The sequence below is a fragment of the Medicago sativa genome, chromosome 1 (assembly GCF_051527215.1).
Source record: "Medicago sativa cultivar Bolivia chromosome 1, Bolivia_mono, whole genome shotgun sequence".
In the NCBI taxonomy this organism is placed as follows: domain Eukaryota; kingdom Viridiplantae; phylum Streptophyta; class Magnoliopsida; order Fabales; family Fabaceae; genus Medicago; species Medicago sativa.
Window position 1 is genome coordinate 10175775 of NC_140749.1, and position 266495 is coordinate 10442269.

General features: G+C 32.3%; 16 protein-coding genes, 3 long non-coding RNA genes, 1 other non-coding gene and 8 pseudogenes across 32 annotated transcripts; 14 read left to right on the forward strand and 14 right to left on the reverse strand.

Moving 5' to 3' along the window:
- Positions 1-865: 865 nt before the first annotated feature.
- ALF4 (aberrant root formation protein) lies at positions 866-8198 on the reverse strand. Of its 2 annotated transcripts, none has more exons than XM_085702731.1 (14): positions 7871-8198; positions 6971-7147; positions 6202-6351; positions 5153-5225; positions 3679-3848; positions 3517-3579; positions 3236-3386; positions 3084-3143; positions 2722-2993; positions 2541-2612; positions 2299-2376; positions 1775-1978; positions 1605-1656; positions 866-1340 (listed from the first exon to the last, which is right to left on the reverse strand). In XM_085702731.1, the coding sequence occupies exons 1-14, from the start codon at positions 7958-7960 to the stop codon at positions 1120-1122; spliced, it is 1833 nt and encodes a 610-aa protein (XP_085558857.1). In that variant the 5' UTR covers positions 7961-8198; the 3' UTR covers positions 866-1119. The 2 variants fall into 2 exon arrangements, with proteins under 2 accessions (XP_085558857.1, XP_085558864.1); XM_085702738.1 differs by having other exon boundaries at positions 6971-7170.
- Positions 8199-15695: 7497 nt separating this feature from the next.
- On the forward strand, positions 15696-17950 carry LOC146952510 (mediator of RNA polymerase II transcription subunit 25 pseudogene; annotated as a pseudogene). Its single transcript, XR_015024974.1, has one exon. The product of XR_015024974.1 is annotated as a mediator of RNA polymerase II transcription subunit 25 pseudogene (transcript).
- A 2728-nt stretch (positions 17951-20678) lies between these two features.
- LOC146952511 (ribosome biogenesis protein BRX1 homolog 2-like) lies at positions 20679-23056 on the reverse strand (annotated as a pseudogene). Its single transcript, XR_015006628.1, has 4 exons — positions 22982-23056; positions 22677-22801; positions 22088-22189; positions 20679-21238 (listed from the first exon to the last, which is right to left on the reverse strand). The product of XR_015006628.1 is annotated as a ribosome biogenesis protein BRX1 homolog 2-like (transcript).
- Positions 23047-24384, reverse strand: LOC146952512 (ribosome biogenesis protein BRX1 homolog 2 pseudogene; annotated as a pseudogene).
- A 4503-nt stretch (positions 24385-28887) lies between these two features.
- Positions 28888-37475, forward strand: LOC146952513 (trafficking protein particle complex II-specific subunit 120 homolog). 2 transcript variants are annotated; one of them, XM_085702758.1, is made up of 10 exons: positions 28888-29362; positions 30191-30397; positions 30837-31019; positions 32965-33068; positions 33232-33291; positions 33788-34076; positions 34307-34602; positions 34759-35606; positions 36036-36977; positions 37073-37475. In XM_085702758.1, exons 1-10 carry the CDS (start codon positions 28952-28954, stop codon positions 37291-37293), a joined length of 3561 nt encoding a protein of 1186 aa, XP_085558884.1. In that variant the 5' UTR covers positions 28888-28951; the 3' UTR covers positions 37294-37475. The 2 variants fall into 2 exon arrangements, with proteins under 2 accessions (XP_085558884.1, XP_085558893.1); XM_085702767.1 differs by having other exon boundaries at positions 34310-34602.
- A 23676-nt stretch (positions 37476-61151) lies between these two features.
- Positions 61152-65040, forward strand: LOC146952514 (homeobox protein knotted-1-like 3). 3 transcript variants are annotated; one of them, XM_085702782.1, is made up of 6 exons: positions 61152-62040; positions 62924-63044; positions 63639-63835; positions 63927-64058; positions 64257-64393; positions 64521-65040. In XM_085702782.1, exons 1-6 carry the CDS (start codon positions 61330-61332, stop codon positions 64528-64530), a joined length of 1308 nt encoding a protein of 435 aa, XP_085558908.1. In that variant the 5' UTR covers positions 61152-61329; the 3' UTR covers positions 64531-65040. The 3 variants fall into 3 exon arrangements, with proteins under 3 accessions (XP_085558908.1, XP_085558917.1, XP_085558902.1); XM_085702791.1 differs by having other exon boundaries at positions 64927-65040; XM_085702776.1 differs by lacking the exon at positions 64521-65040 and having other exon boundaries at positions 64257-64496.
- Positions 65041-70636: 5596 nt separating this feature from the next.
- LOC146952515 (uncharacterized) lies at positions 70637-71480 on the reverse strand. The gene has a single exon (XM_085702563.1). It carries the CDS (start codon positions 71343-71345, stop codon positions 70863-70865), a length of 483 nt encoding a protein of 160 aa, XP_085558689.1. The 5' UTR covers positions 71346-71480; the 3' UTR covers positions 70637-70862.
- A 2297-nt stretch (positions 71481-73777) lies between these two features.
- Positions 73778-73858, reverse strand: TRNAL-AAG (transfer RNA leucine (anticodon AAG)). Its single transcript has one exon. It is a non-coding gene; the product is annotated as a tRNA-Leu (tRNA).
- Positions 73859-80544: 6686 nt separating this feature from the next.
- Positions 80545-85733, forward strand: LOC146952517 (hydroxyproline O-arabinosyltransferase 1-like). The gene is made up of 8 exons (XM_085702799.1): positions 80545-81025; positions 82009-82076; positions 82164-82365; positions 82603-82700; positions 82788-82857; positions 84117-84188; positions 84294-84404; positions 85336-85733. The coding sequence occupies exons 1-8, from the start codon at positions 80624-80626 to the stop codon at positions 85393-85395; spliced, it is 1083 nt and encodes a 360-aa protein (XP_085558925.1). The 5' UTR covers positions 80545-80623; the 3' UTR covers positions 85396-85733.
- Positions 85632-87814, reverse strand: LOC146952518 (histone-lysine N-methyltransferase, H3 lysine-4 specific-like; annotated as a pseudogene). Its single transcript, XR_015006639.1, has 5 exons — positions 87679-87814; positions 87476-87589; positions 87217-87399; positions 86845-86889; positions 85632-85957 (listed from the first exon to the last, which is right to left on the reverse strand). The product of XR_015006639.1 is annotated as a histone-lysine N-methyltransferase, H3 lysine-4 specific-like (transcript).
- Positions 87815-91658: 3844 nt separating this feature from the next.
- LOC146952519 (glutathione S-transferase T2-like) lies at positions 91659-92665 on the forward strand (annotated as a pseudogene).
- A 415-nt stretch (positions 92666-93080) lies between these two features.
- On the forward strand, positions 93081-93545 carry LOC146952520 (uncharacterized). The gene has a single exon (XM_085739772.1). It carries the CDS (start codon positions 93081-93083, stop codon positions 93543-93545), a length of 465 nt encoding a protein of 154 aa, XP_085595898.1.
- A 583-nt stretch (positions 93546-94128) lies between these two features.
- LOC146952521 (uncharacterized) lies at positions 94129-94636 on the forward strand. Its single transcript, XM_085702818.1, has one exon. It carries the CDS (start codon positions 94168-94170, stop codon positions 94633-94635), a length of 468 nt encoding a protein of 155 aa, XP_085558944.1. The 5' UTR covers positions 94129-94167; the 3' UTR covers position 94636.
- A 14611-nt stretch (positions 94637-109247) lies between these two features.
- Positions 109248-112669, reverse strand: LOC146952522 (uncharacterized). Its single transcript, XR_015006669.1, has 2 exons — positions 111114-112669; positions 109248-109645 (listed from the first exon to the last, which is right to left on the reverse strand). It is a non-coding gene; the product is annotated as an uncharacterized LOC146952522 (long non-coding RNA).
- A 3945-nt stretch (positions 112670-116614) lies between these two features.
- On the forward strand, positions 116615-122628 carry LOC146952523 (calcium-binding EF hand family protein). The gene is made up of 7 exons (XM_085702570.1): positions 116615-116960; positions 117096-117163; positions 119033-119256; positions 119529-119612; positions 120253-120466; positions 121531-121827; positions 121985-122628. Exons 1-7 carry the CDS (start codon positions 116651-116653, stop codon positions 122192-122194), a joined length of 1407 nt encoding a protein of 468 aa, XP_085558696.1. The 5' UTR covers positions 116615-116650; the 3' UTR covers positions 122195-122628.
- Positions 122629-123910: 1282 nt separating this feature from the next.
- On the forward strand, positions 123911-128270 carry LOC146952524 (protein PHOX1-like). 2 transcript variants are annotated; one of them, XM_085702837.1, is made up of 3 exons: positions 123911-126153; positions 126255-126484; positions 128005-128270. In XM_085702837.1, exons 1-2 carry the CDS (start codon positions 124173-124175, stop codon positions 126389-126391), a joined length of 2118 nt encoding a protein of 705 aa, XP_085558963.1. In that variant the 5' UTR covers positions 123911-124172; the 3' UTR covers positions 126392-126484; positions 128005-128270. The 2 variants fall into 2 exon arrangements, with proteins under 2 accessions (XP_085558963.1, XP_085558971.1); XM_085702845.1 differs by having other exon boundaries at positions 126255-126480.
- An 8763-nt stretch (positions 128271-137033) lies between these two features.
- On the forward strand, positions 137034-140691 carry LOC146952525 (AmmeMemoRadiSam system protein B). Its single transcript, XM_085702854.1, has 8 exons — positions 137034-137242; positions 137952-138036; positions 138234-138302; positions 138407-138519; positions 138842-138953; positions 139026-139169; positions 139557-139731; positions 140269-140691. The coding sequence occupies exons 1-8, from the start codon at positions 137188-137190 to the stop codon at positions 140404-140406; spliced, it is 891 nt and encodes a 296-aa protein (XP_085558980.1). The 5' UTR covers positions 137034-137187; the 3' UTR covers positions 140407-140691.
- Positions 140692-147835: 7144 nt separating this feature from the next.
- On the reverse strand, positions 147836-153480 carry LOC146952526 (topless-related protein 1-like). The gene is made up of 13 exons (XM_085739792.1): positions 153398-153480; positions 152570-152749; positions 152301-152414; positions 152059-152217; positions 151768-151871; positions 151608-151642; positions 150282-150416; positions 149762-149872; positions 149461-149637; positions 149194-149325; positions 149011-149103; positions 148429-148784; positions 147836-148007 (listed from the first exon to the last, which is right to left on the reverse strand). Exons 1-13 carry the CDS (start codon positions 153478-153480, stop codon positions 147836-147838), a joined length of 1851 nt encoding a protein of 616 aa, XP_085595918.1.
- A 3246-nt stretch (positions 153481-156726) lies between these two features.
- Positions 156727-157633, reverse strand: LOC146952527 (uncharacterized). The gene is made up of 2 exons (XR_015006597.1): positions 157493-157633; positions 156727-157102 (listed from the first exon to the last, which is right to left on the reverse strand). It is a non-coding gene; the product is annotated as an uncharacterized LOC146952527 (long non-coding RNA).
- A 6039-nt stretch (positions 157634-163672) lies between these two features.
- LOC146952528 (topless-related protein 1-like) lies at positions 163673-169301 on the reverse strand. The gene is made up of 13 exons (XM_085739800.1): positions 169219-169301; positions 168390-168569; positions 168143-168256; positions 167901-168059; positions 167610-167713; positions 167450-167484; positions 166120-166254; positions 165599-165709; positions 165298-165474; positions 165031-165162; positions 164848-164940; positions 164266-164621; positions 163673-163844 (listed from the first exon to the last, which is right to left on the reverse strand). Exons 1-13 carry the CDS (start codon positions 169299-169301, stop codon positions 163673-163675), a joined length of 1851 nt encoding a protein of 616 aa, XP_085595926.1.
- Positions 169302-172573: 3272 nt separating this feature from the next.
- On the reverse strand, positions 172574-181127 carry LOC146952529 (Galactosyltransferase family protein). The gene is made up of 12 exons (XM_085702584.1): positions 180880-181127; positions 180696-180759; positions 180141-180190; positions 179478-179665; positions 178216-178276; positions 178026-178098; positions 177474-177597; positions 177283-177370; positions 176654-176704; positions 174782-174853; positions 173340-173452; positions 172574-172949 (listed from the first exon to the last, which is right to left on the reverse strand). Exons 1-12 carry the CDS (start codon positions 181005-181007, stop codon positions 172927-172929), a joined length of 1035 nt encoding a protein of 344 aa, XP_085558710.1. The 5' UTR covers positions 181008-181127; the 3' UTR covers positions 172574-172926.
- Positions 181128-184171: 3044 nt separating this feature from the next.
- LOC146952530 (EamA-like transporter family) lies at positions 184172-188998 on the reverse strand. 2 transcript variants are annotated; one of them, XM_085702601.1, is made up of 9 exons: positions 188648-188998; positions 187333-187392; positions 187036-187247; positions 186712-186926; positions 185949-186019; positions 185756-185857; positions 185389-185506; positions 185167-185302; positions 184172-184574 (listed from the first exon to the last, which is right to left on the reverse strand). In XM_085702601.1, the coding sequence occupies exons 3-9, from the start codon at positions 187231-187233 to the stop codon at positions 184512-184514; spliced, it is 903 nt and encodes a 300-aa protein (XP_085558727.1). In that variant the 5' UTR covers positions 187234-187247; positions 187333-187392; positions 188648-188998; the 3' UTR covers positions 184172-184511. The 2 variants fall into 2 exon arrangements, with proteins under 2 accessions (XP_085558727.1, XP_085558719.1); XM_085702593.1 differs by having other exon boundaries at positions 187036-187392.
- Positions 188999-202828: 13830 nt separating this feature from the next.
- Positions 202829-206371, forward strand: LOC146952531 (uncharacterized). The gene is made up of 3 exons (XM_085702612.1): positions 202829-203035; positions 205271-205914; positions 206020-206371. Exons 1-3 carry the CDS (start codon positions 202993-202995, stop codon positions 206170-206172), a joined length of 840 nt encoding a protein of 279 aa, XP_085558738.1. The 5' UTR covers positions 202829-202992; the 3' UTR covers positions 206173-206371.
- Positions 206372-208358: 1987 nt separating this feature from the next.
- On the reverse strand, positions 208359-212398 carry LOC146952532 (uncharacterized). Its single transcript, XR_015006606.1, has 2 exons — positions 212106-212398; positions 208359-210185 (listed from the first exon to the last, which is right to left on the reverse strand). It is a non-coding gene; the product is annotated as an uncharacterized LOC146952532 (long non-coding RNA).
- Positions 212399-212530: 132 nt separating this feature from the next.
- LOC146952533 (ACT domain-containing protein ACR2-like) lies at positions 212531-213512 on the reverse strand. Its single transcript, XM_085702620.1, has 4 exons — positions 213182-213512; positions 213019-213070; positions 212813-212927; positions 212531-212753 (listed from the first exon to the last, which is right to left on the reverse strand). The coding sequence occupies exons 1-4, from the start codon at positions 213253-213255 to the stop codon at positions 212710-212712; spliced, it is 285 nt and encodes a 94-aa protein (XP_085558746.1). The 5' UTR covers positions 213256-213512; the 3' UTR covers positions 212531-212709.
- A 10400-nt stretch (positions 213513-223912) lies between these two features.
- Positions 223913-224777, forward strand: LOC146952534 (putative lipid-binding protein AIR1B pseudogene; annotated as a pseudogene). Its single transcript, XR_015006723.1, has one exon. The product of XR_015006723.1 is annotated as a putative lipid-binding protein AIR1B pseudogene (transcript).
- A 29674-nt stretch (positions 224778-254451) lies between these two features.
- LOC146952535 (putative lipid-binding protein AIR1 pseudogene) lies at positions 254452-255386 on the forward strand (annotated as a pseudogene). The gene has a single exon (XR_015006737.1). The product of XR_015006737.1 is annotated as a putative lipid-binding protein AIR1 pseudogene (transcript).
- A 7632-nt stretch (positions 255387-263018) lies between these two features.
- LOC146952536 (putative lipid-binding protein AIR1 pseudogene) lies at positions 263019-263887 on the forward strand (annotated as a pseudogene). The gene has a single exon (XR_015006738.1). The product of XR_015006738.1 is annotated as a putative lipid-binding protein AIR1 pseudogene (transcript).
- Positions 263888-266495: the final 2608 nt, after the last annotated feature.

The window sequence follows — 266495 nt, forward strand, 5'->3', positions numbered from 1 at the left end:
AAGTCTACATACAATTTGCTCTATTAGGCTTTGAATACTAGTTTATCCTATTAAAAAAGTAAGCATAGTCTAAATAATGTTGCTATAATCCACTGTCACAGTTGGTGCCGCTACAGTCCAAATCAGTGTTTTAATCAGTGTTTTTTTCAATGGAATAAAGATTAAAGTGCAAACTATCAAAGAGTTTATTTAAATGTATTATATTATATGATTGATTTGTAGCAATGGGATTCATAGTTGTAGCACACAACACCACTAGAAGATATATGCTGAAGTGTTCCAACATATGCTTGTGATTTCTGATCAAATAAATGATAAAATTCTTGTCGTGCAACATGCACGAAAAATCATGTCGTGTTTTGTATCATTATCCTTTAATTTATGAGTGACAGCCTTAAATGACTTATAACTAAATAACATCATATCATGCATTAAAATCATGTACATGTTTGTTGCTCTCAAACGAAACAGGTAACTATCAGATGCAGATTGATATTTGACACAAAAAAACCAACGAGACACATGCACATCATGTATGGTCCCCGATACCCCTGCGTAGCATAAATTCACTATAGATAAGTGAGTACGTGAACCATTCCAATTCACAAACTATGTAAGTTAAGACTCTACATCCTTGGGACAACATTTCGGGACAACAAGGAAGTGAAAAGCTTAGCAAACTGTGGCATGTTGGCTTGCTTAAGACCATACAAGCTTCTGGTGAACTTGCAAACTTGATTGGGATAGGCAATACTCAATAGTGACACCTTGAAGAATAACAACATAAAATTGTATGATCTCCTTAAACTAAGCAACTCTTCATTACTAATCCACACTCTATAGCCTTTTCAGGTACTTTTATCAATTTTCAAGTAAAAAAGGAAGGTATTTATGTATTAGTGTCTTTTGCTATTCGCTACTTTACACAAAGACTGACCCCTAAAAAACACTCTAAATTCAAAGCACAACCCAAAATGATATGTGCTCAATTTTACTGTATCTGCAATGAGAGTTACTATTGAAACTTAATGTCTATACTTGAGATGATTAATAATTTCACATTTCAAAACTGACAGGTACCAAAAAATATTTCAAAGATACTTTGGCGAAGAAGACAGGTTATGTGACTTGCTTTAGCTTCTCTTCTACAAGCTCAATGCACCGATACAACACCAACTCGAGTGGATTAAGAGTGCATAGAGTGTCGATTGCAAGCTCATCATAATCACTCTTGTTCTCTGCCATAATACCTGTCACTAGCGTACGCAAAGGAAGCAGCCATTCATTGTAGACCTTGTTTAAACTGCTCCTCGACAAGACTCCAGTGTAGTTTGTCTTTCCTGTTACAAAGCGTAATTGTGAAACTTTAATTATACTTTAATTTAGATCGTCTCGCAACTAATGATTATTAAACCAAAACCCAGGAAAAATTACTTCTGTTTAGGAACAATTAACAATTAAGAGCCCCATTAACTTAAAAAAATAAAATACTTGTTTCTCACAAGAACTCTTTCAAATTAAATACATTTTTATCAAGAACTCTCGAAATGTAGTTTTCACCAACTTTTGATTGCTGTAGTTGATAATTTGTTGATGTTGCGTACCTGTAGATTCTGTCATTATTACAAATCTGTATAGGTTGAGAGCTGACAGCACCTGCAGGTTGTAAACAGAATGCTATTACCCACAACCTTTTCAAAACAGTGCATAACCGAAAAAGGAAACCAGAATAACGCAGAGTGCTTCTTCAAATACTATGAAACAGGAAGAATACCGCATCACTCTGCTCTGGAAGGGAAGGAGGTCCTCCCTGTGGAGGTCTTAGAATTGACTCCACCAACTCAAGGACGCTGGGAGTCCAAAACGATATATCTGGATGTGCTTTGTTATTAATCTGTTGGACATCTTTTACTACTGACGTACTACTGGAAATTTCTGTGTGCATTTCCCTCCGAACAAGATCGACCAAAATGGCAATCTACACATAGATGCAAGATAGCCATTAGATAATTTAACACTTCCAGCTAGTTAAATAAACAATGTAGTTAAACGAATTGTGATTAAGAGAAGAGACATATTAGAAACACTCTTTAAACACTATTTTTCCAATACTATTCTATTGACTAGAATTATATATGGGTCACACCAAATTTGCGAGACTCAAAGATTTAGTAAGATCGATTTCCAAAATAGTGAGACTCCATGAATTTCAATCAATAGAAAGTGTGTTAGAAAAAGAGTGTTAGATGGTGTGTTGCTAACATTCCTCAAGAAGATAATTGCTAGCAAGAGAATTACCATGGAGGAAGAGTCGGTATTTGTAATCAATGCTATCAAGATGTCAAGCCTTTGAGAAATTGGAATATCAGCAAGTACCTTTGAGTAACATGAACACATAACATTACAGCTATTAAGAAAAGTACGCAGAAGACATTAACATATATCTCAATTTCATAAAATGCAGATTAAATATTATACGCAAACTAAAAAAAAAAAAAAACTTCCAACTTAAAAGGCATTTTATAGCATAAGAAACTCACTCCTTTTAACACAGCAAATGAGTTTTTTCTATGTTCTGGGTCTGGAGTATACATGATAACCATTTTAACAGCCTGAAAGGTTATAGTGCAATCAAAAGTGAGGAACGTGTCAGCATCTGCCTCGTAGAAAAAGTAAATGATCGAGCAATGAGAAACAAACTGAAGTCAGGAATTGCAGTACCTGTAGAGTGGAAAAAAGATTTGGCATATAAGACGACCACTGGGACTGTTCATCATCGCAGTTTCCACGGATATCTCCATCTGTGATGCAAAGCAAGAAGTTGATAGTATGTTTCTTTAACTCCCACGGCAGACTTACAAAGGAAAGTACATGTTTTAATGTTCCTATTGCTTGCCACCTTTTGATCTGGTTATTACGAAGCTCATCCTTGACCACAATCATATCTTCTTTAGCAGCATGAGCAACTTCCTCTGAGACATTCCCCCAAATCACTGGAAAAAATGGAATTTGATGGGCTAGTGAAAAAGAAATCATAACACAAAAGGCAAGGATTTAATAACGGTAATTGTCCTATCACAGACCTGAAAGAGCGCAACCATGCTTGATATGAGATAAACAATCCATATAATCATCTTTATTTTCTGCGTAATTGACATGGATTAAAAAATTGTGTAATAAAACAGTGCCTGAGTAAACGTTGAAATAAATTAACAGCTTAACCTAAGAGTAATACCTCCAAAAACGGCGCTAGCCACAACCTCAACATCATAAGTTGTTACTAGACTGAGATAAGATAAACCACAATATGATGAAATTCGAGACAGTTGTAGTACTAACGAATGAAAACTTGAAGCTGTATAGCTTACACTAGCCGAAACAAGAGCCTGAAAAGTGCATGGCAACATATTAAATCACATTACTGGATAAAACAGATTCTAATGAATTTTACTAAAGTGGATGGGAACTTGGGAAGGAAAATAATTATAAAATTGAAATGCAGTACAAAGCAATTACCAAGCACTGCAGGACATATAGACCAAGGAGAGATCGGAACTTCTCCCTTGCAGCATCATCATCCTGTTAAGTGAAAAAATGTCGGCAAAAAAATTGAAAATAAATAAAAAATTTATGTTCTCCTAACAGAGGAAAAGATGAAATGTTTTATAATAGACAGACCACCAACTTATTGCAAACTTCATATATAGAATTTGCAATCTCAACAGCTCTGTCAAAGACATTATCGAGTTCTTCATCTGACTTCAAAGATACAGCCTTCAATACATTAAGAATTATAGGAATGGTTTCTTTTACTTGCTGAAACTGACGCCTCCGGATGGATATAAGGACTGAAAAGGAAAAATAGGTATGAATGAAAACATCCAAGGAATGTGGCATCAAATCATTGAAAGAGCGAAACACTGATGCTCGACCAAAAACTGGCATTAAGGATTTGCATTTCATCAACAAAGATGCCTAGAAAATGAACATGATAAAGTGATTGGACAAATTCTCCATTGGAGACAACCCCAAACAAAATGTTATGTACAATATGCAGCTAACAAGACTGTCAGTGATTTGATATCAAGCTCAAGCTAAGGACCTTAAAATTAATTATTATTGTTGTTTTTGTTATTATTATTTGGTGATTTGACATAAAATTCCAAATTCAAAATAAGATTTGTTTATTCCTCTCTGTATTGGAAGGTTGACATTCATATTTCATATACACTCTCTCATCTCAGATATCCAAATATCAACTTGAATATCATCCAAAAGCAATATTGAACATTTTCACACAAAACAAACAAAATACATTTCTTTCTCACCCATGACATACCACTTTACTCAAATAAATACTTTGCTGGGATTTGTTTGGTATGAATCCAGTTAAACTCAAGATTCAAACAACTACTCCAATCCAAAACACTTCTCCTCAAAAGGATAGTTCAAAATGCTGAAGCAAAACCACACTATCTTGTAAAAAATTACTCTGGTTTCATTATTTCACTTAGACATGTGACCAAACTTTAGTAGACATCACCTAAAAGGGCAACCCGGTGCACTGAAGCTCCCGCATATGCAGGGTCCGGGAAGGGGTCCCACCATTTGGTGTATTGTACGCAGCCTTACCCTGATTTTACACAAGAGGCTGTTTCCAGGACTTGAACCCGTGACCTTACGGTCACATGACAACAACTTTAGTAGACATCACCTATCCTTCTTAATACATATCTTTCAAATTGATCTTATCGTTTGCTTAGCTAGTGTGGGTGAAAAAATAATCACAAATACATTCGATGAATCTTACCAAACCAAGTGAACACAAAAATTATATTGTATTTAATTTTATCAATATTAATATTTATATTAATGAAACTCAGGCCATGAAAACGAAAAATGGGCCTGGCTTGTAGGGGTCAAAAACGTGGGTTGAGCAACTAAGATTCAAGATAACCAAAAGTGTGTTCATAAAATTAATCCAATCAGATCGGGAGTTTCAAATTCTAAAAGAAACAAGACAATAAACATGATCCTTCAAGCCCTACTTTAGCAACAAATTCACAACGTGATTGCTGCCATCTTTATTTATTGAACAGAGGTTAAAGTTGTACATTTTATCTAGTAATAAAAAAGTTCACTGCAAAATTACCCTTTGAGATCCCTGATAAAGGAGGAACAATGTAACTCGCAGCGTTGGTCACCTTACTTGAGTAACCTAATGTCTGTTTCAATTAAATTAACAGAAGCATAGGATCAAAACATGAACTGAAACTGAACAAATAAAATGTCAAAGTGCATTTTTGCATGTTAACTATGATATGACTATAAGCAAAAAAAATAAAAAAAATGTCTCCTTTTTTTAATACATGGCCATGGAATAGAATGTAAACATTTGATTTCGGAGTTAGCAAGAATAGTAAGAAGTAAAATATTGGTGACTAGGTGTCATGTCAAGGTTATGTGATGGGCTAGTTAAAAGAAACTGATCGTAAAAGAATTTGCTCTAGGCCTAACTCAATCTCAAAAGAAAAATAACTCAAGAGGTTAGGATAACCGAGCCTTGGTAGAAAAACTTTGATATCTCTAGTAGGATCTTAGGACGGTCCTCTTCACCAAATTAGAATTTCGCTAGGTTTACTTAATACAAAAGCTAGCTTGACGGATAAAGGATTGCCTGAGTCTTAAAAGAATTACTTTGTCTTTGTCTCTACCTGATGAGGGATCACAGTAGATCCCAGGGCGTTAGTGCAGTGGTGACTGCTTAGCCTTGTAATTCCAACTTTCCAAGGGACTGAAATTAAATCCCCTCAGAGATAGTTTGTATTGCATAAGTGCCTCCTCATCCCTTATTAACAAAAATCCCTCCCCTGCTCCCTCCCGTATGTTTTGAAAAAAATGTGGGATTGCTATAGATCTCAAGCCAAGGGTATGTAATGAAGAATACGGTGTCAGTGGATGTAGAAATACACTCTTATTGACTATCTAGGCATATAAGGCCCTAAAACAGTAAGTATCATAACTGTCATTGTAAGAATACACTCTTATTTTGTACGTTGCTGTACTTCTGGTACGCAACAATTTAATTATCAGTAAAGGATCAATTTGATATCTCTAACTAATGGAGGAATAATGGGATTTCACATATATCTTCTAAGCACTGAAGTATACAATTAATCATAAATAAAGATATAGACTCACATCACAGAGAATTGAAAGCATATCCCTTGGACCACATTTTGCTATGAACTGATCAATGATGCTAATTGCCATGTCCGAAAATTTGCTTGAAATGCCAGCAAACTTTGAAATAGCCTTTGGCACTTCAAAGGAAAGAGCATCAACAATTTCCTGTCAAATCACTAAACAATCAATAACTTTTCAATATAACTTACATGATACTGTGGAATGGAAAGAAGACATGCTCTGAATGATAATGACATGTCTCTATGATGTTTGATTTCTATTCTATAAGTCTATAGGGGCGTTTGAAATACTTTATTTGGGCTTATTACACAATCACCTGTGTAGATCATCATAAGAGCTGATAGAAATAGATGACACGCTAAGAAGCTGCTTTGAATTATTTTTTAAGCTCTCCAAAATAGCTTATACAAACAATCTATACAGAGTTTACACCCATAAACTATGTAAATGGATTCGGTGCAGTAACTGTGTGACTCAATTACTCACCTCGACCATCCGATTTAACATTGATGGATGAGATGATTTTTAATGAATCTGTAATTTAAACCATCTGATCTCAAATCAATGGCCGAGATTAAGTACAGCGCGTAACTGTATGGTTTCTATACCGTAATGGATCCAAATCCATAAACTCTTCGATTGTACAAAAAACTTAAACATAAGCTCTTATATAATAACTACTTATTGAATAAGTGTCCAAACACCTTCTACATTATGAAACAGTGAAATGATTATGAAAAAATGACTGAAATAGTTAACTCGCCTGGTCAAGAGACGGGGAACAAATGTATCGATGAATCTCGGACAGAGCTTCAAATGCATTGTTCTCCTTATGTTCATTGTCTGGATCAGAAAGAGCAGCATCCAATAAAGAATCAAGGAAACTAACAAGCTCTGATAACGTGTTTTCATACTCATGTGAGTCTCCAACTTCATCCAACTACCAAGCATATAAAATCATCACTATCAGCAGCAAGTTAATAACCTTTTAGTTAACTAACAAGACAAACAAACAATCACCCATTTTTATCCTTCCAACTTTTTTTCTTGATACATTACACAGTAAGGATCTATTTGAACTGACTTTTATGAGTTTACCTACTTAGAAGAACTTATGGAAACAACTTATGACATGTCGATAAGCTGTTAGCTTATTTCCATAAAATCTCATGGATATGTGTTTGTTTGATGCTGCAGTGACATAAATTGATTTTGAGTGACTCAATTACTTATGTAAAATTGATTCCGGCTAAAAGTGAGTTGAAGGTAAAGTGATTTATGTTTTGGATACATTGATGTAAAAGTGAGTGGAACAATAAATTTGAATATTTGATTGTAAAAATCAATTCTAGAATCAAATGCTCCGATTTCATACTTCAAGTCACAAACTAGAATCATTTTTGGTCCCTCCAAAAGTGAAACCAAACATACACTATAGCTTATATGAAAACTATTCGACTTTATTTTATCTTTTGTTATAAGAATAGCTTTACACACAAGCACTTGAATGATAAGCGCTTATGCTAATAAGCACTTAATTAAGTTGTTTATCCAAACAGAGCCATAATCATCAGCGATCAAAGTTGTTTGCATATTACTTCAAGATTATTTACGGTAAGCAAAATAAAAAAATAAATAAATTAGAGAAAAAAATAGTTGGTACTTTAGGGCATGATTGGAGAATTCTTTGAAGATTATTGTGAGCTTCAGAACCCAGAAACGGAGCTGCTTCGCCCTCTACGGAAATCGACATGAAAGTGATAGTAAATCAATCCAGTTTCAGAATGAATGCATCGCGGTTTGTGGGGGCTCCAGCCTTTGTTTTTTAGGTGCTTCCTGGGCCTGTTCTGTTTTCGGTTCCTGCAGCTGTTTTTGCGGATTGTTGAGCTGATGTTCCTCTGGTGGTCTCTGGTATCTGTTTCCTTTATTCCTGCTGGAAGCCGCTGGTGTGCTTTGTGCTGCTGGCTGCTTAACCCCTATTCGGTTTGATTAGGGGATTAGGGTGTTTTTAATTGAGTTTATATTTTCTATTGTGGGTCGTTTGTTACAAGGCCACTTATACTCTTTTCCTGGAAGTTTTACCATGCACCCGTGCAATTATACCTTCACCCCTACATTTTTTGTAAACTGTCCATTTTACCCTCATATTAGGAAAACATTTGCGGGGGTTTTCACTATCAATTCTCTTTTTGGGCTTCACCCTTACATCTGCTCCTTCTTCTTCTCTCTACGTCTGGACAAAAGTACAAGTAGTAAAAAGACCCTTTCATAATTCAGTCCTGTTATTCCAATAAAATACTCATGTTTTATGGCTAATTCATCTCAAAGGGGGTGCCTATCAATTCATACCAACACCATCAAATTACTATTCATGCCAATTTAATAAATTTCATATTCTAATATCCCACCTCAATCAAATTCCAATACCTGCTACACCACCACTACAATGAACCATTCGAGGTTGCATTTGTGGGTCATATTGCCGATGTCTTTGAATAATTGTGAAATTGAGTAAATTCAAAAAACCATCACTATTGCAACCTCTCATAAAAAAGACGATAAAAAAAATAGCTTTATGAAAAAACCAATTCTTTTTTTGAAGAAATGAAAAATCAATTCTTAATTATTCTTTATGTGATTCGTTTTTGTGTACAATTGGGAAGGATTGGAATCAATCGATACTGGAACTGGATGTCAAATCCAGAAAACTTCTTTACGCGTTAGCAAATTCTGGAAAATTTGGAACCATTTCTGGGAAAATACTTGGGTGACATAATGTCACCGTGACATTAAATCTGGGCCACACAAAGGTGTTGTGTTGTGTGGCTCAGATGTGTTGTATGTGTTGTGTGGCCCAGATGTTGTGTGGAAATGTGTGTTGTGTGGCCCAGATTTAATGTCACGGTGACATTATGTAGCTTCCCTTTCCCATGTTCTGAGGGGTGAATGGGTGTAATTTTTTAAAGGGTTAAAATTGGCATTTTCTTATTATTTGTAGGGTGAGAGTATAATTGTTGGGGTATATGGTAAAATTTCCTCTTTTCCTCCTTTGCAGGCTTTGTACATCTTGTGCTAGCCTTGCTAATAAATTTTGTTGATTCAAAAAACAAAAAAAGAATGAATGAACAAGACTAGGGTAAAACTGTCATTTAACTTTGATTATTTATGATGTATAGATACGGGTATAATACCCGATACGAAATACGGCATACTTTAGTCCCTGTGAGCATAACTCAGTTAATAGGGACATGTATTATTAGTCCCTAAAAAAAAAGGGACATGTATTATTATATGCAAGGGTCGGAGATTCGAATCTCACACCCCATTTATTCACCTTGAAAAAGTGTGAATTCTAATCACTAGACTACTTGACAAAAAAAAAAATTAAGGTACAGGTATATCGATACAAAAGGAAAAGTTGTCACAGTATCAAAATTTTAAAATAGTTTTTCTTAAACTAATTTTTTAAAAATAGTTTTGATTATGCGTTATTAAAATAGTCTCTATAAATACTTATTTATTATCATATCAGTTCTTATAAAAAAAAGAATTGTTGTCAACATTGAAAAACTATTTTAACGTACTATCTTAATTAATGGATAACAAAATCAAAGACTATTTTAAAATTTTAATACATTAAAATACTATTTGGCTACTTGTTACACATTAAGAGATAAAAAAATACTTTTGTTTTTTGTTTTATGAGAGATACAAGGTTGATGCATTTCATTAAGAGATATGATATTTTGACAACCACTTTTTGACAACTTTTGGACAACTTTCTCTCTCATACTCACATGATGTTGTTATTCTCTCTCTTCCTTTTTCTCTCTCCATTGTTTTTGACTAATAAGAAGTGAGAAAAACAAGGTTGTCAACAAAGTTGTCATCAAATGGATGTCAAAATATCATTACTCTTTCATTAATAATCAAATCAAGATTCAATACATGATGGGATGTTAGAATAAATATGAAAACTAGCTTCCGACGGAGCCGTCTTAGCTAAGAGCAACTCCGTTTACTTGTCTCCTAATCAGGGCCGTCCCGAAGAATTCGGAGGCTCGGCTCTGGGAATGAAAAGAGGCCAGTGATAAAATCAAAACGTATTTTTTTTTAAAAGAGCAATGTTCTATTATATTTTTTTAAAAGATAATTATAAGGTGTCGTATATATGCGGTACACCCAAAGATGAAAATGACTACCGTATACATGAGGAACCCCCACCTAACACCAAAAGCAAGAGGACCTAATTCTAATAGGTCTAAAAGGCTAAAACAAGAGGACAGAAAATGGCTGGGGGTACTAAAAAAGATTGGAGGGCAGTAGTATCAGTGGATATTAAAAAAAAGAATTGAGGCCTATGGCTGAGGGAGGCCCAGCTCTGTTGAGCTGTTTGCACCCCCTCAGGGCCGGGCCTGCTTCTAATGAACTTCACATGAGAATTCGTAAGATCTGTGTCTATCAGGTGTACACGCTTACTAATTATCACACTAAATTCCGATACACAAATATGCGTTCCGTAAATGTTGTCCACTGCCGTCTTGAAGTTTACTTCAAAATCCATATTCAACACTTACCCATTCCATAGCAAGTGCTTCCCAGTATCAACATCAACGATGGGGGAGAGCCATTCGGTATGAGCTAGCACAAAAGCCTCGCTTTTGTCTCTGATGCAAATGCCTGTTCCCACTTTGTCCATAATTTTCAAGAAAGAGGCGTTGACATTACATTTGTACCTACCTTGAGACGGTTTACCCATGTTTCAATCTGGTTGCTTGTGTTACCTATAGGAGTCGCAGTCTTCACCTCTTGGACATACCTTATTCCAATTTCCACTCATTCCGTGCTGCTTAACAGTTTGGTTTCTATCAACAATGCTCATGTGTACAAAAATACGAGTAAATAGGCAATTACCCCCTGAAATTGTAAGTTTCGTCAATTACCCCCTGAAATTAACAAAACTTCAATTACCCCCTGAAATTGCACAACGTTAATCAATTTACCCCCTCCGTCAAATTCTTCTGTTAGTCAACATGACATTTTGCAAATACCCCTCCTGAAGTTTTTCACTTATGTGCAAAATGCCCCCCGAACTTGAAAATTTATATTTTTTTTTCTTATCTTTTACTTAAAAGATATTAAAGGCAAACCATTTATATATTTTTTTTATATGGATTAAAAATATATTTCACTCTAAATATTCAACCTAATTTTACGATAGTTAATAAGTGGGAAAATGTGCAAAATGTCCCTTGAACTTGAAAATTTATATTTTTTTTCTTTCTTATACTTGACTCAAAAGATATTAAAGACAAACAATTAACAGTTATTCCATAAAGTCACTTGTAACGTAATAATATTAACAAAATTTTCAGCCGGAAAATTTTGAGTCACCGAATTCGGTGGCATTATATTTTTATAATGCCACCGAATTTGTTTATCCATTGGGAGTGTTGGAGTAGTGGTGTGAGGAATAAAAAAGTCCGGAAAGGATTGAGAATGATTTGGCAAGCGGCGATTTGGGGGATTTGGAAAGCTAGGAATGAGTGTATTTTTAATAATGCGGTGATGAGATGGGAGGAGGTGGTGGATGATATCAAGGTGTTGTCTTGGAAGTGGGCGTTGGGAAGACTCAATTTTCAGCCGTGTCTTTTGTATGAGTGGTTGTGGAGTCCACGTGAATGCTTGATGCGCTGATTTGTTTTTGGGTAACTGTTGTCCTTCATGTGCGGTGCTGTTCAGGTTCTGGTGTCTTGCTACTACCGTGTTTTATTTGAGTTTTGGAGGCCTTTCTCTGTCGTCTGGTTTTCTGGAGGTTGTTGTGGCTGTTACGGGCTTTCTGGAGGTTTTTTAGGCAGCTTGGCAGCTAGTGGTGTTCACGCGGGGGGTAGCAGCTTCTTTGCTTTGGCTGTTTCAGTTTATGTTGTAGCATGCCTGCAGCATGTTTGTTTTGGCTATTTCATTCTGTAGGCTCATGAGGCAGTTTCAATCCGTATGGGAGGTTTTTGGGAGGTATAGCGCCAGTGTTTATCTGCAGAGGATCAACTAGTTTTGTTTTGTTTGGGTGGTTTTTTGGTGCTGACGCAGGGTATGCATGTGTTTCGTCAAATGTATATTCTTGCGTCATTACTCTTGGGGTTGATCCTTTTTATTTTTTGGGTGGTTTTTAAAGGGGTTTTTGTTCGAGCCTGGTGATTGTATGGCAACCGATTTCCCCTTATTGTATTTTTTTCTCCACCCGAGTTTATTAGTGCTTCTCGCACGGGCTCGTCGATTAATAAATTTTTGCCGTTTCAAAAAAAAAAAAAATTAACAAAATTTTCAATGTAACAGTATTTCAAATTTCAATAGTTGAATTTAGATTAAAAAGTCTTCTAAGTACAACTTAGTAAGCAAAACACTGTAAACATATTTAATATCATTGGGGCCTTTTTTCTAAATTAATGTAATACGAAAGCATAATTGCACCATTTTATATTAGAAAAAAATTGTACTCTGTATGTGAAGATATTTGGCTAGATTTTAAAACGGGACAGAAGCTTGTTAGTAGAAACTAAGTGGGTGAGAGGCGTTCTAAATTGAGCTGAAGCAACTCTATGCAATGGTTGCTAGCTAGATTTTGAGTCCTCTAAAGCCATTTCTCTGCAAAGGAATCAAATAATATCAATTTTTCTGGTATTTTAAAAAAAAAAATCAATTTTACAAACTACAAAGTGACTTTGATTTCATTTGAGAGTGAGAACCGTTTAAAAATAAAACATAACTCCCTTAAAAAAAACAAAACATATCTATTTTCTAAATAACATTATTAACTATCGTAAAATTAGATTGAATATTTAGAGTGAAATATATTTTCAATCCATATAAAAAATATATAAATTATTTGCCTTTAATATCTTTTAAATCAAGGATAAGAAAAAAAAAATTCAAGTTTGGGGGGCAGTTTGCACATAAGTGCAAAATTTCAGGGGGGGTATTTGCAAAACGTCATGTTGACTAACAGAAGAATTTGACGGAGGGGGTAAATTGATTAACGTTTTGCAATTTCAGGGGGTAATTGAATTTTTGTTGATTTCAGGGGGGTAATTGACAAAACTTACAATTTCAGGGGGATAATTGCTTAATTACTCACAAAAATACTTATTTGTCGTAATATAAAGTATTAAAAAAAGAATTGAGGGAATTATTTGAATTGAGGGAATTACTAGCATAGGGATGATACGAATCGCAACCACCAGTTGTCACTTGAACAACCAATTGAGAATCGCAATGAATAAGCACCTTACCAATTCCCTTGCTCCAACCAATCTCAAGAGCCATGATCAACTACTGTAATTCTGCCATTAAGATTGTTGATGATCCAATGTTAGCATGAAATCCCCTTTTGTCGGTTTCATTTTTTTTGAAAAATGCTAACAAGTGCCATTTGAGCATTTGTTAAGAAGCTTAAAAAGAAAGTTTATTTTGAAAATGGTGTATTCAACACCTTAAAACTTTAAAAATATACTTTTTCTACATCAAATTTATAATTTATTTTTATTTTTGACTTCTTAACTGGTGCCTAGTTAGCATAACCCATTTTTCTTTATTCAAACGTTAGAGTTTAATTATTAATTTTGTAATCTATTCAATGAAGAAAAAAATTAATAATTTTAAAAAGAGTGAATATCCATTTTGGTTTTTAACAAAATGCTTAATAGAGAAATTAGACCTTGACAAATAAAAAGACTCTATTTAGTCGCTTACACGACTAAACCGAAACAATTCAGTCTTTAGAGCAATTTTTATCATTGAACATGTACCGTTAATTTATTTGGTGTTTAACACATAAAGAAATTGAATGAACCAGAAACAAAGAATGAATTGAGTAATCGAAAACCCAAGACATATCCTTCTATTCCGGTTTTCTTCTCCCACGCCCTTCTGTTTCCCATTTTTTGTGAGTATCAACAACGACAGTGGTGGTTTCAACTGGAAGTAGACCGTAAAAAAAAAAGTAACAATTTGGTTTCATAAAATTTAAGAAATTGCATTTTTTGTCGTGATGAAATCGAAAAATAGTCAATAATTTCACTTTTTATTTTTATAGGGACCCAAATTATCCCAAAAAAAAATATAGTAGAGACTTAACTATCTCTTATTTTCGTAAACAATAGACATGACGGCCATTAAGACAATTGTATTATCACATATTCCCAATCACGGTTCAAAAATAGGAAGAGAAATGTCGGTTGAAGAAAAAAATTGACGGAAAGTGATAAAGGACAAAAATAGTGAAGGATAAAGAAATGATAAAGGACAAAAAGGGGTAGTGATTTTAGTTTTGTATTTTTATGAATTTTGGATAAAATATGATAATAAAACAGAATGAAAAAATGGAAATTTGGGCTAAAATGGATAAATGGCAGAATTTTGACCAAAACAGATTTTGTGGATAAAATGGAGAAATGGAATGGAAAGAAAGGGACGCCACACTTTCTAATCCAAGAAAGTGATAAGTCTATGGGATTGAGGATCACCACAAGAAAGGATTCTTGATATGATCAATGCATGGTTCAATCCAGAACCAAAAAGAAGCAAAGCTTCCAAATTCACATAAAGTGACTTTTTTTTAATCAAAATTCTCTATCCTTACATATCATTTTCGTGCTCTATTTATAGGAGCTTATTACATGATGATTTTGACTCTAAAACTCTTAGAAAATGAAAGGAAATGCAGCCACTAATTACAATAATGTTTTGGTGGCTGATTAATGCAAATAAAAGGTTACAAAATGACTTTAAGGTGGGGGTGGCTGCATCAATGCATGGAGATGTTATACATTCATTTGCTTCTTTAATGTGTTGTTTCTTCTCTTACATCAGCCCATTCATCAAAATCACGTCATCCAATTCATGCTCATTTTACACCAAGAAATATTCTGAATTTGCTCTTGAGTCCAACAGACGAAATGTAGAGAATATTCTAAGCTTTCCAACGCATTAAAGATCACCTCAAACGGACATCCAGAGCTCCAGATATAGCCAAAACAAGAGTGACATATCATGACCTGCGAAAATAAAACTTAGAACCCAAAATTAATTTGGTTCTTTTATCCCACAATGACTTTATTATTCTTTTCAAGAGAGATAATTTTAGGATCACATCAGAAAGACTAAATTGTCTCGGTTTAATTTTTTAAGGGACTAAATGTGGTGATTTTTTTTTGGACACTAATTTGGCATATGCACATTTTGTTGGGGACCATAATGAGCCTCCACTCTTTTAAAAATCTTTTATATACATTAAAATCGTGTGTTAAGAATCTTAATTGTAAAAAAATCATTTTAATAAATTCTCTTAAAATCTCTTATTGAGTCAATAAAAACCCACAATTTTTTTAAACAATAGTGTTATATCATGCAAAAGAAATTATAACAAAAAGGATCACATAATAGATATAAACCAATGAAAAAATAGAGTTTGCGGAATTCATGAATTGTTTGTTGAAAAGTGACGGAAGTCAACACTAAAGAGTTGGTGGAATACAGTTGGCGATGTTATCGTTTCAACGGTAAAAAATTGGCGAAATACATGTGGCGATACTATCGTGATATTTTGGTTCGCTATAAGTAGCATTTACCCTTTTTTAAAACTAAAAGATTTTTTTGTCTTACTCAAAAAACAAACAAAAAAAAGATTTTTTTTGTCAAAATAATCTTTTAAAATATCTCAAACCCTAAAAATTGTGTGCACTCACTCTCTTTTGTTGTTGCGTTTTCAAACTTTCAACACCATGGCGGAGAAGAAGGTCATCGTTGTCGCCGAAAGCACCGCTGCCATGGGACCGTACTGGGATACTCTTCAAGTGGATTATCTCAACAAAATCGTCAAGTCCCTTTGTGGGAACGAGGCTGCTGTTTCCAACGCTGAGTTTGCCCTAGTCACCTACCATACTCATGGCATTTATTCTCCTGTTCTCGTGCAACGTTCTGGCTGGACAAGAGATCCAGAAGTTTTCTTAGATTGGTTATCATCGATATCCTTTTCCGGTGGTGGTTTTAATGACCCTGCCGTCGCTGAAGGGCTTGCTGAAGCTTTGATGATGTTCTCGCCATCTCAAAGTGAAAGCCCTAATCAACAGAATGTTGATATGCCAATGCACTGTATTCTTGTGGCAGCCAGTAATCCTTATCCATTGAAGAGACCAATATATGTTCCCAAGAAGAATGAATCCATTGACTCAGAATCAGGTAACCAGTTTTATGATGCTGAAGCTGTTGCTAAAGCATTTCCGCAGTTTTCTATTTCTCTATCTGTCATCTGCCCAAGAAATCTTCTCAAAATCAAAGCCATCTACAACGCGGGGAAACAGAATAATGCAGCTGCTGATCCACCGGTTGATGCTAAACCCCCTCTTGTTTTGATATCAGAAGGTTTCAGGGAAGCCCGCAGTGCCTTGAGTCCTTCTGGAACAACAAACTTGCCTTCAAATCAAATTCATGTTAAAGTTGACGATGTATCTGTCGCACCAGTTACGGGAGCACCCCCATCTTCATTGCCATCAGTGAATGGATCTATTGCTAACCGGCAACCAATACCTGCTGTGAATGTGACTCCTGCTACTGTAAAAGTTGAGCAAGTGCCTGTAAAAGTTGAGACAATGCCGGTAAAAGTTGAGCGTGGCGTAAAAGTTGAGCTTGCCACGACATCTTCTGGACCTACAGGTCAAAATGTATTTTCATCTGGACTGCCAGTGATTACTAGTTCGGGATATCTTACTGCTTCTACACAGGTTGGACAACAGTCAAGTCTTGCTTTACTAAAGTCAGCCACTTCACAACCATTGGCTAATATTCAAGGAGCTGTTAGCATGGGACAACAGGTTCCCAGAATGAACCCAGGAAACCTTTCAGGGGCCCAAATGCTGCACGGTGGAGTTAACGTCAACCAAAATGTAATGAATGGCGTCGGTCAATCAGGTGTCTCTTCTGGAACTGGAGCAATGATGATTCCTACTCCAGGAATGCCTCAACAAGTACAATCAGGCATGCAGCCGCTTGTGAATAACGCAGCTGCTACTAATATGCCCGTATCACAACAGACAACTTCTGCACAACCACCCAAATATATTAAGGCCTGGGAGGGAACCTTAACAGGTTTAAGACAAGGACAGCCGGTATTTATCAGCAAACTCGAAGGTTATAGGAGTTTTTCTGCGTCCGAGACACTTACAGCGGACTGGCCTGCTGGTATGCAAATAGGTCGGCTTATACCTCAGGAACACATGAATAACAAGCAGTATGTAGGAAAGGCAGATTTCCTAGTTTTTCGGGCAATGAACCAGCATGGTTTTCTTGGTCAGCTGAAGGAAAAGAAGCAATGTGCAGTTATTCAATTGCCATCACAGACGTTGCTACTGTCTGTTTCGGACAAACCTTGCCGCTTGATCGGGATGATTTTTCCTAAGGACATGGTTGTAACTAAGCCACCATTGTCCAGTCAGCAGCAGCAGCAAATGCAACAACAGCGCCAGCAGATGCAATCTCAACAGCAGCTTTCTCACATGCAGATGCAGCAGCTATCCCAGCATCAACAGCTTCCTCAGCAGCAACAGATGGTTGGTTCCGGAGTGGGTCAAAACTACGCTCAAGATCCTGGGCGCTCACAAACGGTTTCTCAGGGACAAGTTTCATCACAAGGAGCTACAAACAATGGTCGAGGAAATTTCATGAGTTAGGTCATTCTCTGATACAGGTTCTCCAAGATTGACTCAAAAGTCATGTTTTGGGGATACCATTTATTATAATATTTCAACAGTTTTATGGTTTTTCACCTTACATTACATACCTTGCTATTTGTTATTGGACAATTGTTATCATGTTTATGCTGGTGATGGCAAATTCTCACTATGTTTGAATTATCCAAATCTCCATGCATAGAAAACTGCAGAAAATGATTGTGTTAGCAGTGGCAATGTAAGGAATTTTGGGGTCTTGTTAAAACTTAAAAGCATAATAAAACAGAATGTGTGATAATGAGAATTATGAGATACATATATCCCTCCTCAATGTAGCTTTATAAATGGTTTTCTGTTTATGATTTTTGTTGATAGTTAATTGACTCTGAAACTATGAAGCACGGACACTCCTCAAATTAAGGGTGTCCTAGTGACGGATACATGTTGTGTCTGACATATAATTACACTGAATTATGTGATTTTCTCAAATTTTTAGCGGTGTCCATATCGTGTCAGTATGCGTGCTTCATTGCTCTGAAATAATTATTCACTATTTTCTTTTTTTATAAGGACGGATACAACATAGTGACTAAATGTTAGAAGAATTGGTAACCGACCTCATTTGAGTAGGTGAGAAGGTATAGAGTAATTGTTAAATGCCAAAATTCATATGTTAGTATTAAGTTTAATGTACTTGTTTGTTTTGTTAGTTACCTGTAACCGTTGTCTTTGAGATGTTTGTTAACAATTATGTGCATGGTATGCCAGTATTATTGATGTTTGTTAACCTTAATCTATGTTGCATTTAGATTTAAATATACTTTTTAATCACGGGATTAGTAATAACTTTTTAATCGTCATTCGTTGATGTTATTGAGTATATAGAATCCTTTGTTAACCTCCTATTTTTTTAGTACCAGGCACTTAACCTAGAATTATTGTGTTTTACAATCTATTCGAAAAGAGGCCAAGTCACATTTAACCAGGAACGAACTAATTATTTATCTAGCACCAACACTTCAGATTGAAGGTTTGTGGTATCCAACTTGTGTTGGTATCGAACATTGACACATGTAACTATATTCTATCGCTTTTCTTTTTTTAGTGTCAATGTCGTGTTTAGTAGTGCTTTATTGCTAGGTGTTGCTTCTCTATTTACAAGCTAGGGAATTAATGCCAAGAGTAACAGCAAAACAAACAAATACTTCATAGTTTACTTGTAGTATTATGTGTCTGCAGATTGTTATTCATGTTTTTTTTTTAAAAAAAAAAAAAAAGAGATTGCTATTATGTTGATGAAATTATTTTGTAATTGTTATTTTCAAGAATATTTTCAAACTTGTTTTTTTAATGATAAATGTTAGTAGTTAGTTGTTAGATTAATATTTACTCATTTGTCTAAGTTTAAACTCAGGACCTCCACTCTGTAACTCTTAACTCAAACTAGTTGAGTTACCGAACCCCGTTTTCAAACTTATGTTAATATCTTACAGCTACAAAACTCAGGAGAATTATCTGTTTGATCTTCAAAGGGTTGAGGGTCCCTAGTTTATCTTCTTGGATCTTTGTGTTGCTTCCTTGCGCAGCTTCGTTTTCTCTAGTGCAAAGATCGATAGTACAGTCCCATGAGGGACTTGAGGTTTATTATGTTGCATGTGAATAACCTGTAAATATAAGTTTTCCTTTCGGTATAAGCTGACCTTTGGTTTGTACTTTTTAGCATTACCCCCTATGAGGCAATCTTAAATATGTTCTTCACATCCCTTTTCACAATGAATTGAGTTTTTCAATCCTGTGAAATCTCTGTGCAATTTTTTTTTAAAGTTTATGTTTGGGATGAATTGTTTTACTGGGAAAATTTAATTGTCGTGGTAAAATATTTACATAAACTTTCAATCATATTTTAATATAGTTATTTATGTGTGTATTGATAGAATATGTCTATGATATTGTGAGGTCTGATTAGATGTTTGTATACATTTTTTTGTATGTAATTGACGTAGATGCAGAGATGTTAAACTCTAGAGGTAATGAGCTTGGGAGCTCAACTTATTTGAGTTAAAGGATACGGAGTCTAAATTTTAAGTTCAAATTCAGACGAAGAATATAATATAACATTTGTCATTAAAAAAACCTCTAGAGGTAATGGAAATGAAGGATGAAGTTTGGGACATTTGATATCATGATGGCTCACAGGGCTTGCTTAATTTCTCTAAAAACTGTTAATTTTTCCGAGATATAAATATATGATTGAATAATTCGTCTTCTTCTTGCATATTGTTTAAACTTGAAATGTAGGATTTAAAAACAAAAATTGGAGATGATCTGTAAAACATTATGTGATCATGCACCGAAAAGAAATATGCAAGACCGAGTTAAAGTAATTTTTACTGTTCCTTTGCACAAATCTATTAAGACAGCATATTGAAACATTATCAACAAGTAAAAACAATTTCGCAAACCAAACATGCCCTTAGCCTAGGAACGCACACTTTGTTAAACAAGCTACTAAATGGAAAAAAAGAAGCCAAGTGTTATTTTATATATAGCTTCCCATCCCAAGTATTATAATTCTTACTTCTCTTGAGATTAATAGAAAAAAATAAGCTGGTTATGTTCAAGGGCATAAGCCAAGTCAATCTCAGGCTAAAAACTACAACCTTCTCTGCTAAACACTACTACTTGACAAAAGCACCATATAAGAATATAAATATAGCAAAAATATACAGTATAAGTAAGGCGGTAGGAAACTCACCAGAAAAACAATAATTAAATAAAATAACGTTACAGATCATAGTATAATTAAAGAAAATAACAGTACAGATCATAGTATCATAGTTTGATGGGAACAATCACATAGAAGTACATCCTATATCTCCAATTGAACATATATAAATGAACATATATAAAGCAATTCGCAACATCAAAAAGCCCCTACAAAGAATGGACTGCCAACCAAAAATCACCATTCGTGTCGAATATAAGGTGAAATATCCATTCTTAGTTTTAGTGAAATGAGGCAAGTGAACTTAAGATTAATCTTTCCACATATCTGCAAACTCATCAGGCTCCAGAGGATTGGCCATCTCATGCATTTTCCTCCTTGTCTTTGCTTTGACCTTCTTTGCAAATGTTCCAGCCTTTTTCTTCTTCTGCAAAGCTCGGATCTACAACAACATAAAAAGGTTAAAAACATAACCAATATAGTTATTTTTGGTAGAAAATTACAGAAATTTGCACACCTCAATCAATGTCATTTTATCAAGGCTTCCTCGGGGTAATTTGTCTGACTCATTGTGAGGAACAGAGATCTGCATGAGAATAAAAATGTGGTTTATTATGTAACATTGTTCAGTAAGCATTAATGACAACATAAAGCAGAAAATGAGAAAAACATTGCAAAGCCACATTCACAAAAAATGCAAGTGTACCAGCATAAAATAGCATTGTTTAAATTATTAAGACCTCTATACATTGTAAAATAACCAAAATTAAGTTCACTGGATTAGAATAAAAGTCAACAATGCATGAATAAGTAACCCTGAAGATCCATTTTCTTTGCATGAATAAGTCAACAATCACATGTGGTACCGTCATGGTGTTTAAGATATGCATATCTATGTGAAGAATGCATTTTCTTTGCTCCTAGACAAGTGTAGACGATGTAATTACATAATAATAGTATCATGTGGTTTACAAAAAATCAGTTGAAACTTTCCATGTAACCATAGTAAAACAATCATATTACTTCTTCGTTGATAGTATATAAGGTTTTGGTTTGATTTTACATCAAATCTAGAGTCATCATGATATCATATTTCTATTGGTCTTCAAAGTAATTGTGTTGAAGTATATTTTTATTTCATATACTAATGCTTTAAAAATTTGAAATGCTCACAAACCCAATTTATCCATCAGCAATGTTAGCAAAGAAAGGGGAAATTTAGATTTGTCATCTCAATTTCACTCAATTCAAAAATTATGGCTAACCAAAACAATTGGCATAATTATAACCAAGATACGTGCGCTTATTTTTTTTTAGTAGAGTGATGTTGAAAACAACAAACCAACGGATTTTGAAGTTTAAACTATAAAATAATACAAATTTGAAAACAATGTTATGCCAATTATTTAGATCCTTTGCAAATGAAAACACAAACCTGGTAATTTCGGAACCATATATGGTCATCAACAATTGAGAAAACAAAAACATGGTCATGGAAAGGCTTGGCCTTTCTATGGTCCTTCGGTGTTTCAAATATCTGGATGAAGAAAAGAAAGACTACGTCAGCAATAATCAAAAATGTGTATACTTTGATTATTCTAATAACCAAGAAAGAAAGAAAAAATCACACGAGCACACACACATGCAATCCACACCCCTATTCAAATACATAACTCAGGTACAAGAACCAAAACCAGAGAAAATTGTGAACAGGAATAAATGCTTGGCCCAAATTCTACTCAGTTTAAATTTTAAACTATGACAAGAGCCAAACATAACATTTATAGACTTCTCAAGTCAACGGTGACAGATTAAGAAACTTTTAAGCATATAGATACTGTATGACAATTGTACTATAAGATCACAAATACGTCAGAGAAGTGCACATAAAACAACTTTCAATCATACTAGTAACTCATACAACGCAACATCCCCAAAGCACCACCAAACTAAGATGGTTTTATTGAAATGACCTTAACTTTTGAATCCAAAACAGTGCATAGAAGAGTAATCAAACCAAATACCTGTAACAGCATCTCCTTCAGCAATTTTCAGTATGCATCTTTTTCAAAATTTGATGAAAATGTCAAAAGAGGACGGGAGCCTTTTAGGTGGTTCCCAGTAAGCTTCAATTCCTCCATTGTGTGCACTGGAAAGCAGTGAAGGTAAAAGAGAAACTAGTAAAATGGCCTCGGAGAGAAAGAGAGACGGTCATAATTTAAAAAATAGAATTCAGAACTGGATTACTGATCCTAGAATACTATATAATCATAGCAAGGAAATTGGTTTATGTAGTAACCTTAAGATAACAAACAGATGAGAATATTACCGGCACTAACTAAAAATTTAACAGACGGGCCGTTGGGGCATTTTGTCATCCAGAGATAAAGATCTTTAGCCTTCCTGCACTGAAATTCGCATACACAGAAGGTAGATATAGATAGTTATCCAAATGTCACAAATAGAATAGACTTGCTCGAGATTAAGAACTGGAACTCCAACTCGAGATTAAATGGAAAATGTTGTCTCGGTCGCCAGATTTAAAATAAGTAAACTGTGTAAATACATAGAAAAACCAATTTGGGAGGGGAAACAAAGGAGTGAAAGTGTTCGACACTTTAAAATTTAAAATGGATAAAACAAAAATCTATAAGACACAAGAATCAGATGTGATCCATCACAAAAAAGGAAAGAGGTTATATCAATTTGTAACCAACAATAACATTTTGCATTAGATCTAAATATCAAAATAGACATCAACATTTGTAACAAAATCGAATAATTCTTCACACCATAAACAAACAATGAATTTTCTAACTCAACAACAACATAGCATAGTTCATAAACATAATGCATAGTTGTCATTGAAAAAACCTTGATGTCATAAAAAATAATACCTCAAAAAATAAACACGAAGAATAGTTTTTGAGCTCAACAAGCTCGTTCAAGGTGGCGCCTTTAGTTTCTTTCGATTCAACCTTGTTATCCTTTTTGCAATGAGGCAGAAGCGATACCAAGTTCAACATCAAATGTCGGTACCTGTAATAAGTTTATGATCAATACCATATTCAAAAACTAATAAACCGCAATAAAAGGAAGAAGTTTTTGTGCTTAATATCACAGAGACAAGAGCATTCTGATACAGTTCTTTTACTGCACACAAAGGGCTTGTTTGGATTACATTATTTATATTTATCTACTGGAATAAACACTTGTGAGACTGTTTGGAACAGCTTCTAGAAACAACAAATGACATGTCCATAAACTATTTTCAGTTTCCTCCATAAGTTCTCCAAGATAGTTTATGAATACAACTTATAACTTACATCAAAACCATTTGACATTAATTTAATCTGTTATAGAAATAACTTATAAATAAGCACTTGCATGATAAACCCTTACAACATAACAACTTAACTAAGTTGTTAGGCAAACATAGCCAAAATAAACAAATCCAAACTCAAAACAAGCACAAACTGCGCAAATACAGCAAAATATATTTGGGTTTTGTGGTTTGTACCTGTAAACAATACGCCTAGAGCAAGTAACCAAAACTTTCTCTTTGTTCCTGAATACAGGTGAAGCACCATTCTCCTTTACTTCAACTTCATTCTCATTTTCATTCTTATCCTTCCATCCCAAAAGGGTCCTCACTGGTCTCTCTGGAGCAACATCTTCCTTTTTGGGCACAGCCACAGCTTCAGCCTTTTCGCTTCGTTTTCTCTTCCCCATGTTATTTGGCTACAAATCAATCACATAATATAAATATAAATTAAATCATTTAATTCATACACGCCGTTAGTGTAAAGAGTTATTACACTGTCAATCAATCATAACTGATAGAACATTAAAAAGGTTTGATGTTTATCATAATCACTTCAAAAGTCACACATGATTGGTTGTTTGAGATAGTGACAGTACAAAACAGTGAATAAAAATTAAACTTTGGGTCGTTTGGATTGGCTTATTTTGGCTTATCTACTAGCATAAGTTTCTGTGAGACTGTTTTGGAGAACTTATGAAACCAGCTTCTGATGTATTCATAAGTTGTTTTCACCTTATTTTCATAAGTTCTCAAAGATAGCTTATTAAAACAGCTTATAACTTATACAAAGACAATTTAACTAAATCTTATCTTTTTCCATGGAAATAGCTTACACATAGCTGCAAATAAGCAGTTTACCCAAACAGGGTTTTATCTTATGTTAAAACTAATAACACATGATCCATTTAGCTACAAAAATTTGCCATTTTTGTTCAAAATAACATTTTGAAAATGACCCTTTTGATTTCTTCAGGTAAGATAACAAAAACAGATACATACATACGTACATACATACAGTAACAGCGGTGGAAGCAGAGCAACACAAGCATGCAAGAGGACAATGAAACGAAATAAGAGAGAAAACAGATGTCGAGAGAAGGAAGGTACCTAGGTGATTGCAGAGGAAGGAGGTGAAGGTGGATAATCGCCGGCTATGGAGGTTTTGGTGGCGATGAATGGAAAACGGAATCAAAGAAAGGGTTTTAGACCTACTTCCTATTGACACAACTAAATGACCAAATTACCCCAGCGGTAGTTAACTGCTCTCGCATATGCACCGGCCGTTAATTGTCTCTGGCTTTGAAGCTTTTTATTGTGATTTTACGCGTTTCGGTCGAAAAATCAAAATAAATTGAAACTTATTCAGAATTCAACGAAACTTTAAAGACCCTCTATATATTTTTTTTTAGAGCTGTTTGCAAAAAACAGATCAAAATTCAATTTCTAGGTCGACGTTTTGATGTTTTGGTTTCTTCAGTTATTGGCGAATTAAAAATTCATATTTAATCCATTCGCTGTCGAAAAATTCTAATTTTTTGCGAGAAATGTTTTTTATTTTCTTAATATGTGTACAAAAAATAATGAAAAAATTCAACCTCTATATAACTTTTCCGGACGCGCAGTTGGAAAAATATTGCAATTTTACGCGTTTCAGTAAAAAATTCAAAAAAAATTGAGGATTATTCGAAATAGGATTATTCGAAATACTAAGAAAATTTGCAGATCCTCTATATGTATTTTTATAGAGGTGTCTGCAAAAAAACAGCTCAAAATTCAATTTTTAGGTTGATGTTTTGATGTTTTCGTGTCTTAAATTTTAAACGCGTTAAAAATTCATATTTAATCCGTCCCTTGTCGAAAAATTCAAATTTTTTTGTGCGATGTTATTTTTTTGTTCTAAACATGAGTGCAAAAAAGCGTGAAAATGTTCAACCTCTAGGACACTTTTTCGGACTCGCACTTGAAAAAAATTGTGATTTTGCATGGTTCGGTCGAAAAATCAAAATAAATCGAGACTTAGTCGAAATGCTACGAAACTTTATAGACACCTCTATAAAAATACAAATAGATGATGTGCAAAGTTTCATAACATTCCGAATAAGTGTCGATTTTTTTTATTTTTTCAATTGCGATTTTGCGAATATGGGCTAGTTTTAACTGGGCTTATAAAAGCCCACTTTTAGCTATTTTTTCAGCTATTACTTTTCCCATCCTGCCAATTTCTTGCGCCCCTTAATTTTTCACAAAAATGCTCATATGATTGTCGGAATTTACAACCCGAATTAAGTTTTTCCTTTGTTATGGGGTGAAAAAAATACCAATTTGGATTTTATAATTCGAAAACCTCAAAAAATAGGGAGTGTTCCTTGCTTTTTTAGGATTATAGAATCCGAACATCCCATAAACATCGTTTTTTAAGGGAAAAACAATTCGGATTATATAATATGAATTGTATCAACATAGATTCAGAGTCTGTTTCTAACATGGATAACCACTTTAAGGATCATATTAATCTTCATAACTCTCATCCTTCTGTTTTAAGTTGTTGTTAGTTGTTCTTAGTAAAAAAAAATCCGGTTTTCGGGCTACTTGATCAGATTGCTCATGAACTTTTTCAGAAAATCAATAGAAAAAAAATCAAGGATCAAGACTCCCTTAGAAGAAAATTCTTATGGGACTCCTACCCTCAAAATCCAAAATTCAATCGTTTAGACCTATTTTTCATTTTTTTTAATTTTTCATATTCTCATATTAATCCGGAAAAAAATTCATTAATTTTATTTATTTTTTTTAAAAAAAAATTTGTGCTATTTTTATATTTTTATGATTTATTTGACAAGTTTTTATCATTTTTACTTTGTTTTTTTGTTTTTGTTGTTTTTAAAAGCAAAATTCAAAACTGCTGAAATGAGAGACATTCTTGCTTATTATATATAAGCATGTTTCGGATTATAAAATTCGAACACGGTTTGAATGTTTTCGGATTATAAAATCCAAAATTCCATAGGCATTTTTGTAAAAAAAAATTAGGGCACGTGAGAAGTAGATAAGGTGGGAACAGTAAATCCCATTTTTTCTTCTAGAATTTTATGGTTTAAATATGATTTATTTTTTAATCCATGCAAATATAATACTTTTTAATCCATGCAAATATAATACTTTTTGCTTTTGATCATTTGTGTATTGTTTTAGTTTTCAAAAAATTATTGAAATTTTTCAAACAGGTAACATCTCAAAAAGTATTATAAACGGAGTAGTGACTAAATGCTCTAAATTTGTTGGATAGTTTATCGTAAGCGGGAGTTGGATAGATCAATCGTTTTGAGTTAAAAAAAGGTTCAATGAATAACATTATAATTGTGAAATAAAAAAAATTACTCGTCTATTTCAATGGATTCATGAGCTCGATGTTATTGTATTTTCTCTTAGCCAAAAACTAGTCATTAGGTTTAAAGTCAATTTCCCTTCACAAGAAAAAATGTATAAAGTCAATTTTAGCATGAAGTCTCACATTCAAATAGTTTTTTCTTTGTCCTTTTAAAAAAATGATGCTTATAGTATTTCATTAGATAACAACTCGTTAATACATGACGATACATCAACAAAAGTATGAGGACTAACTAAACATGTCACATCTCTAGCTAATGTATAAGCTACCTCATCGATTATCTCCGACTAAACTCGACATGAGTTTGTTAACAATAAGCTACAACAACATCTACAATAAGCTAATATAGTACTGAATTTCGTAATGTTATGATTTATGTTGTTGAACTAGTCTATAACTATCTTCACATCTAACTCAAAATCCACATTAGAAAGTTGTAGATCATGCACCAAATTGATTGCATGAAGCAATCCTGAGGGATTCACAAATTTTTGTAAAGCAAATAGGTCGTGACCAAAGTGTCTTGGCAAAAACGAATCTTCCTTCAACATCCCTTAAACACATGACAAACACTATATAATTCAACGTGGTGGAGAAAGAAGCGCCAATGTTGCACCCGAGACACCCTACTGCCGGCAGTTGCCAACGAGACAATCATTGTTGCGCGTTATTTGTTGTCACTGTTGTTGTAGGTGGCCGGTACTGTTGTTGTTATGTTTGTTGAGTTGACGATGCTTTGTTGCATTTTTCATTCAACCAATCCCCATCTAAGTGTTTCACGCGCTCTAGGATTTTACTACATGTCTCCGCAACATGTTGCCACACTTTCATGTCCTTGCTCTTCTACAGACTTCAAGTGATAGTCACGAACCTCTTTTGTTGCACCTGCGACACAACCTACAAAAGTGAGAATATAATAGTTTCAACAATATAATTTTGCCGCATCTCCTTTTCTCATCCAGTTAAATAAGTGATTTTCACTTTTTACGAGGGAACATATTTTTACCCTTCTTTTGTATGATTTTCTGATTTCATCATCTTAGTACGATGTTGTTTATTTTTATTTCTTGTCTTTATGCAATGTTTTTTTATCTCATATTTTGATTGAAGTTGAATGATTAACTTTGATCTGGTGTTTATTTAACGAATGAATTTGACGTTGTCCACATTATACATCATAACATAACATTTTAGACACTTGAATATGATATCTACATCCTTCTGTCATTGTTATGCTCATTCAGCAAATGTTGTACTTGGTCTATACACAACTCTTTACTGACCACATACATCATTTATTAAACAAACACGATACTAATAAAAGGGTGTATATGTTTATGTATTTATTATTTTATTTATTTCTAGACCATTTTTTTTGTCGTTGTGAGCTTAACTCTGGGGTTCAAACTCAGCGACCGAAAAAAAAAAAAATCACCATTTTTTATTTTAATTTTATCGAGTTTGAATTTCTGTCCTTTTGGGTCATTTCACCGTTTCCGAGATAAAGTTTGTATATTTGTATATGCCGGTGAGTACAGTGAGAGAAAGAGCAAGAAACTAACCAACCACTCCGGCGATCACACAGAATGGAACCAGAAGTAAGCATAGAAGGCTCTTCCACAATCCAAATCGCCGTAATCCCAATCGGACAAATCCCACCACCACTCCTCCGGGACTACTACTCCCTCCTCCTCCCTCTCCACACCATCCCTCTCTCCGCCATCAGCTCCTTCTACACCGAACACCAGAAATCCCCTTTCACTCATCAACCTTGGGATTCCGGTTCCCTCCGCTTCAAATTCGTACTCGGCGGCGCTACTCCTAGTCCCTGGGAAGATTTTCAATCGCATCGGAAAACTCTTGCTGTTGTTGGCATTGTTCATTGTCCTTCTTCGTTGGATCTTAATGATGTTGTTGATCAGTTTGCAAGTTCGTGTAAATCTTATCCTTCTTCGCTTGTTGATCGGTGCTTTGCGTTTTACCCTAATGATTCTCAGGTACTGACATTTTTTTTGAACTATTTTTGGTAATTAATTTCCCTAAGAAATGGATCCAAAAAAGGAAATGTTTCTTATAATTCTCATTTACTTTTTTATTTTTAGAAATTTCTGTTAGAAATTGTTAAAATTAGAAACATTATTAGGTTCTCTTTGGTAAACAATAGCAAATAAGTGATGACTACCTTATTGATAAGCTAGCTGATTGCCAATAGAAAAGGACGCATTCGCGCAATGAAGGCAGTGTGTCTGGTCTTGATCGGACAGTTTAGAAAAATGCCGATTTAATTTTTATGTTATAAAAATTCCGAACTTGAATCTGGGCCATTTGATCGAGTAGGACAGCTACTGAGCACGCTAACTATGTGAATGCGGCGTTTCCCTGATTGAAGGTAATCTCGGTCCTAGCGAATACAGTAGTTGATTGAATATGTAATGGTAGGTAAAATTAGTGGTTGATCTGACTTATAGATATAAAATGACATAAGAAATATATATTCTTTCAATCAAGGTAACAGAGATAAAGTTGAGCTAAAAATGATAAGCTATAAGCTACTTGAATAAGCTTAACAAAAAAAGCTATAAGATAGTAGTAATAAGCTATAAATTGCTGAGAAGATGACGGTTACCAAATGGGTGTATTTTAGTTATATGAGCTTATAAGCTAGTAAAAATAAGCTATAAGCTCATGAAAAAAAGACGGTTACCAAATGAGTCTTTTTTAGTCATATGAGCTTATAAGCTTTAAATTATAAGCTAGCTTATTGTGCTTGTCAATCAGATATGCTTTTAGGTTTTGTTTATTTATTGTTTTGTTTTTTGTTGTAGCTTGAGGATGGAAGTAAGAGAGGTGGAAATTTGAGGTTGTTTCCACCTGCGGATCGTGCAACATTAGAGTTTCATTTGAATACTATGATGCAAGAAGTAGCTGCTTCGTTGCTAATGGAGTTTGAGAAGTGGGTGCTTCAAGCAGAATCTTCTGGAACTATTCTCAAGACACCTTTGGATTCTCAAGCTAGTCTCAGCTCAGAGGAGGTGTTCATGTTTTAGGTGTCATGAATCATGATTATTATTGTTGTTTTTTATTTTTATATCGTGGTGGTGTTATGAATCATGATGTGGATTTTGATTTCTGGTTTGGTGTTCTTGGCTCTGGTTGGATAAGCAGCTCAATTAATAGCTTATAGTATAATAGCTTATCATCTACGTACTTATGTATAAGCTATTTCCATAACAGAAGATAAAATAATTTCAAACTGTTTTAATATAAGCTGTTTTCATAAGCCATTTTGGAGAGCTTCTAAAAATAAGCTTAAAACAACTTATGGCCATGCCATAAGGTGTTTCTATAAGTTGTTCCAAACAGTCTCTCAAATTCTTATGTTGATATGTTCAGCTCAAATAAGCCAATTCAAACAGGCCTTGTTGCAAAGTTCAATTTGATTGATCTTTTGTGTGTTTGTGTGGAATGCAGGTTATCAAGGCCAAAAAACGGAGACTTGGGCGTGCTCAGAAGACGATTGGTGATTACTGCTTGCTGGCAGGTTCTCCTGTTGATGCTAATGCTCATTATTCTACTGCATTAGAACTTGGCAGGTTGACTGGGGATTACTTCTGGTATGCTGGTGCATTGGAGGGCAGTGTTTGTGCCTTGCTGGTATCTTTTTTTCCTCTTCTTTTCATGCTTTCATTCCGAGTTTGATTTAAAATTGAATAGTGTTCTTTTAAAAAAAACAATACTAGCTAAAGATTGTGGACTGTATGGCTAGGCAATCCACATGCGTTGTTTTTCATTGGAACCGGTGAAGTAATGTGAGGGTACATAAAAACTTCTTTTCATTATGGGTTTTGTGAACCCTGTCTCTGATTGCATCCAAAGTGTGTGTTTGGTTTGGATTCATGGTAGAGAGTTTTTTTTTCCTCTATTGTCAAATGTGGTTTTAGTAAATATCCAGATCTGTGGTGTGGTTACTCACAATCAAGATTGGTCTTGCTTGCAAACTTTGGTCAAACTCATATTTGACTAAATCAGTTTTACAAAATTATGTTCATTCTAAACCACGATTGTAAAATCCTTACCCAAATATAACACTAAACACTGCTTTTGTGTGGTGATTAGTTTTGCATTTTGAAAATGGAGGGGATCGAGACATGCAGCCGTAGTGGTTTTTTATGTGTCTACTGTTAACTCTGCTTTTTCAAGTACTTAATTGTTTTTTTTTTTTTGCAGACAACGTATGAACAATTACTTACTTTGTATATAATTTATTTAGAAAGCATGAATTAGTAGACTAGAGTATCGACAATTTAAGGCTCCAATGTCTAAAATCTTTACCCTCTAATTTGTGCTCCAATTAAGCTAGATTTCGGTTCTTAGAAGGGAAAGATGATATGTTCATACGGCTATCAAATGAATCTTGTTTTCGTTTTTACTCAAGAATTCAAGGGCACGAGGTTTAGGCGGAAATTAGTCGACCTTGGAAATGCTGCATGTCATATATAATTTGGTTATTGACAAGGTAGACAAACTCGAGATCCTAAGTAAGATCGGGTAGGACCCATGAGATCGTGAATCGGAGGATCGTAACACGGATCGTAAGATCCTACCAAATTTAAAAATTCATATATATTGCATATAAACTCATAGATATTCATATGAAGCAACATAATTTAATAGAAAAAAAAAACTTTAAATAACACTCAAATTCATTATCAGTAGCACATTAAATAAATTATAAGGTGTGGTAGAACAGTAAATAAATTATATGGTGTGGCTGAGAACAGAACAAAGGGAAAAGGGTTGAATATAAAATAGAGTGGCTATGAAAGAATGAAGGATTGTAGTATGCAGAGCTAATGGGGGTTTAAGACTGAATAAATAATTAACGTGATAGAGGGAATTGAGTGCTATAAATATGGGAATTGCATTGGTAAGGTTCCATGATTTATGGGTGTATTGGAAAATTTCCCTAATTATCGATAGTGGCTTTTGTTGGAAAGATTTTCAGTAATCAATTGGTTTAATGAGAATTTGAAACCGTTTCAGAGAATTAGAAGAGTGAAACACGTTTTTTTTGCCTTTATGTTCGCAAAAAAACGTTTTGAATGAATCCGGGGTCAAGACCCTACCGGAAAACCCGGTCTTTAGTAAGTGAAACGCAGACCGGGTCGAGAACCGACCCACGAACCCGGATTTCTGGATCTCAAATCTGAATCGCCGGAATCGTATGATACAAACGATTCTGCGTTTTTCAACGGCGATCCAAACCGCGACCACCAATTTCCGATTCCGACGACTTTCCGGCACAGCAAGGGGAGGTGAGATCGCAAACTCGGACGATCCAACTACGATTTGGATCGCGATTTTGTCTACCTTGGTTATTGATTCAATTTATAGACAGTTTTCTGGCATTGCATGGTATTTGCAGTATAAATATTGTATATTTCTATAAATTGAGAGTAGTGGCAGGCAGTGCATGCTACATGGCATAGGAGTATAGATATAAGTCATATGACGACCATGATTGTCCTGTAAAATGAACACGCCCTTGTCTACATTCACATTTAGTGTTATTTATTTCTTTTCATTTTTATGGTTTCAGATTGACCGTATGGGCCAGAAAGATTCAGTCTTGGAGGATGAAGTTAGATATCGTTATAATAGTGTCATCTTGAATTACAAGAAGTCACAAGATAATACTCAGCGGTAAGAAGTTATCCGGTTTGAGCCTTCATTAACCGATTTCTCTGATGCCTATTGCTTAACTGTGCTTTCCCTAGTTATATTACTCAATCTATATTTACGCGTCATGCTGATTATTCCAATTTCTATTTTTTTAATTCTTAGTGTTTTTATTTCTTTTGTGCAGAGTTTCCCCCATAACTTTTGAACTTGAAGCTACTTTGAAATTAGCAAGGTTCCTTTGCAGGTACGTTCTTTGCTGTGCTTTACAATGTGATAAATGTGCTATGTTGATACCCATTATGAATACGTAATTCAGTTAGCTTGAGTATTCTGAGAAGTATCTAAGCACTTGAGTACCCTCCCTAAAAAGCTAGCCATCAAGGGGGAGAACCAAGTCACTTAAATTCTCTACTGAGCGTCCCCACACTACTTATTGTTTGACCTGGGCACCCCATAGTACCCAAATCTCTATCATCTTGAATACATGCACCGTGGCGAGCCATTATGAATTTTGCATTTCACTGTTTAACTTAGACCAGCATTTCAATTGAATGATGCTTCATCAATTTTTAAATTTCATGCTCCTGTTTACTCAAAACAGTTGGTATTTTACATATGAGATTTAGAATATCTATACTAGTTTGTTATCAAGAGGAATTTAGGTGTATCAAGCAATGTGTATTGTGTTTCTCTTTTTATTATTTGAAAACCAATTTTGGCTGAATTCTCCCAATCAACAGGCGAGAGCTGGCCAAGGAGGTGGTGGAGTTGTTAACCACATCTGCAGATGGTGCTAAATCTTTAATTGATGCAAGTGATAGACTCATATTATACATTGAAATAGCTCGTTTGTATGGTAGTCTTGGATACCAGAGGAAAGCCGCTTTCTTTTCGAGGCAGGTTGCTCAGTTATATTTGCAGCAAGAAAATAGGCTGGCTGCAATTAGTGCAATGCAAGTTTTGGCAATGACCACAAAAGCTTATCATGTTCAAAGTAGATCATCGGTTTCCGATCATTCTATTCATAATGTGAGTATACACACATCACCCATCAAAACTCCTTATGTATAACTATTTTATGGATTGGAGAGAAATTTTTGATTGATTTGTCGTACTTTTTTTTAAACTAGAAATTATTACTTGCTATGATAGTAAACTGTTACTGCTTATCTCTTATTTGCTTTTGGAAACATCTCTTATTTTGCTGCTAAAACTTTTCCAGTTATAGAAATGTAATTTAAACCGTTGCTTCTTCACAGAAGGGAATTGGATCAGATAAACCTGATGGTGGGAAAATATATCACCAATCAGTTGTCTCATTGTTTGAGTCTCAATGGAGTACCATCCAGATGGTTGTATTAAGAGAAATTCTGCTCTCTGCAGTTCGTGCCGGAGATCCTCTTACTGCATGGAGTGCAGCGGCACGACTACTTAGGTCCTACTATCCTCTAATAACTCCTGCTGGGCAAAATGGTCTTGCTAATGCACTTTCGAATTCGTCTGAGAGGCTACCACCAGGGACTCGTTGTGCCGATCCCGCCTTACCTTTTATAAGGTATTTACTGGGTTAAAGATTTTTTTTTCACGCAATTCATCATGACCAAGTCATATTCCTTCATCTTCCCTTTCAAGTCAAGTTTTTCAAATGCTAATTTGGTCAATTACATTAATTTTGGAGAGCTAATCCAAGAAACAATTTAATTATTTTCAGGGTGCATTCCTTTCCTGTCCACCCAACACAAATGGACATTGTTAAACGTAATCCTGCTAGAGAAGACTGGTGGGTGGGTTCTGCTCCTTCAGGCCCTTTCATTTACACGCCATTCAGTAAAGGAGATCCAAATAATATCAAGAAGCAAGAGCTTGTTTGGATTGTTGGAGAGCCGATCCAGGTTTTAGTGGAACTGGCAAACCCGTGTGGCTTTGATTTAAGAGTCGATAGCATATATCTGTCTGTGCATTCAGGAAATTTTGATGCTTTTCCTGTGAGCATAAGCCTTCTACCAAATTCTTCAAAAGTGATTACCTTATCTGGCATTCCAACATCAGTGGGGCCAGTTACAATTCCTGGGTGCATCGTTCATTGTTTTGGTGTTATTACTGAACACCTGTTTAAAGAGGTTGACAATCTGCTTCTTGGGGCCGCACAAGGGCTTGTCCTTTCTGACCCTTTCCGGTGTTGTGGATCTCCAAAGTTGAAGAATGTATCTGTTCCAAGTATTTCTGTAGTACCGCCACTTCCATTGCTGATATCACATGTTGTTGGAGGTGATGGGGCCATCATTTTGTACGAAGGCGAAATTCGTGATGTGTGGATAAGTCTGGCTAATGCAGGCACAGTTCCAATTGAGCAGGCACATATTTCACTCTCCGGGAAAAATCAAGATTCTGTAATTACATATTCTTCTGAAACATTAAAATCTCACCTCCCTCTAAAGCCTGGAGCAGAAGTTACATTCCCTGTGACTTTGCGAGCCTGGCAGGTTGGTGTGGCAGATGCTGATAATACGAGGCACTCCAAAGATGCAAGTTGCCCATCACTTTTGATACACTACGCCGGTACTGTCTTCAAGACATCATTATTTTCTTGCTTTCATGATGAATTTAGAAGTTCAGTCTTCAGGCCTTACATTGGAATACATTCAGATCAAAACCTTTTGTGGATCTAAATATTTTATTCATTTAGATTGTGCAGCATTATTTGCCCCCTTTTCAATTTTTCCATGTTTCCTCTCCTCCTTTTGTTAGATCAGTGTCATTGTTCTCTTGCATTTAGTCCTGTCCCATCGTAAATAGTTGAAATATGTTTGACAAGGTTCCTTATGTAGCTCCCATCTTATGGCACACTGGCATTCTCTATATTAGCAATAACATGCATTTATTGATTTGTCATTTGGTGGTTTCATGTGCTGCTGTGCTGAGGACTGTTACTAACTTGTGCTTGTCCTTTTATATCTGGTATTAAGGCTCTTTCCACGTTTATTTCAGGTCCACTGAAAACCTCTGAAGATCCAAACGCTGTATCCCCTGGTAGACGCCTTGTTGTTCCCCTGCAGATTTGTGTTTTGCAGGGTTTGTCTTTTGTGAAGGCTCAGCTGCTTTCAATGGAATTTCCTGCTCATGTTAGTGAAAATCTTCCTAAGTTGGATGATGTGAATGATAGTTCCAATGGAGGACATGTTAACTCAGAGTCAAAAATGGACAGATTGGTGAAAATAGATCCTTTCAGAGGAAGCTGGGGACTGCGTTTTCTTGAACTTGAGCTGTCTAATCCAACTGATGTTGTATTTGAAATCAATGTCTCTGTCAAACTGGAGAACAACAGTAACGAGGACAATCATTTAGCTGATCAGGATGCTACAGAATATGGCTATCCTAAAACAAGAATTGATAGAGATTGCTCAGCAAGGGTTCTTGTGCCTCTTGAGCATTTTAAATTACCTGTTCTTGATGATTCCTTTTTATCGAAGGATACTCATACAGATGGGATTGGTGGAGGAAGAAATTCATCACTCTCTGAAAAGAGCAGCAAAGCCGAACTCAATGCTTGCATCAAGAACCTTGTATCTAGGATTAAGGTTCAATGGCACTCGGGACGCAATAGCTCTGGAGAGTTAAATATCAAGGATGCTATCCAGGCTGCTCTACAGACATCAGTCATGGATGTGTTGCTGCCAGATCCACTGACATTTGGCTTCAAGCTTGTTAGAGATGAATCTGATTCAGATAATCTTGATTCTGTTAAAGAATCTGATTTACCTGAATCCCCTTCTTCCAAAAGTTCCGTGCTTGCACATGAAATGACACCAATGGTAGTTGTGGTCCGTAATAACACAAAGGATACAATCAAAATTAATCTTAACATTACATGCAGAGATGTAGCTGGGGAAAACTGTGTAGATGGTACCAAATCAACTGTTCTGTGGACCGGTAATATTCAATTTTTGTTTGCTCTCTGTAATTGGTATGCATTCATATGGATTTCTAACATTGTACTGTCTTGCCAAAATCAATTCTTTTTTCAGGTGTCCTGAGTGAAATTACCGTTGAAATCCCCCCACTTCAGCAAATCAAACATTCTTTTTGCCTGCATTTCCTTGTCCCAGGAGAGTATACACTACTCGCCGCAGCAGTGATCGATGATGCAAATGACATCCTTCGGGCTCGTGCTAGGGCAACTTCAGCTGCCGAGCCAATTTTTTGCCGTGGACCACCATATCACATTCGTGTCCTTGGGAATACATGAACAAATTTTCTCCTTAAATGTTATGATATCATTGTATGCTAAAATGTGTAGATTTCATTGGATTATTTAGAGCGATGCATTTAAGTTACATGCGGGAATGCTCCTTGGGCTCTTCTAGTTGAACCTCTGAATTGTACTATGATGAGATAGTGCTTTTGAAATTTGTTTATTTTTGGACTGTACTAATGTTTGTTCCTAATACAGTTTTGAAAGTTGCTTTTTTGACATACAAAACTTCATAAAGACACAAGTAAATGACGTTTTTGCCCCCAGCGGTAGTTAACTACCGCTAGATTTATCCGGCGGTAGTTAACAACCGTTGTATACCAACACAGCATAAAAAAAAAATTAAAAAAAAAAAGGCTCCAACGGTAGTTAACTACCGTGGAACATGAAAATTAAAGTATATATTACAGGTTTGTATATTAACGGTAGATATAATAAAATGTTTGTATACATCTTTTACTTCTCTATCATGTCAAGGAAACACTACAGGTTGTGAAGTGAGATATGCAAACAGATTGACAAAAATTGACAAGGGGGTAAGAGATAAACTACACCCTGTATATGACCTACAATAAACAAAATCAAATGATATCTGCACAAATTTGAATACCCCATACATGATATGTTAGTTGAAAATTGTAATATAGTCAGTACAAGTATTTCTTGGTACACAGAGAGCATACACAGCAACATATATGCCCCCCTAAAACTTTGCTGTCAAATACCTTTTGGGTGTATATTGATCAAGCATTGCAATGAGGTGATCTCACAAAACTTATGTATAATTTTCTGATAAAAAATGATAATATATACTTTTATATAATATATATATATATATATATAATAATTATAATAGATGATTATTAAATGATATACTTCATCTGCCACTAATAACTAATTAGTTGATATACTTCATACTCTTTAAAACATTATTAAAATGAAAAATCACAAGTCTTAAATGGTGTGTGCATGTGCTGGTTGTTAGTGGCATTGGATTCAAGGTGAAAATGTGCCACTGTGATAATTGCATGCCATGACACATGGAAGATTGATTTTGAACAAAAAAGATAATTAGATGACATTTAAAGATTTAAAATTTAGGGATTTAGGGATTTGATATTCAATTTGGGGATATTGATTTTTGGTTCAGGGATCAAAGTGACCATTTTCTACTTTCACTTTGGTCCCTGTGACACCTCATATGCGCCACATCATCACTTAACAGATTTTTTTAACGTCAGGGACTAAAGTGATAGCGGAAGCGCAGAGTCAGAGACTTATTTGTATTTAATCCTGAGTCAGAGACCTATGTGACAGCGAGCTGCAGAATCAGGGACTAAAGTGACTACTTGCTCTAAATTTATTTATATTCCACCTCAAGAAAGCACAAGATGTACCAAATTTCTTTCCCTATAAAAAAAATGTACCAAATTTCAGTACAGCAGCTCAACTGTATCTCGAAACAGTTTGTAATGAAAGTGAGATGGACGTGGACCTACTTTCATTGTCTCAAAGATATCAAATTAAACTATTTAAAGCAAGATTTTAAATCACGAGGAATTAAACTCATTTTAAACATGAACACTTCATCTTTTACGAGTTTGAACTGAATTACCGAATAACACAGTTATGATGTTAATATTGTGACAATGCAACATTTTAAGCGTTTAGATACGAAAAATTAAGATTAAGATGCCACTTACTTTTCTTTTCGAGAATTAATTAGTTGTTTTTTCATTACAAGCAATTTTCAAGATATGTAATTATCAGGTTACTATTCGACTTACAAGAGGGTCTTGATTAGGTTGTATAGGTTTAAACACCATTCATAATAAGCTTGAACATGTCGTCTCTTTCATCCTTGTAAAATATGAACATACTTCATTTATTTTTTCAGAGTAGCATCAGTGACAAGCTTTTGTTCGTCATCGCTTTGTCGTTTTCAGTTCTATGTTCTTCATTACTTTAAAATCACAAGTGGAAAGCCGTAGAGTCTGCATCATCATTCACAAAGACCATTTGTAATTTGAAAACAATAAAATTACACACCAACTAGAGAACATTCGTATTTTGTAATAGTGCAAGCAAAGACTTTTTAAGGTTTTGATTTGATTTTACTATCTATTAAGTTGAATTATCAATTGCTTTCTTAGTTGTTGATCATTACTTCGAAGAAGTATAATTATCATTGTGATTTGACCCGGGATGTTCTTAGGTGACACATTTTAAGGTGAGGGAAAAATTTATAACTAAGCGAAATCAAAAGCAAATAATTAGACATGCTTTCCTTCTTTACAAAAAAAAAAAAAAAAAAAATTAGACATGCTTTCCATTTCAATAATGTGACATATATCAGAGACAAGTTTATGTTCTTTGTGACTGAAATTACGAACAAGATTCAGTCTCCATCATAACTCACCAAACAGTTTGAAATTTGTATTTTAAAACACAACCAACACCATTGAAGTTTGTCATAGAAAAAAATTGTTACTTTAATTAGTAATAATATATTCCCTGTTGTATATTCTATTTTTATTCCACTACCAAAAAAAATATTCTATTTTTATTTCTCTCACTCTCATATTGTGCGCTTAATTTTTATTTTTTTTTGACATAATTGTCGCGCTTGGTTAATTCACGTTCTGTGTGCATGTTGATATTTTACGTGTCACTCATTGTTTCAGCCAACTTCGTTAAAAAAATGTTTATAGATCAAAAAATGTTTATAGATCAATTAACATTAAGTTGGTAGGTCCAAAAATGCTTATGACATCAAACATGATTACACATTTTCTTCTACCTGTTCTTGAATTCAAGCCTAATTTTACACATAAATATTTCATCAACAATATTATAAATCAAACAATCAATCACTTTTGTTATAAATCAAGAGTGAATAACACATCTATGAACCTTGTTTTTGAGAGCGGTGAATTTGGACATACAAAGTTAACATTAAATGTCCACATGCCAAGTTTGATGAAAATAGGATAATGATGTAGATACTTTATGACTTAAAAATCAATTTGTAACAAAAAAAAAACTAAAAAGATTAATTTGTTATAAACATCTAACTCAAACAACCGTGGATGTTAAAACTGTTTTTTTAAGAAGCTAAATTAGTCCATTCAAATAAACACTAGAGAGAATAAAATATGAGACTGGAGAAAGAGTACACTCTGATATCTCAAGTCAACACCACTAGACAAATCCAAATGAGTTTTAAAAATAAAAACTATGTTAACATCGTCTATAAAACTATTTTTTTAAGAAGCTAAATTAGTCCATTCAAATAAACACGAGAGAGAATCAAATTTGAGACTGGAGAAAGAGTACACTACGATATCTCAAGTCAACACCACTAGACAAATCCAAATGAGTTTTAAAAATAAAAACTATGTTAACATCGTCTAATCAAAGATACTACTATAAAAATAAAAATATTTTTAAAACTAACATGATAAAGTAAGATTATAATAATAGTCATTTATTTCATAATAAATGAAATGCTAACCAGTATGCCGAAGCATTAAAGACATTAAATAATAAATTTTTATGAAAGTTTATGTAGTCGATGCATTGTAAATTGAAAATTATAACATTTTTAAAGAATAATTACTTAATTTAGAATGCTTAAAGAGTTATATCGGACATTCGTTAACAAAACCCTACATATTTTATGCTTATGGAGTATTTTTTAACATCCGACATGTGAGGTTAAATGTCGTTAGTGAAAGAGAAACCTTTGGTTTGGTCGTAGAGGCAGATGGCATTGGAAATTAGGTCACCAATTCAGAACTCTCTAGATGTTAAGGTTGGGATAAGGGAAACATTGTATTTTTATACCTAAGCAACTGACATAACGAAAGTGACCCAAAAGATTTTGAGGAAATAATATAGTACTACGTATTCATGCAAACAAATTGAAAAATTAATGTATGTCCAATTGACCCAACCTATGCCTGGCTAGTAAATAGTAGTATAGCATAATTCCTCAACTATACAGTGCTTTCCTCAACAATCAATTTCTGCCCTACTCTATTTTCTATCTTCTTCTATATAAAGGTTAAAGTTGTCCCCTTAAATTCACATTGGCGTTTCTCCAAATTTAGCTTAGAGTTATCTCTAATAATGAAATTTAAAAAATTATATATTGTTTTATAAAAAAATAAAAAAAAAACTATGATATTTAAACATCAAAATACATATATTGCCACAAGAATGATTGAAAAGCCATAATGGTTGAAACCAGTTTCACATGTATATCTTATTCATATACACTAATATGTCCATGGATAGTCGTCAAGAATCTTATATATTTTTGTTATTATTTTTCTCTAAATATAATAAGAGACGATCCAATGGCAGTAGTGTAAAAAACAAGAACCAGATTTTATCAACAAGAAAGAAAGATATAGTACAAGAATATGGAAAGTGACATGCAAATGTTTTATTTATTTGATTCATGACACGCCAATGTTCTTTCACGGCATTCAATTGTCAAATTTATGCTTATTCACAATATTTTACCATGCATAATGACCTACCACAAGCCCTTTAGTTTCAATAATTAATGTTAACATTCTTTCATGGAAACAAATGTTAATTTTTTTATTAGTTTTTTGATAAAACATATGACGATTTTTTTTATGAGCATATTACAAGAATTGGAATCAACTCATATAAATCATTTTATATATTTTATTGTAAAAAAAAAAAACTCCATATAAATCAAAGGCAAGAATGCCTACCATAGATTTTGAATAAGTGAATCCGTAGCTCCAAGAAATTGTTGGGTGCTGACAATTTGACTTCATGAATTTGGAATTAAAACATAAACTTAAGAGATGAATGATATGTATGAAGTTGTTCTATCAAAAAAAAATATCTACGAAGTTCTCTTCGACATTGTGTGATATATAATTTCCCTAATCAAAAAATTTATTGATAAATGAAATGAACCATCTAAACTTCATTCAACAACACGTTAGCGATTAGCCGACTGCAGTGAAAGTGTGATTTTTTTATTTCATGAAAGTTAAATCCCCATATTGCCCTTTCAATCCACACAAGACCGTCCTACAACTCAATCTAATTCTTCATTTTAACCTCATCAAATTTTCTCTCAATTCTCAATATTAGCTAGGAGGTATATCTTGTAACGTTCATTGTATTTGATTCTCTGACTTCTAAGTTTTCATAATGAATTATAATCAACAACCAACCAAGCATATATATAAAAAGTGAAGCATATTGGTGTGACAATACATAAAAGAACGCATATAGAACAAGAGAACGTTAAAATGGCCATAGTTTCGTACCAACTAAAACAGTAAAAAGTAAATCTTTTAAATAAAGAAAATAAAACAGAGAACCATATGCACTATACATATCCATGATACCTAAGCATGCATGTTCCTAAAATTTCAAAATAAATGCTGTTTTTCCTCATATATCATGTCACCTACATTGCCTTGGTGGGGGCACATGCACCTTTAACCTATTTGGTTTAATTTGTTTTTGTTTTGTAGCTTCATATCCACGTGTCTTTGCTTTCTCACACCTCCTCTTATTGAAATGTGGGGTGTGCTCGTAATTCCTTATAGTAGTAGAGGAAACTTTGTGAATGTTTCACCAATTTAGTTCATAAAGCGTTTTTCAATTTACTTTGAAAATTTATTTTTTTAAATTGTCCGATTGAGACTAATGTTATTATGAATTTTAAATTTTGTTTTTTTTTGTTGTAATTTCATAAATTAACTTGAAAAAACCATATAGTTTCATAGTTTACTACAACTTTATTCCTATATACGTTCTTCACTTTGGTATAAAAAAGCTTTTGATATCCATCATTTTACATATTACATATGGCAGCACCATATGTGAATAAAGAAGTAGGGGTGAGGTCACAAGATAGTGAGAAACACTTGTGTGGACCAGGACCAAGAATTTTGGTTTTGGTCACACACACAAGTTTTTTCCTTCTCTCTCTTCTCTTCTCTCTTCTCCATTTTCTCTCTCTTCTCTCTTCTCTCTCTTCTTTTTTTTCTCTTTGTGTGACCAAAGACCACTTGTGTGGACCAGGATCACACAGGATTTTCTCCAAGATAGTAGATTTAAGTGGTTAAGTGGTCCAGGGAAGGAAACGAAATAATGCTTGATAATAAGTGCTTTTGTGGTCCTAGAGTTGTGGAGAGCCTAATTTGGAGGCAACTGAAGAAGATTAGATAGGGGCAAAAGTGGTGGGGGGGAGAAAGAAGAAGCAAGAGGAGAGGCGTTTTGTTGATTTTGATTTTTCAGCCTCTAACACCAAACCAAAAAAATTAATTAATTTGTTGACATGAAATGAAATGACATGCTATGACTTTTTTCTCTCTAAAAATAATTAAAATAAACTTAGAATAAATAAATTTTTTAAAATTCTTTGCTATCTTAGAGTTTTGTTGGGGTGCGAGTACTTCGTAGATAAAATCACTTTAAAATTTATGGTTAAATATGTTTTTGATTCCTATAAAATTAGGAATTTTTAAGTTTAGTCCTTACTTAATTTTAATAGTTTTTTTAGTCCATACAAAAAAATTACTTCTAATTTTACTCCCTTCTAAAACAAAGTTTCTTTAATTATCCTTAAACTCTTATACTTTTGAAAGATTTTTTTGAGGTTTAAAATACTATGAAATGTTCATTTATTAAAATTTAGAATTTTTTAACATGAAACGAATTAAATATGAAGTTTTAAAACGACAAAAATTAAAGATAAAAGTAATAAAATCTGGACGTAGAAATCACATTTCGCGATAATTTTTGCGGAAAAACTTTTAGTAATATTCTTAACACATCTGCAAAAAATTGTTCAAATACTTAAGAGTTTAAGCATAGATGAAACAAATTTGAATTGAGTAGGGACTAATACTGAATGCAGAATTTTTTTTAGGGTCTAAAAGAACAATTAAAATTAAGTAAGGACTAAAATTAAAAGATCTCAATTTTATATGGATTAAAAACATATTTATCCCTAAAATTTAAATTCTGATTAAAAGAATTGAATATAAAATAACGATATGATATTAAATGACATGGTAAAGTCTCGAATTTGAATATTTAATTTCGAATTTAATTAGTATACACTGTCAGTGAACAACTATTATGCACATGCATACAATGATGTGTTGTCACGTCAATTAATATGAATTTATTAATTAACATGGCAGCGCATCATTGTATAAGTGTAAAATAATTGTGCACTTGCAATCTATACTAATTAAACTCTTTAATCTATTTTATCATGAATTTTTTAATTAATTTTTTGTTGTGTTAATCCTCTAATTTATAGAGGTAGGAAATCTTAGTAATCTAAAGTGCAACCCATCATATTTTTAACTCGGATGATCCCGAATGATCGGTCATTGAGGAATTTTATTTAAGTCTTTGTGAATGAAAAATATATATATTGAGAAAGTTTTGCCGTCTTAAAATACAAAACAATATAAGAACACCATAAATTCAACCCCAAAACCTTAGTCCTTCTATCTCTTACTTATAAAGTTTAACTTATCTACGTTATACTAAACCTAATTTTTCCCTCCACACTTTTTCATTTAATGTTTATTTAAAGTCAAATTATGTTCCTAATTTTATGCTATTTTTTTGGAAAGGAATTATCCCGCACTATATTACTCTACTGACATATCTTACTTATAAAGCTTAACATATCTCGCAAAACAGATGTTTTATTATGGAATGAACTATGTCATTGCACTCATATTATTTTATATTTCATTGTCAATTATTACTATCGATATGACCCGTGCGTAAGCACGGTCGATGGTCTAGTTATTATAAAAACAAACATATATACATATGATACACATCATTCTTAACCTTCCGTGCCGAATCCTTCGTTCTATAATTGTTCTATGGATAATATACCATTTTGCTTTTGATCTGAACAATCATTTTCAGCGACAACAAAATGAAACTTCGTAAAGCATATTCACCTAAATAAATGGATATAAAAACAAGAACGAGAAAACGTTAAATTAAATTTGGATAGAACCCCCAATTCAAAGAAGTACATTCTAATCTGGATAAGGTAATCATATTGTTTGTGCCATTATCACGCGTAAAAATTTGAATGAGACACTTCCAAAAACTCTATTGTCCAATCTATACACAAGCTTTGGAAAATAAGGGTTCTTTCAAACAGTGTAAGTTTTAAAGTTTGTGATTACAACTGTTAGAATGTCCAAGTCTTTTGCAATCTATGATCTATACACAAACCCTTGACCCTATAATTTAGTGGTAGGAATAAAAAGTAACGCGTGTTGTTTATGGTTGGCTGATACCAACTCTAAATTATTGGTTTGGTGATATTATTGGTTTGGTTTTGACGCAAACATAGAAAAAAATGGATCATTTAATTGTGTTGGTTTCGATTTTCACACTTAACGGTCATTGATTTGGTTCTTACATTTTTAAACGCTATTACGTATATTTTCATGCAATTATGTATGACAATGAACTAAGTTGACTCAAACATAGTTCGAGAGTTGAACTAAGTTGAGGGACAAAGTCAACTTTATAACTTCTTTAATGAACTAAGTTGACTCGAACATATTAATAAGTTCTACAATAGTACTGATATTCATTAATCAGAAAACCCTAAAATAAGTTGATACTAACATTTAGGATTATGGAAAAAAAAGTTCTACAATAGCATTAAAAATAAAAGTACAAAAATCTACAATTTTTAACTTTTGAATTATGTAATTATAGTCAACAAGTAGAATTGAGTTGTTTAAAAACTTAAATTGAGTTGAGTTTAACCAATTCTTATCAAGTTGAGTAAAGTTAAACCAAGTTCGACTAAACTCATTTCTATTCTCATACATAATCGAGTTTGAGCATATTGAAGACAAATATAGATGAGATGGAATCAAGATTGCTACTTGATAAAGAGGGAGAACACCATGGTTCACGGTTACTTGCAGCGCAAGTTATTACTACCTAAGCTAGTTTTTGTTGATAAAATAATTGTAAACTGCTTCCTTTGATTGTAGGAAAGTTAGTTATGATCTTGTAAGGTTGTATACATGATAGCTTAGCATGATCCTTCGTCGTGGTTCTATAAATAATTGTAAATTGTTTCATTCATCAATCAATCAAAAAATTATGATTCATCTTGCAACGATATAGTAAAAACAAATTTTAATGAAAATAAAATGCAGTTTAAGAAATGTAATTAATGTTTTATTACATAAACAAAATCAAACAAAGTTAACAAATGTAAAACTCCTGATTATAAAAGGACACTCATTTTAGTCATTTCAATCTCTCATTCGCCTCAATTAAAGATTAATTTGCATGTACAACACTCTTTCCATGAACTTCATCGTTTCACTTCTACCATTCCAGTCGATCTTCGGAAGAAGAAAAAAAAAGTGTTTGCAGGAACTAAAAATATTAAATTCATAAAAAGTAAAAATAAAAATGAAAAACCTTCAAAGTTTGGTAAAACTTGAAAAGTGTGGGCATTGGGCGTTTGGGGTTATAAGAGTAGCGTCCAAAATGAGAAAGAGAGGACAAAATGTGTGACGATCTATGATTGGGGGACTACTTTATAGATAGTGAATGCTCCACGAAACCCACAACTCTCGTTTTTTCTATGTAAAGAAGAAGTCATAATGAAAATATCATTTTATTTCTTTTGGGAAAAGCTAAATAAGTTTTTTTTTTAAATCAAAATGAATTATATTAATACCGTAGAAATCCTAACCTACACAAAGTACAACGATAGGATTAAAAAACAACGACAATCAAATATTACTTCCATCTCAAATATAAGCAAAAAAAAAAATTAAAAATAAGAATCACTTACATTAACTGTTTTTTTTTTTTTTTAGATCGAAAGGAGTAGTATAATACAACCACCAATAAAAGAGAAAACAACCAAAACACAAGCTAGGTGACAAGACAAAATCACTAGCTTCCTTAAAAAAACAAAATTACTAGTTAAGTGACAAAACTCAAATAGCAAAGAGGGCTAATGTACCAAAAAATAAAGGTCAAAAGCTAAATTATAGTTTTTAATTTTCTAGCACCAAGAAGATAAAGCATCCAAATATAATTATGTGCCGAATCAAATTATGCTTCATTGGTAATCGGTTGCGTAAGAATCGCCAAATAAATAAAGAAACCTCAAAGGGACAACTTTGTTCAAGACAATCTCAGAAGTCAAATTGATCAACCTACTCCATGGTAGACAACATAAGATAGACAACGCTTATTGTGTATACTTTACCTGAATAAAGATTTCAATCTCATATGTCTTACATTTCATATTGCCAAAAAGTGACAACAATTGACAACACTCTTTCACTTGCTCCTCCTTCCAAACTAATAACCTCCTCCGTCACTTTCAGACATTTTTTCCACGACCCTGTCCTAAAAAACACATTTCATCTTACCAAGTGATCTACGATCGAGCTACAACAGTAATGACAAGTTTGAGCAATGCTCAAGAGATAAAACAACAAATTCACCGACCTCCAGTTTTTACAATTGACACATAGTGGAGAGTGCCGCCTCTAGGAGGATATAAATGTAATGTTGATGCTTCCTTCTATAATGCTTTAAATAAGGTAGGGGTTGGATTGTGTATCACAAGTGATCAAGGGGCCTTTGTTTTGACTCGGACAAAGTGGTTTTAATATACTAGAAATTCATTTTTAGTTATAATCAATTTTTGGCTTTGGATTGTGTATCACGATGTTATTTCAGTAGCTTGAATTTTTCCTTCAGCACATTTTTAGTTATAATCAATTTTGTGTCAAATAACACCGTGACTAGAAATTCACATTTTAATATGAATAACTAAAAAACTCGAGGTTGAAACTCGGACTAATGCTGATGTGCATATATAGTGCAATGTTTCTGCAAATTAAACTAATGTGAATTACGGGGAGTGCCCCTTTTTGGAGTTTGAGTGTGAACTGTGAAGTGCCGTTTTTTCCCCCTCCTGCTATACCGTAGTCACTAAATATCAGCCAGATTGCGGCTTAACGGTGACACCATTTCCTTTTTTATTCAAAATGGTTGATGTTTTGAAACAACTTTTTTTTAGAGGAATGTTTTAAAGCAACTTTGTAGAATACAATAAAATAACTTTTTAAATATTAATTTTTTTTATCTAAAAGTCAAAAAGAATGAAATGGCATTGAAATACTCACTTCGCACCATAATAAGTGATGATTTATCTGTTGAAAAATATTGTCTCAAAATAACTATCCTTCAATTTTTAATGAAATGAAATATTCAATGTTTTTTAAAAATTACGTCATCTAGTAAAGTATTGCTTGTATCCTGACCAAAAAAAAAAAAAAGTATTGTTTGTATCACTTTCAAATCAATATTTTTCATTTTTTTTAATAAAAAACCTAATTAACGAAAAAAGAAAAAGAATGCTACCCTCTAATCATTCTGACTTAAAAGACCCAAAATAGGAGATATTGAGTTAACTATTTCCATATTCAAACAAACATTCACTCCAAAGTAGCAATATGGTTAGTATAACAATTTGCCTCACGATAGATATTAGTAAAAATATACTTCATTGTGGAAGTTGAAGCGTAGAATGAATCTCATCAATGAAAGATTTAAAGTATAAAATAGATGCACTCTTGATTGAATTGAACCATGCTAACTGCTATAACTTAATCATAGTCAAGAAAGACATCATGTAGATGAATATCACGATCACATTTGAGACCAAGGAGTATAGCATGAAGTTCATGATGGAGAGGATAACAAACTTTCAAATTCCAGACAAAGACATTGATGAAAATCCCATTAATATTTCTAATATACCACCACAAATAAATATAGTAGTAATTATGTTATGAGTACCATCAACATATCAACATTAACCTTTAAAAAAATTGTGGGAAGACGAGACCGAGCTATGTGAATCATCCTATGTTGATCTTCCATAAAACTAGGGGTTTGAAAAATTTATTTATCAATTTTTTAAAAAAACTCGGTATCCGACCTAAGAACCGACTAATCTGAGGGGGGTCCAATCCCACCTTCTACTTGTGGGAGGTCCATTTAAAGCCAGAGCATAACTTTGTATGGACTTAGCCCACCAAAATTGACAACAAAGATAATCGAACATGAAACATTGAGAAGGGTACGCTCCAAGGTCTCAAACCAACCACTAGACCAACCCCAAATAGGTTAATTTATTTATCAATTATAATTGAATTTGGTGGTAAATTTTGTAAAAAGGTCATCCGATCAATCTGAGTTTCTTTAGCGAAAATGGGAAAATTTTTGTCACACCAAAGAGTATCAATATCTTTTGAAGACTTCCATTTAGTCGACATGTAAGTACAACTCAATTGATAGCTGCAAGAACAATGTAGAGACCGGATTTCAAACCTCAGACTTTTCACTTTAACCCAAAAAAAAATTCCAATTGTGCCGCGCCTCCATTCCAATATGTTGGAGAATTTACTCCAATATTTTTAAAGGTTGATTTGTTTTTTTGTTACATTTTAAAGGTTGATTTTTTCCATCATAGAAAAAACGAAAAATTGACTTTAGAACATCAAGATTATATTATGTAATAAGATGATGGGTATTAAACAAATATAAAATAGGAAACTCGATTAAAATAAAGTATGAATAACATTTTCATATATTAATTTTTCCGGATAACATATTAACTGATCAGATCATTTTTAAGTCACTGATGTAAGAGTGGACCATATTATGGACACATTTATAATTGTCATCTGAGACAGTTGTCCAACTAGGATTTTGGGTCATAAAACCCTAATCATCGTATCATATCATGCTCTTTTAAAACCTACACATTGTTCTAGTCCATGTATAATCCATAACCCTAAAAACTTCCCACTTATGGCTTTTAATTATTTGTTTGTCGAAGTGCTGCAGATACATCACCCTCTATGTGGAGTAGCCAACCAACCATTTTCGTCTTCAACCATTCAATGAACTCTCGGCCTGCATATCTTAAGTCGATAAGGATCACCTTTTTTGTTGTCGTATTATTGATAAGAAAATCTCAACCATGTTTAATACTCCCTCCGATCCTATTTACAAGAGAAAGTTGACTTTTTAGATACATTGAATAACTTATGTATCTAGTCAAGAATCTAAACCAAATATATAAATTATTTAATGTATCTAAAAAATTAATTGTCTCTTGTAAATAGGACCGGAGGAAGTAGTAACTAATCTTCATGTGGAACTTGTGAGGTAGATAAAGTGGGTTCATTCATCCCAGTCAAATGTTTTCCATTCGCAAGAAACAGACATCAAATCCCCTGAGCATATGTCATATTAAATGAAGGATCTTGCTTACTTCCGTCTTGTCAACTGTTGTTTACCCCTCTATAAAAAAAAAACTTTAGATTCCAACTTTATAATTTAAAGATTATTTAATTTTGGTTCTTCATGAAATCAAAATTTAAAGTACTTTTGCAGCCATATTATATCATCTATTTTGTACAGTCAAAATTCACGAAGGTCCAAAATCAAATAATCTTCAAATCACAAGGTTGAAATAAATAAATAAAATCATACTAGAAAGGTAAACCAAAACTTGCCTAAAAGAGAGGGGTAAACACCGTTTAACCGAAAGGAATTGAAGAGAAGTTTAATATAGATGAGATGAATTTTTAAACTTTTAAAATATTTAATACACAAAATAGACACATTAATTACACTAACAACTTTTTTAAAAAAATGTGAAAAAAGCAAAAAGAAATTGCATATAGAGACGAAGGGAGTAAAACTCATATAAAAGGGGAGGCAAATTAATGGGAAATAATGCATAGAGGCATGGGTGGCACTTTGGTGACATTAATGTCACCGTGCCATTGCATCTGGGCCACACATTGTCATTGCCATTGCATCTGGGCCACACAACACATCTAATGTCACCCAATGTGTGGCCCAGATTTAATGTCACCGTGACATTAATGTCACACAAGTATTTCCCTAGAGGCATGGATTGAGCAGGCGGCTGTGAGAGAAGTCAAAAGACATATTGGTCCCCATGACTTCCACTTGTAATGACCCCACAGGCCTAATTTCGACGCGTGCTTCACCTGGTCCCACAAGTGGTCCTTACTCCTATGTTTCGCCACCTGACAAAAACTTATTACTAGTGATGCAATTCGTGGTCCCCCTCAAATTTTAATTGATCATCCTCCCTCCAGTCCTATATATAAGAAAAGATTCTTTTTTTAGATACATTTAATAATCAATGTATCTAGTCTTCATTGTAAACAAGATACATTAATTATTTAATGTATCTAAAAAAAGAATCTTTTCTTATATATAGGACCGGAGGGAGTATATTAAATGATACTCCCTCCGTCCCAATTTATTTGACCCCTTGGCTCATTTCACACAGATTAAGAAAAATGTATAAATAAAAGGGAAAGTGGAATATATTGTATTGGGAATGATGAAAGTTGTATTGAAAATTGAAATGACTCAGTTATTTTGGGACACTTTTTTTTAGAAAATGGGTCAGATATTCCGGGACGGAGGGAGTATAATTGACTCTATCATGTACACCCTCCGATCACTAATATAAGTAAAAATTTGATTCATTAAATGACGTATGTAGCCTAAATAAATACTACATAAATCATTTAATGAATGAATCTAAAAATCAAACTTTTGCTTATATTAGTGACCGGAGGGTGTACATATTAATCAATGATTTAAAACTTGGATCGGTGATGGACCCGGTCAAGATGATGGATCACTGGGTTAGTGGTCAGACCAGTGAATCAGTGGTCGGACCGCATGACTATTAACCCGGTCTAAATTTTTTGGTGGTGGCCCGGACCTTGCATATTTTAACTCGGTCTAAATAAAATAAAATAAAAAATTCATGACTTAAAATTCATATTTATAAAATTTAATAGAAATTTTTCTATAAAAAATATTAATAAAAAATCATATACATAAAAAACAAAATTAACAAGAAACATGAAATTAACAATATTTTTTCAATACATCCTTATTTATTAATTTTGTTACGTCTGCAGCAACTTAACCTAATTTTTTCCCGCTCATTTGCTTTATCAGGTTTGCAATTATTTAACCTAACAAATTCCATCTAAAAAAATGCATTGCACACCAATTTCATTCCTATCCTCTTGCCTTTTTTTTTTGAAGAAAATATTTTCTACCATATCAATGATCATGTATGATCCTTCTATTTTATACTTTTTTTTCAAGAATTTTACACTTTTTTTTTTTGGATTTTTTTTAATTTCGTGCCTTTTGTTTTTGACATCCTTATTTATTAATTTTGTTACGCCTGCAACAACTTAACCTAATTTTTTCCCGCTCATTTGCTTTATTAGGTTTGCAATTATTTAACCTAACAAATTCTATCTAAAAAAATGCATTGCACACCAATTTCATTACTATCCTCTTGCCTTTTTTTTTGAAGAAAATATTTCCTAACATATCAATGATCACGTATGATCCTTCTATTTTATATATTTTTTTTGTCAAGAATTTTACACTTTTTTTTTGGATTTTTTTTTAATTTCATACCTTTTGTTTTTGACATCCTTATTTATTAATTTTGTTACGTCTGCAGCAACTTAACCTAATTTTTTCCCGCTCATTTGCTTTATTAGGTTTGCAATTATTTAACCTAACAAATTCCATTTAAAAAAAATGCATTGCACACCGATTTCATTCCTATCCTCTTGCTTTTTTTTTTGAAGAAAATATTTTCTACCATATCAATGATCTTACGCGTTAAAGATTATTTATTGATCTCTATTATAGTCGAGAAAACTCGGGCGACGCACGGGTCAAAAGTCTAGTGGTTGATAAAAGTTAAAGCAAGATATAAGCGATGGTTAGAAATAAAAAAGGGGTGCAAAGTATATAAAAAGAAAGGGAAACAAAAGACACAAGCTCGTTTATTAAAATTGCATGTATCTTAATGAAAGTATTAAATATAGATTATGCACTATTATCAAACAAGTTGACTTGGCTTAGGGGTTAAGATTAAGAAATTCATGTTTTGGTCAGGTCATGAGTTCGATCCTCTATAATACCAGTATGATAGCACCGGTATGAAATTTTTTATAAAATTTTCATTAAAGCAGCAAACCGGTTCGGTTCGGGTGTGCTGTTCCGGTTCATCGGTTGGACCACCGACCCGTCCAGTTCACATCGGGTTTCTCTTTTTTTTGCCGGGGTTGTTTGCATATCCGGTCCAATGTGCTGACCGAACCGGCCACCCCTCCGGTTCCCGGTCCGGGTTTTAAAACACTGATATCAATGTATAATTGTGATTTTAAATATTTTAAATAATAATAATAAAACTTGGTCAAAAAATAATAATAATAATAATAAAAAAATTAAAAAAATCATGAAAAATTTGATATTTTAAAATTATTCAAACTTTTCTTATTTTTTTACCGAAGTTTAATTGTTAGGGTCTTTTTTCGCTATCAATTAGATGATTAACACTTTTTTAAAAAAAAAATTGCAAATATTTTTATTAACTTAAATATATATTGACTTTCATCTATCCATAATCATCAAATTATTTTGAAAACAATTGTGGCTCTAGGAATTTCAATGTAAAAAGTTTCAGGACACTAAATATGAAAACATAAATACTCCCTCCGTCCCATAATATAAGCAAAAAAAACTCATTTTCTTTGTCCCAAAATATAAGCAAAAGAGACAAACTTTTTTCCTATTTAATCTTGTTTTTTTTTTAAAAATCTCTTTTCCAAGAAAAACTTTTGTTTATTCTCACAAAATTAAATGCAAATTACATTCAATTTTCTCTCTCTTTCATTTTTTTCCATAACCAATAGCCAATGAAAATTGTTTTTACATCTTTCAATAAAACTTTTTACAAAGAAAACACAAAAAACTATACTACAAAGAAAACACAAAAAACTATGTTTTAGTTTTCTTAATAAGCGTGGTTTTTTTTTTTTTTGCTTATAATTTGGGACGGAGGGATTATATAATAACTTGATTTGTCCCTAGATATAGATTGAAATTTGTAGAGCATCTTAGGCAGGGGTGGTCCTGAGCACAGGCTGAGGGGGCGGCAGCTAGGGATGGGAATAGGTCAGGCCGGCCTACAGGGGCCTACGGCCTAGCCTACAACAGGCCAGGCCAAGCTTGACTTTTTTCTTAAGTAGAGAAGGCATAGGCTTTTTTAGAAGTCTATTTAACTTAAAAGGCCAGGCCAAAGACCATTCAAAAAGCCTCTTAGGCCTATTAGGCCGGCCTATTTAAGTAAATTTAATAATATTATTTATTATTATACTTTATTTTATACTTTAAATAAAAATAAAAATTTGTTAACCTTTATAGTAATTTAAGCTTATTAGTATACATTAATTTTTTGCATATTTAAATGTATTATTATAAACTAGAATTGAAATATGATACAATATATAGTTCAAATTCCTTAAAAGCTCATGTTGATTATCAAAAGAGAGTTTAATCTAATTGATCTATTAGTTTGCCAGTATATTTAAACTTCAATCACATTGCTTATTTAAAGATGTTCATATGAAATAGGCTTTTAAACAGGCTAACAGACCGTATCAGGCTTTCAGAAGGCCAGGCTCAGGCCTAAAAAGTAAGCCCGTGATAGGCCGTCGGCTATAAAAAAAATTGGCAGGCCAGGCTTGGGCCTTGCAAAGTCTAGCTCGGCCTAGCCTATTCCCATCCCTAGCAGCAGCTCAGGGCACCATATTTTCAGGGCATCAAAATTTTAGGTAGGTATATGTTGCTAATTTACTCCTTATTGCTTTTAGGAGGGTGTAAAAAATAAAACAATTTCTTGGAGGAGGAAGAGGAGGAAGTCTCTTTACGGTGGTTTATGAATATAGACTTGAAATACGATCCATGTATACTATTGTGTAAAACATGCTCTCTTTAGTTACTAAATTCTCAAGTGTCAAGTGTAGACTATATGGAGCATGGATCTAGTTTAGAGCCACTTGATTGACATTTCAAAATCTATACTTGTTTTCTTTTTGTACAATGTCAAATGAAAATATGCAAATCTTCTCATTCATTTATTTTATCCTTGTGTATTTTTTTTATGAGAAATGATATTTGTACAACAATTTTGCAACAACTTTTGGACAACTTTATCTCTCATACTCACATGACATTCTTATCATCTCTCTTCCTTTTTCTCTCTTCATTGTTTTTGACCAATAAGAAGAGAGAAAAGCAAGGTTGTCACGAAAGTTGTCATAAATTAGATGTACAAATATCATTACTCTTTTTTTATTATAGGGGCACCATCTCATGATTCGTCCAACGCATCATAATTCAAAGGACCGCCTCTGGTCTTATGACAACTTTTTTATATTATTTGCGATATATGTAGTGACCCCTAAGAATGTTAACTTAAATATATTTATTATTATTTTTCAAATATATTCTTTATTAATTTGTCTTGGAATATAAAAATTAACATTGAATGTATATATGATAAAGGATAATTTAATAATAATTACACATATTTGAAATAAATGTACATCATCCGATCACTATTATAAGCAAAAAACAACATTTTAGATTCATTCATTAAATGATGTATATGCTCTATAATAAAGATCATATACATCGTTGATTAAATGAATCTAAAATATAAACTTTTACTTATAATAATGACGAGAGTGTTTATTGCACCGATAATTTTACTTAATATTCATGATTTTTGTTAGCAGGTTCTATTGAAAAGTACATAGGAAGTACATTTTTTATAGTCATGTAAAGTTATATTATCCAAAATTTAAATTTTTAAATTGATTGATTTATTAATTCACTAAGATACTTTGTAGTTTGTATTACTTATTTAAAGATGCTATTAGACCATATTGTAAAGTAGATCATATTAGATTTTTAAAATGGCTATGATACTAAATAAAAATAAGTTTATGACATATAGTATACCAGACCAGGCCCTTGATATTTTGAACGAATTTGTCTTGCGCTTTGCAAAGTCTAAGTCGATCTAATCTTCTTCCACAATAAATTTTTTCAGAGGATTTCCACACTTAACTATGAAATGGCATATTAATATACATATATTAAAATTACTAGTAACATCAAAATTGTTGATAATTATTTAATTGCTTACACTTTGTTTAATCAGGAAAAGAAACTCAAAAGGAAATATAAGGAAAAAAAAATAGTATAAAAGAAAATTATTTTTTAACCGTTTGGTATAAGATAAAGTTAAATAAAAGAATGATAAAATTTAAAGTTATATAAAAGAATGATAAAATTCCTCTTTTCGTATTTGGTTGGTTTTAGAGTGAATAGGAGGACATAACGAACTTATATCATTAAATATACATAAGTACCCCTCAAAAGTTAGTATTATGTTAATGAAAATTTGGTGTTGTTGCAAAAAATAAAAATCTTACTTTCTTTTTCAAGCTTCACTCTATATTGGAGGGAAAACCCTTTTTTGGGTCTATCACTTTTATTTTATTTTTTCAATTTAAGGGTTAATTTCTTCCTTTTTTTGGGTCTATCACTTTTTTTTTCTTTCAATTTAAGGGTAAATTTCTTCTAGTCACTAGACTATTTAACAAAAATATATATTATAGTTTTGAAATCAATGTTGTTTAAATCCTTTTCATATATTTTAAAAATTAATAACATGAATAAATATGTAGTATAATAGTTTTAAAAAGTGAGTTTTCCTAACCATTGCGTATTAATTATTTTTTATACATGTAAAAGTAGAGTATAATAAAGGAGAATAGTGTAGATATTTAAAGTTCAAAAACCAAAATTAAATGCATTTTAAAAACACAAAATTATAGCGAGTTTTTTGTTTTTTATCTTTCTAGTAAAAAATGTGTCCCGTGGAAGACATCATTGCGAAACTTTCAAAACAATGAAAAACGAACAACCAATGGAAGATGTTATCTCTCGAAATGGGGTACTACAAATTGTCATTTGCATCATTGAAGGATTTACGGACAGTTTGGGCATTAGGAACAATTAACTTGAAACCTAGGGTTCCTTTTCTGTTTGTGTGGACTAAGGATTTCAATGCTTCCATGCAGCGTCAAACACATGCTCAAGAATGGATAAGGTTAATGGAGCTGCCCCGAGAATATTGGATGGATCATACTCTGTGAAATTGCTAGTGCAATTGAGACTTTATTGATTATTGATAGCGCTACAAAAAAAAAAAACACGTGTTTGCCCATTATGCACGTCTGTTGGTGGATATGGACCTTTCCCGTAATATTTTTCATGAGATTATGGTGGAGAGAGAAGGTTTTGCTTTTTCGATAGAGGAAGTTTATGAGTGGCTATCTAACTTTTGCTCACACCGTAAAAATATTGGACACAATGTTTCTATTTGTCGCTAGTTGCACCAGCAGCAAAGCAGCGAGGTTGATAAAGAAAAAATTGACAAGGGAAACAAAGACAAAAAAACTAGAGAAGCCTCATCGACAAACCTCCCATGTATGGCTAGCAAAACATAATCCAGTAGGTACAGGTTCTTCGAAAGCATTTGAGACTCCAATTGCTCAAATCGCCCTCCCACCCAAGTCGGAGAAAATAGAGATGTGTAATCTGAATTACCAGTAATAGGTTATGCACAACCACTTACATATGAAGCACAAACATTTATAGAAGATGAGTAGCCAGGCACGAAAGTTGCACAACAAGTGACAGATGAGACACGTACAAATTTTCATACTACACCACCGCCCCTAATCACTAATAAGTCTACCACATCGTTTCATTTAGCGCTACAAAATGTCACTGGTGGGATTGCGAGAACAAGTAACAATGACCAATCTCTTGGCTATTCAGACTCACCTTGATGCTGCTTCACCTATCTCTTGGCTTAAAATAAAATAAAATTGTCCCTTTGTTATTTTTTATTTATTTTAAAGGGTCTCCCTTTGATATTAATGTGGACTATTGGGACGCATTGATGAATTATGTGAGAATTTTTTTAGCCATACCAACAGACAACGAATATTGGCTTTATTCAATTTACTTTCCTCTATTTATTATTCATTTACTATACTATATATAAATAAAATAAATTTAAATATTAAAAAAATGTAACAAATGCGATATATATATATATATATATGTCTGGTTTTTTTCCTTTATCATTTAAAAAACGTAACAAACTAGATGAGTATATTTATACTTACTTTTTCATTATCCCAATTATACTCTTAAACAACTTTTTCTATAATAAAGATTGTTGTTGGTGTCATTAAAAATAGAATTTATATTATATATTTTTGTTATATTGTTGGTACGTGTCATTAAAATAGACAATCATGGTTAGTTTGGTTTGTTATAACTTGAAAGCAACAAACATTTATATTTTTAGTAGTCAAAATCAAAATTTCATAAAAAAACACCGTTCATAATTTTCAAATGTTAGTGCAATAAAAAAAGCAAAAAAACAGGCACGAGAGTGCCTGTTAGGCAGGGCCGTTCTTGAGTAACTAGAGGCTCGGTTCTAATGTAAAAATAGGCCCTTAATAAAATAAAAACATAATTTCTTTTTAAAGAGCAATTATCAATTTAAATTAAAAATAAGATCCGTAAAGATAAAAAAAAAAAGTAATTATTGTAACTAACACATAAAAAAACAATATTCTAATCAATATTATAAAAATACAACTTCAAACGAATATCTTTATCAATTTTCTAGGTTGTTATTTTCCTTAATTTGTACAAAGGCAAAAATAAAAGGTTTATAATGTTTTTTTAAAGAATAATTATAATGTTTGTTCTTTCAAATAAAAAATTATGACATTTGTTGTTAATGCTTTAAAATTATATTGTGCTTTCATTTCTAAATATACAATCCAATATGTTAAGGAGAATATGGTTGAATTGAAAAGAAGATTGAGGAGCCTCAAATCCATAATAAATTATGTCCAAGCCAAAAAGGCCTCTCATATTAAAAAAATAATTAAAGAAAAACGGTTTATGGGTTAATTAGAAGAAAAAAGGAAAAAAAAAGATTAATGAACAAAAAGACTTGAGTTGAGAGTTGAGGGTGTTGAACTGAACCCAGGACCTAGTCAATATCACCTCGCAGTGCTACCACTAGGCCACTTTGGTTTTACTAATAAGTTTGTCACGCCATTCGTATATATAAATATTTTACATGCAATATATATAAAATAAAAAATAAAAAATTGGGCCCCTAAATTTTGGAGGTCCGGTTCAGTAGAGCTGCTTGCACCCCCCTGGGTCCGGCCTTGCCGTTAGAGATGACAAAAAAATATGCACCCGTGGATATCCGCGGATAAAATCTGCCACGGACACGGAGCGGACACCTTAATGGATATCCATGATAAAATAAATGGATATTTTAACTACCTAATCATTAATGGATACAGATGCGGATTTAATGGTATCCGCATTCGCGGATATCCATACTCGCTATTAAACCGAGTAAATTACATAAATAACTTAATAACTTTCAACTTCCTAAGCAAAAACCCTTGGTATTGTGAGTGTTACTAGCTATTACGCTCCTTTAAAAGGAAGTGAAAATGGTTGGAATTGTTGACGCAAGAAGCTTTATTTTTGTTAAATATGATGAGTTTTACTTAAGCTTTTGTTAAATCAAAGAACTTTATTTTTATTAAATGTAAAAGATTTTATTTATGTTTTTGTTAAGTCAATGATCTTTGTTGTTATTGTAATATATGAATATTATGTTTTTGTTAAGTCACCTTCCCCCCACTCCGAATCCAATATACTTATTTATTACCCTACCTGATCCTTAACGAGGATGAGAAATTGAATCTCATCCTCGTCTCTGATAGGTTTGGGTATCTTCGTCTCGTCTCCATCATAACAATGAAATGTTCACGGTGATTAAAAGTTTAAAAATAGGGTAATGTTAATCAGTGCCCCGGGGGCACTGGTTAACATGACCCTTAAAAATATCACATAAGAAGGAAAGGGAGGGAAGAAGGAAATGTAGAGGCTAACATGTTGCATATTAATAATTTTTTTATATTTTGAACGAGTTGAGGACGAGTTCAAGGTTGATATATATAAACCTATTACCCACCTCGTATTTGTATTTTAAAATCAAGAAAAACTCGATCTCCGTTATAGTAGAGAAAAGAAAACCCGTCAAATAGGGGTTTTGTTGCTATTTCTCATATCTGGTTGAAAATTGCTGTTCTGGCATTCAAAATGTCCTAGGAACACAAGTAAAAGACCAAAAAACCCAGCAACAGTTAACTGCTACCGATTTTCTAGTTATAACCCAACGGTAGCTAACTCCCACTGAGGGTATTTTAGTAATTTACATGTGTTATTAAGAACTTTTGAATGTCAAAAAAGCAATTGTCTATCCGGTTTGAGGTTTCTTTCTCCACAACCTGCCCTTTTCAATTAATTAAGTAATTAAAGGAATTTTATTTATATTAATTTGATAATTAAGTAATTAAAGGAATTTTATTTATATTAATTTGATAAAATACAACAATGAATATAATATGCTTTCATTTTTGTTACTTATATTAATCCACTTTATACACATCATCACACATACTTTGTTTGGATTTATTTTCCGATCACAACAACGTCCCTTCTTCCCTCCCTTTCCTTCTTTCTACTCCACATTCTACCCTCCCCTTCTTCTTCATCTTCCATTGTCTTGTCATATTTTCTCTCTCTCTCTCTCCAAAAAAAAAAAAAAAACACACCCCAATATTTTATCTTCATTTCCTAGTCCCACAATAAATAAAAAAACATCACAAACTACTTCACCCAACCAAACCAACAACACAAAACATCACAAACACACACTTTCTCTCATTTGTAACTTCACTTCTTCATAATCTCAAAACACCCTTCAAGTTCAATACCATGGTATAAACCTATAATAGCTACCTAGTACCTTGTTTTCTAACACACACAAACATACACACACTTCTTTTGTTAAGTTTTATGGCTTACCAAAACCAACATCTTTCACAAGAGTTGCCAATCCAACATTTCACAGACCAAACCAACAACAATAACAACAACTCATTTCGTTCCATATTACCAGACTCACCCGACCCTAACTCCAAACCTGATTCCGACCCTAATAACCAACTCCAAACCACACCTAACTGGCTCAACAACGCTATCCTTCGTACCCACTACACCGACAACAACAACAACAATAACAACGACGTTACCAACAACGTTAACAGCGACACTGACGGTAACGGAGCTTCTAATTTTCTAAACCTTCAACAAACTTCCGACACCGTGCAAACCACCGGTCAATGGCTTGCACGGTCGATTCTCCACCGTCAACACGGTGAAGTAATCGACAACGTTACCATGGCCGGAGAAGTAGAACACGAGTTAAGTAATATGAAGGATAACATCGACGGTGACGGACTTGGTGGAAAGAGTGGGGTGGCGGTGGTTGGAGACGGAGGAGGAGCTGGACTGGTGAACTGGCAGATGGGGAGGTGGAAGGCGGAGATAATGGCACATCCGTTGTATGAACAGTTGTTGTCGGCACATGTGGCGTGTTTGAGGATAGCAACGCCGGTGGATCAGTTACCGAGGATTGATGCACAGTTAGCACAGTCTCAGAATGTGGTGGCCAAATACTCTGCCTTTGGTGGTGGAGTAGATGACAAAGAACTTGACCATTTCATGGTATATTCTTTTTCAGCCTCAAATTTCTTTGCCATTTATCTCATTGTTCTTTTTCATATAATTAGCTTAAAATTCCACAAATTTTTGTTACAAGAAAAAAATAACAATTTTTCTGTTTGTGGTTTTAGTCCTTTTGGATTAATTACTAATTTTAATTAATTAATTTTTTTGATAGAATACTTATTATTACAGTTGTTTTTGGATTTTTATGGAATCATGTGATAAATATGGAATTGGTTTGTATTTTATGTTGGAGTTGAACAGAATTAAAATTTGGTAGTTTTGTGGTATGGAATTGTTAGACTTTTTCACTATACTATATAATGCAAAATGAAAATGCAATTTTGAATTGGCTGGTTTTGGGACATTTGTGATTTCAATGTATTTTTGGATGATTGCTCAAGTGGGAATGGATACTTGATGTGCAGGGTTTGAATTTATGAGAAATCATGGGGGTGGGAGGGTATGCAGTGTTTCAGTTCAATTTATTACTATTTATTTACATTTGATAAAAAAATATTTATTTATTTTACAATGAGATTTTTTTTGTACAGAGGGGAAAATAGCACACACACCCTTTCCAGTTTTTGAATAAACACACTCAGTCTTATTTGTCTGAGAAATTGCACATACCTTCTCTTAGTTCTGTTTTAAATGACACAATCTCATGTTTGTTGAAAGTTCTAGATTTTATTTTCAAATAAGGAGCGGTGTACTTTTGATTTAGAATGGTAAAGTATGAAATTATAGTTGTTGATTAAGAATCCAGTGACTAAAATGTAATTAACTTTGTCTTAGTAATTTTGTGAAGAAACTTCAATCATCGGTGAACTATTAAATATGATTCAGCTGCAATCTTGACATTTCCTTCTTGATGTTGCAGTCACACTATGTTTTATTGCTGTGTTCCTTCAAAGAACAATTGCAACAACATGTCCGTGTCCATGCAATGGAAGCTGTAATGGCTTGTTGGGAGATAGAGCAATCCTTACAAAGCCTAACAGGTACAAAAAAATGTCTTCTTTTACTAACTGCTATATGTTAGAATTAAAATAAAGCTTTGTTGCATATGATGGAATGAAAATAACTTGGTCCACATTTTCTGTAATCACTTTTTGCCTATATTATGTTCCCTTGATTATGTTGCTGCTTTTAGTAATTCTGTCTGTTTTGGTCTCTTGTAAGACTATACAAGGCCACATGCATTGCAACTTTGCAACAAATAGAATGATGACAATTTTTTGTGTTTGAAGAAAGTATTAAAGGATTCACAGTGCTTTAGCTTGTTGTTTATATGTTTATCATGTTTTTTGATCCCCAACTGTTCAATTAGCTAACATCGTGTGCGCATATCAAAGTGCAAAAGTAAAACATCTTCCAAGAATACAAGCAGGGGCAGGATTAGACTAGACAAGGCTTTGTGAGGTCTAAGCGTGACCTACTTTGAAAATCTTAGGCCTGAAGCTGGCCTATTATCTCTTATAGGCCCATTTTTTAGGTTTGATTGGACCTTTTTAAAGGTCCGATGAAGGCTGAAGTATATTTCAAAGCCTATTTGACAAGTAAAAATGATAATTTTCTCATCGCTGCATGAACAGGAGTTTCACCTGGAGAAGGTACAGGGGCAACAATGTCTGACGATGAAGATGAACAGGTAGATAGTGACGCAAATCTGTTCGATGGTAGTTTTGATGGCGGTGCGGATAACATGGGATTTGGCCCTCTTATACCTACAGAGAATGAAAGGTCCCTAATGGAGCGCGTACGACAAGAGCTTAAGCATGAATTGAAACATGTAAGGGATATTAGTGATTTTTCATCTACCCTTCTTTTTAACAAATATTCCCACATGATTCATCTCCTTTTATTTTTATCATACGTTATAGGGTTACAAGGAGAAAATTGTGGACATAAGAGAGGAAATTTTACGCAAGAGACGGGCTGGGAAACTTCCTGGTGACACAACTTCTGTCCTTAAGGCTTGGTGGCAATCACATTCCAAGTGGCCATATCCAACAGTACGTTTAACTTTATATCAAATTCAATTATAGAAATAGCTTGTATATACTTTATATGATAAAATCTAATCGAACAAGAGCTTAATTTAGTTATTTATCCCAATGCACATTAGTCCATGTGTTAGCATCACAGAAAGATTACTACACGATTCCGTTATCTATATTTTTGCTTAACTTGATGAATTATGTGCTTTTCAGGAGGAAGATAAAGCAAGGTTGGTGCAGGAAACTGGTTTGCAACTAAAGCAAATTAATAACTGGTTTATCAATCAAAGGAAGAGGAATTGGCACAGCAATCCTTCAACTTCTACTGTCTTGAAGAGCAAACGCAAAAGGTCTCAAAACTAGTATTTTTAAATTTAGGGATAATTGCACCAAACTCCCCTAAGATTAGTGGTTATTACACTGACGCCCTTCTTGTTAAGGATATCAAATTTACCTCTCTTGCTTTCTTATTTTTAGGGAGACTTAATGAAGGTTATATAGTAAAGGGGTGTGTACAATCTATATAGCACCAACACTACAGATTGAAGGCGTGTCTATTATCTAACATGTGTCGGTATTTGACATAGACGCATATAGTCACATTCAATCACTTTTATTTTCGTAAATTATTTACCAGTGTCTACGTATCGGATCAATATCGTGTCTGTGTCAATGCTTCATGGTGTGCAATACTTTAAACAAAGAAGCCTGTTGAGAGGTAAAGAGCAGCATTCAAAGTAAAGGATATTGATGTAATTTTAGTAAAAAAAGGGATGTCAGTGTAATAAACATTCATCTTAAGAGGTCTAGTGTTATTTGTCTTTTTGGTTTTGTATACTTGCAAAAGCTTTAAACCAATATTAATCTGAAGCAAGTACAGCAGGTGATAAAAATGTTGATGTTTACATGTAAATATAATCATAAGGAAAAATGTACAGCTAATATATAACTGTACACCCATACCCCCTCAATATTATACAAACATAAATTTCACAAACATTAAAATGTGTACAAAAATCATAATTACATAGATTTACCCAATTTGTTTTAGCATATAGTAAGTTCCTAATTATGTAGCATTATACTAAAGCAGGCCTTCAGGGATTAGTTTTGACACTTGCTTCTTTAAATTGGTATTTGGAATGTATGTAAAGGTGACCAATTTGTTGTACAAATGGTTTATGCTTTTACTTTTAACAAATTAATTTATGTAAAAAACTTCTTTTTTTGCTGGCTCTTGGATATAATAAGGAGATAAATCTTAGAGTGATGGTTGTTATGATTTGACTTAGAGTTAAATGGATTTATTATGTGATTAGACCCCAAATGGACATGAAAAGAAGCTGATTTTTTCTTTGTTCCACAAGCTGATTTTTTTTTTATAATGAGCCAAATTAGTGATATCTGTCTTTTGTGATATTTGTCTGATATAGAAAATTTGAGGAGTGAAGTTAATGAATACTACAAATATAATATACATATTTGTGCTCAAAATCACAACTACCATGAAACACAATAATTGGATTTGGAACGTGTTTGTGAACTCTTTTTTCAAAATGAAACTACGTGTCTGATTATTGCTTGGAAAGAAATGATGGCTAGCATTGAAATAATGTACATGAAAATACATGAAAATTTGTATAAAGTACATGAAAATTTTTGTTAATTATGCAGTTCTTTTTGGCTGCATGCGACATCCCTCTTTTTTTGTGTGAGGAGGAAATACATACACGTAAGGGTGGTTGCGGTTTAATTTGAATTTGAATTGGTTTTGAGAGAAAATTTTGTATAATTTGAATTAAGTATTAAAATAGCATTCATAATAGCTTTGAACAATTTGAGGGGGCGGTGCAATGTGTGAGAAAATGATATTTTCAGTATGAAAGAAAATATGATGTGACATTTTCAATACTTAGCCCTTAAACTAAACTAAAATATCCTAATTTTTTTTTACAAATGTTTAAAACAAATCCAATAAAAGATTACAATTCTTAAATTTGGAGTTCATCTAGAGCCAAAGGGTTTCATAGATATATAAGCGTAAACAAAATGTTTTATAGGTCTTTCACATTGTTTAATAAGCTATTTTTCAGAAGCTATTTCAAGTAGCGTTTGAGCTTATAGCTTATAGCTTATTGTTTTTTCTTCCATTTCTACCCTTATTATTTTAGTCAAAACCCACTTTTACCCTTTTATTATTTATTTCATTGCCTTCGTGTAACAGTCCTGTTGCGCAAATCTTTTTTCATAAGAGTACATATACATTCCATTTTTTTTTTATCACGACAACTTTTAATAAGTTTTTCATTCCAGTATTTTTTTTTTCAAGAGATATTATTCATTATAAGTATCTATAATTTTTTTTACAAGAGTTGTAAGTATCTATTATTGTTAATAAAACATTTAATAATAATTATTCTAAACAAATGCATATAATAATATATTCTTCTTCCTTCAAATAAAAATAATAATATCTTCCGATAACGGCCTATTGTTACGTTTGATTGTTTTATAAAGTACAGACACCTAATTAAAATAAATATAAAATAAATTTTTAGCCAATAAAATATTAATTTAATAAATATAAATTACTTTTAAAAATTAATTAATTACTAATACTTAAATATTAATGAATGTATATTTTATTATGAATTATAGACGACCTTTTATGTCATTTTACATTTATCACCTAGTTGAACCGCTAGTTTTACCAAACACTTCAATTAGCTTATCAGCTATCAGTCATCAACTATCAGCTACAAGCTATCAGCTAAAAGCTATCCGTCATCAGTCATCAGCTATAAGCTATCAGCTAGCTTATCAGCCATCCACTATTTTTACCAAACAGAGCCTAAAAGTCTATTGAAATTATTGAATCATAACTTCCAATAAACTTATTTTACAGATTGAATAATTTGAAGGACCTACAGAGCAATCACATAAGCATAATAAAAAGGCTTAATAGCAGTTTTCGTCTCTTAACTTTCACGAAGTTGCGATTTTGGTCCCCTAAGAAAAAAACTATAAAACCACCCCCTAAGTTTTGCAACTGTAGCAGTTTTGACCCTCCCAAGGCCAATTTTAAATAAAAAAATAACACGTGGCACCTCAAATTGGCCTTGGGGGCCAAAACGGCCACAGGTGCAAAACTTAGGGACAGTTTTGTAGTTTTTTTTTTAGGGGGCCAAAATCGCAACTTTGGAAAAGTTAAGGGGCTAAAACTGCTATTAAGCCTAATAAAAAATTACACAACTATAATAATTTTGCTTCAAAAAATTACTGTTAGCAATAAAACAAGAGAGAGTGTTAGGTACCACACATTGAAAATAGATCCATATAAAATGGTGAGACTCGCATAGTTTTCATCCAATAGGAGATTGAATGTCGGAGAAAGTGTTGGAAAGAGAATGTTTCTAGCATTTCTCTTACAACAATAGTCTTGAAATTATTTTGAAGTATGAAAATATGTTGAATTGACCCAAGTTTATGATAACTTGTGTTTCTTTTGGATAACTTAGAACTACTTTGTTTCTTTGTTAACTTGTGCCCTTTTAGCGTAAAAAAAAATAAAATTGTGTCCTTTGTTAACTTGTGTCTCACTCTTCCTATTTTCCAATGGACATGGTGGTGCAAATCGAGCAGAGGAATTTCCACCACCATCATCAAAATTTAGTTGATAGTTTTCTACGTCATACTGAAATTGATTTCCAACTTTTTTGTTGGAGACAAATGATGCCTTCAAACCCTCCTTAATTTTGGAGAAGAGCTCCTTTCCCTTCTTATTTGATTTATTTCCTTGCTTTGTTTCTTCCTTTGATTTTGGCAAACTTTCAGCCGTGACAAACTTACTAGATTTTCCTTCCATCAATATTTCACAATCGTTAAAATATATTGATAGAAACATGAAGGTAGATTAATCGTATAAGGTGTATAAGTTTGGCAATAGTCAAGTTGTATGTATTTATACTTGTCTAAGATTATCAATCATTTAAGACATCATGCATATAATAATCATTGTCAATAAATTACACATCATGCTTATTTGATATCATAATTAGCCTCAATCTAAGAGATATTTAATAATCACGCATATAATAATCACGCTTATTGTTCCTCATGCATACTCCAAATTCCCCATGTGGTATCCATCCATATGATAAACTTCATTTTAGCACTCTTTTTATGCCAAACCTTTCTAACTCTTGGACAGGAAAAAACCACACATCAGCATTTTTTTTTTTTTTTTTATCTTCATCAAGCAACTTCATGTCCCTCCACCATTATACTAGCTTCATTTAATAAATAATGTATCTAGTCTATATTAAAAACTAGATACATCATTTGAATTGAATAAAGAGTCATGCCAACCGGTGCCCCCGGAGCATTGATTAAGGATGCCAAAAAAGGAAATTATTATAATAAAAGGAAACATTTTTGATTTTTTAGTATTAACTACACAACTTTCAATACAATAACTACTAGTATATAATTTTCTTTTTTAGCATCCTTAACCAGTTCTCCGAAGCCACTGGTTAACATTTCCCTTAAATAAAATTAAAAAGTAAACTTTCTCTTGAGACCGGAGGGAGTATTGAATATTTTTTCATACTTCTGTTTAACTCCCAATATAATTCCAAGAAACCCTCAAATCCAATAGGTTAAACATTTCAAGGCTGTTGTCCAAGATAGCATTAAGCATCCAGAAGTGGGAAACTTTATGTTACGAGCGTGGGTAGAGGATTAAATTTTTTATTTTAATTGGCTAAACTGCACTTTTCACCCATTAAGTTTTGAAATGTTGGGATTTTAGTCCCCTATTAAAAAATGGCAATTTTAGCCCCTTTTGTCTCAAAATTGCCCAGAAGATGCCACGTGTCCCAAAAAAGGGCCATAATCGCAACTTTTTGTAAAGATGAGGGGTCAAAAGAACATATTTCCCTTATGTTAGAGGGTTAAAAGAGCATATTTCCCTAAACATGGGGGGTCACTTTTGCCTTTTTTTTAACAGGGGGTCAAAATCGCAACATTTTGAAACTTATGGGGCGAAAAGTGCAGTTTAGCCATTTTAATTTGATTTTTATTTTTTATGAGGAGTATGAAATTTGATTACAAAGCATGTGATCAATTTTCAATGGAAGTGTTTCACACAATACTAGCTGCTCATTATTTACTTAAATATGCTCTTCATAATTCAGATTGCATATAGATTGAAAAAATCCTGCTTTGTATTTCTAGAGTCTTGACATTTGATTTATTGCTATACCTTTATTAATGAAATTGTCTTTGACGACAAAAAATAAAATAAATTTCAACGGAAGTGTTTCCCATAACACAAGCATTTTTGTTTGATAAAATACAATACAACCTTAAAAATGATTAATTGCATATTTAGCGAGTTTGGTAAATGATGTCTGGTTAAATATGGGGAAATGCTAACAAGTGTCCCAAGTCTCTTTGGGGCACTTGTTAAGGAATAAAAGGAAATATTATCTTGAAGTAAAAACTTAATTTTTTTGGGATTGGCGAAATTATCTTTTATCTTGCTTATAAGAACATTTTTAATGGGTGCCCCCAAGTGCCCTCACTCACACTTTATGGGAAACTTTTCAGAAGGTCACCCATCTCAAAATTGCTCAAAGTCAAACACACTTAACTATTAAGTTCTTATGAAACGGACTATCAAAAAGAAGATACATTTTGTTGATATATGTAGTACTAAACAATTTTTATAAGTCTTCCTCTAACCATATAGTCTCATACCTGCACAACCCCAGAATTCCTCTCATTTTGATGTGGATTCAATTCACCTAGAAGCTGACAGGAGTCGCTTATTATCATGCCTTATGCATCGGCGATCACTCCCCATCCTCGTCAGCCTCAAACTTTACACACATAATTCCATTCCGAAAGTTAAAATGTGTCAGTATCTTAATGCCCATTTTTGATGAACTTGATGTGGTAAAATGGATAGTATAGAAATTGTTGAAGTATCTTAAGATATGATTGGATAGAACTTAATCAATTCATATTTACATTTAAGAAAACATTGATTAATAAAATAAATAAATAAAGCATGTAACTTAAGAATTACATATTGTTTTACTATAGAAATTTCCCTTCAAAAACCATATTGTTTTACTATAGAAATAAAATGTGTATGGTTGCATAAATACAGTGTGACATTGTGGGACCACTTGCTAGCGTAGTCTATAAATCCCAATGAATTCCTTAAAAAAATAACCATTAGAGATGTTCTAAAGTATATGAGTTTTAATCTTTGTAATGAGTTTGAAGTATATCTTGTACACAATTAATAAATTTTGCTTATCCGAGCCTAAAATTAGTCTCGGATACTTTGAAGGATTAGTCTTCAAGTTGGATGCATAAATACTTCAAGTTGTGTTTCCTTCTCCTACTGTTTTCTATTATGAAAAGGAGGAAATGGAGTTAAAATCCATTTTATATTTTTAAAAATGGCGGTTTGATTATACTTTTCTTTTAGCGATATTGATTCTACTTTTTATTCCTAACTATCATGATTACATTATAATCACCAAACAGTAAATTAAACAATCATCAAATCGTTTGAAAAGTTTACCAAACATCAATATAAAATTTTCATAGAAGAAGATACATTTATGGAGATGGAGATAATGAAGCCAACACAACATTGCAGTTTGCAAGTATTTGAATTGAAAACCCCTATCAAACATATAGAAGCTACCTTGTATACAATAGAAGACATATGCCATAGATTTTTCTCCATTTAATATTCTTGGCATCAAATTGAATGAGAATACATTATCTCTATGGTGTTGTTCAACTATACCCAACAATCTCCTTTGGAAGCTCACCCGAGTAATTGATCGTTTGGGGAGAACGCGGAGGCGACCTAGGCAACCGAGAGCTAAAATTCATAATTGGAATATCTTCTTGGGCAGTTTCATTTTCGAAATTGAGCGCATAACTAGAAGGGTCATAGCTAAAATCAGCGGATTGTGATTGACGATGATGGTGATGTTTGCTGCGACCCACGCGTGACCTTTGGCTTTTTCCCCTAACACGAGAAAAGTCGCTTCCATTACTGGTAGGCGATTTCCTAAACCACGAGGATGGTGAACTTGAAGAGCCTGCCGGAGAAATTGGTGTTTTTGGTATGTGTAACTTGTTGTAGAATCCTTCTCCTCCTAATGGCGAATCATCGCCATGATGATTATGATGATGAAGATTTCCGGTGAAGCAACATATCGAATTTTTCAACTTCTCCTTTATAGATGATTGTCTAGGAATAACATCGTCCATTACTAACGTGCAAACAAACACTAGAATTTGGTTAACAATAAATTAATGAAACTCTTATGTTGTGATGAGGTTGAAGGAGTGTGGATTTTATAATAAGATGAGGGCTTAAGGAGGAAATGAAATTTGAAGGAGAAAAAGGAGTTGAGGATGTTAATGTGTTATTAAGTTGGGAAAAATCCGAAGAAACCGTGGGATGAACGTGTTTGCGAATTTTGTGTTAAAACCACGTTGTGTTGTTTATGTTTAGGTAAAATTTGTGTGCTGACAACCTTAATTATACATGTGACAATTATGGTTTTGTTTTGAATTTTTCTTATATTTGGCTAAATTGTAGCTAAGGTGGGTGAGTAATAATATCCACCGTACAAATACAATATTCTTTTGTTGTTACAATACAAATGCAATTCCAGAATTCTGCTGTGACAAAAAGAAAATGGTGTCAATTAGTTTATTAAACTACTTTACAAGGAGTGAGATTCATGTGCTCCTGAATGATTTGCCTAATTGACAGCAATATATATTAGCATATAGTTTTTTCTTTTTTTAGGGTTCACTAGAAGAACAATCTACTTGTTAGAAATTATCATTTGTTACGTTTTTTTGTTATTGGTCTAATGCAATATTTGCTTTTTATAAAAAAAATATATAAAATATTGAATATCAATTTTAATTTTTATAGAATTTGTAACAAACAGTCTATAAATTGTCAATTTTAGTTTAAGAAGTGCTTGATGAGTAATGAGTCAAACTTTTTTTAGATTGAGTCATGTGTGATTTTAGTTTCTGGAAATTGCTTTAGCAGCCTTCCGATTCAGAATTGCCTAATCTATCAAAACATTTATTTCAAGAGCTTTGCTATATACAGCGAAAGCAATTTCACGAAATCCTAGCGAATGCACTCTCACCGTTGGATGTTTATATGGCACAATACATGAGTGGTTGGTACAATAAATGAGTGGGTGAATAAAAATTAGGAAAGACTTCAATACATGTCGCTATGTAATCGTGAAGAAAGTTTTCGCTATACATAGCTTTTTCCTTATTTCAATAGGGTTATTTTTGCTTACAAAATTTATAGGAAGTATCTTTCAATAGATGTTTAAATTAAATTTTAAGCAATGCAGTGGTCTATGAAGCAAATCTCTTAATTTCCAAGCCTTTTTTTTTGGTCACCACGTTGGGCAAGGAAGGAATATATATTTTTTTCCTAACATGTTATCCATCTAATCCCACTAAGCCATATCCATGTCTTTTCATGTTTTGAGTGACAAACCGTGGGGTTTGATTATATCCTCTAAATAGTTTTTTTTTTTTTTTTTACAAGACTCTAACTAGTGTAATTTATATGTGTAGCATGTGTTAGTGTTAGTGTGTTCATTCAAGACAAAATTTCTTATAATAAATTCCTTGAATAATGGTGTTTTATTAATACTATTGTGTAGTTTTTCTTACAAAAACAAAACTAGACAGATTCATTAATAATCAAACACGTAATAAGCATGGAAACATCATTGGAATCTTAGTAGCAGGCAATATACGTAGTCACCTACCTATGCAAAAGTGTGAGTTTCTACACGAGTTTTCCTTCTTAAAAATTATACCAAAAAGTTGTAAAAATAAGAAGATAAGTTACTCCTAAAATTTGCTCAAAAAAAAAAGTTACTCCTAAAATTTAAAATAGTCGGTTCATATTTTTTTTTTCACAAACAAAAATGAAATATATTAACAACAACGATGCGATTCCCCACACAAGGTGTGCTAAGGAGAAGCACCACTCAAAGTTTACAACAGCAAGGTGTCAAGTGAGGTGAGGCACCACCAAAACAGATAAAATAAATTACAAGCGAACACCCAAACAAGGGAGCGGGTGTTGCCACCAATCATAATAACAAAAATATTAAAGGACGGCCATTTAACTTTTAGTCGGTTCATATTCTGATTGGTCCTCCTAGTTAATTTTTTTTTTTAAGTATAGTTAAATTATTTTGTTATCCATGGGGTTCTTTGTATCCATTTTGAGGCTTAGGACTTCTACTTCAGCCTGTTGGAGTGTGAATATGATGTATTTGATTCTATATTTTTTGTATAAACATAAAAAGGGCTAAATATATTTTTTAAGTACCTATAAAATTATCAAGTTTTCCTTCAAAAAAAAATTATCAAGTTTTGTTACCAGAAAAATTTCTCTTTTTAGACCCTGGAAAATTATCATTTAAAAAGTTTTCGTTACTGTGTAGGCATGCTGAAATTATCAAGTTTTTGAGTGATTTTTGCAGTCATGTTTAACAAAAATTAAAAAGATCTTCCAACAAAATTTATAATTCTTTAACTTGAATGAACTTTGCGTATATGGGTTTCGTAATATTGTATTAATCTTTTAATAAAAAAATACATTATTATATTATTAAGATGAAAAAGAAAAAAAAAAATTTTGTTGAGAGTGGGATTTGAACCCACGCCCTTTCGGACCAGAACCTTAATCTGGCGCCTTAGACCAACTCGGCCATCTCAACTATGTTGCAAATTATTGATATAACAATATAATTATCTAAAATACATTTTTAAAAAGAAAGTTTTGTGTAAAATAATGTGTTTAATGTAATTTCCTCATCTATATATATTTTTTCTTAAAAAATCATCTATATTTACTTTTTTTGTTTGTGAAAGAATCTACATTTACTTGTATTTTCGTGTCTTATACGTTTTTTTTTTTAGATAGATGAAATGATAAAGTCATTATAAATAAACTCACATACATAAGTGGAGGTGTCGAGGTTCAAACCCCGATAAAGACATCCTACCTAACAATAACAATTTCTGCATTTTATCAGTTGAGTTAAAATTTGTAGACTCCCGCGTCCTTTATCTATAGATATTCTATACTTTTAGGGGATATATAGATATTGATTGAAGGAAAAAAATTGATGGGTTATTTCTATTAAAATACTCATAACAAATATAATATTAGAGTGTTATACTTATTTCAAGTAAAAGGATCAATATATTTTTATCATAATACTGAAGTATAATTAATATATATTTGTTTTTGATAAATCATAGTATATTTATATGAATTTTTCTTTTCATTCTTAGAGTTTTCTCCTCTTAATTCTTGGTTCCTACCAACGAGGGTTGAGTTTAACACGAGGAGTTACACTGACAAATTTAAAAAATTAATGTCCAAATCTTAGTTGAAAAATGTATTCATATTTAGTGTTTGACATATTTCAAATAGGATTACCAAAAACAATTCTTGATTTCAAAGAATAATATCTTTTGAATTAAACTTCACAGTTTTTACAAACACATAAAAAAAATTTACAAACACATAAATGCGAGAAAAGAGTCCCTAGATTGCACTCAATTATATTCATCAACCTTCTCGGAAGTGCCAATATTTTTTGTAAAAAGACACGTAGTTCCAATTTTCTTCATTTTTTAGGGTTTGAATAAAAAAAAGTCCGACCCAAGGAGAAAGTCTTGCATAGGCACATACCCAAATCAATATTATTTGGGCACACTCACATGAAATCAACAAAATTAAACAAAAATAATTTAGTCACATCAATTGATATCATTTAATTTTTTTTTTATTTTGTTGAATTTATGTGAGTGTGCCCAAATAATATTGATTTGGGTATGTGTCAATGAAATACTTTCTCCCGACCCAAGTCTCAAGCTAGTGAGGTTGTATAGGCTTAGGGCCTTTGTGGAGCTAGAGAAAACTCATAAAAGAACGAGGTTGCACACTTTGAAGATGAACCCGGCTAAATGTGTATTTGGATTTTTTTTTTTTGGAACTTCCTGGGTTTTCTGGTACATAATAAAGGAATTGAGGTGGACAAGAACAATGCACAAAGAAGGAGTTACAGAGTCTCTTCGGGGAAAACAAGTTTCCTAAGAAGATTCATATCTAATTTGATTGGCAAAATGAAGTCATTTTCACCATTGCTAAGACTAAAGGACTTAGAGGGAATAATACCTTTAAGCAAATCAAGTAGGCCTTTGTGAATCCACTAGTACTCGTGCCACTAGTACCACGTAAACCACTCAAGTTGTACATTATCGCAAAAGATGAGTCAATCGGGTTCTTGCAGCACAAGATGTCGATGATGGAACGGAAAGAGAAGTGTATTACCTTAGCCGAATCTTGAATGATGCTTAGACTAGATATACACCCACTAAGAAATTATTTGTAGAATTTTGCTCTTCACCCAGCACATTTCGCTCGTACCCTGCAGCCATGCCCAAAATGTCCATGCGTGAGTTAAGTAACGCAGCGTGAGTTAACTCACGCAAGTTCAATTCTTGACAGCAGCTATCATGCTTAGTGAGAGGAAAGGGTCGAAGCCAAAATGAACAAAAAATTACCTCCAGCAGCAGCGTTGGAGATTAAATTTTGGCAATTGTTGATTAAAATCACCCTTTTTATTGCAATTTTACAAAGTTAATTAACGAATTGAATTAAATGAAAGGGGTGTAGAAAGAAGATAAAAATGAAAGGTGTGAATTGAATTAAATTTTTGGAGGTTGAATTGAATTGATCTACGAAGGTTAAATTGAATTGATTGGCGAAGAAATCAAGAATTGAACTAGCTGAGGAATGGGAGTTGCTGATAGCATGCATGATAGCTGCACTCAAGAATTGAACCAGCGTGAGTTAACTCATGCAACAATTAACACTTGCGTGACTTAAGTCACGCAGCGTTAGTTAAGTAACGCACAGATTATCACTTGCGTTACTTAACTAACACAAGGGTATTTTCGGCATGACTGCATGGTGCGAGTGAAAAGTGCAGGGCGGCGTTACTTAACTAACGCAAGGGTATTTTCGGCATGACTGCAGGGTGCGAGTGAAAAGTGCAGGGCGGAGAGCAAAATTCTTATTTGTATCACTGCTTTATGCTTGCAACAAACTTAAGTATTATTTGAGTTGTGAATCATGTAGTTGTTAAGTATTTTTCTATACAATTGCAATATAGTATTATTCAGTTATATTTGTGCCTAATGTCTTTTATATATTGACAAATGTATGAACTGATCCCAAATATCAATTGATTATTATCCCTAACTGTTGAATTTGACCTAATATAATTGTTCAACATAACAGATCACTTTAGAGATATTGAATTGTTAGGTTGTGAATTTAGAAATTAACGGTTATAAAACCTTCAATGACTACAAACTCACCTAAGAGATTATGGAGTTGTAATCGGAGAAGAGAGTTCTGAATCAAGAGATTAATCTGAATCATTTTGTTAATTTATTGTAATATTAGGCGCTTAATTGTAAAAATTAGACGCAATTATCAAGCAGCAAGAGACAAAGGATTCGAAAGACCTGATCACTTTAGTCTCTGATATTTTCCTAAGCAATTTATTTTTATTTTTATTTTTAATTAAACTCAAATATTTTTTTTACAGTAATTAAACTCAAATATATGTTCTGCATTATCCCATTTGTTAAATCATTATTATAATTAAATTTCCGAGTTGAGATTGAAACAATCACTGTGGAGACAAACTTATAAATTTTATTACTTCGATGTATTTTTAGCACACTTGCTAAAAGTCTATCATCATTAACCCATAAGTACGGGAGGGCATCGTTCAGTTCATAATAAAAATTGAACCGAACTGTTTGTTAAAATTAAAATAATTGAACCAAACCTAATTATTTGTATTTCTAATTGAACCGAATTGTTATAATGGTTCGGTTTTATGGTTCAGAACCGAACCATAACTAATTTTATGAAAAATCAAAATTTATTATTCCGAACCGAATAATTTTTTCAACTAAATTGTTATTATTAGTACCATTGAAAAAATAAAAAACAAAATGAAATCGAATTTTAGAACTTTTTACAACTTAACCGAACTGTTTCGAACCAAACTGATAAATCATGAACTGAACCAAACCGAACTGTTTCAATTCAGTTTCAAAACTGTTGGTAATAGTTCAGTTTTTTTGATTTGGTTCGGTTTAGTTTTTTGGTTTTTTTACCAATCCCTACCCGTAAGAGATAGTTTGGAAATTCAAATGCCAACTAGATCATAAGTTCTCTAGCAATAAAGTCAAATACAAGGTGATGATCATGGAACTTAAGATATAGGTAATCACGATCTGATGGTCTATGAATAATATCATATTCAAGTCATAAGGGACTCTCGGTTGGTGATTAAACAAATTATCGGGGAATAGAAATGCTTGAATGTTTGTCAATGCAATTGTTTAACATGTGCATCCCGACAATCCTTGGGGTACAAGGAAACACCTCGAGCTTACACATAAGAAAGACTTTTGTTGTTCCACTTCAATTTTTGCAAAAAAAACACACATAGGAATTACATATTTAACTTCAACGGTAGCTAATTACCGTTCAGAACAAACAAAATGAATAAAGTCAACGGTAGTTAGCTACCGTTGAAGGAGCTTACACATAAGAAAGACTTTTGTTGTTCCACTTCAATTTTTGCAAAAAAAACACACATAGGAATTACACATTTAACTTCAACGGTAGCTAATTGCCGTTTAGGAACAACCAAAATGAATAAAGTCAACGGTAGTTAGCTACCGTTGAAGTTAAATGTATAATTTTCATATGTTTTCAAACAAAAACTGAAGTGGAAATAACAGTTTTCCACAAGAAATACCACGTGGAAGGGCCAAGGTTGTCTAAATACTTATTGAGACCTTGGACAAAGCAGAATCTTTGATGTACATTTTAATTTTAATTAGTAGGGACAAAGCAGAATCTTTGATGTACATTTTAATTTTAATTAGTAGCTCAAATCATTTTTTAGAGGTAGTAGATCAAATCATATTGCTCGTTTTTCTGTTATAGTCTATTTAAATTCAAAATATACGTAAAACTTACTAGGATAAACACTCATTTTGACTTTTAAACATTACAAGAATTTAGGTGCTAGCGTAAACAAATTGATATACTAGTAGTATAATTAAATTTTAAGGCCTTTAATTTTAACGTTTTAAGATATGGGGCCTAAGGTAATGGTTTTCTTCGCCAATGACTCTGGGAAGGGTGTATATAAGTGGTCGAATTTTGGATTAAAGAGTTCGTTGATCACTTAACTTGGAATGTAGATTCATTATGAGTTGCTAAACAAAATTAACTTGGACTTGATTAGTATCAACAAGCTATATGGTAATAGAAAGGACACTCTAGATGAATGCCAAATAATAACTTTAACCGAAAATGACAGTTCCAAGAAAAAAATGGCCAAAGCCTACGATAAACAAGTCAAGCTTAAACAAAATTTTGAAGGTAATTGAAAAAGAGCAAGTCTTGCATAAGCACAAACCCAAATAAAATTTAGGGTTAAATATGTTTTTGGTCCTTATAAATATACCAACTTTTCGTTTTAGTCCCTCTAAAATTTTCCTTCAACTTTTAGTCCCTATAAAATTTTCAATCACTACTTTTGGTCCCTATTTTTAAGTTAATTTTTGTATTTTTTTAATGAAATTGTGCAGAAATGTGTAAAATATTGTAAAAAAAAAATAGAATTTTTTAACAAAACATAAATTAATTATGAATTTTTAACCGTCAAACATATAAAAATTCATATTAAATTCATGTTTTGTTAAAAAATTCTAATTTTTTTTGGGAGAGATTCTTATAATATTATGAATTTTTCTGCAAAATTTTATTCCAAAATATGTAATCTATATATGAATTTACTTTAAAAGAGGGACCAAAAGTGAAGATGGAAAATTTTTAAGGGACTAAAAGTTGAAGGAAAATTTTAGAGGGATTAAAACGAAAAGTTGGTATATTTATAGGGACCAAAAACATATTTAACCCTAAAATTTACTTAGACAGACACTCATGATTGATAAATTTTAAAAGAGAAATGATATTAAGTGATGTGACTAAATTATTTCTCTCTTAAATTTTATCATTCATGTGAATGTGTCTAAATACTTTTGATTTGAGGTTGTGCCCAACCAAGTATTTCTCATTGAAAAACTATTGGGTTAAATATGTTTTTGGTCCCTATAAATATGTCAACCTTTCGTTTTAGTCCCTCTAAAATTTTCCTTCAACTTTTAGTCCCTATAAAATTTTCAATCACTACTTTTGGTCCCTATTTTTAATTTAATTTTTGTATTTTTTTAATGAAATTGTGCAGAAATGTGTAAAATATTCTTAAAAAAATTCCTAAAAAAATTAGAATTTTTTAACAAAACACAAATTAAATATGAATTTTTATCCGTAAAAAAATATAAAAATTCATATTAAATTCATGTTTTGTTAAAAAATTCTAAATTTGTTTGAGAGTGATTCTTATAATATTTTGAATTTTTCTGGAAAATTTTATTAAAAAATATGAGTTCTACATATGAGTTTACTTTAAAAAGGGACCAAAAATGAAGATTGAAAATTTTATAGGGACTAAAAGTTGAAGGAAAATTTTAGAGGGACTAAAACGAAAAGTTGATATATTTATAGGGACCAAAAACATATTTAACTCAAAACTATTTTACCACTTGGGATTAAAGATCCAAAATTGGGGAAATGGTTGTCAGATTGGAAAAGACTCTTCATTGTGGTCAAAGAGAGACTCAAACTTGTCTAATTTCTACCAATCCATTATGACTCGCTTGCGCTCTTCCTTTTTCTCTCAAGTACGTTGTTTTCAATACAAAATTATTTTTAATTATCTTAACCTATGTAATATTGCATGACATAGACAAAATTACATTATTATCATCCTAGATAAAAAAAATAAAAAAACAAAATTAATTAGCCAACTCAGTACGTCACATAAACCATTTCAAACTTTTTTTTTACAAGGGGTAAACAAAATTTCGCTCAAATGACATCGATAAACACTATTTTTTTTTGTTGTTACAAACACTATTTAACCATATAAATAATTTTTTTTTCACAATGTTATAGACGTAAAGTTTTCACCATCGTTTAATAGTATAACATAGACAAATGAAAAAATATATTATGACACCTAATCCATCCATCTAATATATAACATAACTTCTACAATCAACATTATATACCAAAATAAAAAATGAATCAAATGTCTTTTTTCAATTGTTTTTATGAACAAATAGCATGTTCTTTAATTATTAATGGAAAAAACAAAGTGAAGAAGACTTTTTGAGAGTTTCCTTTTTCAACACCAACTAGATATAGACAGAACCAACCCTTCATATAGCCGCCTAATAATTCACCAACTTCTTCTTCTTCACATGAATCAAAACTAGAACAAGAAAAAAGAACAAAACAAATTTCAAAAATGGGTTGTGGAAACATGTTTTTCACAATCCTAATAACATTCTCAGTAACATTAATAACATACAACATCATTATCTCAGGAAACGCACCTTTGAGACAAGATTTTCCTGGTCCTTCACGTAAACCATCAATAAAAATCGACCCAATAATCAAGATGCCACTTAATAGAAAAAGTGCTTCTTCTAAGAGATTATTTCATACAGCAGTTACAGCTTCTGATTCTGTTTACAATACATGGCAGTGTAGAGTTATGTATTATTGGTTTAAGAAGATGAAGGAAAGTGGTGATGACAATTCTGGTATGGGTGGATTTACTAGGATTTTGCATTCTGGTAAAACTGATCAGTATATGGATGAGATCCCTACTTTTGTTGCTCAACCTTTGCCTTCTGGAATGGATCAGGTTCTTCATTTTCATTGCTTTGAATCAGTTTTTAATATATATTTATTTTTTCTGGGTTTTGTTGATTTGTATAAATGATTGGGAAAGTGTACTTGATCTTGGTGAAAAATGGTATTTTTGTGTTTATTTTCTGATTAATTTGAGAAATGCTAGTGGTGAATTTTACCATAGTTGATAGTTGAGTTTGAGTGATTTAGGATCTAAACTGTAGTAATTTGAATCTTTGACTAATTTGTATAAATAATGTGTAGTACTATACTTGATTTTGGAGAAAGATGGTATTTTTGTGATTGGGATGAAAATGTTAGTATTGTTTACTTTTTGTTTAAATTGAGAAATGCTAGTGGTGAATTTTACCAAAGATGATAGTTGAGTTTGAATGATTTAGGAACTGAATTGTAATACTAGTTTGAATCGTTGACTAAATTGTGAGTGAGGTTGGTAGATTTTTAGGGATTGAAATCACTACTGTTTTTTGGAAATGGATTCCTTATAGTCAAATAGTGATTGCATTGCAGGAAGATCTTAATAATCTGATTTTGATCCGTAATTTGTAATTTTTTTTGGTTATTTACCAAGCTTCAAATCTTAACCGTTTACAACAACATCCAAGCCTTATCCCACTAAGTGGGGTCGGCTACATGAATCAAATGACGCCATAGTCTGATTTCAATAAAATGGCCTAATATTCTTGGTAGTGAATCAGTAATTTAGTCCCCAAAACAGTGGATATCAGGCAATTTTATTTGTAAAACTAATGAAATTTAAAATGATTTCTGAAACTAAAATTTCTTGATTACATTAGTCCTTTTGGGTCGATCAGTTTATTCTCTGAAATTGGCACGGAGGAACTAACGTGATTGAGGTTTTAATTTCAAAAGTTATCTTGAAAGTTCATTAATTCTGGGGACCAATTTGACCTACCCTACAACTTCGCTTGTTGTTTTTGTGCAATCTTCTTAATGTATGTTCTTTTATGGCAGGGTTACATTGTCCTTAATAGACCATGGGCATTTGTACAGTGGCTTCAACAAGCAGATATCAAAGAAGAGTACGATATGTTTAACTTTAAATTTCATTTTCTATTCTAGGATTTTGGTTTTGACTTTTATTAATGTGTTTTTGTTTTGTATATCAGTTACATATTGATGTCAGAGCCAGATCATATCATTGTGAAACCTATACCCAACTTAGCAAGAGATGGAATGGGAGCTGCATTCCCTTTCTTTTATATTGAGCCTAAGAAATATGAGAAAGTGCTAAGAAAGTACTACCCTGAGGAGAATGGACCTGTAACCAATATAGATCCTATTGGGAATTCACCTGTAATTGTTGGCAAGGTATCTGTCATTTAGTTCTTTCTGGTAATTATGATTTATGGATAGAGTTTAATTTTGTTATACATTGTCCGTGTAAATTTTTTTACACTGTGTCAGCGAATCAAAACCAACCATATGTGTGATTTTAGAAGTAGTTATAATTAAAGTCAAATGACGGTGTATGTGAATTAAATACTTATGGATATTCTTTATTTTTGATAACTTTTTTTTTTTAATTTAATTTTGCAAAAATGATAGGAATCCCTTAAGAAGATTGCTCCAACATGGATGAATGTTTCCTTGGCAATGAAGAAGGATCCTGAAACCGATAAAGCCTTTGGATGGGTGCTTGAAATGTATATTTCTTCACTTCTCTAAGTAGTGCTATCCTTCTTAGCCTCACAACAACTTGATTTTTATGCTATTTTGTATCGTTGATACAGGTATGCTTATGCGGTTTCGTCTGCTCTTCATGGTGTTGGTAACATATTACACAAGGACTTCATGATTCAGGTTGAATAAGGTTCTCTTTTTAGTATATTTTCTACTGTCTTGTGTGTTATCAAGGTTCTCATATGGCAATATGTGGTAGTGAATGAGAACCATTGATTTCTACCTATTGCTTTTTATTGATAAGTTTAGAACACTATGCAATGAAGAATTATATTTAAGGCAATCTAATATCATAATAAGTTCATAAGACACGACTTCAAGTAAAGCACGGTTAGTTTTGTCTTGTGCAGCCATTTAGTCAAGGATTTCAATGTCCTGAATAGGCCTTAAGTGTTAGTATATCAAGTGTGGTGAGCGGTGATTCTGGATGCCTTGTTTAGAAGAGTTCATTAGAACTTATATACCACAATAAGTGTTCAATAGGTGCTAGCTTGTAATATAGTATAAAAAATGAGTCATGCTATATGGCACGACACACCTCACACGAATACTCATGATAGGTGAAACAACAAGCAATTTGCTCAGTAAAAAAAAAAAATCTAACACTTTAAAGGTCTAGATTCAATTCACATAATACTTTAACCACAACAAGCATTGGACAATTGTTACTTATCTTGAACTAAAAGCTAAATCATTACTGGCACTAGTTAATAAGACAAAAAACGAGACAAAGACGAAACAAAACCCAGACATGAGTGATTTGATGTGGCGAGGAATGGGTTGTAATTTGTGATATTTCATAAACAAAGCGATTATGTAGACACTAAATGATCATTTTAAATCATAGAGAAATTAAAAGAAAGGCATTATTCTGTTGTCATAGAATATCTGTACACTTTAGTATTTCCCATACAAAATATCTGGATATTATCATAGAATATCTTGATTTATCTCTTACGACCAGTTTTCAATCTTATCGAATCATATCGTGTAAATAGGGAAAAAATATTTGTAATTATCATATTTATTGCATTTACCCCTATATAAAGAGTCTTCCGCTGTGGAGTTCATAACACAGTTTCACCACATATCTCTCTCGTTTTTTCTCTTTCAACTTAGATACTATTTTATCTTCAAACAAGAAGCTTTTTGGTCCTGTTACTATAGGAATCACGTAGAATAGTGCTTGAACAATGATGTATTCATTTATTTTTTGTATTATTTCAATCTCTAGACTTTAAGCCCATGTTTAATTCTCATTTGCTTTCCATTTCCAACATTGTACTAAAAAACACGGTCTGTACATAAACTGAATTCATCAAAAGCATGCTGCTATCTTCAAATTTACTAAGATTTTCTTTGTTTATTATGTATGTCAGCCACCATGGGACAAAGAACTTGGCAAGACGTTCATAATTCACTACACTTATGGGTGTGACTATTCCATGAAGGTACCGATCTATTATTAAATTCTTAATCAAACAACACTACATGTACACATTAGTTTCTATCTTATTGCTTAAGTCGTTGCTTAATGTATGGTGTGAAATAATCAGGGTGAATTGACATATGGAAAAATTGGAGAATGGAGGTTTGATAAAAGATCTTATGATCTTGTTGCTCCAAAAAATCTGACATTGCCACCGCCTGGTGTTCCGGAAAGTGTGGTATGTTTCATCTTCCTTCGTGTTAGTGTGGTTACTTCGTCAAATTTCCTTCACTTTTTTGTGTGTCGGTTTTGTTTTTTGGGAGGGGGGTGTTCTGGAAAAGTTATCATTCACTGTCTTGATTTAACTCAATCAGTTTAAGGCTTCGTTTGAGAGTTTAGATCAGAAAGGAGGGGGAGTTATGAGGATAAAGACTAGAGGATAGGGAAGGATAATGGAGAGTATTCTCTTATCTTGCATAGGAGTTTATTTTACTTCATTAGAATAAAACTCTGATATGTTGAAAGTTAAAAAAATGTATTGGGGAGGGCTTTAAATAAATTTTCAAATCCTCTCTCTCTCTATAATACGTAGAAAACAATATTCATGAATATTCTCATCTCCTCTCTTCCAAAAACACTCACCTGCAAGTGGATTTTGAGATTGGTCATACAGATTAGTTGGTCCTTGAACCGGATACTGAGTTTTCAAAAAAGAAAAAACAAAAAGGTGAGGGTTTCCTCCCCCTTTTGTTCCTCCTAACACAGACTAGTACACAAACACCCCGCCACCAACCCGAGCCCAACCAATTTGAGTAAAGTCATGGATTGGGTTATATCAATAATAGTCTCCATTGTTATCATATACTCTCTTAAAGAAAAACTGTTCTGGTTAACTCTTAGAAAGACATTCATACTGTTTGGGAGAGTTGCTATGGATCCCTTGATTTTAAGGTCATCTAATGTAATTGTCAACAATTATTTGTTTTTCCTGAATAGGAACAATTGGCTCATAGCCGATTGTTTATAAACAAATCATAATTTTACATAAATGATGTCTTTGAACAAATAACCATCCCACGTTTCCTTCAAGCTCTTCTTTGTTTTGAATGATTGGGAGATTTGGGAATTGAGATTATGTCTAATTTTACAATTTGGTTTTCCTTTTCTAGGTGACTCTAGTGAAAATGGTTAATGAAGCCGCAGCAAATATTCCGAACTGGTCATCATAGGGCTTTCTACAGGTGGTTACAGTGTGATCAGAATGCAGGGACTGCTTGCCATTTGTCACAGATTGGCATCATACAACACCGTGTATCTGTAATTCTTATGTAGATGACTTTACACCTGAGGCAAACATGAATTTTTTCAATGCTTGGTAAAAATGTGTTGTGGCTCAGTCTGTCCAAAACACCATATTGAAATATTTTATTTTATTTTTATTGATTGTTGTAGTTAGGGAGACGAGTTTACGTTCAAATTTGGTACCTCGGTAACTTATTTCATACAACAATTTGACATCATTCAAGTGATGTCGTAAATGAAATCCCAAAAACATGAACTTTTGCCCACATAAAGAGGCAATATGTTTCACACCACAAAATGTTCAACAACATAATATGTAAAATTTAACAACTTCTAGGTTTTTCAAAATGCCAGTCAGTTTAGAGAGCGCCTGCAATTTATTGAATTGCAGGAACATGGGATTTTCTTTTCTTCTTCTTCACATTTAAAGTGGTAATCATAAGTGATTTCTTCACCAGCTAATATGTCCCTCTCTGCAAAGAAGATAACCTGCAAAACCGGTTGACACTTAGTTTTCTCATATGTCAGAATTGAATAGAAGATGAAAGGTGAATGCAGAAATGCAGGTAGTAATTGATCAAGTTTTATCTCAGGTCATGTCTAATATTTTATGGAATTAATTAAAATACACGTTAGTATAAATGTTTTTTGAACTGTCAATCACTCATTTCCATTGTATCATTGAAAATGTTTGAAAAATTAATCTCATATTTTGTTATGATTGAAGTCAATGCATAACAGAAACCGTCAATGCATCTGAAAATTAGTTTATCTCCAAGAAACGAGTATAGCTTAAGCTTGTAATAGTTAGCAACTAAAGCTTCTATTAGACTAAGTGACAGCTGTTAGATTAGTACACCTGACACAATCCTATGCATCTTGTATAACCGTTTTCTGTTTCAAGCCTTCTCAATCACAACAATGGAGATTATCATCTTCTATCAAAACGTTCCTGTAATTTTTATATTCTAATTTAACAAAACATTTGCCAACAAATTCCAAGCTCCTGCACAAGTAGCCTTGTGATAACCATGTGCCTACCCCCGGCTATATCTAATTGAGTGAAAGAGGCATGCATTTTACACTGACAACCATTATTTTTCCACTTCATACAATCGAATTCAAAAAGCAATTTTTAAGAGTGAGATAATGTGGCCAAATAATAAACTCTCATTGGAGGTCCGTCTAAAACTTGTTCACACTACCAATGCATGTTCTTTAAATTTAAACTCTATAATTTGTATCATGACAATCAATTGGTGCTATTTATTCCAATAACAATCCTCCATGTGGCAATAGTCTAACATTCAATACAAATTATGTGGCAATCAATTAGTGCTACTTATTCTAATTGAATCATGTCAACAACAAATTACCTTCTTCTCATGCCTAACAGTAATCACTTCCGACGTGCAATTTGGCTGGCCATGTAAATAAACATAAGTTAGCATGCTGAATTGGTCTACAAATTGAAATAGTTGATATTGTAAAAACAAACGGCATTGATGGAGATTTCTAAAAGTCATTGAATATATTTTTCTTGGGCAAAACCCCAAAAACTTTAAATACTTATTTATGTAGTTTGAGAATACTACCCCAAACTAGTTCTCAACAAGTCAGAAGAAGTCTTAAAAACCAGCAAGCAATAACTATATGCATAAGACATCAATGAATATACATTGAAGTTGACAAAAACTAGAAAAAGAGAAAAATAAACAAATGTAGAGTGGAGCTTCCAGGTGACATACCAGGCATGAGTGGTTAATAAATCGAGCAATCCCCCCCTTCCTTGTGGCATCAATTATATGTTCTTTGTCTATCGTAAAGAAGTAACAGACATTTTTGTACCGAAGTTTCTTTCCAGATATGTATTCTTTCTCTCTTTAATTAGACACACATTGTCCCACAGTTTCGCCGACATACTCTACAACCTATAGAAGCATGAGAAACATATATTTACAATCATAGTGGAGCGGTATTTAAAACAGTTCAAGTTCAGTATTATACCATACTACCCCGAGATATGAGCTGAGAAGTATAAAGACCAAGACCATGTATCCCAGATTTGAATACACCAAGATTTTTCCAGTCCTTCACTTGTTTGTACCGAGCATATTCTTTCTGCAAATAGTAAGGCCATTAGATACTCGGCAAATTATTTAAAGTTTAAACAGATAGTAGGGGACACAAGACAATGGGCTGAAGCTTACCGAAAACATTAGAATACCAAGTTATCCCAAAGCAGCTTCCCCAAAGAATTAGATGTTATTGGGTGAAATTAAATGAGTCGTTTTTATATCTATGAGTGGTTTTTATATCTAAAACTCCCTCATAAGAGCCCTTTGTGCTTATGTAAAGAGAGCACAGGCCCACCCTACATGGTGCTGATTTCTTAAGGTTTTATTTTGAGCCCATCTCATGAATAAGCAATCCCAAAACTTAAGCTATTGGGTGAAATGATGGATGACTGTGAAAAGCTGCCTAAGACTATGTGCAATGCGAGTGTTGAACCTGACATTCAACAAGAAAAACCACTCCAATGGCATGTTGAAGCTGTGTTGAATGATCTGTTGGATGAGAGAGAGAGGATGAACCGGTTCAACACCAATTAATCTGCCATCCGATGCCACGTGGCGGCGTGCAATTGGACCGAACAGGCGCGTGCAGCACACGCGCCGACAGCAGCGTGTGAGCTGCAGACCCGAAGAGAGAGATTGCTTTTTGGATAAGTCTGCAGACGTGTCACGCTCTGATTGGTCACGCAGATTTTATGATTTTAATTTTTTAAATCAATTATTTCGGTGAAAAATAATTTAAAAAAAAAATACCAAAATTCATGATTTTTTTTCCTCTATAAATAGAGACTTGGTTCATTTGATTTGGACACAGAAAAAAAAAACCAAGTTTTTCACTATCTTCATCTTATTATTATCTTTCTATTAGCAAACTAAGTGAAGTTTTAATCTTCTTTTTTTGTGAAATTGATCCCAATAATAACCCTTTCAACAGCCAAAATTATTCTAATTTCCCATTTAACTACGAAAATCCCAACAATCATCCAAATCCAAATCTATTTTTCAACCAACGTCCTCAAAATATACCTCAAAATGTAACACCCTCCTTTTTATTTAATTATTTTAATTAGTTTTAGAATATATTTATATGATTGGTATGATTTACATGATTTATGTGATATTTTGTTATGTTATATGTTGGTATTTACTAGCATAATATATTTGTTATTTGGTGTAGAAATATATTTGTTATTTGTTATAGATATATTTGTTATTTGGTGTAGAAATATATTTGTTATTTGTTAGAGATATATTTGTTATTGGTGTATTATTATTATTAAGTGGGGGAGAGATATATTTAATTTAGAAATAAATAAGATTATGAGGAATAGAGTAGTTTTGAGGTGTAAGAGAAATAAGAAGGGGGTTAGAATAGAAAGAAGAATAAGTTGTTGGGCCAAAATAGATTTAGGAAGAGCGTTTAGTATTATAAATAGAGAAGCTTAGGTTAGAAAGAGTTTACCGGAAACCGCTTTTTGGAAAAGAGGAGAGAAAAGTCAAGAGAAGAGGAGAAGACCTTAGGAAAGAAGAACGCTGGCGCTGATTCAGGAATTAATCTAAGGTGAGGGTGAGACTATCTTGCATTAATATTAAGTTGTTAAATCATTAGATTGCATCTAACAAGTTGGGGAAAATTTGTGAGAATTTGAGAATTAGGGTTTTGAGAGAGATTCGATGATTAGATGATGAAAACTTGTTGAATTGATGTAGAAATTGTATACAGTCCTTAGATAACCCATATGATGATTATTGGATGTAGTTTTGAGGTTAGAACCGTGGAATTGGGTGAGATGTTGGTGAGTTTAAGAATTAAGGTTTAATAATTGTAATAGGTTGTTAATAGATTTGAGAACCCTTTGAATGTGCATACAGTAAGTTGATGAATAATTAATGTTCTAATGATAGGGTAATCATAGGGTAATGATTAGGGTCAAGTTTGGAGAGTATTGGATCGAATACGAAGTGGAAAAGATTTCCCCAAAGCGAAATCGCAGCTGAACTGCGATTTTGCTGTCAATGTGCAAAACGCGTTTTTATTGTCTCAGTTTGACATGTTTAAGTTCCGAACTAGGTTTAGGTGTAAACACGAAAGTTGTAGGTATGGATGTTAGCTTTCTAATGTCGTTGGTCTCACGTCAATAGGATTTATAGAACTTGAGTTATGGTCAAATTACTGCACGTAGGTCACAGTGAATTTTTATGGACTTTCAGTACAACTTTTCCGAATTTAAAATAAAAACTGGTACTGATCGGTACATAATTGGTCTTAGAAGTAAACATGAAAGTTTTAGATAATTTTGTTAGCTTTCTAGTGGCTTTAGTTTGACGTAAAAATGATGTTTGGTCTGTGAGTTATGATGAAAATACTACAAGGAGGTCTTAGCAAAATTGTACGGTGACAACATTCTCTGTTTCATGTTTTTGCGTTTTGTTTATATGTTTATATTTTGAATTGATCTTTGTTGTAAACATGAAAGTTGTTGATATTTGTGATATCTTTCCAATAGTTTAGGTTTGACATGAAAATATGTTGTGGATAATTTATTATGTTTTTACAAAGATACATAGTGAATTATTGTTGATGTTTAAATATGATGTTATATGAAGTTGTTTATGATTGATGAATATGATGTTTTAAGATGTTGTTTATTATCATTTGATATTGTTATATTATATTATGATATGATATGAATTATTTATGTGATCCATATGTTGTCAAGATGTTAAGATGTTAAGACGTTAAGATGATAAGAGTTGTTAAGTCGTCTAGTCGTTATGAAGTCATCAAGTTATTAAGATGTTATGTTGTCAAGATATCAAGATGTTAGGATGTCATAGATGTTCATGAAGTTGTCTAAGTTGTAGGAAGTTGAGTCCGTTGCATACTCATTAAAGTTGGGGGCTCTAGGCCCGGCAGCCTTGTGCTCATTAAAGTTGGGGGCTTTAGGCCCGGCAGCCTTGTGCTCATTAAAGTTGGGGGCTTTAAGCCCGACAGCCTTTGTGCTCAAACTACGTTGGGGGCTTTAAGCCCGGTAGCTTTATGCTCACATGTTGAAGAGCCTAATTACGCTCATTTATGTTGTTGAATGGTACCACATGCATTTGCATATCAAGAAGTTTTAAGATGATTTAAGATGTGAAGTTTTCGAGTTGTCAAGTTGTTAAGTTGTCAAGATGCTAAGATGATTTGAGATGTTAAGAGTTACATAGTCGAGTTGAGTCACATTGTCGAGTTAAGTGAGGTTTGATTATGAAGTTTGATTGTGATTTGATGATTATGATTTAATGATGATGTTTGTTTATGAAGTTGATTATGAAGTTGCTTTCGATAAATGCTATGTTTTGATAATGATACTTATGTGAATTATATGATGATGCTTACGACTATATTTGGTGTTAGATATTGATGCTTATGATCATGATTTAAGATAATATATTTTATGAATAATAATTGAGATTACTTGATGAAGTATATGACTAATGTAGGAAGGATAATGACACTAGTTAAGGAAGTTTAAGTTATTAGATATGATTAATGAATTATAAGATGTTTAAGTTGTTGAATGTACTTTATATGATTTATATGCTTAATATTATTGTTTGAAAAATCTCACCCCTCTGCTTGGAAATGTTGCTCTTCGTATGGGTAACTTGCAGGTAATCAAGATTAGAGGCGTCGTGAGTGGACTCCTCACATGTGTGTCTTGGTGCTCTGATACGTAACGGGATGAGACTTGACTTTACTTCTATTCCTTACGTATTGTTTATGAACTTTTATGAATAAATATTGAACTAAGACTTATGAGATTTTCTGATGAGGCCTGCGTGGCAAAGACTTTTTATGTTGAATGAACTAATTCCGCTGCGAAGTTTTGAATTACTTATGTTAAATGATTTTGAAGAATAAATTGTTATTTATTCAGTTTATGAATTTTTAAGAAGTGTAGCATTCCGTTTAAAGTTGAATTACTCTGATTTTTAATTATGAAATTTTTACGTTGGGAAAACGGGGTGTTACACAAAACATACCTCAAAACGTACCTAATTTTGGTTTTACACCAAATTTCAACCAGTCATCATCTGTTCCAAACTTTCATGGATATTATGGATCTATGATGAGATATCTATCTCAAACACCCCCGTTTCATGGTTATATGCCAATGGAGAATGAAAATTTTCCCAGTGGTAGTGCATCTCAATATCCTGAATTTTCAACACAAATAACTCCTGGTGGCATGGCAGTTGCTGATGAAGGCACTGCAGAAGATTCAACTCCTAAGAGCAAGAAAAGTAAGGAACCAGCATGGAACACTCAACAAAATTTGGTGCTAATTAGTGCATGGATTAAATATGGAACAAGCAGTGTTGTTGGGAGAAACCAGAGAGGAGAAACATATTGGGGTAAAATTGCTGAGTATTGTAATGAGTATTGCTCATTTGATTCTCCCCGTGATCTAGTTGCATGCCGAAACCGTTTTAATTACATGAACAAAGTAATAAATAAAATGGGTTGGTGCTTATGATGCCGCTAAGCGTTTGCAAGGAAGCGGTTGGTCAGAAGATGATGTGGAGGCAAAAGCCCAGGAATTATATGCATGTGGGAAGAATGTTCAATTTACTTTAAAGGAAGAATGGCGCGCTCTCCGTGATCAACCACGTTATGTTAGTTAAGTAGGAGGAAATGTTGGCTCAGGAAGTAGTGGATCTAAGAGATGTCACGAGGACTCTGTAGGATCTAGTGCTCGTCCAATGGGTAGGGAGGCAGCTAAAAAAAAAGGAAAAAAACAAAGCAAGGACGCTGCCTTGGAGGAGGTGAAAAATGAGTGGGTTCAATTCAAAGAAATGAAGGTGCAAGAGATTGAACACTTGAAAGAGTACACTGCAGAAATGAAAGAGTACACTGCAGTGCAACAAGAGAAAAACAGATTGAAGAAAATGAAATTGTACGTAAAGTTAAGTTCCCAAGAACATCTCAATGACAGGAAAAAAGAAATGTTGAAAAACTTGGAGCGTGAGCTGTATGGAAATTAATTTCACTGTAATATTTGTTTGTATTCGGTCAAAATTGTCAGTGTTGTCTAGTCCCCAATGTTTACTTTAAATAATTGTCAGTGTTGTCTAGTCCCCAATGTTTACTTTAAATAATTGTCAGTGTTGTCTAGTCCCCAATGTAAAGTAATAAATAATTATGCATACTATGCATACGTGACTTTAATTTCACAGCCCATGGTATTCCTCACTATTTGCTTTACACATACTATGCATACTTGAATTTAATTTCACAGCTCATGGTATTCCTCACTATTTGCTTTACACATACTATGCATACTTGAATTTAATTTCACAGCCCATGGTATTCCAAACTAGTTGTTTTACACATACTATGCATACGTGACTTTAATTATCATCACTGTGCACCACACATATTCTATATATAGGGATCCTTATGATATCTACTTCCAATATCACCAAAAATATCTACTTCCAATATCACAAATCTTATTCATATCTACTTCCAATATCACCAAAAATTATCAATGGATCCTTATGATTTCACAGCCTACTTCAAAAAACGTGATGCTGAAGACACTTATATCGTCAACCGATTTATTCAGCGTCGAAAACAAATAGAGGAAGGTAGTGGATCTCGTAGTAGAAAATATTTAAATAGAGATCATTTAGCGGCAAACCAAAGACTCATTGACGACTACTTTGCCAATGAGCCTACATATGACGATGCAATGTTTCGTCGTCGGTTCCGGATGCAAAAACACGTTTTCCTTCGAATCGTTAGAGACCTTTCAAGTAGTGATAACTACTTCACCCAGCGAGTTGATGCCACTGACAAAGAAGGTATATCACCCTTAGCAAAATGTACAACTGCAATGCGAATGTTAGCATATGGTGTGGCAGCAGATGCGGTCGATGAATACATCAAAATAGGAGGTACTACAACATTGGAGTGCTTACGTAGATTCTGTAAAGGAATCATACGATTGTAAGAGGAAGTGTACCTGAGAGCACCAACCCTAGATGACCTTCAAAGAATACTACTCCCTCCGTTTCAAAATGAGTGTCGCTTTAGCCAAAAAAAATTGTTTCAAAATGAATGTCGCTTTCAGTTTCCAATGCAATAATAACTTTTTCTTTTCAATTGTACCCTCCAATTAATACTCTGCACACTACTTCCAAAGTATTACTTTTAAAACTAACCAATAGTTAACAAAGATAATTTGGTAAATTAATCATTCTCTTTCTTTTAATCATTGCATTTCTTAATATGTGTGTAAACACCTAAAACGACACTCATTTTGAAACGGAGGGAGTACATGTTAGTGAAATGCGGGGGTTCCCAGGGATGATCGGGAGTATTGACTGCATGCACTGGGAGTGGAAAAATTGTCCTAAAGCATGGGAAGGTCAATTTACTAGGGGGATAAGGGAACCACCACAGTTATTCTTGAAGCAGTTGCATCTCATGATCTATGGATCTGACATGCCTTTTTTGGATGTCCATGAACGTTGAACGATATCAACGTTCTAGACCGGTCACCGGTGTTTGATGATGTGGAACAGGGAAAGGCTAGAAGGGTGAATTTCTTTGTGAATCAACGTCCCTATAATATGGCATACTATCTAGCTGATGGTATCTACCCTTCTTATCCAACTTTCGTCAAATCGATTAGACTTCCTCAAAGTGAACCCGATAAGTTATTTGCAAAACAACAGGAGAGCTGTAGGAAGGACATCGAACGTGCTTTTGGAGTGCTTCAAGCTCGATTTAAAATCATCCGTGAACCAGCTCGCTTGTGGGACATAGCCGATTTGGGTATCATCATGAGGTCATGCATCATATTACATAATATGATTGTTGAGGATGAACGAGATACATATGCTCAACGTTGGACCGATTTTGAGCAATCTGAGGGAAGTGGATCTAGTACACCGCAACCATACTCAACCGAGGTGTTACCCACTTTTGCAAATCATGTGCGTGCTAGATCCGAGTTGCGTGATCCAAATGTTCATCACGAATTGCAAGCAGATCTAGTGAAGCACATATGGACAAAGTTTGGAATGTTTCGTGATTGAAGATGATTTATATCGTACTAAATAAATTACTTGTGTGTTGTGTGCTTTTTTTTTCTTGCATTTTAAACTATTTGTGTGTTGCGTGCTTAGTTTGTTGTATTGCATTTTAAGTTAAGAAAATAAAAATTAATTATTTAAATAAATTTTGTTTTTACAAAAAAAAAATGTTAAGTGTTTCTTTATTTTAATTTAATTATAATCGATAATTGTAATTTTATGTAATTATAAAAACAAAAATATAAAATTAAATAAGAATAAGAAATAAAAGGTGGTGGGGTAGAGTGTTGAATGAAAAAAACAATTGGAGAGGTTAAAGTTGAATGAGTGTTGAATTAAGAGAGAGAAGATGATGTGGAGTGTTGGAAATTGAAAAAGTGGGTGTTGAAGGGTGTTGAATGTGTTGAACCATTGTAAATGGGGAGTTGACCATGGAATTTCGACCTGTCAATTGAGTTAAGCTTATAAAGATTAAATAAACATGGGTCTTGTTAACGAGTGCCCCAGGGCACTCTTTAAGAATCCCAAATTTAGAAAATATTCTTTAAAAAAGATAAATGTTACAAATTCCAATGCATTGATTACACAAATTTTCATAAAAACTTACTATTAAAGGTGCTTAAAGAGTGCCCCGGGGGCACTCATAAACATTTCCCAATAAACATTAATGATCAATTATGAAAGTAATAAGCGACAAAAATTCAATTATGCTTCATTTTAATTATTTGACACCTAAACATTTTTAACCTTTTTGTGTGTTCCGTAATAAAAAAATGATTTTAGATGAGAGCGAATGTAACTCTAAAAAAATTTAGGTATACATAATATATTTTAAGTTTCATTACACTTTTGGTCTTCGCATTTTGACCAGCTCACGAAAATGGTTCTGCCTCTTTCAAATCGAACAAAATCGTCCATAAACTATCATGTTTTGTCCAGTTTTAGTCCTACCTCCTATTTTCAATTCCAGAAGCGCAGAGAATTGACAATTTTAGACCTACCCCCTATGTTCAACCATGAAATAAATAATAAATAAAGCATGTGGTACAAGGAATCTACTTTATTTAGCACACTAACAAAAAAAAAAACCCTAATTTGAAACATGTCTTATAAATTAGGGTTTTTTTGGTTACTGTGCTGAATAAGGTGGATTCTTTGTACCCACATGTTTTATTCCTTGTTTATTTCATGGTTGAGCATAGGGGGTAGGTCTAAAACTGTCATTTCTTTGCGTTTCTGGAGTTAAAAATATGAGGTAGGACTAAAACTGCAAAAAAACATGATAGTTTAGAGACGGTTTTGTTCGATTTGAAAGAGGCATGACCATTTTGTGAGCTGGACAAAATGTGAGGACCAAAAGTTTAATTAAGCCTATATTTTATATAGTTGTAGCAAAACAAACAAAATTATTATTTTTTAAATAATTATTAATTTTAAATAATATTTCTGCTCTTTTATTGCGTTAACATTTGAAAAATATGAATGATGTTTTTTATGACATTTTGGTTTTGATTAAAACTAAAAATATAAATGTTTGTTGTGTTTTTTGGTCTTCTTAGTGGTTTTCCATGGCTTTTTTGAACTCTATTTAATGGTTTCTTAATACAACATAATTTCAATTAGCACACTTCAAGAAGGTCGGGGAAAATCATTGTGATGATCTGGTTCTTTTTCTATAAATTGCTCTTATTTATATACCATGTCCTTCTATATCGTTCAATTCTACACACACACGTATTGTGTTTGTTACATCTTTTTAATATTTAAATTTATTCTTATCTATCTGTTACGTGTGTTATTTGTATTGAAAATTGAGTACATTTTTAGAATATAAAAATATCTAAAATAACTTTAAATGAGAAGCTGTTAAAATAGAAGTATAATTTTTTTTTTAAAAAAAACAGAGAGAGAAAATAAGTGTCAAAAGATTGATGTAATTTTGTAACAAAAATCATTTTTATATAATTGTATCTACACAAACTAAATTATTTAAAAAAAAAGTGATTTTAATTACGATAAAAAACAATATAAATTCTGGTTTTTTACACTCTAAAAACATAATATCTAAATTAATGAGTATCAAAATCACTTTTATTTTAATCCATAACAAACGGGTCCTAAATTGTTTTTGTAAGTATGTGGTTTTTATCATGATAAACAATCACAAAATTTATTATACTTTTTTTAAAAAATATATCTAAATTATTGAATGTAAAAATTATTTTTTAATAGTAGATAACACGGATGGGTTAAAAATAATTTAAAATAAATAAATAAAGAGTGTGGCAGCTCATCGTTTAAGTACAGTCATATGTCACAAGGGTTTAAAATAAAACAATTTTTAGACGAGAAATAGAATCTCCAACTTTTTTTTTTTACTAAAAAAAAAATATCTCTGAATTATTGAATGTAAAAATTATTTTTTAATAATAGATAACACGGATGGGTTAAAAATAATTGAAAATAAATAAATAAAGAGTGTGGCAGCTCATCGTTTAAGTACAGTCATATGTCACAAGGGTTTAAAATAAAACAATTTTTAGATGAGAAAGAGAATCTCCAACTTTTTTTTTACAAAGGTAAACTAAAAATCTAAAACTTGTCCAAATAGCAGAAGGTAAAAACTTATTAACCCAAAATATTACTTATTTCATCTTATACTAGTTGGTACGATTTCATCATTTACATTATTTACATAACTTATTTAACCTTTTTTTACTAGCACAAAAATAACTATCAGTTCCCTACCAAAAAAAAAAAACATCAGTATACAAAACAATGTTCGATTTGTCTCGATAAATATTTTATAAGTATAAAAATTATAATTTTTGTTAATGTATATATATATATATATATATATATATATATATATATATATATATATAGGACATATACTATGAGAATGACAATTTTACATGAGAATGATTATCAATCATTAGATTAAAAATAAATGGTTGTGATTAAAAAGTCACATATATGCCTCCCCTTATTCTATTAATTCTCAAGAACCTAATTCATCTTCTTCAACCCTACTCTCCGCCATCTATGTTTACATGGCCTTCGGTTTCAATTGAGAGTAAATTATTTACACGGCTTCTACTTTCTTTTGTTAATTCTCATAGACTCATCACCTTCCCCTTTTTCTTTCTTTGTTTCACCTTCTGCTCAAGATAACCCCACATCAATTTTAACAATTGAAATAATGGTCTACCTATATTTCTCAATTAAAATATTGGTTTGTGTATTTGATTGAAATTGATTTCATATTTTCCATTGTCTCAATTTCATTAGGTTAAATCCAATTTCATGAATTGGGGATTCTTTATATTTTGCAGATTTCAATTGAATTGGTTTAATAAGAATTGGTATTTTTAATTGGATGGTACTACTATGGAGTCGTGAAGATGAAGGGATGGTGGATTGGAGAAGATGAAAGAATGAGTTTATGAAAATTGATAGAATAGGAAGAGATACAAGTGTTTTAAAATGGGGCTTTTAATCTCAATCATTTATTTTTAATCTAATGATTGATAATCATTCTCATCATTCTCATATAAAATAGTCATTCTCATAGTATATGTCCTATATATATATATATATATATATATATATATATATATATATATATATATATATATATATATATATATATATATAGGACATATCAAATGAGAGGACTCTTATTATGAGAGGGTGAGAGGGTTAAATCTCAACCCTTAGATCTAATCAAACGGTTATGATTATATGGCTTTTCTGTGCATCTCTTTCCACTTTCTCTCCCTCTCTCGTATTCGATTGGTGTTTCTATCTTTCTGCTTCGTCCAATTTTTTTTTGATATTTCATCCCTTTTCCATATGAATCTGAATTGGTTTTTCCCAAATTAAAGGGTTATTGAGCCTTTTAATGCTAGTTATAGTAAACCAATAGAGAATTTCCTCTTCCTCTGATTTTGCCTCAATCCAGTTTTATTTCCTTAAACATGAAAAAAGAATTATGGCAACAATTCCATAGAAGATTTAGAGGCAATTAATTCGTCATAGAATCCAACTACTCTTCTTGTATGAATCTTCCCGTTTACCTTTTATTCTGCAATTTTTTCATTTTATCCCAAATTAATTCTTCATTAAAGGAATTATGGCGATAATCAAAAGCTTGCTGAGTTTCATAGTTAAAAGATAAGTTGAATAAAACAATCTGTTATCCCAAATTCTATTTCATAAATTAATGGAAAAGTTAAATTTGAAAGGAACGGATCACCAAAAAGAAGACAAACTTGTTATTTGATCTAGTGATTGCACATAATAATGGAGCCGATTAGAGATATTTAGGCTTTCTAGTTCTAGTTCATGAGTTTTCTTTACCATATATAGAGTTGAATAGACAGGGGGGATTTCAATTGATATATATTGAGATAACACAAACCATAATAATAATTTAATTTAGAAAGATAATAGTTTTTTGTTGATCAGCTCAGATTCTTGAGAGAAAGCCATGGAGATGATTTGTTATCGTTGACGGAGAGAAGGGCGTAAGAGGAGGAGTTAGGGGGACAGGAAGCGCGTGGAAAAATCATGTGCACTTTCTAAACTCATACACTTTTCCATCTGCACCGTACACATAAATCCAATGGTCAATATTTAATCCTCTCACCCTCTTACAATAAGAACTCCTCTCATTTGAAACATCCTATATATATATATATATATATATATATATATATATATATATATATATATATATATATATATATATATGGGCCATATCATATGAGAATGACTTTTATATATGAGAATGGTGAGAATGAATTGCAGCCATCAGATTAAAAAGCAAGGGTTGAGATTAAAATATCTTAAGTGGGTCATGTGCCATGTGATTATTCTCTCACTCATTTTCATCATTCACGTTTCAGTCTGTGCTTAACCCTTCTTCCTTCAAGCTCGTGTCTCTTCCCCTCACCATCAACAATATTTTCCGGCGACCCGAACCCTCCATGGCTCCGGCGACTATAACCCTCACCGGCGAAAAACTTACAGCCTTCGTCAGAATCCGACCACCATGTAAACATTGTTATTAATCCCCAAAATCAATTTCAAGTCGCCGAGATCTGGTTTCGCCGCCTCTCTTACACCGTCCCTGTTGTAGCTCCGCCGGCGCCGTCGTTGCCTTATCGTCGCCCAATCTCGAATTCGAAGAGAGACGTGAGAGTGAGAGAGACAACCAGAGAGAAGACGAGTTACGAATGAATATTACAGTTTTGCCTTGCTAGTCTTGATTGCCAAATAAGGACAATGATAAGTTAATTTGTTGAAAGTGGGTACCATGTTCACAATCGTAGATCTGGTAAGGTTGGAGAAGAAGATTGGTTCATGAGATTTAATTGAGTATGGTGAGGTACATGTGCCATTTAAAATGGGGCTTTTAATCACATACGTCTATTTTGATCTAAAGGTTGATATTTGTTCTTATCATTCTCACATAAAAGTCTTATTCTCACTAGATATGCCCCCTATATATATATATAATTAAGAGAGAATGCTAACCATTGCCCTTGGGGCATTGGATAAGGGGATAAAAATAGAAATATAGTATTGGGAAATGGTGAAAAATGATAAATTTAACTTTTTAAAAGTCAAAATGTTGTTGAAACCAATACAAACATGCTACTTTTAGCTTCCTTAACCATTGCCCTGAGGGGCAATGGTTAGCAAGACCCATAATTAAGAATATGTATAGTTAAAGATGTGCATTGAACTTTGTAAAAGTCGAAATATGTTCATTAATATGAGATGCATGAGGTAAAAGAGGAATGCAAGATTATGAACAGAGGAAGATATGATGTTGATATTAGTTGATGATAATAAACAATCAAGCATAAGATTCTTTTTATAGCTGTTTTTTTAAGAATTAAACGAATATATATCAACTCAATCAAAATTAATTGGATTTAAGAGTAAAACTGAATGAGAGTAATTTATGTATATTGAAAAATAGGGTATACCAAAAAATATATGTATCTCATTTATTAATAACTTGAGAGTAATGTAACTTTATTAATTAAATGATACAATTGAAAAATGTTGATAAAAATTGTGTTGAAAACTAAAAATGACAATTATTTTGAAATTCATATTCTTTGCAAAGTCATGAACTTGATTTCTCTTGACTATCCTTATTATTGGCTCATTGTAGGTCCTCATAACTTGTATAGACATAAATAAATAATTTCCATCTTCAAAATTAACAACTTAAAACTATCATTTAGTATCCTTAAAAGAAACTATCATTTTGTACCAACTTATGGAGATAATTATAACAAATACAAGCAGTGGTGAAACTTATTGGTAACAAAGGGGAATCAAGATAGATAATGGAAAATTATCTTAATACCAGAGTTATAGAACAGTTTAGGATACTCTTGATCTCTTTAGATATTCTTTGAGTTTATCAACATCCTCTCTCTGGAAAAATATTCCAAAAAGCATCAACCATTGAACTCTCAGTGACAAAATATCCTCGGAACCCATTTTCACTTCAGCAACATGAGTCATCACATTTACCTTGTATGGATAGAGCACGAAAAATATTTGATATTTTTTTTTCTCATGATAAAGTGTGCACTCAGAGATCAAAACACTGAAAGATATTGATCAGAAAAGCAATGCATTTGAAAGAAGTATACATTGATTACAACTTTATAATCGAATGGCTTTCGTATTTTAAGTCCGAAAAATGTTTTTCTGATGATACCACTAAACATAAAAGAGTACACCCTCCGGTCACTAATATAAGCAAAAGTTTGATTTTTAGATTTATTCATTAAATGATGCATGTAGTATATAATAAAGACTACATACGTCATTTAATGAATGAATCTAAAAATCAAACTTTTGGTTATATTAGTGACCGGAGGGTGTACTTTCTCAAAATATCAAATACCAATAACCTAGGAAATCAAACAGTTTATGTAAGCAGTACAATGAACAAAATAGTATAACATAGACATGAAACTATACTACAATCATGTCATACGACAATGAACACCAAAGTAATTCAAGAAAAGAAAAAAAAAAGGAAACAAAAGTTAACAAGAGTTTAAACATACCGCGTCAGACATGTCACAATGTAGCGCAGTCACATAATCACCACACCCAAGCTCCCGAGAATATCCATGAGCAATATACATTCTTAGCCCATGTCGGCCTTTTAAAATTCACCAGGCCACTTTGCAACAAGGTTAAGATGTCTCACTAAAGTATTTGTATATTTTTTTATACGGCATAGAATATCTAAACTAAACACAATGATGAAGTAAAAGGTTATGAAGAAAATCGAAAGTAGGTTGATCTTTCAGCTTCAACATCGGATTGATATAACATTTTTTTGCACCCATTAAAGAATTAGGGATATTAACATCTCTCTTTACTCCTGTAAGTGTCAATTTCTTTTACTAACTAATCAAGAAACAATTTTCTCCAATTAAATACACATGGATTACTAATATCATCAATTGTTTGCAATGGTTTTGGACTTTCTCCATCCTTTGGATGTTGGGCATATGAACATTGTAACGCCCGTCGTAATTATTTAATTATTTTGATGAGTTTTAGCATATATTTACATGATTTATATGTGTGATTTATATGATTTAAGAATTTAAGTGGTTTACATGATTTATAGTTAAATTATATGATTTTCGATATTTATGTGGAGTATATGATTTTGTGAAGTTTTAATGTTGGTGTGACTTATTTTATTATTAAATAAAATAAGAAATGAAAAATAAAATAAAAATATTAAAAGTGGGGCTGTGAGGTGAAATGAGTAAGTTTAGAGGTGAGTAGAGTAATACGAAGAGATAAATAGGGAAGACATAAGTTAGAAACGTTTTTACGTGAAACGTTTTTGGAGAAAAAGGAAGAAAAGTCAGAAAAGAGGAGAACAGGAGGGAGGGCTGCGATTTCATCATAACCAGGTAAGGGTGAGACTAACTTTCAATATTATTAAGGGTATGATTCTGAAAAATGGATTTAGCATGATTAGGTTGAGTTTTTGTGAGAATTGATAATTAGGGTTAATGACCGATTTTGATGATTGCACCATGAAAAATGTTAGATTGTTGCAAAACTTGTATACAGACCTTAGATATTACATAGGGTGATAATTAGATGCTATTTGGATGATGGAACCATGAGGATAGATGAAAAGTTGAGATTTTTAGGTTTCTGCCTGTACTGACATTCATCGCTCGCAATTGCGAGCAGCAACACTCGCAACTGCGAACTATGAACTCATCGCTCGCCATTGCGAGCAACATTACTCGCCATTGCGAGCAACCCAGACACTCACCATTGCGAGCAAAATCACTCGCCACTGCGAGAAGCCCAGATACTCGCCATTGCGAGCCAAGTTCCTCGCCACTGCGAGCAACACTGTTAGTTACCCAATTGTTTCCCTTGCGATTCCTTTCGCACATGTAATTAAGAGATGAACCTAGAGTTAAGAGTGAGAGTTGTTTAGACTGTTTAGAGCTGCACGGAAGCCTGAGTTAGATGATTGTGATTATTCGCAAAGAAGTATTGGTTTATAAGTATTATTTATGATGATTTCTGATACTAAGTTGATATGATGCATTCCTTAAATGATGTTATGATGCTCAAGCACTGTTATATGCTGTATTTTGCTGTTGTCCAATGTTGTTGACCAATTAATGTCTTGAAGTTGCATGAGTAGTTCTAAGTTGAAAAGATTTGAGAAGTTGTCCATAATAATGGAATTATAAGAGTTGTTCATGATGTTGTCTAAGTTGTAGGAAGATTGAGTCCATTGCATACTCATTAAAGATGGGGGCTTGAGGCCCGGCAGCTTTATGCTCACTTGTTGAAGAGCCTAATTACGCTCATACTATGTTGGGGGCTTGATGCCCTGAATGGTACCACATGCATTTGCATATTAAGAAGTTTACGATGTTATAAATTGTGAAGAGTTACATTTGTCAAGTTGAGTCGCATTGTCGAGTCAAGTGTCGACTTGAATATGATGTCTGATGATGATTTAAAAGATGATGTTGATTATGATTTATGAATGATATTTGATTATGAATTGATATGATGCTAAGTGATAAAGGTTGATATGTTAAAGATATTTTATGTTGTTAAATGCATTTTGATGAATTATATGTTTAATTTATTGACTGTGAAATCTCACCCCTTCTGCTTGAAAATGTTGCCCTTGTATGGGTAACTTGCAGGTAACAAAGACTAGAGGCGTTCGTGAGTGGACTCCTTACATTGTGTCTAGGTGCTCTGATACGTAACGGGATGAGGCTTGCTTTACTTCTATTCCTTACGTGTCTTTTATGAACTTTTATGAATAATTATTGAACTAAAACTTATGAGATTTTTGATGAGGCCTGCGTGCCAAGACTTTTATCATGTTGAACTATTTTCCGCTGCGAAGTTTCAAGGTTTTATGATGTTGAATTTTGAAGGATAATTATTATTATCTATTTTATGATTTCCAAGAAGTATGTGACATTCCGTTTATGGTTTAAATACTCTGATTTATTATGAATTTTTATGTTGGGAAAATGGGGTGTTACAAACATCGTAAGAACTACCAATAAAAATGATCTCCTAAACAAATCACTATGTGTACCTTTTTATTGTGATATATTTTTTAATGCCTTAACTTTTTTATCCTTGAATAGATTGAGATCATTAACTAACTCAACATCATTTTCCAGATCAAAATACTTGCTCCCAATGGATACACCTATGACAGAGTGTACATCATGTTTAGTGATTTAGAATTATGTTTATACTATGAGTAACTCTCTACTCGTGTCAAACATTTCTACTACTTTAGTCCAAATGTATGAATCCAGTTGCCCATATTTCACCTCGAGCCCCTATCCCATTTTACAATTGATTTCCCTTTGTTTTTGGCTCAATGCTTTTATTAATTTTTCCAATAATTTAGATAAACATCTTGTCATATGTGGTTCATGCTTGTTTATCTCATCTTGTTTTGATAAGCACATACGTGTCATTTTACTTGTACATAATGCAAGGGAGCATGTAGTCAATAACTTGAATATGCCAAATGAAATGCAACTTGGATATTGAGACTACTAATTAACAATAAACTCAAAAACAATTAATATGAATATCAACAAGAAAACAAAATGTGCAAGATTTATGACATGTGGCTACAAAGCAACAAAACACTCTCAATCAAAAGAAGAAGAAATATAATGATAGATATATTGACACTTTAGTTGTCAAAATAAATTATAAATTATTGATCAAATCATATTATTAAAATGAGAGAAACAATCTAAAAGTGATTAAACCAAATATTGTAGATGTGTTAACAAAATAACACATCACATACTGAGGAAACTAGAGATAAAATTGAATAACTAAAGTTAGAAAAACAACGTCCTACTGTAACCTCTTCGAGAATGTGTGGGGTTTTGATTACGATTATGATTAAAATACATATATTCCAAGTTTTCTAAAAATTGTTTTTATAACTAAAATTATTTTCTTCTTCTTCATGATAAGAATGTTTGTAAACATTGTACTTTTGATTATGATTAAAACTCACACAAATTTTCATAGTTGAACATGCAACATCCATAATCAAAGTTGATAAATTTTCATAGAAATCATTCTGTGAGTTTGAGGTTGTGAATGGACAAGTGAGTAGCAACAACAAGACAACGAAAAAAGTAACACAATTTAATAAGAACAGTTTTTTCTATATATGTTGCAAAACATTGATTTAAACATCTCTTTCTAAAAACATCTAATTCAGTTAAACGACAAACAATATATTAGATTATTAAAAATACAACATAGAAAAAAGAGTCATGGTTATTAAACATCTTCTTACTAATGGAATCAGCGATATTCTTGCTGAGGATGCCTCCATTTTGTTCTACATTTAAAAAGTCATGGTTTTTTATTTGAAGTCGTAGTTTTTGCCATGCTCACAAGTACAAGGACAAAGAAGGATGAGGACCATAACACACCATTACCGGGTCTGAATCATGTTCTAAGTTTTAAGTAGAATCGAACACCACTCGCAAATTCATCAACTCTTGAACTGTCAAGTTCAAGGACTAAATCTGGCGGTAAAGGCACATTATTTTTCTTACAGTGTTCAAGAACTTCCTTGGGATAGACATTCTTAGGTAAACACATGTTCTCGATATACCAGAAGCAACCCACGTGGGGTGGGGAGCAGATAATCCTATTACCAAACCATTTTAAAAATATCCAAGCTTCATTAGCAAGTGATAAGTTAGCACGTTTACCAGTATAAATCTCATCCACCGCTGCTCTCAGAAACGCCTCATCACACCTCTTAAAGTAAGTTAGCTGCGGTTTGATCACACCTCTAACACCGCATCCCTCAGACTTTCCTTCGTAATGAACACCATAACAATTTACCCCAGTATCGGCAGTCACACTAGTGATACTCTTCTGCAAACATATTACATTTACATAAGTCATACTTTGTAAAATGGATGGGATTTACTTTTAGAAACATACTTACCTGGATCATCTTTAAAATCTGTATTTCCTTTTTAATTTTCTGATCATCATCAATTTCAGAGAGGAGGCCATCATACACTTCATCCAGCTTTTTTTAGGTATTTGAAATTGTGGTTTCAACAGAATTATTCAGGAATACCTTAGACGGGTCTTCTATCTACATGTGAAATTAATAGTAAAATTAATAGTAAAAATAACCAAATCAACTCAAATTGTCAGAATATTTAAATTAATTACATACCTTAATCGTTAAGAACAGACCCGATAATGGTGTGTTCTGGTCCTCATCCTTTTTTATTAACTGGTCAATTGGCGTCATATTTGAAGTCGTAGTTTTTATTTGCCATGCTCACAAATTGACCAATTAATTTTTTTCCGCTTTTTAAATCAGTCAATTTGTTTTTATTCGTATTTTAGTCAGTTAAACATTTCTATTCGTATTTTAGCTCGTCGAAATATTTTTATTCGTATTTTAAGTAGTTAATATTTTTATTCGTATTTTAGTGGGTTAAAATATTTTTCATTCGTTTTTTAAAGCAGTTAAATACTCTTATCATTTTATTTGTAATTTTTTAGTTAATTAAAACTTTTTCTGGTCGCATTTTAAGCAATTTAAAATCTTTTTATTCGTATTTTGAGTAGTTAAGAGTTTTGTTCGTATTTTATACCGTTAACACCACGTTGTTTGTATTTTTAGGCATTTAAAGTTTTTATTCGTACCTTTATTTAATTAAAATCTTTTTGCACGTATTTGTAGATAAATAAAATTTCCTTATTTCTTTTAGTTAAAACTTATTTTTCGTTCGTATGTTAAATAATTAAAAAGTTTGTTTGCGTTTTAAAAACACTGTAATTTTTAGTCGTCTCGGTCGAAATTTCGGCATAGAGGTATTTTAAAATACCTCATTTGGTTACCGAAAGAGACAATTTTAATTTTTTGTTTTATTACTTTATTCTTTTCTATTTCTATTTTATTACTTTTGTTTTTTTTCATTTATTTTATTTAGTTTCTTTATAAATATATATGTTTGTCACGTGAGTGACAGTTTTCCTTCCCCTTTATAACTTTCTTTTTTATTTTATTTATTTATTTATTTTTAAGTCTTAGTCTTTAGTCCAGTCCACTTGACAGTCATTTATTGGTCTTTGCTGTCTTTTTCTCCAAGTCTCAGGTGCAGGGGCAATTTTATCATTTGTGTGTATCAGAGGAAACCCTATTATTTTACTATTTAAAGCCTGTATAGAGTCAGACGCGTCAGAGAATTTTCACTGTTCACGCAGCTAATAATCATCACAAACACTATTCACTTTTCTCTCTCTTCTCTTTTTGGATCAAACCACCAAAAATGATAAAAATCACCAAGAACATCATGAACATGATGAACACATGAAAATTTTTCCAGCAACTCATTCAAGCAACAATCAACATTAACCTCATCACTATTACAAATTATTAAAAAGTAAAAAGCTGACACAAAGCACAACAATGCAAAACATGATAAAGCAAAACTGCAAAAAAATAACTAATCAAGTCTACATATATCTAAATAGAATTGTTATTCTGTTAATTGGAAAATTGGAGAGAACATGTATTTCATGTATTAATACATTCAATTGCACTTGTGAAGAGAACCCTAAAGATCTATTTGTTGAGCTATATGTTTTGTTTTAATTGTATAAGGGATATTACAATAATATTAATATAAGATTTATGCAATTAAACTTACCTTTATAGTCATAGAAACATCCAATACAAGTACGTGCTCCTCCTTATTTTTTGCAGTTTCCGATTTAATTTCAATGCTTTGCTCTTCCATACTTTGAACAAATGCAATTTTCTCATTGAATGAATTAATATAGTGAATTCCGCATGGAAGGGTACAATTGTACTTATCAGCCCTTTCGATGATGAATTCCCTTCTTTCGGGTACAATGACCACCCCATAATTATAAGGGGCAGGAAGTTAAAGTGCATATCTGTAAAATAACGTTTATCAAAATTCTAATAAACTTTAAATAATTACACAACAAAATTCATACTTAAAATAGTTTACAATAATGTTTATTGAATCTGTATGATATAAAACAAAACAATATGAAACAGAGAGAAGCAGAAGGATGTTATCTTTTGTTCTCATTCAATGATAAGCATGCCAATGTACAAATTTATTATACTTTGAATTATGAAACAATTAATATGAATATCAGCAAGAAAACAAAATGTGCAAGATTTATGACATGTAGCTACAAAGCAACAAAACACTCTCAATCGAAAAAAGACAAAATATAATGATAGATATATTGACACTTTAGTTGTCAAAATAAATTATAAATTATTGATCAAATCATATTATTAAAATGAGAGAAACAATCTAAAAGTGATTAAAACCGAATATCGTAGATGTGTCAACAAAATAACAAATCACATACCGAGGAAATATAGTAGATGTGTTGGGCTTTGATTATGATTATGATTACAATACATACATTCCAAGTTTTCTAAACATTGTTTTTATAACTAAAATCATTTTTCTCTTCTTCATGATAAGAATGTTTATAAACATTGTACTTTTGGTTATGATTAAATCTCACACAAATTTTCATAGTTGAACATGCATCATCCATAATCAAAGTTGATAAATTTTCATAAAAATCATTTTGTAAGTTTGAGGTTGTGAATGGACAAGTGAGTAACAACAACAACAAGACAACGAAAAAAGTAACACGATTTAATAAGAATAGTTTTTTCTATACATGTTGAAGAACATTGATTTAAACATCTTTTTCTAAAAACATCTAATTCAGTTAAACGACAAACAATATATTAGATTATTAAAAATACAACATAGAAAAAATAATAATCCAAACAATTGATGTTGTAGCATCATCATTAATGATTAATTCATGTAAGTTAAACTAACATTCCAATATTGTGTGGTCATTGTAAATTTCTTGCTAATATCCCTCTTAATATAAGAAAGGAATATGTTGTGGAAAACTTATTATTACCCTAACCTCATTGGCTGCCACATCCCACAATTAGGGGTAAAACATGTCTAAAAATTACTTTATGTAACTAAATGACCTCACTTAACTAATGTGATGTCATGTAACCGAAAACAACTAATAGTCTAGCTTATTTGCTCATGAGACTAATGTTTCCATTACATGCCAACTAAACAAAATGAAAAAAAAAATTCTTTTGTAACAAAGGACTAAAAGTCAGATCTACATCAATCAAATACCTTACTCTTATTACATTTCCCAATGTCACTTCAAATTCAAATTTTTGTTTCCCTCCCTTCACTTATTTCAAATTTTCTATTCCTATAAGATACTCTCTTCTCACATAAAATATGTGGGAAGCTATCTTCTCTCCCACTTTTCATTATTTAACTTTTGTCTCTTTTCAACTTCTTGTCTTCAATATCTTTTCTTGTCTTCAATACCTCTACAAAAAGTAAAACAGGGTAAGTAAATGATGAAAAACGAGTAAGTAATTGATGAAAAAAACACGGGTAAGTGAATGATCCTTTTATTTTATTTGTTTTCATTTCTATTGGATTTAAGCAATGTTGTTTTCAAAAATCTATGTAACAAGTAATTTGTCAAAAAAAAATTGAAAGAAAATCTACACAAAATACATGTTTTGACATATTTCTACTTTCTTTCATATACATACTTTCTTGTGTTAAAAAACCAAATCAATAGTACACAAACACACAAATTCCTTACTGCACTTTTTCTTTTTTGTTAATCTCATTATTTGTCATTTTCATCTTCAACTTCATTTTTGTGATCATGGAAATGTTGTTTTTTCCAGGAAAGTTGAACGATGTTTTTATCTCACCAACAAACATCAAAGAAATATATGGATAAATAAATGATGAAAAAATAACTAGAAGAGTTTGATTATGAAGTTTTCTATGTAGTTATATATGTGTTTTTAACTTCTATCAGTTTGTAACAACGGTTGTTAATAAGAAAATAAATATATATGCAAAAGGAAGAAAATAGTTCAGTTATAGTTGTGCCACTTCCAAAGGTAATCCACAATGGATGGAAAACTAATTTTTAAAAATGATAAATTTTAAAGGTAACTCCTTTTGAAAATTTGATTTGAAATACAAATAGAGGAGAATGAGATGATGAGTAATGTGCAATTTTTTTTTTTAAGTCACATGAAGGAGACTGGTTGTGGGTGAAAGGTGGTCGGTGTTGGTAGTACATGGTGGAGATGAAGAAGAAAAAGAAAACTAGAGAGGTTAAGTTGTTTTGGGTTCAGAGAGATTGAAAATGATAATGACTTTGTTTGGTTAAAAAAATTACTATTAATTATTATTAAATAATAACATTAGATAAAAAGTTTGTGTATTTTTTAAGAAAAAGTTGATGTTTGGTAAAGAATATCAGTATATCACGTGTGAACAGTTGATAAATGTGATGATAAAAAAAAATTAAATTAAGCAATAGAATGTAATTTTTTTGTGTATAAGGAGTGGTCGAAAAAATTGTTGCAATGAAAGATGAAGTGGGAGATAAATCAATGCCACTACTGCCTTGTGATGTCTAACAGAGGGAGAATAAAAAATTTAAAAGTTTCAGATTTAAATTTAAATTTATGCCATAATTATAATAGCTGCAATGCCTCTAAAAATATAATAACTGCAATGAAGGGTAATAAATCAACAATAGATACAATGCCTTTAAAAAATTGTGCACACCCAGAAGAAGAAAATAGAAAACATGCATGTTCCAAACAAAATAAACAAAAAGAAGGAATATAAGATTTGTCTGTTTCAGACAAAGTTAATAGTTTAACCAAATAAATGAAGGATCTAAAAAAATGCATATTTACCAAAAAAAAAATGCATATTTTAAAAATAGAGAAGGAAAAAAAAACAGTACCAAATTCTGACCTAGATTTGGACCAAAACATACAAGATGGGAGAAAAGCTCTTTTCCGGCATGGTGGTTGCAAGCTCCGGCGCGGTGGTCAACGACGAAGGTAGTCCGATCTTGATTTTTCTTAATGGGTTTTGTAGAGGAGATGGAGGGGACTCTTTTTATGATGATGATTTTTCAAAATCTTGTATGTGGTTGTCGAGATCTAGCCAAAAAGATGGTTGTAGGGATATTTAAAAACATCTTTGACCTGAAAATAAATTTGATAGAATAAAACTATAGATGAAAAGGAGAGGATGAAGATGGTAGAACAACAAAACGAGGCCGGAAAACACATTGAGGGAGGCCGTAAAATTTGTTGCAGCGGCTAGGGTTTGATAGAGGGTTGGGAGAGTTTTCCAGAACTTCTTTGATGAAGAGAGAGAAAAATAACATTGAAATGAATATTGTGTGTGTTGGATAAAGTTAAATGAAAAATAATAATAATAATAAAAAGAAAATTATAAAAAAAAGACTCTTTGAACCGAGATAGAGAGGAGTATATGCTTTTTTGTTTGAAAATTTGAGAAATTAGTGTAACATAATAATAATAATAATAATAATAATAATAATAATAATAATAATAATAATAATAATTCAATTTACCTAAAAAAATAGTTTAATTAATGATATTTTACACATATGTCTAACTTTTTTTTTAAGGAACACATATATGGAGTGATTAAGGTTAATTGCGACTCCAATCTTCAGATCAAAGGCTGGTGGGGTTTAGGGGCGATTTGCCGTAATGAGGAAGGGCTGGTGATGGTTGCATTGCAGCAGCTTGGAAACGACAAGGAAATGATGAAGTCATCGTCGCTGAAGCTTTTGCTATGTTGGCTTCGCTAACGTTAGCTTTAGACTGTGGATTCAGGAAAGTCATCTGCGAGGGAGACAACGAAAGAGTTACTCTGATGATCTAAAATGAGAAAAAGGAGATTAGATCTTATCTTGGTGAGATTATAAAGGAATTCCGTCAAAGGAACTTCCCTAAAATGCTTAAAAAATGTCACAGGGACTAAAAAGTGTGATTTTATTTTATAGGGACTAAAAACAAAATTGTGAATATTTATAGGGACTAAAAACTTAATTAACCCTTTAAAATATCAGCTCACTTCAATTTTGTAAAGATATTGAATCTTCGACAACTAAAATGTACGGGATACATGGGGTTTGTCTGAAGTTTTCTAAATAACTTAAATGCATGTCAGAATTGTGCATTGACAAAATTTTCAAACGTAACTCAAATACACGGGATACGTTGTCACTGACTAAACTAACTTTGTAACACAGGACAAGTTGATATTTACGAAAAAATTGTTCTTGCAAAAACGTTTATATTATTTAGAATATCACTGGCTTTAATTTTACAATTATATCGAACCTTCATCAACTAAAATGTGCGGGATAAGTTTTCATTGACTAAACTAACCTTGATTTACATGACAAGTTGTCATTTATAAACTATTGTTATTGCTAACACATTTAAACCATTTAGAATATCATCGCCTCACTTTAATTCTATAATGATATACAACACTTATCAACTAAAATGCACGGGATCGATGGACATTGACTAAAATTTCGTAGATAACCGAAATGCATGAAAGAAGTGGGCATTGACTGACATTTTTAAAGGAACGTAAATGTATGGGATAAGTTGTCACTGACTAAACTAACTTTGATACACGGAATAAATTGTTATTTATAAAACTTTGTTCATGTGAAAACATTCCGGCTATTTTTAATATCACCCCACTTCAATTCTATAATGATAATGAACCCTCATAAACTAAAATGAACGGGATAAATGGGCATTGACTAAAATTTCAAAAATAAATCAAATTCACGGGATAAGTTTTTCATGCTAAATCGTTTAAATTATTTAGAATATCATCACTTCAATTCAATTCTACAATGATATTACACACTTATAAACAAAAATGCATGAGACTTGTCGACATTGATTAAAAATGCATGTTAATGTCAAGTCAAACTAATTTTGATACACGAGACAAGTTGATATTTACGAAAAAAATTGTTCTTGCTAAAACGTTTATACTATTTAGAATATCACGTGGCTTTAATTCTACAATTATATCGAACCTTCATAGACTAAAATGCACGGGGATAAATTTTCATTGACTAAACTAACCTTGATTTACAGGACAAGTTGTCATTTCTAAAAAATTGTTCTAGCTAAAACGTTTAAACTATTTACAATAGCATCGCCTCACTTTAATTCTAGAATGATATTGAACACTTATCAACTAATGATATTGAACTCTCATAAACTAAAATGCACGTGATAAACGAGCATTGATTAACATTTCAAAAATAAATCAAATTCACGGGGTAAGTTTTTCTTGCTAAAATGTTTAAACTATTTAGAATATCATCACTTCAAATCAATTCTACAATGATACTACACACTTATCAATTAAAGTACACAAGATAAGTCGACATTGATTAAAAATGTGTGGGAGAAGTGAGCATCGACAAAAATTTCAGAAGTAACATAAATACACGGGAGAAGTTGTCATTGACTAAACAAACTTCGATACACATAACAAATTGTTATTTATAAAAAAATTGTTCCTTTTAAACCGTCATGCTATTTATAATATCACCTCTTTAAATAATTATTATGCACATGACAAGTAGTCACTGCTAAAAAGTTAAAAGTAATTGCTATACACAGGACATGTTTTTTGAAGGAAAAAACTAAAAAAAACAAAAATACACGGGTCATGTTACTAATATAAATTTTAAAATAATTATGATTCACGGGATAATTCATCGCTGATACATATTATAAAATTATTGTTATATACAGTTAAAACTCTATAAATTAATAATGTGAGGACCGGAGAAATTTATTAATTTAGAGAGTTATTAATTTATCGATAAATTAATAATTATTAATTTAAAGAGTTTTTAAGTAATTATATTGTACATACCAAACAAAAGGGCAAATTAGTCTATGCCTCTTAGAATTACGTTGCAGCGAACCTTGGGACTCAACGTAAATTAGTAACTACTGTGTTCATATGCATTAGAAATCAATAATGACTTTTGAAGTACAGTAAATGTAAACAAGAGGAACAAATGTGTTCAATGTATTCTTGATATATTTTTTTTTTCAGTTTCTTTGAATTATTAATTTATGATTTTCTTGAGACCGAAAATTATAAAGGGATCTCCCGAAATATTAGTATCTTATTATTTTATCAAGTTTTTCAATTTTTTACACTGGCCCAAGTCGGGACCGGACAAATTTATTATTTTAGAGAGTTTATTAATTTACCGAGTATTAATTTAAAGAGTTTCTACTGTATATAATTATTATACAACATGTGACAAGTCATCGCTAATACATATGATAAAATTTATTATACACGGGACAAATTATCACTTCTTGAAAGTTAAAAATAATAATTATAACCGGAAAATGTTGTCATTGATAAACTTTTAAAATGATTATTGTACACATCCTTGAAAAAAATGATTATTGTACACATGACAAGTTGACAAACATATTTTAAATTTTTATAAGTCGATGTATTTTTCAGAAGGAAAATTAGATAAATTGATATTATTATTGTTTAAACCTGCAAATAATTTTTTTTTTGAAATTATATAAATCGTTCGCACCGTGAATAATACCGACAAGTTAAGAAATAAATAATAAACGGTAAAAATTAATAATAATAATAATAATATCGACATTTAAATGGTATAAATATATATATATATATATTATAAAATTAGTAATAATTAACTTTTAAATGGTATAAATTTAAACTATTTACAAATATTTAATGACGAGTTCAAACTATTAAAAATCATCCCCGATCAACCGGTACCCGTGCGGATGCACGGGTATTTTACTAGTTGTGGATAAAGGATAATTTTGAATTCACTACACCCACTTGTTTATTACAATAAAAACCTTTACCCCTATTCTAAATAAGTTTTAGCTAAAGGATAATTTTGTAATTTACATTTAATTAAATATTAAAATAATAATAAATCTTAGAAATGGTTAGCGTGTTTGTCGTAAATTTTTCCACGTCACTTGTGAAACCGTTTCCTATGGAAGTCATATACGTTTGTTTGTCGTGAATTATTAAGTTCAACAATAACAATATGCTTTTGTAACAAAAAAAATAAATAATATGCTTTGCATCACAAAAAAGAAAATAGAACTCTAGAAAGTGTAGAGTTATTCGTGACCAGTGATTGACATGTTCAGTAGCACTTAAATATGCTTTTAATCTATGAGTAAGTTTTTAATTGACGTTGAAGATCATCTTACTATTAGCAAACATAAATGAATGTTAAGCGAGCAACACGGTCACGTGAATCAGGACAACATTGTAAGTTAAGAGATAGATGATATTTATGTCAAAACCAGGTGGGTGTAGCTTGCTAATTTGCACCTTATTGTTTTTAGGTGGGTGTAAGTTAGCAGCATATATATATATATATATATATATATATATATATATATATATATATATATATATATATATATATATAGGGTTATGATAGAAGACACCTTTTATGAAGGTGTCTTTTAGCAAAGTTATAACTAAAAAGTGAAAATCACACCTTAAGGTGTGACTTGTTAAAAGACACCACCAAAGGGTGGCTTGTTTAAGGAAAGATATATAGTTTACTTTTTTTTAAGGAAAGATACTAGTTTAAGAAATTCTATAACATTTTGTTCGTCATGTTTTATAAGACAGTTTTTAAATTTTTACTATGTTAATTATTTATTCACATACATCTAATCTTGGGTGCGTTTGTTTCAGTTTTTAAAAAAATAGATTTTGTGCAAAACAATCTAGAGATTTTTTTTAGAGATTTTTAAAAAAATCTGAAGTTATTTGTGTTTGCCTACTATTCAAAAAAATCCATTTTTATAAAAAAATGAGTTCTGACATGTACATGTGTTATCTCCTTGTTGTTGAAAAAAATAGATTTTGAGAAAAGCTACTTACTCCTAATAGCTTTTCATTTTAGGGTCAAAATAGATTTTTTTGATAAAATGATTTTTCTAAAAATCCTAAACAAATACGTAAAAATGAAAAAAGTGATTTTTTAATGAAAAAAATAGATTTTTTTGGAAAAAATCTGAAACAAAGGGCCTCTAATCTATTTACCAAGTTTTAATAAGTAATCTCAATAGATGAAATTAATAAAATTAAGGGTCATGTTAACTTGTGCCCTAAGGGCACATGTTAAAGAACCTAAAAAGAGCAACTTTGCATTAAAAATCATAATATTTTGACTTTTAAAAAATTGAATGCACGACTTTTGATACGTATAATTCTATAATAAGTTCCTTAACATGTGCCCTTGAGGGCACAAGTTAACATTTGCCTAAAATTAACAATTTTTACTAGTATAACGTTTTTGGTGGAGTTTATCAATTTCCTATAAGAGTAGCAACATTTTTTTTTTCCTGTTTGAGTCTACGCCCACCGAAACAAGCACCACTTTGATCATGTCTTTCCTTTCCACTCTCAGAAATTCCACCTCACACTTCTTCACCCACCATTTCCATTTCTCAATCCAACGCCTCCAAATCCTTCACACTTCATCTTCTTCGCCGTCGCTACTCAACACTCGCAACGGGGTTTTCGCCGCCATTATCGCCGGCACCAGTCTAGGGTTTGTTCTCTACACCACCGACTTTGACTCAACTCACTTTCAATCTTCAATCTCTTCCTTCGTTGACGAGTCAACACCGAATTCACCTTCATTTCTTACCAAATTCTCCCTTCCTCAAACTTCTGGAACCTTCCTTTTTCGAGGCAAGTTTCTTTTTCTTGAATTCAATTTTAAAATGTTAATTCGAATTTGATGAAAAATGTAATATAATATTTTTTTTTATTTGATTATACGAAAGTGTTAAATTGCGATTTGTTTTTTTGGTTCGTGAATTGCAGAAACTTATAGGAGAAAGGTTTTCTTCAATTATGAGAAGCGTATTCGGTTGCGAAGTCCTCCCGAAAAGGTATATTTTCATTTTTTTCATGGCATAAATATAGAAATATCATCGCATAGTTGTAAGATTATGACTAGATTTTAGAAATATTGTGTTTAATTTCAATAGATATCTATCTTGTCATTGTAATTAAATTTGGATTTTATTCACACTACTAGCTCTAAACTCAATTATAAGCAAAAAGGGTAGTGTTAACTTGTGCCCCTAGGGCACATGTTAAGATATCCAAAAAAAGAAATATTCTCTTAAACTTTGTGCATTCAATTCATTAAAACATTAAAGATTCAATTTAATGCACGCATTCCAATACATTATTTCCACATTAGGCTTCTAAACTTGTGCCTTAAGGGCACAAGTTAACATTTCCCAAGCAAAAATTACTTAATTAAGAATTGTACGATTCATTTAATTTTCTTGATTTCATGTAGAAGCAGGGGCGGTTCTAAGGCCCGGCGAGCCCGGGCACTCGCCCGGGCTCCGGCCAAAATTTTTTGCAATTTCTTATGTAAATACCTTTGAATTTCTTATATAAACCCCTATAAATTGGGCAATTTCTTTAAATTTTTTATTATTTGCTTGCAATTTCTTATGTAAACCCCTATAAATGTATTGCAAATTTTTTTTCGCCCGGGCTTTATAAAAATTCTGGCTCCGCCACTGTGTAGAAGATAAATTTTTTAATTAATGGTTATCTCCACCCAAATTTAACGAATTTGTAACATTAAATGTGGATGGATTAGTTAACATTTGCTTATGATTGAGTTTGGATGGAGTATACATTCTCTGTGTATTACATATATTTGACTTTAATCATAGCTATTGTTATTTGTTAAAGTAACACATGATTGATGTGATTTGTTTACTATGTAATTTTTGTTTTTACGAATAGTGTATTAAACATCAAACTCGATCTATTGTATACTGACATCCAATGAATTTTTTTCCACATCACCCTACTCTTTTTTTTTGTTTTGAGGGACATCATCCTACTTTTGCAAGTGCATTTTGCAATTGATGGTACATGGAAAATGGATTAAAACTTATGAAGTGTATTTGTAAACCAGGCCTCTGATAAAAAATCATTATTTTGGCACACCATTCATCTTTTATAACCCTTTTTTAAAATTAAGGGTAAGACATGAAAAATAGGTGTTCTCATTACATGACACTGCATACCAATTAATTCCAAAAATACCGCAGTTGTGAAATACAGTATGTCTTTTTGCAATTAAAAGTTTTTGACTGAATAATCATAAAATTTACCTTTCTATTTAACTTTTAAATCACTTTATCCTGAAGTACAGACGAACTAACTCGAAGTTGAATTGATGTAATCAATCATCTGTAACCTATCCTCAATAGCGTTCAATAAATATCTTTTGTCATCTTTTGACATATCCTCCAATTTAAGTTATTAGTTTCATCATATCTAATGATTTAAAGTTAGGTATGTTCTCATCGCAAGTCGTGTTTCATTTTACTGAAAGGCAAGTTAAAATAAATAAATATGTATATGTATCCGTAATATACGAATATGTATTTCCAAACCACACTCTTGGAATAGTAACTAGTTATTGCCATAGTTGATTAGTTAGGCCTGGGACATAAGATGTAACCAATTTTCCCCAAAGCTAAAACAATTCTCCCTTTTCTATTTATGTTTTTAGCTGAAAGGTAAAGTTGTGGCCTAGTAGGGAACTATGTCATTCTTCCACCATTTTCGATGCCAAAAGATATCTGATGACTTCACGGGCTTGTTTGTAAGCAAGAAAAACCAAACTTAAACTTTCCACTACATTGAATGAAACTAATGGTTTCTCTCAGTTCCTTTTTGAAGTTTGAATTACACACTGACAATCTTTACTCTTTTTCATTAAGGTTTTTGAATACTTTGCATCTCATCGATCGCCAGAAGGAGAAGTACTCATGATACCAGCAGACCTAATGCGAGCTGTAGTTCCTGTTTTCCCTCCATCTGAATCTCGCCTTGTTAGAGACGGATACTTGATAGGAGAAAGGAGCCCCGGCCATTTACGCTGTTCTCCTTCAGAATTCTTTATGCTTTTTGATGTAAACAATGACGGGCTTATATCTTTTAAAGAGTGAGTATACTATATTCTCTCTAATTATCGTGTTCTCTGTTTATATTTTTTTCCGTTTACAAAAGACTTCTTAGTCCTGCTGTGGGAAATGAACTAGGATAGAGTTGAGGTAAGGCAACCTAAGTAGGATCTGGTTTTAGGACCAAGCAGTCCACAAATGGACCTGGTGGCACTTTATCTAAGGCTCTTCGGCTAATTTTGTTCTCCATTCCACTTTTTTTCTTTATAATTTTTGTCTGTGTTCATAATATCCTTATTTTTCTATGGAACAGGTATATCTTTTTTGTAACACTACTCAGCATCCCAGAATCAAGCTTTTCTGCGGCATTTAAAATGTTCGACGTGGACAATAATGGGTGAGTGCTCATGGTACTTCTTTGAAATTTTGGTACCACTCTCTGTTAGAAATTCAAGTTTAAGCAATGCAGTCTCACTTCACTTCTGTTAGAAATTCAAGTTTAAGCAATGAAGTCTCACTTTACTTGGAATGAGCTAAATGAAAATGTTATGAAAATAGATCCACAACAGATGCCTAATCATTGAGGTTTTGGGTAAAGTTGCAGGTCAATTATCCTTATGGTTGTTGCTTCATATCACCTTGCTTCCAGGCTTCTGATCTTTAACTCGCATTATGATATAAATCATCTGCTATTTACTTTATTTTAACCGTGGTATTTCTCAGAACTTTAGTTTGGATCCAGCTCAATCCCAAAAGCTATCTCATGGGGTGAGGGTTGTCCCCCACATATGGCCACTATCTTAGTCATATCAGTAGTCAATGTAGGACCTTTAAGAGTATTAATTCATAATGTTTAACGAACAAGGCCCTTCTATTTGTTTGTTGTCAATGGCATCGACTTAGAGACTGCATAAATTATTGCTCTGTAGTTCTAGGTATATAAAGAATTGAGTTTTTAGTCCAGTGGGAGCTTGATCATTCCCTATTTTCCACCTCATCTGATAACATTAATTAATTATCCCAGTTTACATTTACAGGGAGATAACTAAGGAGGAATTCCAGAAAGTGATGGCATTGATGCGATCTCATCATCGACAAGGTGTTCAACACAGGGATGGACTGCGAACTGGTCTAAAGGTGAATGATTCCGTGGAGAATGGAGGGCTGTTGGAATACTTTTTCGGTAAAGACGGAAAGGGTTGCCTCCAACTTGATAAATTCGTAATTTTTTTGCAAGACTTGCATGATGAAGTAAGTTTTCCCTATTTCATTCTCACCATATGTCATTATGGTTTTGATTGATTTTATTTTATGGATAATGGATATGTTGAGGGACTAGGCTTTGGCTCTACTCAAGCTTCTACCCTCTCTCTGGTGTTTTGCTCTTATGTTAGGGAGGATTCTTTATCTTCCAAATGCACTGTAAGCTCTTCTCTTTCTTTTATCCAAAGAAGGAATAAAAAAGAGACATGGGGTATGATAAAATCAAATTATTCTGGTGTTATGGGTTAAAAAAATAACGAAGTCATATCTACTAAGTATATTTTCTGTGCCAAACTTAAATCAAGCAATGAAGTCTTCCTATGTATATCTATTTTAAGGGTTAATTCTGTTAAAATTGGGCTTCACACGCTGCAGGGGACAACAATTTTAATGTTTGTTCATTGAAAATCCTTGAATTCTTTTATGTTTTATAATATTATTATTAACGTTGTGGCAGTTGTTACCTGTGATAGAAGCATTAAAACTGAGAAAACTCGTATATGCTTCTATATATAATCAGTGATTGTTATAAGAACTCTTATTGTTTGCAATTATCTGGAACTACGCTTGTCAGTTATGGTAGTTGCATGTGTAGGCTTGGTATGATATCTTTTATATTTACTTTGATCTTTTAGAATAGGAAAGAAGGAAAAGGGAAGTGAAAATGCTTAGAAGGGAAGTGAAAATGCTTAGAAGTCTGCTTGATGCCGTTACACATGGTTTCAATTTAACAAGATACTTGAAGTATATATGTTTCTACATAAACTAGTGTAGCAACACTCCCTATTATATTTTAATATTGCACTTAGAAGTCACCATACTAATTAGAAGTTGATCTATTAATGAGGAAATTAAATTGTATTTTTAGAAAATGAATAATTTTTTAAAGAATGTGTGACGAAGTGTATTTTGCTAGTATTTCTCTCGTGTGAATTATAATTCATACTATAAACTTCATATGGATATAAGATTCCTTTTGATTTGCTATAAATATTAATTTTTACAATGGTCACAGAAGTGATTTTCCATGACAATCTACGATATTTATGTAGATTCTGAGACTGGAGTTTGATCATTATGATTACAAATCTCGAAAAACAATTTCAGCCAAGGACTTTGCACTCTCCATGGTTGCTTCCGCCGACATGAGTCATCTAGGCAAGTTGCTGGAACGGGTTGATGAACTGAACAATGAGCCATGCTTTAAGGATGTCCGCATCACATTTGAGGATTTCAAAAACTTTGCAGAGCTACGGAAAAAGTTACTTCCATTATCATTAGCCCTTTTCAGTTTTGGAAAAGTAAATGGCCTGTTGACGAGAGATGATTTTCAGCGAGCAGCGTCACATGTATGAAGTTCACCATTGTTTTTATGCTTAACTTAATAGTGATGTTTAGGGGTTAACTGTTTTATCCCCTGATTATATATCGTTCATTTTTTTTTGAATTTGATTTAGATTATATGGCCGAGATAGTAAGTTCATACTTTATTCGTTTCAATTTCAGGTTTGCGGCATATCTCTCTCGGACAATGTGGTTGAGATTGTTTTTCATTTGTTTGATACAAATCGAGACGGAAACTTAAGTACTGATGAGTTTGTCAGAGTGCTACACAAGCGAGAAAGGGACATTGGACATCCTGTGGAGACAGGAATGTTTGGTTTGCTGTCTTGCTGCTGGAACTGTAGAGAAAACATCTCACGGTTCTTTTCCTGATGATTAAATTTTACTTTCACAGCCATTATATACCAGAAATGATACAGTGAATATGAGCTTTTGTTTGGAAGGGAGAAAAGAACAAGATAAAGGAAGAAGGTGGCTGGTGATAATTGTCTGAAGGTTTCAGTAAAACTTATTTCTATGAAGCTAACACATCACTTCTTAATATCACCTTAGTTTTTCTGTTTTTTGAGGAATACACCTTAGTTTGTACCTACTTTACTGTTGAAAAAGAAAAGGTGGGCACAAAAATAATCATTGTTGACAGCTTATAAATAGCAAACATGTGTTGTTCTAACTTGTAAAATAATTCTGCCACTGAGGTGGTCGGCTTTGCGGGTTGACATGTCTTGACAGTTGTAACTACTTTGCCATGTAAATAGGGACACTTTCCAGCTTTATAACCAAATATTAGAATTTATTTTCTTCAAGATATTTTATCTGTAGCATATATACTCTATTTTTGTATCCATGAATTCCCACGTTTTTATTTTATTTGCAATGTATGGTTTTACTCATTACCTATGGGTATGGATATGGCTACACTACGTGGACGAACTAATGTTTGAAGGAAAACTACACTCATTTAATGTTTGACACATCAAATTAGATTATCTCCCATGGACAGACTCTAGCGGAAACAAAAAAAAAAAACTGTAAAAGGAGTAGATATACATAATTTGCGATCCTTGTGTGCAACAAACAGATAGTCAACTCAGATTTTAATAGTCCAATTCCATGTTGCAGGGGTAGAGGGCAAACATATGGGTAGCACTTTGGTGCCATTAATGGCATCATGCCATTGCATCTGGGCCACACAAACACATTGTCATTGCATCTGGGCCACACAACACATCTATCTTGGTGCCATTAATGACCAAGATTTAATGGCACGGTGCCATTAATGGCACCAAAGTGCTACCCGCAAACATATAGTAAAACAAAGGAATAGTATGCTACATAGGATCAAAAATGAAAAAGTATTACAGTAACCAATCATGCAAATTTTTTGTAATGACTAAAATTAAGGAATATTCCCAGACCCAACAGTACAGCCGCCATGGAAAAGACGACCAATTCTTGTTTGTCTCACTATGAATGAATACGAATATGAAAATGTCAAAATGTAAAAAAACAATCAAAGAGGAAATAGTCCACGTGTTCAAACATCAAACAAAACATGATACACAATTACTAATTAACATAATACTCCCTCCGTCCCGGAATAACTGACCCATTTTCTAAAAAAAAGTGTCCCAAAATAACTGACCTATTTCAATTTTCAATACAATTTTCATCATTCCCAATACAATATAACACTAAATAATACTACTTTTATCATTCCCAATACAATATATTTCACTTTCCCCTTTATTTATACATTTTTCTTAATATGTGTGAAAAACAAAATTGTGTAAATTAAATTGGGACGGAGGTAGTATCAATTTTTGTGTTAGTTTATATAGAACTTTGATTTGACTTTAATTGAAGCCATATGCTATTTGATGGTGAAATTAGTTCTCATATTAATCGACCCTTGATTTGGATTTATTTTTTATTTTTTTTACATTAACATTCAACCATGAAGGAATATTATCCTACAAAAGCCAAAGTGGGACGCAATCACAGCGTTTTCCCATTTTCGTGTGTCGTTTAGTCCTTTCCCCCCAATTTTCCTAAAGAACAAAAACACCCACCCTTTTATTTTAGGCCACTCCATTCTTCCTTTTACACCCTCCAATCCATCCACGTTGACTTCACATAAAAGAAAGAACACAAACAAACCCTAACCTACACACAACAGCCACACAACGAATCATTACAACTTCATTCATTTGGTCCTAAAAATTGATTTTTTTTTTCATTTCATAAAAAAAATCTTCAATTTCAAATAAATCTCTCTGATTATTACTATTATTATTATTATTGAAATTATTTGATTCAGCTGAAAAATTGAGTATTGATTCATAGATCGATGGGGAAACCAGCTGGAAAAAAGAAGGAACATGAATCACCAAAATCAAACAACAACAAGAACAAAGGTTACGAACGTTCAACATCATTCGATGATGACACAGCCATGTTCATCAACATGTCACAAGAATTAAGAGAAGAAGGTAACAAACTTTTCTTCCAAAAAAAAGACAACGAAGGAGCTATGTTAAAGTACGAAAAAGCCCTCAAACTCTTACCCAAAAACCACATAGATGTTGCACATCTTCACACCAACATGGCCATGTGTTATATGCAACTGGGTCTCGGCGAATATCCTCGGGCGATTAACGAGTGCAATCTTGCTCTGCAAGTTTCGCCGAGGTATAGTAAAGCTCTTCTTAGAAGAGCTAAGTGTTACGAGGCGTTGAATCGGTTGGATTTGGCTATGAGAGATGTTAGAGTTGTTTTGAATGCTGAGCCGAATAATTCAACCGCGTTGGAGATTCTTGATAGTTTGAGGATTACTATGGAGGAGAAAGGGATTACTATTGATGAGACTGAGATTGCTTTGGCTGCTATTCAGCAAGTAGAGCCGCCTGCTGCGCGGTTTAGGAAAGTTGTTAGGGAGAAGATTAATAAGAAAAAGAAAGGGCATAAAGGAGAAGGCGAGGAAGAGAGGAAAAGTAAGAATGTTGCTGAGAAGAAAGCCGCCAATGTTGGAAATGTTAATGTTAATGTTAAGGTGAAGGGTAAAGATTCGAAGGATAAGGATAATGATAGTAAGGAAGTTGTTAAGGAAGATAAAGCGGTTACTAGGACTGTGAAGTTGATATATGGAGAGGATATTAGATGGGCGCAGTTGCCGGTGAATTGTAGTATGAAGTTGGTGAGAGATGTGATAAGGGATAGGTATCCGGGGTTAAAGGGCGTTCTTGTGAAGTATAAGGATAGGGAAGGTGATTTGGTTACTATTACTACTACTTCTGAGTTGAGGTTAGCTGAGGGTTGTCATGTGCTTGGTTCGATTCGGCTGTATATTACTCAGGTGGATTTGGATATGGAGCCGTGCTATGATGAAAAGACGAGTAGTGGTGAGGTGAGAGGGGAGAATGGGGTTGGAGAAGGAGATAAGGGTGTTGGGGGTAATAGGATGATTACTGTGGAGGAATGGCTTGTTCAGTTTGCGAGGCTGTTTAAGAACCATGTTGGGTTTGATTCTGATTCGTATCTGGATATTCATGAGGTTGGGATGAAGATATATTCGGAGGCAATGGAGGATTCAGTGACGAATGATGGTGCTCAAGAGCTATTTGATATTGCTGCAGATAAGTTTCAAGAGATGGCTGCTTTGGCTTTGTTTAATTGGGGGAATGTTCACTTGTCTAAGGCGAGGAGGCGAGTGCCTTTTCAGGAAGACGGGTCGAGAGAAGCGTCTCTCGAGCATGTTAAAGCTGGATATGAATGGGCTACGAAGGAGTACAAGGAAGCAGAAATGAGATACGAAGAATCTGTGAAAATCAAACCGGACTTCTACGAGGGACTCCTTGCTCTTGGGTATCAGCAGTTTGAGCAAGCAAAGCTATGCTGGTGTTATTTAATTGCAAACAATAAGAATATCGAAGTTGGTCCTTTTGAGGAGGTTCTGCAGCTCTATAACAAGGCAGAGGACAGCATGGAAAAAGGGATGTTGATGTGGGAGGAGATTGAGGAACAGCGTTTGAATGGACTCTCTAAGTTAGATAAATATAATGCACAGTTAGAGAAAATGGGCTTGCACGGTCTTTTCAGGGATGTTTCTTCTGAAGAAGCTGAAGAGCAGGCTTCAAAGATGAGGATACAGATATACCTTTTATGGGGCACCTTATTGTACGAGCGTTCTGTTGTGGAATTTAAGCTAGGACTACCAACATGGGAGGAATGTTTGGAGGTTGCCGTTGAAAAGTTTGAACTAGCCGGAGCTTCTACAACTGACATTGGTGTCATGATAAAGAACCATTGTTCTAATGAAACAGCAATGCAAGGTACGGGTTGCGTAAACATTATCGACTGTTGTGTATTTATCAGATACCTTTTATGTTTCAAATATTTTAGGGAACTAACAAACCACTTTTCATGATTACAGGGTTCAAAATCGATGACATAGTGCAAGCATGGAATGAGATGTATGATGGGTGGCAGTTTGATGTTCCAACTTTCCGACTCGAACCATTGTTTCGTCGGCGTGTTCCAAGACTCCATTACATCCTGGAACAATTTTAAGTTTTTTGGCTTGTCATTCTTTAGAGGCTAAAAGAGCACTCCTATTTTATTCTTCAATATTTTTGAAGGCTTCTACATTCCATTCAAAGGCAGGTGAGTAAGAATACAATCCTTGTACTACAGTTCTTTCTGCACGTTCCTATGGCAGTTGATCTTCTAAATTTTTTTAAAAATCTAGCGAGATTTGTCAGCATCTAAAAGTTTTAAAAGGTTATACATTTAATTAAAATTGTGGTTTTATGTTTTATGGAATGATATACCGAGTGTTTCCTGTTGGTTAAACAATTAAGTGTTTATTTCTGGACTTGCTCATAATCACAACTGGTGTTGTCTTTTCTGTTGTTTGGTTTTGCTTTCTGTATTCATAATACTGATACTGATGGAGAGACTATTTCAGAATAACTTCTATTTGTTGTAGTAACCAACTAGCGAAGATGGTAAAAGTTTTGGTAACTTTTACTTAAAGAAATATAGTTATCTTGGTGTGCCTATGTTCTAGAATCTACGGTTTAGGTTAATAAACAAATTGATAAATGATATCAGCATGCTTAGTGGAATCACAATTTGATGTTGATGGAAAAACTCTTGAGTACAGTATATGATGTTAGGTGGTTTTGTAGAAGCAAGTTATTGTTAAGGTTTTAAACTAGTTTGGATGCTTTGTCTGTATTCTCAGCTAGGGAAATAGGTTGTGTGAGAAATAGGTTTTGTTTAGGAGTCAGGGTAAGTATTAAATTGAAATGCTTCTCACCTAATCCAAAAGGTATTAGTCCTGCTGCCCAAAACATTTTGGGGAATGATTGACATTGTCAACGGCCTTTAAATTATGTCCTCATATGAAAAAAGAAAGAGAACATCAATCGTACCACAGAGCACAGCAGAGACCAACAAGGAAAAATGGGCAAAAAGTCACTTGACATGTTGAAATGGCACCGCAAAGCTTGGTGCTTTGTCGGTGATTTATTTTTCAATATAGGTTTAGGAGATATGATTTTACTTTTTAATTGGGTAATGACGATTTAGCAAGTTATTATAAACTCTTCTAAAAACATACTATAGTTAATTCAGCTGATTTATCAGAGGTATTGTGTTGGCCACTAGGACTGGGTTTGGATAGTTTGCATGTGGTCATAGGTTCAAATCTCATCGTTAAATAGGAATGTGTATATTAATTTTAAATTACAGATTTTTTGACATTTATGAAATCTGATGGTTTGAACTCTAGTTACTCTTTTTGATATGCTGTTTCATAATGGTCACCGGCTTTTTTTGATGTGTCCCCTGCAAATTGTTGTTGGTTTTTGGCATTAGGGGCTTAAGATATGATTGAAGCCAGTTAGCTTAAGACGACTTAAATCATTTGATAGACTGCTACGCCTACATGTTCATTGTCTGGTTATACAAGATGGATGGATTGACTAAACAGTAGCTTTAGAGAACAACTTTCCACTTAATCATCCTTTAATATATTCAATATTTCCATATAATTTTAACCGGTCTATTTTACTTAATCTTCTTGTTCTATTTTCGTTAATTCAGTTATACATTTGTACCAAGGATGACTTTGATGAAATCATAAAGACTGAATGGATTTATGTTCCTTTTGATTGCAGGGATTGGTTCTTCATTATGTCAACTATGTGATGGGTGCTATGATTGAATTATTTTTCAGATATCAGTTTTGTAGAGATTGGGATACTGGGATTAGAAAGATTGGTTATAGTATTTGATTTGCCATTAGAGGGGGGTATATGTTCTGATGGTTTTTGTTGTAAAATCAGTATATGATTCCATTTGTTGGTTTGAAGGTAATGAGTGATTGTATTTGTTCAGTTTGCAAACACAATAAAAATATTCAGCTTGATGGGTTTGATGATTATTTATGTTGTAAAATTGTCATTTATACAATTCTATTTCTTCCGGTATTGTATAGCACACTGCATTTGTCGCTGATGTTGTTCTTCACCCTGGGTTCTCATGTTGGAATATCAAGTAGGCGACTCATATCCGTGCCCTTCTTAAACTGTACATATTTCTTTTGTTTTGTCAAGTATTTAAGCTGAATTGCCTATGTTTTTCATTTTATTTAGCAACATTTCTAGACACCAGTTTTACAATTAGTTTGGCTTTTCTTAACTTTTGTTCATGTGGGGGTGAATCAAAAACAGTTTTGATTTTTGAATCAGTATTTTAAGATTGAGTTGTGCATATGTTTTTTGGTGCTATGATAAGAAAAACAGAATACAACCAAATCTACAGTCAGCAAAGGCTAAAGATATTAAATCACCACATTTTGTACTCAGTTAACTCTTGATTTTCTTTAATATCTGTTGATTGTTATTTTGCTAACAGATTCTCACTCCAACTTCTATATCCCTACACTGTTATACAAATCTTTTTGAAGCCTGCAGTTGCATGTTGGGAGTACATTACAACTACACCATCTTACATTGAAACTTTACCATCCAAGACAAGGAGCCTTTCACCTAATGGAATGCAATCAGATAGTTGAGAAATGGTATCAATATTTACTAAGTTGTGTAGAAACGTTTCTGTCAAATTTATGTGAGATATTCATAAATTAATGGGATCTATTTGAAAAAATAGGCATCTGACTTTCTACTGGGAGAATTTATTTTCCGATCCTCGCACACCCTCCATATTCTATTCTGAACCATTTGCACAATATTCGAGATTATACAATTTGAACAACTTGAAAAAAAAAACATACAAAGTACTCTAATCGTGTAATTCTTTTTTTAAATAGTTCGGATTATACAACACCCACACTTCTTAACTCAGATGTGTCTTTTTTATAAATGACAAAACCGTGAAGATTCACTCAACGATCTAAAGTCGACAATACCTAAGAACATGGTATGACATACTTGAAGGTGGAACAAAAGAACCAAACACACACTAACTCAAATTTGATTTGTTAGAATTATTTAATTATTAAATATGTTTTGATGGAAAAATTAAATATTATTTAAATCAAATTTGATTTGATTCATACTTAAAATCATGATAAAATTCAACCAGAGAAAAAAGAATAAACTTTGTTATTCCACCCGCTTTAAAATGAATGTCACTTTTAAAAAAGAAACCGTTTTCAAATAAATATTTTCAGTTTTCATTTCAATAATAATTTTTTCTTTTCAATTATACCATCCAATTAGTATTATAAACGTAACTATCAAAATATTACTTTTACTTTAGGGAAATGTTTAAGGCTAATGCTAACATGCACATGCTAAGGAAATTAAAATAGAAATAAATGTCTTCAAAATTCACTTTTATTCAATTTTTTATGAAAAACTTCTAACTTTAAATTCCTTAAGATAACAAGTAAAAACCTTAAACTTCTGTTCATTTTGAAAATGAGGATATTTTAGTAGCTAATTTCCTCTATGAAATTTTTTCTTGCAATTGTTTATCTTTACTTTTTTTGTGGTGGCCGGGGTTCGAACCCCGAACCTTACATATATTATACCAACAGCTACAATTGTTTTTTTTTTTTGGTCAAATAGCCTAGTGGCTAGAGCTCACACAATTTAATTGTGGAGAAGTGGGGTGTCCGGGGTTCGAACCACGGCCCTTATGTAACACCCCGTTTTCCCAACATAAAAATTTCATATTAAATCAGAGTATTTAAATCACAAACGGAATGTCACATACTACTTTAACGTCATAAAATAGATATTAATAAATATCCTTCCAGGTTCAACATCATAAAAGTCTGGAAATACGCAGCGGAAATAGTTCGACATGAATAAAGTCTTGGCACGCAGGCCTTATCAGAAAATCTCATAATTTGGTTCAATACTTATTCATAAAAAGTTCATAAAAGACACGTAAGGAATATATATGAAAGTAAGTCCCATCCCGTTACGTATCAAAGCACCTAGACACAAGTGAGGAGTCCACTCACGAACACTTCTAGTCTTTATTACCTGCAAGTTACTCATACGAAGGACAACATTTTCAAGCAGAAGGGGTGAGATTTCTCAAACAATAATATTAAACATATAAATCATATAAAGTACATTCAACAACTTAACATCATTAACATATCTTATACTCCATTAACTAGCATCATTAATCTCCTACATTAGTTATACACTTCATCTTATATCATCTTAATTGTAGACGTAAACATCATCATATAACATCAATTACTAATTCATAAACATCAGCATACATCATCAAATATTAATTACAAACATCAACACATATATTAATCACAAACATCAACACATATAATGATCATAACCATCAACATCTAACACCAAATATAATCATAAGCATCATCATGTATTTCACACAAGTATCATTATCAAGCATATCATTTATCGAAAACAACTTCATAATTAAGTTCGTAATCAACTTCTTAAACAAACATCATCATTAAATCATCATCAAATATAAGTTATGACGACTCTACAATGCAACAACATCTTCAACAACAACTTAGACAACTTCAATATGCATGTGGTACCACCAGGGCATTAAGCCCCCTTCGCTAAGGTCATATTTGGACCTGTCGGGCATTAAGCCCCCATCGCTAAGGTCATAAAGAACCTGTCGGGCATTAAGCCCCCATCACTGACTATGCAACGACACAATCTTTGTAACACCCCGTTTTCCCAACGTAAAAATTTCTTAAATAAAATCAGAGTTTTTCATCATAAAACGGAATGTCACATTTCTTAAAAAACCGTAAATGGAATAATAATTTATCCTTCAAAAATATAACAACATAATCTTTAAAACTTCGCAGCGGAATAGTTTGACAACTTAAATAATCTTTGGCACAAGGGCCTCAATATAAAATTTCATAAAACTTAGTTCAACATCAATTCTTGAAAGATTCATAAAGTAATACGTAAGGAACATAAAGTAAAGACATAATCCCATCCCGTTACGTATCAGAGCACCTAAGACACACTTGTGAGGAGTCCACTCACGACCGCAACTAATCCTGGTTACCTGCAAGTTACCCATACGAAGAGCAACATTTCCAAGCAGAGGGGTGAGATTTCTCAAACAATAATATAAAGCATATAAATCATATAAAGTACATTCAACAACTTAAACATCTTATAATTCATTAATCATATCTAACAACTTAAACTTTCTTAACTAGTGTCACTATTCTTCCTATATTAGTCATATACTTCATCTTATATTATCAATAATATCACATACATCATCACATATCATCATTAGTAAACATGTAACATCATATCATAAATCACATAGCATCATACCATAAATCACATAGCATCTTATCATAAATCACATAGCATCTTATCATAAACAACTTCATAATCAATCATCATAAGCAACTTCGTAATCAATCATCATACACATCATAATCATTCATCATCTTAAGCATCATAATCATTCATAAAACACTTCATTAATAGCTCATCAACTTGACATCTTAACATCTTAACATCTCGATAACTTGACATCTTAACAACTTGACCTGACAATGCATCTAGACTCGACTATGCAACTCTTAACGTCTTAAACCATCTTTGATCATCATGAAAATGCAAATGCATGTGGTACCATTTTAGGGCATAAGCCCTCATCATCGTGGTTGAGCATAAATATACTCCTAGGGCATAAGCCCTCATCGTCGTGGTTGAGCAAAAGCTCCATCGTCGTGGTTGAGCAAAAAGCTCCATCGTCGTGGTTGAGCAAAAGCTCCATCGTCGTGGTTGAGCAAAAGCTCCAGGGCATGAGCCCTCATCTTTAAATGAGTATGCATGGACTCAACATCTTACGTCTTAGAAACTTTATGAACATCTATGACATCCTAACATCTTGATATCTTGACAACATAACATCTTAACAACTTGATGACTTCATAACGACTCGACGACTTAACAACTCTTATCATCTTAACGTCTTAACATCTTAACATCTTGACAACATATGGATCACATAAATAATTCATGTCATATCATAATATAACAATATCAAATGATAATAAACAACATCTTAAAACATCATATTCATCAATCATAAACAACTTCATATAACATCGTATTTAAACATCGACAATAATTCACTATGTATCTTTGTAAAAACATAATAAATTATCCACAACATATTTTCATGTCAAACCAAAGCTACTGGAAAGATATCACAAATATCAACAACTTTCATGTTTAGAACAAAGATCAATTCAAAACAGAAACAAATGAACAAAACGCAAAAACATGAAACAGAGAATGCTGTCATCGAACAATTTCGCTAAGACCTCCCTGTAGTATTTTAATCATAACTCAAAGACCAAACATCATTTTCACGTCAAACCAAAGCCACTGGAAAGCTAACAAAATTATCTAAAACTTTCATGTTTACGCCTAAGACCAATTCTGTACCGATCAATACCAGTTTTCATTTTAAATTCGGAAAAGTTGTGCTGAAAGTCCATAAAAATTCACTGTGACCTATGTGCAGTAATTTGACCATAACTCAAGTTCTATATATCCTATTGACGTGAGACCAACGGCATTAGAAAGCTAACATTCATACCTACAACTTTCGTGTTTACACCTAAACCCATTTCGGAACTTAAACTTGTCAAACTGAGACAATAAAAACGCGTTTTGCACATTGACAGCAAAATCGCAGTTCAGCTGCGATTTCGCTTTGGGGAAATCTTTTCCACTCCGTTTTCGATCCAATACTCTCCAAACTTGACCCTAATCATTACCCTATGATTACCCTATCATTAGAACACTAATTATTCATCAACCTACTGTATGAAAATTCAAAGAGTTCTCAAATCTATTAACAACCTATTACAATTCTTAAACCCTAATTCTTAAACTCACCGACATCTCATCCAATTTCATGGTTCTAACCTCAAAACTATATCCAATAATCATCATATGGATTATCTAAGGTCTGTACACAGTTTCTACATCAATCTAACAACTTTTCATCGGTTAATCCTCAATTCTTCACTTAAAACCCTAATTCCTCAATCCTCACAAACTCTCCCCAACTTGTTAGATGTAATCTAATGATTTAACAACTTAATATTAATGCAAGATAGTCTCACCCTCACCTTAGATTAATTCCTGAATCAGCGGCAGCGTTCTTCTTTCCTAAGGTCTTCTCCTCTTCTCTTGACTTTTCTCTCCTCTTCTCTTCTTTCTTGTTCTCCTCTTTTCCAAAAAGCGGTTTCCGTAAACTCTTTCTAACCTAAGCTTCTCTATTTATAATACTAAACGCTCTTCGTAAATCTATTTTGGCCCAACAACTTATTCTTCTTTCTATTCTAACCCCCTTCTTATTTCTCTTACACCTCAAAACTACTCTATTCCTCATAATCTTATTTATTTCTAAATTAAATATATCTCTCCCCCACTTAATAATAATAATACACCAATAACAAATATATCTCTAACAAATAACAAATATATTTCTACACCAAATAACAAATATATCTATAACAAATAACAAATATATTTCTACACCAAATAACAAATATATCTATAACAAATAACAAATATATTTCTACACCAGATAACAATTATATTATGCTAGTAAATACCAACATATAACATAAGAAAATATCACATAAATCATGTAAATCATACCAATCATATAAATATATTCTAAAACTAATTAAAATAATTAAATAAAAAGGAGGGCGTTACAATCTTCCTACAACTTGGACAACAACGTGAACATCTTATACAATTCCATTAAAATGGACAACTTCTTAAATCATGACAACTTAGACCGACTTATACATCTTCACTAAGATTCAGCAGCAACAAACAGCAACAATTGCAGCATATAACAGTGCTAGAATATCATATCATCAATAAGAAATGAATCATATCAACTTAACATCATAGAACATCATAATATTATGTATCATACAATACTCACATAATGTATTCCAACATATCAACAACAATAACCGCATATACATTAATCAATTACATTCATATTAAAGTCCAAAACATTCTTCAAAAGCAAATCAAGTTTGATCAATGAGACATAAGCCAAATACTCATAAAACACCTCAACTAAATCCCTAATACTTAAGTTGAAGTTGGGAAACCAACCATAAGTTTTTGGACTAACTTGGGATTAGTTATGCTAAGTTTTCTTAAAGTTTTCTGAAGACCCACTTGGACTATTTTCATCATAACTCAAAAACTATGAATCATTTTCATGTCAAACCAAAACCATTAGAAAGCTAACTCAAATATCTACAACTTTTATGTTTACACCGAAAGCTAATTCAACACGGAAAGGGGCGAAAAAGACATAAGAACGCAACAATCGAAGTTCTGACAGCACGCAACGAAAACACAACAAGCAGTCACCCATGAGGGGCTGCCTTGCTGCGCCCAGGCGTGGGAAGGCAGTAGCCCACCTGCGACGCAGCTTTGTGCAGTCCCATTTTTTTTGGTTTCACCGTTTCGTCCGTAAAAACCTAACCGTTACTCCGAATCCGATTCCGTTTTCGCCTACGCGTTCTATTCGACAAATCCTATCATATTTTACTGAAAAATCATATTTTTAAATCTCCAAAACAGCTTATCCTAGAATCACTTATTTCTCAAAAACACTTAAAATCACTTTTTCTCAGAATCTCAACTTTTCATCCATTCTCATGTTTCTAACCATCAAACTACTTCTAATAACATTCCTATAGGATATCTAAGGTTTGTTCATGATTCTCTCATCAATTCTACGGTTCTTCATCACTAATCATCAAAATCGCTCATAAACCCTAATTCTTAAACTCACCGACTTCTCATCTAATCATTTGTTTTAAACCTCAAAACTATTCCAATAATCATTCTACGGATTATCTAAGGACTGTTCACAGTTTCTACATCAATCTAACAATTTTCATCCATTAATCCTCAATTCTTCACTCAAAACCCTAATTCTCTTAATCTCACAAACTCTCCCCAACTTTGTTAGATGTAATCTAATGATTTACAACTTAATATTAAAGCTAGATAGTCTCACCCTCACCTTAATTTTGCAGAAATCACAGCTCTCTCTTCTTCTCTTGGCTTTTCTCTTCTTTTCTCCAAAACTTGAACGTACGTTGTAAACTATTCTCTCAACCTATCTTCCTCTATTTATAACCTTTCTATTCTTTCTAAATCTATTTGGGCCCAACAACTTAATCTCCTTTCTATTCTAACCCCCAATTCTACTTACACTAATAATTCTCATATTCTAATAAATAATAGAAATATGTCACGTAATAAAATACTAACACCTCTTATAAATAATTAAATCACATAAATAAATTCTAACTTAATAAAAATAATTAAATAAAAAGGAGGGCGTTACACCTTACATATAAAATGCAATATCTCTACAATTGTTTTTCTTTACGAGTAAATAGGCAATTACCCCCCTGAAATTGTAAGTTTCGTCAATTACCCCCCTGAAATTAACAAAACTTCAATTACCCCCCCCCCCCCTGAAATTGCGCAACGTTAATCAATTTACCCCCTCCGTCAAATTTTTCTGTTAGTCAATATGACGTTTTGCAATTACCCCCCTAAAGTTTTGCACTTATGTGCAAAATACCCCTTGAACTTAAAAATTTATATATTTTTTTGTTGTACTTGGCTATTCATTTATAACTTGATGTTGTTTACCTTTTATTTTTTTTCATGTGATCCTTCATCAACAATCAACATGTCATTCTAATTTTACAGAATTCAAATATTTGGTCCCAAAGTCAAGTTTAAAGAATTCCTACATTAAGCAGCACACTATAAAGCATAAGGCTTCCTACACTTATCAACAAGAAACCTTGGGATGAATCTATATATACAAAATCCTTCGATTGAAAGTTATGGAAGTGAATGAAACCTCCATATTTGAAAACAGAGCCAAACATTATTAGGGAAAAAGCACTTCCAATAATTTTCTTCACTCAAAATTGCTTGAAAGCAGAGCTAAACACAATGGTCAATGTTCTCATCCATATGCAAATTATCTCTCATCATGTATAATTGAAAGAATGCATATGCATTGAAAAGAGAATCACATATAATATCAAACTAAACATTACAAGTGTCCAAAGTTTGACATGATAGTATTGAGAATTCATATGACATAGATGCTGACATTAACAAAATTACAAAGTATCAAAATAACATAGCACAGCTAAACATAACATTTCAAAAAGCTCATTAGTTCTATCTTTTAATGATACTTTAGCAACAATTTTTTTTCTCATCAATCAACTCAAAGCAATAAGTGTCTCCAATCTCCAATTTGCAATCTTTCTTAAAGCTAACGGTTAATTGTTTACCTTTAATATCTTTTGAGTCAAGTATAAGAAAAAAAATATATAAATTTTCAATTTCAGGGGGGTAAATTGATTAACGTTGCGCAATTTCAGGGGGTAATTGAAGTTTTGTTAATTTCAAAGGGGTAATTGACGAAACTTACAATTTCAGAGGGTAATTGCTTATTTACTCTTTTCTTTACTAATAATACAACTGCCTCGTCAAATTTACCTAGTAGTATTTTCTTCAATCAATTTTATTCCCAAAATAAAACATGGGATTTGCTTGTTCTTTCTAGTTCTAGTATAAATAAAAGCAACCCAAGACGCAAAGAGAAAGTGTAATAATGAAAGAGATTGCACTAACTTTGTTGTAGTAAGTAACTTAACTGAACGAGATAGAATCGTGGAGCGTGTCAGAGAAACTAAAACAAAAACTCGTTCTTCTTCAATTGTAGGGTTTTATCAAAAACTCAAATCCTCTTTCACCATGGTCACCAAAGTCCGAAAACCATCTCATGCTGGTTCTTGGTACACCGACAATCGTAAGTTTCTTCAATCAATCATTGATTTCTATTCATTTAAGGAATTTTTAATTTAATTTTTACGATCAAGATTAAAAAAATTAGGGTTTCATCTTTTAATTATTGTTTTTTTTTTGTTATTATTTCAATTGGGATGGTTAAAGTTTGAATTTTTAGTTTTTATTTCTGTTGGGTTGTGGTTAAAGTTAGTTTTTTTTTTTTTTTTAAAAAAAAAAATAACTGCGGCTTAATGTGATATTTGATACTGCTGAGATCACAGTTAAATATGAACTCAATTGCATTAAGATTTTGGTAGGATTAAACACTCTTATGTCGCGACCTAGTTTGTAATCGCGGAATTTTAAATAAAGCCCTGCTTTTTTTCTTTTCTTTTTTCTTTCTAATATATGGTTGAATTTTTAATAATGTATATATGATTTGATGGGTTGAAACATTTTCAAGAACTATGAAGGTTTGAGGAAATTGAAGTTCTTCACTCTATAGTTGTTATTGATGGCTTTGCAATCCCAACTTGCGACACAATTCTGGTTGCATTAGCTGCATTTGACTGTGATTAATGATAGTATCAAAGATTGCCCCCAATTTGTGCGACTGTGATTCTCTCTATTATTAAAGATTGTGATGCAAGCTTGATTTAAAACCTTGGTGACCAGCAAAATTTCAAATTGATATTTCTGTCTGATTCTTTTTGTTAATTTATATTTTTCAGCTAAGCAGCTTTCAGAAGAACTGGAAGGATGGCTGAATTCGTGTGGTTTAACGAAGTCTTCTGATGTGCGTGGAGTAATAGCACCGTAAGTGAATGTATTAGACTTGTAATGTAACCCATAATTGAAACTTCAGGGTCTGATGTTGTTTTTTCAAATATCATTTTGGATTCCAAGTTTTAGAGGAGTTCAATAATTCAATCTGCTTTATTTATTTATTTATGATTTTTGAGAGAAACAATGCTAATGTATTTGCAATGCACTGGAATGTTGTGTTGTGTTAGACATGCAGGTTATTCGTATTCAGGACGTGCTGCTGCCTATGCCTTTGGAAACATTGATCCATCTAACATGTAAGTTCATTTCTTGTCTGTTCCTCTGACTTGTTGCCTGGTAACTTGTGGATTGTTGTTGTTGCTGATGTTGCTATTATTTTATTTCGATTTTGTAATTTCAGAAAACGTGTTTTCCTACTTGGTCCTTCTCACCACTATTACACCCCAAAATGTGCTCTTTCAACTGCAACAGTCTACAAGACACCCATTGGGGACCTGCCTATTGATTTGGAAGGTAGTGATAATTGTATGATATATGAATATGAATTGTTGTATTGAAAATTGAAATTATACTATAATTCTACATATTTATGTTCAAGAGAGGGTCTCTCAGGAAAAGGATATTAGGAAATGACTAAACTATATTAGGAAACTATATAAAGTAATGAAGAAAAAGTATCTGATCATTATAATTACAATCAATAGTCTTCTATCTGAGTTATGGATATGTGTAAATTATTTGAACTGATTTATTGAGAACTGATACATTTTGTTTGACTTCAATATTGGCTTCTGTCTTTCCTCATTACACATTTGATTTTCCATTGTATTACCAGTAAACGAGCAGCTTAAAGCTACGGGAAAATTTGAAACGATGGATATTCGAGTTGATGAAGCTGAACATAGCATGGAAATGCACTTGCCATATCTTGCTAAAGTATTTGAAGGGTAAGTTTTATCATATTTAAAGGGTTCCAGTTCTTGAAACTTGCCAGAGACTGAGTTTGAATATTGGCGCAGGCACCCGGTGAAAATTGTACCCATTTTAGTCGGTGCAGTTAGTGCTGAGAATGAAGCTATGTATGGACAGATTCTTGCTCAATTTGTCGACGATCCCACTAATTTCTTCTCCATTTCATCTGATTTTTGTCACTGGGGATCTCGGTATGTACTTTTTTCTTACATGTTGAGCTACCTTATTTCTTTCTTTCATTTCTCGGTATACTCTCGCAATTTGCAACTTTTGTCTGAAATGCTAAAAAAACACAATAACACAAAGCAAATATTTAGAAACCAGTTATGTTTTCTATGGTTTATTTACTTGATATTACTTGTTAGATGCTTGATGTTTTCTAAACTTCAAATAATATACTTCGTTATTATGATTTTTTTTGTTAAGATATGCTCCATTGTGACTGTTCATTGGCAATATTTATAGTACACTATCTTTTCTTATTGTCCGTGTCTATGTATTCTGATGGATATCTCACATCCATCAACAGTTTGAAGCTTGTATTGATCGTGTGATTTGTGACTGGTATTTTATGTCAGATTCAATTACATGCACTATGACAAAAAACACGGGCCTATTTACAAATCCATTGAGGCCTTGGACAAGATGGGCATGGATATCATCGAAACTGGAGACCCTGATTCATTCAAAAAATATCTGTCAGAATATGACAATACAATCTGTGGACGCCATCCAATTAGTGTTTTTCTCCATGTAAGGTTCTTATAAATTTTCATGGACGTAGAATTATTGCATTGTTGTTGATATTGTTATAAAATCATGTTTTCTTATAATTTAGGTCAAAAATCATGTTTTCCTATAATTTAGGTCAGATTAGATTATAATTAAGCTCAAATTATACCATTAAGGTCCTTTTAATTTCATTGAATTTTCAGTTTGGTCCTTAAAGTTTAAAAGTTTCTAATGGAGTCCTCATCCATTGTTGTCAAGATTTATAAGGATGTTCTAGCTAGTAGCATTTATAATGGGAATTAGGAAACACTTGGACCAGCCCAGTTTCAATACAAAATAACATTACTATTGTATTGTTGTCAATATTATGCTTTGAGCCAAATGTATTGTTATCCAAAACTGTATCTTAAAAATGTTCATTGAGTTTCTTTATAAAATAGTGAAGGGCATATATCTGTATGTGGTGTTTCTGATCCATATTTGTTGCAGCTTTACCACATTAAATTAGTTTTTCTATTTTATGCTGATCATAATTTCAACATTTTGCAAATTTATCAGATGCTGATGAACTGCTCATCAAAGATAAAAATCAAATTTCTTCGCTACGAGCAGTCTAGTCAATGCCATAGTACAAGGGATAGTAGTGTTAGTTATGCATCTGCAGCAGCAAAGGTTGATGATTTAAGCTCTAGTTGAAGTTATTACCTTCTTCAATGGGGCGTTGAAAATTTGATTTCCTTTTAAATTGACTATTTATATTTAAGCTTCAAACAAATGGACATTATTGTTCCTTGTTTGTAGATTATTGTCACTAAAATATTTAGCTCACCTTTAGACTGGGAAGTTGTCAAATAATGAAATTCCATTACACTCCCAGTTGGTGTTCCAACCTAACATGCTTGGAAAGTTGTGACTTTGAATATATGATTTGATCGTGTCATGTTTGCAATTGTAACCATTAAATCTTTACTTTTCACTTTAGACAGCTTTGTTTTTGAAGTTGTGTTAGTTATGGTGATGAAGGTGTTGGTTCTTGTGGCGGCATCCGCGTAACAATGTAATGTCTTGATGGAGCAACACTGCTGCCTATGTAATGCTGATGCCGTTGATTTTATTTTTATCAAAGTTTTTACAGAATAGAAGTTGAGAAAAAAAATTAACTTTTATATCAAGCATCTTTTACATCTTAGAGATATTTATGGCATAAAAGTTTAAAAAATATGCATATTATTAAATTAGTACTATTGGCTATTTCAAGTCGAGCTCAATACTTTGGTGAACTCCGCATATAAAAAAAGCTCGGTGATATTTGTATGGAACTCGGTTAACTCTTTCATTAAATCATAAAATGTAAATCAATATTTTCTCTACAAATGTTTTTGAGTCACAAATTTGAGTTTACAAGTTTTTTCGAAGGCTTTCATGCCGTTGAGGTCAAGAAAAACAGCATAACTAATAAGTGGAGAAATGATATTTGTACAACCATTTCTTTTACAATTTTTGTGACAATTCTCTCATACTCACATTGTTTTTTTTACTTTTTCTCTCTATTGGTTTGATTTTTGTGTCAATACATCTTTTTGTTTGTAAAATTATAGTTGTTACAAAAGTTGTCAATTAAATGATTGTTTAAATAACACATATCAATTATTGAATGAACCTAAAAAGTGAAAAGTTTCTTACATTTGAGACCGGAGGGAGTATCATTTCATTGTCCACGAAGATTATGCTACTCCCTCCGTCTCACAATAATTGTCTCTTTACCATTTTTTCTTTTTCTCAAAATAATTGTCACTTTACAATACCAATGCAACATTTATTATTTTTTTCCACTATTATACCCTTATTTATTGAATTTCATCCAACTTAACTACTCCACTAACTACAATTAATAAGGGTGTTTTAGTAAATGTTACTGATTTTACCATTGAAATCAACACAATTAATCATTTCCTTAATAATCGTGCAGAAACCTTAAACGACTAATATTGTGAGACGGAGGGAGTATATTTTTTCTTAAAAAAATATTCAGTGTTAATCACTTTCAATAAAATAATTGTTAAGAGTAAACAAAAACTAATGAATATTGTTTTCCTTTGATACTTTAATTGATTCTAACAAAAAGATAAAGTGAACCGGATTAACTAACTAACAATTTCAAAGTTTGCTTCCCTTCTATTTCCAATGTTGCCCCATCAGATAGTCATCAAGTGGAACAACAACAACCTTGCCGGCGTCATTCTCAACGTAGATGGTAGTTGCATGGGCTCCCCAATTAGAACTGGTTATGGAGGAGTCTTACGAAACAATATAGGTTTTTATTTATCAGGTTTTTCTGGTTTCATTAATGATTCATCTGATATATTGTATGCCGAGTTATATGCTATTTACAAGGGGCTCTTGTTGGTCAAAGATTTGGAAATCATCAATTTAGTTTGCTACTCTGATTCTTTTCACTACATTAACCTCGTTAAAGGCCCTTTCCTTGAATTCCATGTGTATGATGTTTTGATTCAAGACATCAAGGAGTTGATTGAGGAGAGTTTTGTCACGGTTGACCACACCCTCAGTGAAGGAAACAAATGTGCTGATTATATTGCTAAGCTTGGAGCTTCGTTCAACAACGACGTTACCATTCATCCTTCATCTCCGGATGGTCTTTTGAACCTCCTAGAGGCGGATGATGCTGGAACTTTATTTCCTAGAGAGTAGTTTTGTTTCTGATGTTTTTCTTTTGTTTTTTTGTTTTGATTTTAGCCTTGTACACAAAAAAAAACTAACTAACATGAGAGAATTGTCATGATCAGTTTTATTTTATGCAAATTTTTTTGTTCTTATCAGCAATTTAATTTGATTGGCATGAAAGAGGTAAAGAGAGATGTCAAAATCAGTTTAAATTAAATCTTAACCAATTAATTCAAATGGCGTGTAAGTATAGCATCCAGAAAATTACTTTCAAACCGTCTGCCTTAAATAAAACATATTGTGATAGATAGTTATTCTAATGAGTTTCTTAACTGATTGAGATTTCATACCCCACGAAATCGAATATCTATTTTCTGATCAAAATATTACAACAGCTTATCCGTAAACATCAACATGTTATCAACTCCCTAAAAAAAAAAAAAATGTTATCAATCTAACAATGAAAATACATACGCACTGTATATTAAAAAAAGTTAAATAAGTTTTTCGTTTCTATAAATATAACAAATTTTTAATTTTAGTCTGTAAAAAATAAATTCAAATGTTTTCACTCTCACCAAATTTTTTGCTTTGTTTTTGGTCTCTAATTGATACAATTTTGACATGTTTGTGACATTTGTTGACCATATAAGATGAATATACAAGGGTTGAGGATGATAAATGGACATAACATGAATACATCTTTAACATAAAAGTCACAATGTTGATATTTATATGAACATAAATTGGTTAGGGACAAAAAAACAAAACAAATAACTCTGTGAGAATGAAAACATCTCATTTTACTTATTAGGGATTGAAATCAAAATTCTGTGTATTTATATGGATGAAAAACTTAATTAACCCTTAAATGAATATCCAATATATATAGTAATTGGTCAATTAGGAACCCGACTCCTCTTTAGTTGACGTTGTAAGCATTAAGAATATCAGTGACCGTTTGATCATGATTTGGATGGTTTAGATTTAAGTTTCGTATTTTAAATTATAAATAAAATAAAAATTAAAGGTATGTCCTAAAATGAGTTTGAAAGAGAATTGTCCTAAAATGATTGTCTAAATATCATTTCTCTTTCTTTATATGAAGCTTTTTATGATTTTCTGATATCAATTAATTCGGTTAAAGTTTTTGAAAGACTTTTGTATCGTTTTCATTGAAATACTTTTTATGAACCAATCATTAGACAAATGATTTTGCCATTAGTGAAGGTCAAACTTTTGAAATAGGATTATTTATGTTTTACTATTTGATGGCTTTTGTATATCTATGAGAGATTGATGATTAAAATAAATTGGTCGAGACTATTTTTTAAGAGAAAATATATTGAAAGTTATCCAAAATAAACGATGGAAAGTTATCTCAATACATGCATGTTCTGATATCTTTTGGATAGAAAATCTTAATCTGATACTATAAAATTGTTTGATATGTTTTAAATTTATATTTGTTCTTTGCTTCATGATGATTAATTTGATGCGGTGCAGTTGGTTCTTTGGTCTCCACCTAACAAGAATCAAGTGACTTTAAAGTTGATGGGAGCTCTTTCGAAAATTTTGGTCGGGCGGGTTATAGAGGTTTAATTTGAGATCACACCAGCTCATAAATTATAGGATTTAGTGGACACAACTCGAATTTTTTTTTTTGTTGACCTTATTACCAAAAAAAATGAAATTTTTGACCCCCTATGAGAATTAATTACTTAAATGACCCACTTTCATGTTTTTTTTTTACTTTAAATTTTTTTTTTGTCTTTTAGTGTCCATTACCGCCATTTGAGATGGCTGTAATGGCAGAATATGACACCTGTCCAGAGACAGCCGTTTTTTTTTGTCCTGTAGTGCATTCAGAAAATTGGGAAAAAAAATTCAATTTTGCTCCCGCAGGGAGTCGAACCACAGACACTCAGGTGGAATGCCCACAGCATTGCCACTATGCCAGTACACGCTTGTTGCGATATTTCCCATCCGATAATATATATCCCATTTCGAAGAACAGTTTCACACACCATAATATACATCCAGATTTTGTTCATATTCGTAAAAAAAAAATCGATATAAAATCTAATTTTTTTTCGTATTCTTCGAATAATTTTTTAAAATAGGGTTAATTAAGTATATGGTCCCTATAAATATTCAAAATTTTGTTTTTAGTTCCTACAAAATAAAATCACACTTTTTAGTCTCTGTGACATTTTTCTTTTGCATTTTAAATTTTTTATAGAAACTAAAAATGTTGATGGAAAATTTTACAGGGACTAAAAATGCTGACGAAAGTTTTTACAGGGACTAAAAAATGCGATTTTATTTTGTAGGGGCTAAAAATGAAATTCAGAATATTTATAGGGATCATTTATTTAATTAACCCTTTAAAATATTATCTGACTAGTCTAGAACTTTTTATTAGATGGGATAATTGGATAAATAATTTTTTATTTTGACATAGCCTAGAATTTATTTTGAAATATTATCTGACTAATATTTTTGAGATCAAAAATATTTTTATTTTTGATGTCAAAAAGTGTTATAAAAAGTGTGATTTTATTTTGTAGAGACTAAAAACAAAATTTTGAATATTTATAGAGACCATATACTTAATAAACCCTATTTTAAAAAAGGGTTAATTAAGTAAATGGTCCATATAAATATTCAGAATTTCTTTTTAGTCCCTACAAAATAAAAATTATACTTTTTAGTCCCTATAAAATTTTTCATCAACACTTTTAGTCCCTATAAAATTTTTCATCAACACTTTTAGTCCCTATAAAATTTTCCAGCAGCATTTTTAGTCCCTATAAAATTTTTCCATCAGCATTTTTAGTCCATAAAATGCTTAAGGAAAATGTCACGGGGACTAAAAAGTATGATTTTATTTTGTAGAGACTAAAAACAAAACTGTGAATATTTATAAGGACTAAAAACTTAATTAACCCTTTAAAAAATTATTCGAAGAATACGAAAAAAATTTAGATTTTATATCGATTTTTTTTTTTACGAATATGAACAAAATCTGGATGTATATTATGGTGTGTGAAACTGTTCTTCGAAATGGGATATATATTATCGGATGGGAAATATCACAACAAGCGTGTACTGGCATAGTGGCAATGCTGTGGGCATTCCACCTGAGTGTCTGTGGTTCGACTCCCTGCGGGAGCAAAATTGAATTTTTTTTCCCAATTTTCTGAATGCACTACAGGACAAAAAAAAAACGGCTGTCTCTGGACAGGTGTCATATTCTGCCATTACAGCCATCTCAAATGGCGGTAATGGACACTAAAAGACAAAAAAAAAAATTTAAAGTAAAAAAAAAACATGAAAGTGGGTCATTTAAGTAATTAATTCTCATAGGGGGTCAAAAATTTCATTTTTTTTGGTAATAAGGTCAACAAAAAAAAAAAATTCACACAACTCATGAATTGTAGGATTTAGTGGACACAGCTCATAAATATGTTGAGACAACAGATACTATCAAGAAGTGCGAATTATATGGCGAAAATGGGAGCAAACACCGTGGATCGTTTAAGAATATTTTCAAGTCACTACCTTGAAAAAGAAAATCATACTATTTAATTTGATTTGTTATAACTTGAAATCAACGAACATTTATAAATTTTAAACGTTAGCGCAATAAAAAGAGAGTAAACTTGCCCGTTTTTTTGCTGGTGAATATAGTGTATTTTGATATGAAATTTCGGATATCGAAAGTTTAATTTTTTTTTCCTTCAAGATTGCGTCTATTTTATTTATATATGAAATTTAGGTTTTTAAATTTTTGGATTAGACCCATCTCTATTGAGCTGCCAAGTTTGTAAGTGATGCCAAATTGCCAGCGCTCATGAAGATTTCTAGAAGAGTTTGAGTTTTGAAAATCAGGACATATCTAAAGAACAATGTGAGATTGAATATATCTTATATTATTTATGAAAGTTTTTTGTTTTATGCGCTTACAGTAAACATTTTAACATTCAATTTTGAGGATTGGAAATTGAAGATTTGGTGTTATTAATAGAAATGTTTCTTATGTAAAACTCAAAAGTTTAATAGGTAAATATGCTTATTCAAGGTTCTACGTTTAATTATGGTAGAAGACATGTGTAGGTGTTATCCGAATGCTACACCATCGAGCATACCAATGTTGAGAATAAATTGTCTAAATTTCTTCTTAAAAAATGTCTAACTATCTTTTCTTTGGAAAATTTTAGTTTAAAATTATTTTAGGTTTAAAACAAGATATCATTAGGATTTGCAATTTTTATTTAAATATATATGTTTTGGAAATATGTTTTGCTTTATAGTTTTGTTATATACATCGAGCCATGAATAAAAATTTAGAGAGAGACTTCTCCATTAGGAAAAGAGATTTCTTCATAAGAAAAAGTATCTCATCTCATATAATTTTTGCTATACAAACATAAAAAATCTCATCAATGGTATCAGCAATCGATGTTCATACTCGAAGAAGAAGATGAAAAAAGGATAAATCAACAACCAAATATAGGTTCATAACAAACAAACAATGACAACATCTTCATGTATGACTTGTAACTAAAAACCAATGGCTAGATATTCATGCATTATTATGTATGACTTATAACCATCAACCAATGTCTACTTCTTCATATATTACATAAAGATGTAGATAAATAACAACCAACAACCCATACATTTTTATCTGTTGCATGAAACATGCTCAAGTAATGCATGAAGATGTAGATGAACAATACCAATGACTTACAACCTACATAATCATGTGTTATATGAAAGATACCCATGTTTTACATGAAGTTATGGGGGAGGAAGAACAACAAGTAAAAAGAAGAAGCTTTTCAACTTGATTCTCATATTAGATGCACAAAAGATATTTATTCAAGGATTGTGTTGAGAATAAAATGTCTATTTTTTTATTTTTAAGTAAGGATAAAAATAGAATCAAAAGATTATAACTCATTCCATTCCGCATACTTTTCAAGCAATGGTTTGAGAAATTTGCTCAATTCCGTCATAAAGCATATCCAAACAATTAATGGAATGAAATCTATGTTCCATTCCGCTCTGTTCGATTCCATTCTGTTCCGCTATGTTATGTTTCATCGATCCAAATAGTTTTTTTTTTGAAGGACAACTTGTACGACAACTTTGTAAATGATTTAAAAATAGCTTTTCATTAAATAACAACTCTTTTAATAATTATTGGTTTAAAGAACAATACTATCACAATTGTCGATTTTCAACCTGTACCGAAGAAATCCTAAAAAAACTTATAATAAATGTTAAGCGTAATTTAAAGGTTTTGTCAAGAAGTGTTATGACAAAAGCCTAAAAAGAGTTAGATATCAGATGCATCGGTCATTCAATAATCCTAAAATATGATTTTTTTTGCTTATAATAATGATCGGAGGGTGTGTTTTATCAATCCATCTCAACTTTGACTCCCTATGCTGTTAGCTTTTTCCTTATCCACTTGAGACATGATCCAATTACCACATGGTTCCTTTGGCTCGAACACATAAACATAACCATCGGTTAACCCTACAGCAAATTGGTTTGGTTTCTGTGGATGTGCAGCTAAAACAGTTGGGTAGATTTTCACACTGCAACAATCAAACAAAAAAAAAATTACATTGAGGGTCAAAGTTACATATGTACGGAATAAATATTAATTCAGAAGCTTTGAAGAGTTATTATTCTATTTGTATAATTAAAAGCATGAATTTATGATTATAATTCAAAGCTAAAAGCTAAAACTAAAATTTTCAAACTCTTGGTGCCCGAGTCTCAAAACCGAGTACCTCAAGGCGCAAGAACGAGTCTGCAACCAAGTGACCTCTCAGGAGACAGGCAAAAAAAATAAAATAAAAATCAAACTAACAATTAGTTTAATAAACAGATTTTACATTCAAATTTCACTATAAAGAATAAAAACAATATTTAACCTTTATGAATATTATGGTATGATAAAAAGTTATTGCAAACCCTGAAATTACAGCCAAGAAGAAGAAAAAAAAAAAGTACCTGGGAATTGATGAAAGGTGGTAAACAGAAGGCTGAATGTTATAATGCATTTGAAAATTTGATGCATCAAATATTGCCAAATTCCCATCAAGAAAACAAGCATACACCATTTGACCATTAGATGAGAATGTTGCTTGGCAGATAACTGTTGGAAAATTTGGATCCCACTGGTTGACACATTTTAGTTCTGTTGCTTCATAAATTGCAAGATGAATTTTATGTACAAAAAGAAATTTTTGCTGATCAGGGTGAAATTGAATCTGAGTTTCAGAAAACATTTGTGGCACATTTGGTCCATCTATTTGCAAGTTTCTCTCTCTCAATTTTTCCCAGCTACTGCTATCCCATACAATAATCTGCATATAAAACAAAAATTAGAATCAAAATAATGTTAAACAAAGTATTTACCGAACATAATAGTAAAGAGAGTTTAAATGTACTTTTGATCCCTTATTTCAACGTAAACAAGTACTTTTTATGACATGTCATATTCACTAATGATGTGGAATCACATTTGATGACGTGACATTGCGTAATGTGACAAAAAATGGGGGGTCGCCGGCGAGGAATTTAAATACTAACCTGAGGGCTTGCATCAGCAGAAACAAGTATATTCAAAGTATTTGAGAAGGCAAGAGCAGAAACTCGTTTAGAATGACCCTCAAGCTTTTGAACCTAGCATAAATGATTGATACATAAAGTTAGTTTAATTATCCTTTAAACATGTAATAATAATGCATGTCTTGAATGAAGAAATAAATATACCTCATCATGCTTGTGAACATTGTATATATGTATGCTGGAGTCATCCAAGCCAATAAGAAAAGTATTATTATCTTTAGGATAGAAGGCAAGACATGTTGCCATTGGTGGAGGTGGCATGAGAGTTAATAGAGTCTGCAATTATTATACAATGTGTGACATGATTAGTTAAATCATATTAATTTGGACCAAGCAGATAATGACTTGTATATTTGTAAACGATGAAAATAAAAGAGAACTATATTTGTAAGACTCTATCTTTAAGATTACCTTAAATGATAGCATATTGAACAAAGAAACCACCCCTCCTGAGGTTGATAGAAGGTAAGAATCTGCTTTTGATATAGCAAAACAGGAAACTAAATCTTCACCATTGGCATTTGTAAGGTCATTGCTCATGAATTCCAAACCATTTTTGGCCAATTGAGGATGAACTTGTGTTGTTGCCTACAAGCAATAGTTTATATATTATAGCAAAATCAATTTCCAAATTTTATTTTTATGAGAAATAAGAAAGTGAACATAAAATCAATGTCCAAATTTTAATATATCAAAAGAAAGGGAATATTACCTTGGCTCCCATATCAATACTAGTATGTGTCCATAACCAAAGTAGATGATTACCATTTGATGTCAATGCCAAAATGCCATTTCCCGAATTTGTGTAAGCGAGTCTAACAATCTGCTTAATGAAAACTTATCAATTGATAGTGTACTTTTTTTTGTAATAAAGTATCTAATTATATTTCACTATTATACCATGATAAAAAATATAGCTCAGTTGGTAGAACACATTATAGGTAGGGGTCGGGGTTCAAACACCGGATTCCTCACTTCTCCACATATAATATGTGTGAATCTAGCCACTAAGCTACTTGACAACAAAAAATTGTAATCTCAAGATGCTACTTTATCAAATATCTTACTTATAAGACACACATTAAAGAATAAAATGATCAAGATAAGTTTTTTTTTTTTTCATTGCAAGAATAAAAGGATCAAGATATTTTCCTATTGCTAATGATATGTTTTTGTCTTGAGTTAATGATGTAAAAAACCAATAATATCAATTAATCATATAAATGTCATACCTTGTTTTCTTCGGGCTGTCTAGGAAGTAGCAACATATGGCATTGAGATGGTGTACAAATCTGAAATACACTTTCTGATAATTTGTGGGATTTTTCAATTAAATCAGGTTCCAGGTCCATCAAATTTTTACCACTCTAAAAGAAAACAGAAAAAAAAAAAAAACTTAGCATTGTAAAATCATAATAATATGTAAACGAAATGTCTAGACAAGAAAACCTCAAACAGCCAAATATTTGTCTATCAAGGTAACCATACAACACTACTTTTTTTTTTTCTTTAACCTTCCGATTCTCACGGATATAACACTACATTTCATAGATAAAACAAAAAACACATTATGTGAGAATGAGATGTAAGGAGTGTTTTATTCATTCTTCACAATGATACAACTATTATATGCAAAGGCCTAGATTGCTTGTATTCCACGTAATCTGCCAAGACTTTTTCACTAATCATCTGATTAGGCAATTAATATCTAACACATTTATGGATAAAAAGAATGTTCAGAAGAAAAATAAAATCGTTTTTGATTCGAGATTGGGAGTCGATTTCTTGACTCAAGTTGTTTGGCTTGTTTTGGTGTCTTCCGACATACCGAGGATTGATTGGTGGTGGAATCCGAACGAGTGTGGGAATTTGGCTCAGTTGAGGTGTAAGAAGGTGAAGTGTTGTTGTTAGGGGGTTTTAGTGGGTGTGATGGTTTTTTGGAGTGGCTTTGGTGTGAGTAGTAGGCGATGAGTGTTTGGATTTTGTTTCTGTGGCCCTTCACAATGGAGTGTGAAATTTTGGTTCAACTTTTGGTTTATGTTGGTTTTGTGGGGGATTAGCTTAGTTTTAGTGTTGATTTACTTTTGGAGGTTTGTTTTTTATTGGTGTTTAAGATGTACCGTGTATGCATTTCTTCTTTTGGGTGTTCCGCCTATATACGACGCTCTTTGCTTCGTATTTTATGTCTTACCGGTCTTTGTTTGTTTTGTGCAAAAGACTTAATTATTAATAAATTTTGCCGTTAAAAAATAATAAAATCACTGAAAATTATAAAAGATTTAAAATAGGGCTTGCAATTACGTTGTGATTGTTGACGAATGCAGCAATGCGGTCTAGATTGAGTTGGGGAGACGTCCAAATCTTTAATGTGTTGCCAAGTGCAATTTAAAACAATGATAGTTAGTACAAACCAAAATAAATTAAAATACATTTATAAACTTTCATAAAAAAATCTTAATAATATACAAAAAAAAAAACCTTTTCAAACCTAAAACAAGTAAAATATTATTTTGAATTATAAAAGAACTGAGGTTAAATCAATATTTTATCCAACTGACCTCATTAGGCACCCCAAGATTATTCAAAGCTGTTCCTGCATAAAGGTCATGTAAAATTACATCATTAGGGCATAGCTTAAATTACATCACAAGGTTGCAAAATTTAGGAGGGAACCAATTTTGATGAGATATTATCAAATTAAAATATCAAAGTTTATACCTTGATTTATTGCAGCAGGGGATGGTATGAAATGATTGACATGATTCATAAAGAGGCCATGTTCTGGAGAAGCTGCAGCATTATTTTGATGCTGCCAATTTAAGCTAACAAATTGAACAATTAATAAATAAAATTTCTACATGAAGCTGAAATGAACTACTTAATAAAATGTATAATAGTAAAAAACTTATTTCATAAAAAAATATATTTATTAATTCTAATGCAATGCACTAAGAAAATATGGAGCATTAATATCAACTACTATATAAATTAAGGAAATAAGTGTGGAACCTTGCATTTAGAAGATGTTTTAGCCTCTGACAATCAATATCAGGAAATTTCAATTTTCCTTTCAGCATAGGATGTTGCTCTATGATTTCCTTAATTTCATTCATCACAATCTTTCTTGCTGAAATTGCATCTTGATATGTTGAAAGTAATTCATGTTCCCTAATCAGGTTCAACAAAAACAGTTACACACATAATGAAGAATTCAATTCACCATACCCCAACAAGACAAATATTGCATATACCTTATATTGTTGAAAGTCAATAATTGAGTCAATTCTTTAAATACTTCCTCATTCCTTGAGCGGAAGACTTTTAGATCCTTCGTAAGGATTTCTATAGCCTTGCCTTGATTGTTGCTGATGAAATAAGACAAAACAAAAATTAGAATAAGAAAAAAATTATTACGATTTTTAACAAATAACATAATATATATATATATATATATATATATATATATATATATATATATATATATATATATATATATATTGGCCATAAAATAGTTAATTACCTGTCCAAAGCCTCGTAGTATCTTTGTTTTCTCAATTCAAAGTATATTTTAAGTGAATGATTATTGTCTTCAACTTTTGTAAATCCAGAAAGATACTTCTCAACTTCATCCCATTGGCCTGTAAGTATCATCTCCTCAAAATACTTAAAGTCAAAGTACAACCCACTTTCACGCTCAAACCTGTTAAATTAACAAAAGAATAAAGTTAAAAAAAATGAATTGTCAAACAAATAACCATATTTGAGTCCAAAACAAAAAAAATATATTGACTCATGTATTGATGTTTTTTTATCTTTTTTTGTCAATAAGTTAAAAGCAGATTAAAATAAAAGAAAAAACAAAAGCTTTAGTGACCTAGTCTCATACACTACTTAATCAGAAAAAAGGAAAATAAAACGGAAAGAGAGACAAAAAAAAATGCAAAAGCAACAAAAAACCAAATTAAAAAGTGTTATGAGAATCGAACATAGAACAAGCATTATAAATATATGTGTTCTAGTTTTTTAAGCTTTATTTCCTAAAACTTTGAGACAACTTTCACTAAAACTTAACTTTGAGAAAACCTCACTAAAACCCTCTTATCAACCAAGTCATCATCATTGCCCTAAAAAGTTTCTATAAGGCGCTTATCCTGAACGACACTTTGGTTATTTAGAAGGATCAACTATTGGAGCTATTGATTCTCTTGTAAATTATTGGTGCATAGTTTTTTTTTTGTTTTAATAGTTTTTGACTTTTCAAAACATAAAACAAATAACCGTTCACATATATAGCATTGAAAATTCAATATAGGAATTGCCAAAGTTGAAGAAAAATAGAGAGACATACGTGTGTGCTGTTTCCTTTAAACCTTCTTCTGCAAAACAGTGTAACAGGAAGAACAGCAGAACCTCCTCGTTGAAGTTATACATCTTGATAGTATTTTCTGTGTTAATTCACCGGAGAGAGAAAAAGAGGTTTTGGAAGTCAACCAACACCCGCGAAATAAACAAACACTTTAGTGTAATTCTCTAAGCAATATCACAACTGTTTGTAACCTAATTTAAGATGTCGCAAGGTATTTATAAGCAGCAAATATAGTAACATAAAAACAAACCATATAACAAAAATCGCAGTCATATCATCATATATAAAAGATAATAATCTAGTCAAATCCTAATAAAAAGAAACTTATTTAAAATCGATTGACTCTTAAAATAAATAAAAAAAAGGTAAATTTAAATTAAAATATATTTGACAAAAAAAGTACAATTATCTTCTTCAGATTTACATCAGCGATCTTCACTCATTTTAAATATCTTAAAAGAGGGTTAAATTTTTTACTACAAAAAGGTATATATATATATATATATATATATATATATATATATATATATCCTTTAAACTATTCTAACTACAATTTTATCTTCTGTCAAAAAAAAAAAAACTACAATTTTATCTTTTTAATAGTATTATTTAAAAAGATAATTAAATTATAAATTGAAACAGTATAAGTTGAATTTTTATTTAATTGTATTACTCTCTCCGTTCCTTTTTAAGTGTTGTTTTAGAATATTAACACTAAAATAACGAAGTCTATTTTTGCACTTTTTCTTCCTGTTATACCATCATTTTAATCCACCAATATATTCCTATTTTTTTGCACACATTTTCTCTTTCCAATAAATTTAATATGTTATCTTTTTCACGTAACAAAGATTTGTTAGTTACTATCTTTTTCTTCGACAAATTCTTATTTTTTTGCACACTCTCTCTCATAACAAATAATTGTCAATTTTCTAAATATTGTTCTTCTATCTTGTCAAATGAGTCTTCAACTATTTCTCCATCTTCACCCCCATCAGCCGTTCCAATGAGTCTTCCCCTCTTTCTTCCTTTTGAACATTCATGGAGTCTTTTATTTTATTTTTCTCTCAGATTTGTTTGTATATTTTGCTTGAAATTTTTAACAATTATTACTCATCTTATTATAGAATTTTAACTATTCATTGAACCATTATTATAGGTAACAAACTTTTGTTTAAATTTTACGATAACAAGAAACAAACTTTATTTAAAAAAAAACAACAAACTTTAGTTTTCCATATATATCATTAATTAGTTTTATTGAAAAAGATAAGAGCAATTGACAAAGGGTATAGTTGACAAATCATACCCTTAAAAATACCAAAACGACAGTTAAATAGAAACAAAAAATATGCACTAGAACGACACTTAAAAAGGAACGAAAGGAGTATATTCCAAAAAGTTATAATCAAATAGGCTTAAATATGCCACTAGTCCATGCAGTTACACCATTTTTTTTGGGTTCGCTCCCTGCACTTTTTTTGTTTGGTTTTAGTCCCTGCACTTTATAAAAGAAAAATTGGTTTTAGTCCCTGCCGTTAGTTAGACGTTAAATAAATAAATCAAAGTTAACGGAGGCTTAAGGTGTATGTGTGTGTGATTTTAATTAAAATTATAATATAAATATTTGTGACTTTCAAGTTGTAACAAATCATGTTTATCTTTGTGAATGACTCCATCACTCCAACAATATAGCAAATACAATATAAATTATTATCTTTTTTAATGATATCAACAATATAACATTAGACAAATTTGTTTAAGGCTATAATTAAAATCGAGAAAAATCATATGTATCCTTTTAATATATAGATATATAGGCTAGCAGAAAGACCCTTTAAAAAAATACTAACGAAAAGGACGGACACTAATGTGTGTTGAGGCAAAATCCCTAAAATATTTTAAAGATAAACAAACCATTAAACATAACAATTGACAGTTATGATAATTCTTTCAAAAAAAATTGACAGTTATCATAATGTATTATTATTATTATTATTATTATTATTATTATTATTATTATTATTATTATTATTATTATTATTATTATTATTATTATTATTATTATTATTATTATTATTATTATTATTATGTATTATTAATAACAACAAAAAAAAATATGTATTATTAACAATAATTGATAGTTACAAATTACAATGAATAATATTTTCATTTTTTTTTTGAGAGGACCTTTTTAAAATTTATTTTACTGAATTATTAAATGCATTATCAATCAAGGAAGGGGTAAATAGACATAAAATATTATTTTTTTTACAAAAGACTTGAAACAATTATATACGGTTCAAAACAAGGCAAAAACACAAGTGAGGTAGTCCCTCCGTCCCAAATTATAAGGAAAAAAAATCACATTTATTAAGAAAACTAAAACATAAGAATTTGGAGTATAGTTTTTTTTGTGTTTTCTGTGGAAAAAGTTTTATAGGAAGATGTAAAAACAATTTTCATTGGCTATTGGTTATGGAAAAAATGAAAGAGAGAGAAAATTGAATGTAATTTGCATTTGATTTTATGAATAAACAAAAGTTTTTCTTGGAAAAGAGATTTTTTTTAAAAACAAGATTAAATAGGATAAAAGTTTGTCTTTTTTGCTTATATTTTGGGACAAAGGAAATGAGTTTTTTTTTTCTTATATTATAGGACGGAAGGAGTATATATTATCATTTAAAAAAAAACACACACAGCGAAGGCATATATATGTCACTACAGAAGCATCATACGCAGTCCAAGCATTTTGTTTTTAAAGTATAATAAATTATAAAGGGTAAATATGGGTTTTACTTAAAATAATAAGGGTAAAAATGAAACAAAAGATGATAAGCTTTAAGCTCAAACGCTACTTAAAATATCCACTATCTACTATATTTATCTATTTACTTTCACAAATGGAGAGGATTTTAACTCAAGTGATTAAAAGGTTGCAATAGTTAATGATTACATTAGTTTTGATGTTTTTTTGACTTTTCCTCTTATAATAAAGATAGGAGGGAGTATAATTAAAGTGTAACTGATTTGGTTATCAACCCTAATTTTAAGCTTAAATTAACTCATTTGATTCATGAATAACAACATTCAATGATATTTTCAGTCTTAAATATCGTTAGATGAAAAAGGCACCAACGGGTTCTAGCCATGGAGTTCAATTCCTATTAACAAAAAAGACAAATAATGCTTCGATAAGCAATTCACACATCAACAATTTTTTAGCAATAGGTCAGCTTGGAGATACGGGTTGATAAAAGACAAATCTTATTAGGGACTAAAATAAGAAAATTTAGGAATGCAAAGCACCGCAAGAGAAAAACGGAAAAATATAATTTGCTGTCTGGGTGGTTCAATGCATTAATACACAATATATTAAACACCTATGCCTTCTTTGAATTTTTTCCTCTTCAACATTAGATCATCAACAGAAGTTTTGTGTAAAACAATAATAACAGAGGAGGCCTATGATCATATAGCACTTCCATAATGTAGTGTATCTAAAAGAATGAACAGATCATTGTAGGTATAAAAAGGAATTCTATTGGTTGTCTGCAAAGCTCTCAATGTTGTATTGGATCAAAAAGAGTAAACATAATCTTCAACTAACATTGATCGTTAAACTCCGAGACAAGTAGTGAAACATGTGGATCACATCATCCAATCAAGCCAACGAGCATACCTTATCTGAAAATTGGATACCACTAGTAAGACAAGTTCAATTTTGTGAACTTAGGTAGGGGCAAAACAAATACATATACTGTATATATTAAGATATAAGCACAATCAGTGTAAATTAGGTAACAAAACACTTGCATTACTTGCTTTGAGTTTTTTATTTAAAAATATAATATGATAGATTGGTGAGTTATCAATTTTACACTGACGGTGCATATATCTATAATTTCTTCAATATATATTGAAGACACATTAAGTATTTTTTTCTTGATACATTATATATTGAAGACACATTAAGTATTTTTTTCTTGATACATTATCTTACCCAAATACATTTTCATTTTCCACAGATTCAATGGTCATAAAGTAGTGACTGAAACATGAGGATTGGGAGATTACCTTTACTGATGCTACTGCAGCAAAGCCGACTGTCGTCTATATATGTTGATTGGACGCCCATCATCCATGATCCCAATGTTGTATCATCATAGGCATAGGTCTTCAAAGATACACTACATTTTGTTTTTGGATAGATCAAGATATGTTACTAGATTAGAAGAGAAAATAGAAGTATCTTCTGAGAGAAAGCAGAGTTAAACAAAAAGCAACATTTAATATCATCACTGTCTGAATCCCTCATATCCACCCGAAGATGCAATAATTTGTGCTCGGTAAAAATGACGTCATGTATAATATTAAAAGGAAAAGATTTTTCTCTCAACCAAACAGGAAAGAATACCAATCTGACTGGCTATAGGTTCTTTAGCTGAACCTCTTGTCAGCTCTCTCAACTATGGAATTATCTAGATAAACTTTTAAATTGTTTTCATTTTTAATAGCATGTTTTATGGTGTTGTGTCCTATCTTGGAAATAGGAACATATAACTGCAAAAAAAGAAGAAAATCAAGTAGCTTCAACTCCAATACCAGCCAAGAATATGGCACAGTGCAATAGCCAATTAATATCCAAACCCTACTCATTCTCAATTAGCCGAACATTAGGACATCTAGATGCCACACTGCATCATCCACTTAGTGTTAATTGAGGTCCTGTAATTATAGAGAGAGTGTTAATTGTACTCTTCTTGTATTTAGAGAGAGGTCCTGTAATTTCTTCCACTTAGTGAAAGTTCTCTACTCTTGCCCCGTGGTTTTTTCCCCTTATTTGTTGAGGGGTTTCCACGTAAAATATTGTGTGTTCAGTTCCTCTTTTCTCATCTCTTATTTTAGCTGCGTGATAATATTTTTGTTACTCTGGTACACAACAGTTTGCGGATCAGTTTGTTTAACCTCAGACCACATGAGGAGGGATTCAAACCAACATAATACACCTTTTTATCTATCGCGAACAAAGCCTTAATTATCATGATAGTTCCTTGAAGAGCAGTTAAACAGAACGGACCGATCCACGTGCCTAACTTTAGTTGTATTATTTTTTATTTTTATTTTTTGAAAGATACATCTAGCTATACTGTAGGTATTTGGATCCTCTTATGCTCATTCTCTTATAATGTCCATCCAGTCTTAATCTCAGCCATCCACTAGTTTTTTTTTTTCCTCTCCCTTCTTTATTATTATTTCCTTTATGTATCAATCAACCGTTGAATTAGAAAAAGAGAGATGACTGAACCAAAAAGACTGAAGTGAATCCACATCCGTAATATAAACCGGTCCACGAGAGTTTATATATTTGCCTAGGAAAGATAAGAACGCCGTATGGTAATAAATGGGATGGACATTCCCTTGCCATTGTTTGGCTCAATGTTCCATTGATATGGCTAAAATGATGCTTAGAGGTTACAACCTGTTGGTATTAAATGTGGGGTTTTTTAAGGCAAAATTCTTTAAATTTTGCTGATATGGAATATGCCAATATGGTGAACGTGGGAATATCGTGGGTTTGGTGCTTTTGTATTTGTTGACTGAATTGTGGCCTTGATGTTTGACGGTAGTTTTATTAAGCGCAATGCTTCATCCAATTTTTTTAATAAAAAAAAAATTACATAAATCATCAAGATGAAAATTGACCAAAAACTAAACATTAAGATCAAATAAAACACCTTGAAAATTAACATCTACTCACTTGATCCCTTATTATAAGTTTTCTTTTACTAATTTTACGCATTAAAAAAAGTTGGTAGTATAGTTAATGCGTCTAGGTTGTGTGTAAATTTTACTAAATAATCATTTATTTGTATGTGTATTTAATTTGACTTTTCATATTTCAATGCAAGTTACTAGGAATATTAATTATGAATATGTTTGGAAAAAAATAAACGCAACTTGTAATTTGTATAGAAGCTTATAATTTAGGGCTAAACTTTTTTTCAAAGGGAGCTTATAATCAGGGATGGATAGAGTATAAACACTCTTAGCCTTTTCACATTTTTTAAGAAAAGTTGATAGTGTGATTAATGTGTTTATTTTGTGTGTTAATGTTATAAAACTGTCATTTATTTGACTTCTTGTAAATAGGAGAAAATATATTGAAAGTTATCCAAAATAAACGATGGAAAGTTATCTCAATACATGCATGTTCTGATATCTTTTGGATAGAAAATCTTAATCTGATACTATAAAATTGTTTGATATGTTTTAAATTTATATTTGTTCTTTGCTTCATGATGATTAATTTGATGCGGTGCAGTTGGTTCTTTGGTCTCCACCTAACAAGAATCAAGTGACTTTAAAGTTGATGGGAGCTCTTTCGAAAATTTTGGTCGGGCGGGTTATAGAGGTTTAATTTGAGATCACACCAGCTCATAAATTATAGGATTTAGTGGACACAACTCGAATTTTTTTTTTTGTTGACCTTATTACCAAAAAAAATGAAATTTTTGACCCCCTATGAGAATTAATTACTTAAATGACCCACTTTCATGTTTTTTTTTTACTTTAAATTTTTTTTTTTGTCTTTTAGTGTCCATTACCGCCATTTGAGATGGCTGTAATGGCAGAATATGACACCTGTCCAGAGACAGCCGTTTTTTTTTGTCCTGTAGTGCATTCAGAAAATTGGGAAAAAAAATTCAATTTTGCTCCCGCAGGGAGTCGAACCACAGACACTCAGGTGGAATGCCCACAGCATTGCCACTATGCCAGTACACGCTTGTTGCGATATTTCCCATCCGATAATATATATCCCATTTCGAAGAACAGTTTCACACACCATAATATACATCCAGATTTTGTTCATATTCGTAAAAAAAAAATCGATATAAAATCTAATTTTTTTTCGTATTCTTCGAATAATTTTTTAAAATAGGGTTAATTAAGTATATGGTCCCTATAAATATTCAAAATTTTGTTTTTAGTTCCTACAAAATAAAATCACACTTTTTAGTCTCTGTGACATTTTTCTTTTGCATTTTAAATTTTTTATAGAAACTAAAAATGTTGATGGAAAATTTTACAGGGACTAAAAATGCTGACGAAAGTTTTTACAGGGACTAAAAAATGCGATTTTATTTTGTAGGGGCTAAAAATGAAATTCAGAATATTTATAGGGATCATTTATTTAATTAACCCTTTAAAATATTATCTGACTAGTCTAGAACTTTTTATTAGATGGGATAATTGGATAAATAATTTTTTATTTTGACATAGCCTAGAATTTATTTTGAAATATTATCTGACTAATATTTTTGAGATCAAAAATATTTTTATTTTTGATGTCAAAAAGTGTTATAAAAAGTGTGATTTTATTTTGTAGAGACTAAAAACAAAATTTTGAATATTTATAGAGACCATATACTTAATAAACCCTATTTTAAAAAAGGGTTAATTAAGTAAATGGTCCATATAAATATTCAGAATTTCTTTTTAGTCCCTACAAAATAAAAATTATACTTTTTAGTCCCTATAAAATTTTTCATCAACACTTTTAGTCCCTATAAAATTTTTCATCAACACTTTTAGTCCCTATAAAATTTTCCAGCAGCATTTTTAGTCCCTATAAAATTTTTCCATCAGCATTTTTAGTCCATAAAATGCTTAAGGAAAATGTCACGGGGACTAAAAAGTATGATTTTATTTTGTAGAGACTAAAAACAAAACTGTGAATATTTATAAGGACTAAAAACTTAATTAACCCTTTAAAAAATTATTCGAAGAATACGAAAAAAATTTAGATTTTATATCGATTTTTTTTTTTACGAATATGAACAAAATCTGGATGTATATTATGGTGTGTGAAACTGTTCTTCGAAATGGGATATATATTATCGGATGGGAAATATCGCAACAAGCGTGTACTGGCATAGTGGCAATGCTGTGGGCATTCCACCTGAGTGTCTGTGGTTCGACTCCCTGCGGGAGCAAAATTGAATTTTTTTTCCCAATTTTCTGAATGCACTACAGGACAAAAAAAAAACGGCTGTCTCTGGACAGGTGTCATATTCTGCCATTACAGCCATCTCAAATGGCGGTAATGGACACTAAAAGACAAAAAAAAAAATTTAAAGTAAAAAAAAAACATGAAAGTGGGTCATTTAAGTAATTAATTCTCATAGGGGGTCAAAAATTTCATTTTTTTTGGTAATAAGGTCAACAAAAAAAAAAAATTCACACAACTCATGAATTGTAGGATTTAGTGGACACAGCTCATAAATATGTTGAGACAACAGATACTATCAAGAAGTGCGAATTATATGGCGAAAATGGGAGCAAACACCGTGGATCGTTTAAGAATATTTTCAAGTCACTACCTTGAAAAAGAAAATCATATTTAATTTGATTTGTTATAACTTGAAATCAACGAACATTTATAAATTTTAAACGTTAGCGCAATAAAAAGAGAGTAAACTTGCCCGTTTTTTTGCTGGTGAATATAGTGTATTTTGATATGAAATTTCGGATATCGAAAGTTTAATTTTTTTTTCCTTCAAGATTGCGTCTATTTTATTTATATATGAAATTTAGGTTTTTAAATTTTTGGATTAGACCCATCTCTATTGAGCTGCCAAGTTTGTAAGTGATGCCAAATTGCCAGCGCTCATGAAGATTTCTAGAAGAGTTTGAGTTTTGAAAATCAGGACATATCTAAAGAACAATGTGAGATTGAATATATCTTATATTATTTATGAAAGTTTTTTGTTTTATGCGCTTACAGTAAACATTTTAACATTCAATTTTGAGGATTGGAAATTGAAGATTTGGTGTTATTAATAGAAATGTTTCTTATGTAAAACTCAAAAGTTTAATAGGTAAATATGCTTATTCAAGGTTCTACGTTTAATTATGGTAGAAGACATGTGTAGGTGTTATCCGAATGCTACACCATCGAGCATACCAATGTTGAGAATAAATTGTCTAAATTTCTTCTTAAAAAATGTCTAACTATCTTTTCTTTGGAAAATTTTAGTTTAAAATTATTTTAGGTTTAAAACAAGATATCATTAGGATTTGCAATTTTTATTTAAATATATATGTTTTGGAAATATGTTTTGCTTTATAGTTTTGTTATATACATCGAGCCATGAATAAAAATTTAGAGAGAGACTTCTCCATTAGGAAAAGAGATTTCTTCATAAGAAAAAGTATCTCATCTCATATAATTTTTGCTATACAAACATAAAAAATCTCATCAATGGTATCAGCAATCGATGTTCATACTCGAAGAAGAAGATGAAAAAAGGATAAATCAACAACCAAATATAGGTTCATAACAAACAAACAATGACAACATCTTCATGTATGACTTGTAACTAAAAACCAATGGCTAGATATTCATGCATTATTATGTATGACTTATAACCATCAACCAATGTCTACTTCTTCATATATTACATAAAGATGTAGATAAATAACAACCAACAACCCATACATTTTTATCTGTTGCATGAAACATGCTCAAGTAATGCATGAAGATGTAGATGAACAATACCAATGACTTACAACCTACATAATCATGTGTTATATGAAAGATACCCATGTTTTACATGAAGTTATGGGGGAGGAAGAACAACAAGTAAAAAGAAGAAGCTTTTCAACTTGATTCTCATATTAGATGCACAAAAGATATTTATTCAAGGATTGTGTTGAGAATAAAATGTCTATTTTTTTATTTTTAAGTAAGGATAAAAATAGAATCAAAAGATTATAACTCATTCCATTCCGCATACTTTTCAAGCAATGGTTTGAGAAATTTGCTCAATTCCGTCATAAAGCATATCCAAACAATTAATGGAATGAAATCTATGTTCCATTCCGCTCTGTTCGATTCCATTCTGTTCCGCTATGTTATGTTTCATCGATCCAAATAGTTTTTTTTTTGAAGGACAACTTGTACGACAACTTTGTAAATGATTTAAAAATAGCTTTTCATTAAATAACAACTCTTTTAATAATTATTGGTTTAAAGAACAATACTATCACAATTGTCGATTTTCAACCTGTACCGAAGAAATCCTAAAAAAACTTATAATAAATGTTAAGCGTAATTTAAAGGTTTTGTCAAGAAGTGTTATGACAAAAGCCTAAAAAGAGTTAGATATCAGATGCATCGGTCATTCAATAATCCTAAAATATGATTTTTTTTGCTTATAATAATGATCGGAGGGTGTGTTTTATCAATCCATCTCAACTTTGACTCCCTATGCTGTTAGCTTTTTCCTTATCCACTTGAGACATGATCCAATTACCACATGGTTCCTTTGGCTCGAACACATAAACATAACCATCGGTTAACCCTACAGCAAATTGGTTTGGTTTCTGTGGATGTGCAGCTAAAACAGTTGGGTAGATTTTCACACTGCAACAATCAAACAAAAAAAAAATTACATTGAGGGTCAAAGTTACATATGTACGGAATAAATATTAATTCAGAAGCTTTGAAGAGTTATTATTCTATTTGTATAATTAAAAGCATGAATTTATGATTATAATTCAAAGCTAAAAGCTAAAACTAAAATTTTCAAACTCTTGGTGCCCGAGTCTCAAAACCGAGTACCTCAAGGCGCAAGAACGAGTCTGCAACCAAGTGACCTCTCAGGAGACAGGCAAAAAAAATAAAATAAAAATCAAACTAACAATTAGTTTAATAAACAGATTTTACATTCAAATTTCACTATAAAGAATAAAAACAATATTTAACCTTTATGAATATTATGGTATGATAAAAAGTTATTGCAAACCCTGAAATTACAGCCAAGAAGAAGAAAAAAAAAAAGTACCTGGGAATTGATGAAAGGTGGTAAACAGAAGGCTGAATGTTATAATGCATTTGAAAATTTGATGCATCAAATATTGCCAAATTCCCATCAAGAAAACAAGCATACACCATTTGACCATTAGATGAGAATGTTGCTTGGCAGATAACTGTTGGAAAATTTGGATCCCACTGGTTGACACATTTTAGTTCTGTTGCTTCATAAATTGCAAGATGAATTTTATGTACAAAAAGAAATTTTTGCTGATCAGGGTGAAATTGAATCTGAGTTTCAGAAAACATTTGTGGCACATTTGGTCCATCTATTTGCAAGTTTCTCTCTCTCAATTTTTCCCAGCTACTGCTATCCCATACAATAATCTGCATATAAAACAAAAATTAGAATCAAAATAATGTTAAACAAAGTATTTACCGAACATAATAGTAAAGAGAGTTTAAATGTACTTTTGATCCCTTATTTCAACGTAAACAAGTACTTTTTATGACATGTCATATTCACTAATGATGTGGAATCACATTTGATGACGTGACATTGCGTAATGTGACAAAAAATGGGGGGTCGCCGGCGAGGAATTTAAATACTAACCTGAGGGCTTGCATCAGCAGAAACAAGTATATTCAAAGTATTTGAGAAGGCAAGAGCAGAAACTCGTTTAGAATGACCCTCAAGCTTTTGAACCTAGCATAAATGATTGATACATAAAGTTAGTTTAATTATCCTTTAAACATGTAATAATAATGCATGTCTTGAATGAAGAAATAAATATACCTCATCATGCTTGTGAACATTGTATATATGTATGCTGGAGTCATCCAAGCCAATAAGAAAAGTATTATTATCTTTAGGATAGAAGGCAAGACATGTTGCCATTGGTGGAGGTGGCATGAGAGTTAATAGAGTCTGCAATTATTATACAATGTGTGACATGATTAGTTAAATCATATTAATTTGGACCAAGCAGATAATGACTTGTATATTTGTAAACGATGAAAATAAAAGAGAACTATATTTGTAAGACTCTATCTTTAAGATTACCTTAAATGATAGCATATTGAACAAAGAAACCACCCCTCCTGAGGTTGATAGAAGGTAAGAATCTGCTTTTGATATAGCAAAACAGGAAACTAAATCTTCACCATTGGCATTTGTAAGGTCATTGCTCATGAATTCCAAACCATTTTTGGCCAATTGAGGATGAACTTGTGTTGTTGCCTACAAGCAATAGTTTATATATTATAGCAAAATCAATTTCCAAATTTTATTTTTATGAGAAATAAGAAAGTGAACATAAAATCAATGTCCAAATTTTAATATATCAAAAGAAAGGGAATATTACCTTGGCTCCCATATCAATACTAGTATGTGTCCATAACCAAAGTAGATGATTACCATTTGATGTCAATGCCAAAATGCCATTTCCCGAATTTGTGTAAGCGAGTCTAACAATCTGCTTAATGAAAACTTATCAATTGATAGTGTACTTTTTTTTGTAATAAAGTATCTAATTATATTTCACTATTATACCATGATAAAAAATATAGCTCAGTTGGTAGAACACATTATAGGTAGGGGTCGGGGTTCAAACACCGGATTCCTCACTTCTCCACATATAATATGTGTGAATCTAGCCACTAAGCTACTTGACAACAAAAAATTGTAATCTCAAGATGCTACTTTATCAAATATCTTACTTATAAGACACACATTAAAGAATAAAATGATCAAGATAAGTTTTTTTTTTTTTTCATTGCAAGAATAAAAGGATCAAGATATTTTCCTATTGCTAATGATATGTTTTTGTCTTGAGTTAATGATGTAAAAAACCAATAATATCAATTAATCATATAAATGTCATACCTTGTTTTCTTCGGGCTGTCTAGGAAGTAGCAACATATGGCATTGAGATGGTGTACAAATCTGAAATACACTTTCTGATAATTTGTGGGATTTTTCAATTAAATCAGGTTCCAGGTCCATCAAATTTTTACCACTCTAAAAGAAAACAGAAAAAAAAAAAAAAAAACTTAGCATTGTAAAATCATAATAATATGTAAACGAAATGTCTAGACAAGAAAACCTCAAACAGCCAAATATTTGTCTATCAAGGTAACCATACAACACTACTTTTTTTTTTTCTTTAACCTTCCGATTCTCACGGATATAACACTACATTTCATAGATAAAACAAAAAACACATTATGTGAGAATGAGATGTAAGGAGTGTTTTATTCATTCTTCACAATGATACAACTATTATATGCAAAGGCCTAGATTGCTTGTATTCCACGTAATCTGCCAAGACTTTTTCACTAATCATCTGATTAGGCAATTAATATCTAACACATTTATGGATAAAAAGAATGTTCAGAAGAAAAATAAAATCGTTTTTGATTCGAGATTGGGAGTCGATTTCTTGACTCAAGTTGTTTGGCTTGTTTTGGTGTCTTCCGACATACCGAGGATTGATTGGTGGTGGAATCCGAACGAGTGTGGGAATTTGGCTCAGTTGAGGTGTAAGAAGGTGAAGTGTTGTTGTTAGGGGGTTTTAGTGGGTGTGATGGTTTTTTGGAGTGGCTTTGGTGTGAGTAGTAGGCGATGAGTGTTTGGATTTTGTTTCTGTGGCCCTTCACAATGGAGTGTGAAATTTTGGTTCAACTTTTGGTTTATGTTGGTTTTGTGGGGGATTAGCTTAGTTTTAGTGTTGATTTACTTTTGGAGGTTTGTTTTTTATTGGTGTTTAAGATGTACCGTGTATGCATTTCTTCTTTTGGGTGTTCCGCCTATATACGACGCTCTTTGCTTCGTATTTTATGTCTTACCGGTCTTTGTTTGTTTTGTGCAAAAGACTTAATTATTAATAAATTTTGCCGTTAAAAAATAATAAAATCACTGAAAATTATAAAAGATTTAAAATAGGGTTTGCAATTACATTGTGATTGTTGACGAATGCAGCAATGCGGTCTAGATTGAGTTGGGGAGACGTCCAAATCTTTAATGTGTTGCCAAGTGCAATTTAAAACAATGATAGTTAGTACAAACCAAAATAAATTAAAATACATTTATAAACTTTCATAAAAAAATCTTAATAATATACAAAAAAAAAAAACCTTTTCAAACCTAAAACAAGTAAAATATTATTTTGAATTATAAAAGAACTGAGGTTAAATCAATATTTTATCCAACTGACCTCATTAGGCACCCCAAGATTATTCAAAGCTGTTCCTGCATAAAGGTCATGTAAAATTACATCATTAGGGCATAGCTTAAATTACATCACAAGGTTGCAAAATTTAGGAGGGAACCAATTTTGATGAGATATTATCAAATTAAAATATCAAAGTTTATACCTTGATTTATTGCAGCAGGGGATGGTATGAAATGATTGACATGATTCATAAAGAGGCCATGTTCTGGAGAAGCTGCAGCATTATTTTGATGCTGCCAATTTAAGCTAACAAATTGAACAATTAATAAATAAAATTTCTACATGAAGCTGAAATGAACTACTTAATAAAATGTATAATAGTAAAAAACTTATTTCATAAAAAAATATATTTATTAATTCTAATGCAATGCACTAAGAAAATATGGAGCATTAATATCAACTACTATATAAATTAAGGAAATAAGTGTGGAACCTTGCATTTAGAAGATGTTTTAGCCTCTGACAATCAATATCAGGAAATTTCAATTTTCCTTTCAGCATAGGATGTTGCTCTATGATTTCCTTAATTTCATTCATCACAATCTTTCTTGCTGAAATTGCATCTTGATATGTTGAAAGTAATTCATGTTCCCTAATCAGGTTCAACAAAAACAGTTACACACATAATGAAGAATTCAATTCACCATACCCCAACAAGACAAATATTGCATATACCTTATATTGTTGAAAGTCAATAATTGAGTCAATTCTTTAAATACTTCCTCATTCCTTGAGCGGAAGACTTTTAGATCCTTCGTAAGGATTTCTATAGCCTTGCCTTGATTGTTGCTGATGAAATAAGACAAAACAAAAATTAGAATAAGAAAAAAATTATTACGATTTTTAACAAATAACATAATATATATATATATATATATATATATATATATATATATATATTGGCCATAAAATAGTTAATTACCTGTCCAAAGCCTCGTAGTATCTTTGTTTTCTCAATTCAAAGTATATTTTAAGTGAATGATTATTGTCTTCAACTTTTGTAAATCCAGAAAGATACTTCTCAACTTCATCCCATTGGCCTGTAAGTATCATCTCCTCAAAATACTTAAAGTCAAAGTACAACCCACTTTCACGCTCAAACCTGTTAAATTAACAAAAGAATAAAGTTAAAAAAAATGAATTGTCAAACAAATAACCATATTTGAGTCCAAAACAAAAAAAATATATTGACTCATGTATTGATGTTTTTTTATCTTTTTTTGTCAATAAGTTAAAAGCAGATTAAAATAAAAGAAAAAACAAAAGCTTTAGTGACCTAGTCTCATACACTACTTAATCAGAAAAAAGGAAAATAAAACGGAAAGAGAGACAAAAAAAAATGCAAAAGCAACAAAAAACCAAATTAAAAAGTGTTATGAGAATCGAACATAGAACAAGCATTATAAATATATGTGTTCTAGTTTTTTAAGCTTTATTTCCTAAAACTTTGAGACAACTTTCACTAAAACTTAACTTTGAGAAAACCTCACTAAAACCCTCTTATCAACCAAGTCATCATCATTGCCCTAAAAAGTTTCTATAAGGCGCTTATCCTGAACGACACTTTGGTTATTTAGAAGGATCAACTATTGGAGCTATTGATTCTCTTGTAAATTATTGGTGCATAGTTTTTTTTTTTGTTTTAATAGTTTTTGACTTTTCAAAACATAAAACAAATAACTGTTCACATATATAGCATTGAAAATTCAATATAGGAATTGCCAAAGTTGAAGAAAAATAGAGAGACATACGTGTGTGCTGTTTCCTTTAAACCTTCTTCTGCAAAACAGTGTAACAGGAAGAACAGCAGAACCTCCTCGTTGAAGTTATACATCTTGATAGTATTTTCTGTGTTAATTCACCGGAGAGAGAAAAAGAGGTTTTGGAAGTCAACCAACACCCGCGAAATAAACAAACACTTTAGTGTAATTCTCTAAGCAATATCACAACTGTTTGTAACCTAATTTAAGATGTCGCAAGGTATTTATAAGCAGCAAATATAGTAACATAAAAACAAACCATATAACAAAAATCGCAGTCATATCATCATATATAAAAGATAATAATCTAGTCAAATCCTAATAAAAAGAAACTTATTTAAAATCGATTGACTCTTAAAATAAATAAAAAAAAGGTAAATTTAAATTAAAATATATTTGACAAAAAAAGTACAATTATCTTCTTCAGATTTACATCAGCGATCTTCACTCATTTTAAATATCTTAAAAGAGGGTTAAATTTTTTACTACAAAAAGGTATATATATATATATATATATATATATATATATATATATATATATATATATATATATCCTTTAAACTATTCTAACTACAATTTTATCTTCTGTCAAAAAAAAAAAACTACAATTTTATCTTTTTAATAGTATTATTTAAAAAGATAATTAAATTATAAATTGAAACAGTATAAGTTGAATTTTTATTTAATTGTATTACTCTCTCCGTTCCTTTTTAAGTGTTGTTTTAGAATATTAACACTAAAATAACGAAGTCTATTTTTGCACTTTTTCTTCCTGTTATACCATCATTTTAATCCACCAATATATTCCTATTTTTTTGCACACATTTTCTCTTTCCAATAAATTTAATATGTTATCTTTTTCACGTAACAAAGATTTGTTAGTTACTATCTTTTTCTTCGACAAATTCTTATTTTTTTTGCACACTCTCTCTCATAACAAATAATTGTCAATTTTCTAAATATTGTTCTTCTATCTTGTCAAATGAGTCTTCAACTATTTCTCCATCTTCACCCCCATCAGCCGTTCCAATGAGTCTTCCCCTCTTTCTTCCTTTTGAACATTCATGGAGTCTTTTATTTTATTTTTCTCTCAGATTTGTTTGTATATTTTGCTTGAAATTTTTAACAATTATTACTCATCTTATTATAGAATTTTAACTATTCATTGAACCATTATTATAGGTAACAAACTTTTGTTTAAATTTTACGATAACAAGAAACAAACTTTATTTAAAAAAAAACAACAAACTTTAGTTTTCCATATATATCATTAATTAGTTTTATTGAAAAAGATAAGAGCAATTGACAAAGGGTATAGTTGACAAATCATACCCTTAAAAATACCAAAACGACAGTTAAATAGAAACAAAAAATATGCACTAGAACGACACTTAAAAAGGAACGAAAGGAGTATATTCCAAAAAGTTATAATCAAATAGGCTTAAATATGCCACTAGTCCATGCAGTTACACCATTTTTTTTGGGTTCGCTCCCTGCACTTTTTTTGTTTGGTTTTAGTCCCTGCACTTTATAAAAGAAAAATTGGTTTTAGTCCCTGCCGTTAGTTAGACGTTAAATAAATAAATCAAAGTTAACGGAGGCTTAAGGTGTATGTGTGTGTGATTTTAATTAAAATTATAATATAAATATTTGTGACTTTCAAGTTGTAACAAATCATGTTTATCTTTGTGAATGACTCCATCACTCCAACAATATAGCAAATACAATATAAATTATTATCTTTTTTAATGATATCAACAATATAACATTAGACAAATTTGTTTAAGGCTATAATTAAAATCGAGAAAAATCATATGTATCCTTTTAATATATAGATATATAGGCTAGCAGAAAGACCCTTTAAAAAAATACTAACGAAAAGGACGGACACTAATGTGTGTTGAGGCAAAATCCCTAAAATATTTTAAAGATAAACAAACCATTAAACATAACAATTGACAGTTATGATAATTCTTTCAAAAAAAATTGACAGTTATCATAATGTATTATTATTATTATTATTATTATTATTATTATTATTATTATTATTATTATTATTATTATTATTATTATTATTATTATTATTATTATTATTATTATTATTATTATTATTATTATTATATGTATTATTAATAACAACAAAAAAAAATATGTATTATTAACAATAATTGATAGTTACAAATTACAATGAATAATATTTTCTTTATTTTTTTTTTGAGAGGACCTTTTTAAAATTTATTTTACTGAATTATTAAATGCATTATCAATCAAGGAAGGGGTAAATAGACATAAAATATTATTTTTTTTACAAAAGACTTGAAACAATTATATACGGTTCAAAACAAGGCAAAAACACAAGTGAGGTAGTCCCTCCGTCCCAAATTATAAGGAAAAAAAATCACATTTATTAAGAAAACTAAAACATAAGAATTTGGAGTATAGTTTTTTTTGTGTTTTCTGTGGAAAAAGTTTTATAGGAAGATGTAAAAACAATTTTCATTGGCTATTGGTTATGGAAAAAATGAAAGAGAGAGAAAATTGAATGTAATTTGCATTTGATTTTATGAATAAACAAAAGTTTTTCTTGGAAAAGAGATTTTTTTTAAAAACAAGATTAAATAGGATAAAAGTTTGTCTTTTTTGCTTATATTTTGGGACAAAGGAAATGAGTTTTTTTTTTCTTATATTATAGGACGGAAGGAGTATATATTATCATTTAAAAAAAAACACACACAGCGAAGGCATATATATGTCACTACAGAAGCATCATACGCAGTCCAAGCATTTTGTTTTTAAAGTATAATAAATTATAAAGGGTAAATATGGGTTTTACTTAAAATAATAAGGGTAAAAATGAAACAAAAGATGATAAGCTTTAAGCTCAAACGCTACTTAAAATATCCACTATCTACTATATTTATCTATTTACTTTCACAAATGGAGAGGATTTTAACTCAAGTGATTAAAAGGTTGCAATAGTTAATGATTACATTAGTTTTGATGTTTTTTTGACTTTTCCTCTTATAATAAAGATAGGAGGGAGTATAATTAAAGTGTAACTGATTTGGTTATCAACCCTAAATTTTAAGCTTAAATTAACTCATTTGATTCATGAATAACAACATTCAATGATATTTTCAGTCTTAAATATCGTTAGATGAAAAAGGCACCAACGGGTTCTAGCCATGGAGTTCAATTCCTATTAACAAAAAAGACAAATAATGCTTCGATAAGCAATTCACACATCAACAATTTTTTAGCAATAGGTCAGCTTGGAGATACGGGTTGATAAAAGACAAATCTTATTAGGGACTAAAATAAGAAAATTTAGGAATGCAAAGCACCGCAAGAGAAAAACGGAAAAATATAATTTGCTGTCTGGGTGGTTCAATGCATTAATACACAATATATTAAACACCTATGCCTTCTTTGAATTTTTTCCTCTTCAACATTAGATCATCAACAGAAGTTTTGTGTAAAACAATAATAACAGAGGAGGCCTATGATCATATAGCACTTCCATAATGTAGTGTATCTAAAAGAATGAACAGATCATTGTAGGTATAAAAAGGAATTCTATTGGTTGTCTGCAAAGCTCTCAATGTTGTATTGGATCAAAAAGAGTAAACATAATCTTCAACTAACATTGATCGTTAAACTCCGAGACAAGTAGTGAAACATGTGGATCACATCATCCAATCAAGCCAACGAGCATACCTTATCTGAAAATTGGATACCACTAGTAAGACAAGTTCAATTTTGTGAACTTAGGTAGGGGCAAAACAAATACATATACTGTATATATTAAGATATAAGCACAATCAGTGTAAATTAGGTAACAAAACACTTGCATTACTTGCTTTGAGTTTTTTATTTAAAAATATAATATGATAGATTGGTGAGTTATCAATTTTACACTGACGGTGCATATATCTATAATTTCTTCAATATATATTGAAGACACATTAAGTATTTTTTTCTTGATACATTATATATTGAAGACACATTAAGTATTTTTTTCTTGATACATTATCTTACCCAAATACATTTTCATTTTCCACAGATTCAATGGTCATAAAGTAGTGACTGAAACATGAGGATTGGGAGATTACCTTTACTGATGCTACTGCAGCAAAGCCGACTGTCGTCTATATATGTTGATTGGACGCCCATCATCCATGATCCCAATGTTGTATCATCATAGGCATAGGTCTTCAAAGATACACTACATTTTGTTTTTGGATAGATCAAGATATGTTACTAGATTAGAAGAGAAAATAGAAGTATCTTCTGAGAGAAAGCAGAGTTAAACAAAAAGCAACATTTAATATCATCACTGTCTGAATCCCTCATATCCACCCGAAGATGCAATAATTTGTGCTCGGTAAAAATGACGTCATGTATAATATTAAAAGGAAAAGATTTTTCTCTCAGCCAAACAGGAAAGAATACCAATCTGACTGGCTATAGGTTCTTTAGCTGAACCTCTTGTCAGCTCTCTCAACTATGGAATTATCTAGATAAACTTTTAAATTGTTTTCATTTTTAATAGCATGTTTTATGGTGTTGTGTCCTATCTTGGAAATAGGAACATATAACTGCAAAAAAAGAAGAAAATCAAGTAGCTTCAACTCCAATACCAGCCAAGAATATGGCACAGTGCAATAGCCAATTAATATCCAAACCCTACTCATTCTCAATTAGCCGAACATTAGGACATCTAGATGCCACACTGCATCATCCAAAATGCTAATTGAGGCCGCCATGCCACAAAATTAAAGCTAGGCAGTCAGGGGCGTAGCCCTTCATTGGCAAGGGGTAGCCTTGGCTACCCCAAAAAATATATTAATCTTTAATTGATTGGTATAAATTTATATTCGGCTACCCCAAATAATAAACATTGAGCTACCCCAAGTAAATTCAGTTGTCGAAAACTAGCATAAACAAATTAAATGGACATGGAGTTTCTTGCAAATAACCTATTTGTTTACATTGGAAAACACATTATTAATCTATTTAGTAAACGGTCAATTATGGATAAAATTGGCTTCTTGAAATGCATTTTACCCAACTTTTTTAAATAGCTATTATCAATTTTTATCCTTTGTTGTTGGTTTAATTTACATTTCATATAAGTAAAAATTATTGCCATTTTTTTCATCTATTGATTAATTTTCGGATTAATTTTTTTTAGTCTTTACAACACTTGCGATTTTTGAGTTATGTTTCTAAGATTTTGTTTGATTTTAGTCCTTAATTTTTCGTTAGAGATTAAATGCAAGACTAAAAACACTTCTATTTTGTAAAATTTTAAAAAATTGAGACAGAAATTGAATAAATTATTTTGTAAGGACTAAACCTAAATAATTATAATCTATGGGACTAAAAACATTTTTATCCTTAAATTTAATATATTCTTTTTAAAAATATTTTATTGTTCCTTTATATTTGGCCCCTGCATAAATTTTTTGCCAGCTTCGCCGTTGTAGGCAGTTAATTGCAAAGATTGTTACAAACAGAACCTCCTTGTGCAAATAAGACATTGAGAACTAACCTGTTTATGTTGATGTACTGTGCCAAATTCTTCGAAAGTATAACAAGCGAACCAGATGCATGTCGGAAATACCTATAGACAATAAAGCAATAAAGATCAACGCTGGCCATTCCAAAAAAAAAATAAAAATAAAATCAACACTAGAAAAAATAAAACAACTCAGTATGGAGATCCATACTCCATACTACTAAAAAAGTAAAAAGGTTCCATCCACAATATTTATACACAGAGACTTCTGTCAAAAGTATGCAACATGCATTTTCCATTAGGAGTTATAATACCATACCGTATCAACCGATCTATATATTAAAAGAACAGCAAAACATATTCATATATAAGTTAAGGGACACATGGCCTGTCAAAGAGTTCTACATTCTAAATATATACAATACTTTGGAATCAAGTGATGGGAATTATAAAACATTAGTAAAGTAGCATGTGATATACAGACATAATGAACTAATGAAGTATAAACAGCAGATTGTTTATCATTGTTTTGAAAATGATAACTAGTATTATTGACCTGTGCTGGAAACTATGATAAAAATACTTATGTACAAAGGATAACTTTTTGGAAAAAGAAAAAAAAATTAAATTTATGTCTTATGACTCTTGTTCATTTGAATTGAAGTAAATGTCAAAAAAGATTAACAAGTTATCATGGAAAATGGTGACAGGAATATGGTAAGAAGCAATAAATATTAAATATTCAATAATTCAGGTGGTGATGATGACGGCAATAATGATGAAGGAAAACCGGCCACAAGCGAATAGTGGCAATGGTGATGGAGCCCGATGAAAGGATGGTCATAATGGTAACAGAGGATGAGTCCTAGTCAAGATATAGCGGCTAGTGACGGTAGCAAAAACGATGACTGATGATGACAATGGCAGTAAAGACGGGTGAAAAGGACTAATATTGAATTTTTTTGCATGCCCTCATAATGGTATTTTGTTGCGACAAAGTTGTGACACGTTGGTGGTTCAAATACCATTGAGGGCATGCAAAGCCTATTTGTAACCACCAACGTTGTGACATAGTTGTGACACGTTGGTGGTTACAAATAGGCTTTACCAACGTTGCCCTCATAATGGTAACTTGTTCAAATACGCTGTAAATTTTCAGTTTTAGGTTCTTCCATGGACACTATTATACCCACATTCTGATAAAAATTTATAATTACAGCGTATTTGAACAAGTTACCAAATGTAAAAAAAAAAAAAAAAAAAAAAAACCTACAAGCAATGGATGTTATAAATAGGAAAATGTTGAATCTCTCAATTTATGCATACAACTTATTGTTCTATTTTCCTTCTCTACCATGGTTAATGCTATCAAACTCACAATAAACAATCAAAGAAACACTTCAAGCAATCCATTAAACCCCATATGGTTTTGGGCATTATCCAGTTTTTCACATCACTACTCACTAATGACATATATGAATCAAAGACCAGATGATTCCATTAATTGGTGATTGCATGTAAAGGCAAGAAAATGCATAATTCTATCGCATTTTTCATTAATTATCAATATGATTGAAACAATTTAGGTAATGATACAGAACATGCGTTTAAACAATATAAATTTGGCAAAGAGATGACAGCATATAACAGGAATTTATTGAGTATGCTGAAGTTACAAATTAATTGTTCCCTCCAATTTTTGTTATTAGTACTTAGCACTGATGTGAGATATAGTGAAGACCAAAGATTATTAATTTACCCATTCAATTCAATGATAAAACAACAAAGAATAATGTATTGGTTTCAATTTAAGATATATTAAGGCATAATCAGGTTGAAATTCCTGAATAAACAAAAACAAATAAATCACCAAATCTTTTCTCATCTAAAGGGTATATTACTTACGATTTTTCATCCCCAAATTTCCACCAATCAGGTTCATACCAAAGCTTTCCCCTGAAAACAAAATAAGGAGCTTATAAATTGAATCCAAAAATCTCAATTGAAAAATCGAACTTGTAAAAAATTTATAAAACAAAATGGTATTGTAACTTCGATGAAAGAGAAAATAACAAGCGATAAAGAAATATAAGTGTAATTCAGGGAGAAAAGATTAAGCACAGGAACTTAACAATTTAAAATAAAAACATTCATTATTCATTAGTCATTAACACATTCGATGGGAACCTCTAAACGCCAGGGAATGCAAATTTCCTTGGCAAATATGAGGCATCCCTAAAGATAATTAACACATTTGATGGGATGAAAATTAAGATAATCGGTGACATCCACAGATGTGGTAACTTCGGAGTATTATTTTTTTTAAAAAAAAACTATGGTAATAATTCTGAACACAAAAATGGATACTGGTGAATAAATTTCAACACAAGTTCAAAACAGTAAAATGAACAATTTCAAACAGCTCAAAGAAAAATCTTCTAGGACCATCTACACTACATAAAAACTGGCAAATATTTTCACACATCTTTTATCATAAATAAATTATCAGAGTTAGTTCAGATAAAGGAGAGTACTCTTCCGATATCACGTCTCCTGACTTCATGCATCCAATATATGCGCCATCCTGGCCACGTCGACGGTCAAGAAGAGCAATTAAACCCTCTGTTAGGCCAATGAATAAAGTTAAGACTCGATTTCACATGGTATTAGAGTTAGTTCAACATAATCTCCTAAATACACGCATTCAGTATTAAACCATCATTACCGAGATCAATGTCAATACTGTCATCAACTTTCACATAAAAATCAGCATCCCAGTTCTGAACCGCCGTACTAAAGAAGATTTTCGCTTTTTTAGGCAACTCTTCTTGAGCTTCCTCGTGACTTTCCTATTACGAAAAAAACAGATGGTCAAGCTCTATACTGAGCTTGTTCAACAAGGTTCAATGACATGGAAGCAAGCTCAAATGAGTATTTCATTTACAAAAACATTGATAAACACAATGGTCAATAATTGTCCTTTGCTCCATCCCATCAAAACTTTAGTTCCACCAGAAAAAGAATAATTTAACCACCACATCAATGCTTCAAGTCTCCCTAAGATTGAAATATTTAAGAAATAATGCAAGTTTTAAATGAGGGGAAATATTATCAACTTGCATATGCATGTACTAGATAACCCTGAACTGTTAATACCCTAAATTTTAAGCATCTATGATAAGCCAAATTTAAAAAACAATTCAGTGCTTCCTGTCCACTCGCACAATCCAAGGTAAAGGATTGAGCTAATTTAAATTACATAAAACACTTTGCTTACAAGAATCAAGAAATCTTTTGTTGAGCGGTTTTCCTCATTAATATTGCGATCCAAGCTATCACCTCGATTAGGACTGTCAATAACAAATTTAAAGGTAAAATAAGATTCAAAATGCACATAATTAATCATTAAATTTTCAAGAAAATATGTATTAATATCATAGCCAGTATGGATAAGTGCGTGGAAAAACCTCCGACCAATTACAAAACGTATGATCACTCCTCTTTCTTCAAGTTTTTTCAAGGCATCACCTGACAGAAATTTGAAGAGAAAATGTCAGTGATATATAACTGACCTATAAAGATAACCATACAAATAATACTCAACAAAATCAAACCCAGCGACCAGCGAACTAGTCAAGAAGCATAAAAATGTCAATTTGAAGTTAACATTGAGTCTCTTGTGTAACTTCATATTAGGTTCTCAGTCTTAGTTCAAAGCAAGCAATCATAACAACACAACTCAATTAAATTTCCTTCTTAGAGAAACACAAAAAACAAGAGGTAAACCAACTGTTTACGTTCTCATCATCCAAAAAAGCATATATAATATATCAAATCTAGCCGTGACTTACTAAACCAATACTTTTTTTTTTGAAAAATCTCACTAAACCAGCACTATTATGAAAAGTTGCATTGAACACATGTAAAATATACGATGACCTAAATATGAACAACTCAATTAAATTTCCTTCTTAGAGAATCACAAAAAACTAGAGGTAAACCAACTGTTTACGTTCTCATTATTCAAAAAAGCGCATCTAATATATCAAATCTAGCTGTGAACCAATACTCTTTTTTAAAAAAAAAAAAATCTCACTAAACCAGTACTATTATGAAAAAGTTACATTAAACACATGTACAATGTACTATGACCTAAATATGAACAAAATAATAATAAAAAATTATCAAGGTGTTTTAACACAATGCCTGCGGTGCATTACATCTTTAACATTTGCTAGATAAAATATTAAAACTTATCCTAGGGAAACAAAGATAGAAAACTAGAAATCATGAAAATGGCAATAAACCATCAAAGTATAAATTAAAAACAAATCTACAAGAAACTAATAAAGTCACTACCAAATTTTTTCTAATAGTATAAACCATCAAAATCAAAGTATAAATGCGAAAATCCCACGCAATTTCAAATTAAGAGGCATAAAGTCACTCCCAAATTTAAATTCCAATTAAGACCACTGTCTTCTACTAACTACTACTAACTAAGAAAACAATCAAAGTTTGCATTTCAGCCAACATAATTGATATCAGTAGAGATCAAGCAAATGAGCACTGAACCTAAGATCAAGTCTCACCAAGGCCAATTTGCCTCTACTTTAGCCTACCCTGCCTCTCACCAGACAAAGTCTCAAACCTCCTTCGTAACCAAAAAAAGACGACTGAAGCACAGAAATTTACATGCTAGTGAATTTCAACCGAATTCCAAACATACCTCTAGGCATCCAAGACCCTCTGAATACATTTCTTTTGAGTTTGCTTCCAAATCCAGTATATACTCCAATAACAGCAAGAAGCCTACGGTCATAAGAACCAGTTTGCTGCCGTTGTCCTTTGAGGTACCCTTGGCTCTTGGCCAACGACAATTCCATCTCAGCTTCCACAATCCTCCTCTCCAGATCCCTGATAAACAACACACACATAAATCCCTTACAAAACAACATCATAAAAACCAGTGTCGTCAAATATCAAATATAGCGTGTAGTGCAACGGAATTTGAACAAACTACTCTCTCTATTCCTTTTTAATTGTTGTATTTGCAGAAATTATTCGTTCTTATTTATTGGTTGGTCAATAATACCCTTAGTTATTTACCGAGAGATAGGAATAGATGTTGACGAGATGATAAATGATTAAGATTATTATTACAGAGAAAAAAGATAAATAGTCATCAAAAGTAACAATATTTATTGTTGTCTTGATATGTATGAAATGCCTTAAAACGACAACTACAGAGAAACAAAGCGAGTACTATTTTACACGATCTGCGATTGACAACACAGATAAAAACAAACTAGATATCACCGAAAACAACAAATTAACCGAATCTAAAAAAAATATATAAAATAAGTTTACACAAAAAAAAGAGCAGAATTACCTGCACCCTAGTACCATTAACTTATCTTCCACTGTAAGAACCTTAGGCCTCTGGAAACAAAAAATAAATCACAATATCATAGGTAGATAAACTAAAAATGAAAATAGCAAAGACCTAAAAACAACACAAATTTCAAAATTCAATTGTAAACTATATAAAGCACTAACAACACACACATGGACACATCAACACTGATAATAATTTGATAAAATAACATAAACAAATGCAATTTCGTCTTGGTGTTGAGCACTGATACATGTGGAACACCGAACATGCCTTCGATCAAAAGCATCATGCTATAGAGATCATAAATCATATATACTCTATTGTGAATAAACAAATCAGCATCTAAACATGATATACAGTAAACCTGTGTTCTAAAATTATTATCAGTGTTGACGCGTTAATGTCGTGTTATGTCAAGTGCTTCGTACCGAAAACAATATGGATTTCAAAATTCAATCATAAATCATAAAAATCAGCAACTAAATTGATATCAAACAAAATGAATTTGAAAATTAGAACTGAAAAGAAAAGTAAAAAAAAAAAAAAAACCTGTGCGGAGTTCTTCTTGAGAAGACTAGCAAGTAAATTCCGATTCTCTGCATCTTGCCATAACCTAACACATTTTTGATCAAAATCGAATACGTTAACGTTTCACATCACAAATTCAAAGCGAATAGTAGAAAAGAAGATGAATCGAATTGAAATGAATGAGAATCGGATCGGAATAAGGAACCTGCCGGCGACGTAAAGCCAAGCGACGCAAGAGAAGAAAGCTAAGAGAAGAGAAGGTTTTGATGTTTGAACGAGTTTTGATCTTCCTCCTCCTCGCTTCGAAGTCGATGTTGTTGGTAATGTATCCATTCTCTGAGATTGATTGATTTCAGTTCACGATTCCAATTGATATTTATGCAAATCCTCAACTCTCTGTTACTGCCTGCCTGCTACAGTGCTACTACAAACAAAACGTACAAGATAGATAGAGAGAGAGACAGAGGAGCTTTATTTTCAAAGATTTTATTTATTTATTTTGTAGGAAGGAGGTAAATGGTGTGCATTTTTAATTTATTAGTATATTGTGAGCTTAGCTCAGTTGATTGAGACAATGCATAAAATATGTAAGGTCCGGGATTCAAACCCCGGCCACTACCAAAAAAAAATATCATTATTATTATTCCTATAGATAAAAAAAGAACAAAAGAAATAATATTAAGAAAAAAGAAAAAAGTTATAACTATTCTTTTTGACTAAAAAAAGTTAATATCAATTATTATTATTCCTATAGGTAAAAAAAAGAAAAAAAGAAATAATATTAAGAAAAAATAAAAAAGTTATAACTATTCTTTTTGACTAAAAAAAGTTATAACTATAAATACTATTTTATTTTTTGTTGACGACAGTCAAGAACTGGTATTTAAAAAACTTTTAGTCGTGAAAACTGTATGGAAATCTCTTAAATTTACACGATACTACCTTATATTAATTATACAAATACCCTATTAAAAAATATACTTAATTAAATATAAGTTTTAGTATAAATTTTTACATACATTTTTTATTTTTTTAAAATATCTCTCATTTTTTTCTTTTTTAAAATATATCTCTAATTAAATATACTATTATTTATGCTGGTTTCTAAAAAAAAAACTATTATTTATTTGGAATAGGAAAAGTTAATATTAGTCACGTTTATACACAAAGGAGTAAGGGCAAATAGTTATAGTCATATACAAAATATACATTGACAAAAAAAAAATATACACCGTAATTTTTTGTAATATATGTTGTTTAAAAAAAAATTCTTAAAACATGTGAAAAGTGACAAAGGGACTTATAAAAAAATAATAGTTTTTTTTAAGACCCAACTCAACTACCAATATTAATATTATTAGGTTGAATATTTTCACTTGAGTTCGAACTTTAAATCTCACAGTTGTATGTGTGAGTTTTAGATGATATTTGTCACTTTGTCTATGGATAAAAATAAGATAAGAATTTTCAACAACCGAATAACCCTGTCTTGGTGATCCAAAATTTCGTTCAAAAGATAGATTTGTGTTCAAATCAACAACTTCATCGCAATTTTCCAATGAAGGAGACAATATACATAGGTTGGAAGAAACCCCCTGAAGGTTGGATTAAACTCAATAGTGATGGTGCTTGCAAAGGAATTGGAGAATATTCAGGCTGTGGTGGCCTCTTTCGCGACACTGAAGGGAGATGGCTAAAAGGCTACATTCGAAAGATTGGAGTTTGTGATGCACTTCATGCTGAAATGTGAGGCATGTATCTTGGTTTAGAGATGGCTTGGCGAGAGCAAATTCCGAAACTCATTGTTGAAAGTGATTCTAAAATCTTGATTGACATGGTTACAGAAAACTGCAAGTTTAGTGGCTCAGTTCCCATATTGGTGCGACGCATTCGAAAACTCCTGGCTTTGGATTGGCAAGTCCGATTTCATCATATCTGGAGGGAGGGTAATCGATGTGCTGATTGGTTGGCTAACTTTAGCTTTTCTCTAGACTCTTTTAATTGTATCATAATGGAGAATCCATCCAGTGAGCTCTGTAGACTTCTTTTTGATGACATCTCTGGCGCTTCTATGCCTAGGAATGTTCAGATAGCTTCTTAGTTTTCTTTTGGGCCTTTGGCCCTTTTTTGTACCCAAAAAAAAAAAAAAGATAATAGTAATTTAGTATTTTAAAACTAAAGAAGTTCGATCAATCTGGTTTTTTTACTAAAATATCTGTCAAAACGTCAACTTGTCATGAATTCTATATTGCATGCAATTCTACTTTCATCATAATTTTGTGTTAACGTATAAAAACAAATGTTACTTGACCTTGAAGGTAGGACGTCCGCCATAAAATGTTTGGTAGCCGAACCAATATAAATCTGGCTGCATTATTCTCTACTCTACACTCTATTACTGCAACTTATTTATTGTTTGTATGTTCGATAGTTGTACAATAATTATAAGCAACAATGACCAAATTATATATATTAGAAAAGAAAGTTGATCACATTTAATCTATACAAGCCCAACAAAAAAAAGTAGCATCACTATCCATAACTAAATAAATCAAATCATTTGAAATATAAAAAGTTTAATTAAATAAGGAGTAGTTTAGATACTATCAATAAATATGAGAGCTTCAAAAAAAAAAATATATGAGAGAAATTGTTAACTTCTTACATGTATTTCATTTCAAAAATATAAAAATATTTTTACTTATAGTATTTCATTCTCGAAGGAGTATTAGTTGTGTATTTGTGAAATGTCAATCAGTTCAAGTGGATCAACTCTAATCTATCCTAACAAAAGTTCATTAATCACATGCGCAACCCAGCGAACCCGCGTACGGGCGCGAAACCAAGTTACAAAAAAGAATGATGTCCTGTTTGGTTTGGCTTCTGAGAAGCAATTCTAGCCCAAAATCAATTCTCTACAGTGCCAAAAGCAATTCTAGCCAAAAACAACGTGTTTGGTTCAGCTTTTCAGAATTGCTTTTATCCTCCAAAAGCAATTCTCCATGAAGCTACAAATCCTAGCTTCTAGCTTTTCTAGAATCAATTCTCCTTAAACAACGTGTATAGGTTTGTATATTTTATTATTACAACATGTTATTTTACTTTATTGCCCTTTATCAATTCTCATTCTTTATCAATTCTCCTTTAGCTATGTCTATTTTAGTAATTATACATTCAAAAGCAATTCTACATAATTGCATCCAAACATAAATCATTTTGTTTAATCAATTCTACATAATTGTATCCAAACATAAATTAAAAGTAATTTCTACTGCTGTTAATTTCATTTATGAATAAGCCTATCTTTCACGTATTGGATACAATAAGGTCTGTGAAACCTGTTTCTTTTGGGATAAAGTTCATTTAACATATTTCAATTTTTTGTGTTCTGTACATTATACCTTTTTGCCAATATTCATCTTTTATATTCTTATCTTTGGATCATTATAATTGCTTTTTGTTCATGGAACGCTTACTTTCTATACTGCTAAGTCAAATTCTCAATTCTTCAATTCAAGAACACATTTATTCGCGTTGCCACAAATTATATAACAATGATTGGTTACATTATTGGCTAACATCTCATCTTGGACATGATTACAACAAAGAAGAACTCACTATAGAAGAAAATCATATACACAGAACAAATACATCATGGAAACAACACTCTTTTGTTGCTTTCCTTGAAAATTACAACCAAAAAAAAAAAAAAAAAAACAAGATCAAGGTTTTGGTTGTGTGACTCATATGCTATGACACTCAATCTGAGTAGTGGAAATATAATCAACCAAAAAAAGAATAAGTGTTGCACCAAACTAATCAAGAAAACATCATGTGTTATAATCCCAATCTCTTTGTCGCCCAATCTGAAAGATTTGCTATCACAAACCCAGCAAATACCTGTTAACACAATGCCAAAACAATTCCATCAATATGTCAACAAAAACGTTGAATATTTTGATAACTAGAAGCTTCAAATGAGTTAATAGCCAGTTGACAATATGGTCTAATCTAGACGAAATTTCCTAGGCTATGACACTTACCAAATCATTAACTATAACTAGATGGCAGAGAAATTAACATGCATAAAGTCAAAGGAAGAAATAATGAATAGAATAAACACATAAAACATTTGTATTAACATATGAATCGTTGAAACAGACATTGGGCACAAGACACGACTCGACACATAGATACCAGCAATAATTTAAAGAAAATAAAAGTGATTGAATGTGAAACCACATGCGTTGGTGTTGTGCCAGACATCAAACATGCATTCAACATGAAGTGTTGGTGCTACATAAGTTATCCTAACATCGATGGAAGCAACAAAACATTTAACACCAAGACGTAAATAGGAATTTTTTATTTATTTCTATTATTATGCTTTTTGTTGGGAAAAAAATGAAAGAATGACCCTCCGTTTGGCTGCTGTTGCAAACTGAAAGCTGAGAAAACATTAAATTGCATATAGTTTTAGTGACAACCATACCTGAGCTGATCCAAGCATGTATAATGCCGAATAATGGCGACCATGGATTACCATGTCAGCCATCATAGCAAGAGGAATGGTGAGTGACATGCCCAAAGTGGCCACAAGGGGAGTTGTCCATACAACACAGAGTGCCCTGGGTGGTAGATCAAATAAACTCGAATTTTAGAATTTGCATAACTCTGTGTGCCCATGTAAATTATTCAAATTTATTTAATATACCAAAAGTAGTCTGAGAGAACACTTCCAACGAGTCCATTTGCAAGAACCACTTCATCCATTTTGGCAGAGTGCGGAATCGCAAACTTAGGTTCAATTCCTAAGGCCGACAATGGCCAGACTGAGCAAAAAGAAAAAAGAAAATTAGCAATCAGTTACTGCGCATCAATTTTATTTGAAGCCAAACTAGCCCACCGAAGCTGGCACTGGTTAATGCGCATCAATTTATTAGAAAAAAACTATTGAAATGTTGTTGATGAGTGTGTGAAAACACAAAAACCAAGTTAGAGGAGCAAATGAAAAGGATTGTGATCATATAAGTCGAGTTTGGCAAGTAACTACAGAAGCATTGTGTGTAAAAAAAACTTACTAAGCCACCATAGCGCTACAAGTGTAAACAATCCAATATATCCAAACAGCTTTTGCACGTCAACCCGTTCACCTTCTTCGCCAGAAAACTTTTTAAGAAGAACTGCGACATTAATGTTGAAGCTGTGTCATTATTCATCTAGATTATCTGGAAAAAAGAAATACAGAATGAAACAGCTAAGACATTGTCTAACCAGTAAATAGACCGTATGACATGGCTGAGAGAAGGCCAAAAAGATCTCCAACAAGAGAGCGCTGTCCATTGCTGAACACAAATATCAACTGTCAATGCCCAAAAAATAGTATTACAAAGAGCAAGCTCGTGATAATGCATGCAAGATAGCATTATCTTATACCCTCTATCTCTATAACTAAAACATTAGCTATGTTTTGTATACCTTTCTCTTATACCCTCTATCTCTATCAACATAATGGATGACATGTGTATTAATATACTCATGTGAGGAGACATCGATTTTCAATGTGATGCCATACAAAGGGATCAATTATATTAGGGATATAGTCATATAGGTTTATAAGCTATGAAGCACAAATACTTAAAAAAAATCAAAGTATAGGTATCTGACAAGTATCCGATGCCAAATCGTGTCTAGTACTTCACATGCATCCCAAGAAAGTATCCAATATTGTTGAATTCCTTTTAAAAATATTTCCACCTATACTTCTCAGATACATCTTTGATGCTTCTTATCAACTATAGACACAATTGTCATCTAGATACAAGACATTTTCGTTACATTATACTAACAAAAGATACATAATTATATGTTTTTTGTTGAACAGATATTTTAAAAATAATGTTGCTTGTTTGTAAACCAGCTCAGAGGGTAGATGATGCAAAACGACTATCTCCTACTAGAAAAATTGATTGACATCTTAAAACTGGAATAGAATAACGAAGCTAATTTGGTCATCAAAGAGATAGAAAGGGCTTACGAAGCATTAAATTGCGAGTCATCTGCGGCCCAAGTTTTGCCCAGAGTTGTCATGGCAACCCCAGTCATGCTGACCAAGACAGCAACTACTTTTGATATATTTAAAGTGTCTTCACCCATTAACACACCGATGAAAAGAGTGAAGAGTCCTGAAGTAGATGACAATACTGTTGTACTCGCAACACTAGTACGTGCAAGAGCAGCATTTGATAGATACTGAAAGCGACAAATACAACAATAAAACAACACCATTACATTTCCTATATGATGTCATATACCAGAATAAATAACAAAGATACACATGTTTCAATCATGAGTTACTTACCTCTGTTATAAACCAGATAGGTGCAATGTAAAATCCATAAGTAGCAATTTCCTTTGTAGTAAGTTCTTTTTCTTCCTTTGCCAAACTAGTTTCATTATATTTAGCCACCAATGGTGCTATCTCTCCAAGAGTTGAAAGGTCTATATCACTGTCTTTTCGAACCACATTCCCTAGTTCCATTTCAAAGTCTTTCTGCATTCCATTGCCGCTTTCTGCATTTTTTCCACTTTTAGAAGACCGGTGTTTAAGAAAGTTATAGAACCAATCCTTAATGAATGCTATTGGGAGGTAAAGTACCATGAGAGAAGCTCCGAGATATGTCACCACAAATGGCTGCTTATAATCGGTATAAATATCCTGCGCAGAAAGTTTTAATTGAGATAATCATTCATGATACAAAGCTTGGATATTAGCACACTGTATGCTATGGTGTCCAATAAAAGATACCACTTGATCAGAATTTCAAATTGCAATGGCATTTTCAACAAATTATTCTCCAACCGTGCTTAGATAAGGACTCAGATACTGAAATTCTATACTAATTGAAGCAAACTTATCAACTTAAAAACATAAACCTTCAAGCTTAGACAACAGTGTCCTCTGGTCCACATACGTAAGACATAACACGACTTATGCAACATATAACTGGAACAATGGAGCACCGCAGTGACATATTATATATAAATACAATTCACATATTCCCTTAAATCAAAGCAACGAGGACTGCATTTTTGGGGATGAAATCCACAGATATCATCCTACCAAAGGTAATCCTATTCAAGACCAACGGAGCAAAAGGGGTAAGACCTCTCTCAAAAGAACTTATTGTTTACATGGGATCGAACCAGGACCTCCAATTATTACTAAGAAGTATCCCTATACACATCCTCTCCACTTGTGGACCAAGCATGCTTCCAATAAGCCAATCTCATTGGGTCATTAGGTTAGCTATATCGTTAACTAAATCATTCTTAGCCAACAAAGCTTTCGATCTCATGTGACCTTTATAAAAAAACACAAACTTTAAAATAGTATATGTATAAGAAAATGATTGAAACCCCCAGGGGTTGGGTTGGCCTCGTGGTGAAGACTTGGGACCTAGAAGTGTGCTCCTCTCTAGGTCTCAGGTTCGAATCCCCCAAGTGCCAACAATTTATGTGTTGGGCGAGACGTCCAGTCCATACAGAGCTTTGCCCTAACTTCGATTGGGTCCCCACTAGTAGACGGTGGGATTTGTCCCCTAGATTAGTCACTCCTTAGTCCGGATACGAGTTTAAAAAAAAAAAATTGATTGGATCCTATGATGTATAGAAAGCTTCCAAATCAAGTCACATGAAGCAAAGCCATATCAACCTACATCCATCTCTCGAATACATCAGCTTCCTAAATGACTATAGTACAATTAACAATAAGGTCCTATATACTATGACATAATTAAGCTCCACAATCATCAAATTGAATTGAACTAGTACTAAACTTAAGTACCTAAAAAATAATAACAAAAAAACACAAAATCACATTTATCTATTTAGTACAAAGTATGCAATAATACCAAACTTATGAGAAAATTAAATAATTTTACATTATGGTTAAGAAAAGATGAAAAATTTACCTGGGTGACTTCAGCAGAGGAGACCCAGATGATAACAACAGTACCTATAAGAAACAACCCAGCCTTGTATCTCAAACTACCCATTAGAAACCCAAATCAACAATACCCAGATGGAAAAAAGTGCAGAAATTGCAGAGATCCACACGTTTCTGCTTCAGCCAGATCCCAGAACCAATCACCGTTCAATATACTAAATTCTTAACCAAATCATGTGTGAAAAAGCTTCAACCTTTGGTAGAAATTGAAGCTTGTATGTGTGAGAAGATGAAGATGTTGAAATTGTTGCAAGAGGTTGAAGGAATCTTGCAACAACGGAAAAGGTAGAGAAAATGGTTGGAAGAAAGAGAAAACAGAGGGAAAACGTTAATTTATTTTTATTAAATAAATATAAAAATATTGTTTCTGCATTTGGTAATTAATTTTCAACGTTACTCTTCTCTTATTCAAAAGTTCTTTCTTCTGTTGATTTTCATCTTTTCTTTTTTCCTCCTATATTTTTATTAGTAGAATTTCCCTTTTTATATAAAATAAAAAATAAAAGTTAAATATGGTTTTGGTCTATATAAATATTTTAATTTTAATTTTGTGTTTTAATTAAAATTTATCTTCAATTTTTAGTCTCTTAAAAAAATTTCATTGTCACTTTTAATCCATTTTTAAATCAACTCGGTGTATCATTTAAAATTTTGAATTTTTTGCAATCATGTTTAGTACATTACATTATTATCTCTTGCAAAATTATAAACTTTTTAAATAAAGGATGAATCAAATATGAATTTTTTATCGTTTCATTTTTTATTTAATTTATGTTTTGGTAAAAAAATCTAATTTTTTGGGGGAGATTCTTACAGCACTCTAAACATCTTTTTTTTTTTTGTTGGAAAAACTTGTTCAAAATTTAAAATAATGTGTATTAGTTGACTTAAAAGCATGTATCAAAAGCGGTGATAAAAAACTTTTGGGGATTAAAATAAAAAAAATTCATAGGAATTAAAGTGAAAATTTGGAATATTTATAAAAATAAAAAAATAGATTTAATCAAAAAATAAAATTCTATTAATTGGTATAAAGAAACATAAATGCTACTCAAACCTTTTCCTCCTATTCGTAAAAACAGGGTTTAAGTCAGATTACTTGGGTAATTACGTGCTTATATAGTTTTTTTAATAGCAATGTGCATAGTCGTCTTCAACAATTCAGAGACTCCATTATAATCTGTCAGTTTTCATTTATAAAGAATTGAAGGAAAAAAATCAAACACCATTTATAATGATAGACAACTATGTCGTTATCAAATATATGAACTATTGTTCAAATATGATTTTATCGTCTTCAACAATTCAGAGACTCCATTATAATCTGTCAGTTTTCATTTATAAAGAATTGAAGGAAAAAAATCAAACACCATTTATAATGATAGACAACTATGTCGTTATCAAATATATGAACTATTGTTCAAATATGATTTTAACTATGGACAAATAAATATTTATCTAATGGACAATGTATAATTGACAGTAAAGTTGTTGTCTTTCAAACTTTTACACACGAAAATTGACATTTAGTGATGAACTTTGTCTGTAGATACAAAAAAAAAAAATTCTTCCAAATTTTGGGACCCTTTAAGTTTGAGACCCTGTGCAAAAGGTCTTATTGCAGTTGCAGAGGGCCGTCCCTAGTAACATGACTTTGATTATTGGTCAAATGCATCTAAAGGTCATTTAAGTTTTTCGTTTTTCCCAAAGTGGTCCTTTAAGTTTCAAAAGTCCCAAACAAGTCCTTTTAGTTTTTGAATCGTTTCAAAAAAGTTCTTTTAGAGGATGATGGTGATGATTCAGATGATAGCAACAAAGAGCATTTTTCATCATTTGCCATGCCTAAAAAGATGACTAATTTTAAGTGGGTGTTAGGAGCCATATTTGGTACCAAAGATGAGTTCAAGGAAGCAATTACCAACTATGTTATCTACAATGCGAGACTAAAAGGACTTCTTTGGGACTATTGAAACTTAAAGGATCACTTTGGGAAAAACGAAAAACTTAAAGGACCTTTAGATGCATTTGACCTTGATTATTTGAGTATGTTTATTAGATGTTGTTTAGATTTCTTGCATTGCATGTTTTTCATGAGGGATAATCTTACTTGAAATAAGGTTAGGCATAAAATGTGAGTGACTTTCTCGCATGTTTTTTACGAAAGATAATATATTTTGAAATAGCGTCGGACATACAATGTGAGTCACTCCATTCGATAAAATGAACTATGAGCTTGTTTACTATAGATTTAAAAAAGTGATTTTGATTTTATTTTTAAAAATGATTTTTATGAGAACTTACTAAAAAATTAATAGAAGTTATATGTTGTGATATCATTTAATGAATTTAAATCCAAGGTTAACAAGTAAATTTGGTATTTGGAAGATTACAACACTCACACATACTCTGCATCAGAGACCACTCATGCATACTCTATGTGACAACTTTTTTTAAAAATGATCTTTAAAGTGTATCATATTTTTGTTGTAAGTTTTTTAAAAAAGAATTTTCTAAAGAAGACCTCAAATGAGAAATCGATTTAAATAGCTTTTTTAAAAGTTATTTTAAGTTTTTCATTCTTTTACTACAACTTTATTTGAATAATAAAATTTTGAAAAACACTTATAATGAGAAGCTATTTCACGCAGTTTCTCATAATTAGTGTTTAGAACCTACTCAAAATTACATTTCAAAATAATAACAAAACTGATTTTCTTTAAATCTTCACTTCTTACAAAATCTTATATAAAATATTTGTTTAATAAAACAGATGTAGCATTCATACTCTCATCTCCATCACATACTCATTCTCATATTATCATAAAAATACAAATGACGTAATCTTGCTACCAAGGTTACTTTACTTTGTTTAAAAAAATACAAAGAAACTTAGGGTGATGGTAAAATGTATATAGTCTTGGCATAGAAGACTTTCAAAATTTATAATTGAATAAACATTTATTTACCTCCTCCTAAATATATTAGCTAAGGTCGAACTCAAAATGAATCTAAGATAATAAAATAAATATATTAGCTAAGGTCGAACTCAAAATGAATCTAAGATAGTAATTTTTTTAACTAATATACTAAACCTTGGAGAGGTTGCTTTGTTAATATTCAAATCATAATAATGTCGTCCTAGGTACGCATTTAACAAGCTTATCGTGTCAACTTGGGAGAGTTTGATTTATTATTATCAAATGATGATGACATCCCATTCGAAAGTGGAGAAACCAAAGAAATGATAAGAGTGAAGTTTTCCATTACAGTCTTGTTAGTTAATGGGTCACTACTAGGGCATTGACAAATCAACTATAAACAAATTAGCAAATTCTAACAAAATATGAATAATGAAAAGAAAAATGGCTGGCAATGGCCAGTGGCAGGTAATGGAAGTAATGGCTTTGGATAAAGACACTGAATCATTTATTTATTTATTTCGAGGTATATAGAATATTCTGATACACATTATCAAGTGCATTCTTTTCCCTTCCAAACGTAAAATGGTTTTTTTTTTTTTTTAACAAAAAACGTAACGTAAAATGTTTGAGCCGATGTTTATGCGTCTTCTTTGTTCTTATTCATCTATAGATGAAAAATAATTTTACACAAATTGAGTCAAATAGGAATTTTTTTGAAAAAGAGTCGAATAGAAATTTACAAATAATAAATAATTTTTTTTTGAAGGAAGGAATAAATAATGAAAATTAAATAAACAATTAATTAATATTTTGGACAAATAGATAAGTACATTGCACGAACAAATAAACCGACAAATAAGAAATTTTGGCTCTAAAAAATTTACAAAGAGGTCAGCCTAAAATTTCAATATTGGATTGTCACATATATTCTATCGGCACATATCTTTATTGTCACTTGAGCTCAAGCAGTGGCGGATCTTGAGGTAAATTGTTGGGGGTGCCAAACTTTTGTGGAATATATAATATATGGTTTCAAAAATTAACAATTATTGATAACTGGCCTGGTGGTATAGATGGCTTGGAAACAGGAAGGGAACATGGGTTCGAATCCCCTCAAAAGCACCCTTTTTTTTTAATACAGTATCTAAAAAAGAAGAGAAATGTGTAAAAAGAAGAGCATGGAGTGTTGAACCCGCGACCTTCAGCAACTTATGGCACCCCCGTTCCACTGCAACCGCGAAATTTTACTGATATTATTACTGATAATATACTATATAACGAAATACTGGGGGATGCCGTGGCCCCCGCCGGCCACCAAAGAGATCCGCCACTGAGCTCAAGAGACGAACTAAATAAATAGGTAAAATATGAGGAATACAATAATCGGTCACCCTTACATAAAAAAAAAAAAAAAAAAAAGGGTCACCCTAAAACCCTAATTACATCATCTATATATAGGGTGACATGCTAACCATAGTTCATTCACTTCCGACCCACGGCATACACATAACACACGAAACCTAGTGAATGTGAATGGCTCATCATTGGTCAGTTCAGAGTTCTACAAAGAACAAATATACATACACTTTTAATTTTGAATATAATTTCTTGTTGGAAAAAACTGACATAAAGAAAATAAGTAAATACAATCACAACACACGGTAACATAATGTGAAAACTCTAAAATCGGAGAAAAACTGTGACGTTGTCTAATGACAACCAAAAGCTAATAATATGCATGTAAATTTTTACAACACATAAATTACTCTCAATTATCCACCGATATCACATATCCGCATCATCCAAAGCAAATGCTTAACTACATCACACAACACTCTAAATCAAGAATATAGAAGATGGAAAAGAAAGTCAGATACGAGTTTAAAGTGTTTATGACCTGTGTTTCTTGTAGCAAATAACTAGAGTCTATATATAATTTTGGTCTCATTCTTTCTTAACAATTCCAAACAATGTGAGACTTCTTCAACATATATATTTCTAATCAACATATATTATTTCTATTATCATGACCAGCAGTCATAGTTCAATAGAACTATCATACTCCACCATACAAAGTATAATAACTTGAAGGTAAATCACTTCAAGAATTTTCACATTGACTTCACTAACAATTATGGTTTAAGAGATCAACTATAATACTCCACCGTAAGAGCGTACTTCACTTGAAGTTGAAACCATTCCAATAATTATTTCCACTTGTCGAAAACCAGCATAATAACTTAGAAAATTGTTGTTGACACATCTTGTTAGGCTGAGAAACACTAGTAAAAGACGAAAATGCCCCCTCGGTAGTTAACTGCCGAATTATGAAACCGGCTGCAGTTAACTACCGAGAAAAACTTCGGCAGTAAACTACCGAGGAAATCTGAAAACTTCGGCAGTTGCCGAAGTTTTCAGATTTCCTCGGTAGTTTACTGCCGAAGTTTTCCTCGGTAGTTAACTGCAGCCGGTTTCATAATTCGGCAGTTAACTACCGAGGGGGCATTTTCGTCTTTTACTAGTGTTTCTCAGCCTAACAAGATGTGTCAACATCAATTTTCAATAACTTATGGTGAAACTTCCATGTTGACGGACATCTCTTCAACCACCGCATAAGTGCAACACACCTTATATCTCCTTAGGCCCCCAAAAATTACTAAATTAGCCTTTGTAACATATACGGTATATAAATACCGAACAGTTCGGTAGGTAGGTACCGGATGACCATTTTGCTTATTATTTTGCATATTTTTGTTTCAGTTTAATACTATAATAATCTTTCTCTTATCTGTTTCATTTTTTTACCAGATTATTACTACCTACTAATATAAATCATTTTTCTTCTCCCCTCTTCTTTTTGCCAGACTCTATGATACATCATTTTCTTGATTTTGGTGTTAAAACACATGAACAACATAATATGAGACATTCTCATAGAGTTCTGCAAAAACATAATTGAAGAATCAAAGAAAAATTATGATTTCGAATTGTTATCAATGCATAGAGTAAGCATGTCTTTTGGTACATATGACAGTAGCAGTTCGTTGCACATGAATTGTAGTGTAAATTTATTATTCATATGTACGTGCTTACTCTGTTGGCAAATTCATGCACTTTTGGTAGGTTGCACAAAATTTACAAAAACAAAGGGATCAAACTTTTCATTAAAAATGACAAAACTCTAAAAAATTATGCAGAAACAAAATGAGAGAGGAAGAAGTAAGGTTTACCTCCTAATTGATTGCAAGTAAGTGAAGATTGATGTTATTTGTTCTATTGATTGTGATGAAAACACAACAAAATTGCCCAAAAAACACAAGGTTTAGAACAATATTGAAGTTGAGTGCACAAAAGAAACTAACAGCTCCCTTTATATATATATATATATATATATATATATATATATATATATATATATATATATATATATATATATATATATATATATATATATATATATAGCTAGTTGGCAGTACGGTATATATATACCAAAAGTTTAAAAAAGAAATTTGAAAATTCTGCCTCCGAACTCTATCTACCGGAAGTGTAAAACAGGGTTAAAAATGGACTTCTAGGGGGCCTAGAAGATATTGAGGGGCCCTAAAAAGCATCCTTCCAATGTTCGTGTGTTAAAAATAATATCAAATTAATCCTAACATTTTCCTACACTAAAAAATTAGTCTTTCGATAATTAAAAAATTATGGTCGATGAAATTGATTACTGATAAGGTACTTAGAGAGGGGTGGAAAGAATGAAACCATCATGCTTCAAAACTTTTTGTAAGGATTATGGTGACGATTTTTTAATCATGTGGTCCAAAATGAACCAATTTGGAGATCAGATTCCCCTTTCAAGTATAGTGTTTGCTCAATATTGCATAGTGAAGAAAATAGTAAAGACAATAGTGATAGTAACCCCTAGTTAGAGATAACTTGCTCTCCAAGTTATCTAGACATAGTTAGAATACAGCTTGTATATGATAGTTATCATGGACATTTACTTGTCTATATAAGTTGTACTGTTGCTTCATTCATAACTAATGAGAATCATTTCATTCATTTTTTACATTCATAATATGGTATCAGAAGTTTTCTCTCCTCTTTGAGGAGTTAGTTACGATCCAGTAACCGTTTTCCGCCATTGTTGCATCTTCTTCAAGCTTCGTTTTGAAGCTTTATTCTTCCTTTTTCTTGTTGAAGATACTTCATCTTCATCTTCTTTATTGTTTCTGCTTTGAATTGCACCTTCTTTTGTTCCAATTCGTTCGCATTTATCTTCTATTTTCTCTCCTTGTTCATACTCTGTTTTCATGGCTCGTGGAAACTCTGCGCCTTCTAACTCTGATTCAGATTCTCCCTACTATATTCATCCCAGTGATGGACCTAGTTCTTTGGTTATCACTCCCAAACTCAACGGTTCAAACTATCTTGCATGGCATCGTTCCATGCAACGAGCTTTGGGCGCGAAGAACAAACTTGTCTTCATTGATGGTTCCATCTCTGTTCCTGCTATTGATGATCTCAATCGTCAAGCTTGGGAACGTTGTAATCATTTGATTCACTCTTGGATCATGAATTCTGTTACAGATTCCATAGCTTAAACTATTGTATTTCATGATACTGCTTTGTCTGCTTGGGGTGATCTGAAAGAAAGATTCCAAAAGGTTGATCGTGTTCGTATTCTTTCCTTGAAATCCACCATTCACAATCTCAAGCAAGGTACCAGATTTGTTCTTGATTACTTCATTGAGCTTCGCACTCTATGGGATGAATTGAATTCACATAGACCTATTCCAAATTGCACTTGCGTTCATACTTGTAGATGTGACTCTATACGCCTTGCTAAATACTATAGAACTGAAGATCAAATTCTTCAGTTTCTTACTGGTTTGAATGAGTCTTTCTCTGTTGTGAAGACTCAAATCTTTCTCATGGATCCTTTACCTCCTATCAACAAGGTTTATTCTTTGGTAGTTCAGGAAGAAAGCCAAAATGTTGTGTTTTCCACTCCTCCTGTTATTGATGAATCCAGCATCTATGTTAATGCTTCAGATGCAAAAAGGTTTAACCCTCGTTGTAAAGGTGCCTCTAGTCCTTCAACTAGCAAGGGTAAAGATAGATATTACACCTTTTGCAATAGATACAATCACACTATAGAGTTTTGTTATCAGAAACATGGACACCCTAACTTCAATAAGGGTAATTCATCTGCCAATAATGCTAGTGCTGAGGTTTCTGATTCAAATAACCCTAGTGGCTTCAATGATGTGGTAGCACCAGATTCCAAGTTTAGTTTGACTCAAGAGAAGTATGATCATCTTGTGGCTTTGCTCCAACAGGCTAATTTGCTTTCCTCAGTATCTTCCCCTACTGGTCCTGTTTCCAATCACATTCATACTTCCAATCCATCTGCTTCTGATTCTCATCAAGCAGGTATATTCAGTGTTGTCTCTTGTTCTATTGATTCTGCTCCTCATCATTGGATTTTAGATTTAGGTGCTAATGATCATATATGTTCCTCTTTGCATTGTTTTACTTCCTTCTATAAAATTAAACCTATAAATGTTAACTTGCCTAACAAGTCTTCTGTTTTAGTTACATATGTTGGCAATGTTTCCTTTTCTTCTTTATTATACCTTACCAATGTTTTATATTGTACAACTTTCAGTTTTAATCTCATATCAATTTCTAAAATGTGCAAATCATTGTCTTGTTTTGTCAATTTTTCCACTGATAGTTGCATTATTCAGGATTTGAGTACCAAGAGGATGATTGGTTTGGGTGAAAACCTCAATGGCTTATACAGATTGGTGGTGTCTGCTGATTCCTTCAAGCCTTCTCCTCATAGTTTCAATAAAAATTTGTCTGTTTCCTGTAATAATGTTTCTCAATCTTCTTTCAGTGTAATTCCTGCTTCAGCCTTATGGCATTATAGATTGGGACATCTCTCTCACCAGAGATTGTCTCATATGCATTCTATGTACCCTTCAATTTCTTGTAATAATAAAGATGTTTGTGACATATGTCACTGGCAAAACAAAGAAAATTGCCTTTTACTCCCAGCATTTCTATTGCTTCTTCTAAATTTGAATTGCTCTATTTTGACATTTGGGGTCCTTTAGCCATTCCTTCTGTTCATAACCATAAGTATTTTCTGACCATTGTTGATGATTTTAGTAGATTTGTTTGGATCATACTCCTTAAAAGTAAATCTGAGGTATCCATTCATGTTAAGAACTTCATTACCATGATTCATACTCAATATAACATCACCCCTAAAACGGTTAGATCAGACAATGGTCCTGAATTCCTCCTCCCTGAATTTTATGCCTCTAAAGGTATCATTCACCATAGATCTTGTGTTGAAACACCACAACAAAATGCCAGATTTGAAAGAAAACATCAACATATCCTTAATGTGGCAAGAGCTTTATTATTTCAATCTAAACTCCCTAAACAGTTTTGGTGTTATGCTGTTAGTCATGCTGTTTTTCTTATCAACAGAGTCTCTACTCCTTTGCTTGACTATAAAACACCTTATCAACTCTTATATGATTCTTTACCTGATCTTAAACTCTTTAAAGTTTTTGGTTCACTGTGTTATGCTTCAACTCTTATGTCTCACAGATCCAAACTTGACCCTAGAGCCAGAAAATGTTGTTTCTTAGGTTACAAGTCAGGCTTCAAAGGTTCTATCCTCTTTGATTTACATTCTAAGGAAATTTTCATTTCTAGACATGTAATTTTTCATGACAACATTCTTCCCTATCCATCTTCTTCTCATCAACCTTCAGATTATTTTCCTTTTGACTCTCATCCTCCAGACTTCTCCCATGTCTCTCCTGAGTCCACATTTGTTGATTTTCCCATTGAATCTCCACAAATATCTTCTTCCCCTCCTAATGTTGATACTCCCATTCAACCTTTAAAAAGAGTTTCCTCCAGATGCAGACAGCCACCACCACATCTTAAAGACTACATATGCCAATCATCTGCATCACCTTCTTCTCTTACTAATAAAAATGTTTATCCTATTTCCCATTATTTGTCTTATAATAAATTGTCTAATGATCATCTTCATTTTGCTTTGTCTCTTACCACTCACACTGAGCCCACAACATATACTGAGGCTAGCAAATTTGAATGTTGGAACAAAGCCATGGAGACTGAACTGTCTGCTCTTGAACAAACTGGTACTTGGCAATTGGTTGATTTACCACCAGGAGTTAAACCAATAGGCTGCAGATGGGTGTATAAGATCAAGCATCATGCAGATGGTTCCATAGAAAGATTCAAAGCACGTTTGGTTGCTAAAGGGTACAATCAAATTGAAGGTTTGGATTATTTTGATACATATTCACCAGTTGCCAAACTCACAACTGTCAGACTCATCATTGCTTTGGCTTCTATGCATCATTGGTTCATTCATCAACTTGATGTTAATAATGCCTTTCTTCATGGTGAGCTGCAAGAAAATGTGTACATGCAGCTTCCACCAGGTATCAAATCCTCCAAACCAAATCAGGTGTGCAAACTGGTTAAATCTCTCTATGGATTAAAGCAAGCAAGCAGAAAGTGGTATGAATGATTGACCTCTTTACTTATAGCTCAAGGTTTCAAGCAAGCAAATTCAGATCACTCTTTGTTCACTAAGTCTTCATCTGAGTCATTCACTATCCTCCTTGTATATGTGGATGATATTATTCTTGCTGGGAACTCACTCTCTGAATTTCAACACATCAAAGACATTCTTCACAGTTCTTTCAAAATCAAAGATCTTGGCCAGTTAAAATATTTCCTTGGTTTAGAAGTTGCTCATTCTAAACAAGGCATTTCATTGTGCCAAAGAAAGTACTGTTTAGACTTGCTTGCTGATTCAGGTCTCACCAACTCTAAACCAGTCTCAACCCCTTCAGATCCTTCTATCAAGTTGCATAATGACTCCAGTTCACTTTATGAAGACATTTCTTCTTACAGAAGATTGATTGGGAGACTGCTGTACTTGAATACCACTAGACCTGATATTACCTTCATCACACAACAATTGAGCCAATTCCTTACAAAGCCTACACATATACATCATGCTGCTGCCATGAGAGTACTCAAATACCTCAAGAGCTGCCCAGGCAAAGGCTTATTTTTTCCCAGAGATTCCACTCTCCAACTTCTGGGCTTCTCAGATGCTGATTGGGCAAGATGTTTGGACTCTAGAAGATCAATATCAGGCCAATGTTTCTTCTTGGGTAAATCCCTTATCTCTTGGCGCACTAAGAAACAGTTGACTGTCTCAAGATCCTCTTCAGAGGCTGAATATAGAGCACTTGCAGCAGCTACTTGTGAACTGCAGTGGCTTCTATATATCATTCAGGATTTGTAGCTTTCATGCATCAAGCCACCAGTCATTTATTGTGACAATCAAAGCGCCCTTCATATTGCAGCCAATCCTGTTTTTCATGAAAGAACCAAACATCTTGAGATAGATTGTCATTTGGTTAGAGAGAAACTTCAAGCTGGTGTAATGAAACTGCTTCCTATCACTTCTCAGAACCAGATTGCAGATTTCTTCACAAAGTCCTTGCTTCCTCAGCCTTTTCACATTTTACTATCCAAGCTGGGATTGGTAGACATTTACCAACCTCCATCTTGTGGGGGGCTATTGAATAGTGAAGAAAATAGTAAAGACAATAGTGATAGTAACCCTAGTTAGAGATAACTTGCTCTCCAAGTTATCTAGACATAGTTAGAATACAGCTTGTATATGATAGTTATCATGGACATTTACTTGTCTATATAAGTTGTACTCTTGCTTCATTCATAACTAATGAGAATCATTTCATTCATTTGTTACATTCATAATACTCAACATATCAATTTTGCCTGATTGAGTTCGTCAAAAATGTAATTTTGGTAGTTGAGGGAAGTTGGCAGACCTTGTGGAAGCTAGTTGTTCAGTTGAAGGTGTGAAGTTTTATGTGGCGAGTTGTAAGGAATTGCCTAGCTATACCCATTAGATTGATTGGAAACGGGGTTAATATTGTCGCCCAATGTCCATGGTGTAGCCGATGTTTAGAGACAACAAAACACTTGTTGATGCATTGTGAAAAATGTATGCAAATTTGGAGGCAATTTGAGTCGAATATAACATATAAAGTATTTAGTATTTTGGATGTTTTATCGAAGGAGTAGTGTATGTTTGTGACGACAAGTTAAAGTATGCAGAGGAGTATGAATGCATCAATTTGAGAGAATATGTTTGAAAGTGTTGCTGAAGTAATCAATCGTTGTAGTGTTTTACTTCAAAAGTGGAGGGCGGCACATCAAGAAAGTGGGCAAGCTGCTCGTCTACAACGAGTTGTTTAGAATGGCAGATGTGGCAGCGGTCCATGTAATGTCCCAAACGACTTTAAGCATTTCCGACTGACCTTACAAACTAACACAAGTCTTTTCAGCATGTTTTGTCCTCACTCACAGACTTTTTGCGAAACTTCCCAGAACGCCACCCATCCAAAAACTACTCCAAGTCAAGCACGTTTAAATGTGGAGTTCTTATTGAATGAACTAATGCATCTTGTTAGTATAGGTGGTACCAAACAATTCTTATAAGTCTTCTTTCAACCATGCAGTCATATCCTTGCATAGCCTTAGGATCCCTCTCATTCCGATGTGATTCAGTTTGGCTAGAAGTCGCCGGAAGCCGCACATTGTTATGCCTTGTACACCGACGACCACTCCCCATCCTTGTCAGCCTCGGGTATTACTACCCACACACATGTTCATTAGATGGGATATCAACGCGTCTTTTTTTAAGCAACATAATAAGGTTGAAATTGAGACTTGATTAAGGGACGAGTATGAAATGTTTAAGGGTACATTTTGAATGTTAAGGAGGACGTGACTTCAGGCTTATGGGGAATTATCGAGTGGAAGTGTGATTAGTGTTCAAACAAGTTATCTTTCTATAAATTTGAAGAGCGTTATGGACTCTTTTAATTTGTCAGTCAATGATGAAACTTAGGCATTTTCCATTTTATGCATATGTCGTAGTACTTTATCATGTACTATAACAACTCATATGTCAAATTTTTTAGGAGAGAGATTAATATGGTTGCTCGTAACCTTGCTAAGGTTGTTACACACAACATCAATTCTCAAGTTGACATTCTATCTTGTATTGATCATTTCATTTTTAATGAAATGTATCAATTTTTGCATATCTGTTTATGTTAGATGTATCTTAAATAATAGAAACACAATGATAATTTTTAGAAAATGATAAAATCTTAGTGTTTTGTATTTCTTATCGGAGAGAGTTGCTTTTTGATTTATGTTGATGAGAACATTGTTGGAAGATAATGAAGTTGTAATGCTGGATTAAATTTGAAATATTGTTGAAAATAAGTTGTTTTTACCTTTTTAACTTGGTTTAAATGCAAGGAATGAAAAATTGTATCGTCTCACAAAAAATCGCAAAGACCCAAACCACATTGGACTAGTTTGGTTTTTATTTTAAAATTCAACCAAACTAAAAATTTCATGTCTTTTGCAGTTGACATGACTTTTATCCTCAAAACCAAATTAACCTGCACCACAAACACCCATAATTTTTGATAATTCTAATTATATCCTTAAATGTCATAGATAATTTTACAATATAAATGCAATGGAAAAGGTTAAGGACATTTGAATGTTGTCTTTCGACTAGTTATTGTTATATGGAGGGACGAAAATCAAATCCACACACCCTACTTATTCACCTGGAATAAGGAGAATTTTAATTTGACCAAAATAAAAAAAAGAGGCTAAATTACACCAAAGATCTTTTAAGTTTGAGATTTGTAAGAGATTAGTCCTTTAAGTTATTTTGGTCATACATAAGTCTTTTAAGTTTAGGTTTGTAACAGATCTTTTAAGTTATTTTGGTCACACATAAGTCTTTTAAGTTTGTAAACGTTTTGGCTAAATTACACCAAAGGTATTTTAAGTTTGAGGTTTGTAATAAATTAGTCCTTTAAGTTATTTTGGTCACACATAAGTCCTTTAAGTTTGTAAACGTTTTCAATTTAGTCATTTTGTTAACCAAAACATTACAAAAATGATGATGTGACAGAATGACTAAATCGAAAATGTTTACAAACTTAAAGGACTTAGGTGTGACCAAAATAACCGGTCTATTACAAACCTCAAACTTAAAAACTTATATATGTAACCAAAATAACTTAAAAACTAATCTATTAGGAAACTTAAATTTAAAGGATATCGTTGCAAAAACATAAGGCGCGAATCCCCCCTTTTCCTCTCTTGATTCAGTTAAGTGAACCCTATCGCACCCAATCCTCGTTTTACTGACGGCACACGCGACGCAGGAGGAAGAAGAACGTTATCTGTGACTATGACGGATCGACACAAACATTTTCTCCGGCAACCCTTATCAGGTAAAAATTCACTACTCGTTCCTTCCCTTCCCTTCTCTCTCCCGTGTCTCTGTAAAAACCTAAATCCCTAAAACGGTTTCGTTTCACCTAAATTTACACCTTGTTTGTTTTTTCTTGCCGGTGGAAGAAGCTGTTAGGGTTTTTGTCTTACTCGATTTTTCTAGATCTAAATGTTAGGGTTTTCAGTACATGCATTATCTACTTTCATATCCAATGTAATTATGTAATTACTTTTCAATTTGTTTTATTTTCATATATCATGATCTTAGTACTTCAATTTTGAAAATATTTCAAGAGGAGTATGAAGCACATACACGGACACCGAACACTACACGACACTGACATGTTAGTATCGTTCAATTTTTTAAAAAATTAATTAATTGAATGTAATTGTCGTTGTGGTGTTGGACACCGAACACACCCTTCCATCAGAAGTGTTCGTGCTACGGAGGTTGGAGTAATTCTCATATATTTTCTTTTTGAAATTCAAGTCCGTGCTTTTTTTTTGTTTTATTTCCGCAAATTTGGTGTTAAGATTTGCAATTGCAAAACTCAAGGGTAAAATTTTGGGTTTCATTTCCCTTCCTGCATATGTGTCGTTTCTTTGTTCTACCCTAGCAAAAGGTAAGGTTTTTTTGTTTTGTTGTATCTTATTATTCAAATCATTCTTTGTTTCAGACTCTGTGTTTTTATTATCAAGTTTGTTGGATGAATATTGAAAGAATGTAGGTTCTGGCTGATATTTAGCTTTTGTTGTATCTTATTATTCATATTTTTCTTTGTTTTAGACTTCATGTGTTTTTATTATCAAGTTTGTAGGATGAATATGGGAAGAGTGTAGATTGTGGCTGAGATTTAGCTCTGTTCTTGTATTTGTTCTTTAAACATGTGTAAAATAATTCTTCTTGTTAATTAAACCCAAAAACACATTGGTTCAGAATGTTATGATCCTTGTGTTATATTTGGTTGTGCATTGTTCTTTTGTTCTAGTACAAGTCTTTAATTTATAAGACAATAACATTTTGGGTTCGTGAATTTGGTTCAAGGAAATTAAGAATGCTCTGGTAAATTATTTAGTTTTGGAGTCTGATCGATCCTCTTATTTTGGCATAGGAGTTAAGTGTGTAAATTTTTTATGCATAGAGATGAAGTCTTGAAACAAATCAACAAATTGGTTAACTGCAATCAGCTTGTTAAGGTGATATTATTAATTTGCTTGCATTGCCTGAACAGCTAGGGAAATGACATCAAGTGTCAATATTCCATGAACGCGCTGATCAAATATCACCAGTAACTTTGGAGCCACATTGAACACTGTATTTTTATTCTAAGTATTTGGAGAGAGAACTATGCATTTTTATAAGTGTGGAATCATATTTGCTTTGTATTTTTACTGTTTCATCATCGGAACTTCATTTTTACAAATGCAAAATGGGATGTGCTTTGTAATTTTATAAATGCAGGATATTAGAAAAGCAATATTTTATAGAATTTTAAAACAGGTTTCTAGTACTCAACCCGATAGTGCTATTTTGTCACTATTACTGTATAATTTTTATTTTATGTAAATTATTTTTCTTACATGTTTTTAGCTGTTGCATTTGCCAAATTTTAATTTGCCTATTAACAGCATTCACGAAAAAAGTTGATTTTCTGTTTAGTGAATTTTCTCAATTGGGTAAATGAATATGCAGCCTTGATACGTAACTTCTTTCAGTATGGATTTCATTATATGCAGAGAATGTTATCAAGTATGTCAATTGATGTTGGTCTATTAGTAAACCTTCCGGTTGGGCCTGTTGAAAAGTCGATGCCGTATGACTTGTAATTAACTTTGTAGTTATAACAGGAATATTGTTAGCCAAATTTTGAGTGTTTATGTTATTTTTGAGTTTATGTCAAACACTGGAAAGTATATACATGATATATTTGAAACCCGTCATCTTCAACTCTCATTTAAAATCACTCTAAATAAAACCCTTATTTTACAAAATGTGTGTTTCATTACTCATTCCTATCATCCATTAATTATATTTGCACAATTTTCATTTGAAAGCAAATGAAACGTGACTCTAATTTCCTTCTAATTGTTTCTTTTGCGTTTTGTTTTTACGTATTACTGGTATCGTTTGAATAAGCCAATCTTTTCATTTTAAAAAGGGTCCAGATGGGCCAACGCAGAATGTGTACTTACTGTATAAGCCTATTTTTCTCATGAACATGATACCATTTCAGGTATGGAGGATCCCTCTGCTGGTTTGAAGCCTAACAGTGCTGAACCAGTCGATGAGTCTCTTGATTTCGCTAAACACTTTGCCACCGATAAAGAATTTCGTAATCGAGATGACCTGCTGAAGTGGGTTCGAGGTGAAGCAGCCAAGTTAGGGTTTGGTATTGTTATTTCAAAGTCAAATAATAGAGGAACACAAACTCTTATACTTGAATGCAAAAGGAGTGGTGTATATAAGAAGCAGTCGAAACGCCAAGACACAAGATTCAAAAAATGTGAGTGTCCATTCAGATTGCGGGGTTATTTTTTGCCCTCTGGCGTATGGGAAGTTACTGTAGTATGTGGAAAACACAATCATGAGATGATGGAAAATTTAGAAGAACAGCCTATTGCAGGCCGTTTAAATGAGGAAGAGATGAAACTCGTTCATGAGATGACAAATAACACTGTCCGTCCAAAAAATATTCTTATGACTTTGAAGAAAAGAAGAGCTGACGATGGGATTACTATCAAGCAGATTTATAATGCACGTTCGAGGTATAACAAGTCTATGAAGGGTCCAAAATCTGAAGTGTTGGTTGATGATGACGGTGTGCCAAAGGAAGATCAACCAGATATATCTATTTTGCCAGAGTTGGAAGCGATTCAGGTTTGATTCAATAGTAATTCTGTTCTGGTATTTCACACATCCGAATTGGCCCTTCTAGATGAAACAAATTCTCATTTAATTTTTTAATTTTTTTTTAATTTTCAGATTCGGTTTAACAATGCTGATTACAATACGAAGATACTTATTAAAGAGCAGCTGCATCAAATAGCTTTCCCAGAAACGATGGCGCCATGTCCTCCTGCAGAGAAGGAGAAGGAAAATTGGGACTTTTATGATTTAGAAACTTGTGAAATATGATGTATTGGAATTGGTTTTTGGTGGAAAAGGAAATATTGGAAACGAGTTTTGGGAGTTTGGGATTGAGAAATGGTTTTGAAGTTTTGAGACAACTTGAAATGACAGTTTAGGGGGCTGCTTTATGTACTTTTTAAAATTAAGAAAAATTGTTTCGTTTTTTATTTTATTTTTAAAGTTACTTAATTTTATATAGGCTCAATTATACTTTTTTTTAGATTTTAATTTGATCCCTTAAGTCTTTTTTCTTTCATTTTGGTCTCATAAGTTACAAAATTTATATAATTTGGTCCTTTAATTTTTTTTCGTTTCATTTCGGTCCCTTAAGTTTTAACGTTGGACACTTGGTCTCTAAAGTTACAAATAAAGACATTTTTGTTCTTAATAGGATAGACTAAAATGTCTAAAGTTTGTAACCTAATGATCAAAGTATCTAGCATTTGTTGGTTAAATGACCAAAATGAAAGGATAAAACTTAAAATTAAATTGTCTAACATTTGTAATTTAAGGACCAAAATAAAAGAAAAAGCACTTGGACCAAAATAAACATATCTGGTTTTATTCTTTTTGGTGCCAATTTTAATGGATTAATTTGGTTTCTTAAAAAAAAAAGAAACCAAATAAAACTAGAAAAGAGTGGAGGAATTATTTATTGTGCTATAGGTATAGGTATATATATAAAAAAAGGGTTAAGAATGGGGTGGCCATGACCTTCCCATTTGATGAGGGGATTTTCAAAATTTTAATCCTCTTAGCGGAACAAATCCCATTAGAATGGATCTTGATTAAATATTAACCACAAATCAAACACATAATTAAACAATTTAGGGATTCATGTGTTTACCTCTTGAAAAACAGAACCTTTGTAGCATAATTGTTTCTGATCACGAGCAAAGCAACATAGCGATGCCTCTACTTAGCCCACACGAACAAAACTTCTCCGATGACCGGTGCTAGTCAATTCCTACGGAGATTCAGAGAGAACAAGGTTTAGAGAGCGGCGGCTAGGGTTTCACAACTTTTGTGAATTAGGTTAATCACTTCAACCAACAAAAAAGTTTCAGCACAAGAGTTCTATCCTAGTTCTGCCTCTGAGGAAGGAGTTTGATCAATATATTTGTATGTCGGGATTAGCCAATCCGAATGATTTCCGTTTAGATTGTGTAATTTGGAGAGGGACAAATTTGACAAAAAATAAATGATTTTGGAGGCTTTTGAGAATGTGGAGGTGAAATATGTACTCCATTATGAATTGATATTTATTAATGCTTATAGAGAAGGTGTTTATAGAAGGGCCTTATCTCTCTCTCTTTTTTTTTTTTTTGGATTTCATTTAATATATTTTGCAATAAAATAATTAAGCGTTGTTGAAATGTAATAATAGAGTTAGTGAGATCTATTGATAAATTTTGTTGTGGCGTCGGGTTGGAGAAATTTATTGTTTATAGATACTTACATTAAAAATTATAAAATAGATGATATTTACGTGTGAGACTCACTTAAATACCTAAATAGAGGAGCTTCATTGTGGATGGTGCAATGAATTTGAAAATTATGTTGTTAACTTCTTACTTTCCCATCAACGGTTAATCCATCAGCAAGCAAAGAGGTTGTCTTAGAAATTTGTAGAAGGTCATACTAAGAGCATATCCAATCCAATCCAATCTATATAATTTAAGCAACCCATTTTAGGTTATTTATCGCTCATTTAGTGAGTACTATTTTTCCACATCACTTTAATACAATCCACAATATTTTTACTTCAGTCGTGCATATTTAGGCAATTCATAACATACAATAGCTTATTTAATTATTTTGTTGGTTGATTGCAAGCATAATTAATGTTATATTCGTATGGAACAACAACTTAAATATGTCAGTCTTCACTTTTTTATAGAACTCAAATCTCCACATAGATATGAAACAAGTATGAAATAGTAGCATAGTATTTGAAATCCAATGATAAAATCCGGTTTGGAGATGCTCTAAGTTTGATTATAATTAGGCATTTAATTTAAAATTTGTGGATGTATATTTTTTCAAAAGTAATCACAAATCGTAGTTGGATGAATACTAAATGTTTGAGTGAAGCATATGAGAAAGGAGTGGACGAATTTATACAATATGCTTTCGTAAAACTTCATCCTTGTGTTAAATGTTTGAATGTAGATCCGTCACATTTTGAGGAATGCGAAAACATCTTATTTGTCATGCCCTTATGATTGTTTATTGTATCAAAATGAGTTTAAAGAGTTGAACAAATGTGCTATAGGTGTGGGCTATCACACTATAGAGTGAAAGACATTGATTCCTATCGATGAAAGCACAACGCGTCCTCATACAAATGTGTTATGATAATGCTCAAACGATTGTCCACCAGTGTAAATGATACAAACAATCATACAAGTGAGTTAGGACTTCACATCTTCATTCATAACCTTAGACATTAGGATATACTCCATCTAGTCACATTTATAAGCAACTATTCCATTTTCAGATACATCAATTATTCAATGAATCTGAAAAAGAATATTTGCCTGTAAATGTGACAAGAGGGAGTATTAGAAAAGCAACTAGTATAGAAGTATAAAAGAAACGAAAAATCGCAAGACAATAGACACAATCTTTGTTCTCGTACCCTTGCCTCTCTTCTGTGTATATATGAGCAATACTCAACAGTGTAGAGTCCTCTCACATATATTGCTCAACACCTATTCTTCATTCAATGTGAGACTTCTAACACATAATGAGACTCTTCACATCCTTGATCAAACTGCAAAAACCATTCTCACTTTCCCACCAGGTCAAATCAAACTCTGGTATTATTGTTTGAACTTCCCAGGGTGCCTTAAAACTTGAGCAGATCATCACATTGATCAAAGAGTAATCACATACTACCTTCGTCCCTATATATAAGACCCTTTTGCTAAAATCACGGGAATTAAGAAAGTAGATATTTGTATTAAAGTTGTTTGTAATCACTATTGTTTTTACAATTTTATCCTTAAAAGAAAGAGTTAATTTATGTTTTCCATATGCTATTTATTGTTGATTGAAGAAAAAGATGTATAATAAATAGGGGCATGTATGTAAAGAAATAATTAATGTAGTTGGAAATAGCAAAGGAGTCTTATAAAAAGGGACAAAAAAAATTCTCAAAAGAGTCTTATAATTAGGGACGGAGGTAGTATGTAAGTTTGAAAACTACATCTTCATCAAAAACCTTAAGACATAATCTCACTTATATAATGTTTAATATTTACTCCTCCATCCAATATGAGACTTGTAACACACACTTGAGACATCAACAAAAACCTCTAGGTAAAAACATAAATTAACAATTCAAATCGGAGGGGAAAAAAAGTTTCTAATTCTATCATCACTAAATTTATTAAAAAAATAAAATGGAACTGGAGATCAAACTCACAAATTGGATCCTCTATAGTCTGTTGTACTATAAAACTGGCCGTAGAGGATTCAACAATTTTCTATCTACTACATCCGTCCCTAATTATAAGACCCTTTTGAGAATTTTTTTTGTCCCTTTTTATAAGACTCCTTTGCTATTTCCAACTACATTAATTATTTCTTTACATACATGCCCCTATTTATTATACATCTTTTTCTTCAATCAACAATAAATAGCATATGGAAAACATAAATTAACTCTTTCTTTTAAGGATAAAATTGTAAAAACAATAGTGATTACAAACAACTTTAATACAAATATCTACTTTCTTAATTCCCGTGATTTTAGCAAAAGGGTCTTATATATAGGGACGGAGGTAGTATAATTTTTGCCATTAATTATATTGGTTTTGTATTAGTGTTAAATATTTTTAATAAAAAAATTTGTGCTAATGATTGAGTGTTTAAAGTTAATGATTGAGTGTTTAAAGTTAATGATTCACCTCACAAACCCTGCGTTCTATAGCTGCCTCAATGAATTTTATTAATCGTTCCTTCTCACTTGTTGTATTCAAAGCATATCCATTTATGTGCCTGATGAAATACTCCTGTTAACCCATCAACACAAACTAATTAGTCAGGTCATCGATAATGTACCAAATATACAATATTTTGAATCTTACATGGTCACTTAATTTTAAAACTTGGGAACATTGACATTGTGTACCATGTTTAGATTTTGAGGTTTAGGAGAAATAGAGTGAAAAGAGTTATAACGGTTTGAATGAGAATAAGACTGAGAGAATCATTATCATAAAAGATAGTGAAATGGATACATAAGGCTTGGAGGTGATTAAAAAACTAAGAGCATCGTAATTCTCTAACAAGGACTCCTTAAATGGACCCCACGTGACACATCACTTATTTATAATTTTTTAATAAAAGTACCTATTAAGGACTCAATGACTCCAATGACAATACACTAATAAGGACTCCAATGAAAAGTACTTAAATATGTCCCACTATCTTTGCATATTAAACAAAAATAATTTATCTATTACTCATTTTTACAAGTGGGACCAAGTAGTACACATTTTATTACTTCTTTATGCAAGTGGGACCAAGTAGTACATATTTTATTACTTCTTTATGCAAGTGGGACCAAGTAGTAAACATTTCTTTATTTGTACCAAAAGAAATTTGTCAAACCATACATTTTAATTCCTTTTAACTTGATTTTATATCTATTGTTAAGAGTCCCACATCAGGTAGGTGATGGCCAGACAATGTGTTTATAAGTGGGGGCAATCCTCACCTCACAAGCCGGTTTTGTGGGGTTGTGTTAGGCCCAACCACCATTTCTAAGATGGTATCAAAGCCTCTCCAAGATCCATTGGGCCACCTACTATCAGGTTTCCGCTATTGGGCCACCCACCATTTATGTCCACGAACCAAGCCCAATAGTGATGGTCGTGAGGGGTGTGTTAAGAGTCCCACATCGGGTAGGTGATGGCCTGACAATGTGTTTATAAGTGGGGGCAATCCTCACCTCAAAAGCCAGTTTTGTGGGGTTGTGTTAGGCCCAACCACCATTTCTAAGATCTATGACTATAATAAAGATTTAGATTATCTATGACTATAATAAAGATTTAGATTCCGTTGCTATCAGGTTTCCGCTATCGGGCCACCCACCATTTATGTCCACGAACCAAGCCCAATAGTGCTGGTCGTGAGGGGTGTGTTAAGAGTCCCACATCGGGTAGGTGATGACCTGACAATGTGTTTATAAGTGGGGGCAATCCTCACATCACAAGCCGATTTTGTGGGGTTGTGTTAGGCCCAACCACCATTTCTAAGATCTATGACTATAATAAAGATTTAGATTTCTTCCTTGGTTTTGCCCTCCTGTAATATAGGGCACTTTTGGTTTTACCCCTGTAAAAATAATTTAAATTGATTCTGGGTTCTATTTCAAAAAATAATAAATATGCCAAATAAGTAGGGGTGTGCAAAGTTAAAACCAAACCAAAACCAAAACCAAATATTGGTTTTGGTTTTGTTTCTGAAACCACTTCACTAAAAACCGGTTTTTAAGTACAACCAGTTTGGATATGGTTCAGAACCGGTTTGGAACCGGTTTGAAACCGGTTTGTCAGAAAAACCAGTTTTTTGAACTAATCCAGTTTTTTTATTCAATCATCCACCAAGAAAGCTAACAGCACAAAAAAAAATGAAAATAAAAGCTTGATACTCACAATTATGCACACCAACGCTATGCTATCTTCATAACAAAAAAATGAAAATAAAAGCTTGATTCTCATAACCTAACACAAAATCACCGAATCTGGATTCACAGTAACATAACAAACTATCAAACTAAAAATAAAATAATCGAAGTTAATTAAGCTAGTAAAGTTACGCAATCGAACTCGTTTTTCAATTAGGTTTTGGAAATGAACAAAAAAAATGTGAAAAAATAGAGAGAAAAAAAAGAAGTAGTGAAGTGAAGAGTGAAGAAGAAGAAGAACCTCGGAAAGGAACTGAGCACAGAGAAGTTGAGAGATGAAGATAGCGTTGGAGTGCATGAAATGGTGAAGATTATTCTGAACGCAGTTTATGAGAATCGATTCCATGGTGGATTTGATACTCACAGTTTATGAAAATGGCCAAATGGTTAAAATCCGAATCCGAATTTTAACCGGTTCGATATCCAACCCGTTTAAAATGGATTGGTTGGTAACCCATTTACAAAAAATCCAGATATTTTAAAGTGGACTGGATATGGTTATGGGTTTGGGCCTAAAACTGGTTGTTATGCACACCCCTACAAATAAGCATGCCACGTCATCCTTTTTACACAATCATAGGTGTCTCAACGTGCCACATCAACTTAAATGTACAGTCATACGTTTGAGGGTCTAAAACCAAAGAATCTTTATTTTACAAGGACAAAATCTAATTTTTTTTTAACAGGGGGCAAAACCAAATGTGCCCTATATTACAGGGGGTAAAACACTAACCCTAGGAACTTTTTCACTCTTTGATAACAAAAAGAAAGAAAAAACTAGCTAGCCCCGATATAATGGGAGGTTATATTGTTGTACCTGCTGGATGTAGTCAGTTACTTTTTGATCAGTTAATTAGTTTATTGCCATGTTCATCTCTAACATGAAACACTGCAAATATTTTCAATAGATATGTAATAAAACACGCCGTCCAATTTAATAAAACAAACCGTCCATGCACCAATCAGCATCCGATGAAATATAACTTTTGATGATTTGAAAGTTCATGTCTGTCAAAACATGTAACATATCTAGTAGGACACCATGCTTGTTAACACTATCCACCTGAAATATCAATGTTATATTTTACAAAAATATGGTCCTTATTAATTGGTACATTTTTTTCATAAAAAAGATGTCATGGTCAAGTGTGTACCTTAACAACCGTGCAATCTTCTTTGCTTTCATTGTCAATGCAAACCTGACAACTACAAAACATAACAACATTAGCATGTGTGCGTTATCGAATAATCAAATTAATGGGAGAGAAACCATTTAGGAAATTTAATTTGAAGAGTACAAAAGAATTATATACTTACGGTGGACCATATATCCTTTCAAAGTGAGCACCAAACTCTGGATCATAGTAAGGGTATGAAAAATCTGTACCCATGCTGCAAATGAAAAGGCACAGATAAAGTGTTTAATTGTTTTTTCTCTGTGGAAAGTTGTAGAAATTCCAAATTTCAAATTCTAATTATGCTATGTGAAAAATTGGAGGGAGAGGAAGGACAAGAAGGAATTTTTAGTTTATAGCTCATGATTGTATTAACAGAGTTGTACAATCTTGATTTATACTGTAGCTCCAAACTCTTTAGCATCATGTCTAGAAGGAAAACCGTCTACCACCTTTTTGGAGTCAAGTTTAAAGTCAACGGGTCCTAAACTTAGGTCACCCATTTAGGAAAGTGCCGAAAGCAGTCTCAACACTTCTCCCATATGCATATTTTATATAGTACTCCCTCTGTTCCTTTTTAATTGTCACATTTTGACTTTTTACACAAACCAAGACAACAAATACTTTTACTAATTTTGATACAACAATTTATCTTTTTCCTATAATAACCTTAATCATTTAATACTTCATTTCATATATTTCTCTCTCTGCAATAAATATATAGAGGTAATATAGGTAAAGCCACATTTAATGATACTTTGAACTTTGAAAACGACAGTTATTTAGAAACAAAAATCTTATGCAAAAGTGACAATTATAAAGGAACGGAGGGAGTATTAAAAATGATTATTTTACTCTACAAAAAAAAATGATTATTCTATCACATGAAAAGTCATAAATATTATAAACCTCATCAAGATTTTACACTATTTTAAAGGAAATGTTAACCCGTGCTCCAGGACATTGGTTAAAGACTTTAAATATAGTAATAGTATTTTGCATTGAAAGTTATGTAGTCAATGCATTAAAAGCTTAAAAAGTTATGGGAGATTGGAGGGTGCATCAGCATACGGTCAACAATTTTGTTCACATCATCTTTGGACATCAACAAAGTGTCATGCAACAAAATACTATAGACATTTAAGGGGGTGTGTTGTATTTTTTTATTCATTTTAATTGTTTTTAATTAAAAAAAAGTGGATATAATATGAGTAGTATAGTAAGACATGAGTTAGGGACGTATCAAAGGTGAAAAAGTGGATTACTTCATCATAACACAAGTTGTACAATTTATAATTTTAGATCCATCTTACATAATGATTGAGATGTCACACAAACAAATGGAGAGATGCTTCAATCATATTTTCTAGTCACAAGTTATGCTATCAAGCTCAGAAAAGATTCTATTAGATAACTATAAGATCAACGATATCTTAAGGCAGTGAAGTACTGATGGAAAAAAATAAGCATAGCTATGATAAAAAAGCTGAATTAAGTGGACGAGTGATGTAAAATACTATGAATGAAAAAATTTCTAGAAGAAAGTTGAAGTAACACCCTTTGAGGAGAAGATGAGGAAAATATCCTAAATAGCTTGGTAGTGTGAAAGAAAAATAGGGCTCAAAAGTGGATCAACAAAAAAATTGGTTTTTCGATGGAACTTATTTTTTTTTTTTTGAGGGAATTGATGGAGCTTAAAGACGTTGATGACTTTTGATAGTTTAGATAATTTATCCCCTTCCTTTTTTACCCCCTTCGTTACAAGGTCAAAACCCTTTGTTTGTCAGATAATTCAGTTGAACCTTAAGGGATTGGATTTATGTCGCCGGAGTCTCACACATGGCTTGCTTTGTCTCAAAAACTCTATTTGGCATTTATCACTTTTTATACCAAAATTGTTCTTGTTTCACTTCTCTCTTCATATCCAAATGTTGAGATTCTTTATAGTTTTGGCTTGTCATTTATCTTTGATCACATATCTCAAACTCACAACAACTACTTTGTATGGCTCTTTTCTGTTTCTTTCAATCTGATTTCTCTCTAATGCAAACTACCTCTTGGCACATGTGGTACAATACAAAAACACTCTCCCTCACAACTTTCTTGTACTCATTGTGTGTTCCATTAATTGTTCAACAGAGATTAGTAACCGTTAAACAACAATGAAAACTTCACACGTATAACTTAGTAAAAAAATGTAAAAGGGAAAATGAGTACAAGAATTTTACATGACAATATTATTGCCTACCTCCATAAGGTTGTGATGACCTATAGCTGTGGTGGTCATGAGCACGACCAAGATTATAAAGTATAATAGTTAAAAGCGTAATCAGAGATTAGACGAAGACAATGAAAGACCAAAAAAATAGTTTATACTCCTTCCGTCTTAAATTATGTGAGTCATTTGATTAACTCAAACATATTAAGAAAAATATATAAATGAAATATATAGAAAAATGGTTTTATGTGTCTTTGTATTTACCATTATCATAAATGAAAAGTAGTACTCCCTCCGTCCCAATTTATCTGAGCCCTTGGCTCATTTCACATAGATTAAGAAAAATGTATAAATAAAGGGGAAAGTAGAATATATTGTATTGGGAATGATAAAAGTAGTATTATTTAGTGTTATATTGTATTGGGAATGATGAAAGTTGTATTGAAAATTGAAATGGCTCAGTTATTTTGGGATACTTTTTTTTAGAAAATGGGTCAGATATTCCGAGACGGAGGGAGTATTAATTAGAGTTATAAATGGAAAAAATAACATTGGAAAGTGGAATAAGTCAGTTATTTTGTGACAATTTTTATTTGCAAATGACTCAGTCATTTTGGGATAGAAGGGTGTTTTTTGTTTTTTTTATATTCCTTATCTAATTTTAAAGTGGTAATCGATGTAATTTATAATGTTTCCATACAATAATAGAATGTTGCAAATTTTTATGTGGTTATTTAATAGTGTTAAAATTTACAATTAAATTGTATTTCTAACATATATAACATTCATTTTAATGTGACATGCATGACTAAAAGAATCATATTTAATATATGAAAAACGAGAAAGATAAGTATTCTTTGCAAAATATATTGATTGTTCATGAAAATAGTTGTTGGTGATGTTTGTGATTGAAATGCATGACTCGTAGAGTCATGTTTACTTCATGATAATGAGATACAATCAATTATATGTGATTTTTTTAATTTAAAATATATGATATATATTAATTGTGTTTTTACGGTTTCTTTAACTAATAAAGCATGCATTCAACGAGGTCTAGTAGGTTCGTAAAATGCTCAACTTTGTTGATTGATTCAACTACGTTGAGAATCAATTAACAAATACTAAATATTGTAAGGACCAGCTTCTTAGAATGATTTAAGTTATTTGCTTATTAGTTCTTTTCATATCAATAAAAAAGAATGAGTTTAATTGTTTATTAGAAATGAGACTTGATAACTTTTTAAGAAGGTGGTATGTGATGTTATCTTGTGTTATTTCTTAGATTTATTTGACGTCGGAAAAGGTTTTGTTGAGTATGGGTCTTACTCAAAAATAGTTGTCCGAAAAATATATTCCCTCTGTTCTTATATACAAGAAAAAGCCGAGGGAATATATTTTTTGACCAAACTTCTTTCATATAGGGAATATACTTACACACGACGGTTCTAAATCTCAAATACCGACTTTATACAATATGTCGTGTGTAAGTTATAGCCAAAGTTCCACAATTCCTTCTTTCATATAGGGAATATATTTACGGTATTTGAGATTTAAACCGTCCAATCTCTTTCGAACAATCATAGATAAATTGCGTGATTGCATAAAGTCGGTGATTATTGCAGGCAATAATAGTTTCTTTTCACGTGGTGCAAGGTATAGGACACTAGTGTGGATTGGATTGATATATCTTATAACATCCATATCCATACTACTCAATTTTGTTAAAAATAAATAAATTCCGAAGTAAAGCCACTGTTGAGATAGTTTGGATGCTCTCTTACACAAAATCGTTAGTACTTTATCCGTTTCAAAATGAGTGTTTTAGCCAAATTTTTTTTTTTAAAATCAGTGTCGCTTTCAGTTTCCAATGTAATAATAACTTTTTCTTTTCAATTGTATTCTCCAATTAATACTCTACACACTACTTCTAAATTATTACTTTTAAAACTAACCAATAGTTAATAAAGATAATTTGGTAAAATAACCATTATCTTTCTTTTAATCATTGCATTTCTTAATATATGTGTAAACACCTAAAACGACACTCATTTTGAAACGGAGAGAGTATTTGCATAACCACGGCATGCAAATTTTCTGAACCGATGTGGACATTTAATTTAATATGTAATATGGAGTATTCTAATTAAAATTCCAATTGCCTTGTGTGATGTGAACTGTTCAGTGCAATATCCTCACAAACACTATTATAGCTAAAGTTGCCATTAAATGATGGGCCCATATCAACACAGAATTTTAACCATTTTTTTTTTAAAAATTGGATATATTTTTATTAATTGTTCTAAGAGGACTTGAACAAAATATCTTGAAGTTCTAAGGGTAAGTTATTAAGACAATTTTTTTTGAGCAAGATAACTTTTTTTTTTTAAGAAACAAAATTATCTACTGAAATTTGAATCGATTTTTATCAAGATAGTTATTTATCCAAATGTTAAGTATGCATTTTTTTACGAATATTTTTTTGTTTTTGTTTCTTTGAATTGTTATGTTATAAGCACGAAGTTTCTACTTTCATTTAATAGTGACTATCTATCTAATACTTTATGAAACACGCAAGATGAATTACCACCTCCTAACCGAGAACTACAAATTAAACATCTTTTCGATATATTAAAAATACAATGTCTCTATTTTTTTTATAGAGTTATTAAATAATGCTTTTAGAACACAAATCAGTGTTTATTTGTCAACTATCTATACTCATATTAACGGAATCCATTCATACGGAAAGTTTGAGAAACCTCATTAACCTGTGATATGGCTTTCACATCAACTTATCCTTTACCACACGAATGTTGAATTTTACGCTTAAATTTAAAGTTTCTATCTTTGACTTTTAGCTCCTAACATTAAGTTTCTTGTCTTGTTAAATGACACGATATTTTTAGAAACTGAAATGGCTGAATATATTTAGAGAATTCATTGAAAGAGAAATGTTAACGTGCATACTACGTATTTTTTGAGTCACTTGAGAAACACTTGGACACCAAGCTTTTGTCATTTCTCTTTATTTTAATCGATCTATTTTTAGTTTAAAGAAAAAAAAGTTGGATTACACTACATCCCCTCCTACTTTAAATTAACTTATTATTAATTTTTATGTAACTATTAGCCTATTAGTCACCACATACTCAAGTAAGCATACGGAAATGGGGAAATGTTGTGATCCAAGTTTGAAGTCGGTATTTCACATAAAATGTTTTCACAACCAAATCAATATGTTGTAATAATGGGGATGAAAAATGTTAATATATGTTGTTAGTGCATTATTTAAACAACTAAAAAAAAGATAATTTTCGTATAATAATGTAATTATTATAATTTGATACTACTCTAACTTGTGTTTTCAAGAGAAAGTTTCTTTTTGTAAATTTCTTAAGTCATTTGTTAGCATAACCTAAACTTTAACGTAAGAGAGCTTGAGAGTGCATTTATAGAAAACAAAAACAATAGTTTCAAGTTTTTTTAATGTTTGAGTACTGTTTTTTCTTGTCTAAAAAAGCACTATATGTTTTTCAAAAAATAACTTATATTTGTTATTTGTAATAATATGTAATTGGAAAACTTCCGTTTTAAAATTAGCGAAATTTTTTTGTTGAAAAAAAACATTAGCGAATAATAACCTAAACGATCTTACTCTTTTTTACTATATGAGGTATTGCAAGTTTAAACCCGCACTCCAACATATCAAATATTTTTACATCATTTACCATATGAGTTTTACTTACCTAACCAATATAAATTATTACTTAGTTAGAAATGAAGGAAAGCAAGTTTAAGTTTTTGTTAGGTAGACCAATATAAATCTTTTTTTCTTTGACAACAGACCAATATAAATCTTGAATCTCCTGATTAATACTCTTTCCCATGTTACAAAACTTATCAATTGAGATGTCTGCCAACCTTATGCAAGTTTAACTGTGGTTGATTTTGTTTTAGTAATCAAATCATATTTACATCAACTCTTAAGATCTGTCACCTTCTAAAGGATATGCTGACCTTGACTACGGTCTGCTATTGAAGCCTTGCCGACACAATAATTTTAGGCATGTGTGCTGTGCATATGTTACTCACAAAATTGCCTATTGTTTTCAATAATTCATGTTAATAACCTAGCAGTGGCCATGAAACAAGACAAACTCTATACCTCAGTCTCTAATTATAATTTGAATGTATATAGGCTGGAAACAACTTGCAAAATATCCCGATCAACTTGTCAACATGTATTTTGTCCAACACAGCAACTTGTTAATATGTATGTACGTAATTTTTCATGCTTTTTCCAGTTTTGTTTGTTTCCCTACTACTTTTTCTTAATCTTCTTGAAGAAACCTTAACTCTGAACTAGTCAATCTGTATTTGATTTTGATATGTCCGTGAAGAGACTGATGTAGGCAACGGTGAGGACGAGTCTTCATGGTGGAACGAAAGGTGTCTGCAGACACGTACGTTAGCACTCCAACGCTCAAGTCAGTATTGGAATTGAGGAAGAGTTTGTAAAAAGTGTGGAAAAAGTGAATCATACCTTGAGGATGAAGCTAACTCACCCTTATATAGACGTGTTTAAGAATATCTACCTCCGTGATATGCGGCGTGTGATTAGAAGACAATTAAAAGACACGTCTATGATATCTAATGCACAGAGGCGTGCTCTAGTGAGGTGACGTGCACCGATATTGGTGCGCTCCCTAAAGCGACACACCTTAGTCTGGTGGGTGCCTAGTCAACGTGTCACAGTGGGATTGGCCTTCTGGCCGGTCCAGAACAGATTTTATATCGAATATAAGGTTAGCTTGATGGTTAGGGTGGAGAGTTAAGGGGATGATAGATTAGGAAGTCGAGGATTAGAATCCCATTATGAGCATAATATTATAGCCATTACTAACAATAACTTTTTTATGCGAAAATTAGAGTGCAAGTAAAGAGGAAAATAAAATAGCATGGGATATAAAGTTTGTGGAGATTAGACCAAAATCTAAGATAACAAAGAGCCACAACATCTGCCTCGTTAAAATCTTACCAAAAAATTTCAAAGGGATAAAATGACAAGATTTTTGCTCTCCACCCAGCAACTTTTACTCGCACCCTGCAGCCATGCCGAAAATGCTCATGCGCTAGTTAACTTGCGCAAGTGTAAGTTTCTGCGCAAGTTAACTTACGCAACGCAAGTTAAGTGGCGCAAGGATACTTTTTCAAATTATTTTTATTAACTTATTCGAAATTATTTTGTTTATTTTAACTTTATTCAAATTATGTTATTTTCTTAACTTTATTAACTTTATTCAAAATTATTTTATTAACTTTATTTTGAAATTATTTTGTTTACATTAATCTAAATTATTTTCTTAATTTTATTCTAAATTATTGATTCAATATTATTCTTTAAATTAATACAAATATAAATAAAGGTAAATACAATACAAATATAAATAAAGGTAAATACAACAAATATAAAACAAAGGAACAAAATTGAGGCATAAATAATCTCTCATTTTATTAATAATTCATAAATTACATACAATAATTCATATGATAAAAAGTAATCTACTTATTCACTAAATCTACTTATTTTATCCTTCTTGGGGTAAAAAGTGAACAATCTTCGTGGGGTAAAATAGTGAGCAGCCTTCTTGGGGAAAATACATCATCAACCCTTGGGCTAAATTTAAAGCTGTTTTTTTTTACCACACGAAGTTCTTTTTACCCACGGTAAAAAGTTTCTGCGGTTAAAAAAATAGGTTTAAAATTATCCCAAGGGTCGATCATTTCCCCAAGTCGGCTAGGGAAATATGTAGATGTATTTATAGGTAGAAATGGTAGTATATGTGGTAAATACCATTAATGTGGTCAAAAAACGTGTAAAATTTGGTAGAAAACGTGTGGATTGAATGTTGAAACATTGACCACAGACCAAAAAAATGTTTGTTCTTCAGTTCTGACCACCGGCCAACGTGCGTGACTTCACTCACGCATGGCTTACAACGTGCGTGACTTAAGTCACGCATTGCTTACAACGTGCGTGACTTAAGTCACGCATTGCTTACAACGCGCGTTAGTTAAGTCACGCTGCGTGACTTAACTAACGCAAGGGTATATTTGGAAGCAGTGCAGGGTGCGAGTAAAAGTTGCTGGGTGGAGAGCAATTTTCAAATGACAATTGAAGGACAAAATAATGCAAGTAACAATCAACGAAATCTAAAGAAATGAAGCTCAATCCTTAAAAAAAAGTCATCCCTAATACAATAAGAAGCAAGGTCCAATCAAATAAATACACATAATTGACTAATTTATAAGCACAACTATTTTCCTATCTGAAAATACGAAAAACTAACAAATTTTTTTCGTGAGATTCAAAAAATGCCACATCTGGCCGTTGGTTGCCTCATCTATATTGCACTTGAACCAAAGTTTGGGAGGACGTCTTCACGAACCTCAATAATAACACTAACAATAATAAGAGTTATCGCCAACAAGTACTTTTGAAAGATTCTCTCAAAAAAAAAGTACTTTTGAAAGAGGATTACAACTGACTTTTTTTTTTGAGAGAACAACTGACTTTAAAATGCTTCAAGATTTTAAATTCATGATTAGAATGATGCAAAGTGCCTATTAAATTCAAATACTTAATTCAATCATATTCATAGTTAATGTGCAACTAATGACTCGTATCAACACTTCATGCACTTAGATATTCATTATGACATGTGTTTGAAAATAATTATTCAAAACGGTTTTGGTGAACTCCAAGACTTTGATTGTGAGTTAAGGGAAAGAGAGATGAGGACTTTGAATAAAAAAATGATCACACGGAAAGAATGGAAAATTTGTGTGGGGGGTTAGTTTTCTTCGTAATGGAAAATCCCAATAATTTAAGGAACTAAAAAATTGTATTAGAGGAGAATATTGAAGGGTTTATATGACTTTTTCAAATTCAATCTATAATATTCTTAATTAAAAGTAAATTATATATAAGCATTAATTCAGCATTCCCTATATTTTCCTCTATATTTCTCACAATCTTTTATAGGCATGTTAATACAATTTTTTGCTGTTTCAAAAAAAAAAAGTTTTTATTACGGGTTTCACAATCTTTTTTAGTTCATCTTTGGTCAAATACTTTTTTGGGTTATGCTAATAAGTGCCCTAAGGGCATTTGTTGAGGATTCAAAATTAGAAATGATTGATAAAATTTATGCTTCCAAGCACAATGTTTGAGGTAAAACTAAGTCGTTGAGAAAGAGATTAATTTGTCATGATTTCATTTTGTCGAATAATAAAAGTTGTTTTTTCATGGGGTAAATTATGTCTTAAAATGTCTTCGTGAGTATAACTCGTTGATAGAGACAATGCATTGTACTCCCTCCGTTTTAAAATGAGTGTCGCTTTAGCCAAAAAAATTGTTTCAAAATGAGTATCGCTTTCAGTTTCCAATGCAATAATAACTTTTTCTTTTCAATTGTACCCTCCAATTAATACTCTGCACACTACTTCCAAAGTATTACTTTTAAAACTAACCAATAGTTAATAAGGATAATTTGGTAAAATAACCATTCTCTTTCTCTTAATCATTGCATTTCTTAATATGTGTGTAAACACCTAAAACGACACTCATTTTGAAACGGAGGGAGTAATATACAGGGATTGAGTTCGAAAGTCAGACATCCTACTTATTCCTTTTAAAGGTGAATATAGACATTTAACTTAACTACTTAACAAAAAGATGACAAACAATCAAACGTTAATAATAGTCTTATTCAATAATATGTGATTTTTTAGTGCTACTTTAATTAATAATAATTTCATTCTTCCATTATTTTAAAAAAAATTCGTGCAATAAAATTTAATAGGGACGAAAAGCAAAATTTCATATATGACATTTATTTTAAGACAATTTTTTTAATAAATGTAACACTTTTCCTCCTAATTTTAAACAAAAGTAAAACTTTTTATGAGACGGTTAAGTAATAATTTAGTGAAGGCATTTTAGATGTCTAGTAATTAAAAAAAAACTTAAGTATGTTTTGGTTCCTCTAAAAATTTCTTTCAAACTTTAGTACCTCTTTTTTTTTTTTTAAGGAAATCTTTAATACCAATTTTAGTTCCTTCTTTTTAACAAAAATTCACGTGGCATGTTCGAAATGACTTTTTTTCAATAACATTTCAATGATAAAACCTTAAAATAGATTAGTTTATTAAATTAACTAGCTAATCTCTAATCTTTATTAATTTATCTATAATGCCATATTTAACTAGTCTTAATGTCCTATATTTGATTTTCCTCGATTTTAATTTGGATGAACCAGTTTAATTTTTCAACAAAATGTAGTCTTAAAACCACTTAGAACGATATGAATATTTGAAAGGCACTCAACAAACTATGATAAAAAAATATCTACCGACAGTAATTGAAAACAAGGGAAATTCTACTACTTATAGCCACAACTAACTATAGACAGTAGAATTTCCTAGTTTCCAACAACCACAAAGATACGAAACCATTATTTCACAAGATTACAAAAAAGACCAACTGGAACGTTATCAATATCACACTCTCTTCCACTCAATCAGATTTTTACATGACTGATCCTCACAATTTTTTGTCTATAAAAATGGTCCAATTCTCCTCTTTCTTTCACATCCTATGATTCAACATCAAAACACACAAAAACATTAGTGTACATTTCATAACAATGGCTTCCAACAAGCTTAGTGCCCTAATTATATTATTTTCTCTCCTTGCTTATGCAACATTTTCACATGCTTGTGGTTCATGCAAACCAACTCCATCACCTAAGCCTAAGCCAAAGCCAAAGCCTAGTCCTCCACCAGCTTCACCAACACCATGTCCTCCAACACCTTCAGCAACACCTCCTACTCCTTCAACATCACAAAAATGTCCTACTGACACATTAAAGCTAGGTGTGTGTGCTGATGTTCTAGGACTTGTTAATATTATTGTTGGAAGTCCTGCTTCTAGCAAGTGTTGTGCATTGCTTCAAGGTTTGGTTGATTTGGATGCAGCAATTTGCCTTTGTACTGCTATTAAGGCTAATGTTCTTGGTATCAACTTGAATGTTCCTATCACACTCAGTCTCCTACTTAGTGCTTGTGAAAAATCTGTTCCTTCGGGTTTCCAATGTTCATAGACTTTCTTGTCAAAGGTTCAAACCATACTAATACTTATGTTATTATCGTAATAAGGTTATTTCACTGTTGTTTTTATTTGTAGTTATTAATGTTTATGTGCAAGATTGGAATTAAAGTAATTTCAAGCAAATCACGACCGTGATTTTGTAATTTTGTTAAAGCTTTAAAGTATAAATTTTGTCAAATTCATGGTGTGTTACTATGATTTTACTAAATTCATCATCAATTGAAGCATACAAATTGTTGGTTCTTGTGTGGGATATGTGTTATTTAAATAATGGGGTAAGCCTGTTTACCTCATTTAGCAACTTTGTTCTTTTAATTTTAATAAATTTGGCGAACTTTCATGTGATGATTGTGCTTGTCATAGTTAAATTTGTGCAATGCGGATTATTGTAAAAAAATATTGTTTGGGTTTTTGGAGTTGTAAGGATTGAATGTAAATTGCTTTACTAGTAGAACTGAATGATATCAATGTTAAACCAAGTGTTAAAGACTGCTAAATGCCAATTTACAATTATTATTTTTTGTACAATTTATTTAACTTTGTCATCACGTGAAAGCTCTATTGCAAAATTATGTGGACCACACATTCATGCAGGTCATTCACACAATTGCATTGTCACACCATCTTAACTAATTGATTTTAATTTTAATATTGTTTTTAAGGGGAACTAATTGATTTTAGAGAAATGCTAGCAACACTCTCTTTTGAGCACTCTCTCTAGCACTCACTTTTTTATTGGGTGAAATCAATGTATGACCCACCACTTTATGTAGGTTCTATTTTCAAATTATAGGTCCTACATTGATTTCACCCAATAAAAGAGTGAGTGCTAGAGAGAGTGCTCAAAAGAGAGTGTTGCTAGCATTTCTCTTGATTTTAATTGAATGGTTAGTATTTAAACTTTATGAAATCAAATACATGAATTCAAAACATGGATCGCCTAATCATTGATCTAAATAACATAAGGGTTTTTCTAACATGTGCAAATTTGCACATGATAAGAAGTTTAAAGTAGTAAGTTTGTATAGGAACTTGTGCATTTTATATTAGATATATAACTTTTTAATAAATAATTGTGGTTTTCAATAAAAAGTTGCTACTTTTAATATCCTTATCATGTGCAAGTTTGCACATGTTAGACAAACCCATAACATAACTAATTGTGAAATGAAAAAACTCACTTGTTTGGTGGTCAATATAAGATAAAGATATGATAGAATATAAAAATGGAGTCTTTAAAAAAAAAACGGATAAAGGTACCATAAGACATGGGCATGATAAGTGTTAATTAGAGTCTCCTATTGAAAATGTTTATAAGTGAAAACAATCCTCATATTTTAAGATGTTGCTATTAGGATTCTGTTATTGGAGTACCCACGATTTATGTCCACATACCAAGACTAATAGTACTCGGCATAAGAGTGTCTTATAAAGCCCCACATTAAAAGTGAAATAACTTTAACAAATGTTTATAAGTGGAGGCAATCCGTACATCATAAACCAGTTTTGTGAGGTTGTGTTAGACTCAAGCCTAACCACAAATTCTAAGAATAAATATGATAACATGATTAATAAGAAGTGTCTACTTCATCTCTATTTATAATATTAGAACAAAGGAGACATACCTATGTATAAGATGTGCACAAGATAACAAATACGATAACATGATTAAGGAGAGTGTCTACTTCAGCTCCGTTTTATATATTAGAACAAAGGAGACACACCTCTATATAAGATTAAGGAGAAGTATTGTCCTCATGAACTTACCTCTATTGGTAGAGACAATGCATTGTAACCAGTGGCGGAGCCAGGAAATTCATAGAGCCTGGGCGAAAAAATTTATCGCAAAAAAATTTCTCAGGGTCAAGACATGAGAAGCAATCAAGCACAATGTTACTTCTTTCACTAAAGCGATCAGGGCCGTCTTTGAGGGGGGGGTGCAAACAGCTCTGCTGAGCTGGGCCTCCAGATTTTGGGGCCCAAATGTCTTTTTTTTTTTAAAAAAAAATAAAATAAAAATATATACTGCATAAACAAGTAATATATGGCAGCACAATGTCTCTTTCCCCCATGATGATTCCATTTATGCGGCTGTCCCTCTCTCGTAGTCTCTGTTTCTTTTCGTTCCTTTCTTTGGTCTCTGTTTCTTCACTCAATCCAACTCCATTCCTATTCTTTTTCCCTTAACCCATTGCCATCACATTCAATTCCCAATATTTTAATAATATTATTCCCTATCAACTTTACCCCACCAAAATCATCATCTTTCGTGTATATATCTCTTCTTCCCTTCACAATCCCAATTCAAAGATTTCATTTGGCACCCTTTTTCTTTCGTTCTTCATGCGCTACAACACATTACAAAGATAACTATTCTCTCTCAGATCTGCTTCTTTCATAATAGGTAATGTGTTATCAATTTCTTTCTATTCCTGTTCCTTCACACATTCTTTCGGTTCTCGCCTCACGCATTTTCCTTGTATTCATTTCACTTTTCTTTTCCTGGAATGTTTGCCCAATAATTTTTGTTGTAAGTGTGTTAATGAGCTTTAGGGTTGGGCGTAATACGCAAAAATTATGGATCGAGCCCGGGCGACCGCCCGGGGTCGTCGGGCGGTGAAACCGCCCCTGATTGTAACATACATGGGTCGGGGTTCGAACTCCGAACACCCTACTTATTCACCTTTCATAGACGAATTTCTAGACATTAGACTATTTGACAAAAAAAAATTGGCTTCTACAAACGATACAGTGGCAGTTATAATTTACAATTCTTCAGTTTCGTGTGGTTGGCTTTCGTACAAACCAACATTTTCCTATAATTTATGTATAGTATGTAGAAATTTCGATATTGAATTCAAGTAACATCTTTCACGAATGAAAGGTTCAACTTTGCAAGTTCGAGTCTATATGAGCCTAGGAAGCCACTAATAAGGATGGTAAAACATGTTAACCGGTCAGTGTTGTCTGCGCCAACATTGACTCGTATAAAATGGGACATAGCGGACCGACTTAGGTAATTAGGTAAAAACTGCCACAGAACTGCGCCCCTCTATAGGTTGACATACCGATGGGTTGACGCGTCAATAAAAAAAGAAATGTATTATTGAATTTTACGTGCGTCAACCCATCAAAACAAAAATAAATTTTAAAACTAGTTCACCAAAGTTTATCATAAATGACAAACAATAAAACTACGATTAGGCTAATGATACATAAATACCAAAAAAATACGTTTTTATTTTTATTTTTAAAATTGACTTAAGGGGCCAGTCCACCCTACCTAGTCATTCACACAATGTTTTTAACTGGATGACAACTTGTTGATGGAGTATGAATTTAACCGAGGTTCGGCTGATGTATTTAAATGAGATTATTTTATTTTCGCGCAATTAACGCTTTGGGAGTAGCTATGTCCCTCAAGTGTGGACTGTCTAATTGCTCCAGTTGAGCGTTAACTACAATTGTTTTTGAATTTTTGAGCTACACTAAGCAACGTATAAAAAAAAGAAAGATAAATGAAGACAAATAAAGAGATAAAAATAGTGTAAAAGTTTTGGTTTTGTTTGAATGTATCTCGTTACAACACACAAATTGAGTATTTATGTGCAAAAACTATCCCTACTAGTCAAACGATGTGGCCTACAATGTTCACTCTTTGCTCAGCTAATTTCATGGGTAGTGTGTGAGTTTCCCTCATTTTGGGAATTGTGGCACCCCGTGTCTAGCTTTGAGTCTCTCCCTTCAATGTATGATATGTTGACATCGTCTTTGATGCATCAGTTTCTAGTCGCACTTAGCTTTGACTCATTCTGAGGTGCTTACGACCCATGTAGTTAATATGCCTTGAGAAATAATCAACTTCCCTCGCTCGGCCGTTCAAGCACTCTTTTAACCTTCCATCGACTGAGACATTTCTGCCTAGAATTTAATTGCCTAACAACCGATGTCGGCTAATAGGATAATTATTTCTAGGTTTAAACAAATGACCCTGGGCTGCGTTATCGGTTGGTAATTGAGCGATAAGGTGATGTGTTGAAAACGAAAAAGTTATGCATGACCAATAACATCATTACAATAAAAAAAGTAGGAAGACAGCCATTATAACCTTTTATTTGGCTTGGGATCGGTCAAAAACCATTAAACCTTATCAATTAACTTATCCTAACGGTAGCTGAAGGTTCCTCATCAAATGAATTTTTTAGGTGTTTAATCGAGTCCTTTTGATATTTTATTCTTGATTTATAGTGGAACATAAAGTGAGTTACTCATGATTTTTGAAAAAAGTAAGCCTTGCATTGAAAAGATTCTATGTAAGTCATTTTACTTCCCTAACAAGAAAAATTTCTAGGCGTCTCTTTGGCAACTTCCAACAGGTTTAACTGATTAGATGATGTTTGGTAGAAGTTACGAAGGTATTTGGAATTGTCACAATGAACATTGAATACTAGACTATATTCGAGGAATATCTATCTGAAGTTACAAGATTTGACAGAAAAAAGGGGAATTTCTTATCACCATGTGTGGGGGGCATGACAACTACAAAACCCTCAAAACTTATGTCAGGGAGTGCGATGCACGTATACCTATGTGCAATGCGCATGCTAGACCTACGACAACATGACACTGCATTAATGGTGACCAAACATGAGGCACATATCCTTATGCGTGAGGCGCACAAGCGACTTGAATTTAGCCTATAGAGCCTTAGTTTCACTCAAGAGTTAGGGATCCAAATTTTGATGACTTTGTGGTGCAAGAAGCGATCCAACAAACCTAAGGTGGAGTTTTTGAAGGCTTGGAAACAAGTTGGAGGATCTACACCAATGTGGATGTATTTTCTCTTTTACCTTTTGAATGATTTTGTTTATTACCTTTATAATGTGTAACTAAACTCTTATAGATTATGATTGAATGATGAAACTTTATGGTATGGCGGGAAACACATGATTTATGAGTCTTTTTTTAATGCAATTCAGACAATGTTTATTTGATATATCTTGATCTTAATGTTTTTAAATTTCTCATCAACTTTGAATCGATTTAGGTTATATATTGCTATTAACACTAGGATTTGTAACCATACCTAATATTAATTGGTAATTCACCTAGAAATATGGTTTTAATTAGTATGGATTTGCTTAATGTGCTCAAATGCTTTTGAAAATATGAGAATCTCCTAGACATAAGGTTTGTATATGGGATTAATGAGAACTTGAAGCGTAACTAGAATAGGTCTACTTTATTAAAAGTCATGAACATGGTTGGTTTCTCTTACACCTTGAATTGCTAGTCGGATTAGGACCTACATATTGACTAGTCTGTTCAATTTTTTTTTTTGAAGAACTATATATTTATTTTCTTGTAAACAAACTCTTTTTTTTTGAGCAATTGTAAACAAACTCTTGTGCAAACCTCCCATTTATTTATTTTTATTTAGTAAAGTTTATACTAACATGTATAAATGACAATCAATGTGGAGACACTATTATTATCACTTTATTACTTGAACGATTCGTGCACTTGCCAAAGTTGTCATGAATTCCATTTATCTTTTCAACTAATAAAGCCATATATTATCTTAATCATTTACCGCTCTCCTTAATTAACTTCAATTGAGAATCCTCCCTTTTGAATTTTCACGAAACCAACAAAAACCCTAGAAAGACGGCTTCCACCAGTTCTGAAAATCAGGAGAGGCTCTCATCTGATCATCCTTCTATCTTGACTCAGATTAAAAATTATTTCTCTATCCACCCTTCAACCTTCATTATTGATGAAGGCATGCCATTCCTCCCATCTCACCTTCGATCCGAAGTTTCTTATCTACTTCCTTTATCCGAGGAATGGTTTCCTAGTGAGGGAAGAGCTTCTATGTTCCAAACTTCCCCCCTCCATCTAAAGCTTACCTACCTTGGCTTGCATGGTAGAAAACTATCCATGACGAAACTTGGAAGCATTGGGGAATGACCTAGAAACCTTCTTTGGCTTCCTTGGTTGTTGGTCTACGTGATTCGATGCCTTCATTTTCCCTTGGGGAATGATCACCCTTACTCTTCTTGATGTGGACAACGTTCTTGGCTTGTCGATCATGGGTTCTGAAGCAACATCATCACATAAATTTGAATGTAAAGAATTGGGAATTATTTTTACCCAAATCTTAGTAGTGGATAGCCTATCAAATACTGATATTTTATCCTAGTTTGGCTGATCCAGATTTAGGCTGCAAAACTTGTTTGGCTACTTTCTTTCATTTCCTAGTTGTTCTAAAGCATATGGGTTCATAGAATGATATCATAGGGCTGGGAAAGGATCACTATTAACGGTCATATCTACCATTTCCCTATTAGCAAACTTAAACAAGCCCCCCTTAATATCCTTTTCCTTTTGAATGATTTTTTTTTTTTTTTTTTAGAAACTAATGCAGTTTGTCGTGGCATTGTTACATGACTTGTGTCATTTTCAATACCTTATGACTTTAATTTCCTTAGTTGGAGGGATCTTATGATCATCTAGTAGTAAAATATGCCTATCCTTGGGCAAATAGTTAAATATATGGTCAACTTTTGTGATATCAAAGGCGTGAAGTAAAATATGAGCAAACCAACTTATATAGAGTATAATATCTCTCATGTTTACGCGCTCGTGTATCGACAAAATTACCATATATAACATAAAACTTTGGCGCCGATTCTTTCTAATCGAGCCTATCTCGATATGTCATTATACCTCTAGAAGTAGAAATAATTACAATCCTATTTCATATGTATAAATATGGATTTTGCTAGAAGACACCCTTTATGAATGTGTCTTTTAGCAAGTTATCCTATAGACATTTGCTAAAAGACACCAACTAATTTTTATGAAGGTGTCTTTTAGCAAGTTATAACTAAAAAGTTGATAATCACACCTTGAGGTGTGGATTGCTAAAAGTCACATTCATAAGTGTCTTCTAGCAAAACTCTATAAATATTGAGGGGGGATTTGAACTAAAATAAAATAAATAAGAGAGGGAGTAACAAAGTCGTGCACTTGTGATAAAAAGGCGTCGTACAGTGTAGCTGGCAATGAACCGAACCAACTTGACAATAGTTCGGAACTCGATTCGACAATTAACTCGTTGAACTTGGTTCATGAACCAAATGACTGAACTTGAGCTGAAAATCAAGTTCGTTAAATAAACGAGCCGAACTTGAGCTGTATATAGTTCGACTCGGTTGGTTCTTGAGTTGGCTCGATAATATATATATATATATATATATATATATATATATATATATATATATATATATATTAGTTTAGTAAAAATTAATAATGTACAAACTTAAATATTAAAAGACGAAATATCTAATTTATTACAAGCTTCCTCTTATATTTAGGTACTTGTTTTTAGATGAAATATTACTAATTTAATTAACAATTATTATAAAAAAAAGAGAAAATAATTAACAATTAACGATAATAATTATAAGAAAAGAGAGAAAAAAAGAAGTTAATATATACAAGTGCAGGCTTAGGCTTTTAACCACAGTATGTACACTAAAATTTGTCCCACATCGGTGAGTTTATTCACATCCGTGAGGATGAGTTATTATAAAGAGACGCAAATGCAGAAGGACAACACTGCAGTAATAACTATAAGGTGCCAATGTGCCATTGCTTTTTTCCGTAGTGGTCTTCAAGGGTCCTCAGTTTAATATTAATAATATCCACAGTTTAATATTAATATGAGTTCAATTATTGTATTTGAATTATGTTATTCGGATAAACGAGTTGAACATAACGAGTCGAAACGAGTTGAACCTAACGAGACGAACCGAGTTGTTCGTGAACTTTAAACGAGCCGAACTCGAGTTATAAAAATGGTTCGTATTGAACTCGAGTCGAGTTTCGAGCCAAGTCAGTTCTTATCGTGTCTAGTCGAGCTCAGATAAGTTCGACTCGACTCATTTCCAGCTCTATCGTACACTGTATCATTTTTCATTAAAAAAAGTTAATGATATAATTCTTTTAGGGGAATTTGAAATTATAATTAATGTATAACTTTTGTATGTTAATATTACTTCATCCATCCTACATGATGTTTTGGACATTTCACATCTATTTCTTTATGTAATTAATTTTCTGTGAGAAAAAGATATATTGTGAGTTATTTTACAAAATTGTCCTTGATAAATAACACTATGTGAAAGATAAATGAAAGCATTGAAAGAAGAGGGAGTAATAAATAGTTAAAGATATAATAGAAAAAGTAACATTAATGCTTCATTGGTATTATAAAACGATAATTTAAGACAAATTTTTCAAAGCGACGTATAATTTAGGACGGAGTATATGCTTTCAATGTTTGAATTTCATATTACAAAGCATTCAAAGTGTTAATAAGAGAGACATGTTTTGAAAATAATAACAAATGTATCTAAAAACTTTCAAAGTTTTTTTTAAGTGATACTAATGACAATTTTACAACAGTTATCAAATGAATTTAAACTCATTACCTTGAAGTCACAATACTAAGTTCTTGTATAAAAGGTCTTATATTTAAGTATAGACAAATGTTCCAAAAAAAAAATTATGATTAGAGACGGGTGGGGACTACATTACTTTATGCATCAATAATTTTGAATTAAAAATTACTAAGAAAGATAATATAAATTATAGAAAGAAAAAAATTAATGCACTCATCATTTGATTCACTCATCATTTGTTATGTGTCTCTGTATTTGAAGGAAGATAATGTAAATTTTAACATATAAGAGAGGATGTCCTACTTTATATGTTCTAATCTAAATGTTACTTTAATAATTTCACATAAAATTATACTTCACTTTAACAATTTCACATAAATTAAAAAATGTAGTTAATGTTCTACAGAAAAGAGATATCATGAGTTATTTTAAAAAAATATCATTCATTAACTATATAGAAAACATAAATAAATAAATTAAAAGAAAAACAGGCAAGGAAAATAAGGGTAGCACTTTGGTGTCATTAATGGCACCGTGCCATTAAATATAGGTCACACAAACACATTGCCATTGTATCTGGACCACACAACACATCTATCTTGGTGCCATTAATGGCCCAGATTTATTGGCACGGTGCCATTAATGGCACAAAAGTGCTACCCGGAAAATAATACTCCTGTCGGTGGAGTTCTGTGCTATTGCTCTGTGCTTTTGGACGGATGAGGTAAATGTCTGTTTAAACATGAGGGAATAATAATATCCTAAATGCTATTGTTCTTTTTTCTTGATAAAATAAATGCTCTTGATAAAATAACTACTCCTACTAGGTTAGAATAGAAGGAAAACGAGTATTTTTTGTGTGTGCGGATACAAACATTAATACATTAATTTGTCGAGTTATGTTTATCTACAAAGTTTAACCCTAATCTAAACCAGCTCTTTAGGTTTTCCTCAGACCTCAACTCACAAACTGAGTTGTCTGCCGACCTTATGATTTTGCTTTAATAATCATATTTACATTGACTCTTAGATTTGTCACCTTCTAAATGATGCTCACCTTGCCATATTGTTGCTGCAATCGGAACCTTGTCGACAAAGAAATTGTAGGGCATGTGTGCTTGTTGTGTTACTCACAAAATTGCTTATTTTGGTTTCAATAATTCATGTTAACAACCTAGTAATGTGCTGGAATTGGAAACAACTTGCAAAATATCTCAATCACAACTTGTCATATATTGTCAAAAAAAAAAAACTTGTCAGTATGTATTTAATTCCTTATCCTTTTTTCTATTTTGTTTGTTTCTCTATACTGTTCTCTTCATCATCTTCTAACCAGTTAATATCTGTATTTGATTTTATGGTTAAATGTATTGAAATTGATGTTGTCTTTTATTACTTAAACATGAATTTAGTGAAAAGTTCAGATACTCTAATTATTTACAAACAAAATTAAAATTTTGATATATTTAAAATATATTAAAATTTTAATTTTGCTTGAAAATAAAAAGAAGCTTTTGTGCTTCATAAATCATACTTTACTTTAGAATAAATATCTAAATTGAAACGGGAAATTTGGCTGCATAATTGATGTCAAATGAAACTGTTTGGGAAAGTTTTAAGTCATTAGCAATCAATTTCCACGAAGCCGTGAAAATTGAAACAGGAAGTTCAATCACCTTTGATAGATAAGTTAAGCAAATTGCTGCTGAAAAGTTGACTTATTAATTACATGGTAGAATAGATAGTTCAGTTTGTTATACCCTAATTTTGGACCTAAAAATACTTATTCAATTCTTCTTTTCTTGCATTATAAGTCATTTGATATATCTCTGATCAATTGCATCTTTCTCTGCATTTTATTTCAATATTACTTGCAAAATTCACATAAAAGGGTATTTTAGTCATTTCCTGCATTCAACTCATTTTAGTCCTTGAAAATTGTTTGAGTCTTTTAAATTGGTTTGTATAAGTCTTTGTTTCAATCTCATGTCAAAATTCATTTCAAAAAATATCAGTTGAGTCATTTTTAGTCAGTTTAGCCCCTAGGGGCATTTTAGTCATTTCCCATGATAAAATCTCTTTCAGTCTTTAAAAATTTGTTTGAGTCTTTTCGAACAGTGTGAATAAGTCTTCATTTCAATTCTATGTCAGAATCCATTTCAAAAATTGCATTTGAAGTCATTTTGAGTCAGTTTTGCCCCTAGGGGCATTTTAGTCTTTTCATGTGTTAAAACCCTGTTTAATTCTAAAAATTGTCTCTGAGTCTTTTAATTCGCTTGTATGAACTCTTGCTTTAATCCCTTGTTAAAAAAAAATCATTTTAAAATTGCATTTGAGTCGTTTCGAGTCATTTTAGTCCCTAGGGGCGTTTTGGTCATTTCGCATAATATTTCTGATTCATTTTAATCTGCTTTGTTGTTTTTAATCGTCTCGCTTTACGTTAATTTTCAATTTACTTTTTCAATTCAATTTTAGTTTTAATTTTCATATTTGTCCTTGTACTTTTGTTATTTGCATTTTAATCTCTTTTAGGTGTGTTCAATCCAAGTGCCACGTGTCCGAATGCTATTGGTCCACAAAAGTTTGTTAGAGTCCAAGTGCCACATGCCTCTATCCTATTGGTCCAAGGCCAATGAGCTAGCCTATAAATTGGTCAAAGGGTCAATTAACCATTACATTCAATCATTTTTCCACAAAAAAATCCACAAAAAAAATAATAAAATCAATTTCCCTTTTTTTCCCTCTTTTCTTGCTTCAGCCGTAACAACTTTTTCACCACCACTCCACCACCACTTCAACCACCCTAACAAACTCTAACCACCTCCATCTTCATCTTCAACCTCCATCACCACCACCAAACCTCCATAATCACCACCATCTTCATCCCTAACGACACAAAACCTCAACCAATTCACACACCAATCCTCACACCAATCATATCGCTAAACACCAATTCCATTTTCCCTCTCTAATTTTCGGATCAAACACAGAAAATCAAGGAAAGCTTCCAAGAACATTCATCCATATCCAGCCACACTAACACAGTAATGACGTTTTTTGCTTTCTTCACAAATGGTGCTACACACATATGCCAACACAGATCGGTTTGAACACATACACAACAACGAAATTCCATTTCGAATCCAACAGTGTCCAAATTGGATTGAAGCTTAAAACACCAAGTCTGGATCGAATCAGGTGAGGAAAGAAGAAGTCTGAAACTGAAATTGTGAATTCAAGGAGAGATTGCAGCAAGCAAATTGGATTCGCAAACAACGGTGACGAATTCGGATCGTACGAGCAAAAGTACAACTGAATCGGTAACGTTCTCTTCCCTTCCTTTCCTTGTTACCGTCTTCGAGGCTGTTCTTGAGGATCCTTGAGTGAATGAGATTTGTCTTGTGAAAATCAAGCGTTAAAATGAATAGAGAGAAAAACAAGTTCAGGCGGCGGCGCCGCCACCCCTGGCCGGCCAACCGCCGCCGGAAAGTTGTTGAGCGTGAGACGAAGCTTAGTGAGAGAGGAGGAAGAAGAACTCTGTAGTTGTTTCACGTTTCAGAGTTTATTAAAGAGTTCTTGTTCCATTTTTATCCCATGCGTGCGTACCTACGACCTTACCATGTTCCTTCGCATGATCTGACCGGTTGATCTCGGATCTGATCCAATTGGATCGATCCGACGATCACTGTGCATCCTGATGAACCGTTTACTGCATATGTGGGCTTGGGCCTTTGTTTCTTTGCTGATTTCATTTTTTTTGCTCTAATTTTTGCTATTTTGGTACGGATAGTTGTTGTTTACACCTCCTGCGCGTTTTCTTTTTATGATAAAATTTCAAGAAAATTACTATTGGTTTTTGATGCTTTTTTGATGTTTCTTGATAATTCTTGCATGTTAAATCTTGGTTAAAAATGCGTGAAAAAATACTTTGATCATTGTTTTAAAAGCTTGCTAGAAACTTGTAATAAACCTTTGAAGATTTTGTGGATTTCTCTTATAAATAAATTTGGTATTTGAGACCTATTTTTTGGAGTAAAGTTACATGTGGAAATTCATTTCGAAAACATGTAGGATATATTCTTGTTGTTGCTTACTTTTTGTTGACATTTTTGTGAAGTTTTGATGTGGTTTTGAACTTGAAATTTTGTTACATAATTGTGGCTTTGAACATGTGATTTCTTGGAGTGAATTTGCCTATTAAATGTGGTATGTGCTTGCTGTTTTGAGTTAGATTTTTGTGGACTTTGTGTTGTAAATAATGTGAAATGATCTTGTGAAATAAAGTGCATAAAGGACTTGAAAATCTTATAATCTTTGGCATGTCGATTTTCCTTGATTCTCATATTTCTTTCCTTGAAATAAGTCACCTAAAATTTCCAATGTTGTGAGAATTTAGGTCTCAAACTTGCTTTAGAAGTATATTGAATTTCAAGTCCCTTTGTCACCTTTTTTTTACTAGAATTGTTAGTTTACTTTACTTGCAAGTTATATTTGTTTTACTATGCATTTGTCATTTTGTTTCTATATCATTGGTTCTACTAACCCTTTTATTTCATGTCTCATAAGCATACTTCATTCTTCCATCATAGTTTCATTTCTTGCACTTTAATTCCCATATTAATAATTAGAATGTAACACTTAGGATTTTTTGTACTTTACCTTTATGCAATTTTAAAGTCTTGCAAGACCATAGAATGTAAACTAGGGCATATGTAAAGGACAATGGACTCTAATGATGTACACCGACACAAGCACCGACACATGCACACACATCACATGGATACTTTAGATGTATGTTTAGGATTGTATGTTTAGATGAATACTTAGGATTTACGCTTAGAAAAATCATTTTCAAAAAAAATATGAACAATATCACTCAAATGTTTTTCTTAATAAACCTTGGGATCAAAATCCCATTGATTTCCCTTTTATTTTCTTAATCAAACTTTAATGAATTTTAACCATACTTAGACCACATTTTGCAAAGTAACTAATTCCACCTCACCTTTTTTCCAATCTTATGCCCTTGAGGCCTCTCTCTCTTATTCTTCAAAGTCCCATTTTCAAACTTAAAATCAACCAACAAAAACAAAAACATTTTTTGGAAGCGAACTACGACGGATTTGATCCCTTAAACGGGTACGTAGGCAAGGAACAAAATTCCTTCAATTCAAATAAAACAAAAATTCAAACACCTTCTTCTCCCTCCAATTCTTCACTTAGAAAACCATTAGGTGTAAATAACACTTTTCAAATAGCATTTAAAAATAAAGCGCGCGCGTAGAAATTAAAGACGGTTCCTATAGGATACTATAGTCGTTATGGGTGCCTAACATCTTCCCGTAGCGAAAACAACTCCCGGACCTCGATTCTCAAGGGTTTTGCTTATTTTTTCCCTTCCCAAGAAAAAATGAGATATCAACGGTTAAAAAGGTTCAAACGTAATCAATGTTTGACACCCGAAAAACCAAGATAAAACACAGTTGATGCCTAAGAATAAAATCTGTCACATCCGCAAGGTGGGTAAGCTTGGGCGCTGCCACTTTTCTGATGCATATTAAAACGTTTTTTATTTTACAGTTAGGTAACTTCGAGAAATCTCTGGAGAGTAATAGAGAGATCTTTTGGGATAAAATTTGGGTGCTTTTGAGTAAGGTTCTAGGATTGGGAAACACATTGTAAACATCTTAAATAGCCATTATAATTGAGTGAGTTGAGAGAGAAAATGAGAGAAATTGAGAATTGCTTTGTGAGCAATTGAGAACAATTTCATAGTTACTTTTGTGATTCTCTCGTTCATGGAAAGAGATTGGAAAAATGATAGAGATTAGGTTTTGTTATTGAAGAATTTTTCAAGTTTATATCTTGTACCTTTTTTGTATCTCTTGTAAAAGCTTATTCATAGTAGATTAGTAAGTTGTTCTATCCCTCTGACATAGGTCTTTTTTGGCCTAGGTCTTGAGTGTTAGTCGATTCTACCAGACCTGAGATCTTTCTATGGTGGTGTTGAATAGCCTTTGGGTGTAGGACCTTCGTTAGCAGTCTTCTTCTTGGACAGAGGAGGTGGTACCTTTAAAGACACTCCAACGCTTAAGTCAGTAAACGTCTTGGATCTAATAAGTAACTTATGGTAAAATGTCTGCGTACTTGGACCAATACCCCTAAGTTAGTTTATAGAGAGGATTTAGGATTTCGGCTTTTGAACCTTTCCTGTACAGTTGTCCTCAAAGGACAACTGTAAATAAATCATGAGAAAATATCATCGGATCCAGGCTGGATGGCCCAGATTGTCTCAAAGGGTCATTATTTTAATGCGACCTAAGAAGGCACCCATTTGACGATCTTGGCCCTAGATCAGAACATTAGCTAGTAGCTACTAAGTCTACTTAAGCAAAAAGGACTAATATTTGTTTATCATTATTATATTATATTTTATACTTTTTATGAAAAAATAAATTTACTAACCTTTTGATAATTTGAGCATATTAGCCTACATTATTTTGTGTATATTTAAATGTAATTTTTTTGTTAGCTTGTTATAAGTACAAAGTTTCCATCTCTTATTTGTGATGACTACTCTTCATCAGGAAAACTTGATGAACACTTAAGGTGGCTTTTCTCCTCTCAACCAAATTTTCTCCATAGGTAGATCTTTCAGTAGACCAAATCATATTAGTCTATTAGACAGTTAGTCTATTTAAAAATAAATCAAATACTTATTTAAAGTAGTTAATATGAAATAGGTCTTTAAATAGATTTATAAGTCATAGACTTTAAAAAAGATCATACTCGAGCATAAAACTAAGTTCATGACAGATAACAAGTTAGGTCTAAGACTTTGAATATTTTGACTAGGTTAGACATGGACCTTGCAAAGTCGAACTCAATCCACCCTATTTTAACTTCTACTTACAAGCGCTTTATATATAGTTAGCTCAAATTTACATTGGAAAGATCCTTCAAATGAAGGATAATTTAAAGGCTTAAATGTACTTTTAGTTGTCCTATTTTTTATTTTTTTGTTTAAAAAGACATTTAAAATTTTAATCCTCTATTTCCTCCATTTGAAATGACAGATAAAAATGCTAGAGTTAGCAAGTCAACCAGCATTTCTATTTCCTCCATTTCAAGTATGGTTGATTTGCACATGCCAATTCATTTTCAGTAGCTTCCTGATACGGTGAACTAAAATAAAGATATTCCCATTAAACTTGAAATTGTCATAAATCATGTTGATCAATATCTTAGAGTCATTTCCATTATAAGATGATCAAAATGCTCCCTCCAAGCCATGTATATACCCCAGATATACCTCCACATATCAGCATATAAAGCATCACAAGCTTCAATCTTCTTAATGTAGCCTTTAATCAATTTACCATCTGAATCACGAAAAAGACTATCACAACAAAAAATATATATGACCCTTATCTTTGTACGCAATGTCGCTGTTGAGCTTGACCTAACATTCTTGTGGTCATTCTTTGCTTGTTACACACGGATATAAAAAATATTTAGAAATAAAAAACTAGCATAATAAATAATTTTACCAAATTAGTTTTATTAAGTATTGATAAATTTACCATTATCACAAATATAAAGTAAAAGATATTGATATTGGAGTGATGCAAACAAAATTAATTAGAGAATATAAGTGAAAAATTAATCAATATTACATTGAAAATTGAAAGTAACATTTTTTTTTATACAATTATTTGTCATTTTGTAATATAACATTTATTATGAAAGGGTGGGAGTAATCTTTTGGTAATGAGACATTCTAGTCTAGTAATAATTTAGTAAGAGAACATAGGAAGTAGTAAAAAAAAAGAAATTAACTTGACAAAAGAAACTGTTGTTTTTGGATTTCCAAACTGTTGAATTTGGATTTCCAAATTCTATTATCTACCAAAGTTGTTACTAGGTTGAGTCACGACCAGGTCGCTCTCTTTAAGACGTTTTGTGGCACTGCCCAAAATTGTGCAAGACACACTATCAACCACGCCGTCTCCAGGATAAAACAAGCACAACTACAACTGTGCGGTTAACTACGGCACTGTAGAAAACCGTTCGAGATATACACCCTCAAATATGGTACTAAGACCACTCTTTAATACTAAAACCACTTTAATATGGTATTATTACCATTCTATCATGGTGCTAAGACCACTCAAATATGGTGTTTCCACTATTCTAACCTTTAAGTTCTTCAAACTATCAATATGGTACTACGACCACTCAAATATGGTGTTACTACCACTTCTCCTCAAATAGAAAAATATTGAAATATTTTATATACCGTTAAGATCATTCATTCTTAATTCCGACGGGACATTATTATTCCAAAAAGGGACTATGATCTTAATAGTACTCTTTATTTCGAAGGGACTTATATTATCGAAGGGACTATGTTTTTAAGACCATTCTTAATTCCGAAGTGACATTAAACCGAAAAGGGACTATGGTCTTAAGAACACTCTTAAATCCGAAGGGACAGAAAAAGGAGACGAAGAGAAGAAAGACTCGTCAACACAAGTCAAGAAAGGGGGAAGAGAGAAAGAGTTCCCGACAACTCAATGAAACTCTTTGGTGTGTGGAATGCACTATGTGAATTCTCTATTTATAGAGAAAATTCACAACTAATAAGTGAGAAACTTTGGGAACAAGTAATATGAGAAACTTTGGGAACAAGTAATATATTACTTTGTGATTAAGTAATTCACATATTAGCACTAATACAAAAATATCTCAATTGAGTACCAAAATATATTATATTGAGTACAAAAATATATTATATTATGTACCAAAATATATTTCGGATCACGCATTTCCAAATGATTCCAAATGATAAAATATATATCAATATATATATTTTTTTCTCTAGTGCTTAATTCGTTCACATAACTATGTACCCTTATTAGAGGTACACCCCCACTGTATAAACACTACTAATGTGTGTGTTCCATCTGTTGGAACAAAATGTGTTTAACAATGAACCTTAAAGAGTTTTGATGATAACAGGGTATTAAAAATTGAAAATTGGACTAGCTAATATTTGTTCAAGTGTACAGGACCATAATTATAAAGTTACATCATCATTGGTTCTTAATGAGCAAATAAAGAGCAAAAGGAAATGAAGCTTAGATGATTCTGAAGGCAAAGCGCTCCTGAAGTCAAGATGCTCCTGAAGAAATAGCGCTCCTGAAGTAAGCTGCTCCTGAAGAATAGTGCTTCTGAAGACAAGAGGTCCAGAAGCCACATCATCAGAAGCTGCGTCATCAGAAGCTGCAGAAGTCACATCATCAGAAGCTGCATCATCAGAAGCTGCCTCATCAGAAGCTATTTCACCAGAAGCTGAATCTCAACTGGATTTGCAAAAGATTCAAGAATTGAAGAATTATCAATGCAAAAGCTGTCTATTGGATTCGAAAACACAAACAAAGGATTAGTGGAGTTTTGCAACGGTCATTTCAAAGGTGTTTGAAGGCTTGTGCTTGCAATTTGGACGAAAACGTTGACATTGTACTTTGTACGAATTGTACAACCACGTTCTCCACTACTCTGTTTTGTGTCCACGCTTCAAGACAAGAAAACAGCTCCAGAATACGGTCTCGCCTGCATAGATGTTCCTTTGGATAAGGAATGGATTTCAAATTGGTTCTTCATAGGACAACAACCAAATCAGGCAAAAGATCATTGGTGAAAGATCAAGCTTCAACAACGACTCTTTGGTGTGCTGGCAATTTCACAACGTCTCTTTCACACCTCTATATAAAGGAGTGAAGACCTAGAGAATTGGTAATGCAAGAACGCTGAACGAAAGACTCACAAGATTTTCACAAGTACCAAACCTCTGCTGAAATTGTTCTGCATTCACTTAGAATTTCTGTGTCTCAAAGTCATATCTTAGAAATTCTTAAGTCCATTGAGTCTGTATCTGATTTGTATTGTGAGCACCTCTGATTGTATATCAAGTGTTCAACCTTAAACAATTTTCTGTGTAATTTTGTTTAGTTAGGAAGTCTCTTGCAGTTGTGCTTGAGCAGGAAGTCTCTTGATTGTGTTCTTGAGCAAAGGAAGTCTCTTGCTTGTGTGCTTGAGCATTGGAAGTCTCTTGCTTGTGTGCTTGAGCATTTGTAATCAGATATTACTCATAGTGAAATCTCCTTGGAAGTGCAAGGGGGACTGGACTACTTCCGGATTGTGGAAGGAACCAGTATAATTGCTTTGTGTCGTTCTTCTTCTCTCTCTCTGTTTTATTCCGCTGCATTTAGATTCTGATTATCACTTCAGAAGCTGTCTCGCTTAGCTTCTGATCAGTGTGTTCAGTTTTTAGGAGAAACGAAGAATTTTTCTAAAACACAATTCAACCCCCCTTCTTGTGTTTTTCTCACCTTCAATTGGTATCTAGAGCCTTGGTCTGTTGTGTAACACTTAACCGTGCAACAGTCAAAGATCTGAGAAAAACATGTCTACTCCTCCTCCTACTGGTCCTGGTGATACTAGCTATAAACATGTCTCACATGATTATAGTGATAGTAAGAAAACCAGTGTTGGAAAAGTTCCAAAGTTCAATGGAGATGCTGAAGAGTTCTCTTGGTGGAAGACCAACTTTTACAGTTACATCATGAGCCTGGATGAAGAATTATGGGATATTCTGGAAGATGGTGTTGGTGATTTAGTCCTTGATGAAGAAGGAGCTGCTGTGGATAGAAAGAAACATACTCCAGAACTGAGGAAACTTTACAAGAAGCATCATATTATCAGAGGAGCTCTTGTCACTGCCATACCCAAAGCAGAATACATGAAGATGAGTGACAAATCCACTGCTAAAGCTATGTTTGCTTCTCTCTGTTCAAATTATGAAGGGAGCAAGAAGGTCAAAGAAGCAAAGGCTCTCCTGCTTGTACATCAGTATGAGTTATTCAAGATGAAGGATGATGAAACTATTGAGGAGATGTACTCAAGGTTTCAAACCTTAGTTTCTGGGCTACAGATTCTAAAGAAGAGCTATGTTGCTTCTGATCATGTAAGCAAGATACTCAGAAGCTTACCTGCCAGATGGAGACCAAAAGTGACTGCCATTGAGGAAGCTAAAGATTTAAACACTTTAAGTGTCGAAGATCTTGTTAGTTCTCTCAAAGTTCATGAGTTAAGTCTTAATGAACATGAGTCTACTAAGAAGAGTAAATCAATAGCTCTTCCATCCAAAGGCAAGTCATCAAAAGCTCTCAAAGTGGTTGAATCTGAAGAGGAAGAACAGTCAAGTTCAGATTCTGAACCAGATGCTGCTGAAATGGCCATGCTCTCAAACAGACTTCAATATCTGGCCAAGAAGAACAGAAAGTTTCTCTCCAGAAGGGGTAACTCCAGAAGCTCAAAGAAAGAAGATCAGAAGGGATGCTTCAACTGTAAGAAGCCTGGACACTTCATTGCTGAATGCCCTGATCTTCAAAGAGAAAAGTCAAAGGACAAGTCAAAGAGGTCTACATTCAAACCAAGCAAACTCAAGAAGCAGATTAAGCAGAGTTTAATGGCAACCTGGGATGATTTGGGTAGTGAATCTGGTTCTGATAAAGAGGAAGCTGATGAAGATGCAAAGGTAGCTGTTGGGTTGGTAGCAACAGCAACTTCAGAAGCTGGATCAGATTCAGACTCAGAAGATGAAAACGAGGTATATTCCAAAATTCCCAGAGATGAACTTGTTGAGTCACTTAAAGAACTTCTTACACATTTTGAAGTAAGAACCAATGAGTTGAAGGATTTAAAAGAAAAATATGCTGATTTGGTACAACAGCAAAAATCAACTCTATTGGATCTGAAAGCTTCTGAACAAGGACTTAGGGGCTTTGACTTCATGTGTAAAACATATGAAGATCAGCTCAGGTTCTTATGTCAGAAGCTACAAGAAAAGTGTAATGAAAAACCTTTAAGTAACCATGAAATTGCTCTTGAAGATTTTATTATATCTGGCATTGACAGAAGCAGAGTAGCTTCTATGATTTATAGCATTTACAAGAACAATGGCAGAGGAATTGGTTTTCCAGAAGTGAAACTTGAGAAAACCAATCTAAAATCTTGTTGTGAATGCATCAAGGAAGGTCTGAAAACATTCTTTGTACCAGAAGGGGCTGAGTTGGAAACTATTGTTCAATCAGAACCTGAAGCTTCTAGTCCTAAGGCTAAGATTACTTCAACGCCAAAGAACTCTAAGTCAAAGGCTATGATCAAATCTGATTCCAAGACTTCAAAGGTCAGGATCCTGAAAAGATCAGAACCTATTCCTCAGAGTCTGGTGAAACCAAAATCTGGGGTTCTGAAGTCTAAGTTTCAGAAGAAGATAGTTACTGCTTCTGAAGTACCAAAACCTAAGGTGATGGTTAATCAGAAGCAACCCAACTCACAGCACAAGGTACAAGAAGTGAAGAGTAAAGCCTTAAGTACTAACCTTCCAGGACCCATAGAACAATGGGTACCTAAATCTAAAAATGTCAATGATGCAGGTATGTCTAAGAGCAGTACCAAAGCAAAGATCATGGTACCTAGACAGCGGTTGCTCAAGACACATGACAGGAGACAAGTCCATGTTCCTCAGCCTAACAATGAAAGAGGGAGGAAATGTGAAATTTGGAGGCAACCAGTCAGGCAGGATCATAGGTACAGGAACTATTGGTAATTCCTCTACCTCAATTAATAATGTATGGTTGGTAGATGGTCTTGAACATAACCTTTTGAGCATTAGTCAATTTTGTGATAATGGTTATGATGTGCTTTTTGAAAAACCCAACTGTACAGTAATCAACAAGGAAGACAAATCCATTGTGTTCAAGGGAAAGAGAGTTGACAATGTCTATAAAATCAATTTTTCTGAACTGGCTGATCAGAAGGTGGTTTGCCTACTATCAGTGAATGATAAGAAATGGATGTGGCACAGAAGGTTGGGACATGCTAACTGGAGGTTAATCTCTAAGCTTAGTAAGTTACAACTTGTGAAAGGGCTACCAGACATTGACTATCATTCAGATGCACTCTGTGGTGCATGTCAGAGAGGGAAAATTGTGAAATCATCTTTTAAAACCAAAGACATTGTTTCAACCTCAAGACCTTTAGAATTACTCCATATTGATTTATTTGGACCAGTAAGTACTGCATCCTTATATGGAAGTAGATATGGATTAGTCATTGTTGATGATTACAGCAGATGGACTTGGGTGAAATTCATAAAGAGTAAAGATGTTGCGTGTGATGTACTCAGTAGCTTCTGCACTCAAATTCTATCTGAAAAAGAATCAAAAATTTTGAAAGTCAGAAGTGATCATGGTGGAGAATTTGAAAATGAGCCATTTGAAGCTTTTTGTGAAAAACATGGAATTTTCCATGAGTTCTCTTCTCCTAGAACACCACAACAAAATGGGGTTGTAGAGAGAAAGAATAGAACTTTACAAGAAATGGCCAGAACCATGATTCATGAAAACAATTTACCAAAACATTTTTGGGCAGAAGCAGTGAATACAGCATGCTATGTTCAAAACAGGATCTATATTAGACCTATTTTGGAGAAAACAGCATATGAACTCTTTAAAGGAAGAAAACCCAATATCTCTTACTTTCATCAATTTGGATGTACATGTTACATTCTGAACAACAAGCTCTACCTAAAGAAATTTGATGCCAAGGCCCAAAGAGGAATCTTTTTAGGTTACTCTGAAAGGTCAAAGGCATACAGAGTGTATAATTCAGAAACACTTTGTGTTGAAGAATCTATGCACGTTAAATTTGATGACAAGGAGCTTGAAGATAAAACTTCAAAGCAAGGTGAAAGTTCTGCAGAGATACAGGTTCCTGAAGCTACTCCAGAACCTGATCAGATAGCTGAATCTGAAGATAGTCCAGAAGCTGAACCCACATCAGAAGCGCAAGATGAAATTGCTTCTAATGAAGCACAAGATGGCTCACATCAAGCAGATCCTCCCAGAAACACATTCAAACACAAGTCTTCACATCCTGAGGAGCTAATCATTGGAAACAAAGATAGTCCAAGAAGAACAAGATCACATTTCAGACAAGAGGAGTCAATGATTGGACTAATCTCAATGATTGAACCTACAACAGTTGATGAAGCACTTTCAGATGATGGATGGATCCTAGCTATGCAAGAAGAGTTGAATCAATTTCAAAGAAATGATGTGTGGGATCTGGTACCCAAACCTCAGCACAAGAACATTATTGGAACAAAATGGGTATTCAGAAACAAGCTGAATGAGCAAGGTGAAGTAACAAGAAACAAAGCCAGGCTTGTTGCACAAGGGTATAGTCAACAAGAAGGCATTGATTACACTGAAACGTTTGCTCCAGTTGCAAGATTGGAAGCAATCAGGTTACTTCTTTCCTATGCAGTTAATCATGGCATAATATTATATCAAATGGATGTCAAGAGTGCATTTCTAAATGGTGTCATAGAAGAAGAAGTGTATGTCAAGCAACCTCCTGGATTTGAGGATATTAAATATCCTGACCATGTTTTTAAACTGAAGAAATCACTATATGGCTTGAAACAAGCTCCCAGAGCTTGGTATGATAGACTAAGTAATTTCTTAATCAAAAATGATTTTAAAAGAGGACAGGTTGATACTACACTCTTCAGAAGGACCCTTGAGAAAGATATTCTTGTTGTGCAAATATATGTTGATGATATAATATTTGGTTCTACTAATGCATCTCTTTGCAAGGAATTTTCTGAGTTAATGCAGGATGAATTTGAAATGAGCATGATGGGAGAGCTGAAGTTCTTCCTGGGCATTCAAATCAATCAATGCAAGGATGGAGTCTATGTTCATCAATCAAAGTACACAAAGGAGCTTCTGAAGAAGTTCAAACTTGAAGATTGTAAAGTGATGAACACTCCAATGCATCCTACGTGCAATCTGAGCAAAGAAGATGAAGGAGCTAAAGTAGATCAGAAGCTGTATAGAGGTATGATTGGTTCTTTGTTATACCTCACTGCATCTAGGCCAGATATTTTATTCAGTGTATGCTTGTGTGCAAGATTCCAATCAGATCCTAGAGAATCTCATATGACTGCTGTCAAGAGAATCTTCAGGTATTTGAAAGGAACAACTAATCTTGGACTCCTTTATAGGAAATCCTTAGATTATAAGCTAATTGGATTCTGTGATGCTGATTATGCTGGTGATAGGATTGAAAGAAAGTCAACCAGTGGCAATTGTCAATTTCTGGGTGATAATCTTATATCCTGGGCTAGCAAAAGACAAACAACTATTGCTATGTCTACAGCAGAAGCAGAATACATTTCAGCTGCAAATTGTTGTACACAACTACTTTGGATGAAACATCAGTTGGAAGATTATCAGATAATTGCTAACAGTATTCCCATTTATTGTGATAATACTGCTGCTATTTGTTTGTCTAAAAATCCAATTTTGCATTCAAGAGCGAAGCACATTGAAATCAAACACCATTTTATCAGAGATTATGTTCAAAAAGGAATTTTAGATATACAATTCATTGATACTGAAAATCAATGGGCTGATATATTTACTAAGCCTTTAACTGTTGAAAGATTTGATTTTATAAAGAAAAATTTGAACATGCACTTTGTATCTGATTAAATGCTTGCTTGCTCCGGAATAGGATTTTAGGTTCTGAAGTTAGTTCAGAAGCGGTAGTCCATCAGAAGCTCTTTATTGAGGTTCTGAGGAAAACTCGCTTCTGATGATGACGTCAGCATCTGAAGTCCAGAAGCTGGATTTGTTGCTTCTGAATAGTTGAATTAGTGGAAACGTTGGAAGTTACCTTTTAAAAAGTAACTTCTGGCCCACTAACTTGGTAGTTACTCTGTGAACTTCTTACGTGGCCTGTATGTGTTGGTGTATAACTAAAAGGGCAATGATGATTTAATAGCTTTGAAAGTACTTTTCACGCGCCCCCAATTTTGTCATTAATGTTATGTTTGTTTGTCTCTTTTGAATTGCAATCGTTTTACTTTTAACACTTTGTCAATTCACACACTACTCACTCACAACAAACACTTTTGCTCTCAAACCTCTTGCGAAGTAAGCGCATTCTCTCAACCTTAGAACCCTAAAATCTTCATCTTCTTCAAATCTTCGTCAATCATCAAATGGCATCATCAAGCTCGCAACGAGAAGATTCAGTATCTACTTCACGAATGGTCCCTGAATATGACTACAGAGGAAGAAGCATGAAATTGGAAGAATGGGATTTGCAGGTTCAGATAGAGAATCCAGTGGACTTTGATTCTCTGAATTTTCATAGGTGTTCAATCAGAAGCTACTATGAAGAGCAAGGACTCATGGATTATTTCAAAATGTTGAATGGACCAACATATGAAGCTCTGGTTAGACACTTCTGGGTAAGAGCAAAATTCTACAACAAAGCGGCATCCTTAGCTGAGGAAAGTCAGATGGTGCTAATGTATCCTGAATTAGAAGGGAAAACAAGAGAAGAAATGGGTCTTGCGCCATTTGTTGAAGATGAAATCAGGTCCAGCATCTGTGGTATTCCAGTAAGAATTGCACAATGGCACATAGAGTATGTTCTCAAGGCTGCAGCCTCTGGATACTACTCTGGAATTGATCTTTCAGATGCTGCTGAAAAACGCATTTGGAAAAAGCAAGCCAACTTGGTGATATACAATTCTGAGAAGGAGAAGAAATATGTTGAATTGAGCATGGAAACTAAGATGCTTCTGAAGATTCAGAATGAGAACCTGTTTCCAAGTGGTGACTGTGTGAAACCAAATCTAGCTCAGAAGGTCCTTCTCCAGCACTTCATCAAGAAGGAAAAGGTGAATGTGCCCAAATACATGTTCAAGTACTTGGTAGAGTGTTTGAAACAGAGTCAGCTACTGGATAAACCCTGGGTTCCTTATGGAAGACTCCTCTCAGAGATATTCTATCAAGGAGGTATCTTGGACAGTCTCAGTCAATCTCAAGGCTTCACAGATCAGCTACTTGACACAAAAACTGGAAAATTCATTAATGCTCATACTCTCTTGAATATGAAGCTAATCAGTGAAGTCACCAAACTTCAAACTAATTTAAGTGAATCATTTGTTAAGTCTGATCTTATGAAGGACTTTCCACCCATCTGCAAGAAGGATCCCATTGAAGTGCAGATGTACTATATCAAGGAACATTTTGAGGCAACCAATGAGAGAATCAGATTGGAAGATATTCCAGAGGAAATGTATGGTGGTGCTCTGCCACGAGCCAGAGGCAGAAAGTCAAAAAGGAAGATAACTGCAGAGCAATATCTAGAGGTTGAACAACCTGCTAAAAAGGCAAAAGTTGCTACTGACAAGCTCAAAATTGGTAGTTCATCAGTACCTTCTATTGAAGAAGCCATTGAAGACATGGATTCCAGGTTGATCATGGATGTTGGCATTTCTCTTGATCAACCTGCTATACCAAAGAGGAAGAGGAAGCCAGCCTTGAGGAGGACCAAGGATTTTCCTCATATCACCTTTACAGCTCAAGCTGCTTCTGATTTGGAGTTAAAGGAGTTACAAGAGAAGAAGACAGCAGCTGAAAAAGTCTTGGAAATTGCTGCTGAGCTACAAGAGTCTGTAGTCTCAGAAGCCAAGCAAATGTTGCAGATGACCAGTGAGTTTGCTCAAGAGGATTCTGATCCTGAACCAGAGAAGGTAATTAATATATCATCAGATTCCGCATCCAAATCATTATCAGACTCTGATGATTCTGATGATGATATACCCTTAGCTCAACTGTTTCGAAAACCAGTAAAAAGCCAATCAACATCAACCAAAACCAACGATAAGCCCTCTCAGTCAACTACTTATGAACCAGTTGGTCACATAATTAATGAGAAGTTGGCTGAACTGACTGAGCAGAGAGAAAGAGTCATTGATACTATTTTTCGCCTTCACCCTCAACCTCTTAACATTCAACCTCTCAACATGATTCCTCCAGAAAATGTTGAGTTTTCCTCAGAAAAGGCCTCTGAAACAACTCCAGAAGCAGCTGCTTCTGAAAATGTTGTTTCAGAAAACCCCCATCAACAAACACCTGAACCACATAAACCCACAACACCCCCACAATCACCAACAGCTACCATTGACCCCCAACTCAACACTCAAACATCATCTTCACCACAACAACCACAAACTGAAACTGAATTTCAACCTTTACCTGAACACTCCCCAGAACCAACTCCCATGGATGTTGACATCTCTCTAGTCAATGTTCAAGCCTCAACCTCTACCACTCACATTGCCTCTGACCAGCCTTCATCTTCAAACACACAAACACACTTTACCATTCCAGTTCCTAACCCTGTTCAAGATTTGGAAATCAGTGATTCTGATCTTGAAATCCTTGAACAACCACCCTCAAACATCCTGGAATCTGGATATATTAATTCTGAGCTTCTGACAATTCTGAGTCAGATGCATAATCTGGTGGATCAAAGAAGGACAATTGATCTCACAAGTGCATATGAAGACTCCTGGGCATCTCTTCAGAACCGGGCAGCTGAGCTTATCGAAGAGATCAAGGCTAAATGCATCAAAGTCAAGCAAGCATCAGTCAGAAGGCTAATGGAGCATGTGAATCAGAGTCTCAGAGTAAGAAGTTCTACACTGCTCCTGGCAAACCAGCCTTTCTTCTCAGAAACGGACTACTTGACCAGAGAAGCCAGGTTGTGTAAGCTTCTGAAGAAACAGATGGCACAGCAGCAGCAAGAAGCTAAGGAAAGGGAACAAGCTCTTCTCCAGAGGCAACAACAACTTGAAGAACTGTTGCAGAAGAAGATTGAAGAAATGGAGGAGATGAAGAAACAACAACAAACCAACCCTTAGTTGCACACCCTTGTGTTTTACTTTTTGTTTGTTGTTTGTTTTATTTTCTTAGTCCTTGCTTCTGAAACCATCTTGTTTTAATTTTCTTGCTTCTGAATGCTTACTAATTCTGACTGTTTAGCTGCTTCTGACAATTGAATATACATGTTCACATTTTTTTTGCTCTGATTTATTTAGTTCAATTCCTATTATACTCTCTCATGTTTGAGTTTTTGTGCTTAAATTTATTTCAATTTTTTTTGATAATGACAAAAGGGGGAGTATATGTGACGAGTATTTAAAGGCTCTGAGCCCCATTAATGGCATTTGAAATTTTTTGAAAAACTTCTATCATTTTTTTTTTTACCTTATTGGTATAAGCTATGAACGAACGAAGGAGTATCAAAATTCAAGTAAAGTTAATTGAACCATTCTTCTTATCTATAAGTTAATTCCTTCAATGATTCAATTTTGTTTTTAAGCTCTGATAATATTATTGCGCGAAAAATGAATTTAATTAACCTGGATAGAACTTAGGGGGAGCTTACAAACCTCACCTTAAAGACTATCAGACTCAGGGGGAGTTTGAGCTTACAAACCTCAGATTCTGAGCTTACAAACCTCAGAACCCCAAAGTCAACTTGTTAATTAGATTAACAACAATTGATCAATTTTAAATACTTTTGTTTGTCATCATCAAAAAGGGGGAGATTGTTGGAACAAAATGTGTTTAACAATGAACCTTAAAGAGTTTTGATGATAACAAGGTATTAAAAATTGAAAATTGGACTAGCTAATATTTGTTCAAGTGTACAGGACCATAATTATAAAGTTACATCATCATTGGTTCTTAATGAGCAAATAAAGAGCAAAAGGAAATGAAGCTTAGATGATTCTGAAGGCAAAGCGCTCCTGAAGTCAAGCTGCTCCTGAAGAAATAGCGCTCCTGAAGTAAGCTGCTCCTGAAGAATAGTGCTTCTGAAGACAAGAGGTCCAGAAGCCACATCATCAGAAGCTGCGTCATCAGAAGCTGCAGAAGTCACATCATCAGAAGCTGCATCATCAGAAGCTGCCTCATCAGAAGCTATTTCACCAGAAGCTGAATCTCAACTGGATTTGCAAAAGATTCAAGAATTGAAGAATTATCAATGCAAAAGCTGTCTATTGGATTCGAAAACACAAACAAAGGATTAGTGGAGTTTTGCAACGGTCATTTCAAAGGTGTTTGAAGGCTTGTGCTTGCAATTTGGACGAAAGCGTTGACATTGTACTTTGTACGAATTGTACAACCACGTTCTCCACTACTCTGTTTTGTGTCCACGCTTCAAGACAAGAAAACAGCTCCAGAATACGGTCTCGCCTGCATAGATGTTCCTTTGGATAAGGAATGGATTTCAAATTGGTTCTTCATAGGACAACAACCAAATCAGGCAAAAGATCATTGGTGAAAGATCAAGCTTCAACAACGACTCTTTGGTGTGCTGGCAATTTCACAACGTCTCTTTCACACCTCTATATAAAGGAGTGAAGACCTAGAGAATTGGTAATGCAAGAACGCTGAACGAAAGACTCACAAGATTTTCACAAGTACCAAACCTCTGCTGAAATTGTTCTGCATTCACTTAGAATTTCTGTGTCTCAAAGTCATATCTTAGAAATTCTTAAGTCCATTGAGTCTGTATCTGATTTGTATTGTGAGCACCTCTGATTGTATATCAAGTGTTCAACCTTAAACAATTTTCTGTGTAATTTTGTTTAGTTAGGAAGTCTCTTGCAGTTGTGCTTGAGCAGGAAGTCTCTTGATTGTGTTCTTGAGCAAAGGAAGTCTCTTGCTTGTGTGCTTGAGCATTGGAAGTCTCTTGCTTGTGTGCTTGAGCATTTGTAATCAGATATTACTCATAGTGAAATCTCCTTGGAAGTGCAAGGGGGACTGGACTACTTCCGGATTGTGGAAGGAACCAGTATAATTGCTTTGTGTCGTTCTTCTTCTCTCTCTCTGTTTTATTCCGCTGCATTTAGATTCTGATTATCACTTCAGAAGCTGTCTCGCTTAGCTTCTGATCAGTGTGTTCAGTTTTTAGGAGAAACGAAGAATTTTTCTAAAACACAATTCAACCCCCCTTCTTGTGTTTTTCTCACCTTCACCATCCGATGTGAGACTTCCACTTTTTTCAATTCACACAACACTAGTTCTACCCAACATGAGAATTTGTGTTTAGTCTTTTAACTCAATTTCCACACATGTTCCAACAGAAACAAATTAACACAACTGACAAACAAGGTTAACAAAAAGAAAATATTTAAGTTTTATTTTTCACTTCAAAGAGTAACATATAATCACACACATTAGAGATAAATTAGTGAGAAATTGCAGATTCTAACCCACATTCCAACAGAAACAAATTAACACAACTGACAAACAAGGTTAACAAAAAGAAAATATTTAAGTTTTATTTTTCACTTCAAAGAGTAACATATAATCACACACATTAGAGATAAATTAGTGAGAAATTGCAGATTCTAACCCACATATTAGCATATCGAATATAACCACTAACTATGTACAATAGAAACTCATAGTTTTTAACAGCCACTAAAATATTTTAGTCAACAAAAAAAGCTACTAAGACAGGAAACCATTTTTACACAAGCTTACAAATATCCAAATGAAAGTGAAACGTTATCAATACCAAACTCTCTTCCACTTCAAACCTCCACAGGATTGAACCTCACAAAACTTTGCCTATAAAATGGGTCAAGTTCTCATTCTTTCATTCAACATCAAAACATACAAAGCATACAAAAACAATATTAGTGTACACATTTCTTAACAATGGCTTCCAACAATCTTAGTGCACTAATTATATTATTTTCTCTCCTTGCTTATTCAACATTTTCACATGCTTGTGGTTCATGCAAACCAACTCCACCAAGTCCTCCTCCACCTTCAAAAACACCAAAGGCTTGTCCTCCACCACCTTCTACAACACCTAAGGCTAGCCCTCCACCTAAGGCTAGTACTCCACCTCCAACTCCAACAACACCCAAGCCTAGTCCTCCTACTCCTTCAACATCACAAAAATGTCCTACTGACACATTAAAGCTAGGTGTTTGTGCTGATGTTTTAGGACTTGTTAATGTTATTGTTGGAAGTCCTGCTTCAAGCAAGTGTTGTACATTGATTCAAGGTTTGGCTGATTTGGATGCAGCAGTTTGTCTTTGTACCGCTATTAAGGCTAATATTCTTGGTATCAACTTGAATGTTCCTATCACACTTAGTCTCCTACTTAGTGCTTGTGAAAAATCTATTCCTAATGGCTTCCAATGTTCATAGAGTTTCATGTGAAGGGTTCAAGCCATACTAGTACTTATGTTACAACTACTTTCATTATCGTTTTGATTTTACTTAAATGTGTATATGCACGATTGACTTTCACGAAATTATAGTATATAATTTTGTTGGATTTTGAACGCGTGGCTTTTGTCAAAATCACGGTGTATCGCTGTGATTCAACTAAATTCACCATCAATTCATATATTTTGGTGTGGGATGTGTGTCATTTTAATAAATGGGGTGAGCATGTTTGCCTCATCTAGCAAGTGTGTTCTTTTAATTTCAATGAATAAATTTGGCCAACTTTCATTTGATGATTGTACTTGTCATTCTTAAATTTGTGTAATGCATGAATTATTTGTTCAAAAAATTGGGTTTATATGAGCTGTGATAATTAGAGCAGGTCAATTTTTTGACAGAATAATTGGAGGAAATAAAATTTTTTTGTTGCCATAATATTGGTACCAAGTCTTCACTGCCGTTTAGTATTAAATAATCTTTGTCAAGAAACATGTGGGATACAAAAAGTGGGTTCTCCCCTTCCAACATAATTTTTTCTATACGCATGAACAAGATTCGAACCCTTGACGGCTTGACCACATGCTTAAAGGAACCAACTCTCTTATCACTTGGACCAATCCATAATTGATAGAATAGATCTATGTTAATTGCAATATTAGTGGAATTTTTCCCCCGATAAAAAAAAATTTAAATGTATTGATTTTATGGGTGTTTTTTAGGCAAAAGGAAACATATATAAAATAAAACATATTAGATACAAAGATTGGAGGGACATTAGACCTGACTTAGGTACAACCCATAAGGGAATACCTCGTGATAAAATAGACCTAGTGGACCAACCTTAATCCATCATAGAAAAAATTCATCAATCACGAACACAACCTAGCGAACCCGCGTACGAGCGCGAAACCAAGTTCCAAAAAAATAAAAGTGAATAACTACAAAGGATATTTAAGGTTTAATTATGGCGAATGGATCCAGCACCAACACGGAATCAAAATCCAAGTGCCAACAGCTCCTTGAACACAACAAGCATAAAGCTCTTTAGAGCATGAAGTACCATAGTGTAGGTTGACATGACGCCTTGAAACCTGCAGATCTCAACAAATCTGGAAAGATCTGCGAGTCGAAGAAGTTAGGTCACCAAACACAACAAGTTTCAAACAGACGCGTAAGAACTCAGATTGAGGGATGAGTCCAATACGTTACTAATCAGACCCTTGCGGGTTAACAGAACCAGACCCTTTCAGACTTTATGGGCGTTATAGCACATCAAAACAAAACAAAAAGTTTATAGTTACTTCACTCCCATTTGATGGTCAATATAAAAAAAAAAAAAAAAAAACAAGATATAACAATTGTATCTCATTTGAGTGTTTGATGACACTTCATGATATGACTAGTTAATCTTAAATCTTATCCTATATTGCTTCATCAGTTAAAATTCTTATCAAATTTGAAATATAATTAAAAAAATATATAAAACCGATAAAATATAATTTAAAACTAATTTCATATCAAATTTGAAATATTTATAATTAATTTTTAAAATATATTATTTTGTCACAATAATAATTATGTAATTTACATAACCTAAATTTAAAATCTATTAAAATTAGGATATCTAAAGTTAAATTCATTATTAAATTACATAAAATTTGAATATTAATTTTTAATTTTTAACATATTAAATAAAAAATTCAAAGGCTTCTTTGTAATTTACATATAATATATTGCGTACCTTTTTAAAATTTTAGCTTATCTAACATATATCGTGTAATTATTTAATTACTCGTGATTTTTTCTTAAACAAATAATAATTATTTAATCGTTACAACAATTTTTTATAAATTTTAAATTATGTAATTACTGATTTTTTTTATTAATTTATGAAATTTTCAAACATTACAAAATATTTTTGTAAAAAAATGTAACTATTTTATATAATCTTAAATCTTCATGTTATGACCTCACGAGCTTAGCTCAGTTGGTATGAACTATAACTATATAATGTATAATATATGCAAGGTCCGGGGTTCAAACCCCGACCACCACAAAACAAAACAAAAAAAAAACCTTCATATTATAATCTTAAACCTTTATTAAGGAAAAAAACAGGAGACAATAGTTATAATCTTAAACATTGGTGATGGTTTCACGAATTTGGTCCCAATAATTATACTTGGTGATCGCCTTCAAGTATAGCTTAGATTATGTCCTATATATCAGCTTCCAAAAAGCCCCTTTTAAGGAAATATTTGGCTTTGAGAATGCGTATAAGTAAGGAGCTAAAATCTTTGAGGAGTTTCCAACCTTATTTTCCCAACAACCCCGACATATAGACTAACATGAATGTACTCTCATTTCTCAAACAAAAAAAAAATGAATGTACTCTCAAAGTATTTGTTAATAATGGGAACATAAAAAGAAGACAAAATTACAATTGTCATGCGGGGAAAAAAACTTGGATTACACTATCATCAAGTCTTACCTTAAGAAAAGTAATTTTTGCAATAAAATTGTTAATATATATTATCTTATCTTATCCATATTATCCTTCAATTATTAGGAGAGATATATAATTTATCTTTTAATTCCGTATTTAATTAGTGGTAATTTTGCGAAAAGCTAATTAATTCACCTTAAACTTTGAAGAGAGTTTTATCAAATTAGCAACAAAATTTTGTAAAGTAGCCTTATATATAATAACGGGTAATAATTTGATATAATAAAGTTTCTTATACACTTTTCCTCTATTTTTGTTTCTCCTTATTGTCAAGTGTCAATGTGTAGTTTTAATTACTATTTGTGAAACTAAAAATTAAAATAAACATTGAGCAGACAATAAATTGTGGTTTGTAAATAACTCCTGAACTTATTCTCCTTCTAAACCTTAGTTGTTATCATTTTTCTTCTTCTTGATCTATTAAAAATGTGTGATTTAAGGTCATTTTTTATCTGAAATTACCCCTCCTGATTTTTTTCTTTTTCTCTAAGTTAAATAAGTGATCATCACATATTTTCTGTATTCGTTCGTTTATTTTATTATGTTTGTTTCATTTTTCCGTCTTTATGTGGTGTGTTTTTATTTTCCGTCTTAGTAGGGTGTTTATTTGATTAAAGTTGAAAGTTTATCTTTGATCAAGTGCAGATCCGATCAATGACTTTGTCGTCATCAATGTTGCAGATCTGGAGATATAAGTATTCTGGAGACTTGTTGAATATATGCATATATAATCTGTTAGTTATGCTATTAACATGAATGTTGTGAGTTTATTCACAGATTCATCCTTTTTGTTTTTAGTGACTTTGAATTTGTATTTCATCGATGTACTCTATCAATTTGAATAAATGAATGAATATTGTTTGCTTTTGGCAAAAAAATAAAAAAGAATAAATTGTGGTTTGTGAATGTGTAAGGTGTTGGCAATATATAGTCCTTAAATATATTGAAATTGTAAATTATATAGTTTCTCTTTTGTTCGTAATTTTATGAACTACGTTGACTAAAGAAAAATATATTTGATGACTACCTAAAAATATTTTAATGATCAAAATAATGAATAAAAAAGACACTTGTTAATATATTTACTATTTAAAAATATTCATAAACTATAGTGACAACTTTCACACATTATCAAAATGGTTATTTACTCTAAAGATTTTGGATAATGTTTCGAAACACTCCATATAAATAAAAATTAAAATATATATAGATATCTATTACTCCTTTCGGGTTGAACTATAAGCAAAAATGGTAATTTAAAAGTTAATGTATTTAACTAAAATAAAAATTAATATATAAGAGAGACTTTCCTTTTTTTTTTTTTTTTACAAAGTAAGAGAGACTTTATAAATCAATTTCAACTGATGATCTAGCTGCTCCAAGTCAGTGTCTTTGTTTAATCTCTCCTTGTGAGAAGTATCCTCTCTTATTCTCGATCTAACTGCTCCAAGTCAGTGTCTTTGTTTAATCTCTCCTTGTGAGAAGTATCCTCTCTTATTCTCTCCTTGTGAGATGTTTATTGTTTAAGTCTCCCTTTGTGGGAAGTTATATTTTGTCTCTCCTCTGTGAGAAGTTTTCTGTCCCTTTTCTTCCTTTTTCATGGCAAAGCTCCTCTTTAACTTTTCACTGAAAGCCACCACGACCCTTTACCCTTCTGTCATTGTATTTCATCACTTCTGCTGGAACAAGTCCCATAAAGTCCCTCCAACAAGCATATATCAAGCTACGGGATGGGTATCAATTTCATCGCTAGCTGTCCGGCCACTTCCTAAACCGCCCCCAAGTCACAAATTAACCAGTGATCTGATCCCGAGACGGCCCCCTCGAAAGCCACCATGGAAAAGTTTTATTTGGGTTTCTCTGCTATCTTCCCGTTTGAGAGTGTGGTTTGGCTCCATTCTCTGTTATTTTATTTATTGTTTTGTTTGCTTTTTGTTATTGTTGGTTTATTTCAAGTTTGCATGCCATGTGTTTGTTGAAATGCTAGTGAAGGATTCGTCTTATCGGTACTTTGTTATGAGTAAGGAATTCATGGCGATAATCAGCAAACTCAACATCCTCTCAACCTCACATAGGACTTTTCAACGTATGGTTGTATTGGTTATCACAGAGACCAATTATAGTCAATATGCGCGAACAACAGCACAATCTTTTTTCCGGAGTCGGATGACATCAAAGACTATGGATCTCAAAAGTTTGGTGATCTTGGACCATAGGTGGAAGGAATTAGTCTGGTTGTTAGAGTATTGTTTTTGGAGTATTGTTGCCCTTTTGTTTTCTAAACTTTATAGATGTATCGTTAGGATGTATCCTACTATGTTGATTGTTAGGTCTAATCTCAATTTATGGGTGTGGGGAATGTCCCAACTCTTAATCGATTGTATTATTTTTTGCCTTTGAATGAATGAAGTTTTTTGACTGTAAAAAAAAAAAGAGACTTTCCTAAATGCTCTTACTCGGTTATTACAAGTTAAAGAAATATATTCAATATAAACAATTACCATCTCCATCCTAAATTATAAGTTATCTTTGGCTATTTCATTGAAATTAAAAATTGTAGTTAATTATGTATGAAAAAGAGATATTATGAATTAGTTTACAAAATTATTCTTCGTTAATGATATAAGAATGATAAATTGAATTTTTTTGAAGAAGAGAGGATAATAACTAAGAAACAATATGATAGAAAAAGATGCATCAGTGTTTGATTGATATCGTAAAATAGCTTATAATTTGATACAAATTAATTTTTGCAAATTGACTTATATTGATATTGACTCTTAGATCTTCATCTGTCACCCTCTAAAGGATGCTGACCTTGCCATATAGTCGCTGCAATCGGAACCTTGCCGACGTAAAAATTGTAGGCATGGGTCACTCACAAAATTGCTTACTTTGATTTCAATAATTCATGTTAAAAACCTAGTAATGTTCTGAAATTGGAAACAACTTGCAAAATGTTCCAATCATAACTTATCAATATGTATTTTGTCAAAATAAACAACTTGTCGATATGTATGTAATTCCTTGTACTTTGTCTAGCTCTGTTTGTATCTCTACTATTATTCTTCATCTTCTTCCAGAAACCTTAACTTTTAACTAGTTAGTATCTTAATTTGACTTTAAGATGGAAAGTATTGAAATTGATTTTGTCTCTTATTAATTAAACATCATTTTGGGCGAATTACGCGTCATCAAAGGTTATAGTCTCTTTTTTTGGTACGTCGAAGGCACCCAACAAGATATAAGCTTAATGTACTACTTAGCCAAATTTTCGTGTAGCACATTAAGCTTATATCTGACTTAGTTTAAATATTTGCTCTGTGAGATTATGGTTGTACTGGAGCATTGGGATGAGAGTGATAGAAGTTTATGTGTTGTAAAAAATTTCACATAGTAATAATTCTCTGGTTGTCGGTTTAAACAACGGTCGTGGTTTTTTATCTGGTTTTGGAGTTTCCACGTATAGTCTTGTATTGTGATTGTACTTATTTTTCTTCTTCAACCTTGTTATTTTCTAACAAGAAGACTATTTGTTTGTCACTTGTGAGTTTGCAAGTAGAGTTTAATTGGTATAAAATCTTCCACCGGATTGGTGTTTCAATGGTGCAACCGGGAAATGTTTTTTACTCTCTTGAAAAATTGTTGTTTTTTTGTCCATTACAAAAAAATCTCAAAGGGATTGTTATTGATTTGGCACACAATTTTGTGGTCAATTTGGAAGGCACAAATGATCTCGTTTTTTTTTCTTTCTAAAAGATAAATCAAACACTTATTTAAAGTAGTTAATATGAAATAGGTCTTTAAATAGACTTATAAGTCATCAGAATTTTAAAAAGATCACACTCGAGCATAAAACTAAGTTCATGACATGTAACAAGTTAGGCTTAAGACTTTGAATATTTTTACTAGGCTAGATATGGACCTTGCAAAATTGAACTCAATCCACCCTATTTTAACCTCAACTTACAAGTGCTTTATATATATAGTTAGCTCAAATTTACCTTGGAAAAGATCCTTCAAGTGAAGAATACTTTAAAGGCTTAAATGTACTTTTAGTTGTCCTATTTTTTTATTAAAAAATATTTGAAATTTTAATCCTCTATTTCCTCAATTTGAAATGAATCATATAAATGCTAGAGTAAGCAAGTTAATCAAAACATCTATTTGCTTCGTGTCAAGTATGGTTGACTTGCACATGCCAATTCATTTTTAGCAACTTTCTGATACCGTCAACTAAATAAAGATATTCCTATTAAACTTGAACTTGTTAGAAATAATGTTGATCAATATCTTAGAGTCATTTTCCATTATAAGATGGTCAAAATGCTCCCTCCAAGCCATGTATATACCCCAAATACAATTCTCACATCTCACCATATAAGGCATACAAACTTCAATCTTAGTGTAGCCTTTAATCAATCTACCATCTTAATCACGAAAAAGACCATCACAACCAAAAATATGACCCCTATCTTTGCACGCACCATCACTATTGACCTCGATCTAACTTTCTTGTGGTCACTCTTTGCTTATTACATACGGATATAAATAATATTTAGAAATAAAAAACTAGAATAATAAATAATTTTATCAAATTAGTTTTATCAAGTATCGATAAATTTATCATTATCACAAATGGAAAGTAAAAGATATTAATTTTAGAGTGATGCAAACAAAATTAATTAAAGAATGGGTAGTGTTAACTTGTGCCCTTAGGGCACATGTTAAAAACCTAAAAGAAGAAACCTTCTCTAAAATTTTGTGCATTTAAATGATTAAAAAGTTAAATATTAAATGCAATGCACACATTCCAATAAGATTTTTTCTATATTTGAATCATTAACTTGTACCTTGAGGGCACAAGTTAACATTTCCCTTAAAGAATATAAGTCCAAAAATTAATCAATATTATATTGAAAATTGAAAGTAATATTTTTTATATAATTGTTTGTCTTTTTGTAAATATAACATTTATTATGAAACGGTGGAAGTAATATTTTAGTCAGGATTCTTAAAAAAAAAAAAATTTAGTCAGGAAATTTCTAGATCACAACAGAAGTCTAGTAATGATTTAGTGTAAAAAAAACAGAGGAGTAGTAAACAAGGTTAACAAAAAATAATAATTTAAGTTTTGTTTTTCTCTTCAAAGAGTAACTATATAACTCAGTAACTCCACACACATTAGATATAAAGTAGTGAGAAATTTTGCAGATTCTAACCCACATATTAGCATATCGAATATAACCACTAACTATGTACAATAAAAAAACTCATAGTTTTTAACAACCACAAAAATATTTTAGTCAACAAAACAAGCTACTAAGACATGAAACCATTTTTACCAAGTGAAAGTGAAACGTTATCAATACCAAACTCTCTTCCACTTTGCCTATAAAATGGTTCAAGTTCTCATTCTTTCATTCAACATCAAAACATACAAAAACAATATTAGTGTACACATTTCTTAAAAATGGTTTCCAACAAGCATAGTGCACTAATTATATTATTTTCTCTCCTTGCTTATTCAACATTTTCAAATGCTTGTGGTTCATGCAAACCAACTCCACCAAGTCCACCTCCACCTTCAAAAACACCAAAGGCTTGTCCTCCACCACCTTCTACAACACCTAAGGCTAGCCCTCCACCTAAGGCCAGTACTCCACCTCCAACTCCAACAACACCCAAGCCTAGTCCTCCTACTCCTTCAACATCACAAAAATGTCCTACTGACACATTAAAGCTAGGTGTTTGTGCTGATGTTTTAGGACTTGTTAATGTTATTGTTGGAAGTCCTGCTTCAAGCAAGTGTTGTACATTGATTCAAGGTTTGGCTGATTTGGATGCAGCAGTTTGTCTTTGTACCGCTATTAAGGCTAATATTCTTGGTATCAACTTGAATGTTCCTATCACACTTAGTCTCCTACTTAGTGCTTGTGAAAAATCTATTCCTAATGGCTTCCAATGTTCATAGAGTTTCATGTGAAGGGTTCAAGCCATACTAGTACTTATGTTACAACTACTTTCATTATCGTTTTGATTTTACTTAAATGTGTATATGCACGATTGACTTTCACGAAATTATAGTATATAATTTTGTTGGATTTTGAACGCGTGGCTTTTGTCAAAATCACGGTGTATCGCTGTGATTCAACTAAATTCACCATCAATTCATATATTTTGGTGTGGGATGTATGTCATTTTAATAAATGGGGTGAGCATGTTTGCCTCATCTAGCAAGTGTGTTCTTTTAATTTCAATGAATAAATTTGGCCAACTTTCATTTGATGATTGTACTTGTCATTCTTAAATTTGTGTAATGCATGAATTATTTGTTCAAAAAATTGGGTTTATTTGAGCTGTGATAATTAGAGCAGTCAATTTTTTGACAGAATATTTGGAGCAGATAAAAAAAATTTGTTGCCATAATATTGGTACTAAGTCTTCTCTGCCGTTTAGTATTAAATAATCTTTGCCAAGAAACATGTGGGATACAAAAAGTGGGTTCTCCCCTTCCAACATAATTTTTTCTATACGCATGAACAAGATTCGAACCCTTGACGGCTTGACCACATGCTTAAGGGAACCAACTCTCTTATCACTTAGATCAATCCATAATTGATAGAATAGATCTATGTTAATTGCAATATTAGTGGAATTTTTCCCCCGATAAAAAAATATATTAAATGTATTGATTTTATTGGTGTTTTTTTAGGCAAAAGGAAACATTTATAAAATAAAACAGATGAGATACAAAAACTGGAGGGACATTAGACCTGACTTAGGTACAACCCAAAAGGGAATACATCGTGATAAAATAGACCTAGTGGACCAATCTTAATCCATCATAGAAAAAATTCATCAATCACGAACACAACCTAGCGAACCCGCGTACGAGCGCGAAACCAAGTTCGAAAAAATAAAAGTGAATAACTACAAAGGATATTTAAGGTTTAATTATGGCCAATGGATCCAGCACCAACACGGAATCAAAATCCAAGTGCCAACAGCTCCTTGAACACAACAAGCATAAAGCTCTTTCGAGCATGAAGTACCATAGTGTAGGTTGACATGACGCCTTGAAACCTGCAGATCTCAACAAATCTGGGAACATCAGCGAGTCGAAGAAGTTAGGTCACCAAACACAACAAGTTTCAAGCAGACGCGTAAGAACTCAGATTGAGGGATGAGTCCAATACGTTAGTAATCAGACCCTTGCGGGTTAACATAACCAGACCCTTTCAGACTTTATGGGAGTTATAGCACATCAAAACAAAACAAAAAGTTTATAGTTACTTCACTCCCATTTGATGGTCAATATAAAAAAAAAAAAAAAACAAGTTATAACAATTGTATCTCATTTGAGTGTTTGATGACACTTCATGATATGACTAGTTAATCTTAAATCTTATCCTATATTGCTTCATAAGTTAAAATTATTATCGTAAGTACGAGTTGGGTTAGAAACCAACATGAAAGGATAATAAAATAATTTACCGATTTACCCCTATACTATATAATTAAAAATATAAAACCGATAAAATATAATTTAAAACTAATTTCATATCAAATTTGAAATATTAATAATTAATTTTTAAAATATATTATTTTGTCACAATAATAATTATTTAATTTACATAACCTAAATTTAAAATCTATTAAAACTAGGATATCTAAAGTTAAATTAATTATTAAATTTCATAAAATTTGAAAATTAATTTTAAATTTTTAACAAATTAAATAAAAAATTCAAGGGCTTCTTTGTAATTTACATATAATATATTGCGTACCTTTTTTAAATTTTAGCTTATCTAACATATATCGTGTAATTATTTAATTACTCGTGATTTTTTCTTAAACAAATAATAATTATTTAATCATTACAACAATTTTTTATAAATTTTAAATTATTTAATTACTAATTTTTTTTTTATTAATTTATGAAATTTTCAAACATTACAAAATATTTTTGTAAAAAAACGTAACTATTTTATATAATCTTAAACCTTCATGTTATGTCCTCATGAGCTTAGCTCAGTTGGTATGAACAATGCATAATATATGCAAAGATCCGGGGTTCAAACCCAGGCCACCACAAAACAAAAACAAAAAACAAAAAACCTTCATATTATAATCTTAAACCTTTATTAAGAAAAAAAAGCAGGAGACAATAGTTATAATCTTAAACCTTGGTGATGGTTTCACGAATTTGGTCCCAATAATTATAATTGGTGATCGCCTTCAAGTATAGCTTAGATTATGTCCTAGATATCAGCTTCCAAGAAACCCCTTTTAAGATTATAATTGGTGATCGCCTTCAAGTATAGCTTAGATTATGTCCTAGATATCAGCTTCCAAGAAACCCCTTTTAAGGAAATATTTGGCTTTGAGAATGCGTATAAGTAAGGAGCTGAAATCTTTGAGGAGTTTCCAACCTTATTTTCCCAACAACCCCGACGTATAGACTAACATGAATGTACTCTCATTTCTCAAAAAAAAAAAAAAATGAATGTACTCTCAAAGTATTTGTTAATAATGGGAACATAAAAAGAAGACAAAATTACAATTGTCATGCGGGGAAAAAAACTTGGATTACACTATCATCAAGTCTTACCTTAAGAAAAGTAATTTTTGCAATAAAATTGTTAATATATATATTATCTTATCTTATCCATATTATCCTTCAATTATTAGGAGAGATATATAATTTATCTTTTATTCCGTATTTAATTAGTGGTAATTTTGTGAAAAGCTAATTAATTCACCTTAAACTTTGAAGAGAGTTTTATCAAATTAGCAACAAAGTTTTGTAAAGTAGCCTTATATATAATAACGGGTAATAATTTGATATAATAAAGTTTCTTATACACTTTTCCTCTATTTTTGTTTCTCCTAA

Coding starts and splice junctions, on each gene's coding strand:
- LOC146952526 (XM_085739792.1), bottom strand. CDS start 153,480: ATGTATAACTTCAACGAGGAGGTTCTGCTGTTCTTCCTGTTACACTGT. Junction 149,326..149,460: donor TCAATATGCTATCATTTAAG/GTAATCTTAAAG, acceptor TAATAATTGCAG/ACTCTATTAACTCTCATGCC. Junction 149,104..149,193: donor ATGTTCACAAGCATGATGAG/GTATATTTATTT, acceptor CATTTATGCTAG/GTTCAAAAGCTTGAGGGTCA.
- LOC146952525 (XM_085702854.1), top strand. CDS start 137,188: ATGGTCACCAAAGTCCGAAAACCATCTCATGCTGGTTCTTGGTACACC. Junction 138,520..138,841: donor CCTGCCTATTGATTTGGAAG/GTAGTGATAATT, acceptor TTGTATTACCAG/TAAACGAGCAGCTTAAAGCT. Junction 139,170..139,556: donor TTTTGTCACTGGGGATCTCG/GTATGTACTTTT, acceptor ATTTTATGTCAG/ATTCAATTACATGCACTATG.
- LOC146952513 (XM_085702758.1), top strand. CDS start 28,952: ATGGAACCAGAAGTAAGCATAGAAGGCTCTTCCACAATCCAAATCGCC. Junction 34,077..34,306: donor CCGATCATTCTATTCATAAT/GTGAGTATACAC, acceptor GCTTCTTCACAG/AAGGGAATTGGATCAGATAA. Junction 34,603..34,758: donor CCCGCCTTACCTTTTATAAG/GTATTTACTGGG, acceptor AATTATTTTCAG/GGTGCATTCCTTTCCTGTCC.
- LOC146952528 (XM_085739800.1), bottom strand. CDS start 169,301: ATGTATAACTTCAACGAGGAGGTTCTGCTGTTCTTCCTGTTACACTGT. Junction 168,060..168,142: donor TTGACTTTCAACAATATAAG/GTATATGCAATA, acceptor GAACCTGATTAG/GGAACATGAATTACTTTCAA. Junction 165,475..165,598: donor GTATTGATATGGGAGCCAAG/GTAATATTCCCT, acceptor TATTGCTTGTAG/GCAACAACACAAGTTCATCC.
- LOC146952520 (XM_085739772.1), top strand. CDS start 93,081: ATGGATCCTTATGATTTCACAGCCTACTTCAAAAAACGTGATGCTGAA.
- ALF4 (XM_085702731.1), bottom strand. CDS start 7,960: ATGTCGATTTCCGTAGAGGGCGAAGCAGCTCCGTTTCTGGGTTCTGAA. Junction 7,148..7,870: donor TTCTCCAATCATGCCCTAAA/GTACCAACTATT, acceptor TATGCTTGGTAG/TTGGATGAAGTTGGAGACTC. Junction 1,979..2,298: donor ATACCGACTCTTCCTCCATG/GTAATTCTCTTG, acceptor ATCTATGTGTAG/ATTGCCATTTTGGTCGATCT.
- LOC146952515 (XM_085702563.1), bottom strand. CDS start 71,345: ATGGACGATGTTATTCCTAGACAATCATCTATAAAGGAGAAGTTGAAA.
- LOC146952524 (XM_085702837.1), top strand. CDS start 124,173: ATGGGGAAACCAGCTGGAAAAAAGAAGGAACATGAATCACCAAAATCA. Junction 126,154..126,254: donor TAATGAAACAGCAATGCAAG/GTACGGGTTGCG, acceptor TCATGATTACAG/GGTTCAAAATCGATGACATA.
- LOC146952521 (XM_085702818.1), top strand. CDS start 94,168: ATGGCATACTATCTAGCTGATGGTATCTACCCTTCTTATCCAACTTTC.
- LOC146952529 (XM_085702584.1), bottom strand. CDS start 181,007: ATGGATACATTACCAACAACATCGACTTCGAAGCGAGGAGGAGGAAGA. Junction 180,760..180,879: donor TGGCTTTACGTCGCCGGCAG/GTTCCTTATTCC, acceptor AAAATGTGTTAG/GTTATGGCAAGATGCAGAGA. Junction 176,705..177,282: donor GGAGACGTGATATCGGAAGA/GTACTCTCCTTT, acceptor TTTTGTTTTCAG/GGGAAAGCTTTGGTATGAAC.
- LOC146952514 (XM_085702776.1), top strand. CDS start 61,330: ATGGCTTACCAAAACCAACATCTTTCACAAGAGTTGCCAATCCAACAT. Junction 62,041..62,923: donor AAGAACTTGACCATTTCATG/GTATATTCTTTT, acceptor TTGATGTTGCAG/TCACACTATGTTTTATTGCT. Junction 63,836..63,926: donor TTAAGCATGAATTGAAACAT/GTAAGGGATATT, acceptor CATACGTTATAG/GGTTACAAGGAGAAAATTGT.
- LOC146952531 (XM_085702612.1), top strand. CDS start 202,993: ATGACGGATCGACACAAACATTTTCTCCGGCAACCCTTATCAG. Junction 203,036..205,270: donor TCTCCGGCAACCCTTATCAG/GTAAAAATTCAC, acceptor ATACCATTTCAG/GTATGGAGGATCCCTCTGCT. Junction 205,915..206,019: donor CAGAGTTGGAAGCGATTCAG/GTTTGATTCAAT, acceptor TTTAATTTTCAG/ATTCGGTTTAACAATGCTGA.
- LOC146952530 (XM_085702593.1), bottom strand. CDS start 188,731: ATGGGTAGTTTGAGATACAAGGCTGGGTTGTTTCTTATAGGTACTGTT. Junction 187,393..188,647: donor CCTCTGCTGAAGTCACCCAG/GTAAATTTTTCA, acceptor CTTTCTGCGCAG/GATATTTATACCGATTATAA. Junction 186,927..187,035: donor CTATCTGGTTTATAACAGAG/GTAAGTAACTCA, acceptor TGTCGCTTTCAG/TATCTATCAAATGCTGCTCT.
- LOC146952533 (XM_085702620.1), bottom strand. CDS start 213,255: ATGGGTACAGATTTTTCATACCCTTACTATGATCCAGAGTTTGGTGCT. Junction 213,071..213,181: donor GAAAGGATATATGGTCCACC/GTAAGTATATAA, acceptor TATGTTTTGTAG/TTGTCAGGTTTGCATTGACA. Junction 212,928..213,018: donor AAGATTGCACGGTTGTTAAG/GTACACACTTGA, acceptor TTGATATTTCAG/GTGGATAGTGTTAACAAGCA.
- LOC146952523 (XM_085702570.1), top strand. CDS start 116,651: ATGTCTTTCCTTTCCACTCTCAGAAATTCCACCTCACACTTCTTCACC. Junction 116,961..117,095: donor TGGAACCTTCCTTTTTCGAG/GCAAGTTTCTTT, acceptor CGTGAATTGCAG/AAACTTATAGGAGAAAGGTT. Junction 119,613..120,252: donor TTCGACGTGGACAATAATGG/GTGAGTGCTCAT, acceptor TTACATTTACAG/GGAGATAACTAAGGAGGAAT.
- LOC146952517 (XM_085702799.1), top strand. CDS start 80,624: ATGGGTTGTGGAAACATGTTTTTCACAATCCTAATAACATTCTCAGTA. Junction 82,077..82,163: donor CAAGCAGATATCAAAGAAGA/GTACGATATGTT, acceptor TTTGTATATCAG/TTACATATTGATGTCAGAGC. Junction 82,701..82,787: donor TTTGGATGGGTGCTTGAAAT/GTATATTTCTTC, acceptor TCGTTGATACAG/GTATGCTTATGCGGTTTCGT.